The sequence below is a fragment of the Heterodontus francisci genome, chromosome 10 (assembly GCF_036365525.1).
Source record: "Heterodontus francisci isolate sHetFra1 chromosome 10, sHetFra1.hap1, whole genome shotgun sequence".
Taxonomy (NCBI): Eukaryota; Metazoa; Chordata; class Chondrichthyes; order Heterodontiformes; family Heterodontidae; genus Heterodontus; species Heterodontus francisci.
The window spans coordinates 85,215,010-85,503,367 of NC_090380.1; the positions used below are offsets into that span (position 1 = coordinate 85,215,010).

The 288,358-nt window shown below is 45.1% G+C and overlaps 2 protein-coding genes across 5 annotated transcripts; both read right to left on the reverse strand.

Moving 5' to 3' along the window:
• Nucleotides 1-42,873: 42,873 nt before the first annotated feature.
• On the reverse strand, nt 42,874-174,774 carry LOC137374586 (NXPE family member 3-like). 4 transcript variants are annotated; one of them, XM_068040923.1, is made up of 6 exons: nt 174,703-174,774; nt 92,563-92,740; nt 73,617-74,392; nt 58,045-58,118; nt 52,827-53,036; nt 42,874-43,917 (listed from the first exon to the last, which is right to left on the reverse strand). In XM_068040923.1, the coding sequence occupies exons 2-6, from the start codon at nt 92,677-92,679 to the stop codon at nt 43,364-43,366; spliced, it is 1,731 nt and encodes a 576-aa protein (XP_067897024.1). In that variant the 5' UTR covers nt 92,680-92,740; nt 174,703-174,774; the 3' UTR covers nt 42,874-43,363. The 4 variants fall into 4 exon arrangements, with proteins under 4 accessions (XP_067897024.1, XP_067897025.1, XP_067897023.1 ...); XM_068040924.1 differs by lacking the exon at nt 174,703-174,774 and adding an exon at nt 140,368-140,468; XM_068040922.1 differs by lacking the exon at nt 174,703-174,774 and adding an exon at nt 104,604-104,668.
• Nucleotides 174,775-214,040: 39,266 nt separating this feature from the next.
• LOC137374187 (NXPE family member 3-like) lies at nt 214,041-252,399 on the reverse strand. The gene is made up of 5 exons (XM_068039974.1): nt 252,283-252,399; nt 245,940-246,727; nt 235,630-235,703; nt 233,394-233,603; nt 214,041-214,594 (listed from the first exon to the last, which is right to left on the reverse strand). Exons 1-5 carry the CDS (start codon nt 252,397-252,399, stop codon nt 214,041-214,043), a joined length of 1,743 nt encoding a protein of 580 aa, XP_067896075.1.
• Between the last annotated feature and the right edge of the window lie 35,959 nt (nt 252,400-288,358).

Here is a 288,358-nt window from a genome sequence, read left to right on the forward strand (position 1 = left end):
GCCCCACACCAGCATGTATACGTGATACGCAGATGCAAACATAGACAAGAAAGAGCATAAGAAAAATTAAATGGAGAGGTTTGAGGCAATCTCTGAAGAGGGGTTTTTACTGTGCTTTGAACTCGCTGTAGTTCTTGATTGTAGGTAGTCTTGCTTTTCGTTTTGGCCCAGTAGTCTTCTTAAACCTTATTCACTGTAGGAGACTTTTCTCTCTTGGGGTTCATGTGTCTTCAATGGGTCTTCAGTTCTGTGAGAAAGAGATGAGAGCAGACAGGAGAGAGGTCTTTTCAGTCCAGGAGCAAACAGCTTTCTCAGTTTTAAAAATCTCTGGCAAGTTTAAATTCAAAAATCTCCAACAGCCAGTTAGTCATGTAACTAAACTGGTCTGACCACGTCTTCTGTGTACTGGGGAGCAGTGACTAGGTCCTTTATTCCAACACTGTCTGCTAAAAAGGTTTTTATGGAGAGGGGCCTGGAAATTCCTTGTGTTAGGCCCTCTTTTCTTCTCAGCAGCAATTTTAAGTTTTAATGTTGATGTGGCGAAATAATGTGTGCCTCACTCTTGGTAGGTGGGGGCCTGCATGACATGTTGCATTGTCCAAAAAGGAATAACAGGTATTTTGAGATGATACATGACATGAAAGGTTCGGAAGGTGAGGATGACACTACTGATCAATCAGAAGAAATTGTACTGGTCATGAGAAGCTTCAATCCGGTAATGAGTGTCCTAGTCGCAGATTCATTCGATTGCACAGTACTGGACAGTGCGTGTATGTCCATTATATGTGGAGTGGACTGGTTAAGGTGTTACATGGATTCTTTATGTAAGGAAGACCGAAATAAGGTAAAAAAATATGACAGTTCTACCTGTTTCAGGTTTGGGATGACAAAACTTTGAAATTGCTAAAAAGAGTGGTAATTCCATGTAAAATAGCAGGGGTAATCTATTTTATTAGTACGGATGTAGTATCCAGTGAAATATCTTTGCTGTTAAGTTAACTGTCAATGAAAGAGGCTCAGATGAAATTGGATATGGAACATGATAAGGCGGTAACATGGAAGGCGCCCACCGTAAATATCAACAGAACCACTGTCTGCATCCACGACAGTACGTGCAACTACCTAAAGGAGGGAGCACCTCATGGTTGTCCAACACGGTGGAGTGAACATCACGGCAGAATGGACTAATCTGCCTCCATTTGTTTGAGAGCTCAAAGGCAAGGGCCTGTGACATGCCAGTGGAACTTATTCATGGGGACATAAATTCATATCCCTGGGGGTGGTGAGGGATGAGTTGGTGTATCAGGTGGGATCCCGGCAGTATATAACTCCAGGTTTAAATGGTACCCTTTTGATGATGGCACAAGAATGTGTACTGAGTTGCAACATTATGTCATCTGCCCCTGTAATACACTGAGACTCATCAGTAATGCCGTAGTGGTAATGGTCAAACCTCTTGAGAAAGCCCTTAAGGTAGACCAAACCTCTCTTACCTCCAGTAGTGCTTTTTGACAGACAGGATGAGGTTCTTATGTGGAGGATTAGAGTGTGATAATAACCACAATTTCTGCCTACAGATCACTAACTCCTTTATGGTGGGGGATTTCCATCTTGTGGGCAGGGCCCTCGCAGGGTTTGTATTTTGCTCATGGTGGGATTGTTTGTTAAACATTGTTGATGTCCCAGGAAGAATAGCCCGGGAAGTGCTGCAAAGGGCCCTAGTCAGCACTAGGAGGTATGGAGCAAAGCCGTCAAGCAATCACGAGGGGCAAGGTGCAGGTGATCCTAGCCAAAGGAGCGGCTCGAGTACTGGAGGACTCAGCCAACAATAGAGCCAAGATGGCAAGAATGCAGTATAACTGGTGGGAAGTGGGAAGGATCACTGCAGCCATTGTGTCCATTGTGGTCCTGTTAGTCAGTCTCTGTATATGTTGTTACCAGAGGCTGATGGTATCCCAGGCAATGCAATTGGTAATGTTGGCCAATAAAGGGTCACCTTGGTATCTGCTACAAATGAAGCTGCTCTCCCAGGAAATATGAAATTTGGGAACATTTACAAGGATTTTGCTATCTAATGGGATAATGGTTCCCTGTCCAACCTAGGTCAATAAGACTTTGGTGAAGCCATAAGAGAACAGTAAACTAGGAGATCTGAAGCCCACTGAACTGCAGCAGGATTCCTGGAGAAATTGGTGAGTAAAGAATCTTGGGAATGTCCCACCTGGGCCAGGTTGTGCCTGACCAGGGGTCCAAAAGGAGGGACTGAAGTGGGACAAAAGTGATTAGTCTTAAATTGGGCTAAATAGGGCTAGCAGCAGAGTGCATGAATACTCTTAAAACAAGCACTGTAGTGAAGAGCGGCATGATGGGATACTTGGCCAATGTCAGCCTTAGGACTGCAAACTCAGCAGCAGTGATATTAATAGCTTTAACAGTCAGTGTAAACATGTTATTCTGTGGAGGGAGATAAGAGGAAGTGAAGGCCAGACAGGCAATTAAGGTACCAAGGAACTAACAGGTTCAAGGCCAAGGTTGAAAACTTTATCAACTTTGCTTCCAATTTCCACCCTTCTCTCACCTTTACATCGTCCATCTCTGACACTTCCCTTCTCTTCCTCGACTTCTCTGTCTCCATCTCTGGGGATAGGTTGTCTACTAATATCCATTATAAGCCCACCGACTCCCACAGCTACCTCGACTATACTTCTTCACACCCTACCTCCTGTAAGGACTCCATTCCATTCTCCCAGTTTCACCGTCTCCGACGCATCTGCTCTGATGATGCTACCTTCCATGACGGTGCTTCTGATATGACCTCCTTTTTCCTCAACCGAGGATTTCCCCCCACTGTGGTTGACAGGGCCCTCAACCGTGTCCGACCCATTCCCCGCACCTCTACCCTCACCCCTTCCCCTCCCTCCCAGAACCGTGAAAGGGTTCCCCTTGTCCTCACTTTCCACCCCATCAGCTTCCATATCCAAAGGATCATCCTCCACCATTTCTGCCACATCCAGCGTGATGCCACTACCAGTCGCATCTTCCCCTCCCTTCCCCTGTCAGCATTCCAAAGGGATCGTTCCCTCCGCGACACCCTGGTCCACTCCTCCATTACCCCCACCACCTCGTCCCCGTCCAAGGGCACCTTCCCCTGCAATCGCAGGAGGTATAATACCTGCCCATTTACCTCCTCTCTCCTCACTATCCCAGGCCCCAAACACTCCTTTCAGGTGAAGCAGCGATTTACTTGTACTTCTTTCAATGTAGTATACTGTATTCGCTGCTCACAGTGTGGTCTCCTCTACATTGGGGAGACCAAGCGCAGACTGGGTGACCGCTTTGCGGAACATCTCCGCTCAGTCCGCAAGCAGGACCCTGAGCTTCCGGTTGCTTGCCATTCCAACACTCTCCCCTGCTCTCATGCTCACATCTCTGTCCTGGGATTGCTGCAGTGTTCCAGTGAACATCAACGCAAGCTTGAGGAACAGCATCTCATCTACCGATTAGGCACACTACAGCCTGCCGGACTGAACATTGAGTTCAATAATTTCAGAGCATGACAGCCCCCCATTTTACTTTCATTTTTAGTTATTTTTTCTTCTTTTTTTACATTCTTTTTTACATTTTTTACAATCTTTTTTCTGTATTTATTTCATCTCATCTTAGTTTGTTCAGTTTGCTTACCCACTGTTTTTTTTCAGGTTTGCACTTGCTGCTGTTCAATATTCAGTGCATTAACACCTAATCTGTACTAATGCTTTGTCTTTCAACACACCATTAACATATTGTTTGCCTTTGCTCCATGACCTTATGGTCACCTACGTGGCCTGGTCCAATCTACACCTTCTCCTCTGTTATCTCTTGCCCCACCCCCACCTCACTTGCTTATAATCTGTGACTTTTCTAATATTTGTCAGTTCCGAAGAAGGGTCACTGACCCGAAACGTTAACTCTGCTTCTCTTTTCACAGATGCTGCCAGACCTGCTGAGTGGTTCCAGCATTTCTTGTTTTTATTTCAGATTTCCAGCATCCACAGTATTTTGCTTTTAGATTCAAGGTCTGTATTGTTCAGGTTACTAATCACATGATGAATGTAATGGACTAAAGAAATTAATGATTGATGGTTGTCACAACATTGTTTAGTGAAACTGGGAAGTTCCGAACTATAAACACATGTTGCAAACTCTGCATTGCTGAGAGATTCCTTGGGATACCAGGAACTTCTCCTTTGCATGTACTTGAATAAAGGTCTTGGCTTGCTTAAATCCCATGGACTTGAGAGTGGTCAGTTTAATCCCATAATATGTGTCAATTACACCCATCCTGAACACATCAAGAGACATTTTTGAATTGAATGGGTTCTTCTGAAACAAAGAAGGTGTGAAGTAGCTACATCATGGGCCATTGTGGGTCACCACAGATAGAGGGATCTACGTCTCCCAACAGAGGAAAGATGTGAGAGATTTTTGACTTGTGAGCTAAAGTAGCTCTCTGGAGAGAGAGAGAGAGAACTAGGATAAACATCATGAAAGCCTGTCTGGCTGAGAAGTGGGAGAAATCCAGCTTCAAAAGCCAATGAAGATGTCCTGCTCTGAGTTCTATACTTTAACTTGTGCAACAGAGAACTGAAAGTGATCCCCGACCTCTAGATTGAAGTCCCATCTACCAGAGAAATCTACAAAACCAAGGCCTGCACCTCTAAAAGAGAAATTGACCACTGAGAAGATTCAACAGGTTTACCCTGAACCCCGAAAACCCACCTCACTTCGAACCAATTACCCCTTTTCCTCTCTAGCTATCTCTTCTTGCATGTGTGTGTGTGTGTGTGTGTGTGTGTATATGTGTGTGTGTGTGCAAGTGAATGGGTGTGTGGGTGTGGTTGCGACCATTTTGGAAATTAAGATTACTCAATAAATAGTTAATATTCTGTTTTAAACCGACAAGAAAACATTTTGCTGTCTGTTTATTTGACAAAGAAAACAAAAAGGGTTAAAACACTAATGACAAAAAACACTTGCTGTGGTCAGTTGGGAGTTGAACAGTAGGGACCACCCATACTCCTTACTACTTGGTTGTAACACCAGCAAATTATTGTACAGAATGAAGTCGATGTTTTTCTTTCACATGGGTTAAATGATTTTTTAGAACAAACTTGGTAATTACGAGATTCATTTACGGGCGGCACAGTGGCGCAGTGGTTAGCACCACAGCCTCACAGCTCCAGAGACCCGGGTTTGATTCTGGGTCCTACCTGTGCGGAGTTTGCAAGTTCTCCCTGTGTCTGCGCGGGTTTCCGCCGGGTGCTCTGATTTCCTCCCACCTCCAAAAGACTTGCAGTTTGATCGGTAAATTGGCCGTTGTAAATTGCCCCTAGTGTAGGTAGGTGGTAGGAGAATGGTGGGGATGTGGTAGAGAATATGGGTTAGTGTAGGGAGAGTATAAATGGGTGGTTGTTGGTTGGCACAGACTCGGTGAGCCGAAGGGCCTGTTTCAGTGCTGTATCTCTAAATAAATAAATATCACATGATTGACGGAAAAGTTTAGTGACCCAAATTCCAAGCTTTCTGCAAAGGGTTTTTAAATAAATCTACTGTTTTTTTTAATGTAGACATCTTACAGGCTGTGCTGATTTTGAAATTAGTCCTATGCCAAGTGTGGGGAATGCATTGTGACACCTACAGATTTATGCGTTTAATTGTATACTGAACCATGATGCTTGCAGGAAGGGCAATTAGGATTGGCAACAAATGCTGGCCTTGCAAATGATGCCCAGATCCCATGAAATGAATAATAAAAATATGGTTTTATTTTGTTTTCTTTTTCTGATCACCATTCCTGTTCTGAAGGATTGATCTATTCGTGATACACGGTGCCAAGGTAACTTGCTCACTAGAACCTCAGACAAGTGACCTTTAGAATGAGTGTGAAACCAGAAAATGCAAATTAGATGCAGAGTTAAAGTGCATGACAGTGGAGTTTGCAGTGGCAACAGATTCACAAACTTTAATGTGTTTGAGAAATGTTAGAATTGACCCGAGAGGGTGTTGGTGTTAATGCTCTTGGCATCCTACCATCATAAACAGAGATGGGATTCTTTTGGTTGATCAAACCCACTGGAATTCTCACCTACGCTGCTTCTGTCACCACCAAATGCTGAAATGAGGTCTACAAATTATTAAAAGTAATTTTCATCACAGAATTCGGCTGCAAATTGATTTGAAAATGGTCTTTCTGCAGTAAATCCAATTTATCTCCTTTTGGATATTCCATCTGCCCAGTCTGTTGGCAGTTGTACACAGACACTTGCCAACCTTGGATGACAAGAGATGTGGAACAGCTAGTCAAGAGGAAGAAGGAAGCTTACTTAAGGTTGAGGAAGCAAGGATCAGACAGGGCTCTAGAGGGTTACAAGGTAGCCAGGAAGGAACTGAAGAATGGACTTAGGAGAGCTAGAAGGGGACATGAAAAAGTCTTGACGGGTAGGATTAAGGAAAATCCCAAGGCGTTCTACACTTATGTGAGGAACAAGAGGATGGCCAGAGTGAGAGTAGGGCCGATCAGGGATAGTGGAGGGAACTTGTGCCTGGAGTCGGAGGAGCTAGGGGAGGTCCTAAATGAATACTTTGCTTCAGTATTCACTAATGAGAGGGACCTGGTCGTTTGTGAGGACAGCATGAAACAGGCTGATATGCTCGAATAGGTTGATGTTAAGAGAGAGGATGTGCTGGAAATTTTGAAAGACATGAGAACAGATAAGTCCCCGGGGCCAGACGGGATATACCCAAGGATATTACGGGAAGCGAGGGAAGAGATTGCCGCGCCTTTGGCAATGATCTTTGCGTCCTCACTGTCCACTGGAGTAGTACCAGATGATTGGAGGGTGGCAAATGTTATTCCCTTGTTCAAGAAAGGGAATAGGGATAACCCTGGGAATTATAGACCAGTCAGTCTTACGTCGGTAGTGGGCAAATTATTGGAGAGGATTCTGAGAGACAGGATTTATGATTATTTGGAAAAGCATAGTTTGATTAGAGACAGTCAGCATGGCTTTGTGAGGGGCAGGTCATGCCTCATAAGCCTTATTGAATTCTTTGAAGATGTGACAAAACACATTGATGAAGGAAGAGCAGTGGATGTGGTGTATATGGATTTTAGCAAGGCGTTTGATAAGGTTCCCCATGGTAACCTCATTCAGAAAGTAAGGAGGCATGGGATACAGGGAACGTTGGCTGTCTGGATACAGAATTGGCTGGCCCATAGAAGACAGAGGGTGGTAGTAGATGGAAAGTATTCAGCCTGGAGCTCGGTGACCAGTGGTGTTCTGCAGGGATCTGTTCTGGGACCTCTGCTCTTTGTGATTTTTATAAATGACTTGGATGAGGAAGTGGAAGGCTGGGTTAGCAAGTTTGCCGATGACACGAAGATTGCTGGAGTTGTGGATAGTGTGGAAGGCTGTTGTAGGTTGCAACGGGACATTGACAGGATGCAGAGCTGGGCTGAGAAGTGGCAGATGGAGTTCAACTTGGAAAAGTGTGAAGTGATTCATTTTGGAAGGTCGAATTTGAATGCAGAATACAGGCTTAAAGACAGGATTCTTGGTAGTGTGGAGGAACAGAGGGATCTTGGGGTCCACGTCCAGAGATCGCTCCAAGTTGCCACCCAGGTTGATAGGGTTGTTAAGAAGGCGTAGGGTGTGTTGGCTTTCATTAACAGGGGGATTGAGTTTAAGAGCCGCGAGGTTATGCTGCAGCTCTATAAAGCCCTGGTTCGACCACACTTGGAATATTGTGTTCAGTTCTGGTCGCCTCTTTATAGGAAGGATGTGGAAGCTTTAGAGAGGGTGCAGAGGAGATTTACCAGGATGCTGCCTGGACTGGAGGGCATGTCTTACGAAGAAAGGTTGAGGGAGCTAGAGCTTTTCTCATTGGAGCGAAGAAGGATGAGAGGTGACTTGATAGAGGGGTACAAGATGATGAGAGGCATAGATAGAGTGGATAGCCAGAGACTTTTTCCCAGGGCGGAAAGGGCTATCACCAGCGGGCATAATTTTAAGGTGATTGGAGGAAGGTTTTGGGGCGATGTCAGAGGTAGGTTCTTTACACAGAGAGTGGTGGGTGCGTGGAATGCACTGCCAGCGGTGGTAGTAGAAGCAGATACATTAGGACATTTAAGCGACTCTTGGATAGGTACATGGATGATAGTAGTATGAAGGGTATGTAAGTAGTTTGATCCTAGAGTAGGTTAAAGGTTCGGCACAACATCGTGGGCCGAAGGGCCTGTACTGTGCTGTACTGTTCTATGTTCTATGTTCTATGTTCGAACACTGCAATCTTTGATTTCATCTCCCATAGTGTGCTGATACTGGCCATAACTGTCTTTGTTTGTAAATTACCTGAACCTGGGAATTCCACTGGGGTTAGATACATAACTGAATGGCAGAAGGAAGTCATGTATGCTATTGTTTTGACAGCAGCATGGGATTGTGCTTTATTGGAACCAGGGCAACAGAAGGATATTCCACCGTGGAGAATATCACAATTCAGCTTGGTGTAGTTCACACATAAAAATCATTCCACAGTAAATGAAAAGAGGAAATCCTAGGCAGTTTCTCTCCCTTGTAGCCCTGGTATGTTGGGATGGATTTTCATTTTCGAGTTGGGACCCCAATGCCAGAGCTTTTTCCAGGTCCAAATTCTGCTCCACGTCAGCGCCTGGAGTCTGATACGTTTTTTAAGGGGTTGGCTAATTACTGGCTCGATGGCACATTCGCCATCCAATTAGTGGAGGCGGAAGCGGAGAGGAAAAGGGAATTAGATGTGGCTGGCCCAGTTTAAAGGGCACTCGGCAACCATTAATGTGTACACTGGCTTCTTTGGAATGGCAGAGAACAGTAATCAGCGAGGTAGCAGGATGTCAGGCACCAGTGGAAGAGTGACCTCATGATTTTCTGATGTCTCCCTGAGGTTATTTTAGAGCAGTGGCATCCCAGAGGAACGTCCTGTTTCTGAAGAGAGGCAGGAGAAGACCAGCCAGCTACACAAAGCAGGCATGGCTGGAGGTGGCTCAGGAGATGAGCAGTGCAGTGCAGGAGGTTCTTCAATGACCTTCTGAGGCCTGGCAAGGTGAGTGCAATGCAACACCTAGAAAACAGATCTCTAGTTCTGTAATGATCAGCAGACCCAAGAGCTGAGAACGCAGAGTGCTTGGGAATAGTAACCACATGTGTGCCCAGGTGCACTCCTGAGCTGTGGACAAAACACGAACTGTAAGGAGAGGATTAACAGACTGGCTATAAGCTCAAAGCAGTGTTTGTTATGTGGAAACTAGATGGATGCAATACAGCGATTCATGCCGATTACATCGATAATTGTTAATTGCAGTGATACCACTGAATTGAATGGAAAAAATTGAATTGAATAGAACTTTTAATCACAGCAAACTGGTTGAAAGCAGCGGACAGGTAATCACAATGGGGTGGGAAGTAGTCCTTATATGGCTAAGCCAATGGTAGACAAATTGGATATACGTTAACCACCCAACATCTGATCATGCACCGTGGGAACCCATCAAATGGCTAAGAAGGATCTTGCAGATGACAATTGCAGATTAACCAAAGTATAAAGTGAAAGCGAAGGTCCCCTGTGCACGACATGGTCAGAAGTGAAACCACCGAGAAGAGGAGTCCCACTGGAAGCAGATTGATCTTCGTCAGATCGGATCTAATTGGCCTGCAATCAACCCAGTCTGACTAACTAGGGGATAACTGTATGGTTTTATTGGAATAGGTGTAAATTGTTTGCATGGTTTGCTTAAAGTTTCTTTTAAACCCTTTCTCATTCATAAAAGTAGCTTGATTTATGGTGAATTGTTCCAGTTGTAATTCCCGATCTCATGAACCTTACAGTTGGCGAGCAAAGGCAGGAGATTGAGAAAATTGATACAATGACGAAATCTAACAACAAGAATATGGAGGAGTTAGTAATTAAGTATATTGTGGGTAAATCAAGGTATTAGAACCTTGGATAAAGTAAATAAACAGAATTAAGAATCATGTAGAGAAGGCTGAGATGCAACTGAGGAAAGCCACGTGGTTAATGGTATATAAAGCTTAGGTACAAAACCCGGATGATAGGATAAGACAGTTAGAAATAGAAAAAGTGGAGTTACAGAGGAAAGCCAATGATAGAGAGGCCATAGTAAACCAGTTGATGAGTGAACCCTAGGAGGAATGGGAGAAGGTCTGGTGTAACGCCGAAAAACTGAGCTGTTGTACCAGACACAGTTGACGGAGTGTAAACAAATATGTGAGGAGTTAAAGGAGCAAATGTAGGTGGAATGAGGAAAGAGAAGAGAGGGCTGAAAAGGAGGTGGAAGTTTTTAAAAGCTGCCTTTAGCATATTGCAAAATAAGTCACACAGCACTGAGAGTCATCAACAATGCCAGGCCCAAATACAGGAATCGAAACAACAGTTGACTGCAGCCAGGGGCACTCTGTGTTTGATGGGGCTGGGGAGGTGATGCCCGATGCCAGACCTCAAGTATCGTCCTCTGCCATATGTCCCGGATCCTCCAGGTACTGGCGACGCAGGAACGATGGTCCCCATGAGGCATGAGAAGTATACATGGGATAGAGACAATCTGCCGGTTTTACAGAGTACGTATGAGGTTCCTAATACTACTAATCAGCTGGCGGCTATGGTAAAGGCTGTCCCAAAATTAGGGAAAGGGGACGATCCCACGGTTATGTTTGTAGCCATGGAACAAGCGTCTGAATAATTGCAACAGTGCAGAACATGTTAAGTTCCTTCTGGCAGCCCTGACACCAGAGATTGACAATGGGTTGCCCAGAAAATGTGAAAATGTGAAAAGGGGAGGACAAATTCAAAAAAACAAAGGATAAAATCTTTCAAGCCCTAGGTTATGCCCCAGAGGATCCCTATGAACAAGAGAAGCACAAGACAAAGTCAGGGAGTCTTTGACCAGTCTATGCCCAAAGCCAAAGTGGGCAGTTGAATAGATGAGAGCGGTAGGTATCCGAGTAGGCACAGTGAAAGAATGGCGATACAGTTCCAAGACAGGATGGTGCGTGACTTGGAGGGGAACTTGCAGGTGGTGGTGTTCCCATGCATCTGCTGCCCTTGTCCTTCTAAGAGGCAGTGGGCGAGGGTTTGGAAGTTGCTGTCGAAGGAGCCTTGACAAATTGCTGCAATGCAACTTGTAGATGGTGTACACTGCTGCCACTGTTCTCCAGCAATGGAGTGAGTGAATGCTTAAGGAGGGGGATCAGCGGGTTGCGTTGTCTTGGATTATTTTGATCTTCTTGAGCATTGTTGGAGTTGCACTCAACCAGGCAAATGGAGAGTATTCCATCACACTCCTGACTTGTGCCTTGTAGATGGTAGACAGGATTTGGGGAGTGAGGAGGTGAGTTACTCACTGCTGACTTTCCAACCTGTGTCTTGTTCCTGTAACCTCAGTATTTATATGGCTAACCAAGTTAAGGTTCTAGTCAATGGTGACCCCCAGGATGTTGTTGGTGGGAGTGGGGATTCAACGATGATCATGTCATTAAATGTTAAGGGGAGATGGTTAGATTCTTTTTTGTTGGAGATGGTTGCAATATTACTTGTTCCTTTTATATGTGAACTATTGTAAGACAAGTAATATCCAAAGAAAATATGAGTTTTATTATAACTTAACAGGAACATAGATATACAAGCAGTTATTGCGCAAGCACATCTAAACACATCTCAGTCTGTTGGGCTACACCCACAGCAGCCAGGTCATATAGGTCATGACGTCACTTCCTTTAGTGACCTTCACCTGCAGTCTTAAGGTGGTTCTTTCTTAAGGTGTTCCCTTCTTAAGGTTGTTCATCAATATGCCCCTTTTATCAAAAGATAAAAACATACAGGAACATAGGAAGATAGGAGCAGGAGTAGGTCATTCAGCCCATTGAGCCTGCTCCACTATTCAATTAGATCACGGCTGATCATCTACCTCAATGTCACTTTTGCGTGATATCCCCATATCCCTTGATGTCATTAGTATCCAGACATCAATCAATTTTTGTCTTGAGCATGCTCAATGATTGAGATTCCACAACCCTCTGGGATAGAGAATTCCAAACATTCACCACCCTCTGAGTGAAGAAATTCCTTTCATCTCAGTCTTAAATGGCTACCCCTTATAATGAGACAATGTCCCCTGGTTCTGGACTCACCAGCCAGAAGAAACATCCTAACTACATCCACCCTGTTACGCCCTGTAAGAATTTTAGAATTTTCAATGAGATTAACTCTCATTCTTCAAAACTCCAGAGAATACAGGCCCAGTTTTATCAATCTCTCCTCATAAGACAATCCCGCCATCCCAGGGATTAGTCTGCTTAAATTCTGTTGCTCTCCCTTCATGACAAATCTATCCTTCCTTGGATGAGGAGTCCAAAACTGTACACAATACTCCAGGTGCAGTCTCGCCAAGGCTCTATACAATTGCAGAAAGACTTCTTTACTCCTGTACTCAAAACCCTTTGTGATGAAGGCCAAGATACAATTTGCCTTCCTCATTGCTAGCTGCACCTGCATGCCAGCTTTTAGTGACTTATGAACAAGGACACCCAGGTCCCTTTGGACATCAACACTTCCCGACCTCTCACCATTTAAGAAATACTCTGTCTTTCTGTTTTTTTCTACAAAAGTGGATAACTTTACACTTATTCACATTGTATTCCATCTGTCATGTTCTTGCCCATTCACTTAGTCTGTCAAAGTCCCCTTAAAGCCTCCTTGCATCCTCCTCACAACTTATATTCCCACCTAGTTTTGTGTCATCAGTAAATTTAGAAAGATTACATTTGATCCCCACATCCATATCATTGACATAGATTGTTAATAGTTGTGGCCCCAGCACTGATTCTTGGGTACCCCACTTGTAACAGCCTGCTATCCTGAGAAATACCCATTTATTCCTACTCTCTGTTTTCTGCCTGTTAACCAATTCTCAATCCATAGCAGTCTATTACCCCCAATCCCATGTGCTCTACTTTTGTTTGTGAACCTCCTGTGTGGCACCTTATCAAAAGCCTTCTGAAAATCCAAATACACCACATCCACTGGTTCCCCTTTGCCTATGCTACAAGAAACATCCTCAAAAAACTTCAAGTTTATCAAACATGATTTCCCTTTCATAAATCAATGTTGACTCTTCCTAATCCTGTCATCATTTTCTAATTGTCTAGTTATCATGTCCTTTATAATAAATTCTAACATTTTTCCTACTACTCACGTCAAACTAACAGGTCTGTAGTTTCCTGTTTTCTCTCTCCCTCCTTTCATAAATAGTGGAGTTACATTTGCTACTTTCCAGTCTGCAGGAACCTTTCCAGAATCTATAGAATATTGAAAGATAAACAGCAATGCATCCACCATTTCTATAGCCAACTCCTTCAACACTCTTGGATGTAGCTCATCTGGTACAGGGATGTCCTTTATAGAAGGAAATCTGCCATCCTTACCTGGTCTGGCCTACATGAGACTCCAGACCCACAGCAATGCGGTTGACTCTTAAATGCTCTCTGAAAAGGCCTAGCAAGTCATTCAGTTCAAGGGCATTTAGGGATGGGCAATAAATGCTGGCCTAGCTAGTGATGCCCACCTCCCACAAAAGAAATACATTTTTAAAAAATCAACCTTCAATCCAGTTAATTTTTCGAGTACTACCTCTTCATTGATACTGATTCCTTTCAGTTCCTCATTTTCGCAAATCCCTTGGGTCCCCAGTTCTTCTGGGAGATTTTCTGTATCTCCCTCCATGGAAACAGACACAAAGTAATTGTTTCGTTTCTCTGCCATTTCCCTATTCTCCATTATAAATTCTCCTGTCTCCGCCTGTAATGCGCCCACATTTGTCCTTGTTAATCTTTTCCTTTTCACATACCTAAAGAAGATTTGGCAATCCGCCTTTATGTTTCTTGCGAGCTTGCATTCGTTGTGGTAGCATTCAGAGCTCTCATAACTACACTGCAAGTTCTAATGCACTTGATTTGAGAACCATTGTAGGCACAGCCTAAATGTGGTGGATTGTACCATAGATTCCCATTTCTTTAAGCACTGTCATTTAATATATGGATGGGCAGAATATTTGCACTTGCTCCAGTGTCAATTTTTACTCTGAGCTTATCTTGCTACTCTTCTGCAGACATATAATCCCAATCATGGCAAAAGCCTCAAATTGAGTAATAGCATTAACATGTTGATCCAAATTGACTATGTAGAATGCTTGATCGCTATTTGCATGAGTGCACTCTTCATCCATGTCCTCATGGCAATCTGTCTCTCTGCTGACCTGATGTACTTGCTTGGGCTTTTGTTGAGTGTTTGCATACCCTTTGTCATGTTTGCCATCCTGTCTTTCAGACATTCTCTCTGCCACCATTTCTATGTGCAGTATCTGAGCTCAGCCTACTGTACTACATTGCTGAGTATCCTCATGTGCAACAAGCTTTACACGGTCCTGGTCTGCTGAGCAACTGTAAATTGGATGAGTCAGGTCACATTTTCCAAAAGGCCTTTGAGCCTTGGTTACCATACCATTTGTTGTCGACACCCCCAACACTAGTAAATGTTGGTGCCCAGCCATGGTGGCTTCCAATTTCCTTCGATCATTGAGTAGTTCAACTCTGGTGTACCCTTTCTTTTTTTCTAGCAGGTCTTTTTGAAAGGCCTCTAGTGGGGTAGACATGATTACTAGCTCAATAATCTGTTCTGACAGTTCAATATCTGTGAAGTCGCATTCTTGAGCTTTGTCTCAGCATCACCTTGCAACAAATTGGTCAATGGACTCATATACCTTTGCTGGTAGGTTATAAACTCAGGCCTATGAACTCGGAAATTTACTTTGACCTTAAGTTGCTGCTGAAGGAATGTCCTTGGCTTGCTAGGGTCCTTCTGATCCTCAGCTGATGATCCTGATGTGTTGATCTGTTGCAGGCCCGCATTGCCCAGTCCCCTATTGATTTTGGTAATATATTCTTTGGATCGCTCACTTCTTGATCCAGGAAACATAGCTCCATTCACTGTCGAAACAATTCAAACTCTGGTGCTATGTTCAATGCCTTCCAATTTATAACTGCATATCTAAAAGCCATTGTCTTAATGATCCTGCTTTTTAAAAATATAAATACAGGACTTTTTATAGGTTTTCATTCTCACAAGCACACTTTTTTTTCTTGTTTAGACTGATTTCATGCAGGCCTGTCCTTTTAAGAGTGAGACTACATTGTGTCATGACACGTGCTATGCCGAATAATGATTTTTTTAATCCATTGGTTGGAAACCTGATTTTAACTTCAAAAAGAAACAGGAGACAAAAAAACTGATAAAGGACCACTGCTAGCAGCTAAAATGACCACCACAATTTGCATCTAAATACCTACATACCAATGTATTGAGGTGGAGATGTAGTTCTGATAAATCTCCAACCAGAACAATGCTTGAGAGTTTTGAATGTGCTACCTCCTTGCTTTCATTAACAAGACATTAAAGTCAATCTTAGAACATTAACACAGGTAGACAAGGTAATTAGTGAGACAAAGGGACCTGAGAGAACAAAGAACAAAGAACAGTACAGCACAGGAACAGGCCATTCGGCCCTCCAAGCCTGCGCCGAGCTTGATGCCTGTCTAAACTAAAACCTTCTGCACTTCCGGGGACCGTATCCCTCTATTCCTATCCTATTCATGTATTTGTCAAGATGCCTCTTAAACGTCGCTATCATACCTGCTTCCACCACCTCCGCCGGCAGCAAGTTCCAGGCACTCACCACCCTCTGTGTAAAGAACTTGCCTCGCACATTCCCTCTAAACTTTGCCCCTCACACCTGAAACCTGTGTCCTCTCGTAACTGACTCTTCCACCCTGGGAAAAAGCTTCTGACCATCCACTCTGTCCATGCCACTCATAACTTTGTAAACCTCTATCATGTCGCCCCACCACCTCTGTCGTTCCAGTGAAAACAATCCGAGTTTATCCAACCTCTCCTCACAGCTAATGCCCTCCAGACCAGGCAACATCCTGGAGAGAGATTGGGAGTTCTTAGACCTGATCTAATTAAGTTGCAAAAGAGAGAATACACTGGGCCATCATGTGCCAGACTCTCCATCTGTGTGAAAACTTGCAGTTCCTTCTCTCTACAGCAGACAAGTACCAGAGATTGACCAGTGCAGGACCCAAGTGAAATCTGTCTGTCTGTCTGTCTCTGTCTCCCCAGACCACCCTGCAATTTCGAACCCTGCTACTGGTTGCAAACATCCAAGCCTATCATTGTTGCAGACAGAGACCCTGGGAAGAAAACCATCTGCATCACTGCCTTCAAGAAAACCTGAAGCAGTCGGCCACCTCTACTGGCCAGACATTTCAGGACCACTGGGTTCATCTAGAAGACAACTGCATCATCAGACCTCACAAACTGTAAATGTATTTTTTATTGCTCTGGACTCTAATCCAACGAATCTATTCTTCTCCACTCTGTAATCTATTTGTGTGTGTGTGATTCTCATATGTGAGTGTGTGTGAAAGTTGCAGCATAGTTTATTATTTCACTTAGTTTGGGTTTTGGTTTTAAGTACAGTAAACTAACCTCTTTTTTATTTAAATTCAAGAAAACCTGGGTTAAACACTCACTGAGTTGGTAAGCTTATTCACTGTTTGAAAAGAAACAAACCCTGTTGCAGTCAAGCAAGGAGAGGGACAAGAGGGGAGCCTTTAGACCCCTCCTCACCTGATTCTAACAGAAATTGGGGGGCTCATCCAGGATCAAAACCCAAGACAAATGAAAAATTGAAAGTGTGAAACCAAATTGATTCCTAGCAACAATTTAAAAACTTCAAAATGGATTTTCTTGTGGTTTTCAGTGTTAGAGTACTAAAATGTCCACATTTGAGATGAATACCTTCCTAAAACAGCGTGAAGTAACTTGGGACAGGTTACGATCCCTATCTGTTGAAGAGTTAAGGAATGTAGCTGGGCAGTTAGGGATTACTCTCCGTTCAAAAGTTAGGAAACCCTAAATCCTACAACTTGTGGCCAACCATTTTGCACTTGAAACTGAAGATTCAGAGATAGGCTTAGAATCAGAAACAGACAGAGTAACATTAGTTAAGATACAGCTAGAAAGAGGAGACTAGACATAGAATTTCAAGATAAAGAAAAAGAAAGGGAAAGAGGATTCCAGAAGGAGCAGGAGGAGAGTGAGTATCAAGATAGGGAAAAAGCTTTCCAGAAGGAGAAGGGAGAAAGGGAGTTAAGACAGTTCGAACTAACTCGGGGAATACCCAATGCACCCAGTGAAGGCACCACTCGTGAGGCAACTACCCCTACCTCAGGGCTGAGTGCCGAGCTCTTAAAGTTCTCCCAATTGATAGCAAAGTTCAATGAGGAGGATATGGAAACACTTTTTATCTCTGTGAAAAGTTTGCAAAACAGCTGAAGTGCCAGCAGAGGGCTCTACCCTGCTATTGCAGAGCAAACTGTTATGACCAAGGCAGGAGCAATGCACTGTTAATTAAGTCCCACTACACCACAGGTCATAGAATATCAAATAAAGTTTCCCATCTATCAAAGTATAGCCAAATGTATTTTTCCCCCAGAATAAAGCTTACCAAACCAGGTTTCTTTAAAGAACAACATTAACTATTTGTTAGAACATAAATAATAGATCTTAACTACTAATGAGATAAATTGATATGAGAAAACACCTTATTCCCTTAATCCTCATGCACACACATATATACATCAAAAAAAAGTTAACCAGGGAAAAGGAATTTTGGCTAACAGTTGTTTCTTAAGAATAGAAGGAATAATTTAAAAAAAAATGAATTTCATGTTCTGATAGGATGTTTTCAGTATGGGGAGTCGTCCCAGAGTCAAATAGTTTGATGCCACTCGAAGTCTTTCCGGGCGAGGTTGATGAACAGTCATAGAGCGATACAGCATCGAAAGAGGCCCTTCGGCCCACCAAGTCTGCGCCGACCATCAACCACCCACTTATACTAATCCTACATTAACCCCATTTCCCCCCTCTCACATCCCCACCTTCTCTCAATTCTCCTACCACCTATCTACACTAGGGGCATTTTTTTACCATGGCCAATTTACATATCAACCCGCAAGTCTTTGGCATGTGGGAGGAAACCGGAGCACCTGGAGGAAACACACACGGTCACAGGGAGAACTTGCAAACTCCGCACACACAGTACCCAGAACCGAACGTGGGTCACTGGAGCTGTGAGGCTGCGGTGCTAGCCACTGTGCCACTGTGATGGGTAGGCATTCGTGGCAATTTAACTGCAGCAGGCGTCACATCGGTCTTCCATCAGGGATGTAGCGACAGGTCTGCTTGGGTTTTGAAGCAGCATTCTAGCAGTAAAAAAAATCTTCAGATTTCAGGATTTCTTAGCACACAGGAGGCAGCAGGAATCACTCTGGATGCAAGAATTCTTCGGACACCAGAGACAACAGGAATCTGCCACCTTTCAAATGCAGGATTCCTTTTCAAAAGATGTAAGTCTCCTTTACAGAGAGAGAGCTAACACTCTTTTCTGGGTTTTTTCTCTCCTGCTCCAAGCAAGTCAAAGCAAAGATTCCAAATGCCTGCCCTTTGTCCAATTCACAGGCTTTTTAAAGGGTTCAAGGTGAAAAAACAAGGTGAACATGGTCACATGCCCAGACACAGTGTCTCCCCCTGTTCAAAAGCTGCTCTGACACTGCTGGCCTTCGTGTGCTTTTACAAGTTCAACTTCCTTTCAAAACACCCATAAAGTTCAACTCTTGTTCTGAACTTCCTTTCAAAACATTGCAGGCATTCCAATTATTTACAGGTGTCTTCCACTGAGCAAAAAAATCCTTATCTCAGTTATTTTGAAACACACAGTGTTCTAAGTTTTCTTTTTGAAAACAGAAGACTTGTAACAAAACTAACAGGAAAAGCCCATAAGGTTTATTCACTGTTTCCTGATGAGAGTTCATCTGACTATGAGATGATCCCAAAAATGTTAACCTGAGTGCAAATGAATTGGTATCATAGGTGCACTGCCAAAAATTTCAAATCCTCCGAAAGCAGTCCGAACAAACTGACCTCGAGTGGGAAAGAGTTAAGCAACTCGCTTTTGACCAATGGATCTGGGCACTTAAGATAGAGCCCACATATGAGAACCTCATAGCGGTGATCCTTCTCGAGGAGTTCAAAAAATTCAGTTCCCCATTCCATTAAAACTCACATTCAGGAATAAAAGGTTCCAAGAGAAAGGAAGGCAGCAACCCTGGCTGATGAATTTATGCTTGTCCACAATCCCCTACCCCAAGGCAAACCCTTTCCTAGTCACCTCCAAAAACCCAAAAAGGATAAAAGATGGGAGGGTAATAGGAGAATGAACAGCCATGGGCAAGAATGGAAGGGTGGACATACAGGGGGACTTCCTCAGGCTAGAACAGAAGGTGCCGAGAATAGGAATGATACCCGAAAGCCTGTATGTTTCCATTGTAACAAGGCAGGTCACACTTGAGCTGAATGCTGGAAGTTATGGGGAAAACCCATAGGATTAATCAGGGCACAGCAGATTACTGCAGAAAAAGGGGCCCTGATGGAAACCACAGCGGACCAGGCTGTGACCTTAACTGCAGCAGTAAGACCTAGTAGACATACTGCTGTGAGTCTGGGAAAAATTAATAAAATCCCTGAGATTTACCAGGATTTTCTGTCCCAAGAATAAGTAACCCCATACCCCTCGAGTGAGGCAAGCAAGCCCATAGTCATACTTAGAGATACAGGGCCACCCAATCTCTTCAGCTGGGGCAAGGTATGACCTTTCCCTCAGAGACTGCATTGAATGTTAGAGGTGGTAAACCATATCAGAGGAAGGTACATGTCCATACCTTTATATCGGGTGCACCTAGAGTGCGACCTTGTTTCAGGACTGGTAACCGTTGGGATCGTCCCTCGTTTACCTGTGGATGGGTTCAACCTGCTCCTGGGTAATGATCTGGTGGGGGTGAAGGTGGCAGCTTCCCCAATGGTTTTAGAGAGACCAAAAGAGGTCAGGGAGACAGAGCAGTTGCAGGAAAGGTTCCCTGGCATTTTTCCTGACTGTGCAGTGGCTTGGTCCATAGCCAAACGAGCTCCAGAGGAGATTGAACTGACACTGCAGACAGATGACCCTGCTGTCTGGTTATCTAAAGCCTTCTTTGGGAAGTTAGAGAACCCAAAGGATGTGTTAAACAGGTCTTCCTTGATCTAGGCACAGCAAGCCAACCCAGTGTTAAAAAAAGTTAGAACAGACTGTCCAAACGGAAGCTGAAGCAGAGGGAATTCCAGAGTCTACTAGTTAAAGAATGATATGCTGATGAGGAAGTGGAGACCTCCTTACAGGTCTGCAAATGAAGAGTGGACAGTGGTTCACCAAGTAGTGGTGCCGTCGCAGTACCATAAGGAAATACTGAAAATAGACCACGAGCTTCTAATAGCTGGACATGTTGGTATACGAAAAAGCCAAGCCTGCATAAGACAGCATTTTCACTGGCCACAACTCTTCAAGGATGCGGTGGAGTTCTGTAAAACTTGTCACATGTGCCACATGTTGGGGAAGCCCCAACTGCAATAAAACCTGCATCCCTAATTCCCAGACCGGCTTTCGGGGAAACCTTCAGCAGAGTGCTGGTGGATTGGGTGGGACCCCTGCTGAAAACAAAAGGGGGCTACCAGTATCTTCTCACTATTATGGATGTGGCTACCCAATTCCCAGAGGCCATTCTCCGAAGAACTATCTCTGCCATTGTAATGGTGAAGCAACTAATCCAATTCTTCACCCGATATGGGCTGCTTGCTGAGATCCAGGTGGATCTGGGCACAAATGTCATGTTTGTTATCTTTCAAAAGGTCATGGGTAATCTGGGCATAACCCAGCTAAAATCCTCAGTCTACCATCCACAATCACAAAGGGCTTTGGAACAGTACCAGCAGATTCTAAAGACAATGATCAGGGCATACTGGTACAAGTACCCCCATGACTGGAACAAAGGGCCGAATTTCTCCTGTTTGCTACCAGGGACTCACCCAATGAGTCCACTGGTTTTCTCCCTTTGAATTCGTTTTTGGACACGAAGCGAGAGGTCCTCTTAAACTAATCAAGGAATCATGGAGAGGATTTTGGGACACAGGGAAGAGTCTTCCATTTAAATTACATCTCCATGTTTCGGGAGCAGCTCACGAAAGCCTGTGCAGTGGCTTAGGAGCACCTAAAAACCTCCCAGACAGCTATGAAAAGGCAGGCAGATAAACATGCCAAGGCCAGAACATTTCGGCTGGAGACTATGTGTCAGTACTCCTCCCAATATAGGGAAAACCCCCAAAGTCCGGTTCAGTGGTCCCTATAGAGTAGTAGTATGGAGCTCAGACAGCAGGAAACAGCGAGACCGGAGCCAGAGTATAAAGAGACCGGGAGAGAGAGAGAGAGTTCATTCAGCGAGCAGGACACAGCGAGAGAGGAGCTGGAGCACAAAGAGACCGGGAGAGAGAGAGAGAGCAAGTTCACTCAGCAAGCGGGAAACAGCGAGAGTGCAGCCGGAGTATAAAGAGATCGGGAGAGAGAGCGAGAGCTCACTCAGTGAGCCGGCTTACCTTTCGGGAGCAGTCTAGGCACACCAGAGTTTTGAGGAAAAAAGTTAACAGTGACATCACAGGAAAGCTGCAAAGAGATTGGTTGGTGAGTAGCAGCTGTTATGGAATAACTCTAAACAGTTGGTTTTGTAACTGAAGTAAAGAGAAAGGTCTATAGTCCTTTTTAATATAGTAGGTAGTTTTCTTTTTGGCGAGGGGGAAATCAAGGTACCTAGTGTAAATCTAATTTTTGGGTAATTTAAGGGAGCAAAAAAAAGAGTGAAAAATAAAACAAAGAGTGTCATCACAGGAAAACCGTAAATTCATTGGTTGGTACCATGGAATCTCCCTGCTCAGCATAGTGGGGAAAGTCTTTGCTCGAGTCACTTTAAACAGGCTCCAGAAGCTGGCCGAGCGCGTCTACCCTGAGGCATAGTGTGGCTTTCGTGCAAAGAGATCGACCATTGACATGCTGTTCTTCCTTCGTCAGATACAGGAGAAATTCCACGAACAACAGATGCCCCTCTAAGTTGCTTTCATTGATCTCACCAAAGCCTTTGACCTCGTCAGCAGACGTGGTCTCTTCAGACTACTAGAAAAGATTGGATGTCCACCAAAGCTACTAAGTATCATCACCTCATTCCATGACAATATGAAAGGCACAATTCAGCTTAGCGGCACCTCATCAGACCCCTTTCCGATCCTGAGTGGCGTGAAACAGGGCTGTGTTCTCGCACCCACACTGTTTGGGATTTTCTTCTCCCTGCTGCTCTCACATGCGTTCAAGTCTTCAGAAGAAGGAATTTTCCTCCACACAAGATCAGGGGGCAGGTTGTTCAACCTTGTCCGTCTAAGAGCGAAGACCAAAGTACAGAAAGTCCTCATCAGGGAACTCCTCTTTGCTGACGATGCTGCTTTAACATCTCACACTGAAGAGTGTCTGCAGAGTCTCATCGACAGGTTTGCAGCTGCCTGCAACGAATTTGGCCTAACCATCAGCCTCAAGAAAACGAACATCATGGGACACGACGTCAGAAATGCTCCATCCATCAATATCGGCGACCACGCTCTGGAAGTGGTTCAAGAGTTCACCTACCTAGGCTCAACTATCACCAGTAACCTGTCTCTAGATGCAGAAATCAACAAGTGCATGGGAAAGGCTTCCACTGCTATGTCCAAACTGGCCAAGAGAGTGTGGGAAAATGGCTCACTGACACAGAACACAAAAGTCCGAGTGTATCAAGCCTGTGTCCTCAGTACCTTGCTCTATGGCAGTGAGGCCTGGACAACGTATGTCAGCCAAGAGCGACGTCTCAATTCATTCCATCTTCGCTGCCTCCGGAGAATACTTGGCATCAGGTGGCAGGACCGTATCTCCAGCACAGAAGTCCTCGAGGCAGCCAACATCCCCAGCTTATACACACTACTGAGTCAGCGGCGCTTGAGATGGCTTGGCCATGTGAGCCGCATGGAAGATGGCAGGATCCCAAAAGACACATTGTACAGCGAGCTCGCCACTGGTATCAGACCCACCGGCCTTCCATGTCTCCACTTTAAAGACATCTGCAAACGCGACATGAAGTCCTGTGACATTGATCACATGTCGTGGGAGTCAGTTGCCAGCGATCGCCAGAACTGGCGGGCAGCCATAAAGGCGGGGCGAAAGTATGGCGAGTCGAAGAGACTTAGCAGTTGGCAGGAAAAAAGACAGAAGCGCAAGGGGAGAGCCAACTGTGTAACAGCCCCGACAAACAAATTTTTCTGCAGCACCTGTGGAAGAGCCTGTCACTCTAGAATTGGCCTTTATAGCCACTCCAGGCGCTGCTCCACACACCACTGACCACCTCCAGGCGCTTACCCATTGTCTCTCGAGATAAGGAGGTCAAAGATGGTAAGTAACTGCTAATTTGAATTACCTATTCTCAGTTGATTTCAAATTAAAGGTGAATAGGAGAAATATTTTACAAATTAAAAACTAGAGACCAGTCGGAAATTTAAAAAAACAAATTAAAATCTAATTAAATAAAATAGGGATGCAGGGCCAGGCGATGTGTTGTACCTGCATGATGTGGGAGCTGGTGGACTCCATTGTGGTTCCTAGTGACCACATCTGTAGCAAGTGTTGGCTGCTCGAGGAACTCCGGCTCAGAGTTGATGAGCTGGAATCTGAGCTTCGGACACTGCGACACATCAGGGAGGGGGAGAGTTAGCTTGACGCTGTGTTTCAGGAGGCAGCCACACCCCTTAGATTAACTACCATGAATTCTGCCAGTGGTCAGGGACAGGATGGTGTGACAATAGTGAGGCAGATAGAGGGATTCAGGAGGTAGTGTTGCAGGAGCCTCAGCCATTGTCCTTGTCCAACAGGTTCGAGATTCTTGCTCCCTGTTTGGACAAGAGCAGAGACTGTAGGGAGGATGAGCAAACTGACCACAGCACCGTGGTACAGGGAGCCGTTCAAGTGGGGGGAGGAATGAGAAATGTAGTCATAATCGGGGATAGTATAGTTAGGGGCATAGACACTGTTCTCTGTGGCCAGGATCTAGAGTCCCGAAGGCTCTGTTGCCTACCTGGTGCCAGGGTTCAGGATATCTCATCTGGGCTGCAGAGGAACTTGGAGTGGGTGGGGAAAGATCCAGTTGTCGTGGTCCATGTTGGTGCCAACGGTATCGGTAGAGCAAGGTTAGAGGTTCTGTTGAGGCAGCTAGGGGCTAAATTAAAAAGCAGAACCAAAAAGGTAATAATCTCCGGATTACTACCTGAGCCACGAGCAAATTGGCAAAGGGTCAATAGGATTAAAGAGGTAAATGCATGGCTCAAAGATTGGTGTGGGATAAATGGGTTCGAATTCGAGGGACATTGGCACCAGTACTGGGGAAGGAGGGAGCTGTTCCGATGGGACGGGCTCCACCTGAATCATGCTGGGACCAGAGTCCTGGTGAATCATATAACTAGGGCTGTAGATAGGGCTTTAAACTAAATAGTGGGGGGGAGGGTTCAGTTACATGGAAAAACAGGAAGTTAAAGGAGAAGGTAGGAGTGCAGGTTAGTGGTGAGGCTGATTGTTACTAAACTGCAAGAAGTATACTGGTTAAACCAGAAGAGAGAAGTAATAAACAGGCAAATAAAGCATCAGTGCTGAGGGACAGGTTAGGGGATATAGCCCAAATAAGAGTTCTATATGCAAAAGCACTTGGTGTAACAAACAAACTAGATGAGCTGCAGGCGCAAATTCAAATGGAAGATTATGATGTGGTGGCCATTGCGGAGACGTGGCTGCAGGATGGTCGGGACTGGGAACTAAATATACCTGGTTATAAAGTTTACAGGAGGGACAGGGAAAATGGCAGAGAGGGTGGAATAGCCTCATTGATTAGAAACAATATCACCTCATTGGTGAGGGAGGATATAATGAGGGGAAAGCATCCAGTGGAGACCTTATGGGTGGAATTGAGGAACAGAAAAGGATCTAAAACTGTAATAGGTGTTGTGTATAGACCCTCTAGAGCAATTCTGAGGTGTTAGATTGTATAAATGCACAAATAAGGCAAGTGTGTAACAAAGGCAGAGTAGTATTAATGGGGGATTTTAACTTACACATAGATTGGGAGAGGTAGACGAGCACCTGTCAGAAAGGTAGTGAATTTCTGGAATGTGTCCGGGATAGTTTCCTGCAGCAATATGTCCTAGATGTAACAAGGCAATATTAGATTTAGTTATGAGTAATGAGCCAAATTTAATTAGTAGCCTAACTGCGTGAATATTTATCAAATAGTGATCACAACATGATCGAATTCAAGGTGGCGTTTGAAAGTGAAAAGAATGAATCAGCTGCTTGAATTTTAGACTTGGGTAAGGGTGAGTTAACCAGGGTGAGACAGAGACTGTCCACGGTAAACTGGGTAGATCTGTTAATGAGTCAAACGACTAAAGAACAGTGGAGAATATTTAAAGAAACATTTAATGAAATACAGAGCGAGTATATACCCCTGAGAGGAAAAAGCTCCACTTCACAGAAAAAACAACCATGGACAACTAAAGAGATTAGGGATAGCATAAAACAAAAAGAAATGGCTTACAAAAATGTAAAACACAGCACAGATCCAGCCGAATGGGATCGATACAAAGACCAGCAAAAGGTCACAAAACAGCTTATAAGCGCTACTAAAAGAGATTATGAACGGAAACTTGCAAGAGACATCAAATTCAGTAAGAAGAAATTTTTCAGTTACATAAAGGGAAAACGGGTAGTCAAGAGCAATGTAGGCCCACTAAAAGCTGAAACTGGAGATATTGTCATTGATAATGGGGAAATGGCAGACATGTTGAACAATTACTTTGCCTCAGTATTTACAGTTGAAAAGGAGGATAACTTGCCGGAAGTACCGAAAAAATTAATAGCCGATAGGGGACAGGGACTTAATACAATTAACGTAAGTAAATCATCAGTAACAAGGAAATTAATGGAACTAAAGAGTGAGAAATCCCCAGGACCTGACGGTTTCCATCCGAAAGTGTTAAAGGAAGTAGGCGAGCACATTGTAGATGCCCTAACTATAGTCTTTCAGAATTCCCTAGATTCAGGAGTGGTCCCTCTGGATTGGAAAGTTGCACATGTCACTCCACTTTTTTAACGGGTGAAAGGGGGAACCAAGGAAATTACAGACCAGTTAGCCTGACATCTGTAGTGGGCAAGTGGCGGGAGTCTATAATCAAGGATAGGGTGACTGAACACCTAGAAAAATTTTAGTTAATCAGGGGCAGCCAGCATGGATTCATGACGGGAAGGTCATGCCTGACAAATCTCATTGAATTTTTTCAAGAGGTGACTAAGATATTGGACCGGGGAGTGTGCATGGATGTTATTTATATGGACTTCCAGAAGGCATTTGATAAACTCCCACATAAGAGACTGTTAACTAAGGTAGAAGCCCATGGAGTTGAGGGCAAATTATTGACATGGTTAGAAAGTTGGTTGAGTGGTTGGCGACAAAGAGTGGGGATAATGAGTAAGTACTCCGATTGGCAGGATGTGACTAGTGGTGTCCCGCAGGGATCTGTGTTGGGGCCTCAATTATTCACATTATTCATTAATAACTTGGATGATGGCATCGTAAGTCATATATCCAAATTTGCTGATGATACAAACTTAGCCGGCATTGTAGACAGTCTAGATGATGGTATAAAATTGCAAAGAGATATTGACAGACTAGGTGAGTGGGCAAAACTGTGGCAGATGGATTTCAATGTGGGCAAGTGTGAGGTTATCCATTTTGGACCTAAAAAGGATCCAGCAGAGTACTTTCTAAATGGGAAGAGGTTAAGTACAGTGGATGTCCAAAGAGACTTGGGGGTTCAGGTGCATAGATCTTTAAAATGCCACGAGCAAGTGCAGGAAATAATCAAAAAGGTTAATGGAATGCTAGCCTTTATATCCAGAGGATTGGAGTATAAAGACACAGAGGTTATGCTGCAGCTGTACAAAACCCTGGTTAGATCCCACTTGGAGTACTGTGAGCAGTTCTGGGCACCACACCTTAGGAAGGATATTTTGGCCTTGGAGGGAGTGCAACATAGGTTTACAAGAATGATACCTGGACTACAGGGGTTAAGTTACAAGGAGAAATTACACAAATTAGGCCTGTTTTCGCTAGAATTTAGAAGGTTAAGGAGTGATCTGATTGAAGTCCTCAAGATATTGACAGGAAAAGACAGGCTAGAAAAAGATAAACTATTTACACTAGGGGGCATAGTCTAAAAATTAGGACCAGACTGTTCAGGAGAGATGTTAGGAAGCACTTCTTCACGCAAAGGGTGGTAGAGGTTTGGAGCTCATTCCCAAAACAGCAGTTGAAGCTAGAACAGTTGTTAATTTTAAATCTGAGATAGATTTTTGTTAACCAAAGATATTAAGGGATATGGGCCAAAGGCAGGTATATGGAATTAGGCTGCGAATCAGCCATGATCTCATTGAATGGCTGGACAGGCTCAAGGGGCTGAATGGCCTACTCCTGCTCCTATCTTCCTATCTTCCTATGTTCCAATGTAAGTAAAGAGAATTCGCAGGGTGAAATACTTAATTGAAACCCCAGACCATAGGGAAAAACAATATTAATATGGTAAAGTGGTATCACAGCCGGGAAGGGGACAAACAAGCCCAGGTCTGTCAAGCTGTGAGGAAAGAGAAGGATGAAAGGGACAGTGAGGACAAGATAGAGGGAGGCCTGGAGGATTCACAAATTATTCTCCCTGCCTTTTGGTTAGCCAACATTGAAATGTTCGGACAATTACACGCTGTACTCTCCTATTTAAATGCAAAACAAAGAGGAGCCTCAAGAAGGCTGCTCACAGCATTTAAAGAGATTGCAAGGACAAACCAGGGTGCACAACCCTAAACCTACACAATGTAGATGTAGGAGAGATACCTCCCATAAAACAAAACCTCTATCACCTAGGTCCCAGGAAACTGACCCAGGTTTGGGAGGAAATTCAGTATATGCTGGAACACAAGCTGATTGAGCCCTGCTGGAGCAGCTGCAGTTCCCCACTTGTGCTGACGCCCAAGCCCGATGGCTCAACAAGGTTCTGCATTGATTACAGCACAGTTAATGCAGCGACCAGAGCAGACTCATACCCAATTCCTCACCTAGAATACTGTATTGATAGAGTAGGAAATGCCACCTATATAACCAAGATAGACTTGCCAAAAAAGATACTGGCAGATTCTGTTAACAGGCCGAGACAAAGCGATGTCAGCTCTTGTCACCCCAGAAGGCCTATTCCAGTGCCTAGTGATGCCCTTTGGATTAAGGAATTCCCCAGCCACCTTCGAAAGGCTGATGAACCAAGTAGTGGCTGGTCTACCCAACTGTGTAGTGTACCTGGATGGTCGGTTAGTGTACAGTGAGACCTGGGTGGCCATCTAGACCAATTAGAAGCCCTTTTCCAAAGGATACAGTCAGCTGACCTAATGGTAAACCTTGCAAAAAGTAGGTATGCTAAAGCCCAAGTAGCCTACCTGGGGCACGTTGTAGGTCAGGAGCGAGTGCTGCACAGAGCAGCAAAATACTGACGCTGATGGATTTTCTCATCCCCACGACCAAGCAGGAAACAATGTGCTTTTTGGGAATTTGTCGGTTTTAGCGCAAGTTTGCACCAAACTTCAGCACTATAGCCACCCCACTGACAGAACTACTGCAGAAAAGAGCAAAGGTTGTGAGATTAGAGAGATGCCAAACAGCTTTTGAGAGGCTAAAAGCCATCTTGAGCAATGAACCAGCACTCATAGCTCCAAATTTTAATCATTTAAAATGGTAGTTGATGTTAATGACCTAGGGGTAGGTGTCATCCTCCTCCAAGATGATGGGCTGAATTTTATTAGCGTGCCGCACATCGTGGCGGCACACTTTGAAGTCGGCGGGCTGCCGAACTGAGCGGTCAAAGTCGAGCCCCCGCAATATTTCATGTGGGGGCTCATTAGCATCACTGCGACGCACATACCTCCTCATTAGTCCTGCATTGGTTTTCAAACATGTGCAAGAAATCTTGCAGCCAGAAGTTAGTACAGTTACACTGTGGAATCACCTTCACATTTAAAGGGACAGAGCAAAATCTGAAGATGGCAGAGGGGTGATCTAGGGTGGCCCTACAGCTCAGCGAAGCCTCCCTGCTCACTCTCCTCCAGGCTGTGCAGGCAAGGCGGGAGGTCCTTTTCCCCAGCGATGGTAAGAAGAGGTCCCTCCCACCTGAACAAGGCAGCCTGGCTGGAGATGGCAGAGGAGGTGAGTAGCCATGGGGCCATCCGGCGTCACAGGGTCCAATGCTAGAAGAGAATGAACGAGTATTCCCCCAGCCAACCAGGACCCTCTGGGCCTCATGAGCAAAGGTGCGATTGCCAAAATCATCCACAGCCAAAGGGCAATCATATCAGTAGCCTTCCTATAGTCAGGCTGCTAGTGCAGAGTGACACCGCGTAGGAGCATCCGCAAGCATTTCCAAAAAGCATCCTGACATAAATGGGTCTGCATGGGTGACACAACAATGTAGAAAGACCGAAATCAAAATCTTCTTCACTAACATGTGCGTCGTTTTTACTGTGTGAATGAAGTGTGCCAGCATTACTGATCGTGGCTCCTCCTATTACATCATTGGCCTTTCAGAACAGCCAATGTACAGAATTACATCATTGCCATGCCAGTATTACTCATGTGCCTCTCCACGGATGCAGTAACATGGACAATGGCTCAGTATGCTCCTACCAGTAATGGTGGACACAAAGATGTTGCAGATGCAGACTGCTGAACAACAGGTGAACGATGGTGTTGTGTGGCTTGCAGAGCCCACGGTGGTTCCTATGGCATGGAGAACCTTTGATCAATGAGACGCTGCCGTGCATCCTTAGTTCACTGCTCGCCCTGCATGTCGCGCCTGGATGCTCTCTGTCCTCCCATGTGCCTTTCCTGCTGTAGGTCCTCAGCATCCTCATCGTTCGAGAATGAGTCCTTCTCATGTCTCTCCTCATCCTGCAAGGCCTCCCCCGCTACTGAGTATGTAGTTGTGCAGAGCGCAGCAGACATAACAATGCGAGCTACCCTTTCCAGCTCATACTGCAGGGCACCACCTGATCTAGCCAAGCAGCGGAATCGCATTTCCAGCATGCCAATCACCTGCTAAATGGTGGCTCTTGTAGCTCCGTGGCTGGTGTTGTATCTCTCCTCTGCAGCAGTGCTGGGGTGTTTCACTGGTGTCAGGAGCCATGTTTGCAAGGGGTAGCCCTTGTCTCCAAGAAGCCACCCCTCCATCTGAGGCATTTCAGTGAACAGCAAGCGCAGCTGGGACTGGCACAGGATGAAGGCATCATGGTACCTGGCTGGAAAGAGGGCACAGACTTGCATGAATCATTTCCGGTGATCACAGAGGAGCTGCACGTTGATTGAGTGGAACCCCATATGGTTTACGTATTCAGTTGCTTGACCAACAGGAGCCTTGATGGCTACATGGGGGCAATATATGACCCTTGCATCTGTGGGAATCCCACGATGGAGCCGAAACCGATGGCCCTCTCTGTTGTGAAGCGGATATAGTCACCAGCCCTCTATCACTTTGAGGGCCACTGACATAGGATGTCCCCCAAAGCCCCTGGGCTTCAGGTCATTGTTCAGCAGGGCACAGAGAGGTGTCACACCTCTCTTAACATCCGCAGTCGCCTCTGACACTGACACTCTGGCATCTCCAGGTATGTCATGCGGGACCTGTAGATGCGTGGTGATCTGTAGTGGCAAGCTCTCCTTGGGTTCTGTTGTCCACGACCGGTGAGCCTCTATTTGGGCTGCAACTGCCTGTTGGTTTTGCCTGCGGCACATATGGATCCTCACAAGAAACGCATCGATGAATAAAGGGAGAACTATCCCCATCTCCAAGTTGCAATTCAAATCGGTTTCTTCACTTCTTTGAAGGTTCCTGACAGGGCAGAGATTAATGTTGAGTGGTACATCAGGTGCTTTCATACAGCAGCTATGTGACATGGCATGGCATTGCCCATCTTAGCTCCCACTAAGAGTGGCACCGCATGACCACATAAAAATTGTACAAGCTGCATCGATTGGCCCACCAGACATCTCAGCTTCACATGCCTACTGTTTCTGGCACTCTCCCCACATACAGGGTGGCTTGAGTGCCATTGCTCCTTCACTGACAGAGGCAATCAATGGCACAGAACTAACAACCCTTAAGGAGGGCAGAATTGCATGGCTCCCTACATGTCTGCAGACGTGGCCCCTGTAATCTCATTACCCCTTCCACCTCCCTTCCAGTATGCAGAGTTGAGACCCCTGTATTTCTGGACTCACCTGCACTGTGAGCCAATACTATTGCTTCTGATGTCCCGGCGGCTTTTCTGTTCTTGAACGGGACAGCATATGACGGCTACCCATTAACGTAAACTGTGGAAGTGTGGAGTCAGAGGCAGCAGGATGCATAATCAGGAGAGGTAAGTAGCAGTTTACATATGGCAATTGGGGTTCTACCGCCGAGCGGTGGGGGGGACGCACCGAGGTCCCGTCACTGCCGGTAATATGTGGCGGAGCCTTCTCAGCATTGTAGGTTGAGGTGTGCCTCTCCCGCAAACATTTTACGGGCACCCCGCCACGGTCCATGGTGTCGAGGGGCTGGTAAAATTCAGCCCGATGAGTTAGACATTGAGAGACCAGTTGGGTACTTTTCCAAAAAGATAAACCAACACCAAAAGAGGTATTCCACTGTGGAAAAGGAGGCACTGGGAATTTTGCTAGCTCACTTTGAGGTCTATGTCCAAAATGGATATAGGGAGAATATAGTCTTTACCGACCATAATCCTTTAACCATTGTGGAGAAATTCAAAAATCAGAATGCAAGGCTATTTCAATGGCGCCTGCTTTTGCAATCCTACCACTTAAAAATTATTCACATTGCAGGAAAAAGCAATGTGATAGCTGATGCATTATCCAGAGTCTAACTCAACATAGAATCATCCCAGATGAAAGTTAAACCCGTGCATAGTTATGACAATGTAAGATTGACTAGTGAGTGTTTGAGGATGAATGTGCATGTTCACTTTCAACCTTATAATGAAATGCTCCTGTTGTCACATTTCATTTGCGTGGTGTACAGGTGACATGACAAGTGCTATGCCGAATGATAATTTTTTTAATCCATCGGTTGGAAACCTGATTTAACTTCAAAAAGTAACAGGAGACAAAATAAAACTGATAAAAGGTCACCGCTGGCAGTTAAAATGGCCACCTCATATTGCATCTAAATACTCTACATACCAATGTATTGAGATAGAGATGTAGGTCTGATAAATCTCCAACCAGAACAATGGCTTGAGAGTTTTGAATGTGCTGCCTGCCTTGCCTTCATTAACAAGACATTAATGTCAATCTTGGAACATTAACACTGGTAGAGATGAACCACCCACAGGGTAGTTACTGAGACAATGGGACCTAAGAGAGATCGGGAATTCTTAGACCTGATCTAATTAAGCTGCAAAAAAGAGAATACACTGGGCCATCATGTGCCAGACTCTCCATCTCTCTTCAGCAGACAAGCAGCAGAGATTGAACCAGTGCAGGACCCAAGTGGGAGCTGTCCCTCTCCCTCCCTCTCTCTCTCTCCAGACCAGTTGCAAGGTGCAAACATCCAAGCCTATCATTGTTGCAGACAGAGATCCTGGGAAGAAAACCATCTGCATCACTGCCTTCAAGAAAACCTCTACCAGCCAGAAACTTCAGGACCACCAGGTTCATCTGGAAGACAACTGCATCATCAGACTTCACAAACTGTATATTCTTTATTATTGCTCTGGATTCTAATTCAACGAATCTATTCTTTTCCATTCTGTAACCTATTTGTGTGTATGTGATTCTCATGTCTGTGTGTGAAAGTTGGAGCACAGTTTATTATTTCACTTAGATTGGTTTTCAGTACAATAAACTGACCACTTTTTTGTTTAAACTCAGGGAAATCTTTCCGATTGATTATTTTTTGATCATAGCACATAAAGGGTTAAACAGTCACTGAATTAGTAAGTATATCCATTGTTTTAAAAGAAATAAACCCTGCTGTGGTCAAAGAAGGAGAGGGACAAGAAGGGCACCTTTTGACCCCTCTTCACCTGATCGTAACAATTTTTTTTTTAAACAGATGTCTTTTTCTCTACAGCCAGCTGCAGCTTGAAGTACCAGCCGTGCCACAACCAAGCTTTTTCACCGTGCTGTGGCACTGTTGAGCTATTCTCTCTTTGTGGCTTAGGCCCCACCAATGAAGCAAAAAGCAAACAGGAAAACTCTAACAGTTATGGCTGCACTACCTTTCAAATTTTTGACCCACTGCTCGGTCAGTTGTAAGCTCTCATTTCCTGGCAAATTGCCTCCTGCACCCATTGAGTTTCAACACCTCCTGGGGTCCTGTCTGTAGCCTAGCTTGCTGCAGTGTGTGCAGTCTCCTGCTACCTCTCTCCTGCCAGATCTTCAGCCACTCCAGGTAGGCAGCCTGCTGTTCTTTGTTCTCACTTGATGTGTTCTTCAGAAAAATAAAATCAAACATTGTCATGATGTAATATTTGGTGGTCTTCAGAAAAAATATATCCCAAATGTTGCCACCACAACATTACTTGTTCCTTTGCTATGTGAACTGTTGTAAGACTCACAGGACTACAATTAATATCCAAAGAAATGGTTTTATAAATTAACTGGAACACATATATAAAAGTAGCTACTGCACAAGCACATCTAAAAACACCTCACTCCTTTGGGCTACACTCACAACTCCCTGGTCATGTGTGTCGCAACATCACTTCCTACAGTAACCTCCACTTACAGCTCTTAATGTGCTCCCTTCTTAAGGTCATCCCACAACAATGGTTATTGACTGGCACTTGAGTGGCGCAAATGTTAGTTGCCACTTATCAGCCCAAAACTGAAAGTTGTCCAGCTCTTGCTGCATATGTGCATGGACTGCTTTAGTATCTGAGGAGTTGCGAATGGTATTGAGCACTGTGCAATCAGCAGTGAACATCTCCACTTGTGACCTTATGTCAGAGGAACATAAGTGAAAAAGCAGCTGAAGATGGTTGGGCCGAGGACACTGCCCTGAGGAACTTGTGCAGTGATGTTCTGGGGCTGAAATGATTGGCCTCCAATAACCAGAACACTCTTCCTTTGTGCGAGGTATAACTCCAAACAGTGGAGAGATTTCCTCCGATTCCAATTGATGCGACACTCAATTTGCTGATAAATGAGAGTAGGCTGATAGGGCGGGCATTGATGGATTGGATTTGTCCTATTTTTAATGGAAGGACATACCTGGCCAATTTTGCAAACTGTCAGGTAGATGCCAGTGTTGTAGCTGTACTGGAACAGCTTAGCTAGGGGCAGAGCAGGTTCTGCTCTGTTTTCAGTACTACAGCTGGGATGTTGTCAGGACACATAGCTTTTGATGTATCCAGTGCCTTCAGCCATTTATTGATCGAGGAAATATAGGAAATAAGAGCAGCAGTAGGCCATTCGGCCCCTCGAGCCTGCTATGCCATTCAACCAGATCATGGCTGATCTTCTACCTCAACAGCATTTTCCCAAAATAGGAACGTAGGAAATATCATGTGAGTGAATCCAATTGGCTGAAGACTGGCATATATGATGGTGGTGACCGCAGGAGGAGGCCAAGATGAATCATCCACTAAGGCATCTGGCTGAAGATGGTTGCAAATGCTTCAGACTTTTCTTTTGCACTGATGTGCTGGGCTTCCCCATCGTTAAGGATGGGGTTGTTTCTGGAGCCTTCTCCTCCCATTAGTTGTTTAATTCAGACTAGATGTGACAGGACTATAGAGCTTTGATCTGATCCATTGGTTGTGGGATTGCTCAGCTAAATCTATAGCATGCTGCTTCTGCTGTCTAGCACACATGTAGATAAAATCAAAATACTGCAAATGCTGGAAATCTGAAATAAAAACAGAAAGTGCTGGAAATACTCAGCAGGTCAGGCAGCATCTGTGGAGAGAGATGCAGAGTTAATATTTCAGGTCTCTCACCTTTCTGTTCTGATGAAAGGTCACAAACCTCAAATGTTAACTGTGCTTCTCTCTCCACAGATGCTGCCTGACCTGCTGAGTATTTCCAGCACTTTCTGACATTATTACAGCACACATGTAGTCCTGTCGTGTAGCTTCACCAGGTTAGCATCTAATTTTCAGGTATGCCTGGTGCTGCTCCAGGCATGGTCTCCTACATTCCTCATTGAACCAGGTTTGGATCCCTGGCCTGATGGTAATGGTAGAGTAAGCAACAGGCCAAGCAATGAGGTTACAGATTGCAGCTGAATACAATTCTGTTGCTGCTGATGGCCCACAGTGCCTCAGGGATGCCAAGTTTTGAGCTGCTAGATCTGATCTGAATCTGTCTCAGTTAGTATAACAGGACACAACACGACAGAGGGCGACCTCAGTGTGAAGACGGAACTTCGTCTCCACAAGGACTGTGTGGTGGTCACTCTGACCAACAGTTTCATGGACAAATGCATCCGCGGCAGGTAGGTGCTGACAATGAGGTCAAGTAGGTACCTACTGGTAATACCTCTGACAATCTGTTTTTATACATTTTACTAGTTCTATTTTCTCCCTCTGAATCAATTTATTGGTCATCCTTTGCTGATGTTAAAAAACCTTCCCATGTTCAGACTTACTACAGCTTTGACAAAATTGTAAGCTACTTCTTTTAACTTCTCTAGTTAACCGTGGCTGTACCATTTCTCCAATGGCAATTTTATTCCTCAAGGGAATTTTGTTGAGAATTATGAATTATTTCTTTCAACATTTGCCATTGCTTATCTACTATCAAATCTTTTAAACTAATTTCCCAGTCTATCTTTGTCAACTTGCTCCTTATACCTGTATAATTGGCTTGTTTAAATTTAGAACAAAGAACAAAGAACAAAGAAAATTACAGCACAGGAACAGGCCCTTCGGCCCTCCAAGCCTGCGCCGATCCAGATCCTCTATCTAAACATGTCGCCTATTTTCTAAGGGTCTGTATCTCTTTGCTTCCTGCCCATTCATGTATCTGTCTAGATACATCTTAAAAGACGCTATCGTGCCCGCGTCTACCACCTCCGCTGGCAACGCGTTCCAGGCACCCACCACCCTCTGCGTAAAGAACTTTCCACGCATATCCCCCCTAAACTTTTCCCCTTTCACTTTGAACTCGTGACCCCTAGTAATTGAATCCCCCACTCAGGGAAAAAGCTTCTTGCTATCCACCCTGTCTATACCTCTCATGATTTTGTACACCTCAATCAGGTCCCCCCTCAACCTTCGTCTTTCTAATGAAAATAATCCTAATCTACTCAACCTCTCTTCATAGCTAGCGCCCTCCATACCAGGCAACATCCTGGTGAACCTCCTCTGCACCCTCTCCAAAGCATCTACATCCTTTTGGTAATGTGGCGACCAGAACTGCATGCAGTATTCCAAATGTGGCCGAACCAAAGTCTTATACAACTGTAACATGACCTGCCAACTCTTGTACTCAATACCCCGTCCGATGAAGGAAAGCATGCCATATGCCTTCCCGAAGACTACTCTTATCCTTACCCACAAGTACCTTACAACTTATGGAATTATGGTCACTGCTCCCGAAATGCTCCCCCACTGAAACTTTGACCACCTGGCCGTGCTCATTCCCCAATACCAGGTCCAAAATGGCCCCATCCCTAGTTGGACTATCTACATACTGTTTCAAGAAGCCCTCCTGGATGCTCCTCACAAATCCTGCCCCATCCAAGCCCCTAGCACTAAGTGAGTCCAAGTCAATATAGGGGAAGTTAAAATCACCCACCACTACAACCCTGTTACCTTTACATCTTTCCAAAATCTGTCTACATATCTGCTCCTCTACCTCCCGCTGGCTGTTGGGAGGCCTGTAGTAAACCCCCAACATCGTGACTGCACCCTTCCTATTCCTGAGCTCCACCCATATTGCCTCGCTGCAAGAACCCTCTGAGGTGTCCTCCCGCAGTACAGCTGTGATATTCGTCTTAACCAGTAATGCAACTCCCCCACCCCTTTTACATCCCCCTCTATCCCGCCTGAAGCTTCTAAAGCCTGGAACATTTAGCTGCCAATCCTGCCCTTCCCTCAACCAAGTCTCTGTAATAGCAACAACATCATATTTCCAAGTACTAATCCAAGCTCAAAGTTCATCTGCCTTACCTGTTATACTTCTCGCATTGAAACAAATGCACTTCAGACCACCAGTCCCGCTGTGCTCAGCAACATCTCCCTGCTTGCTCTTCCTCTTAGTCCTACTTACATTTGGCATCTCTGTTTGCAGTGAATGACTTAACCTCCATGCAACAATTAAGTTGTTGTTACTATCGATAGGAAGGGCATCATTGAGAACGAGTAAAATATGCAATATCAAAATGCATTCGAGACAGTTTTTTTAAAAGAACCAACTAGGGAACAGCTATTTTAGATTGAATAATTTGCAATGAGACATGGTTAATCAGTAATCTTATAATAAAGTATTCTCTGGAAAAGATTGATCATAATATGATAGAATTTCATGTTAAATTTGAGGGTGAACTGGTTAAGTCCAAAGCTAAGGTCTTAAAGGAGAGGTATAGACAGGGTGGATAGCAAGAAGCTTTTTCCCAGAGTGGAGGATTCAATTACTAGGGGTCACGAGTTCAAAGTGAGAGGGGAAAAGTTTAGGGGGGATATGCGTGGAAAGTTCTTTACGCAGTGGGTGGTGGGTGCCTGGAACGTGTTGCCAGCGGAGGTGGTAGACGCGGGCACGATAGCGTCTTTTAAGATGTATCTGGACAGATACATGAATGGGCAGGAAGCAAAGAGATACAGACCCTTAGAAAATAGGCGACATGTTTAGATAGAGGATCTGGATCGGTGCAGGCTTGGAGGGCCGAAGGGCCTGTTCCTGTGCTGTAATTTTCTTTGTTCTTTGTTCTTTGAAGGTGCTAAATTGGGGGAAGGCTAATTAGAACAATATTAGATTTTAGATTGGGGGCGGCTGTTTGAGGGTAGGTCAACATCTGATGTGGGAGTCTTTCAAACGTCAGCTGATTAGAATCCAGGACCAGCATGTTCCTGTGAGGAAGAAAGACAAGTTTGGCAAGTTTCGGGAAGCTTGGATAACACGGGATATTGTGAGCCTAGTCAAAAAGAAAAAGGAAGCATTTGTAAGGGCTGGAAGGCTAGGAACAGATGAAGCACTTGAGGAATATAAAGGCAGTAGGAAGGAACTTAAGCAAGGAGTTAGGAGGGCTAAAAGGGGTCATGAAAAGTCATTGGCAAACAGGATTAAGGAAAATCCCAAGGCTTTTTATACATATATAAAGAGCAAGAGGGTAACCAGGGAAAGGGTCGGCCCACTCAAGGACAGAGATGGGAATCTATGCGTGGAGCCAGAGGAAATGGGCGAGGTGCTAAATGAGTACTTTGCATCAGTATTCACCAAGGAGAAGGACTTGGTGGATGATGAGCCGAGGGAAGGGAGTGCAGATAGTCTCAGTCATCTCATTATCAAAAAGGAGGAGGTGTTGGGTGTCTTGCAAAGCATTAAGGTAGATAAGTCCCCAGGGCCTGATGGGATCTACCCTAGAATACTGAGGGAGGCAAGGGAAGAAATTGCTGGGGCCTTGACAGAAATCTTTGCATCCTCATTGGCTACAGGTGAGGTCCCAGAGGACTGGAGAATAGCCAATGTTGTTCCTTTGTTTAAGAAGGGTAGCAAGGATAATCCAGGAAATTATAGGCCGGTGAGCCTTACGTCAGTGGTAGGGAAACTATTAGAGAGGATTCTTCGGGACAGGATTTACTCCCATTTGGAAGCAAACAAACTTATTAGTGAGAGACAGCATGGTTTTGTGAAGGGGAGGTCGTGTCTTACTAATTTGATTGAGTTTTTGAGGAAGTGACGAAGATGATTGATGAGGGAAGGGCGGTGGATGTTGTCTATCTGGACTTTAGTAAAGCCTTTGACAAGGTCCCGCATGGCAGACTGGTGCAAAAGGTGAAGTCACACGGGATCAGAGGTGAGCTGGCAAGATGGATACAGAACTGGCTCAGTCACAGAAGACAGAGGGTAACAGTGGATGGGTGTTTTTCTGAATGGAGGGATGTGACTAGTGGTGTTCTGCAGGGATCAGTGCTGGGACCTTTGCTGTTTGTAGTATATATAAATGATTTGGAGGAAAATGTAGCTGGTCTGATTAGTAAGTTTGCGGACGACACAAAGGTTGGTGGAGTTGCGGATAATGATGAGGATTGTCAAAGGATACAGCAGGATATAGATCAGTTGGAGACTTGGGCGGAGAAATGGCAGATGGAGTTTAATCCGGACAAATGTGAGGTAATGTATTTTGGAAGGTCTAATGCAGGTGGGAGGTATACAGTAAATGGCAGAACCCTTAGGAGTATTGACAGGCAGAGGGATCTGGGCGTACAGGTCCACAGGTCACTGAAAGTGGCAACGCAGGTGGATAAGGTAGTCAAGAAGGCATACGGCATGCTTGCCTTCATTGGTTGGGGCATAGAGTATAAAAATTGGCAAGTCATGTTGCAGCTGTACAGAACCTTAGTTAGGTCACACTGAGAATATTGCATGCAATTCTGGTTGCCACACTACCAGAAGGACATGGAGGCTTTGGAGAGGGTACAGAAGAGGTTTACCAGGATGTTGCCTGGTGTGGAGGGCATTAGCTATGAGGAGAGGTTGGATAAACTCGGATTGTTTTCACTGGAACGACGGAGGTGGAGGGGCGACATGATAGAGGTTTACAAAGTTATGAGCAGCATGGACAGAGTGGATAGTCAGAAGCTTTTTCCCAGGTTGATAGAGTCAGTTACTAGGGGACATAGGTTTAAGGTGCAAGGGGCAAAGTTTAGAGGGGATGTGCGAGGCAAGTTTTTAACTCAGAGGGTGGTGAGTGCCTGGAACTTGCTGCCAGGGGAGATGGTGGAAGCAGATACGATTGCGACGTTTAAGAGATATCTTGACAAATACATGAATAGGAAGGGAATAGAGGGATATGGGCCCCGGAAGTGCAGAAGGTGTTAGTTTCGGCAGGCATCAAGATCGGCGCAGGCTTGGAGGGCCGAATGGCCTGTTCCTGTGCTGTACTGTTCTTTGTTCTTTGTTCTTTGTAAGCTGGAACTACTGTGCAAAAACCAGAGTCCAGACGGCATGGTTGCATACAAAGATTATGTTTATTCAAGCTAGCATTAACATTACTCATCAAACCAACTGACCTGGCAGATACATCCATCCCTCTCTGTCAATACACAATGTCATGCCTCTCCCTCATAGTCACCCTCAATATATGCTCTCCATCCATCTGTTCAAAACATGCCATTCCTCTCACTCATAGGTCCCTTGTTTCCCTTGTTGCAGGCAAAGAGAGCACAGAACAACAGGGAAAGGCAGAAAGCAAGAGGTGGTTCTCCAGCAATCTCACTACTAACATCTGCAGAGGAGGAGATGCTGGAGATCAACAGAGTCTCAGTGTGCCTGGTCATCAGCGATGGGGAAATGGGGGCTTTCCAGCCACCTGGTGACAGAATTAAATATCACAGTCACATGACATACAACACTCACTCATGTTGACTTGATGTCAGCAGCAACTGTAATATGATCATGTCCAGAATGATCACATAAATCATTCTTATCTTGACAGTTCTAATTCACGTTTTTAATCTCCTACAGCGCCAATAAGCGTCCCACAGGAGGTGGACCAGGAGGACAATGACTCCTCAGAGGAGCTCACTCCATTCGATGGTGAAACATCACGGGTCTCATTCAGACCATACACCAGCTCAGACATTCTCACTTCAATGAGACCAGTAAGGTAGATAGTTGGGTTTTCAGCTATTGTCTGACACATTACGAGTGAGAAAGAGCGGATGATGGACACACTGGAGAGATCACATGGAAAGTTGCAGCATGCTCGAAGCTTGAAGCTGATGAGCCTCAGGGGCTGTCAACGACGAGGATGCTTCTGGAGCAGTAGCAAAGACTGTGCAATGTATTGGTAGATGTTCCAGTCACACTGTACATGTTTTCAGAGAGATTGGATAAGTCCATCTCAAGCATTAGTGGCATGATGTTGCAGGTGTTTGCCATGATGTCCTTGTCAGTGTAAAGTGTAGCCACCTGCATGGAGAATCAATTGTGCCGCACACCACAACTGTTCTGGAGCCCCTGGCTGGTGTGTATTGAGGGGTACCTCCAGATCTATTGAGACACCTGAAATGCAGCTCCAGCATGCTGCTTCCTTGCTAAATGATAAACTTTGTTGTCATATTCCTTTCATTGTAGTGCTCCTGGACCTCATTGCTTGGGTTCCTCACGGGTGTCATCCATCATGTTTTAAGTCTCCAAGCAACCAGCAGGAATGTCTGCTCCAAGACGTGAAGAGATGAGGGAGAGTGAACTGGCACAGGATAAAACCATCATGGCAACTGCCTGGGAATCATGCACGCATCTACATGAACACTTTTCTGTGCATGTACACCAGTGAGACGTTGATGGATTTGAAAGCCAACCGATTCACAAACACTCCTGGGTTAATGGTTGTTGGAGGGTGGGGTGGGGTGGGGGCCTTGATTGCCACAATGACACCCTGCACCTGTGGGAAGTGAGCCAGATCCACAACCCCTAGTGCCTGCTCATTCTGACGGGCATCATCGGTGGCAAAGGGTACACAATTGCCTTCCCTGGCGAACATGTCATCAGTCAATTGTGTTGCATTTTTTGGTGGCTGACTGCGAAATCTTGCAAATGTCACCAGCTGATCCTGGAAGGAGCCTGAAGCAAAGAAATTGAGGGCAGTGGTGACTTTGACAGCTACTGGTAAAGCATGGCCACCAGTTCCATTTGGCAGCAGGTCCTCTTCCAGCAAACTGCAAATGTTTGCCATGACCTGACTCTGTGACCCTGAACCTCCTGTGACACTGGAATTCAGACATGCCCCAGAAGCTGATCCTCTGCCTGTACACTCTATGTTGCGGATATCACCTCCTGCGAGCTGCATATCTCTGCTCATCCTCTCTCTCATATGAAGCAGCAGGTTTGTGAGGAGAGGGTTGCTGCTGCTCCTACTGGTGCAGGTGATGCTGTGGTCATCTTGCTCCTCATCTGAGGTGTGAGCTAAAATAGCGTTAGCAGCACCCATGCTGATCTGATCCATTACAGATACCAAATGGAGCTAAGATGCACAAATCACTCAAGCAGTAAACGTTTTTTTTTATTAATTTGCTCGTGGGATGTGGGTGTCACTGGCAAGGCCAGTATTTACTGCCCATCCCTAACTGCCTTTGAGAAGGTGAGCTGCCTTCTTGAACCACTGAAGTCTATGTGGTGTAGGTACACCTACAGTGCTCTAAGGGAGAGAGTTCAGGAATTTTGATCTAAAGGAACAACGATATAGTTCTAAGCCAGGATTTATTTGATTGGAGGAAAATTTCTAGGTGGTGGTGTTCCCATGGTCTGCTACTCATGTTGTTTTAGGTGGTACAGGTCATGAGCTTGGACTTCACCTCCCAAGTAGTGAAAGTGACCTCCCACCTAAGGAAAGTCAGTTCCAAAGTAGTGCCATGACCCCAAAGCAGTAGAAACCAATGGTAAAGGAGTGAAAGTAAACTTTCAGAACAAGTACTGCAGGAAAAAGCCTTTCACACAATTAGGCAAAGAAACAGCTGTGACATTTCAGTAGTTATGGGAATTTTTGCCTCTAATTTCTTCAGTCCCCTCAATTGCCGCTGTACCTCCCTTTACCAGCAAGTTCCAGGAAGCCTGGGAAAACCATGCACCCACAGTTAAATCCCAAACCCTCTATTAAGATAGCTCTTAATGAGCTATTAACCTCTTTAAATTGTCAACCTGCTTTTCCCGTGGGGGATTTCCCGCGCACAACCTAATGCACTGTAGTTAAAGGTGTAAGTCGGTGGTTCGAGCCAGCTTCGCAACACGCTGTCAATTCCAGAGGTTTTAACTCCCTACCCGCTCTCAAACCCACTCACTCTTGGAAGTTTTCACTTCATAATATCCATGTTTAAAAAATCACTTCAATTCTAATCAGTTACACAAGCCAAAGATAGCATTATTTAAATGTTGAATCACATTACGAACAAAACCTGGTTGGAACAGATGTAATACAACATTTATCTCTTTTCAGAAGGACACACATATGAAAGAAACACATCAACTTCATTCTTTATAATGATTTGCTTGGGGTGTATATCATGTGGTAGGTAATGTGCTATCGTCATTTCCCAGGCATCCACAAAAGCCACGTTGATGCCTGTGAACATCTTTCTCATCACTGAATCAAACTGGTAGGAGTACCAGTCACTGTGGTAGAGACTAGAATGCTGTGTAAGAGCCCGGACATTGGCAGTCTTTATTACAACTACTGTTTCTGGATTCCTGCCGAGCAACTGTACAATTGACCTCCGGATATTCTGTAGTCTTCGGATATACACTTCTACTGGAAAAGTGGTGAAATGTGCGAATAAGGTAATGACTATAACAGTGTTTTTTCCTCCTTTAATTTCATCCAGTTCATTTGCAATATAGTGCAGGTGCTGACTCGAAAGAGGAGTGTATTGGAGTGGTGGACCATGAGCACGATATTTCATCATGATATTGTTTTCGAGGTCCACAGCAAGGTTAGGGCCAGTTTTTAGAGAAATGCCAAGATCAAATATTTTTAGACCTAGAACAGAAATGTTAAAATTATTTAATATGCTAAGCCGTAACATTTCTGATGCTGACAGATATAAAATTGGGAGGATACATCATTTCAAACAGCAAAATACTAAAATGGAGACACAGATTTACCAGTGTGCTAATGTAGTAGATGAAATAAGAGACATAAATTGTACAGTGGAATCTTGTGTACTCATACAAGGAACACGAAAAGGTAGCATACAGGCACAGCAGCAAGGGGACTGGAGTACAAGAACAGAATGTCTTACTGCAATTGTATCAGGCTTTGGTGAGACCACACCTGGAGAGCTGTGTGCAGTTCTGGTCTCCATATCTAAGGAAGGATAAACTGGCCTTGGAGAGGTTACAGCAAAGGTTTACTAGATAGGTTCCTAGGATGAAATGATTGTCCTGTAATAAAAAGTTGAGTAAATTAGGTTGATGCTCTTTGGAGTTTAGAAGAATGGGAGGTGATCTCATTGAAACATACAAGATTCTGAAGGGGCTTGACAGGGTAGACACAGAGGTCATTTCCCTGGCTGGGGAATCTAGAACACGGGCTCAGTCTCAAGATATGGGGTCGATATTTAGAACTGAGATGAGGAGAAATTTCTTCACTCACAGTGTTGTGAATCTTTGGATTTCTCGACTATGGGGGGTTGTGGATGCTTCATTGTTGAGTACATTTAAGGATGAGGTAGACAGATTTTTGATCTTTCAAAGAATCAAGGGATATAAAAACAAGAAATGCTGGAAATACTCAGCAGGTCTGGCAGCATCTGTGGAGAGAGAAGCAGAGTAACGTTTCAGGTCAGTGACCCTTCTGATGAAGAGTCACTGACCTGAAACATTAACTCTGCTGCTCTCTCCACAGATGCTGCCAGACCTGCTGAGTGTTTCCAGCATTTCTTGTTTTTATTTCAGATTTCCAGCATCCGCAGTATTTTGCTTTAATTTTAAAGGAATCAAGGGAGCAGGAAGAAAAGTGAAGTTCAGGCAGAAGATCAGCCATGAGCAGGTTCGAGGCCATATGGTCTACTCCTGCTCCTATTTCTTATGTCTGTGTGTTCTTGTCATTCTATATTTTGAGGGACAGGCAGACTGATGACCTGTTCCCAGGGCTTTGCCAATACTGGTCTATCTGACCTCAAAGTAACAAGCAAGACCAGTGAGTTACTGTGTCAGATTTTTTCTTCCTCCCTCTGAGAAATATTTCTGTCCAACTGAGTGAGTGGAGATTAGAAGCTCAGTCTGTGGGAACACAGGGCGAAAGCACCCTGGGGAACATCACTGTTAATTGGGCTACATTCAATAAGAATTTATTCAGAGGCAACTCAGCAAGTTAATAAGTTACTGATAAGTTACTGATGTCAAGTCAGAATTTTCTACTGAAACTAGTCAATCTCTTTGGACAAAAAAATGTCTTTCTTTCCGTAGCTATCACTTTACTCCTTCTCACTCCATAATTCCTTTGTTCTCCATCTCTGGTTTCCTGCTTGTTTTGCTCTTACTTTTCTCTCTCTCTCTCTCTCTCTCTCTCTTTGCATATTCCCTTCCACACTTCCTTTATAACTTCTTTTGTTTGCTTTGGTTGTAAAATTTGACTCTCTGGTGTGATAGTTGCAGAGCAGCAGGTGCCAATTTAGGTGAAAAATAGCATTCGGGTGAATTCTGCCCATTTCTGGAATGGCCCACACTAACTGTCATGTCGTTGAAGCTGTAAGCATAGGCTCCATGTCAGTGTACCGGAAGGATGCACATTAAGCAGATCACCACATCAGTCAGCATTTAATGTTGCTTTGACAACCAACCTGCTATTCCTGACCTCACCCCTCCAGTTAACACCCTCTCTTAAACCTACACAGTTGAACATTGTTCAGCAGCACAAACCCTCCCACTCTACAGTACTATTTTAAAGGCATCATCATCACTGTTGCAGATTAGTTGTTTATTGCTACCGACTTGCTCTTGCTGAGTTACTGGCAGGTACTGGGTTGTTGAAGGACTTCCCAAAGTTGATAAAGTCTGCAGGGAATGGTTCAGGATATTTGTAAAGAGTTGTGTGCTTCTGAAAGGCCTCTGGGAGCAGGTGGTGTACTCAGTCATGGAGGCTACAGTTGCAGTTCCCCTTGGACTGCAGCATACGGAGTGTGCGAGGTTGCAGCCCCTATTTGAGTATCTGAAGGGGCTGCTCCTCAAATTCTGGCTGCACTTCAGTCCCACGCTCCTGATCTTTGGGCACCCGGTGCGGAGGGGCTTGGGCCGGGAGGAGGATCTCCTCGTCGGTCTGCTCCTGGGCCTGGCCAAGGTGGAAATTCACAGGTCCAGGTTGCGGGCCGTCGGGGGGTCCGTCCTCCCCGATTGCCTGCCCTCTTCCGCGGTTACGTTCGCGCCCGGGTGTCCCTGGAAAAGGAGCATGCGGTGTCCGCCGGTACGCTTGAGGCCTTCCGCGACCGGTGGGCACCCCAGGGACTGGAGTGCATTGTCGACGCCGAGAATGGCATTTTAATTTGAGTTTTTTTGTTTATTTATCTGTTTTAATAAAGTTATTTTAAAAATATAAGTGTGTATATAAAGGGGGCCTGAGGAATAAAGGCCCCCTCGACATTAAAAAAAAAAAGAGGCAGTTGGAGCAGAAGCAGCAAAGAAGACAAGCTGCTCACAGAGGGAGGAGAATGAGGGCCCCGCAGCAGGGTGCCTTATCCATCAAGGGTCTTTCAGGGAGCACTTCTCTTACCTGCAGTGAAGCCAGGACCAGCATGTTCAGCAGCTGCACTTCACCAAGGAGGGGCTCAGAGAATTGTGTCACCTCTTGGAACCTGATCTGCAGCCTCAGAGCAAAGGTAAGGACAGTGCTGTCAATGGCAGTCAAGGTGACCATGGCCCTGAATTTCTTTGCCAGCAGATCCTTCAACCTGGAACAGGCGACATAACAAATATCTAATGGTTTGCTGTCCATCATTGCATCTGAAAGATCACGGAGGCTCTGCCCCCAGGAGAAGGGACTTCTTTGTCTTCTTTCTAAACAGAAAGAAGCAGATTGATCACAGCTTTACCAAGATCCAGGGCTTCCTCATAGAGCAGGGAACCATCGACTGCAAACACGTGGTGCAACATCTCAATGGTGAGATATACTGGAACTGCAAAGGGTACCAATCACTGAACATGCAGTTGGTGTGTAACCATCCCCAGCATATCATGCTGGTGAATGGCTGCTATTCTGGCAGTAGTCATATTTCATTAATCCTACATCAGTCTGCTGTGCCTGCAATCTTCCAACAACCACATCAAACAGAAGCGTAGCTACTCAGCGACAGGGCTGTCCACTGTAAGCCTGGTTGATGATTCCCCTCCACAACCCCACCTCGGTGCCTGCACACATATAATGAAAGCCATGCTGCAACAAGGAGTGTCATTGAGCAGACCACTGGCATGCTGAAGCAAAGATTTTGCTGCCCGGTCTGCTCAGGAGGAGCTCTCCACTCCCTGCAGGAGCAGCTTTCCAGATTTGTGGTGATCTGTTGCATCAGCCACAAACTGGCCATCAAGAGGCCACAGCCTTGCCACTATGGGTTTGGCCAGCACCTCAGGAGGCAGAGGAAAAGGAGGTGGACAGAGAGGAGGAGGAAGGGAGGAGGCAGCCAAAACATCCAGATTCCGGATGGACTGTCCATGAGTGTATCATCAGACTCCTGTTCCCCTGAATGAAACCCTAGAACCCCATTGTTCAACAGTTCCCCACCTTACCATCACTATTTTTAAAATTCCTTTCCCAGCTCTCTCAAATCTGCTTGCAGGACCTCATCCCTCTTTCTACCTGGAATTGCTATCAATATGGACCATGATCTCTAGCTGCTCACCCTCCACCCTCAGAATATTCTGCAGCAGCTCAGTAACATTCTTGAACCTGGCACCACAGAGGCAACAAACTATCCTGGAGTCACATCTGCACCACAGAAATGCCTGTCAGCTCCTCTATCTATGGAGTTGCCTACCACTATTGTTTTCCTGATGTTCCTCCTCCCCTACCTGCATATCTGAGCCAGCCATGGTACCATGGACATGGCTCTGGTTATTTACTCCCAGATGAACCATCACCTTCAGCCATATTCAGAACTGAATACCAGTTAGAGAGCAAGATGCACATAGGGAACCCGTGCTGCAGGACCTGCCTGGTCCAGCTTGTCTGTCTGGCATTCACCCTTCCCTCTCTGCCTGGACACTGTTAAGCTGTGGTGTGACCACATTCAGAAATATGCTATCCCCATGGCTTTCAGCCCCACACATGCACTGCAATGACACCATCTGCTGCTCAAGCTCTGAAACCTGGAGCTAGAGCTCCTCCAGTTGATACTTACTGCATATGTGGTTGTCCAAAACATGAGAAGTGTTCTGGAATTCTCACATGGATTCTGGTGCTTCTTCCTCTGTGTTGATTGTGCTCTCACTTTGACCTCACTTTTTTGCTTTCGCCCATCTCCCGCTCTCCCTGCTTTATCCCAATTCCCATTCTCACTCAGGAGGAGGAAGAGTGTGAAATAATGGATGGGATAAACATTGTGTGAGAAATATTAAGTTGTTTAGCATCCTTGAAAGTCAATAAATCACCAGGCCTGGATGAAATGGATCCCACAATACAAAGGGAAGCAAGAGAAGAAATAACAGAGGCACTGACTCTCATTTTCCAATCCTCTCTGGCTACAGGCCTGGTGTTGGAGGACTGCAAATATTGTAGCTTTGATTAAAAAGGGTGGAAGGGATAGCCCGAGTAATTACAGGCTCGTCAGCCTAACCTCACTGATGAGCAAAGTATTGGAAAAAAATCTGAGACGATATAAATCATCATTTAGAGAGACATGGATTAATCAAAGACTGTCAGCATGGATTTAATAATGGAAGGTCATGTCTGAATAACTTACCTGAATTTTTAAAGAAATAACAAGGAGAGTCGATGATTGTAGGTGTTTCGATGGATTTTAGAAAGGTTTTTGACAAGGTCCCACATGGCAGACTGATCAGTACATTTAAAGCTCATGGATCCAAAGGAAAGTGACATGTTCGGTCCAAAATTACCTCAGTGGCAGGGAATAAATCGTAATGCCCATTGGATGTTTTTGTGACTGGAAGACTGCTTCCAGTGGGTTTCAACAGGCCTCAGTACTAGGTCCCTTGCTTTTTATGGTATATATCAATGACTTAGGTTTATGGGGGGCATGATTAATATGTTTGCAGATGATACGAAAATTGGCCGTGTGGTTGATGGTGAGCAAAAAAGTTGTGGACAGCAGAAAGATATAAATTGACTGGTCATGTGGACAGAAAAGTGTCAAATGGAATTGAATCCAGAGAAGTGTCGTGTAATGCATTTGGGAGGACAGACAAGGCAAGGTTGCACATAATAAATGGTAGGATTCTGAAAAGTGTCAAGTAACAGAGGTACCTTGGAGTATATATCCACAGATACCTGAAGATAACAGGACAGGTAGATGAGATGGTTAAGAAGGCATAAAGGGTACTTTCCTTTACTGGTTGAGGCCTAGAGTATAAGAGAAGGGAGGTTATGCTAGAACTGTATGAAATACTAGTTCGGCCATAGCTAGAGTACTGTGTACAGTTCTGACAACCACATTACAGGAAGGAAGTGATCACATTAGTGAGGGTACAGAAGAGATTTACAATGATGTTGCCAAGAATGGAAAATTTTAGCTATGAGGAAAGATTCGATAGGCTGGCTTTGTTTTCTTTGGAACAGAGGAGGCAGAGGGAGATTTAATTGAGATGTATAAAATTCTGAGAGGCCTAGACAGAGTGGATAGGAAGAACCTATTTCCCTTAGCAGAGAAATCAATAGCTAGTGGGGCATAGATTTAAATTAATTGGTGGAATGATTAATGAGGAGTTGAGGAGAATCTTTTCACCCAGAGGGTGGTGGAATCTGGAACTTTGCTTGAAAAGGTGACAGAGGCAGAAACCCTCACTGGGCTTAAAAACATTGAATATGTATTTGAGGTGCCATAACCTACAGGGCTATGGACCAAGAGCTGGAAGGGGGTTTAGACTGGATAGCTCTTTTCCTCCTTCTGTGCTGTAAATCTTTCTGCTTCTTGTTGGCTACGTTACTGAAATAAAAGCCACCATCACAAAACAACCATTCCATAATAACTATGTAACAACACATTCAATAGTCAACTAATCACCCTTCTACATTCCCTTAGTGCCTGTCTTAGGGTGCCTTTGTCCTAGTGTTCCTATGCAGTGCTACCTCAGTATCTACAGCATGGCTGGTGACATTCAGTAGAGGAGACTGCAGATGATCTTACAGGATGCCCTCGAGCAGCTCTGAGCCTTGAAGGCCTGGTTTCAGATTACGTGATCATTGGCAGCAGCAGTCTGGCCTGGCGGCTGACAGGCAACAGTAAAGCTACTGGTGGAATGGCAGTCCTGGGAGCGTGAATGCTGTCATCCTGAGAGAGAATAGCAGGTTTATGCCCCACGGAGCTACTCCCACACCCCCTCTGCTGGAGCACAGATTGCTGGATTGCCATGATGGCAGTAATCTGAGACTGCATTGGCAACAAGCAGAGATTTCAAGACTGCAGTCTGATCTTCCACTGCATCCTTCAGATGTTGCATAGCTTCTGCTTGTGCTGCAATGGAAGCTGAGACATCAGTCATCAGGCGCTGCATCATGGTTGAATCTGTATGTGTTCTCATGGAGTTGGACACCACTGCTATGCTGGAAAAAGTGGGCTCCAAGCTCTGCCCAAAGTCCTGAGGCAAGTTTGAGCCGAACTCCTCCATTCTCCTTGTCAGTGCCAAAAGGCTCTCTGGCAGGCCTGCCAAAGCAGCAAGCATCCCTGGATGCATGTCCATCAGCATTTTTATATACACTTCCCCATCAGGGTCCTCATCTGAGTCATCTGTAGCAGAACTCATGTGTGCCCTCATCCTCTGGGGAGCTGGAAGCCACATGATCCTTTAACCCTAGCCTGGCTGCAGCCCACTCATGTCCAGATCCCACCTCGAAGCCACACTCTAAAATACGCACAGTGCCGGTATCTGAGTTGATGACTGTGAATGTCTGATCAAGGCTTGCTGTTGCTACCTCCTCAGTTTGTTCTCGCTCAAAGTATACAGTAAATGGCAGAACCCTTCAGAGTATTGACTGGCAGAGAGATCTGGGCGTACAGGTCCACAGGTCACTGAAAGTGGCAACGCAGGTAGATAAGGAGGTCAAGAAGGCATACGGCATGCTTGCCTTCATCGGTCGGGGCATAGAGTATAAAAATTGGCAAGTCATGCTGCAGCTGTACAGAACCTTAGTTAGGTCACACTTAGAATATTGCGTACAATTCTGGTCGCCACACTACCAGAAGGATGTGGAGACTTTGGAGAGGGTACAGAAGAGGTTTACCAGGATGTTGCCTGGTCTGGAGGGTATTAGCTATCAGGAGTGGCTGGATTGTTTTCACTGGAACGACGGAGGTGGAGGAGCGACATGATAGAGGTTTACAAAGTTATGAGTGGCATGGACAGAGTGGATAGTCAGAAGCTTTTTCCCAGGGTGGAAGAGTCAGTTACTAGGGGACATAGGTTTAAGGTGCGAGGGGCAAAGTTTAGAGCGGATGTGCGAGGCAAGTTCTTTACACAGAGGGTGGTGAGTGCCTGGAACTTGCTGCCAGGGGAGGTGGTGGAAGCAGGTATGATGACGACGTTTAAGAGGCATCTTGACAAATACATGAATAGGATGGGAATAGAGGGATATTGACGCCGGAAGTGCTGAAGGTTTTAGTTTAGACAGGCATCAAGATCGGCGCAGGCATGGAGCGCCGAATGGCCTGTTCCTGTGCTGTACTGTTCTTTGTTCCAAGCCTCAGCCTTCGGCACCATTGACTAACCAGGTGGCAGTTCTTGGGTCTCTGAAAGTATAAATGCACAAGGCAGAGTTTGGGTGAGGGAAGGGAGAAAAAACAAGATGTGCATGGTGACACCATCTGTAGCTTGTACATCATCATAGATTGCGGGATGAGAGTGAAGTGGGATTTTAGAAAGTGAACTAGGCTGGGAATACCGTCTCCCACTTCATTAGCAGACACATTGCTGGTTTACATTGCTGCAGGCACAGACCCAGCTCCTCTCACCAGGTAAGTCCTGGAAATCCTGGACACCATTAAAAGGGCCATTGATTGATCAAAACAGATTTTTAGCTAATTTTCCTGCTCTCTGCACTCGGGGGAAATGGCCATTCCCAGCAAACATTGGTGGAAGTTGTTTACAGGCCACCAAACAGTAGTGGCACTGTTGGACATAGTATAAATCAGGAAATTAGAGGTTCATGTAACATGGGCAATGCAGTAATAATGGGCAACTTCAATTTACATATAGACTGGGTAAACCTAATTAGCACTGCTGTGGCGGATGAATTCCTGGAGCAGTACATTGAAGAACCAACTAGGGATCCAGCTATTTTAGATTTAGTATTATGTAATGAAAAAAGGCTAATTAATAACCTTGTTGTAAAGCAGCCTTTGGGAAATACTGACCATAATATGATAGAATTTTACATCAAGTTTAAGAGTGATATAGCTCATTCTGAAACTAGGGTTTTAAATGTGAACAAAGGAAACTATTAAGATATGAGGGGCAAGTTGGCTATGGTAGATTGGGGAAGTACAATAAAAGATTTGACAATATATAGGCAATTGATAGTATTTAAAGAAGTACTCCAGGGTCTACAACAAATATACATTCCTTTAGGACACAAAAACCCCCAAAAAAGATGAAGCAATCATGGCTAACAAAAGTTAAAAATTGCATTTGATCAAAGGAAGTGGCTTATAAAGATAGATACATACATACTTAAATACATACATAGACGGATAGATTTATACTAAGAAACAGAAAGACTAAACCAACCTGGCACAAACATGGTCAAATATTCAAACCACTGGCGTATAGTGGAATCACCGAACAGATAAACCTTTTTTCGCCGAAGACAATCTGTGATTCTTGCAGGTGTGTCAAAGTGGCGAATATTACAGGTCATTGACATCCACTGGTCCTTATAATAAAAGCCGGATGGTGATACCAAAGGCTTTCCCCGGGCACATTCTCTGAGAACTGCAGCTGAAAATAAAGAGAAACAAGATGCAGGAATCATGATGCACTATACCTTAGGTTACCAATACATTTTCCATAGCAATGACAAATCCAAGCAGGACCATTAGCTGTTGCCACAGAAAGTATATATACACAATGAGAAAAATGACCCAAGCAGTTTGCTGAGCAATGTTGTCAATGAGTAAATACAGCACCTGGTGTGTCACTGAACTATCTAGGTGAGGGGGTCCCCCATTCTTAATCCTTGGTCTATGCTGAGTTAGCTCATCTCTGCTGTTGGTAGTGGAGCTGCTACATAGGACGGGTTGCATCTGAACTGGAGGGGGACCAATATCCTTGCTGGGAGTATTGCTGGTACTACTCTGGAGGGTTTAAACTAGTCTGGCAAGGGGGTGGGACCCAAAGTAGTAGTCTCGCCAATGAGATAGTTGAGGCAAATAGAGGTTAAAGCAAGCGAGTCCAGTAGGCAGGCCAAGCAGGGGCAGGGGCAGGACAGGGAGTGTGAAAGGTCTGGTCGGCTAAACTGCATTTACTTTAATGCAAGAAGCCTTACAGGTAAGGCAGATGAACCCAGAGCAAGGATCGGTACATGGGATTGTGATATTATAGCTATTATGGAAACATGGTTGAGGGATGGGCAGGACTGGCAGCTCAATGTTCCGGGGTACCGATGCTTACGGCATGACAGAGGTGGAGGTAAGAGAGGAAGGGGAGTTGCACTATTGATTAGGGAGGATATCACGGCAGTACTTAGAGAGGATATCCTGGGGGGAATGTCCAGAGAGGCCATATGGATAGAACTTAGAAATAAGAAAGGGGTGATCACTTTGGGATTATACTATAGGCCCCCCAATAGTCACAGGGAATTGGAGGAGCATATATGTAGGGAAATCACAGATAAGTGTAGGAATCATAGGGTTGTAATAGTAGGTGATTTTAACTTCCCTGATATTGACTGAGACTGCTAAGGGATCAGATGGGGAAGAATTTGTTAAGTGTGTTCAGGATAGTTTTCTGAAGCAGTATGTGGATGGTCCTACTAGAGAAGGGGCTACATTCGACCTCCTCTAAGGAAATGAGGCTGGGCAGATGGTTGATGTGTCAGTGGGGGAGCACTTTGGGATCAGTGACCATAAACCTATTAGCTTCAAGATAGTTATGGAAAAGGATAGGACTGGTCCTCAAGTTGAAGTCCAAAATTGGGGGAAGGCTAATTTTGATGGCATCAGACAGGAACTCTCAAAAGTTGAATGGGAGAGGCTGTTTACAGGTAAAGGGACTTCTGGCAAGTGGGAGGCTTTTAAAAGTGAGATAGGAAGAGTTCAGGGCCGGCATGTTCCTGTTAGATTGAAGGGCAAGGCTGGCAAGTTTAGGGAACCTTGGTCGACGAGGGATATTGAGGGTCTGGTCAGGACAAAGAAGGAGGCATATGTCAGGTATAGGCAGCTGGGATCAAGCGAGTCCCTCGAGGAGTATAAGGGATGTAGGAGGACACTTAAGAAGGAAATTAGGAGGGCGAAAAGGGGCCATGAGATTTCCCTGGCAGATAAAATAAAGGAGAATCCTAAAAGATTCTGTAAGTATATTAAGAGTAAAAGGGTAGCTAGGGAGAGAGTAGGTCCCCTTAAGGATCAGTATGGTAATCAATGTGTGGAGCCACGGGAAATGGGCGAGGTCCTAAATGAATACTTTTCATCTGTATTTACCATGGAGAATGTCATGGAAGCTAGTGAGTTCAAGGGAGGGAAGAGTGATATCCTGGAGCATATCAACATTACAAAGGAGGTGGTGTTGGAGGTTTTGAAGCATATTAAGGTGGATAAATCCCCAAGGCCTGACCAGGTATATCCTTGGATGCTATGGGAAGCAAGGGAGGAGATTGCTGGAGCCCGGGAGAGATTTTTGTATCATTGTTAGCCACGGGTGAGGTACCAGAAGACTGGAGGATAGCTAATGTTGTGCCTTTATTTAAGAAGGGCAGCAGGGATAAGCCAGGGAACTACAGGCTGGTGAGCCTTACATCAGTGGTGGGAAAGTTATTGGAAGGGATTCTGAGAGACGGGATTTATATGCATTTTGAAAGGCAAGTTCTGATTTGGGATAGTCAGCATGGCTTTGTACGTGGGAAATCATGTCTCACAAATTTGGTTGAGTTTTTTGAGGAGGTGACCAAGAGGATTGATGAGGGCACGGCGGTGGACGTTGTCTACATGGACTTTAGCAAGGCCTTTGACAAGGTCCCGGATGGTAGGCTGGTCGGGAAAGTTTGAACACATGGGATCCAGGGTGAGCTAGCAAATTGGATACAAAATTGGCTTGGTGATAGGAGGCTGAGGGTGGTAGTGGAGGGTTGTTTTTCAGTTGGAGGCTGGTGGCCAGTGGTGTGCCACAGGGATCGTTGCTGGGCCCTCTGTTGTTCGTCATATATATTAATGACTTGGATGAGAATGTAGGAGGCATGATTAGTAAGTTTGCAGATGACACCAAAATTGGTGGTATAGTGGATTAGTGAAGAAGGTTGTGTAAGGTTACAACAGGATATAGATCAACTGGGAAAATGGGCAAGGGATTGGCAAATGGAATTTAACGCAGACAAGTGTGAAGTGATGTATTTTGGGAAGTTAAACCAGGGCAGGACATATACAGTGAATGGCAGGCCCCTGGGGAGTGTTGTTGAGCAGAGAGACCTTGGGGTGCAAGTACATAATTCCCTGAAAGTGGCAACACAGGTAGACAGGGTGTTGAAGGCGGCATATGGCATGCTTGCCTTCATCGGCCGAGGCATTGAGTACAAGAGTTGGGACGTCATGTTACAGTTGTACATAACATTGGTTAGGCCGCATTTGGAGTACTGTGTGCAGTTCTGGTCGCCGCATTACAGGAAAGATGTGATTAACCTAGAGAGGGTGAAGAAAAGATTCACAAGGATGTTGCCTGGTTTGGAGGGCTTGAGTAATAGAGAGATTGGATAGGCTGGGTCTGTTTTCCCTGAAGCGAAGGAGGCTGAGAGGGGACATGATAGAGGTCTACAAAATGATGAAAGGCATAGATAGGGTAGTTAGCCAGAGTCTGTTTCCCATGGTAGGGGTGACTAAAACTAGAGGGCATAGATTTAAGGTGAGAGGGAGGAGGTTTAAAGGGGATCAAAGGGGTAAATTTTTCACACAAAGAATAGTGAGTATCTGGAATAAGCTGCCAGAGGAGGTGGTGGAGGCAGGAACAGTAGCAACATTTAAGAGGTATCTGGACAGGTACTTTAATGAGCAAGGCATAGAGGGATATGGAATTTATGCAGGCAGGTGGAATTAGTATAGATAGGCATTATGGTCGGCATAGACGCGGTGGGCCGAAGGGCCTGTTTCTATGCTGTACAACTCTATGACATTATGTTGACCATATATTCATGTCCCATTTAGTACATCCTCTTGTAGACATGGCAACTAGACTGCTTAACTTTCTTCAGAAAAGATGAAGGAAAATAGTAAAGAAAAGTAGCACCTCACCCCTGGCTCCTAACTGCTGGCTTCTTTAGAATAGTTTTCAGTCCAAGTTCCTTGCACTGCCCCTGGGAATAGAGACCAGGCAAAATGCTGCACACCTGCTATCCTTACTATAGAAAATAGAGAATATAAACTATTTCTGCAATATCTCTCATATGATTATGTATTCACTCCAAAACCCAAGAATGGCCACTTTGCATTTAGTTGTGTTCTGCATTCTGAATGCACCTCGTCATATCTGAATAGCAACAGCAGTAACGGATTCCAAACGTTCAGCAAAATACCTAACTGAAATTGCAGTACATTTTTCTCTGCCGTGTAGCTCCCTTCCACAGCTACACAGGGACTGTTGGCAGGAATCTTGGTGTTGTCCTGCTGATGTCCCATATTCCCGGTCCCCAGGAACAGACTCCTTGAGGATAATTTTCACTTTCAGGTGGTAGTGGATTCAGCCGTCCATTACACACCATTTGTTTTTAAGTTGGACATATGTAGCAAGGGTGGGGCAGGGGAACTGAGCAAAGTATGAGATCAACACTGTTGCTTTTTCTTCATCAAACAGCAAGATTCCTGATTTTGTTTCAAAGGACACACACTGGAAGCAAATATATGGACAAGACATGAATTATAACAAATGCTGCATTGGTGTCCTTGAAATGCTTTTGATCCAGAGGTCGGCACCAAGTTTATCAATCAGCAACACCAATCCTCTATTTACTGCAGCAGGATTTTAGCATCAAATGCAGAAGACAATTGTCCACAATGTAGCCAACAGCATTATTTATTTGTGAAACTTGTCATTATGCATAATAAGAGGATGTAGATGTTCATCCTGTCAAATTACTGCATTCCTGTGAAGATCCCCACCTGAACTTTTAACTTCAGCGGGAGTGTAAAAAGGCCGGTAGTGGATTGGCCACCTGTTATACTCCCCATCCAATTTTCCTTTCTATTGCAGTCAGCACTTGGAAGGAAAGCTCAGGCTGCGTGTATAATGGACAGCTGATCTGCTACCACCCGTTTTACACCCCCACTGAAGTTGGAGCAAAAATTCAGTTATTCCAAATCTAAACACACAAAGTGAACTGTCGTAACTCAGACTGTGTTGAGGAAAAAGGGGATCCTGTTTTAAATCATATTTTCAAACCACAATTAAAATAGTTAAAATGTACCATAACAACCAAGACTCTAGTATGATGCATGATGTTGAATGGCTAGTATAATAATAAATGTTTTATGCAAACATTTTTGGAATAGTATTAATCATACATGAATTCGCGAAGACAATACATTCTTGTTGGATAAGTTCTATTTTCCCCAAATAAGTTCATACCCAAAATGTTAATCAAATTCAGAAAATACCGACATGGGCCATTAAATTATACCTTGTTTGAAAAATCCAAAAATTCCTGCGTATTTGCAACAAGGAATTATTCCGCAATTCTGCTTCTTCATACTCCCTCTAATATAACAAAACATTTAAGTTACTGGTCATGGATATACAACTATCTTACCTGCTCGAGGAGAAGGTTCTACCATTATATAACCTATGGCATTGGGTAATATGGGCTTCTTGATGTTGGCTTCACTGTAAATGTAAATATATCATAGATTAAGTTGTCCTATCAATGTAACAAGTGAATAATACATCCAGGACATAGGCCCAAAATATTTTCATCTATCTTATACCTCAAACCTCCACAACAACAACTTGGATTTATGTAGACCCTTTAACTTTGGCTTCAGAGGTCACCTCTCTGACAATAAGAGAGAGCTGATTTAACAGTTGAATTTAAACCACCCCATGTAAATGTAATAAATTACATTTCTACTGATTTTAATTCACTTCTCCAAAATTATCAGTCACTGTAAGCAACAATTACTACTTAACATAAGAACATAAAACTAGGAGCAAGAGTAGCCCATATGGCTCCTCAAGCTTGCTCTAACATTCAATACGATCATGGCTGATCTTTGACCTCAACTCCACGTTCCTGATCTCCATATTCCATGAACCCCCTAGAGTGCAAGAATTTTTCAATCTCAGACTTGAATACACTCAACAACTGGGCATCCACAGCCCTTTAGGGTAGAGAATTCCAAAGATTCACAATGTAGAATGTCCTCCAAGAGAAAGGGCGCTACCGGACCTAATCTGAGGGAATGAAGCTGGACAAGTGGTAGAAGTGTCAATGGGGGAGCACTTCGGGGATAGTGACCATAGCTCTGTGAAATTTAAGGTAGTTCTGGAAAAGGACAAAGATAAACTGGAAATAAAGGTACTGAATTGGGGGAAGGCCGATTTCAGTATGATAAAACAGGATCTGGCCAAAATGGACTGGGAGCAGCTACTTGTCGGAAAGTCTACATCAGACCTGTGTGAGTCATTCAAAAAGGAAATAATGAGAGTTCAGGGCCAACATGTTCCCACAAAGGTGAAGGGTAGGACCAACAGGTCCAGGGAACCCTGGATGTCAAGGGATATAAAGGATTGGATAAGGAAGAAAAAGGAGGCTTATATCAGATGCAGAGGGCTGAAAACAGTGGAGGCCCTAGAGGAGTATAGAAAGTGTAGGGGGGTACTTAAAAAAGTAATTAGGAGAGCGAAGAGGGGGCATGAAAAAACACTGGCGGGCAAGATAAAGGAAAATCCCAAGACTTTTTATAAGCATATTAAGGGCAAGAGGATAACCAGGGAAAGAGTAGGGCCCATTAAGGACCAAAGTGGCAATCTGTGTGTGGAGCTGGAGGTTGTAGGTGAGGTTTTAAATGAATACTTTTCATCTGTGTTCATTATGGAGAAGGACGATGTAGGTGTAGAGATCAGGGAGGGGGATTGTGATCTACTTGAACAAATTAGCATTGAAAGGGAGGAGGTATTAGCTATTTTAGCAGGCATAAAAGTGGATAAATCACCAGGCCCAAATTAGGTGTATCCCAGTCTGCTATGTGAGGCAAGGGAGGAGATTGTAGGGGCTCTGACACAAATTTTCATATCCTCTCTGACCACAGGAGAAGTGCCAGAGGACTGGAGAACAGCGAATGTGATACCATTATTCAAGAAGGGTAGTAGTGATAAACCAGGTAACTACAGGTCAGCGAATCTAACATTAGTGGTAGGTAAACTATTGGAAAAAATTTTGAGGGACAGGATTAATCTCCACTTGGAGCGGCAGGGATTAATCAAGGATAGTCAGCATGGCTTTGTCGGGGGAGATCGTGTCTAAAAATGTGATTGAATTTTTCGAGGAGGTGACTAGATGTGTAGATGAGGGTAAAGCAGTTGATGTAGTCTACATGGACTTCAGTAAGGCTTTTGATAAGGTCCTGCATGGGAGATTGGTCAAGAAGTTAAGAGCCCATGGGATCCAGGACAATTTGGCAAATTGGATCCAAAGGTGGCTTAGTGGCAGGAGGCAGAGGGTGATGGTCAAGGGTTGTTTTTGCGATTGGAAGCCTGTAAGTGGTGTACCGCAGGGATCGGTGCTGGGACCCTTGCTGTTTGTAGTTTACATTAATGATTTAGTCAATATAGGAGGTATGATCAGTAAGTTTGCAGATGACAGGAAAATTGGTGGTGTTGTAAGGAGGAATACCTTAGAGTACAGGACAATATAGATAGGTTGATAAGATGAGCAGAGTAGTGGCAAATAGAATTTAATCCTGAGAAATTTGAGGTGATGCATTTTGCAAGGACTAACAAAGCAAGGGAATATATAATGGATGGTAGGACCATAGGTACAGAAGGTCAGAGGGACCTTGGTGTACTTGTCCATAGGTCACTGAAGGCAGCAGCACAGGTAGATAAGGTGGTTCAGAAGGTATAAGGGATACCTGCCTTTACTAGCCGAGGCATAGAATATAAAAACAGGGAAGTTATGATGGAGCTGTATAAAACGCTAGTTAGGCCACAGCTGGAGTACTGTGTACAGTTCTGGTCGCCACACCATAGGAAGGATGTGATTGCACTGGAGAGGGTGCAGAGGAGATTTGCCAGGATGTTGCCTGGGCTGGAGCATTTCTGCCTAGAGAGACCGAACAGGCTAGGGTTGTTTTCCTTAGAGCAGAGAAGGCTGAGGGGGGACCTGATGGAGGTATACAAAATTATGAGGGGCATAGATAGGGTAGATAAGAATAAACATTTTCCCTTAGCAGAGGTGTAACTAACCAGGGGCATAGATTTAAGGTAAGGGCCAGGAGGTTTAGAGGGGATTTGAGGAAAATTTCTTTCACCCAATGGGTGGTTGGAATCTGGAACACACTGCCTGAGGGGGTGGTAGAGGCAGGAACTCTCAGAACATTTAAGAAGTATTTAGATAAGCACTTGAAATGCCATAGCGTACAAGGCTACAGGCCAAGTGTTGAAAGATGGGATTAGAATAGATAGGTGCTTGATGGCCAGCACAGACAGGATGGGCCAAAGGGCCTGTTTCTGTGCTCTATGACTCTGAGAGTAAGGAAATTCCTCATCATCTCATTCTTAAATGATTGACCCTTATCTGTGACTATTCTTCCTAGTACTGGATTCTCCAACCTGGGGAAACAACCTCTCAGCATCTACCCTGTCAATCCCCCTCAGAAACTTATGTTGCAATAAGATCACCTCTCATTCTTCTAAACTCCAGAGCGTGTAGACATATTCTACTGAATCTTTCCTCATAGGGCAATCTTCTCATCTCAGGAATCGATCAGTAAACCTTCGCTCACTGCCTTCACGGTAAGTATATCCTTTTCAGATAGAGACCAAAACTGTGCACAGTACTCCAGGTGTTGTCTCACCAAAGCCCTGTAGAATTATAGCAAGACATCCTTACTACTGTACTCCAGCTCCCTTGCAATAAAGGCCAACAAGCTATTTGCCTTCCTAATTGCTTGCTGCATCTGCATACTTACTTTGTGTTTCTTGTACGATGACATCTGCATCACTCTGAACTTTAACATTTATAGTTTCTTACCATTTAAAAATATTCTGATTTTCTATTCTTCCCACCAAAGTGAATAACTTCATATTTTCTCATTTTATACTCCATCTGCCATCTTCTTGCCTGCTTACTTAACCTGTCTACGTTCCTTTGCAGCCTCTTTGTGTCCTCCTCACTGCTTACTGTCCCATCTAGCTTTGTATTGTCAGCAAACTTGGATACATTACTTCCTGTCCCTTCATCAATGTCAGTAATATAGATTGTAAATAGCTGAGTCTCCAGCACTGATCCTTGTGCACCTCACTAGTTACAGCCTGCCAACTTGAAAATACCCCGTTTTATCTCTACTCTGCTTTCTGTCCATTAACCAATCCTCTATACACGTTATTACATTACCCCTAACTCCGTGAGACTTTATCTTGTGTAATAACATTTTATGTGACACCTTATGAAATGCCTTTTTGGAAACCAAAATATATTAGATCCACCCCTTTATGTAAAGCCTCTAATATGATAAAATATCCCAAGGCGCTTCACAGGAGCTTTATCAAATGAAACTTGACAAAAAGCTATGTAAGGAGATATTGGGACAGTTGACCAAAAGCTCAGTTAAAGCATGTTAAAGAAGCAGAGTGAGGCAGAGAAGTTGAGGGAGGGAATTCTAGAGCTTAGGGTCTGGACAGCTGAAGGCACAGACACCAATGGAAGGGAAAAGGAGGCCAGAATTAGAGGGACACATTTCTTGGAGGATTGAAGGGCTAGAGGAGGTTACAAATGTAGGGAGAGGAGAGACAACAGAGGGATTTGAAGGTAGGATGAAAATTTTAAAATTGAGGCATTTCTGGACCATGAATCAATGTCAGTCAGCAAGCACAGTGGTAAGAGTTGAACACAACATGGTACGAATAAGAATACTGGCCGAGGATTTCAATTTTCTGTCAATCTTCAGAGTTTTGTTTACAGAATGATGGGAACAGTTCTGTTAAGAGGGACTTGAACCATTTCTGCACAACTTATAGGCACATCACTCCAACATTAACCAGATAGAAACATCTCCTGAATTTTCCTGTCCCACTAGGGTCAGGCTGGGAGGCAGGAGGGCTGGCAATATGGAGGGCGAAGGCGTTGGAAGGGGATCCCGACAACTTCCCGTCACCGTGGCATATTACCAGCAGCGGGGCGCTTGGTGGCTCGGCCACGCACCAGGTAGCCAGCTGAACCATTTAGTGCCAATTAATTCCCACTTCTTGCCCCCCCTGGCATTTTGCCCCTGTCGGGTGAACCCACCAGACCAGTGAGTCTCACGTCAGTGGTAGGGAAACTATTGAAGAAAATTCTGAAGGAGAGAATCTATCACCACTTGGAGAGGCAAAATTTGATTGGGAATAGTCAGCATGGCTTTGTCAGAGGGAGGTCACGCCTAACAAATTTGATTGAATTTTTTGAGCATGTGACCAGGTGTCGATAAGGGTAGTGCATTTGATGTAGTTTACATGGATTTCAGCAAAGCCTTTGACAAGGTCCCACATGGGAGACTTATCAAGAAAGCAAATGCACATGAGATACAAGGTAACTTGATAAGGTGGATTCAAAATTGGCTTAGCTGTAGGAGACAGAGAGTGATGACAGACGGCTGTTTTAGTGACTGAAAGCCAGTGTCCAGTGGCGTACCATAGGGATCTGTGCTGGGTCCCCTATTGTTTGTCATTTATATAAATGACATAGATGACTATGTGGGGGGTAGGATCAGTAAGTTCGCAGATGACACAAAGATTGGCCGAGTGGTTAACAGTGAGGTGGAGTGCCTTAGGTTACAGGAAGATATAGACGGGATGGTCAAATGGGCAGAAAAGTGATAGATGGAATTTAACGCTGAAAAGTGTGAGGTGATACACTTTGGAAGGAGTAATGTGGCACGGAAGTATTCAATGAATAGCCTGACACTGGGATGTTCCAAGGAACAAAGGGACCTTGGTGTGTTTGTCCATAGATCTCTGAAGGCAGAAGGGCAGGTTAATAGGGTGGTGAAAAAGGCATATGGGACACTTGCCTTTATCAATCGAGGCATAGATTACAAAAGGAGGGAGGTCATGTTGGAGTTGTATAGAACTTTGGTAAGGCCACAGCTGGAGTACTGTGTGCAATTCTGATCACCACATTATAGGAAGGATGTGATTGCACTGGAGGGGGTGCTGAGGCGATTCACCAGGATGTTGCCTGGGATGGAACATCTAGCTATGAAGAGAGGTTGGATAGGCTTGTGTTGTTTTCACTGTAGCAGAGGGGTGACCTGATCAAGGTGTACAAGATTATGAGGGGCATGGACAGGGTGGATAGGGAGAAGCTGTTCCCCTTAGTTGAAGGGTCAGTTACGAGGGGTCACATGTTTAAGGTGAGGGGCAGGAAGTTTAAGGGGGATTTGAGGAAGAACTTTTTTACCCAGAGGGTGGTGACGGTCTAGAATGCCCTGCCTGGGAGGGTGGTAGAGGCAGGTTGCCTCACATCCTTTAAATAGTACCTGGATGAGCACTAGGCATGTCATAACATTCAAGGCTCTGGGCCAAGTGCTGGCAAATGCGATTAGGTAGACAGGTCAGGTGTTTTAATGCATCGGTGCAGACTCGATGGGCCGAACGGCCTCTTCTGCACTGTATTATTCTGTGATTGGCTTTCCATGGCCTATCGAGGGGCTCTTCGGAGGCAATGGCCGATACTGCGGCAACGGTGCCGCAAGAGCACCACAACTTCCCACCCTCACCCGCAATCACCAGGGACTGACTGTCTGACCCCAGCTTCCCCAATAAAACTCACCTTCTCTTCAAGGTCACCCCACCATTGAGGCTGCCTCATCCTGAAGCTGCAGCTTCAGCACTGGCAACTGCTAGTTGTGGTGCTGCTCAGGCTGTTGAGCTGCCGGCAGTGTGGTCTGGCAGCTCTTGGGAGTGGGCTGTCATCCTCAGTTGAACGGCGACCACAGTGATGGACTGTTAATTGGCCGCCGCCAAAAAATGTTGTTGCAGGGTCCTGCCGCCTGCCGGAGAGTGGTCACCTCCCACTTTCAACCCCGGCGACGGGACTTCATTGTCCCCCATGAAATCTGGCCGATAGAGTTTTATAGCACAGAAGGAGACTCTTCGACCCATCATGCCTAACCCAGCTCCATGAAAAAGCTAACCAGTTCATCCCCATCCCCTGCTCTTTCCCTATAGCCCAGCAATTTTCTCCCTTCAAATATTTATCCAATTCCCTATTGAGAGCTACTGTTGAATTTAGCTCCACCACCCTTTCAGGCAGTTCATTCTAAATCAAAATTTTCTGTGTAAAAGAAATTCTCCTCATCCCATCTCCAGCTTCTTAGCCAATTGCTTTAAATCTTCGCCCTCAGGTTACCGACTGCTCAGCCACTCTAAACAGTTTCTCCTTTTTTACTCTATCAAAACCCTTCATGATTTTGAACCCATGTATCAAATCTCCCCTTAATCTTCTATGCGCGAAGGAGAATAATCAGAACTTCTCCTCTCCAGCTTTTCCAGGTAACTCAGCTGGGTCATTCAAAGTTCCAATCTAGCAAATCTCTTCTGCACCCTCTCCAATGCCTTGATATCCTTCCAAAAGTGTTGCATCCAGAATTGGACACTCCTACTGAGGTTTAATCAGTGATCTATAAAGGGGGAGAAAAACTTCCTACTTTTGTAATCTTTTCTTTTATTTATAAAGTAAAGGATCCTCTATGCTTTTTTAACAACCCTTCTCAACTTGTCCTGCCACCTTCAAAGATTTCTGCACACAAGCCGCAGGTCTCTTTGTTCCTGCACCCCTTTTAAAATTATACCCTTTAGTTTACATTGCCTCTTCTCATTCTTCCTTCCAAAATACATCACTTCACACTTCTCTGCATAAAATTTTATCTAACATGTGTCTGCTTATTTCATCAGACTGGCCCCTGAAGGGTACTACTTTCAGCCTCATATTTATTACTTTTCTGAGTCTCATGCTGTCTGAAAACTTTGAAATTATGCCCTGTAAACGCAAGGACAGGTAATTAATATCCATCAAAAATAGCAGTGGTTCGAAAACTGACAGTCTGATAAACAACTGTTCACATCTATTCTCTGTTTCCTGTCCCTTGGCCAATTTTGGGTTGACTCTGTCAATGTCTCTTTAATCCTATAGGCTTCAATTTTGCTAACAAGTTTATTGTGTGGTACTTCATCAAATGCATTTTGGAAATCCATACACAAAACATCAACATTAGGATGCGTAGGATGGGGAAGGAAACTGCAGGGGATGGGAACAATCGAAATGTGGAGCTTATTCAAGGAGCAGCTACTGCGTGTCCTTGATAAGTATGTACCTGTGAGGCAGGGAGGAAGTTGTCGTGCGAGGGAGCTGTGGTTTACTAAAGAGGTTGAAGCGCTTGTCAAGAGGAAGAAGGCGGCTTATGTTAGGATGAGACGTGAAGGCTCAGTTAGGGCGCTTGAGAGCTACAAGCTAGCCAGGAAGGATCTAAAGGGAGAGCTAAGAAGAGCAAGGAGAGGACACGAGAAGTCATTGGCGGATAGGATCAGGGAAAACCCTAAGGCTTTCTATAGGTATATCAGGAATAAAAGAATGACTAGAGTTAGATTAGGGCCAATCAAGGATAGTAGTGGGAAGTTGTGTGTGGAATCAGAGGAGGTAGGGGAAGTGTTAAATGAATATTTTGCGTCAGTATTTACAGTAGAGAAAGAAAATGTTGTCGAGGAGAATACTGAGATTCAGACTACTAGGCTAGATGGGATTGAGGTTCACAAGGAGGAGGTGTTAGCAATTTTGGAAAGTGTGAAAATAGATAAGTCCCCTGGGCCAGATGGGATTTATCCTAGGATTCTCTGGGAAGCTAGGGAGGAGATTGCAGAGCCTTTGTCCTTGATCTTTATGTCGTCATTGTCGACAGGAATAGTGCCGGAAGACTGGAGGATAGCAAATGTTGTCCCCTTGTTCAAGAAGGGGAGTAGAGACAGCCCTGGTAATTATAGACCTGTGAGCCTTACTTCGGTTGTGGGTAAAATGTTGGAAAAGGCTATAAGAGACAGGATTTATAATCATCTTGAAAAGAATAAGTTCATTAGCGATAGTCAGCACGGTTTTGTGACGGGTAGCTCGTGCCTCACAAACCTTATTGAGTTTTTCGAGAAGGTGACCAAACAGGTGGATGAGGTTAAAGCAGTGGATGTGGTGTATATGGATTTCAGTAAGGCATTTGATAAGGTTCCCCATGGTAGGCTATTGCAGAAAATACGGAAGTATGGGGTTGAAGGTGATTTAGAGCTTTGGATCAGAAATTGGCTAGCTGAAAGAAGACAGAGGGTGGTGGTTGATGGCAAATGTTCATCCTGGAGTTTCGTTACTAGTGGTGTACTGCAAGGATCTGTTTTGGGGCCACTGCTGTTTGTCATTTTTATAAATGACCTGGAAGAGGGTGTAGAAGGGTGGGTTAGTAAATTTGCGGATGACACGAAGGTCGGTGGAGTTGTGGATAGTGCCGAAGGATGTTGTAGTGTACAGAGGGACATAGATAGGCTGCAGAGCTGGGCTGAGAGATGGCAAATGGAGTTTAATGCGGAAAAGTGTGAGGTGATTCACTTTGGAAGGAGTAACAGGAATGCAGAGTACTGGGCTAATGGGAAGATTCTTGGTAGTGTAGATGAACAGAGAGATCTTGGTGTCCAGGTGCATAAATCCCTGAAGGTTGCTACCCAGGTTAATAGGGCTGTTAAGAAGGCATATGGTGTGTTAGCTTTTATTAGTAGGGGGATCGAGTTTCGGAGCCACGAGGTCATGCTGCAGCTGTATAAAACTCTGGTGAGACCGCACCTGGAGTATTGCGTGCAGTTCTGGTCACCGCATTATAGGAAGGATGTGGAAGCTATGGAAAGGGTGCAGAGGAGATTTACTAGGATGTTGCCTGGTATGGAGGGAAGGTCTTACGAGGAAAGGCTGAGGGACTTGAGGTTGTTTTCATTGGAGAGAAGGAGGAGGAGAGGTGACTTAATAGAGACATATAAGATAATCAGAGGGTTGGATAGGGTGGATAGTGAGAGTCATTTTCCTCGGATGGTGATGGCAAACACGAGGGGACATAGCTTTAAGTTGAGGGGTGATAGATATAGGACAGATGTCAGAGGTAGTTTCTTTACTCAGAGAGTAGTAGGGGCATAGAATGCCCTGCCTGCAACAGTAGTAGACTCGCCAACTTTAAGGGCATTTAAGTGGTCATTGGATAGACATGTGGATGAAAATGGAATAGTGTAGGTCAGATGGTTTCACAGGTCGGCGCAACATCGAGGGCCGAAGGGCCTGTACTGCGCTGTAATGTTCTAATTCTAATTCTAACTACATTATCCACACGCACGCTCTCTGTTACTTCATCACAGAACTCAATAAAATTAGCCAAGCATGATTTTCCTTTAATAAATCCATGCTGGCTGTCATTGATTAACCCATGATTTCTCAAGTGACTTAATTTTATCCTGGATTATTGTCTCTCGATGTTTGGCCATCACCAATGTCTCCTTTTTTAGTACAGACTATATTTGCAACTCTTCAGTCATCTGATCCCCCTTCCATATCTAAGGTGATTGGAAGATTGTGGACAGATCATCCGCTGTTTCCACCCTTAGTACTCTGGGATGCATCCAGTCCGAACCAGATGATTTTTCTATTTTGAGTTTTACCAATCTTCCAAGTACTGTTACAAAAGGTTTTTTCTTGCACTCAGAACTTAGAATTCTATGTGTTTTAAAAGTTAAGAAAAGGATTTTTGCTCAATGGAAGACACCTGCAAATAACTCGAGTTCTGGCAATGTTTTGAAAGGAAGTTCATAGCAAAAGTTGAACTTTATGGGTGCTTTGAAAGAAAGTTCAACTTGTACAAGGACAGGAATGCCATCAATTTCAAGGAAACCACAAAGGTTTGACCTTTCTTCAGAGCAGCAGAGAGTGAGAATGGGAGATACTGTGTTTGGATAGGTGACCATGTTCAGCAAGGTTATTTTTATACCTTGGACCCTTTAAAAAAAAAACCTGTGAATTGGGCAAAGGGCAGACATTTGAAATCTTTGCTTTTACCTGCCGTGGGCAAGAGAGAAAGACCCAGAAAAGTGTTACTTCTCTCTGTAAAGGAGACTTGCATCTCTTGAAAAGGAATCCTGCATTTGAAAGGTGACAGATTCCTATTGCCTCCAGGGTCTCTGAAGAATTCCTGCATCTGGAGTGGTTCTTGCTGCCTCCTGTGGTTTGGGAGATCCTGAAATCTCAAGAAAGCTTCAACTGCTAGACTACTGCTTTTAAAAACCCAGGCAGACTGGTTGCTGCACCCCTAATGAAAGACCTGAGTGAGGCCTGCTGCAGACAAATTACCTTGAAAGCCTACCCATCACAGATTGTTCATCGACCTCGCCTGGAAAGACTTCACGTGGCATCCGACTATTCGACTCTGGGACACCTAACTATACTGAAAACATCCTACCAGAACATGATGAAGTCAATCATTTTTTTTTTCCTTTTTATTCCTAAGAAACAGCTGTAAACTAAAAAATCCTTTTCCCTGGTTAACCATTTTTTAAAATCTGTGTATGTGGTGGGGGTGGGTGGGGTGGGTTAAGGAATTAAGGAGTTTTTCATATATATAGATTTATCTCATTAGTAGTTAAGACCTATTATTTCTTTTCTAATAAATAGTTAATGTTGTTTAAAGAAACCTGGTTTGGTGTGCCTTATTCTGGGGGATAAATAAAGGGTTTAATTTGGGCTGTTCTTCGGGAGGTGAGAAACTTTATTTGATATGCTATGACCTGTGGCGTAGTGGGTCTCAATTAACAGTTCATTACTCCCGCCTTGATCGTAACAGTACTTTCACTTAACTTCAATTTATTTCAACTGAATGGTTTAAAAGTTTGTGATCCACATCGATCAGAGATAAGGTTTTTCTTTCACTCTGAGCCACAAGGGAAGGTAGGTCTGTCCTGAGTTAGCTCTCAGCTGAGATAACAATAGGAGCACTGCAACTGACCCATGGCCGCCTTTTAAAGAGTTAATCAACCAGCGTTCTGGCTCCTAAAACCTAGTGACCCCAACTGGAAGTGTCTGTGTGTGGACACTGTGTGAGGACAGGATTTAGCTCAGCTCTGCTGTTCTCCAAGTCGGAGATAGCTTACCACCACTCACTGTCGAAGCTCACACATGAATAATGGACACTTGGATCAGTGCAAATACCTGTGTGGGAATGTATCCCAATGAGGGAGGTAATGTCATCAGGAGAGCAGGGTAGGAAAAAACTGCAAGTTAGGGGGAATAGTCCTTAAGTGTAGTACTCAAGTTATCATCCACTCAGCTACAAGAACAAGGCAATCATTATATTAACCAACCATACACCTCCATTTAGGTTGTAGATTTGCTGCCAGGAGCTCTTGTCTTTGATCCGTGTGAGAGATGAGTAATTAGAGAATAATATGCATTTCATCACCTCCTTCATTCCATTCCTTGGGCTGGATTCTATGAGCAAGCACGACAAAGAGCCGTTGCAATCTTAAGCGTGATCGCTCATTTAAATAGTCGGGGCGACCCACCTCCCTCAATCACGGGCTGTCTGTCGCCGGCAATGGCATCAGCTGCCTGTGCGCCGGAGCTGGCACCATTTTAAAAGGGCAGCTAGCCCTGCTGGTTTGTTTAAATTTTTAAAGAATTATACACCAAAATTAAATAAATGCATTTCTTTTCACATCCCCTCCATAACAATTGTGATAACCATTTGCCCTTTCCCTCCCAAAACATTTACCTTTTTACATCTGACCTTTCCCCACCCAAACTGCACAAAGTTTAAGATTCAACCCTTCCCACCATCCCCTACACCCATTAAGTGTATGTGACCCCGTTCCCGCCCCTCTCACACTGAAAATCTTACCTCCTCCCGCCCCCCTCCCATCAGTGTTGCGCCTCATTTTCCTGGACAGGGATCTTCGGTGTACGAGTGCCAGCCGCTCTGCCAAAGATTGCGGCAGGCCCTGAAGTTCTAAGGTGAGTGTTTGTAAATGAATTAATATTATTGATTTGAATATTCAAGTTATGGTCCCATCGCTCAGTGGTGAGGGGGGCCACCACAAAGCCTCGCTGCCATCGGGCCCTGTTGGCGTCTAGGTCCATGGCAGGCCTCATCCGGAGCCGCCTTCAGGCCACCCCTCCACCCCCACCACAGATCACAAAGTCGAGGGCTTCGTAAAATCCAGCCGCTAGTGTGGAGCTCCATCTGATCAGTGATGGACACATCAGCACTATGCCTTATCTGCACCAGAGGTTCTCTTGTGCCCATGCATTAGGCCATTCACTCTTTCGTCTTCCAACTCCCACCTAATCATCTGTGATAGAATGGACCCCATGCTGCCCACCAAGCTCCAGTGCCGCCTCCTCACTGGGGGTTAGGATTAATAGGCACGCAATGCCACACTGGTCTTCTCCCTTTCCCAGGCATTGCAGGCTGTCATTTCTTGCAAGCACACAGATGACTATTGTGAGTCACTCGACTATGGTACATGCATTGTCTATGATGCTGGCCACCGGACTGTCCATGATGGTCCCACAGGTAGGCCTTCTGCGTGTGGCCAGAGGCAAGAGTGCAGGAGTCACCTAGCACCATAGAAAAATTATGACACAGAAGGAGGCCATTAAGCCCGTCATGCCCATGCCGGCCGTAAAAAAAAAAAATCTAGCCGCCCAATATAATCCCACCTTCCAGCATCTGGTCCATAGCTTTGCAGGTTACAGCACTTCAGGTGCATGTCCAGGTACCTTTTAAAAGAATTGAGGGTTTCTGCTTCCACCACCATTCCTGTCAGTGAATTCCAGACACCCACCATCCTCTGGGTGAATAAGTATTTCCTCATGTCCCCTCTAATCCTTCTGCCAATCACCTTAAATCTGTGCCCCCGGTAATTGACCTCTCCACTAGGGGAAACAGGTCCTTCCTGTCTGCTCTATCTAGGCCCTTCATAATTTTGTACACCTCGATTAAGTCACCCCTCAGCCTCCTCTGTTCTAAGGAAAACAACCCTAACCTATCCATCTTTCCTCATTGCTGCAGATTTCGAGCCATTCTTGTAAATCTCCTCGGTACTCTCTCCAGAGCAATTATATCCTTTCTGTAATGTGCTGACCAGTACTGTATGCAATACTCCAACTGTGGCCTAACCAGCGCTTTGTACATTTCCAGCATTATATCCCTGCTTTTGAATTCTATACCTCTGCCAATAAGGGAAAGCATTCCATATGCCTTCTTCACCACTCTATCTACCTGTCCTGCCACCTTCAGGGACCTGTGGACATGCACTCCAAGGTCTCTCACTTCTTCTACCTCTCTCAATATCCTCTCGTTTATTGTGAATTCCCTCACTTTATTTGCCCTCCCCAAATGCATTTCCTCAGACTTTTCTGGATTGATTTCCATTTGCCACTTTTCCGCCCATTCAACCAAACCATCGATATCTTTCTGGAGTCTACAGCTATCTTCTTCACTATCCACTACACTGCCAATTTTTATGTCATCAACAAATTTCCCAGTCATGCCTTCCATATTTATGTCCAAATCATCAATATATACCACAAACAGCAAGGAAGCTAACACTGAGCCCTGTGGAACGTCACTGGAAGCAGCCTTCCATTCACAAAAACATCCGTCAACGACTACCCTTTGTTTCCTCGCCCTAAGCCAATTATGGATCCAACCTGCCACATTCCCTTGTATCCCATGGGCTTTCATTTTGCTGACCAGTCTGCCATGTGGGACCTTGTCAAATGCCTTACTAATATCCATGTAGACCACATTCACTGCACTACCCTCATCAATCCTTCTTGTTACTTCCTCAAAAAACTTAAGTTTGTAAGACATGCCTTTCCCTTAACAAATCCATGCTGACTATTCCGGATTAATCCATGCCTTTATAAGTGGCAGTTTATCCTGTCGCTCAGAATAGATTCTGACAATTTACCTGCCACGGAGGTCAAACTGACTAGCCTATAATTATTTGGCCTATCCCTCACACCCTTTTAAACAATGGTACAACATTCACAAACCTCCAATCATCTGGTACCTCTCCAGTATCTACAGAGGATTCGAAGATGATCCTCAGCGCATCCGCTATTTCCTCCCTGGCTTCCTTTAACAACCTGGGATGTAATCCATCTGGCCCTGGTCATTTATCCACTTTCAAGGATGTCAGACCCTCTAGTAGTACTTCTCTCATTATGCTAATGTATCTAATATTTCACACTCCTCCTCTTTAGCCACAATATCTACATCAACCCGCCCCTACACAAACAACACTGCTGTCCACTTCCAGTCTCACCCCAGCATTATGGGCTTTGCCGAAAAATTCAGTCCAATGAGGCTCAGCTGTGATGCTCCCATGGTTGAATATTATTCTAATCTCAGACTTTAAATACTATCTTACATAACTAGAGAGTTCAAAAGGAATCATTTTACAACTCTAAGGAAAATTGTAAGATATTCAAGATTCCAGTCCATCCCATAATCATTTCACAACAGATTAATTAACTTTAATCTTTAAGATAAAACAAAAACCTAATTAGAGGGAGCTGAAATGTTATCAGGTTAAAAAGTTACAATCACCAGAAGAAGAAAAAAATTACTTGTATATCTTCAATTAATATGCACATTTATTTTAGCATTTTGCCTTGCATTACTATCCTTTATGGATTTAAAAAAAAATCCATTTATTACATTCCAGACTTTTAACTCCTTTCTTTGTACTAGATATCACTCCCAGTCTGAGATGTGGATCAGTCCATTGGCTTCTGCCAATGCAGCACTTGGGACAATCCTGAGAGCTGTCTGAGGGTGGTCTCTGATAACTGGTCATTCAATTTTCCAACCTTCACTGTGAAGAAGCCTCTCAACTTTTTTAATTCATATGGGCTCCAAATCAATGCACCAAAAAGGATTTAAATACTATTGTGCTCTGGGAGGTATTTTCATGGTCAAGTTTTTAAATGACATTATGGTGTTGGGAAGTCTGATTCCATAACTCATGTTTTTATTACAATTTGAATCAGAATGAAAGATGGAAAAAAACAAAAACAAAATGTGAATAAAAGAATGTTAAGTGAAATACCTTTGGAAAAATAGACTCTCTTCTCCAATTAAGGGGACTTTCCCATATCCTTGTCTGGCATGGTCGATACGAGCAGTGCAGGGAAGCTTCTTTGGTTTGTAACAGAACCAGGGCTCCCCAGTCCTGACATCGGTAAAGTTACACAGTGGTTTAGTTTGAGGCAAACAAAGATTACATACAGTGGTCTCTGAGGCATCTCCATATTTGAAGGTACTTTTAAAATTCACTCTGTCTGGCCGTTCCTCACGTAACCTTTCAAGTACTTGGATCCCTTCACTGGGATGAACCAAGGAAACAGACACTTCAACTTTCCCTGGCCAAGATAAATTGAAATTTATATAGTAAGATCCATTTTGGTTATCTATAACTGTTCCTGCTGAACCAGCTTTTAAAGCTGGGGTGTGGATCCGGGCTTGGAGATAGTCACCCCCATATTGCTTTGGGTGTCCTTCAAAATCATTCATTTGCAGCATCACTTGTAACTGATCTCCAACATAGAAAGTCTTTGCAGAATTTAAAATAACAAAGCGAACATGTGATGGGTCGCTGCTTTTCAGGAAGGGCACAGCAGGGCTGGGTGGTTTTGGCCATTCGATCATTTTCATGAGGAATGTTCCCTCTGACCTTTCTTCAGGGGTGAAGCTGTGATTCTGGTAGCCACATTGCAACAGTCTGTGTGTCCAAGAGAGCTTCCTTGTTTCCACTTTCTGCCTCATCTTTGGAGTTGGATATCTCCTCCATTTGGGCTCTGATCCAGAAATTGAATATTTATCATACTATGAAAAGGAACAACATAAAAATGAACATTTTTCCATTACCATCACATGCATATTATTTCCCTCCTTCAGTTAGGAAATTTAATTCAGATCACCGAATTTTTGGGATTGCCACATCATGATGCAAGTGTTGTATACTTCAATGAAGCAGTGTGTAGTTAGTGCTTTATATTCTCAGATTGCATCCCAGACCAGGAGAGAAAGCATGTTCATAGAAAATCTGACCATTGACCAGAGCTCAGTGAGTTTTTCGAGCCAGTGCCTAAAGTTTATCAGATTAGGGAAGTTCCAGCTTTGATCTCCACTGTGTGCAGAGTTAGCTTCAGCACTGCTGAGTTAGTGAGAGGAAAAATATATAATCAGTTAGTGCTCGCATTCCTGATCACTGACTAATGACTCCTGTTGGAAGTCCATGGGCTGGATTTTACAGGCCCCCCTGATGTTGGGGGTCATGGCTGAGGGGGCTGGAAAATGTCTCCAGCAGAGGCCCACCATGGGCCTCGATGCCAGGGCTCCACCACCGCTTAGCGATGAGAGCCAAATCTGCATATTTTTAAAAATGCAAATGAAGGAATTAATTACGTACCTGCTCCCGCCATCCATTCCAGTGCCATATTGGTGCTGGTAGCTGGCACTCCCACATCTTCCCATCCCCATTGGAGATCCGAGACAGAACACTGGTGGTGAGGTAGGTTTCTCTGTGTGGTGGTGGGGGGACCAGGGTCAGAGTAATTTTATTGGTGTTGGGGATGGTGGGTAGGGGTAAAATTTAAAGTTAATGAACTTTGAGGGGGGAAGGTTGGGAGCACAAGGTTTTTATTTCCATGGTTATAGGCGGGGGGAGATGGGAGAGGGTCACGATAAATTTATTTCATTTTTTACAAACACTGTATCTTTAAATATTTAAATTAAATGGAAGCGCTCGAAGCCCTTTCAAAATGGCATCAGCACCTGCACAGTGGCGCCTGATGCCATTGCCAGGGACGGACTGCCTTCCCCCTCCATATCATCAGAGGGGCGGTCCCAACCGGCCATTTAAATGAGCCGCTGCACTAAATATCGTGGCGGCTCCGTGACGTGTGGTGGCGGCGAGCTTATAAAATCCAGCCCCATATGTGGAAAAGACTGAGAATAGGGTTTGACTTCTCTACAATAAAACCAGAAAATGACAGCAGTGTTCAGTAGGTCTGGCAGAATCTGTGGAACTATGAAATCACTGCCTGAAAAGGTGATAGAGGTAGAAACCCTCGCCGCATTTACAAAATACTTGCATATGCACTTGAAGTGCTGTAAATTACAGAGCTACGGATCAAGAGCTAGAAACTGGGATTCGGCTGGATCACACTTGTTCCGCTCACACAGACATGATGAGCTGAATGACAAGGACAGCTATAGCATCGCTAGGATTCAAATTCCCATAGCTCTCTATTTCTTCCCTGAATGGAGACTCAACCCATATCCAGCCATTCTCCTCCACCTGGCTGAACTTGTTTTCACATTGAATAATATATTCTTTAAATCCACTAAATTCCTCTAAATAAAAGGTGTCTGTAGGGAAACCCATATGGGTCCTAGCTATGTCTATTTTTCACAGAATCCATATGGGTTCTAGCTATGCCTGTCTTTTCATGGAATATGTTGACTGTACTTTGTTCCAGTTTTACTGATCTCCCCTCCCTCACCTCTTTTTCTAGTATGTTAATGCCTGTATTGCTGCCATTTCTTGTTCTTGACCTGAACTGGAAAATGTCATTGAACTTCGCTTTCAGTTTCCATCTTTCCCTCATCTTCACATAGTCCATCTCCACCTCTTCCCTTCCTTGACTTCTTTTCCTCCACTTCCAGGGATGGACTATCAACCAATATCCACTAAAAGCCCACTGATTCCTGGCCACCTCACTAACACTTCCTCACATGCCACTTGCTGGAAGAACTCTATTCCATTCTCCCAGTTTCTCTGTCTGCAATGTTTTTGTTCTGATGAAGCAACCTTCTAAACCAATGCTTCTGATAGGTCTTCCGTTTTCCTCAATCAAGTATTTACCCCCACTATGGCTGACAGAGCCCACTACCATGTCCATTCCATTTCCTGCATTTCTGCAGTCATCCCTTCTCTCCCTCCCAGAACCATGATAGGGTTTCCGTTCTCTTCACCTTGTCCCCACCAGCCTCCATGTTCATTCTGCGCCATATTCACCACTTCCAGCATGATGTCACTACCAAACACATCCTTACTTCACTCCCATTTCAGCATTCCAAAGGGGCTATTCCCTCCGTGACATCCAGGTCCACTTCTCTATCACCCTCAATATCCCCTCCCCTTCCCATAACACCTTCCTGCACAAGCACAGGAGATATAACAACTGCTCTTCTATCTCCTGTCTTCTCCCCATCAAGTTTCCCAAACATTTCTTCCAGGTGAAGCAGCAAATGTACTTGTACTTCTTTCAATTTAGTACACTGCGTTTTCTGCTCACTGTGTGGTCTTTTCTACAAAGGGGACACCAAAAGCAGATTGGCCGACTGCTTTGTGGAACACGTCCTTTCAGTTTGCAAGCGTGACCTCAAGCTTCCCGTCGCCTGTCATTTAAATTCTCCGCTCCACTCCCTCTCTGACTTCTCTGTCCTCGGCCTCCTACACTGTCCCAATGAATCTCAACAAAAATTTGTGTAACAGCACCTCATCTTTCAATTAGGCACTTCACAACCTTTCGTTCAATTCTTTCATATCATAACCACTCTCATTCTTCTAAACTCCAGAGAATATAGCCCCAATTTACTCAGCCTCTTCTCATAGGACAACCCCTCATCCCAGGGACCAATCTAGTAAATCTTCACTGCACTACCTCCAGTGCAAGTATATCTTTTCTTAAATGTGGAGACCAAAACTGCACACAGTATACCAGGTGCTGTCTCACCAAAGCCCTGTACAATCTTAATATGACTTATTTATTCCTGTACCACAATCCCCTTGCAATAAAGGCCAACATGCCATTTGCCTTCCTAATAGCCTGCTGCACATGTATGTTAATTTTGTACGTTCCTTGTACAAGTACCCCCAAGTCTCTCTCAACATCAGCACCTACCAGTTTGACACCTTTTAAAAAATAATCTGCTTTTTTATTTTTACTACCAAAGTGAACAACCTCACATTTCCCTACATTATACTCCATTTGGCATCTTGTTACCCACTCACTTAACCTGTCTATATCTCTTTGCAGCCTCTCTACATCCTCCCCGCAGCTTACCTTTCCACTGAGCTTTGTATTATCAGCAAACTTAGATACATTACTCTGTGTCTCTTCATCCAAGTCATTAATATAGAGTGTAAATAGCTGAGGCCCCAGCACTGATCCTTGTGGCACACCATTGTTCACTGCCTGACAACTTGAAAATGCCTCATTTATGCCCAGTCTCTGCTTCCTGCCTGTTAACCAATCCTCTATCCATGCTAATATATTACCCCCAATTCCATGTGCCCCTTATTTTGCCTGTCAATCTTTTATGTGGCACCTTATCGAATGCCTTTTTAAAATCCAGATATACTGCACCTACTGGTTCCTCTTTATCTACCCTACTAGTTATATTCTCAAAGAACTCTAATAAATTTGTCAACCAGGATTTCCCTTTGATAAAACCATGCTAACTTGTTCTAATCATACTATGCTTTTCCAAGTGCACTGTTACGACTTCTTTAATAGTTTCCAGCATCTTCCCAATGACTGATGTTAGGCTATCTGGCTTGTAGTTCCCTGTTTTCTCTCTACCTCCTTTCTTGAAAATCGACGTAACATTTGCCAACTTCCAAACTGATGGGATCATTCCTGAATCTAAGGAATTCTGGAAAATCATATGCAGCGCATCCACTATCTCTTCAGCTATCTCTTTTAGAACCTTAGGATATAGGCAATTTGGTCCCGGGGACTAATCAGAATTTAGTCCCTCAAATTTCTCCAATACTTTTTCTCGGCTGATATCAATATCTTTACTTTCCTCACTCCTTTAGCCCCTAGGTTATTGCCTATTTCTGGTATGGAACTTGTGTCTTCTACAGTGAAGGCAGACTCAAAATATTTGTTCAATGCCTCTGCCATTTCCTCATTCCCCATGATGATTTCTCCTGTCTCTCCCTCTAAGGGACCCTTAGCTACTTTCTTCCTTTTTATGTACTTATAAAAGTTCTTAAAATTTGTTTTTATGTTGCTGGCTATTTTACTCTCTTTCTATTTTTTCCCTTTTTATCAACTTTTTGGTGGCCCTTTGCTGGTTTCTAAAACACTCCCATTCCTCAGACTTGCTACTATTTTTTGCAACATGGTAAGCCTCTTCGTTTAGTCTAATACTCTCCTTAAAACCCTGAGACATGGATGGGTATTTCTTGATGTGTTTTTGTTTTTGAACGGAATGTACTTTTGTTGAACCCTTGGAATTATTTCTTTAAATGTTTCCCACTGTTCATTTATTGCCATACCTTCCAGTCTATTTACCCAATTAACTTTAGCCAGTTCTCCCCTCATACCTTCATAATTGCCTTTGTTTAAGCTTAAGATTCTTGTTTGTGATTGAAATGTGTCACTTTCAAAGTTAATATCAAATTCAATGGTATTATGATCACTATTTCCCAGTGGATCTTTTACTATGACATTGCTTATTAACCCTGCTTCATGATACAATACAAGATCTAAGATAGTTTTGTCCCTAGTCAATTATACAATGTATTGCTCCAAGACACTGTCATGAAAGCATTCTACAAATTCATCTTCTAGACAACTGTTGCCAATTTGATTGTCCCAGTCTATATGCAGATTAAAGTCCCCCACAATTAATACATTACCTTTTTGATGTGGAATGTGTACGTGAACTTCCAAAAGACATTTGATAAAGTACCACATAACAGGCTTGTCAGCAAAGCTAGGGCCATGGAACAAAATGACAGTGGCTGCATGGATTCAAGATTGGCTGAGTGACAGGAAACAGAGAGCAGTTGTGAAAGCTGTTTTTGGACTGAAGGATGGAATATAGTGAGGTTCCCCAGCAGTCAGTGCTGGGACCCCTGCTTTTCTTGATAATTATGAATGACCTAAACTTGGGTGTACAGGACACAATTTCAAAATTTGCAGATAACACAAAACTTGCAAGTATTGTGAACTGAGGAGGATAGTGATAAACTTCATGAGGAGATATACAGGCTGGTGGAATGGGTGGACAAGTGCCAGAAGAAATGTAATGGAGAAAAGTGTGAAGTGATTCATTTTAGTAGGAAGAACGAGGAGAGGTAATACAAATTATTGGGTACAATTCTAAAGGGGGACAACAGCAGAGGGACCTGGGAGTATAAGTGCATAAATCATTGAAGGTTGTAGGGCAGATTGAGAAATCATTTAATAAAGCATATATGATCTTGGGCTTTATATATAGGGTCATAGAGTACAAAGCAAGGAAGTTATGATAAAGCTGTATAAAACACTAGTTCAGCCTCAACTTGCATATTTTATCCAGTTATGAGCACCACACTTTTGAAAGGATGTTAAGCATTAGAGAGAGTATAGAAAATATTCACGGGAAAATATGCACTGAGTGTGAAGAAGGGAATTTGACAAATGAGTGAATTTTAAGGGTTAATCTCTCAAGCCTAGTTTTTATTTTGTTTACATCTAGCAAAAAATTGAAATCTCTGTTTCAGTTAAGAGGTAATTCAGGGTTTTTGCAGTTTTAAACAGGGATATACAAACACTCAGAAAATAACTGTAGCTAGTTAATTAGGTAGCTAGCTTAAACTGGTTTCTGAGCTGTAGCAGAGCTCTCGCAGAACTGAAACAGCATTGTTTTCAGAGTATAAATTCAGGGGACTCTCAATGCTGCTTGGCTGCATTGAGTGCTGCTGGAGGGAAGAGTGTTAAGGGAGTTTGCTAATTGAGGGCGTTTGGTAAGGAAGGGAACATAAATTAAGAAGAAAATAAATTTGAGTGTAAAGTGGGAGTTTGGTGCGTGAGGGAGGGGGTCCTTACTTACTTTCTTCTACCTTTATCAGCCTCCAGTAGCTGCCTCTCTCTTCGGTACAGGGGAAGGAGTTGATTGGTGAGCAACTAGTAAGTTATTTTACTTCTCATTGTAATAAAAGTTTTTAAAGGTACGGTATGGCATGTTAGCCTGGCCAAGTGGAATGTATGTCCTGCGGTATATGGGAAGTCGTGGATACCCCATGTGACCTCGGCGAACACATCTGTAGGAAGTGTCACTGGCTGCAGAAGCTTGAGCTCCGGGTTTCGGAACTCGAGTGGTGGCTGGAGTCACTGTTGTGCTTCCATGAGGCACAGGACTACGTGGATAGCACATTTAGGGATGTGGTCACACCACAGCTTATGAGCGTGCAGGCAGAGAGGGAATGGGTGACCACCAGGAAGTCTAAGAGAACCAAATAGGAACTGCACGAGTCCCCTGAGTCTATCTTGCTTGCTAATTGGTTTTCCAGTTTGGATACTGGTGAGAGTGATGGTTCCTCAGGGGAGTGCAGCCAGAGTACTGGGTAGGCGGTGGCGTAGTGGTATCATCACTTAACTAGTAACCCAGAGACCCAGGGTATTTCTCTGGGGACATGGTTTCGAATCCCACCTCAGCAGAAGGTGGAATTTGAATTTAATGAAAAAATCTGGAATTAAAAGCTCGTCTAATGATGGCCATGAAACCATTGTCGATTGTTGTAAAAACCCATCTGGTTCACTAATGTCCTTTAGGGAAGGAAATCTGCTGTCCTTACCTGGTCTGGCCTACAGATGACTCCAGACCCACAGCAATGTGGTTAACTCTTGCATGCCCTCTGAAATGGCCTAGCAAGCCACTCAGTTGTACCTAATCGCTACAAAGCCAATAAAAAGGAATGAAACCGGATGGACCACCAGCATCGACCGAGGCACTGGAAACGACAACGGCAAACCCAGCCCTGTCGACCCTGCAAAGTCCTCCTTACTAACATCCGGGGCGGCACAGTGGCCCAGTGGTTAGCACCGCAGCCTCACAGCTCCAGCGACCCGGGTTCAATTCTGGGTACTGCCTGTGTGGAGTTTGCAAGTTCTCTCTGTGTCTGCGTGGGTTTCTACCAGGTGCTCCGGTTTCCTCCCACATGCCAAAGACTTGCAGGTTGAGAGGAAAATTGGCCATTATAAATTGCCCCCAGTATAGGTAGGTGGTAGGGAAATATAGGGACAGGCGGGGATGTGGCAGGAATATGGAATTAGTGTAGGATTAGTATAAATGGGTGGTTGATGGTCGGCACAGACTCGGTGGGCTTAAGGGCCTGTTTCAGTGCTGTATCAATATCAATATCATATCAATATCTGGGGGCTTGTGCCAAAGTTGGGAGAGCTGTCCCACAGACTAGTCAAGCAACAGCCTGACATAGTCCTACTCACGGAATCATACCTTACAGACAATGTCCCAGACACTACCATCACCATCCCAGGGTATGTCCTGTCCCACCGGCAGGACAGACCCACCAGAGGTGGCGGGACAGTGGTATACAGTAGGGAGGGAGTTGCCCTGGGAGTACTCAACATTGACTCCGGGCACCATCAAGTCTCATGGCATCAGGTCAAACATGGGCAAGGTTACCTCCTACTGATTACCACCGACCGCCCTCCCTCAGCTGATGACTCAGTACTCCATCATGTTGAACACCAGTTGGAGGAAGCACTGAGTGTGGCAAGGGCACAAAATGTACTCTGGGTGGGGGACTTCAATGTTCATCACCAAGAGTGGCTCGGTAGCACCACTACTGACCGAGCTGGCCGAGTCCTAAAGGACATAGCTGCTAGACTGAGTATGCGGCGGGTGGTGGGGGAACCAACACGAGGGAAAAACATACTTGACCTCGTCCTCACCAATCTGCCTGCTGCAGATGCATCTGTCCATGACTGTATTGGTAGGAGTGACCACCGCACAGTCCTTGTGGAGACAAAATCCCGCCTTCACATTGAGGATGCCGTCCGTCGTGTTGTGTGGCACTATCACCGTACTAAATGGGATAGATTTCAAACAGATCTAGCAATGCAAAACTGGGCAACCATGAGGCGCTGTGGGCCATCGGCAGCAGCAGAATTGTACTCAACCACAATCTGTAACCTCATGGACCGGCATATCCCCCACTCTACCATTACCATCAAGCCAGGAGACCAACCCTGGTTCAATGAAGGGTGCAGGAGGGCATGCCAGGAGCAGCACCAGGCATACCTCAAAATGAGGTGTCAACCTGGTGAAGCAACAACACAGGACTAACTGCATTCCAAACTGCGTAAGCAGCATGCGATAGACAGAGCTAAGTGATCCCATAACCAATGGATCAGATCAAAGCTCTGCAGTTCTGCCACATCCAGCGTGAATGGTGGAGGACAATTAAACAACTAATTGGAGGAGGTTCCTCCACAAATATCCCCATCCTCAATGATGGGGGAGCCCAGCACATCAGTGCGAAAGACAAGGCTGAAGCATTTGCAACAATGTTCAGCCAGAAGTGCCGAGTTGATGACCCATCTCGGTCTCCTGCTGAAGTCCCCAGCATCATGGATGCCAGACATCAGCCAATTCGATTCACTCCGTGTGATATCAAGAAACGACAGAAGGCACTGGATACTGCAAAAGCTCTGGGCCCTGACAATATTCGGGCAGTAGTACTGAAGACCTGTGCTCCAGAACTTGCCACACCCCTAACCAAGCTGTTCCAGCACAGCTACAACACTGGCATCTCCCCTGCAATGTGGAAAATTGCCCAGGTATGTCCTGTATACAAAAAGCAGGACAAATCCAACCCGACCAATTACCGCCCCATCAGCCTACTCTCAATCATCAGTAAAGTGATGGAAGGTGTCATCAACAGTGCCATCATGCGGCACTTGCTGAGCAATAACCTGCTTAGTGACGCTCAGTTTGGGTACCGCCAGGGCCACTCAGCTCCTGACCTCATTACAGCCTTGGTTCAAACATGGACAAAAGAGCTGAACGCAAGAGGTGAGGTGAGAGTGACTGCCCTTGACATCAAGGCAGCATTTGACCGAGTATGGCATCAACTAGCAAAACTGAGGTCAATGGGAATCAGGGGGAAAACCCTCCACTGGCTGGAGTCATACCTAGCGCAAAGGAAGATGGTTGTGGTTGTTGGAGCTCAATCATCTGAGCTCCAGGACATCACTGCAGGAGTTCCTCAGGGTAGTGTCCTAGGCCCAACGATCTTCAGCAGCTTGATCAATGAACTTCCTTCAATCATAAGGTCAGAAGTGGGGATGTTCGCGGATGATTGCACAATGATCAGCACCATTCGTGACTCCTCGGATACTGACGCAGTCCATGTAGAAATGCAGCAAGACTTGGACAATATCCAGGCTTGGGCTGATAAGTGGCAAGTAATATTCGCGCCACACATGTGCCAGGCAATGACCATCTCCAACAAGAGAGAATCTAACGATCTCCCTTTGACATTCAATGGCATTACCATCGCTGATTCTCCCACATCCTAGGGGCTACCATTGACCAGAAACTGAACTGGAGTAGCCATATAAATACCATGGCTACAAGAGCAGGTCAGAAGCTCGGAATCCTGAGACGAGTAACTCACCACCTGACTCCCCAAATCCTGTCCACCATCTACAAGGCACAAGTCAGGAGTGTGATGGAATACTCTCCACTTGCCTGGATGGGTGCAGCTCCAACAGCACTCAAGAAGCTTGACACCATCCAGGGCAAAGCAGCCCGCTTGATTGGCACCCCATCTACAAGCATTCACTCCCTCCACCACCGACGCACAGTGGGAGCAGTGTGTACCATCTACAAGATGCAGTGCAGCAATGCACCAATGCTCCTTAGACAGCACTTTCCAAACCCACGACCTCTACCTACTAAAAGGACAAGGGCAGCAAATACATGGGAACACCACCACCTGCAGGTTCCCCTCCAAGTCACACACCATCCTGACTTGGAACTATATTGCAGTTCCTTCACTGTCGCTGGGTCAAAATCCTGGAACTCCCTTCCTAACAGCACTGTGGGTATACCTACCCCAAATGGACTGCAGCGGTTCAAGAAGGCAGCTCACCACCACCTTCTCAAGGGCAATTAGGGATGGGCAATAAATGCTGGCCTGGCCAGCGTCGCCCACATCCCATGAATGAATAATAAAAAAAGAAAAGAGCAAAGTCCGTGGCACCACAGGTGGCTCAGCTGCACAGGAGGGGAGAAAGAAGAGTGGAAGAGCAATAGTGATAGGGGATTCGATAGTCAGGGGATCAGACTGGCGTTTCTGCGGCAGTAAATGTGACTCCAGGAAGGTGTGTTGCCACCCTAGCGCCAGGGTCAAGGATGTCACGGAGCAGCTGCAGGATATCCTTTTGGGGGAGGGTGAACAGGCAGAGGTTGTGGGCCACATTGGTACCAATGACATCGGTAGGAAGAGGGATGAGGCCCTGAAAGCAGATTTTAGGGAGTTAGGAAGGAAATTAAACAGGAGGACCTGCAAAGCAGTAATCTCAGAATTATTCCCAGTGCCACATGCTAGTGAGCATAGGGATAGGAGAATTGATCGATTGAACATGTGGCTGGAGAATTGGTGTAGGAGAGAAGGGCATCAGATTTCTGAGGCATTGGGACAAGTTCTGCGGCAGGTGAGACCTGTACAAGATGGACGGGCTACACCTTAACATGACCGGACCTAATATCCTAGCAGGGAGATTTGCTAGTGCTGTTGGGGAGGCTTTAAACTAGCTTGTCAGGGGGATGGGAACCTGAGGAGTACCTCAAACTGGAAGGAAGTAAAGCTGGTAACAAGAGGTGTAAAAGTAGCAAGTTACAGTAAAAGCTAGGCGAAACAAAGGCCAACATCAACTAGGCTTAGAATGCAGAATGTCAAGAAGACAAAGTTAAGGGCACTCTATCTGAGGGCATGCAGCATTCACAACAAGGTAGATGATTTAACAGCCCAAATAGAAGTAAATGGGTATTATCTAATTGCCATAACCGTGGCTCAAGGTGACCAAGACTGGGAACTGAATATTCAAGGATATTCGACATCTAGGAAGGACAGAAAAAAAGGAAAAGGAGGTGGTGTTGTGCTGATAATAAGGAATGGGATCAGTACATTATTAAGGGAGGATCTCAGATCAGAAGAACAAAATGTGGAATCTGGGTGGAGCTAAGAAACAGCAAGGGGCAGAACGCATTGGTAGGAGTTGTTAATAAGCCACCAAATAGTTGTGGTAGTGTATTAATGTGGTATTGTATTAATGGTATTAATCAGGAGATTAGAGAAGCATGTGGAATGGATAATGCAGTAATCATGGGTGACATCAATCCGCATATAGATTGGGTAAACCTAATGAGCAGTACTGCTATGGAGGACAAATTTCTGGAGTGTGTTAGGGATGATTTTCTAGCACAGTATGTTGAGGAGCCGAAGAGAGAACAGGCTATTTTAGATCTAGTATTATGTAATGAGAAAGGGCTAATTAATAAACTTGATGTAAAGGAATCTTTAGGGATGAGTCACTATAATATGATAGAATTTTACATTATGTTTGAAAGTGAGGTAGTTTAATCTGAAGCCAGGGTTTTACATTTGAACAAAGGAAATTATAAAGATATGAGGGGCAAATTGGTTGAGGTGGATTGGGAAAATACATTAAAAGGCATGGCAGTACATAGGCAATGGATAGTCTTTAAAGAAATATTACATAGTTTGCAGCAACTATACATTCCTTCAAGGCACAAAAACCCCAAAAGTAAAGGCAGTCAACCATGGATGGCAAAGGAAGTTAAGGATTGTATAAGATTAAAAGAAAAGGCCTATAAAGTTGCCAGAAATAGTAGTAAACCTGAGGATTGGGAGGATTTTAGAATACAGGAAAGGAAAACCAAGAAACTGATAAGGAAAGGGAGAATAGAATATGAATGTAAGCTAGCAAAAAATATAAAGATGGACTGTAAAAGCTTCTATAGGTACATAAAAAGGGAACGTTTGGCTAAGACAGATGTGGGTCCATTACAAGCAGAATCAGGAGAATTTCTAATGGGGAATAGAGAAATGGCAGAGAAGCTAAATGATTACTTTGTATCTATCTTCACTGAGGAAGATACAAGAAATCTCCCAGATCCAAAGGATTGGTTGTATTGGAGAAATTAATGGGGCTGAAGGATGATCAGTCCCCAGGACCTGATATTCTACATCCCAGAGTGTTGAAAGATAGCTATGGAGACAGCGAATGCATTGATGATCATCTTCCAAAATTCTATAGATTCTGGAGCAGTTCCTGAAGATTGGAAGGTCGCAAATATCACCCCACTACTTAAAAAGGGAGGGAGAGAGAAAATAGGGAATTACAGACCTGTTAGCCTTACATCAGTCATTGGAAAAATGTGAGAATCTATTCTAAAGGATGAACACTTATAAATGGACACTTGGATAATAATGATCTGATTGGGTATAGTCAACATGGATTTATGAATGGTAATCAAGTTTGTCAAACCTGTTGGAGTTTTTTTAGGATGTTACTAACAGAATTGATAAAGGGGAGTAGGTGGGCATTGTATACTTGGATTTTCAGAAGGCTTTTGATAAAGTCCCCCAGAGGAGATTGGTTAGCTAAATAAAAGCACATGGGATAGGAGGTAATATACTGGCATGGATTAAGGATTGGTTAACAGGCAGAAAACATGAGTAGGAATAAATGTCTCTTCTCTCGTAACGCCAGGCTGTGATTAGTGGGGTACTGCAGGGACCAGCACTTGGACCCCGGCTGTTCACAATGTATTTCAATGATTTGGATGTGGGGACCAAATGTAGTATTTCCAAGTTCGCGGATGACACAAAACTAGGTGGGAATGTGTGTCATGAGAAAGATGCAAAGCGGCACCAAGGGGATTTGGATGACCCATTTATTGCTACTCTCTGTTTTCTGCCTGTTAACCAATCCTTAAGCCATGGCAAAAACGTGTCAGATGGAATATAATGTGGAAAAATGTGAGGATATCCACTTTGGTAGCAGGAATAGATGTGCAGAGTATTTCTTAAATGGTAAGAGATTAGAAAGTGTAGATGTACAAAGGGACCTGGGTGTCCTCGTCAATAGTTATTGAAAGCTAACACACTGACTTGTTCCCGGGATGGCAGGTCTGTCCGATGAAGAGAGATTGGAAAAATTGGGCCTGTATGCTCCATGGTTTCGAAGAATGAGAGGTGATCTCATTGAACCCTACAAAATAATTAATGAATAATAAAAAATAGTGAAAGGTCACTGACCTGAAACGTTAACTCTGCTTCTCTCTCCACAGATGCTGCCAGACCTGCTGAGTATTTCCAGCAATTTTTGCTTTTATTTCAGATTTCCAGCATCTTCAGCATTTTGCTTTTATTAAAATACTTAAAGGGATAGACAGGGTAGATGGAGCTAAGATGTTTCCCTTGGTTGATGAGGCTGGAACCAAGGGACACAATTTCAAAATAAGGAGGAAGCCACTTAGGACAGAGATGAGGAGAAATTTCTTTACTCAGAGGATTGTGAATCTTTGGAATTCTGTACCCCAGAGGGCTGTGGAAGCTCAGTCATTGAGTATATTTAAAGCAGATATAGACAGATTTCTAAATACAAATGAACAAAGAACAAAGAAAATTACAGCACAGGAACAGGCCCTTCGGCCCTCCAAGCCTGCGCCGATCCAGATCCTCTATCTAAACATGTCGCCTATTTTCTAAGGGTCTGTATCTCTTTTCTTACTGCCCATTCATGTATCTGTCCAGATACATCTTAAAAGACGCCATCGTGCCCGCATCTACCACCTCCGCTGGCAACGCGTTCCAGGCACCCACCACCCTCTGCGTAAAGAACTTTCCACGCATATTCCCCCTAAACTTTTCCCCTTTCACTTTGAACTCGTGTCCTCTAGTAATTGAATCCCCCACTCTGGGGAAAAAACCTCTTGCTATCCACCCTGTCTATACCTCTCATGATTTTGTACACCTCAATCAGGTCCCCCCTCAACCTCCGTCTTTCTAATGAAAATAATCCTAATCTACTCAACCTCTCTTCATAGCTAGCGCCCTCCATACCAGGCAACATCCTGGCGAACCTCCTCTGCACCCTCTGCAAAGCATCCACATCCTTTTGGTAATGTGGCGAAATAAGGGGATAGGGGGATAGTGTGGGAAAAAGGCATTGAAACGGTTGATCAGCCATGGTCATATTGAATGGCAGGGCAGGCTCGATGGGCTGAATGGCCTACTCCTGTTCCTATGTTCCTATATTCCTAGAATGGTTCCAGGGACCAAGAACATCAATTATATAGATAGGCTGGGAGCAGCTGGGTCTGTTCTTTTGTCTTATTCGTTTGTAGGATGTGGGCATTGCTGGTTAGGCTAACATATATTTCCCATCCCTGATTGCCTTTGAGAAGGTACAGGTGAGCTGCCTTCTTGAACCACTGCAGTCCTTGGGATGTAGGTACACCCACAGTGCTGTTAGGAAGGGAGTTCCAGGATTTTGACCCAGCAACAATGAAGGAACAGTGATATAGTTCCAGGTCAGGATGGTGTATAGCTTGAGGGCAACTTGCAGGTGGTGGTGTTCCCATGCATCTGCTGCCCTTGTCCTTCTAGGTGGTAGGGGTCGTTGGTTTGGAAGGATGGGCTGTTGAAGGAGCCTTGGTGAGTTGCTGCAGTGCATCTTGTAGACAGTATACACTGCTGCCACTGTGTGTCGGTGGCAGAGGGAGTAAATGTTTAAGGTGGTGGATATGGTCCAATCAAGTGGACTGCTTTGTGCTGGATGGTGTTGAGCTTCCTAAGTGTCGTTGGAGCTGCTCCCATCCAGGCAAGTGGAGAGTATTCCATCACACCCCTGACTTGTGCCTTCAGATGGTGGACAGGCACTGGGGAGACAGGAGGTGAGTTAGTCGCCACAGAATTCCCAACCTCTGACCTGCTGTTGTATCCACAGTATTTATTTGGCTGGTCCAGTTCAATTTCCGATCAATGGTGACCCCCAGTATGTTGATAGTGGGGGATTCAGTGATGGTAATGCCATTGAACATCAAGGGGATAGGGTTAGATTCTCTCTTGTTGGAGATGGTCATTGCCTGGCACTTGTGTGGCACAAATGTTACTTTCCATTTATCAGCCCAAGTCTGGATGTTGTCCAGATCTTGCTGCATCTGGACACAGGATGCTTCAGTATCTGAGGAGTTGCAAACAGTGCTGAACATTGTGCAATCATCAGCGACCATCCCCACTTCTGACCTTATGATAGAGGGAAGGTCATTGATGAAGTAGCTGAAGATGGTTGGGCCAAGGACAGTACCCTGAGGAACTCCTGCAGTGAAGTCCTGGAGCTGAGATGATTGACCTTCTGCTCAGTATGATTCCAACCAGTGGAAGCCGTTCCCCTTGATTCCCATTGGCATCAGTTTTGCTGGGGCTCCTTGGTGCCACACTCAATCAAGTGCTGCTTTGATGTCAAGGGCAATCACTCGCACCTCACCTCTCGAGATCAGCTTTTTAGTCCATGTTTGGATCAAGGCTGCAATGAGGTCAGGAGCTGAGTGGCACTGGTGGAACCCAAACTGAGTGTCAATGAGCAGGTTATTGCTAAGCAAGTGCTGCTTGATAGCATTTCATCTTGGAGAAGTTTAAGAGGAGATTTGATAGTGGTTTTCAAAATCGTGAGGAGTCTTGGCAGTGTAGATAGGGAGAAACTGTTCACCCACACCGAAGGATTGGAACTAAAAGATAGCAATTTAAGGTGACTGGCAAAAGAAGCAAAAGTGACATGAGGAAAATCCTTTTTCCACATCAAATGGTTAGGATCTGGAATGTACTGCCTGAGAATGTGGTGGAGGCAGATTAACTCAAAGCCTTTACAAGATAACTGGATAATTATCTGCAGACAAAACATTTGGCTACAGGGAAAAGGCAGGGGAATGGCACTAGGTGAGTTGCTCTTGCCGAGAGCCAGCATGGAGATGATGGGCTGAATGGTCTCCTTCTGTGCTGTAATCATTCTATGATTCTATTATTCTATGCACAACAATTTAATTATGCAGTAAATGGAACACATATAGGGAGACTGAAGATTGGTGAATGCCAACAGATTCTTGAACTATTGAGGAGTCAAGGGTTATGGGAAACAGGCAGGAAAGTGGAGTTAAGACCAAGATCAGATCAGCCATGAGCTTATTGAATGACAGAGTAGGCTAGAGGGGCTGTATGACCTAGTCCTGCTCTTATTTCCTATATTCTTACGTTCAACCAGTTGGCACAATTTCACCTCTTTAGTACAATTCACATTTGCCTTGCTGTTTACATGTGACTAAAGAGGAAGTCAGAAACAACACTGACAATTTAAAAGGTTTAAAATTGAATAAATTTACTCCATTAAAATTAGGTCACTTGTTGTTTAAGGGCAGCACTAAAACATCAGTGATAATGAACTGAAACTTCTTATTATAATAAAAGCAAAATACTGCGGATGCTGGAAATCTGAAATAAAAACAAGAAATACTGGAAATACTCAGAAGGTTTGGCAGCATCTGTGGAGAGAGAAGCAGAGTTAACGTTTCAGGTCAGTGAAGTTCTGAAGAAGGGTCACTGACCTGAAACGTTAACTCTGCTTCTCTCTCCACAGATGCTGCCAGACCTGCTGAGTATTTCCAGCATTTCTTGTTTTTATTTGAAACTTCTTATTTATGCTTCAGCACTCAGTGGAAAGATATCAATTCAGTGCCCCTACTCTTCTCAGATCCGTTGTGACTCTGCAGTGGGTGCAGCTGAAGCTACAATGTCTCCATGCAGAGAGGTGATGGGGAAGGGGAGGAGAGAGAAAAGACAAATTGTCCTCACCAGACCACTGTTGTACACCTTCTAGCATGTGGGCAAAGAGAGCACAGGCAGAGGTCTGGAACACAATATTCACCGTTTAGTGGGAATATATAACCCAGCAGGACCCAAACTGGGAGAAAACTCAGTCCTTGTTTAAAGAGACAACAATAGAAATATAATCATATTAATTCTTTCCATTTGTAACACGTGGGCCTCCAGAAATAAACCATCATATTTTAAAACACTGGCGCTCTGAATTTACATTTTTCAAAGACATTTAAAAAAAGAACAGATAAAAAGGTGGATTTGTTGGCAGCTTAGGATGGTCATCTAATTTGCAACACTGTATCCTATATTGCAATGCTTGTGAAGTGGAGAGGAAATGGCTACTCATTCCCCAGCAAGAACCAAGATCCAGGAGGGTAAAGGGAACTACCTGTTCTTTTTAGCAAGAGAGAAATACTGCTATGTTTGAATCACTGAGTGACTGTCATGTGACAAGCCCCTCCCCATCTGTGGTTTTAAGCTTGTGTTTCTCTGCAGCAGAGAAGAAGCTTCTGGACTCTGACACGTGAAGTCCCAAGTGAGGTCTCTCTCTCTCTCTCTTCTTTCCAGCTTGAAAGCTTTCAACTCCTGTCTATTAACTGACCACCTTTGCATACTCCGGCTACAATCAGAAACCCCATTGAAGGAAATCATTCACATCGTTGTCTACAAGCTACCCACAGAACCAGTCATCTACCTCTTCAAACTAAAAGCCTCAGGACCACCAAATTCAGCTAGAAGCCAGTGGAATCACCAAACGTCATAAACTGTATACCCCTTTGTTCTATGGACTCTAACTCAACCAATCTACCTTTCCCCACTCTGTAACCTATTTGTGTGTGTGTAAACTTCAGGTGTGGTGGTTGAGTGAAAATTGGCGCATAGTTTATTATTTGCATTAGTTCGGTTTGGGTACAATAAATTTAACCTGGATGAAAATGGAATAGTGTAGGTCAGATGGTTTCACAGCTCGGCGCAACATCGAGGGCCGAAGGGCCTGTACTGCGCTGTAATATTCTAATTCTAATTCTAATTCTTTGATAACTCAAGAAAAACTATCCAATTAGTTCTTGTTAAGATCATAGCAAGTAAGTAATCAAACACCTACTGAATTGATCAGTACATCCATTTTAAGAAAGAATTAAACCTGCGAACAAGGAGAGGGAAAAGAGGGAGGTCCTTCGACTGCCTCCTCATATGACTGTAACAACTGCTACTTTGAACTTTAGTCAACATCATTGGTTTACTCTAAACATGTTGGTTATTCCACTCTACATACCTTTATATCACACAAGTTCAGAATCAGCATGAGCAGTGTTATCAATACCAGCAACATGAAAAGGAACCGACAGATGTGGAAGGGAAGAGCAGTTTTTTTTGTGGCTTTTTCATCCATACTGGAAGGTCACTGTGCACTAGTATATCATCAGTCTGTTCTGCACTTCTGCTTCACAAATCTGCAACAAAAAAACACTAAATAAATTTAATATCAAGAAATCACTGGGAACTGATGGTTTCCATTCGAGGATCCTGAGGGAAGCCTTGGACTATAAATTCACAAAATGCTCTGAAAAGTAAATTGTGCCAGAGAACTGGAGGGTGCCTGTTATGATCAGGTGAGGAGGGGTCGAAGGGCTCCCCTCTTTTCCCTCTCCTTGTTTGACCACAGCAGGTGTATTTCTTTTTGAAGTGGATATACTTGCTAATTCAGTGAGTGTTTAACTGTTTACATCCCATGATCATAAAAAGAACCAATTGGACATGTTTTCTTGAGTTTAACAAAGAGAGAGGTTAACTTAATGTACTTAAACCGATCTAAGTACAAGTAATAAAATACATTCCAAATTTCACACACACACACACACCCCCAATAGGTTACAGAATGGGGAAGGATAGATTGGTCGAATTAGAGTCCAGAGAAATAAAAGGAGGATGCAGTCTGTGAAGGTTTGTGACTCAACAGGCTTCAGGTTGAATTCAGTGGTCACAAGATTTTCCTTTGGTGGTCCTGAGGCTTCTGGTTTGAAGATGTAGACATTGATTTTGTGGTTCTCTGGGAGACAGCAATATGGCTGAATTCCTTTGAGAGAGATCTCCGGCTGTTCATTCTGGAAAGTTTTCTACTCTCTGTAGCTCTCCCATCAGGCTTAAGTCATTAAACACAGTGAGCATCGATCAGTGAACAGACTAACACAAACAAATATAGATCAATTTAACCACTGAACACTACAGTCTGCAGCAGGGAATATGCCTCGGTGCTCACGGTCAGCAGGCAGAGTTTGAAGCTTGCAAAGTTTGAGTGGTTCATCTCCACCAGTTTATTATTTAGGTTTCCAGTTGGTGGATTAAAACAATCAACATTTAACCTAGCACATTTCCGTGATGGTGGTAAATGTGGCGTCCCTCAAAAAAAAAGGAGACGAGGATAAGCCAGGTAATTATAGGCTGTCTGTCTTAATTCTGCTATTGGTTCATTTTTAACCTATATCACTAGGTACTTACAGAAACATAAATAAACAGGGCCAGTGAATGCTGATTAGAGGAGTCAAATAACAGCTTTACATAGTCATAATCACAGAATCACACCATTCAGCCAATGTCCCAGACTCCATCATCACCATCTCTGGGTATGTCCAGTCCCATGACAGGACAGACCCAGCAGAGGTGACAGTACATGGGTATATATTTGGGAGAAAGTGGCCCTGGGAGTCCTCAACATTGACTCTGAACCCCATGAGCTCTCATGGCATCAGGTCAAACATGGGCAAGGAAATCTCCTGCTGATTACCACCTAGCACCCTCCCTCAGCTGATGACTCAGTACTCCTCTGTGTTGAACATCACCTGGAATAAGCACTGAAGGTAACCATGGCATAGAATGTACTCTAGGTGAGGGGACTTCCATTTCCATCACCAAGATTGGCTCAGTAGCACCACTACTAACCAAGCTGGCCAAGTCCAGAAAGATATCTACCAAACTGGGTCTTCAGTGGGTGGTGAGTGAAACAAAATCTACTTGAACTTGTCTTCACCAATTTACCAGTTGTAACACAAGAACACAAGAAATAAGAGAAGTAGCCCATATGGCCATCGAGCCTGCTCCACCATTCAATGCGATCATGACTGATCTTGGGCTTCAATTCCACTTTCCTGCCCATTCCCCATATCCCTTGATTCCCTGCGAGACGAAATATCTATCCAAGCCTTAAATGTATTCAATGATGCAGCATTCACAACCCTCTTGGGTAGAGAATTTCAAAGATTCACAATTCTTTGAGTGAAGTAATTTCTCCTCATCTCAGTCCTAAATGATTGGCCCCTTATCCTGAGACTGTGTTCCCGTGTTCTAGATTCCCTGACCAGCGGGAAAAATGTCTCAGCTTCTACCCAGCAAGCCCTTTCCGAATCTTGTATGTCTCAATTAGGTCGCCTCTCATTCTTCTAAACTCCAGAGAATATAGGCCTAATTTACTCAGCCACTCATCATAGGACAAGCCCCTCATCCCAGGGCCCAATTTTGTAAATCTTTGTTGCAGTGCCTCCAGTACAAGTATATCCTTTCTTAAATGTGGAGATCAAAACTGCACACAATATTCCAGGTGCGGTCTCACCAAAGCCCTGTACAATTTTAGTAAGACTTCTTTATTCCTGTACTCCAATCCCCTTACAATAAAGGCCAACATGCCATTTGACTTCCTAATAGCCTGCTGCATCGGCATGTTAACTTTGTGTGTTCATTGTACAAGTAACCCCAAGTCTCTCTGAACATCAACACTTACCAGTTTCACACCTTTTAAAAAAATATTCTGCTTTTCTAATTTTATTACCAAAGTGAAAAACCTCACACTTCCCTACATTATACTCCTCCATATGCCATATTGTTGCTCCCTCACGTAACTTGTCTATATCTCTTTGCAGCCTCTCTATATCCTCCCCGCAGCTTACCTTTCCACTGAGCTTTGTATCATCAGCAAACTTAGATACATTACTCCGTGTCTCTTTATCCAAGTCATTAATATAGAGTGTAAATAGCTGAGGCCCCAGCACTGATCCTTGTTGCATTCCACTATTCACTGCCTGCCAACTTGAAAATGCCTCATTTATGCCCAGTCTCTGCGTCCTGTATGTTAACCAATTCTCTATCCACGCTACTATATTACCCTCAACACCATGTGCCCTTTATCTTTCCCATTAAACTTTTATGTGGCACCTGATTGAATGCCTTTTGAAAATCTAGGTATACAACATCTACTGGTTCTCCTTTACCTACCCTACTAGTTACATCCTCAAAGAACTCGAATAACTTTGTCAAAAAGGATTTCCCTTTAGTAAAACTATGCTGACTTGTTCTAATCATACTATGCTTTTCCAAGTGCCATGTTAAGACTTCTTTAATAATAGTTTCCAGCATCATATGCAGCACATCCACTATCTCTTCAGCTATCTCTTTCAGAACCCTAGGATATAGATCCCAGGGACTTGGCAGATTTTAGTCCCTCAAGTTTCTCCAATATTTTTACTCGGCTGATATCAATATCCTTAATTTCCTCAGTCTTTTTAGCCCCTAGGTTGCTACCTGTTTCTGGTATGAAATTTGTGTCTTCTACTGTGAAGACAGACACAAAATATTTGTTCAATGTCTCTGCCATTTCCTCATTTCCCCATGATGATTTCTCCTCTCTCTGCCTCTAAGGGCTAGTTTACTCTCATTCTATTTTTTTCCTTCTTATCAACTTTTTGGTGGCCCTTTGTTGCTTTCTAAAACATTCCCAATCCTCAGACTTGCTACTATTTTTTGCAACATTGTAAGCCTTTTCTTTTAGTCTAATAACCCCCTTAACTTCCTGAGTGAGCCACAGATGGGGCTTTCTTGATGAGTTTTTGAACGGAATGTGCTTTTGTTGAACCTATTGAATTGTTTCTTTAAAGGTTTCCCACTGTTCATTTACCGCCATGCCTTCCAGTCTATTTATCCAATTAACCTTAACCGGTTCTCCCCTCATTCCTTCGTAATTGCTTTAAGTTTAAGATTCTTGTTTGTGATTGAAGTGTGTCACTTTCAAAGTTAACATCAAATTCAATGGTATTATGATTATTATTTCCATTATTTCCCAGTGTATCTTTTACTATGACATTGCTTATTAACCCTGCTTCTTGACACAACACAAGATCTAAGATAGCTTTATCCCTAGTCGGTTTGACAATGTATTGCTCCAAGAAACTGTCATGAAAGCATTCTACAAATTCATTTTCTAGACTACTGTTGCCAATTTGATTGTTCCAGTCTATATGCAGATTAAACTCCCCCACTATTAATACATTACCTTTTTGACATGCTCCAATAATTTCCCATTTAATTTTCTGTCCAATAATATAACTATTGCTAGGAGGACTGTAAATTACTCCCACCAATGTTTTCTGACTCCTGCTATTCCTAATTTCTACCCAAACTGATTTTACTTCATGGTCTTCTGAGGCCTGATCCCTTCTTATTAATGTCCTAATGTCATCCTTTACTATCAGGGCTACCCCTCCTCCTTCGCCATTCTGTCTGTCTCTCCAAAAATATTATCTATCCTGGAATATTAATTTCCCAATCTTGATCTCCTTGTAACCAGGTCTCGGTAATGGCAATTAGATCTAGATCATTTACCTTTATTTGTGCCATTGGTTCATTATCTTATTACAGATGCTTCATGCATTCAGATAAAGGAACTTTAATTTCATGTTTTTTACCTCTATTCCTTGCAATGACCTTATTTGCCAATGTACAATTTTTGTTAAACTCTCTGCCCCTTCCTGTCCCATTCTGTTGGGAGTTACCCACTATTCCACTGCAATGCCCTGACCTCTGTCTTTGGATTTCTAAATTTCCCTTTACCCAAACCTTCCCCCCCTCAGTTTGTAGATGCATCTATCCATGAACACATTAGTAGGAGTGACCACTGCACAGTCCTTGTGGAGACAAAGTCCCATCTTCATGCTGAGGACACCTTCCATTGTGTTATGTGGCGCTAACACCATGCTAAATGCCATAGATTCAGAACAAATCTCGTAGTTCAAAACTGGGCATCCATGAGGTGCTGTGGACCATCTGCAGCAGCAGAATTGTACTCTACCACAATCTTTAACCTCATGGCCTGGCATATCCTTCACTCTACCATTACTATAAAGCCAGTGACCCAACCCTGGTTCAGTGAGGATTGCAGGAGAGCTTGTCCACAGCAGCACCACACGAGGAACTCACGTCCTGACTCCCCAATGTCTGCTTACCATCTACAAGGCACAAGTCAGGAGTGTAATAGAATGGATGCAGCTCCCACAACACTCAAGAAGCTCAGCACCATCCATGACAAAGCAGTCCGCTAGATTGGCATCCCATCCACAAACATTCACTCCTTTCACCACCGACACACAGAGGCAGCAGTGTGTACCATCTACAAAATGCACTGCAGCAACGCACCAAGGCTACTTAGACAGCACCTTTCAAACTTGTGACCTTTACCACCTGTTGCATGGGAACACTACCACCTGCAAGTTCCCTTCCAAGCCACACACCATCCTGATTTGGAACTATATCGCTATTCCTTCACTATTGCTGGGTTAAAATCCTGGAACTTCCTTCCGAACAGCACTGTGGGTGTACCTACCCCACATGGACTGCAGCGGTTCAAGAAGGCAGCTCACCAACACTTCTTCATGAGCAATTAGGGATGAGCAATAAATGCTGGTCTAGCCAGCGACGCCTTCATCCCCATAAATGAATATGAAATAGATTGCCCAATTATGTTCTGTCCATAAAAAGCAGGACAAATCCAATCCAGCCAATTACTGCCCCATCAGTCTACTGTCAATCATCAGCAAAGTGATGGAAGGTGCAGTTGACAGTGCCATTAAGCAGCACCGACTGAACAAAACCTGCTCACCAATGCTCAGTTTGGGTTCTGTCAGTGCCACACAAATGCCAGGAAATGACCATCACCAACACAAGAGAATCTAATCGCTTCCCCTGACATTCAACAGCATTACTATCACTGAATCCCTCATCATCAGCTTCCTGAGGCTTTGTTCCCTGTCAGGTGCACTTGAGGTCCCCTGCATCACTGATGCCAATCTTCACCCAATTTGGTTCAGTCCACATGTATCAAGAAATGGCTATGCGCCCTGACAACATCTTGGTTACAGTGCTGAAGATGTGCTCCAGAACCAGCCACACCCTTAACAAAGCTATAGCAGTACAGATACAACGCTGGCAACCATGCAACAAAATGCAAAATTGCCCAATTATGTCCTGTCCATAAAAAGCAGGACAAATTCAATCCATCCAATTACCATCCCATCAGTCTACTCTCAATCATCAGGTGCACATGTGCATGGCTGCAGAACAATCTGGAAAGTACCACACATTGTAATAATTAGGCTGCTCACAACAGTGAGCTTGAAGGAGGGCTGAGCATCAAACCCCAATGGCAAAAGCATTAGCAGTTGGAGAGATGGCAGGAAAAGTGCAGCTGTTATTGGAGGAGCAGTGAGTGCACGAGAGGGGTTGTGATTGGAGGATCAGCAAGTCTACAAGAGAGTCTGTGATTGGAAGAGCAGCATGTGCGGGTAAGAGAGAATCTGTGATTGGAGGAGCCGTGAGCTTAAACAAGGGGTCAGGAGGGAGGGTCAGGTGAGTCAAGAAGTGAGCAGTGCTTGACGAGAAGGGCAGGAGGTGAGAAGCCACAAAAGACCTGAAAGAGATTGAACTTCAGAAGCTGAGAGTGCTCAGGATTCATTGGTCAATGGTTGTGGGTGAGGGAGAGGCTTGGAAAAATTCCCTGGTGGCTAGTTGGCCTATGAGAGGGGGAGAGTGACTGAGCTGGATGAAAGTGATGGGAACAGCAGAGCAACTGGTTGCCGGTCCAAGATTAAAGCAAGATTTTGGGATGCTCCCCATTCAGCAGCTCTTAATGCCTCAGGATTCAACCAGGAGCAGCATAGCCAGAATGGCCCATAGCAATTAAAGCCACACATCCAGTGGGCACGGCCCATCATGGCCAGATAAGCACACACAATCTGGGATGAAATGTATCAATGAATTTAGTCTCAATGAACATCTAATTCTTTCTGAAAGGCAAGTTTCTGATGCAGTGATAAAAACAGAAAGTGCTGGAAATATTCAGCAGGTCAGGCAGCATCTATGGAGAGATAAACAGAGTCAACATTGGAGGTCTGTGACCTTTCATCAGAACTGGCAAAGGTTAGAAATGTAAAAGGTTTTAAGCAAGTGAAAAGGGCGAGGGGGGGAAGAAGAACAAAAGGGAAGGGGTGTGATGGGGAGAGGACAGGAGAGATTAAATGATAAAGAAATCATGGAACAAAGGCAAAGGGAGTGCTAACAGTTGCATTAAAATACAAAACATTAGTCCAAAGAGAGTGTTAATGGCAGAATAGTGAACAGATCTGTTCAAAAGCAAAAATCTAAAAACAAGTCGAAGACAGGTCCATGGTTTAAAAAATAAAATAAAATGAAATAAAATACTATGAAATAAAATAAAATAAAATAAAAAAAGACAGTCATGCTCTGAAATTGTTGAACTCTGTGTTGAATCCAAAAGTCTGAAGGGTGCCTAATTGGAAGATAAGGTGTTGTTCCTCAAGCTTGCATTGAGGTGCACTGGAACACTGCAGCAGGTCAAGGACAGAAATGTTGGTATGAGAGCAGGGTGGTGAATTAAAATGGCAAGCAACCGGAGGCTCGGGGTCATGCTTGTGGAATGAATGGAGATGTTCCAAAAAGCGGTCACTCAGTCTGCATTTGGTCTCCCCATTGTAGAAGCGACCACATTGTGAGCGGTGAATACAGTATACTAAATTGAAAGAAGTCCAAGTAAGTCACGGCTTCACCTGGAAGGAGTATTTAGGGGCTTGGATGGTGAGGAGAAAGGAGGTAAAAGGGCAGGTATTACATCTCCAGCGATTTCATGGGAAGGTGCTGTGGGAAGGGGACGAGGTGTCGGGGTGACGGAGGAGTGGACCAGAGTGTCATGGAGGGAATGATCCCTTCGGAATGCTGACAGGGGAGGGGAGGTAGTGGCATCATGCTGGAGATGTCGGAAATGGTAGAGGATGATCCTTTGGATGTGGAGGCTGGTGGGGTGGAAAGTGAGGACAAGGCGAACCCTGTCGCGGTTCTGGGAGGGACGGGAAGGGATGAGGGAAAAAGTGTAGGAAATGGGTCGGACATGGTCGAGGGCCCTGTCAACCACAGTGCGGGGGAATCCTCGGTTGAGGAAAAAGGTAGAGATATCAGAAGAACTGTTTTTTAAGGTAGTATCATCAGAGCAGGTGTGTCGGAGACACAGAAACTGAGAGAATGGATTGGACCCCTTACAGGAGGCAGGTGTGCGGAAGTGACGTTGAGGTAGCTGTGGGAGTCAGTGGGCTTATAAGGACTATTAGTGGACAGCCTATCCCCAGAGATGGAGACAGAGAAGTCGAGGAAGGGAAGTGTCGGAGATGGACCAGGTGAAGGTGAGAGAAGGGTGGAAATTGGAAGCCAAGTTGATGAAGTTTTCCAGTTCAGGGTGGGCACAGGAAACAGCACCGATACAGTCATCAACGTACCAGAAAAAGGGTTGGGGAGGAGGCCTGAGTAGGACTGGAATAACGACAAACCCCACAAAAAGACATGCATAACTAGGATCCATGCGGGTAACCATAGCAACACCTTTTATTTGGAGGACATGAGTAGAGTTGAAGGAGAAGTTGTTCAATGTAAGAACAGGTTCAGACAGGCAGAGGAGGGTGGTGGTGGATGGAGAGTGGTTGGGCTTCTGTTCAAGGAAATAGCAGAGAGCCCTCAGGTCGTCCTGGTTGGGGATGGAGGTGTAGAGAGATTGGATGTCAATAGTGGACAGGAGGCGGTGAGGGCCAGGAAACTGGAAATTGTCGAAATGACGCAGAGAGTCAGAAGAATCAGAAGTCACGGATATATGTGGAAAGAGACTGGGCCAGGAGAGAAAAGATAGAGTCAAGATAAGTTCTGTGGGGCAGGAACAGGCTGAAACAATGTTCTACCGGGACAGTCCTGTTTGTGGATTTTGGGAAGGAGGTAAAAGCGGGCTGTCCGGGGTTGTGGTATGAGGTTGGAAGCTGTAGATGGAAGATCTCCAGAGGAGATGAGGTCAGTGACAGTCCTGGAGACAGTGGCTTAATGTTTGTTGGTGGGGTTGTGGAAGTGAGCAGAAAGGCATGGCCCTATGCTTAATGGGAAATATAGCCAAGTTAGGAATAGTAGCTTTGCTAAGCTTTGATTTTACGTGGCAGAAGCCACAATGAAATAGTTAAAAGTAAAGGCAGAGAGTGTGAGATTGTAAAGACTAGCCGACACTGGTAATTGCAAGGACATCGGTTCTTTTATGGCCTGATTGTGTGACTCCCTGTGGTTTGAAACAAATGGACTCCTGTGAAACATGCTGTCCATGCCTGTGTGAGTGATGATAAGGAATATAGGGCCCCTCGTATATGATACGACTACTGCTTGGTGTTACTGCAGGCTGCAACTTGATAAAGATAACAGGATCACAGGACTCATGACAATTGTGGGAAGCGAAACCAGAGTGTTGTTTCTCATACCTCTGCTTTTGCTAATTATCTTGCTTGTCTGTTTTCTTTTATCTTGCTGATGCAAAACAATATTATGTTAGTAACAAGTATGTATTGAGAATAGAGGGTATTGTTAACCTCAGTAACAAATGTACTCCACGTTATCACCTGGTTGAAATTTAAATTGTACCGCACTGATTGGTTAAACAAGGGGGTGTAGCATGAATCTTAATGTATAAACAGTAGTATCTGGAACACGAACAACACTTACTCTGGTGGACCAGACAGACTCTGGGTGGAGTCAGTGTCGTTGTATTAGAGTAAGTCAGCCGGCTAAATGCGCAAATAAAGTAATTGATTTTACCTACACATCCGACTCGGTATATTTACTGAACCAGACTGAAGGCAAAAAGAACTTAGATTTACAGGGTCATGGTCCAGGGGGAAGTAGGAAGAAGTGTCTGAGAGTTGGCACTCAGCATCTGCAAGATGGAGATTGGCACGCCAGACAACAACAGCACCACCTTTATCAGTAAGTTTGATCACAATGTCGGGGGTTAGACCTGAGAGAACAGAGGGCAGAAACTTCAAAGGGAGACAGGTTAGAGTGAGAGAGGGGAGTGCAAAAATGAAGATGGCCAACGCCACGCCGACAGTTCTGAATGAAACGATCAAGAGCAAGTAAGAGGCCAGAGGGAGGGGTCCTTCAGATGCAGATTAGCTTGTTGATCATATATATGGACCAATGGGACCCTACCTTTAACATTGACTGCACCACATGTACCAGCCTAGAATCCACAGGTTAATTGAAACTGTCTAAGTTACTGGATAATGGATGAGAGAACAGATTATGTAAGTTTCATTTCACTGTTTGGCGGGATGAATGGATTTTTAAGGCTGCCCAGACTTTCGAGCTATGCGCATCGTCCCTGATCCTTTCACATTTACTCTACTTTCCTGAAAGTGTGAGCTCTTGTGTCGGGAAAGAGGAGCTAACAGTCCAGGTGGAAGATGTATGAGGGGAGGTAGAATGGGATGGATGTGAGGAGGGGTAGATTGGGATGTGTGAGGAGAGGGAGAATGGGACATGAGAGAGGAGAGGGAGAATGGGACGTGTATGAGGAGAGGGAGAATCGGTCATGTGTGAGGAGAGGAAGAATAGGATCAGTGAGAGTAGACCAATGCTTTATCTAAGGTACATGCATGCACAACTGCACAGCCATCTGAAATGTAACGCTCAACAAAATAAATAGGCTGTTCACAACTTTGAGAAAGGTCAGTGATTTTTGAATGTAACTTGTCCATAGTTAAGAAAGTAGTGCTCAGAGGAGTTTGTAAGCCACGCAGTGCAAAGAGAATTTAGATGGGATATTGCCGGAGGTCACCATTAACCAGAACCTTACTGGACCAGCCGCATAAATATTGCGGCTACAAGAGCGGGTCAGAAGTTGGGAATTCTGTTGCCGTTCCTTCACTTTCGCTGGGTCACAATCCTGGAACTCCCTCCCTAAGAGCTCTGTGGGTGTACCTACACCAGCTGGACTGCAATGGTTCAAGAAGGCAGCTCACCACCACCTTCTCAAGAGCAATTAGGGATGGTCAATAAATGCTGGCATTGCCAGAAATGCCCACATCCCATGAGCCAATTAAAAAAGGCAGAAGAGGACGGCCAATGGGGTGGAGACGAGAGGAGATATTGGAGAGGGTAGGTAAATGCGAGGGCTCCAAAGTTGGCAAGAGGGGCTGAGGAGGGAATAGGGTGAAGGAGAAGAGTCATTGGAGCACTGGGAAAGTGGGTTTTGTCAGTGACAGGGTAGCAGAGGGTTGTTTTATTGACTCAGTGCGGCAGGGTGGTAAGTACTTCCGGCTCCAGGTCCTACTCTGTGTGATGGGGAGGTTTTCCTCCAGAGTTCTTCCTAGCTGAGGAAGTGAAGCTGTAAAGGATGCAAATTGTTTTTCAGCAGGTGGAGAGGAGTAGGAGAGAATGTGAAGTCATAGGTAGAGAAGGGGAGCTGAATGGAGACAGGGAAAAGAGAGGGAGGTATAAGAGGACGAAGGATGTAGACAGGAAATGTGAATGGCACTGTGCCAGAGTCAATCTTCTCAGTGGGACTGAGGATCTGTACTGGTCTGGCACCTGTTTCCATTTGGATGTCCACCCAGTGTGGGGGAGGGCAGATTTTTCTCACAGAGATGATGGAGCTGTGGTTGTGGGGGGAGGGAGTGTGGGGGGGGAAGTGGTGGGGGGGACGCGGGGGGTGTGGTGGCAATGCATGGATTTGCAGAGAGTAAATTTTCTGTTTGTTGGAGGCTGCAGGGAGGAAAGAGAATGCCCTAGTTCTTTTTCTGCGCAGCAAGAGATGAGTTGGGGGGGGGGGTGCGTTTGCCCAGAAATCTTTTCCTCTCAGAGACCCAGTTAAGAAAATAATCTGTGATAATTTTGTATCTTTCATGACCTGAGGACATCCCAACTTGCTTCAAAATCAATTACATACTTTTGTTTTAATGTAAGAAAACACTGCAGCAAATTTGTACTCAGCAGGATCCCACAAACAATAATGCAATAAAAGGCCAGTAATATGTATTTTTTTGTGATGTTAGTTGGGGTTAAATATTGGCCAGGACCAGAAGGATTCCCCTGTTCTTCTTTGAAAAGTACCATGGGATATTTTATATTCATCTGAGTTGGAAGATGAGGCCTCGGTTTAATATCTCATCTGAAAATAAGTACCTCTGGCAGTGGAGCACTCTTAGTATTGTCCTTAAGTTTCAGCCTGGGTGATATATTCAAGTCTCTGAACACATGGGGCTGAATGTTGTTCTCTTTCTGGAGATGGTTTTGGTGATGTTGGGGGGCAGAGAATCTCTGTAGAGCCATCCACCACGAAACCCGATGCCACAGTGTGCCGATTCTGTTAGAGGCAGGGAAGTACTATGGAATGCCAAGACCTGCACAACAAAGGCATTGTAAATTAAATGTTTGAAATTCTGCTTTAAATAAATTTAAATCTAATTCACTGCGATCCAACGGAGGTTCCTTAATTTTCTGGCTGAATTGCTGTACTTATGTGCCTTCAGTTTCACAACTTTGAAAAGCTGGTGCCACCGAGGCAAGAGTCCTCAGTGCCATGAAAGTGAAGGTAACCTAATCATTGTGGCATGGAAGAGGGGTTTACAGTGGCCAGTAGTGCAATACTGAGTATCCAAGGGGCTTGTCTGTGAATGAGGGGAACTCAGCAAACGGCTTGTGTATGAATGGGGGGACATCTGCAAGGGGTTTGTGTGAGTGGAGGGCAACTCTGAAAGGGGCTTGTGTGTGAATGGGGAGAGATCTTCAAGGGGCTTGTGTGAATTGGGGGAGCTCAGCAAGGGCTTGTGTGTGAATGGGGTGAGCTCAGCAAGGGGGTTGTGTGAGAATTGGAGGATATCTGCAATGGGCTTGTGTGTGGATGTAGGGTGCTCTGAAAGCAGCTTGTGTGTAAACCAGGGGAGCTCTGAAAGGGGAATGTGTGAATGGCTTCTGACGCCAGTGGGGAACCCTCGCAATGATACGGAGGAGAGGTACAACGCTTGCCATGGCTCCATCCAAGTGACCATTGAGCAGGCCATTGACTGCTGAAGATGAGGTTCTGATGGTTTGATAGATCTGGTGGACCCCTAAAATATGCCCCAGAGAGGGTTGCATTTATCGTGGTGGTCTGCTGCGCTCAACATAATATTGCATTTCAGAGGGGGAGGCCTTAGACGAAGAAGACATGCATGAGCAATAAACATCCTCCGACAAAGAGGGCATGGAGAGAGACATGGCCAAGCAGCTATTGAAGTGTACAGCACGGTGATGGACGTCAGACATGGTGAGCAACGCACAAAGGAGGCAAGGGACAACCTTGTAATGACGCGACTTCAACAACCCTGATATCTACTCAATAACAATGTTGAATATACTGACCATCTTGCAAGTAGTCTTTACCTCTGTACCATCTGTCTCACCTACAATGTGCGTTAATGCCAATGGGACAGCATTCGTAGAATACTTCTTTAGTTACATTGCCATGATAATGATGGCCGTAGTCACATTGGCACTGCTCTAAGCATTATGTTGAGATTCTAAGAGTCATAAGCATTTGAAAGCTGATTTACAAACAATGAAGGCTAATGAATGGCACAAAAGAACACTTAATTAAAGTAAACAAAACATAGTTGTACCCCCTGTGAATACTCGTATGTGCGTAGGTGTTTTTTTTAATACATTTGCAAGTGTTCCTGCATGGTGTAACCCCTACACCAGCAGCTGGACTGGAGGCAGGCTGCTGAACAGGACACCCCTTGGCTTGGGAGGACTTTGGTGGTTATCCTCTGGTGCCTGAGGCCTGGAGGGCCCTGGCTATCTGAAGGCCTCCTGCATTGGTGAAGGACTGTGCTCAGGCATCATGGCTGCTGGAGCTGTACTCACTGGTGGAGAGGTTGAGGAGTCAGTGGCCACACTCGAAAAGCCCTGAGGGAGACCCCAGATGTGGAGTGCAGCCTCTCTTCCTCCCACTTAAGGCTCATTTGAACCTCCCTATGCACCAGAGAAGCACTAGAAACAGGAAAGCTCTCAAGGCTCCTGGTTCTTCTCTCACCCTGCCAATGCTGACCTGCACTCATGACCAAGGCAACAGTTTGCAGGTCATAGCACATCTGTGGAATGTGACTCTGCAAGAGGCTCAGCAACCTCTTGATGGATGAAGCCATGCACTCATATACATGTGACATAGCAGCAGTCATGGCAGGGATGGTCTCCCCCATCATCCAGTCAAGGCTTCGCATGGCTTCTGGCATCTCCGCCAGATGTTGCCTTAATTCTCCCTGCAACTCCAGCATGTCCTGTGCTGTTGACCCCAGAGGCTCATCATCAGCCTGGGGCTCAGCATGGGCCTGGCCACCCAGAGACCTCCAACTCTCAGAGGCCTCGGCTGTCTCAGCTTCAGCCAGTTTCTTGGACGCACATGCAGTGCTCTCACCAGTTTGTGACACTGATTCTAAAGCCGAGTGGATTCTCACTGAGGTGAAAGTATCTGCGCTGATGTGCAGGAGCGTCGAGGGATGGTGCATCCTCTGAGTGCCCTTCGTCCTCAGAGGTTGTCAGCAGTCTCTCGGGGTCTGTGGTCTCCTGTGAATGATGACCTGTTCGTATGAAACAGCATGCATGGGTTAGGTTACACATATTCCATTAAGGACAGCATGCCATAGCTAATTTGTCATGATTATTGCATTTTTATCTGATCAACAATAATCACTGCCTTGTGCTGGGACCACTTACTCCATGTCTGAGATGGTGCGTTCTCTTTGGCTCCCAGCTAATTTCAGCACCTCCTCATTGGCCTGAATTAAAGGACGCAGCTTGGGCACTCCGCCACCGGTTCTGGCCACCTCCCTCCTGTTCCAGCAAAGATGCGAATATTGAACATTGCCAAACATCAACATCACAAGTTCAACTAATATGGGCCCTCATCAACACCTGGGGGATGTATTGTCTTTCATACTGACTCAACCTGTCATGGATTTTACTTGGGCTGAGGTATAAATGAGGGAGAATTGTTTCACATTTTTTTGAGTCGTTCATGGGATGTGGGTTTCGCTGGCTAGGCCAGCATTTATTGTCCATCCCTAATTATCTTAGAGAAGATGGTGGTGAGCGGCCTTCTTGAACCACTGCAGTCCTTGGGGCGCAGGTACACCAACAGTGCAGTTAGGAGGCGAGTTCCAGGATTTTGACCCAGCAACAGTGAAGGACGGCGATAGAGTTCCAAGCCAGGATGGTGTGTGACTTGGAGGGGAACTTGCAGGTGATGGTGTTCCTTTGCATTTGCTGCTCTTGTCCTTCTAGGTGATAGCGGTCGCGGGTTTGGAAGGTGCTGTTGAAGGAGCCTTGGTGAGTTGCTGCAGTGCATCCGGTAGGTGGTACGCACTGCTGCTACTGTGCATCAGGGGTGGAGGGAGTGAATGTTTAAGGTTGTGGATGGGGTGCCAATCAAGCAGCTTTGTCCTGGATGATGTAGAACTTCTTGAGTGTTGTTGGAGCTGCACCCATCCAGGCAAGTGGAGAATATTCCATCATACTCCTGACTTGTGCCTTGTAGATGGTGGACAGGCTTTGGGGAGTCAGGAAGTGAGTTAGTCCCTGCAGAATTCCTAGCCTCTCACCTGCTCTTGTAGCCACTGCATTTATATGGATACTCCAGTTCAGTTTCTGGTCAATGGTTACCCCCAGGATGTTGACAGTGTGGGATTCAGTGATGGTAATGCCATTGAACGTCAAGGGGTGATGGTTAGGTTCTGTCTTCTTTGAGATAGTCATTGCCTGGCAATTGTGTGGCATGAATGTTACTTACCACTGAATGTTATCCAGGTCTTGGTGTATGTGGACACGGACTGCTTCAGTGTCTGAGGAGTTGCAAATGTTGCTGATCATTGTGCAATCATCAGCAAACATCCCCACTTCAGACCTTATGAAGGAGGGAAGGTCATTGATGAAACAGCTGAACATGGTTTGACCTAGGACACTACTCTGAGGAACTCTTGCAGTAATGTCCTGGGACTGAGATGAATGACTTCCAACAACCACAACCATCTTCCCTTATGCTAGGTAAGACTCCAAACAGTGAAGAGTTTTTCCCCTGATTTCCATTGACTCCAGTTTTGCTAGGGCTCTTTGATGTTATACTCAATCAAATGCTGCTTTGATGTCAAGGGCAGACACTCTCACCTCACAGCTGGAGTTCAGCTCTTTTGCCCATGTTTGGACCAAGGCTGTCATGAGTCGAGTGGCCCTGGTGGAACCCAAGCTGAGCAACATTGAGCAGGTTATTGCTGAGCAAGTGCCACTTGATAGTACTGTCGAGGATCCCTTCCATCACTTTGCTGTTGATGGAGAGTAGGCTGGAAGGATGGTAATTGGTCGGATTGGATTTGTCCTGCTTGTTGTGGACAGGACATACTTGGGCAATTTTCCACATTGCCGGGTAGATGCCAGTGTTGTAGCTGTACTGGAACAGCTTGGCTAGGGGCGCGGCAAGTTCTGGAGCACAAGTCTTCAGTGCTATTGCTGGAATGTTGTCAGGGCCCATAGCCTTTCCAGTATCCAGTGCCTTCAGCCGTTTCTTGATATCATGTGGAATGAATCAGATTGGTTGAAGGCTGGCATCTGTGATGCTGAGGATCTCAAGAGGAGGCCGAGATGGATCATTTACTCGGCACTTCTGGCTGAAGATGGGTGCAAATGCTTCAGCCTTGTCTTTTGCACTGATGTGCTGGGCTCCCCCATCATTCAGGATGGGGATGTTTATGGAGCCACCTCCTCCTGTCAGTTGTTTAATTGTCCACTACCATTCATGACTGAATGTAGAAGGATTGCAGAGCTTTGACCTGATCCATTGGTTGTGGGATCGCTTACCCCCCTGTCTATCCCATGCTGCTTCCGCTGTTTGGCATGCAAGTAGTTCTGTGTTGTAGCTTCTTGTAGCTGTGTTGAGGTGGACACCTCATTTTTAGGTATGTCTGATGCTGCTCCTGGCATGCCCCCCTACACTCTTCATTGAACCCGGATTGGTCCCCCAGCTTGATGGTAATGGTTGATTGTGGGATATGGCATGCATGAGGTTACAGATTGCGGTTGAATACAATTTTTCTGCTGCGGCTGTCCCACAGCGCCTCACAGATGCCCAGTTTTGAGTTTCTAGATCTGTTTGAAATCTATCCCACTTAGCACGGTGGCAGTGCCACACAACACGATGGTGGGTACACTCAATGTGAAGACGGGAATTCATCTCCACAAGGACTGGGCGGTGGTCACTCCTATCAATACTAGTATGGACAGATGAATTTGCGATAGGTGAATTGGTGAGGATGAGGCCAAGTAGATTTTTCCCTCTTGTTGGTTCCCTCACCACCTGCCGCAGACCCAGTCTAGCAGCTATGTCCTTTAGGACTTGGCCAATTCGGTCAGTAGTAGTGTTACTGAGCCACTCTTGGTGATGGGCATTGAAGTCCCCATCCAGAGTACATTCTGTGCCCTTGCTACCCTCAATGCTTCTTCCAATTGTAGTTCAACATGGAGAAGCACTGACGTCATGAACGGTGTCTCCATTGCCACCCCTACCACATGATTGCAGGGAACGGCTACTGCCATTATGCAAAATGGCCACCCACCGTGTAATCGCTGCGGCGTGGTCGCTCAAGTCACAAGCGGGATTGCCGGCGGCAAGATCATAAAATTCAGCCCCTTCGGATTAAACACCACTCTTGCTTCTAAGCTGGGGCCTCCAAGAATTCTGGAGATGTGGAAAGGGAAGATTTTCTTTTTAGGGTGGAGAGGGGAGGCTGCTGTTTTCGCTCAGTCAGAAATTGGTGGGAGGAAGCAACATCTCCTTCTCGGTCAAAGTGGGTGGGAGGCAAAGAATATCGTCATTGATCCAAGCTTCCGTGGAAATCACCGCCTGCTTAATGCTCACAATTTCAATTGGTGCCACTAGGGGACTTAAATGATCCTGTGTGTCTGATTTCTTTCTGCACTTCCAGACTTCGCTTACCACCCTTCCTTCTCCATGAGCCGTTGGATCAGGGATTATTTTTGAGGGACAACAGGATTTTAAGAGGTGCCAAATCAGTTTGGGATGATTGTGACTATCCATTTAAAATTAGACGTAGCTTGCGTCAGGGCCATTTAAGCTCAGGATCACTGCTGTCAGCTCTTCACATTGCTGTGTACAGCTTCAACTGAAAACATATCTTGGCTAATCTTTGGTATTTAACTTTTTATGGAAGGACAAAGTTTAAGATGAAAGCAGGATGTCATGGGTGTCATTTAGGAAGATTTAGTCAAAATAAACTGTGGCAATACCAGAAGGGGAAGCGGAGTACAGTAGTCTGTCATTTAACCTTATGAGAAAGACATAGCTAGACTAGAACAATGGGCAGCTCAGTCACAAATGTAGAAAATGTAAATCAATACATTTTCAAGGTGATAATAGGGAATACAGGTTAAATGGCAGAATTTTACATGGAGTAGAGGAGCAGAAAGACCTTGGTGTGCAGATGCAAAGGGGCAGTGCAGACAGATAAAATGGCAAGCACAATCCTCTTGTACCTAAACACACAGAATACAAGAGCAAGGAGAGAATGCTGAACTTGGTCAAGAACATGGATACGTTGCATTGAAATATTATGTACTTTATTATAGGAACGGTAAAAGCAATGAAAAGGTGGAGCTCAGACTCAGTAGAATGTTACCAGGAATAGTAGATTAAAGTTATGAAGAGAGACTTCAGATTATGTTTTTCCCCTTGAGCTGACAAGTTTAAGTGTGTGACCGAATAGAGATTTCATGATTAAGGAGTGTTCTGACAAGGTAAATTACACAAAACTTACAGCATGAAAACAGAGCATTCAGCCTAACCATTCCCTGTGAATGTTCATCCTCCACACAAGCATTAGTCTGAATCCAACATGCCCATTTTTTCCCGTACCTTTTTACACCACTTTCCTTCAACAACCTACCTAACCTATTCATGTGACATGTGAATGATTGCAATGACCCCAGCCTCAGAGAGTGTCCTTTTTATATTTTCTTTGCTTCTCATACTATTGTTTTTCTATAATGTGTTTCTTTTTTACTTTGTTTGTTACTCTTTAATACTTTTCTTGTGGATTTCATTCTCTTCTGTGACAGACAGATTGGCAAAGTGGAAGGGTAGCACTGATAGCAAAGGATGACATAAGGACATTAGTGTGAAAGGCTCTGGCTTCAGGAGTTCATGAAGTAGAATCAGTATGGCTGGAAATTAGGAATAGTAAGAATCAGAAAATGCTGGTGGGAGTAGTTTATAGGCCCCCTGACAGTGGTTATACTGCTGAACAGAGCATTAAAAAAATGATTGGAGCTTGTAACAAAGGCAATGTAATAATTGTGGGGCCATGAATATTTATATAGACTGAGACATTGAAATTGTCAAGTGTGATCTGGAAGACGAGATTGTAGAATGTATTCGTGACAGTTTCTTGCAGCAATACATTGTGGAACTGACTTAGGATAAAGTTATCTTAGGTCCAGTATTATGTAATGAAGCAGGGTTTATTAGTAATGTCATAGTAAAAGATCCACTGAGAAATAGTGATCATAATACCATTGAATTCTATGTTAAGTTTGAAAGTGACATACTCCAATCACAAACAAGAATCTTGAACTTCAACAAAGCCAATCACAGAGGTATGAGGGGAGAACTGGCTAAGCTTAATTGGGTAAACAGGCTAAAAGGCATGGTGGTAAATGAACTGTGGGAAACATCTAAAGAAACAGTTCAAAATGTTCAACAAAAATACATTCCATTGAAAATCAAAAACTCAGCAAGAAAGACCCATCCGTGGTTTGCTCAGGAAGTTAAGGATTGTATTAGATTAAAAGACGAGGCTTACAATATTGCAAAAAAACAACAGCAAGTTGGAGGATTGAGAATGTTTTGGAAACCAACAAAGGGCCACCAAAAAGTTGATAAAAAGGGAAAAAATAGAATATGAAAGTAAACAAGCTAGGATTATAAAAAACAGATTGTAAGAGCTTTTGTAAGTATATAAAAAGAGAGTAGCTTAAGTAAATGTTGGTCCCTCAGAAGCGGAGACAAGAGATTTTATAATGGGGAATGAGAAAATGGCAGAGGCATTGAACAAATATTTTGTATCTATCATCACAGTAGAAGACATAAGTTTCATATCAGAAATAGATGGTAACATAGGGGCTAAAAAGAGTGAGGAAATTAATATCAGCAGAGAAAAAGTATTGAAGAAATTAAGGGCCTAAAATATGACAAATCCCTGGGACTTGATGGCCTACACCCCAGGGTTCTGAAAGAGATAGCTACGGAGTTAGTGGATGCGCTAGCTATGATTTTCCAAAATTAATAGTAAAATGTAAGTATTAATAATAAGGAACAAATGAGTAGCTGGTGAGAATTTATTTTGGAGTAATGTTTATTTTAACTATTGAACTGTATTGATTTTTAGTAGGATTTATCGGTACGAGTAAGGTTTTATTAATAATTCTAAGGTGTTGTAGTATTGATAAGGTTTTTTTTAGCAGTAACAATGGGTCAATTAATAAATAAAGGAATGGCAGGGGTGCTTCAACCTTGAGACTGCAGCTCCTGTGCTATGTGGGAGCTCCATGATGCTTCCCATATCCTGGAGAACCATTTGTGCAGGAAGTGTTGTCAATTATGGCAGCTTGAGCTCCGGGCTTTGGAACTTGAGTGCCAGCTGGTGACGCTGCGGTGCATTCATGACGATGAGACCTACGTGGATAGCATGTTTATAGATGTGGTCACTCCACAGCTTAAGAGTATGCAAGAAGACAGGGAATGGGTGACCACCAGGCAGTCAAAAAGAATCAGGCAGGTAGTGCAGTACATCCCTGAGTGCATCTCATTCTGCAACAGGTATTCAGTTCTGAATACTGAGGCAAGTGATGGTTCACCTGGGGAGTGCAGCCGCAGCCAAGTCCATGGCACCACGGGTGGCTCAGCTGCACATGGGGGTACAGGGAAGACTGATAGAGCCATAGTGATAAGTGATTCAATAGTCAGGGGAACAGACAGGTGTTTCTGTGGCCACAGATGTGAATCCAGGATGGTGTGTTGCCTCTGTGGTGCCAGGGTCAAGGATGTCACTGAGCAGCTGCAGAGCATCCTGAAGGGGGAGGGTGAACAGCCAGCAGTCGTGGTCCACATCAGAACCAACGACATAGGTAGAAAGAAGGATATAGTCCAACAGTCAGAATTTAGGAAGCTGAGTAAGAAATAAGCAAGTGGGACCTCAAAAGTAGTAATCTCTGGATTACTCCCAGTGCCATGCACAAGTGAGTGCAGAAATGGAAGGATAAGACAGATGAATGTGTGGCTGGGAAGATGGTGCAGGAGGGAGGGCTTTAGATTGCTGGGACATTGGAACTGGCTCTGGGGGACATTGGAACCTGTATTGGTTGGATGGATTGCACCTGAACAGAGCCTGGACTGAGTTCCTTGCAGGACGTTTTGATAGTGCTGTTGCGGAGGGGTTAAACTAGTTTAGCAGGGGGTTGGGGACCTGAGGGTGGACTCAGTTGGGATAAAATCAGAAATGAAAATAGAAGGCAGAAAGTTAATGGATGAGTCTGGAAGCCAGAGGAAACAAAGGTTAGAAAATAAAAAAAGAGTTTGGCAGTGCTCCAGGGTATCTATTTCAATGCAAGGACTATAGCAAATAAAGCATGTGTGCTGATGGCACAGATAACACACATGGCAGTATGGCTGTGAAGAGGGATGATATGTTGGAAGCTTCGTCAAATGAGGCCATATGGATTGAGCTAAGTAACAAAATAGGGGCAATCACAATGCTGGGAGAGTACACCAGACCCCCAAACAGTTAAAGGGAGATAGAAGAGCAGATATGTAGGCAAATCTCTGGGAAGTGCAAGAACAATAGGGCAGTAATAGTAGTGAACTTTAACTACCCCAATACTAACTGCAATAGTTTTAGTGTGAAAGGAATTAGAGGAGCAGAATTCTTGAGGTGCATTCAGGAGAACTTTTTTGCCCAGTATGTAGCAAGTCCAATGAGAGAGGGCATAGTTTTAGACTTAGTTTTAGGAAATGAAGATGGGCAGGTGGAAGGAGTGGCATTTTGGTGGTAGTGATCATAATTCAGTCAGTTTTAACATAATTATGGAAAAGGACAGAGATAGAACAGGAGTTAGAGTTTTCAATTGGGGCAAGACCAATTTTGCTAAACTGAGGAGTGATTTAGCAAAGGTGAACTGGAAACAGCTACTTGAAGGTAAATCAGTGTCAGAACAGTGGGAGGCATTCAAAGGGGAGATTCATGGGGTTCAGAGTAAACATGTTCCCGCAAAGTAAAAGGGTGAGATGGCCATATCTAGAGCCCCATGGATGTCAAGGAGCCTACAGGGTAAGATAAGGCAGAAAAGGAAAGCTTATATAATAAAAGCAAAATATTGCAAATGCTGGAAATCTGAAATAAAAACAAGAAATGCTGGAAATACTCAGCAGGTCTGGCAGCATCTGTGGAGAGAGAAGCAGAGTTAACGTTTCAGGTCAGTGACCCTTCATCAAGAAAGCTTATGTCCAACACCGAGAACTCAATTTTACAGAAAGTCAAGAGGAGTATAGAAAGTGGAGGGGTGATATCAAAAAGGAAATTAGGAAAGCAAAGAGAGGGCATGAAAGAATATTGGCAAGCAAAATCAAGGTGAACCCAAAGATGTTTTGTCAATACATTAAGAGTAAGAGGATAACTAAGGGGAGAGTAGGACCCATAAAAGACCAAAAAGGTAACTTATCTGGAGGGGTGGAAGATGTTGGTATGGTTCTGAATGAATACTTTGCCTCTGTCTTCACAAAACAGAAAGGCACAGGTTAATCAAGTATAGTCAACATGGATTTCTCAAGGGAAGATCTTGTTTGACCAAATTGATCAACTTTTTTGAAGAAGTAACAAGGACGTTCTTTGGGCCTCCTTATCTCGAGAGACAATGGATACGCGCCTGGAGGTGGTCAGTGGTTTGTGAAGCAGCGCCTGGAGTGGCTATAAAGTCCAATTCTGGAGTGACAGGCTCTTCCACAGGTGCTGCAGAGAAATTTGTTTGTTGGGGCTGTTGCACAGTTGGCTCTCCCCTTGCGCCTCTGTCTTTTTTCCTGCCAACTACTAAGTCTCTTTGACTCGCCACAATTTAGCCCTGTCTTTATGGCTGCCCGCCAGCTCTGGCGAATGCTGGCAACTGACTCCCACGACTTGTGATCAATGTCACACGATTTCATGTCACGTTTGCAGACGTCTTTATAACGGAGACATGGACGGCCGGTGGGTCTGATACCAGTGGCGAGCTCGCTGTACAATGTGTCTTTGGGGATCCTGCCATCTTCCATGCGGCTCACATGGCCAAGCCATCTCAAGCGCCGCTGACTCAGTAGTGTGTATAAGCTGGGGGTGTTGGCCGCTTCAAGGACTTCTGTGTTGGAGATATAGTCCTGCCACCTGATGCCAAGTATTCTCCGAAGGCAGCGAAGATGGAATGAATTGAGACGTCGCTCTTGGCTGGCATACGTTGTCCAGGCCTCGCTGCCGTAGAGCAAGGTACTGAGGACACAGGCCTGATACACTCGGACTTTTGTGTTCCGTGTCAGTGCGCCATTTTCCCACACTCTCTTGGCCAGTCTGGACATAGCAGTGGAAGCCTTACCCATGCGCTTGTTGATTTCTGCATCTAGAGACAGGTTACTGGTGATAGTTGAGCCTAGGTAGGTGAACTCTTGAACCACTTCCAGAGCGTGGTCGCCAATATTGATGGATGGAGCATTTCTGACATCCTGCCCCATGATGTTCGTTTTCTTGAGGCTGATGGTTAGGCCAAATTCATTGCAGGCAGACGCAAACCTGTCGATGAGACTCTGCAGGCATTCTTCAGTGTGAGATGTTAAAGCAGCATCGTCAGCAAAGAGGAGTTCTCTGATGAGGACTTTCCGTACTTTGGACTTCGCTCTTAGACGGGCAAGGTTGAACAACCTGCCCCCTGATCTTGTGTGGAGGAAAATTCCTTCTTCAGAGGATTTGAACGCATGTGAAAGCAGCAGGGAGAAGAAAATCCCAAAAAGTGTGGGTGCGAGAACACAGCCCTGTTTCACACCACTCAGGATAGGAAAGGGCTCTGATGAGGAGCCACCATGTTGAATTGTGCCTTTCATATTGTCATGGAATGAGGTGATGATACTTAGTAGCTTTGGTGGACATCCGATCTTTTCTAGTAGTCTGAAGAGACCACGTCTGCTGACGAGGTCAAAGGCTTTGGTGAGATCAATGAAAGCAATGTAGAGGGGCATCTGTTGTTCACGGCATTTCTCCTGTATCTGACGAAGGGAGAACAGCATGTCAATAGTCGATCTCTCTGCACGAAAGCCACACTGTGCCTCAGGGTAGACGCGCTCGGCCAGCTTCTGGAGCCTGTTCAGAGCGACTCGAGCAAAGACTTTCCCCACTATGCTGAGCAGGGAGATTCCACGGTAGTTGTTGCAGTCACCGCGGTCACCTTTGTTTTTATAGAGGGTGATGATGTTGGCATCGCGCATGTCCTGGGGTACTGCTCCCTCGTCCCAGCACAGGCATAGCAGTTCATGTAGTGCTGAGAGTATAGCAGGCTTGGCACTCTTGATTATTTCAGGGGTAATGCTGTCCTTCCCAGGGGCTTTTCCGCTGGCTAGGGAATCAATGGCATCACTGAGTTCCGATTTGGTTGGCTGTATGTCCAGCTCATCCATGACTGGTAGAGGCTGGGCTGCATTGAGGGCAGTCTCAGTGACAGCATTCTCCCTGGAGTACAGTTCTAGGTAGTGCTCAACCCAGCGGTCCATCTGTTTGCGTTGGTCAGTGATTATGTCCCCCGATTTAGATTTGAGGGGGGCAATCTTCTTGATGGTTGGCCCAAGAGCTCTCTTCATGCCATCATACATTCCTCTGATGTTTCCGGTGTCTGAGGCCAGCTGAATATGACTGCATAGGTGTTGCCAGTAGTCGTTTGCGCAACGCCTAGCTGTTCTTTGTGCAGTACTTCTGGCTGCTTTAAGTGCTGCGGATGTTAAATCGCTGGGGGCTTTCTTGTAGTTCAAAAGTGCAATGCGCTTAGCGGCTATGACAGGTTCCAGCTCTTCATTATGAGATTGAAACCAGTCTGCATTTCTCTTCGCACTTTTGCCGTAGGTGGTCAAAGCTGACTCATAGATGGCGTCTCTGATGTGGGCCCACTTGGTCTCAGCATCCCCTGTGGGAGTGTTTTGAAGGGCTGTTACAAGTGAATTTAGAAATTTTTGTAACAGCTGTGGGTGAGAAATTCTGCTCGTGTTGATGCGCGGGTGGCCCTTCTGCTTGGAATGATGCAACTTCTTTGGTCTGAGTCTAACCTTGCTGCACACCAGGGAGTGGTCGGTGTCGCAGTCCGCACTGTGGAAGCTGCGTGTGATTTGAACACTGTTTAAGGCGGCTCGCCTTGTGACAATGAGGTCTAGCTGGTGCCAACGACGTGATCTTGGGTGCCTCCATGAAACCTGGTGACAGGGTTTAGTGTGAAAGAACGAGTTGGTGATGCAGAGGTTATGATAGGTACACAACTCAAGCAGTCTCTGCCCGTTCTCATTCATCCTTCCAACGCCATAGCGCCCAAGGCAGGAGGGCCATGAGTCATGGTCGGCCCCAACCCTGGCATTAAAGTCCCCCAGCAGGAATAGGTGTTCGGTGTTGGGGATGCTGCTAATGATGTTATGGAGTTGTTCATAGAACTGGTCTTTAGCTTCAGGTGCGGAGCAGAGTGTTGGAGCATAGATGCTGAGTAGGTGTACTGGACCAGAGGTGGTGAGCAGTCGGATGGACAGTATGCGTTCCGAGCCATTTGAGGGAGGCTCTATCATGCTGAGCAAGGAGTTTCTGATGGCGAAGCCCACTCCATGCTGTCTTGGTTCTTCAGGATCCCTGCCCTGCCAGAAGAAGGTGTAGTCTTGCTCTGCTAGAGAGCCACTCGCGGGGAGGCGAGTCTCCTGAAGTGCTGCAATGTCCACATTGAATCTACTGAGCTCGTTGTTAATGATGGCGGTCTTCCGAGAATCGTTGATTTGTGTAAGGTCTTCCGACAGGCCAGGACACATAGTTCTGACGTTCCAGCTTGCAAAGCGAAGGGCTGGTACCTTCTTTCCTTTTTTCATGTTGTTTGGTGCGGTGTATCAGTCCACCTTTCGGGCAATGACCCTGAGCTCCAAGCACCCATTGAAGCAGGCAGACTGTGGCGGGACAGAACCTTATTGACCGGGGGATGCCCGGTTTGAGGCGGGCGGTAGCTGTCCAGTGAGGTGCAATGACCTCTCCCACCGACAAAGGCAACCCGTGGCGCCCAGTTTCTACGCCAATTTATCTGGACTTATAACCCGTAACTGCTGCCTTCCGTGTTGTTTTAGTCGCTGTGAGGCAACTATGGAGCGACCTCTCCATGGCGCATGCCTGGGCAAATTTATGGAGGTTGAGAGTTGCCCAGTCGTCAAAACCCCCCTCTCGGCCTTTCTGGTGGGGTCCAAAGGAGTGCAGGACACGACATTTGGCACCAGTATGGCTGCAGGAACTGCCGGAAACATGCCAAAGGTGACACATGACCGCCTACGGGGTTCCGCTCCGGATTTTCTGTTAGGGTTTACTCCCTTAGCCTTGGTCTCTCCCGAGACGCCCACAAGGCAGTGGGGTTGTTGGGGCCCCTACACAGGTGTAGGATGGTGCCGGTGGGAGGAGGGGATGCAAGGGGGAGGGGTAGAGGGAGGGGGTGGGGGGGGGGTGCAGGGGAAGAGGGTGCGGGGTGAAGATGGTGCGAGGGGGGGGCGGGCTGGGACGGGGTTGTGAGGGGGTGAGCTGAGAGGGTGGAGCAGGGAAGGGGACGGGGGTGGGGGGGGTGGAAGGGGGGTAAAGGGGGGGGGAGGGGGGGTGGAATCTGGTGCAGGTAATAAGCCATTTCCTCAGTGCCCACCATCGACGTCCGGAAAGCTCATCCACGTCCTTCGGGAGGTGAAGCATCATTTGGCAGACTTAGAGGTGATTACATTTGCTAAGGGTTTTTTTTTTTGCAGTGGTTTAAATAAAGGCATGCAGCATTGCCGACAGTGCGCTGCAGATGCTCTCCGAGCCATCTCCCGCGGGCGCTTTGAAGTTGCAGCCGGGGGGGGGGGCCGTTCGTGGATGTTTTGGGTGTTCGGGGCACCTTTTCACAGGACTTCTCTCGGGTCCCGCAGCTCCTTCTTCACCTCAATGGACTTACCGCATGCCGTGGCTGCAGACACTCTGGACTGTGAAGACAGCAGGATCGGAGATTGAAGTATCGGCAGCTGTGCTCGTCAGTTTCATCCGGATCAATTTCATTGAGAAAACAAAGAGCAGGTGTGGCTGGGGGAGGGCAGTGGGCCCAGGTAACATACACTAAACTAACTGTTAACTTTTAGATAGGGCTAAAATGAACTGATTTAAAGAGCCAGGGGAATTTAAACAGTTTAAGAGGGCAGATTGGGGGAGAAAACGTTAGGGATGGGAGCAGATGGCCATGGATAGAGTTGAACAGCAAGGGAGCTTCCTAGGGAGCTTCCAGCCCAGGAGCCATCTTGAACCATAACAAGGACGATAGATGAGGATAGTGCTGTTGATGTGGTCGACATGGATTTTAGCAAGGCTTTTGCTAAGGTGGCAGACTGGTTAAAAAAATAAAATCCCATGGGATCCAGGGAAATGCAGCAAGGTGGACACAAAATTGGCTCAGTGACAGGAAACAAAAGGTCATTGTTGATGACTGTTTTAACGATTGGAGGGCTGTTTCCAGTGGCTCTCCGCAGGGCTCAGTTCTGTGTCCCCTTCTTTTTGTGGTATATAGTAACGATCTGGATGTAAATGTGGAGAGCATTATCAAGAAGTTTGCTGATGACACAAAGATTGGCCATGAGGTAGTTATTGAGGAGGATAGCTGTAGACTGCAGGAAGATATTGATTGTTTGGTCAGATGGGCAGAAAAGTGGCAAATGGAATTCAACTTGGAGAAGAGTGAGGTTGGGGAGGTCGAACAAGGCAAAGGAATACACGATTAATGGGAAAATACTGAGAAGTGTAGAGTAAGTGAGGGACCTTGGAGTGAATGTCCACAGAACCCTGAAGGTAGCAGGACAAATCAATAAGGTGGTTAAGAAGGCATATGGAATCCTTTGCTTTATTAGCCAAAGTACAGAATATAAGAGCAGGGAAGTTTTTTAGAACATTAGAGCGCAGTACAGGCCCTTCGGCCCTCGATGTTGCGCCGACCTGTGAAACCATCTGACCTACACTATTCCATTTTCATCCATATGTCTATCCAATGACCACTTAAATGCCCTTAAAGTTGGCGAGTCTACTACTGTTGCAGGCAGGGCGTTCCATGCCCCGACTACTCTCTGAGTAAAGAAACTACCTCTGACATCTGTCCGATATCTATCACCCCTCAACTTAAAGCTATGTCCCCTCGTGTTTGCCATCACCATCCGAGGAAAAAGACTCTCACTATCCACCCTATCTAACCCTCTGATTATCTTATATGTCTCTATTAAGTCACCTCTCCTCCTCCTTCTCTCCAACGAAAACAACCTCAAGTCCCTCAGCCTTTTCTCGGAAGACCTTCCCTCCATACCAGGCAACATCCTAGTAAATCTCCTCTGCACCCTTTCCAAAGCTTCCACATCCTTCCTATAATGCGGTGACCAGAACTGCACGCAATACTCCAGGTGCGGCCTCACCAGATTTTGTACAGCTGCAGCATTACCGCGTGGCTCCGAAACTCGATCCCCCTACGAATAAAAGCTAACACACCATATGCCTTCTTAACAGCCCTATTAACCTGGGTAGCAACTTTCAGGGATTTATGTACCTGGACACCAAGATCTCTCTGTTCATCTACACTACCAAGAATCTTCCCATTAGCCCAGTACTCTGCATTCCTGTTACTCCTTCCAAAGTGAATCACCTCGCACTTTTCCGCATTAAACTCCATTTGCCATCTCTCAGCCCAGCTCTGCAGCCTATCTATGTCCCTCTGTACCCTACAACATCCTTCGGCACTATCCACAACTCCACCGACCTTTGTGTCATCCGCAGATTTACTAACCCACCCTTCTACACCCTCTTCCAGGTCATTTATAAAAATGACAAACAGCAGTGGCCCCAAAACAGATCCTTGCAGTACACCACTAGTAACTAAACTCCAGGATGAACATTTGCCATCAACCACCACCCTCTGTCTTCTTTCAGCTAGCCAATTTCTGATCCAAGGCTCTAAATCACCTTCAACCCCATACTTCCGTATTTTCTGCAATAGCCTACCGTGGGGAACCTTATCAAACGCCTTACTGAAATCCATATACACCACATCCACTGCTTTAACCTCATCCACTGGTTTGGTCACCTTCTCGAAAAACTCAATAAGGTTTGTGAGGCACGACCTACCCGTCACAAAACCGTGCTGACTATCGCTAATGAACTTATTCTTTTCAAGATGATTATAAATCCTGTCTCTTATAACCTTTTCCAACATTTTACCCACAACCGAAGTAAGGCTCACAGGTCTATAATTACCAGGGCTGTCTCTACTCCCCTTCTTGAACAAGGGGACAACATTTGCTGTCCTCCAGTCTTCCGGCACTATTCCTGTCGACAATGACGACATAAAGATCAAGGACAAAGGCTCTGCAATCTCCTCCTGGTCTTCCCAGAGAATCCTAGGATAAATCCCATCTGGCCCAGGGGACTTATCTATTTTCACACTTTCCAAAATTGCTAACACCTCCTCCTTGTGAACCTCAATCCCATCTAGCCTAGTAGTCTGAATCTCAGTATTCTCCTTGACAACATTTTCTTTCTCTACTGTAAATACTGACGAAAAATATTCATTTAACGCTTCCCCTATCTCCTCTGATTCCACACACAACTTCCTACTACTATCCTTGATTGGCCCTAATCTAACTCTAGTCATTCTTTTATTCCTGATATACCTATAGAAAGCCTTAGGGTTTTCCTTGATCCTATCCGCCAATGACTTCTCGTGTCCTCTCCTTGCTCTTCTTAGCTCTCCCTTTAGATCCTTCCTGGCTAGCTTGTAACTCTCAAGCGCCCTAACTGAGCCTTCACGTCTCATCCTAACATAAGCCTTCTTCTTCCTCTTGACAAGCGCTTCAACTTCTTTAGTAAACCACGGCTCCCTCGCTCGACAACTTCCTCCCTGCCTGACAGGTACCTACTTATCAAGGACACGCAGTAGCTGCTCCTTGAATAAGCTCCACATTTCGATTGTGCCCATCCCCTGCAGTTTCCTTCCCCATCCTACGCATCCCAAATCTTGCCTAATCACATCATAATTTCCTTTCCCCCAGCTATCATTCTTGCCCTGCTGTATATGCCTGTCCCTGCCCATCGCTAAGGTAAACCTAACCGAATTGTGATCACTATCACCAAAGTGCTCACCAACATCTAAATCTAACACCTGGCCGGGTTCATTACCCAGTACCAAATCCAATGTGGCATCGCCCCTGGTTGGCCTGTCTACATACTGTGTCAGAAAACCCTCCTGCACACACTGGACAAAAACTGACCCATCTAAAGTACTCGAACTATAGTATTTCCAGTCAATATTTGGAAAGTTAAAGTCCCCCATAACAACTACTCTGTTACTCTCGCCCCTGTCGAGAATCATCTTCGCTATCCTTTCCTCTACATGTCTGGAACTATTCGGAGGTCTATAGAAGACTCCCAATAGGGTGACCTCTCCTCTCCTGTTTCTAACCTCGGCCCATACTACCTCAGTAGACGAGTCCTCAAACGTCCTTTCTGTCGCTGTAATACTCTCCTTGATTAACAATGCCACACCCCCCCCCTCTTTTACCATCTTCTCTGTTCTTACTGAAACATCTAAATCCCGGAACCTGCAACATTCATTCCTGCCCCTGCTCTACCCATGTCTCCGAAATGGCCACTACATCGAGATCCCAGGTACCAACCCATGCTGCAAGCTCACCCACCTTATTCCGGATGCTCCTGGCGTTGAAGCAGACACACTTTAAACCAAGTTCTTGCTTGCCAGTGCCCTCTTGCGTCCTTGTAACCTTATCCCTGACCTCACTACTCTCAACATCCTGTACACTGGAACTACAATTTAGGTTCCCATTCCCCTGCTGAATTAGTTTAAACCCCACCGAAGAGCACCAGCAAATCTTCCCCCCAGGATATTGGTACCCCTCTGGTTCAGGTGAAGACCATCCTGTTTGTAGAGGTCCCACCTACCCCAGAAAGAGCCCCAATTATCCAGGAAACCAAAACCCTCCCTCCTACACCATCCCTGCAGCCATGTGTTCAACTCCTCTCTCTCCCTATTCCTCGCTTCGCTATCACGTGGCACGGGCAACAACCCAGAGATAACAACTCTGTTTGTTCTTGCTCTAAGCTTCCACCCTCGCTCCCTGAATTTCTGCCTTAAATCCCCATCTCTCTTCCTACCTATGTCGTTGGTGCCTATGTGGACCACGACTTGGGGCTGCTCCCCCTCCCCCTTAAGGATCCCAAAAGCACGATCCGAGACATCACAAACCCTGTCACCTGGGAGGCAACACACCAACCATGAGTCTCTCTCGTTCCCACAGAACCTCCTATCTGTTCCCATAACTATGGAGTCCCCAATGACTAATGCTCTGCTCCTCTTCCCCCTTCCCTTCTGAGCAACAGGGACAGACTCTGGGCCAGAGACCTGTACCCCATTGCTTACCCCTGGTAAGTCGTCCCCCGCAACAGTATCCAAAACGGTATACCTGTTGTTGAGGGAAACGGCCACGGGGGATCCCTGCACTGCCTGCTGGTTCGCTCTCCTTCCCCTGATGGTAACCCATCTACCTACTTCTTTTACCTGAGGTCTGACTACCTCCCCATAACTCCTCTCAATAACCCGCTCCGCCTCCCGAATGATCCGAAGTTCATCCAGCTCCAGCTCCAGTTCCCTAACGCGGTTCTCGAGGAGCTGGAGTTGGGTGCACTTCCCGCAGATGCAGTCAGCAGGGACACTCTTGGCGACCCTTACCTCCCACATTCTGCAGGAGGAACGTACAACTGCCTTAACCTCCATTCCCACTATTCTAAATTCCAAATAATAAGTTATGCTGGAACTGTATAACTCATTGATTAGGAAACAACTTGAGTACTGTGTGCAGTTCTGGTCACTTCATTACAGAAAGGATGTAATTGCACTGGAGAGGGTACAGAGGGGATTTACGAGGATGTTGCCAGGACTGGAAAAATGCAGCTATCTCATTGAGTCATAGAGAGATACAGCGCCGAAACAGGCCTTTCGACCCAATGAGTCCACGCCGACCATCAACCACCCAGTTATACTAATCCTACATTAATCCCATTTCCCTCTCACATTCCGTCAGTTCTCTATGAGGGAAGATTGGATAGGCTGGGGTTGTGCTCCTTGGAACAGAGAAGGCTGAGTGGAGATCTGATTGAAATGTACAAAATTTTGAGGGGCCTGGATAGGGTGGAGGTGAAGGGTCTATTCACCATAGCAGAGAGCTCAGTGATAAGGAGGCATAGATTTAACGTGATTGGTAGAAAGATTAGAGGGGAGATGATTTCACTCAGAGGGTGGTGGGGGACTGGAATTCACTGCCTGAAAGGGTAGTTGAGGCAGAAACTCTCAACTCATTCAAAAGGAGTCTGGATATGCATCTCAAGTGCTGTAATCTGCAGGGCTATGGACCAAATGCTGGAAGGTGGGATTAGAATAGGTGGATTGTTTTTCAGCCGGCACAGACACAATGGGCCAAGTGGCCTCTTTCTGTGCCTTAAACTTTCTATGATTGTTATGATTCTTTGGATTCGGGAATGGTCCCATCAGAACTTGACAAATGTTACACCACTTTTCAAGAAATGAGGGAGAGAAAAACAGTGAATTACAGGCCAGTTAGCCTATCATCAGTCAGTGAGAAAATGCTAGAAACCATTATTAAGGAAGTTTTAACAATGCACTTAGAAAAACATAGTTTGATTAGAACAAGTCAACATTGTTTTTACAAAAGGAAAATCCTGTTTGACAAATTTATTAGAGTTTTTTTTGAGGATCTAACTAGTAGGGTAGATAAAGGAGAACCAGGAGATCTGAGATACCTGGATTTCCAAAAGACATTCAATAAAGTGCCAAACGAAAGGTTAATAGGCAAGATAAGGGCTCATGGAGTTGGGGTAACATATTAGCATGGATAGAGGATTGATTAATTGACAAGAAGCAAAGAGTGGGCATAAACAGCATTTTCAAGTTGGCAGGCAGTGGATAGTGGAGTGCCACAAGGATCAGTGCTGGGGCACAGATCGGCTATTTGCAATTTATATTAATAACTTTGATGAAAATACAAAGAACATTGTATCTAAGTTTGCTGATGATACAAAGCTAGATGGAAAGGTAAGCTGGGGGGAGGACAAGAGAGGCTGCAAAATGATATAGACAGGTTACGTGAGTGGGCAACACGATGGCAGATGGAGTATAATGTAGGGAAGTGTGAAGTTATTTGCTTTGGTCATAAGAATAAAAAAGCAGAATATATTTTAAAAGGTGTGAAACTTGCAAATATTGTTTTTCAAAGTGACTTGAATGTGCTCGTGCAAGGAAGGCAAAAAGTTAGTATGTAGGTACAGCAAAGCAATTAGGAAGGAAAATGGCATGTTGGCCTTTGTTGCAAGGGGATTGGAGTACAGGAATAAAGAAGTCTTGCTACAATTGTACAAGGATTTGTTTGGACCACATCTGGAGCACTGTGTGCAATTTTGTTCTCCACGTTTAAGAAAGTATATACTTGCATTGGAGGCAGTACAGCAAAGGTTCACTCAATTGGTTCCTGTGACAAGGGTGTTGTCCTATGATGAGAGGCTGAGTAAACTGGGACTATATTTTCTGGAGTTTGGAAGAATGAGAGCAATCTCATTGAAACATACAAGATTCTGAAGTGGCTCTGTAGGGTAGACACTGAGAGACTGCTTCCACTGGTCGGGAATCTAAAACAAGGGGCCACAATCTCAGGATAAGGGGCTGATCATTTAGGATGGAGGTGGGGAAAAATTACTTCACTCAAAGGGGTGTGAATCCTTGGACTTTTCTCTCCCAGAGGTTTGTGGATGCTCCATCATTGAATACATTTAAGGCTGGGATTGACAGAGTTTTGGTCTCTCAGGGAATCAAGGGACATGGCGAGCAGGCAGGAAGTGGAATTGAAGCCTAAGATCAGCCACGATTGTACTGAATGGCGAAGCAGGCTCAATGAACCATATATTTGACTTCTGCTCCTATTTCTTGGGTTCTTGTGCTCTTGTGAGTTTTCTATCTACAGAATGACAGTTATTTTTGTATTAATGGATGTGGATTTTATTTATATTCTTCAGATAAAGTGAAACCGCTCTGAAATGTATAAATTCACAGATCATTAAAAGGCATAACAATCCCTTGCTACTGATTCCAATCTTCTTCCACTCCACTGTCTCAGTCGAAATTGTTCACAACCTCAATGTACTTTTTGACCCTGAGCTTCTGGCCTCACAAGTTCTTTAACACAAATACACCTTCTTCCACCTCTGCAGCATCACTAGTCTCTAGCCCTGCCTCAGCCCATCTTCTGATGAATGTTTTATTCATGCTTTTGTTACCTCCAGACTCGATGGGTGATGGATAGAACTTTAATGGAATTGACCCGCTCGCAGTGGGGAGTGTGGCAACAGTGGGTCTGGAACCTGATCATTGCTGTATCAGAGCTGTTTAGTTCATCCATAGCATTAGTATCCTGCATCAGGTGTGGAGGAGACATGTAATGCCTGCCATGGGACAAAGTGAACAATCAAAGAGCAGGCCATTGGTCTGCTGTGCGCTGCACAACCTGGCATTACAGAGGGGGAAGCCAATGATCAATGAGGATAGTAAGGAGTGTACTGCCTTCTCGGACAATAAGAATGCAGAGGGGAACCCCACAGGCAACATGAGAATGACCATGAGATACGTGCAAGGGAGACTCACGATACCCTTATACACATTTATGTTTCCTTTTATCCTCATTGCCTGTTGTACCTTGTCAAATAAGGACTTACCTTTATGCAGCCATGTTGTCGCCTTCCTTCCTTCCCTCAGGAGGCACTCACCCATTGATCATTCATGCAGTGTTGAGCTGGCCAGGCCAGTTAACCCCTCGCAGCATGATGTTTCACCTCCAGCCTCTTCACAGAAGCTAGGTTGCAGCAAAGGGCCAAAGGCCTGACAGAAGACGAGGGAGATTGTTTATACTTTAGAGAAATTATTTATTCACATTTGCAACAGACCCTATCCTTTCCAGGTAAAGCACACAATCACCCATGCTAACCCTGTGAATCTAGGTGATCTTTATTCTATGAGATGCTCTCACTGCGCTGTCAGCTGAAGTGGAGGCAGGCTGCTGACCTTGCTGCCCCTTGACTAGGGATTGACCTTGGTGGTTATCCTTTGGCTGCCTTAGGCCAAGTCCCTGGTATGCTGAGGGCCGCTTGCACAGAAGCTGTACCACCCTCTGTCAGCAGGGATGAAGGAGGATCTGATAACACTGGCAGAGGGACAGAGAAGCATATTCCTGCTGCAGGAGCACCCTGAGAGGAGCCGCCAGCTGAAGAAGGCAGCCACTCCTCCTCCCAAGTGCAGAGGACCTGGTAGGATAGTTATAATGGGGAACTTTAATTATCCAAATATAGACTGGGATAATAGTAGTGTAAAGGGCAGTGAGGGGCAAGAGTTCCTAGAGTGTGTTCAGGAAAATTTTCTACAACAGTATGTTGTTAGTCCAACAAGAAAGGGGCACTGCTAGACCTGGTTCTTGGGAATGAGGTGGGCCAAGTGGTTCAAGTATCAGTAGAGGAGCATTTAGGGTATAGTGATTATTGTATCATATGTTTTAGGCTGACTATGGAAAAGGACAAAGAGCAATCCAGGGTAAGAATAATTAACTGGGGGAAGGCCAACTTCAATGGGGTATAATGGAGCTGGGCAAATAAATTGGAGTCAAAAGCTGGCAGGAAAACCAATAGATTAACAATGGGCTACCTTCAAAGAAGATATAGTTCGGGCACAGTCAAGGTATGTTCCCTCGAAGGGGAAACGTAAGGCAAACAAATCCAGAGCTCCCTGGATGACAAAAGAGGTAGAGATTAAGATAAAGAAGAAAAAGTATGCTTATGACAGATGCCAGGTAGAAAATACTATTGAGAACCAGGCTGAATATAGAAGATCCAGAGGGGAAGTGAAAAAGCAAATAAGAGAAGCAAAAAGAGAGCATGAAAAGAGACTAGCAGCTAGCATTAAAGGAAATCCCAAAGTTTTCTATAGGTATATCAATAGTAAAAGGGTGGTAAAAGGAGGAGTGGGGTCGATTATGGACCATAAAGCAGATTTACACATGCAGGCAGAGGGCATAGCTGAGGTATTCAATGAATACTTTGCATCTGTCTTTACCAAGGAAGAAGATGCAACCCAGACAATGTTCAAAGAGGAGGTAAGTCAGACACGAGAGGGGTTTGCAATTGATAAAGAAGTATTGGATAGTCTGTCAGTACTTAAAGTGGATAAAACACCAGGGCTGGATGAGATATATCCAAGGATACTGAGGGAAGTGAGAGTAGAAATCGCAGAGGCACTAGCCATAATTTTTCAGTCTTCCTTAGACTCAGGAGTGGTGCCAGACGTCTTGAGAATTGCAAACGTTGAACCGTTGTTCAAAAAAAGAGTGTAAAGATAAGCCCAGCAACTACAGGTCAGTCAGTTTAACTGGAATGTGGAGTTGAGGTTACAATCAAATCGGCCATGATCTTGTTGAATGGTGGAGCAGGCTCGAGGGGTCAAGTGGCCTACTCCTGCTTCTAATTTGTATGTTTGTATGTTCGTATGATAAAAAATCATGGGGCAGTTTCAGTTAGTGCTAGTAACAAAGCAATGGTGGGTAACTGGGCTTATCCAAGGGGTTTCAAGACCGGGATGAGTAGCTATTCAAAGGGGCGCCATCATTAAATCTACAATTCAGAATGGATTTGTAAAGGGTAGTCATACCTGACGAAAGTGTTGGAAGTTTTAGAACAGGTGACTAAAATAGTGGATAGGGGAATGTCTTTGGATGTTATTTATATGGACTTTCAGAAGGCATTAGATACAATTCCTCATAACGTGACTGTTCACTAAAGTTGAAGATTATGGAACTGAAGGCAAATTATTGACCTGGTTAAGGAAATTGGCTGAACAGCAGGAGGCGAAGAATAGTGATAATGGGTCAGAATTCTAATTGGCAGGATGTGACTAGTGGTGACACACAAGGGTCTGTGTTGGGGAATCACCTATAAATGGTATTTATTCATGACTTAGCTGATGGGATAGAAAGCTCCATATCCACATTTGCTGATGACACAAAGATTGGCAGCATTGTAAGCAGTGTCATTGGAAGCACAACAACAACTTGTCCCAAGGTGCTTCACAGGAGGGTTATAAAGCAAGATTTGACACCGAGCCACAAAGGCGATATTAGGGCAGATGATCAAAAGCTTGATTAAAGAAGTAGGTTTTAAGGAGTGTCTTAAAGGAGGAAAGAGAGGTAGAGAGTCGTACAGGTTTAGGAAGAAAATTCTAGAGCTTAGAGCCTCGGCAGCTGAAAGCATAGCCATGGCCACCAATAGTGGAGCAATAAAAATAAAATTACAGAGATACTAATGAAATAAGTGAATGGAAAAAACTGTGACAAATAGATTTCAATGTAGGAAAATGCGATGTCATCCACTTTCGACCTAAAAAGGATAGAACAGAGTACTTTCTAAATGGTGAAAATCTAAAAACAGTCAAGGTCCAAAAAGAATTCAGGGTCCAGATACACAGATCATTAAAATGTCATGAACAGGCACCAAAAACAATCAAAAAGGCTAATGGAATTCTGGCCTGAAAGGACTGCAAAACAAGGGTCTACACAAAGGCCTGGTTACCTGGAGTACTGTGAGTAGTTCTGGTCACCATACCTCAAAATGGATATTTTGCCTTGAAAGGAGTGCAGTGTAGATTTACCCGAATAGTACCTGGACTTCAAGGATTATGTTATGAGGACAGATTGCACAAATTAAGGTTGTATTCCCTGGAAATTAGAAGGTTAAGGGATGACTTGATCAAAGCTTTTAACAACACATTAAGGGGAATAGATAAGGTAGGTAAAGAGAAACTATTTCTGCTGGCTCGGGAGCCTTGGATAAGGGGTCATAGTCTATAAATTTAGAACCAGACATTTCAGGAATGAAATAAAGAAATACAGCTCCACACAAAGAACTCTCTTTTGCAAATGGCAATTCATGCTAGGTACATTTTTCATTTTAAATCTGAAATTGATAGGTTGTTGTTAATGAAAGGCACTAAGGGATATGGGGCAAAGGTGGGTTTATGGAATTAGGTCACAGATCAATCATAAACTCATTGAATTGCATAACAGGATGGAAAGGTGAAATGGCCTACTCTTATTGCTAATTTCTAATCTTTGTTAATCAATGTGTAAAAGCTATGGTCACGCAAAATGTTGCAGTTTTATTTACTATAAACATCCATTTCTCCTAATGTCTGAAACTGAGATTAAGGCCTGTATTTTAGCCTGGAGGGGCATTCCATGCAGGCATGGGGCACGGGCCAGGGATGCAGCTATTTTGAGGCCGGGAAACCTAGAAGAATGTGTTTCCAGAATGTGCTGAAGTTTTAATTCAGGACTCCTTTAAATATTTTTCTGACAATTTTGTGCCTACAGGCAGCCTAGTTGGCAGGTTAGAGGCCTTTTAGACAGGAAGCTGAAGCATAATGCCACAACAGAGGAGAGCAGGTAGGCCTAGTGTGGGGATGTAGTTACCATTGGGGGTGTGTCCCGATTGCATGGGGTGTGGGCTGTCCTGATCATGAGTCTCAATTATCAGGATGGGGATGAGCAGTTGGTGGTTTGGGGGGAGGAGATGGTGGTTGTGGGTGTCCGATAGTGGTTAAGGGGGCCTGATTGTGATCAGAGATCCGATGTTGGTGGGGGGAGCAGATAGATTATAGGTGGTGGGGGCTGTTTACTGGGTAGATTATTGGGCATTGAGGAAACACTCCTGCCTCCTGAGACTTGGGAAACCCAGATAACAAGTTGAAAATGGAATGACTATTAAAATAAACACAGGAAGCCTCGCTATAATATTTAAATTACCAACCTGCCTCCCTCAAGCGGGTTAGGAACATAGGAGCAGGAGTAGGCCATTCAGCCCTTTGGGCCTGCTCCGCCATTCTAGATCATGGCTGATCATCTACCTCAACGCCATATTCCCGCACTATCCCCATATCCCTTGATCCCTTGATGTCATTAGCAACTAGAAATCTATTGACTTCTGTCTTGAACTTATTCAGTGACTGAGCTTTCACCGTCCTCTGGGGCAGAGAATTCCAAAGATTCATCACCCTCTGAGTGAAGTATTTCCTACTTATCTCAGTCCTAAATGGCTTGCCCTTTATTCTGAGATGGTGTTCCCTGGTTCTCGACCCCACAGCCAGGGGAAACATCCTTTCTGCATCTACCCTGTCTATCCTTTTAAGAATTTTGTAAGTTTCTATGAAATCTTCTCTCATTCTTCTAAACTCCAGAGAATACAGGCCTAGTCTCCTCAATCTCTCCTCATAGGACAATTCCACCACTCCAGGAATCAGTCTGGTGAACCTCCGCTGCACTCCCTCTATGGCAAGTATATCCTTCCTCAGGCAATGGGAGCAGAACTACACATAATATTCTAGGTGTGGCCTCACTAATCCTCTATACAACTGAAGCAAGACTTCTTTGCTCCTGTGCTCAAATCCTCTTGCGATAAAGGCCAACATACCATTTGCTTTCCTAATTGCTAAGTTCTTCACAATCTGCATAGTCTGTGTTATAAAGTGTATCCAAGTACACAAAGCTGTACATGACCGATAGGTACTCTCCACTTTTGTCCCTCACCAACTGATGCCAATCAGGTGTAGAAACCATGGAAGGTTAGATGCCTCCTTAACCCAGGAGACATGTATCAAAGTACTTCTGCTGCCACTCTTCAAGTAACTCAGCACAGCGCAGGAACCTAGTATTTCCTAATGTGTGCATTCTCAGCCAAGGTTGTAGAAGAGGCACTACAAATAACCTCAAAATCTAGGTTCCACTTCTAAACTCTATGCAGTGTTTCTAATGAGCTGTTAAACCGAGCCCCTGTCTGCCCTCTCGGGTGGATGTCAAAGATCCCACAGCATTATCTCATCACCTAACACTTATCCCTCCTTCGTTCACACCAGAGGTGGGTGAGTTCAAGGCGAGATGTGTTGTTGTTTCAGATCCTCTGACCTGAGCCCAACCCATCTGTTTAGGGAGTTAATATTCAGCCCTAAATGTTGCTTCTCCAAAAGATGGTATCTCCGACATTGAAGTACTCCCACAGTATTGAACTGTAGTGTCAGAGTAGATGATGTGCCAAGTCCCTGCAGTGGGACTTGAATCACAATCTTATGTATATAGAGCCCACAAGCTCAGGACATTTGAAAGTACTTTATAACCAGTTAAGCACTTTTTAAAAAATGTAATCACTGTTGCAATGTAGGAAACATGACAGCCAATTCAGGACAGCAAGTTCCCACAAACAGATAATCTGTTTGAAGTGTTGGGAAGGGATAAATGCCAACCAGGACACCCCTGCTCCTGCTCGTCCAGCTAAGAGAGCACACAGCACCTCAGCTTAACTTCTGATCTGAAACACATCAACTCTGACAGTGCAGCACTCCCGCATTGCTACAGTGCAGTTCCAGGCCTGGATTATATGTTCAAATCTCTGGAGTGGAACCTGAACCCACAATGTCCTACCAGAAAAAACTTGTAGAAACTTTGGCCTGAATTTTGGGCTCCACTTTGAAGCCCTGACCTATCAGATCAGCATGGGTTTCACTTTTGCCGTGTTACTTTGAACCTCAGATGAGGACCAAAATGACCAGCAGCAGGAGAAGCACCAGCAGGAGCAGGAACAGCAGCAGCAGCAGCAGTACCAGCTTGATCCTCAGAGGCCTGCAGCTCCACAGCAGAGAGGGTATCAGCAGGGAGGTAGAGCTCAAAGGATGTTATACCTGACTCACGGGGTACACAACAGAAGATAAGCTTCCTCAGTATTTCAGAACACTAGTGTCGCAGGAGGCTCACATCAGGTAGTGGTAGACATTCACAGTCTGCTGGAACCTGCTGCAAGCTGGGCCTGAAGGCTGCGCCTTACCAGTGGCTGTCAGTCACCATCACCCTCAACTTCTTTGCCTCTGGATCCTGCCAGGGTTTTGATGGAGAATTTGCATGATTTCCCAGTCACAAATGCAGAAGACAGGTGACTTTTGGGTTGTTTGCCAAGGTGTAGGCCTGAGGCCAAACAGAAAGTGCTGTAAAAACTCAGCAGGTTTGGCATCATCTGTGGAGAGAAGCAGGGTTAACGTTTCAGGTCAGTCTCCTTTCATCAGAACACAGATTTCAGATTTCCAGCATCTGCAGTAATTTGTGTTTATTGTAGGCCTGAGGCCTGCAGACATGACTTTTTGCACTTTTATATTTCTGCATTTTACTTCTGCTTTGCTCTTGATTTTTTTTAATGTATTAAACATGTATTGAATTTTAAAAGTTCACTTTGTAGACACTGGTTTGAAACTAAGTGTGATTGTGCTCCGATTAAGTTAAATAATTCATTAATTATGTAATCAATGGTGATCAGTAGTAATACTTTTATTAACTGTGAACTTGTTTTTCCCAAGAACTCCTTCATTTTGTTTTCATGCTGGTCAAAGCAGACCATGTTCGCAGCTGTTGTTTTGTCTAAATTACTGTTTTTCTCTTAAAAATCAAGATTGTTTCCAATTGTTTAAATAGGGGTCAGTTCTTTCAGTATTCAATGACCCTTGATCTACAAGCCAGGACAATGGATAACCTTGCACATGGGGTGGTCAATTGTGGAATGGTGTCAGCAGATGGAGTTTAATTGATGGACAGTATAACATAATTGATGGCAGGTGAGAGACACCATCAAAGGATGTGTCAAAAGCCTGAACGGCCTCATAGTGCCTGTAAGAAAAATTTGAGAAGAACTCTTGTCAGACTCTTGTTTTGAAAAAGTCTGGATGGAAGCTTTGGAAGGCTGGAATGGAGCCAGAAATTGAACTTAAATGTGGCACAACATCAACATTCGGTTCTGCAGCCGGAGAAGACTTGTCAACCACTGAAGGTAGGTGGTAGGTGGGACCTCTACAAACAGGATGGTCTTCACCTGAACCAGAGGGGTACCAATATCCTGGGGGGGAGATTTGCTCGTGCTCTTCGGGGGGGTTTAAACTAATTCAGCAGGAGGATGGGAACCTAAATTGTAGTTCCAGTGTGCAGGATGTTGAGAGTAGTGAGGTCAGGTATAAGGTTATAAGGACACAAGAGGGCACTGGCAAGCAAGAGCTTGGTTTAAAATGTGTCTACTTCAACGCCAGGAGCATCCGGAATAAGGTGGGTGAGCTTGCAGCATGGGTTGGTACCTGGGATCTTGATGTTGTGGCCATTTCAGAGACATGGGTAGAGCAGGGACAGGAATGGATGTTGCGGGTTCCGGGATTTAGATGTTTCACTAAGAACAGAGAAGATGGCAAAAGAGGGGGGGGTGTGGCATTGTTAATCAAGGAAAGTATTACAGCGGCAGAAAGGACATTTGAGGACTCGTCTACCGAGGTAGTCTGGGCCGAGGTTAGAAACAGGAGAGGAGAGGTCACCCTGTTGGGAATTTTCTATAGACCTCAAAATAGTTCCAGAGATGTAGAGGAAAGGATAGCAAAGATGATTCTTGACAGGAGCGAGAGTAACAGGGTAGTGGTTATGGGGGACTTTAACTTTCCAAATATTGACTGGAAATACTGTAGTTCGAGTACTTTAGATGGGTCTGTTTTTGTCCAGTGTGTGCAGGAGGGTTTTCTGACACAGTATGTAGACTGGCCAACCAGGGGCGATGCCACATTGGATTTGGTACTGGGTAATGAACCCGGCCAGGTGTTAGATTTAGATGTTGGTGAGCACTTTGGTGATAGTGATCACAATTCGGTTAGGTTTACCTTAGCGATGGGCAGGGACAGGCATATACAGCAGGGCAAGAATGATAGCTGGGGGAAAGGAAATTATGATGCGATTAGGCAAGATTTAGGATGCGTAGGATGGGGAAGGAAACTGCAGGGGATGGGCACGATCGAAATGTGGAGCTTATTCAAGGAGCAGCTACTGCGTGTCCTTGATAAGTATGTACCTGTCAGGCAGGGAGGAAGTTGTCGAGCGAGGGAGCCGTGGTTTACTAAAGAAGTTGAAGAGCTTGTCAAGAGGAAGAAGAAGGCTTATGTTAGGATGAGACGTGAAGGCTCAGTTAGGGCGCTTGAGAGTTACAAGCTAGCCAGGAAGGATCTAAAGGGAGAGATAAGAAGAGCAAGGAGAGGACATGAGAAGTCATTGGCGGATAGGATCAAAGAAAACCCTAAGGCTTTCTATAGGTATATCAGGAATAAAGGAATGACTAGAGATAGGTTAGGGCCAATCAAGGATAGTAGTGGGAAGTTGTGTGTGGAATCGGAGGAGATAGGGGAAGTGTTAAATGAATATTTTTCGTCAGTATTTACAGTGGAGAAAGAAAATGTTGTCGAGGAGAATACTGAGATAGATACTACTAGGCTAGATGGGATTGAGGTTCACAAGGAGGAGGTGTTAGCAATTTTGGAAAGTGTGAAAATAGATAAGTCCCCTGGGCCAGATGGGATTTATCCTAGGATTCTCTGGGAAGCCAGGGAGGAGATTGCAGAGCCTTTGTCCTTGATTTTTATGTCGTCATTGTCGACAGGAATAGTGCCGGAAGACTGGAGGATAGCAAATGTTGTCCCCTTGTTCAAGAAGGGGAGTAGAGACAGCCCTGGTAATTATAGACCTGTGAGCCTTACTTCGGTTGTGGGTAAAATGTTGGAAAAGGTTATAAGAGACAGGATTTATAATCATCTTGAAAAGAATAAGTTCATTAGAGATAGTCAGCACGGTTTTGTGAAGGGTAGGTCGTGCCTCACAAACCTTATTGAGATTTTTGACAAGGTGATCAAACAGGTGGATGAGGGTAAAGCCGTGGATGTGGTGTATATGGATTTCAGTAAGGCGTTTGATAAAGTTCCCCACGGTAGGCTATTACAGAAAATACAGAAGTATGGGATTGAAGGTGAATTAGAGCTTTGGATCAGAAATTGGCTAGCTGAAAGAAGAGAGAGGGTGGTGGTTGATGGTAAATGTTCATCCTGGAGTATAGTTTCTAGTGGAGTACCGCAAGGATCTGTCTTGGGGCCACTGCTGTTTGTCATTTTTATAAATGACCTGGATGAGGGTGTGGAAGGGTGGGTTAGTAAATTTGCGGATGACACGAAGGTCGGTGGAGTTGTGGATAGTGCCGAAGGATGTTGGAGGGTACAGAGGGACATAGATAGGCTGCAGAGCTGGGCTGAGAGATGGCAAATGGAGTTTAATGCGGAAAAGTGTGAGGTGATTCACTTCGGAAGGAGTAACAGGATTGCAGAATACTGGGCTAATGGGAAGATTCTTGGTAGTGTAGATGAACAGAGAGATCTTGGTGTCCAGGTACATAAATCCCTGAAAGTTGCCACCCAGGTTAATAGAGCTGTTAAGAAGGCATATGGTGTGTTAGCTTTTATTCGTAGGGGGATCGAGTTTAGGAGCCACGAGGTCATGCTGCAGCTGTACAGAACTCTGGTGCGGCCGCACCTGGAGTATTGCGTGTAGTTTTGGTCACCGCATTATAGGAAGAATGTGGAAGCTTTGGAAAAGGTGCAGAGGAGATTTACTAGGATGTTGCCTGGTATGGAGGGAAGGTCTTACGAGGAAAGGCTGAGGGACTTGAGGTTGTTTTCGTTAGAGAGAAGGAGGAGAAGAGGTGACTTAATAGAGGCATATAAGATAATCAGAGGGTTGGACAGGGTGGATAGTGAGAGCCTTTTTCCTCGGATAGTGATGGCAAACACGAGGGGACATAGCTTTAAGTTGAGGGGTGATAGATATAGGACAGATGTCAGAGGTAGTTTCTTTACACAGAGAGTAGTAGGGGCGTGGAACGCCCTGCCTGCAACAGTAGTAGACTCGCCAACTTTAAGGGCATTTAAGTGGTCATTGGATAGACATATGGATGAAAATGGAATAGTGTAGGTCAGATGGTTTCACAGGTCGGCGCAACATCGAGGGCTGAAGGGCCTGTACTGCGCTGTTATGTTCTATGTTCTATGAAGATTACGGAGGAAGGGAAGTCAATGGAGTGACTGACTGGAAAGTCCACCCCTGTGCAAGGTTCTCCGGAGACTTGTGATGTATGTACCAAGGGGGAACGGTACCTTTTTAGGGAGCTGGCTTGAGCAGACAATTTGGGGTTATAGAATTAGAATTAGAATATTACAGCGCAGTGCAGGCCCTTCGGGCCTCGATGTTGCGCCGACCTGTGAAACCATCTGACCTACACTATTCCATTTTCATCCATATGTCTATCCAATGACAACTTCAATGCCCTTAAAGTTGGCGAGCCTACTACTGTTGCAGGCAGGGCGTTCCACGCCCCTACTACTCTCTGTGTAAAGAAACTACCTCTGACATCTGTCCTATATCTATCACCCCTCAACTTAAAGCTATGTCCCCTCGTGTTTGCCATCACCATCCGAGGAAAAAGACTCTCACTATCCACCCTATCTAACCCTCTGATTATCTTATTTGTCTCTATTAAGTCACCTCTCCTCCTCCTTCTCTCCAACGAAAACAACCTCAAGTCCCTCAGCCTTTCCTCGTAAGACCTTCCCTCCATACCAGGCAACATCCTAGTAAATCTCCTCTGCACCCTTTCCATAGCTTCCACATCCTTCCTATAATGCGGTGACCAGAACTGCACGCAATACTCCAGGTGCGGTCTCACCAGAGTTCTGTACAGCTGCAGCATGATCTCGTGGCTCCGAAACTCGATCCCCCTACTAATAAAAGCTAACACACCATATGCCTTCTTAACAGCCCTATTATTCTGGGTAGCAACCTTCAGGGATTTATGCACCTGGACACCAAGATCTCTCTGTTCATCTACACTACCAAGAATCTTCCCATTAGCCCAGTACTCTGCATTCCTGTTACTCCTTCCAAAGTGAATCACCTCGCACTTTTCCGCATTAAACTCCATTTGCCATCTCTCAGCCCAGCTCTGCAGCCTATCTATGTCCCTCTGTACCCTACAACATCCTTCGGCACTATCCACAACTCCACCGACCTTCGTGTCATCCGCAAATTTACTAACCCACCCTTCTACACCCTCATCCAGGTCATTTATAAAAATGACAAACAGCAGTGGCCCCAAAACAGATCCTTGCGGTACACCACTAGTAACTAAACTCCAGGATGAACATTTGCCATCAACCACCATCTTTCAGCTAGCCAATTTCTGATCCAAAGCACTAAATCACCTTCAATCCCATACTTCCGTATTTTCTGCAATAGCCTACCGTGGGGAACTTTATCAAACGCCTTACTGAAATCCATATACACCACATCCACGGCTTTACCCTCATCCACCTGTTTGGTCACCTTCTCAAAAAACTCTATAAGGTTTGTGAGGCACGACCTACCCTTCACAAAACCGTGCTGACTATCGCTAATGAACTTATTCTTTTCAAGATGATTATAAATCCTATCTCTTATAACCTTTTCCAACATTTTCCCCACAACCAAAGTAAGGCTCACAGGTCTATAATTACCAGGGCTGTCTCTACTCCCCTTCTTGAACAAGGGGACAACATTTGCTATCCTCCAGTCTTCCGGCACTATTCCTGTCGACAATAGTATTTGTGTATACGATTGTTGTCTTTCTATACACTTTTCCTTCCTTTCTTTTTAATAGTTATCTTTCTTTCCTATTTTTTTGTCAGAAATAATTGTTTAATAATTATTTAATAAAAATTATTTTTACACATTATTTGGTATTGAGTCACTCATTCCTTTTGCGTCCAAAGTCCAGGGGTGGCACAGTGGTTCGCACTGCAGCCTCACAGCTCCAGCGACCCAGGTTCAGTTCTGGGTACTGCCTGTGCAGAATTTGCAAGTTCTCCCTGTGATCATGTGGGTTTCCTCTGGGTGCTCTGGTTTTCTCCCACATGCCAAAGACTTGCAGGTTGATAGGTAAATTGTCCCTGGTGTAGGTCGGTGGTATGAGATTGAGGGGGATGGGATTAATGTGGGATTAGTATAAATGGGTCAGTGTGGACTCATTGGGCCGAAGGGCCTGTTTTGGTGCTGTATCTCTCTGTGGCTCCAAACCTAAGTGAGACTCAGTAAGGGACTCTCATGCCCTACAAAGGCATCAAATATGCCAACTTTGACAACAATGATAACAGTCAGAATGAGTGGACATTCAAGTTTGAGACTCTTGCTAGCTTCCCACAGGTGCAGGGCATCATTGACTGCACACATGTGACAATTAATGCCCCCAAATAACCCAGGCATATTCATCAATCACAATGGCTTCCACTCTATCAATGTGCAACCAGGCAAAGATTATTATTTAGTGGTGTGGAAGATCTCTGGGCATCTGCCATGATGCTTTCATCCTGTAGTAGTCCACCCTCCCTCATCTCTTTGCAACGTGAAGCAGAGTCACCGGCTGATTGTTCAGAGATGAGGGCGACCCATTTAAAAAGTGGCTGTGACACCCACGAGGAACCCAACCAGTGACGACCAAGAGTGAAACAATGAAAGGTATATAACTACCAGATGTGTCATTTAGCAAGGAATCAACATGCTGAAGATGCGCTTCAGGTTTCTGGACAGATCTGGAGGTGCCCTTCATGACACATCAACCAGCGTCTTCAGAATCATCATGGCGCTCTGCACAACATTACACAGCAGTGGGGTTTAAACCTGTAGGAAGAACAAGGAACAGAACTCAGAGCCTCTTCAGATAATTTCAAAGAGGAAGAGGCAGAATGTGATGTGGCCAATGCACCAGCAGCGACACACACTGCTACCCAGGATGCCCTCATTATTGTGAGGTTGACTTACATTCTACCATTTCACCCAGCTGACAGCCATTCCCCCAATACATAGCAGTCCTACAAACAACCAAGCCTTCCTTTCACAGCCCCCCATTGCTCAGCATCAATTCAAATCTTACCATTTGACACATATTTGCCAGGCAACAACCAAAAATAGGCAACATGTAAAAGTGGTGGAAAAAAATAATATTTACATGGCTTGAAAATACAACAGAAACTCCCCAATCTAACACTGTGCCAGCTGCTCAGATTCCTGCTCTGACTGCTGTGATGCTCCTGGCCAATGTCCTCTGGGTTTTGGCACCTGTGAGAGCCCCATCAAAGACTGCTCCACCTGCAACTGTGTCGAGACAGACTCAGCCATTCGGATACAAGGCAGCATGTGGGGTACTGACTGACGGGGCGGTGGGTGGGGGGATGTGGGTGAAAAGTGGAATTGCTTTGAGCTGTGGTGGTGTCCTAAATAGTGAGGAGGAAAGCCTTAGATTACAGGATGATCTTGATGAGCTGGTAAGATGGGCGGAGCAGTGGCAAATGGAATTTAATCCTGAGAACTGTGAGGTGATGCATTTTGGGAGGACTAACAAGGCAAGGGAATATACAATGGATGGTAGGACCCTAGGAAGTACAGAGGGTTAGAGGGACCTTGGTGTACATGTCCATAGATTACTGAAGGCAGCAGCACAGGTAGATAAGGTGGTTAGGAAGACATATGGGATACTTGCCTTTATTAGCTGAGGCATAGAAGTTATGATGGAGCTGTATAAAACGCTAGTTAGGCCACAGCTTGAGTACTGTGTACAGTTCTGGTCGCCACACTATAGAAAGGATATGATTGCAGTGGAGAGGGTGGAGAGGAGATTCACCAGGATGTTGCCTGGGCTGGAGCATTTCAGCTAAGAAGAGAGACTGGATCGGCTAGGGTTGTTTTCCTCAGAGCAGAGAAGGCTGAGGGGGAACATGATTGAGGTATACAAAATTATGAGGGGCATAGATAGGGTAGATAGGAAGAAATTTCTTCCCTTAGTGGAGGTGTCAATAACCAGGGGGCATAGATTTAAGGTAAGGGGCAGAAGGTTTAGAAGGGATTTGAGGAAAGAATTTTTCACCCAGAGGGTGGTTGGAATCTGGAATACACTGCCTGAAGAGGTGGTAGAGGCAGGAACCCTCACAACATTTAAGAAGTATTTAGATGAGCACTTGAAATGCCATAGCATACAAGGCTACAGGCCAAGCATTGAAAAATGGGATTAGAATAGACAGGTGCTTGATGGCCGGCACAGACACAGTGGGCAGCAGGGCCTGTTTCTGTGCTGTATAACTCCATGATTCTATGACTCTATGAGTCCCCACTTCTATATTCCCTTTCATCCTCATCCCTCTCATGGTCCACTCACACTTCCCTGCTGGCAGTAAACTGGAAACCACTAGCAATGAATGTCCAAGGTTAGGGTATTATGCATCCTATATAAGGTGCCATTCATAATGTGCAAGACATTTGTGAAGGTCTGCACCTGTTCACTTGCCGCGTTTGATACTCCACGCAGGCAATCGTTATGCACATGATCATATTTCACTGATTGCTGACACCAATTCAACATGAGTGAATGTTCTCTGTCAGGTGCCTGCTTGATACTTAATTCTGAAACCAGCTGGCTGAGAGGTCTCCATCTCCCCATCTCCGATTTACAGGCATGTTGAGACTCTGCTATGTCCAGCACTTCCTCCTCTGCAACAGCAGTTGCGAGATTATTGGAGGGTCATGTCTAGTTCTGTCTCTCCCTCATGCTGTGTGCTCATTTCTTCTGCAAGGAAGGAAAGAAGTGTCAGTGGTGCATGGACAGATGGGAATGTGAGCTGGTGCACAGACAGAGAGGGATGGGTGTACCTCCAAGATAAGTTAGAGTGAGGAGTGATGTAAGAAGGCAGAGTGAGGGGGTTGGGATAAAACACACATCAGATGTAGTTGAATGTCCCACTGTACTCACCTTTCCTGCCCTGCTTAGGTCATTAAACCACATTCGTCATTGAATCTATGAGCCTGGCACCACATTCTTGCTACTGACCTCACGCACAACCTCCAGCCATGACTTCTTTGTTTCACTGACAGGCTTCTTCCTCCCATCAGTAGGGAAGAGTATTTCTCTGCGGCCCCTTACAGGCCCTAGCATCACATTAGGGGGGGGCATCACAAAAATAAGGTGCAGCCTTTGAATCTCTGGTCTCTATTCTGTCAATCCCTTGTGCCCCCAACTCGAAATACCATCAAATTACAAGTTTGCAGTGACCCTTTAAATATAGGAGTTGTGATACACTCATGGGGGGTCATCAGCCACCCGCTCACACTAACTGGCTGGGAAACCTGAAAATTATATGGTTACGCAGGGACTGGGTTAAAAAGTCACTGACAGATGTGCTGCACCTACATTGGGATTTTCCACACATAACCGGACTCCATGCCCCCACCACCACCCTGCTCCCAGCACATCAGGAACTTAAAATCCAGCCTTTTGTTCTAAACAAGCTCATGGGAAGAAGAATCTGTAACATTCATGTAAGCTGAAGCATTTCATAAAATGGATAGCTGGCAGTGTTACAAGCCAGAAATTCACATTAAGTCAAGGTATCATACATTACAAGAGTAAAACCTCTATTTATCATTGGAAGTCCTCAACATTGTCTCTGGACCCCAAGAAGTCTCATGGCATCAGGCCAAACATGGGCAAGGAAACCTCCTGCTGATTATCACCTACTGCCCCCACCACCACCACCCCCTCAGCTGGTGAATCAGTATTACTCCATGTTGAACACCACTTGGAAGAAGCACTGAGGGTGGTAAGGGCACAGAATGTATTCTGGGTCCATCACCTAGCTCAGTAGCACCACAACTGACCAAGCTGGCTGAGTCCTGAAGGACATACCTGCCAGATTGGGCCTGCGGCAGGTGGTAAGGGAACCAACAAGAGGGAAGAATCTACTAGACCTTGTCCTTTCCAAACTCCCTATTGCAGATGCATCTGTCCATGACAGTACTGGTAAAAATGACCACTACGCACTCCTTGTGAAAATGAGTTCCATCTTCACACTGAGGATACCCTCCATTGTGTTGTGTGGCACTATCACCATGCTAAATGGGATAGATTCAGAACAGATCTGGCAGCTCAAAACTGGGCATCCATGAGGCACTGTGGACCATCAGCAGCAGCAGAATTGATTTCAACCACAATCTGTAACCTCATGCAGGGCCTTTCCCACATTCGACCATTACCATCAAGCCGGGGGATCAACCCTGGTTCAATGAAGAGGGTAGGATGGCAAGCCAGGAGCAGCACAATGCATACCTAAAAATGAGGTGTCAACCTGATGAAGCTACAACCCAGGACTACTTGCGTGCTAAACAGAGGAAGCAGTAGGCAATAGATAGAGCTAAGTCATCCCACAACCAACAGATCAGTTCAAAGCTCTGCAGTCTTGCCACATCCAGTCATGATTGGTGGTGGGCAGTTGAACAACTAACCAGAGGAGGTGGCTCCACAAATATCCCCATCCTCAATGATGCAGGAGCCCAGCACGAGTGCAAAAGACAAGGCTGAAGCATTTGCAACCACCTTTATCCAGATAATCCATCTCGGCCTCCTGCTGAGGTCACCATCATCACAGATGTCACTCCTCAGCTAGTTCGATTCACTCCACATGATATCAAGAAATGGCTGTAGGCATTGGATACTCCAAAAGCTATGGGCCATGTCAACATTCCGACTATAGTACTGGAGACTTGTGCTGCAGAACTAGCCACGCCCCTAGCCAAACTATTCCAGTACAGATACAACACTGGTCTCTACCCAATGATGTGGAAAATTGCCCAGGTATGTCCTGTCCACAAAAAGCAGGACAAATCCAATCCAGGTAATTACTGCCCCATCAGTCTACTCTTGATCATCAACAAAGTGATAGATGATGTCATCAACAGTGCTATCAAACACCACCTAATCAGCAACAACCAGCTCACTGATGCTCCATTTGGGTTCCGCGAAGGCCATTTTGCTCCTGACCTCATTACAGCCTTGGTCCAAACATGGACAAAAGAGCTGAACTCAAGAGGGGAGGTGAGAGTGTTTGCCCTTGTTATCAAGGCAGCATTTGAGTGAGTATGACATCAAGGAGCCCATGTCAAATTGTAGTCAATGGGAATCAGGGTGAAAACTCTCCAACACTCCACTGGTTGGAGTCATACTTCGCACAAAGGAAAATGGTTGTGGTTGTTGGAGGCCAATCATCTCAGCCCCAGGAATCACTGCAGGTGTTCCTCAGGCTAGTATCCAAGGCCCAGCCATCTTCAGTTGCTTCATCAATGACCTTCCCACCATCATAAGGTCAAGAATGGGGATGTTTGCTAATGATTGTATGATGTTCAGCACCATTCGTAACTCGTCAGATACTGAAGCAGTCCATGTCCAGATGCAGCAAGACCTGGACAACACTGGGTTGGTAAGTGGAAAGTAACATTAGCATGACACAAGTGCCAGGCAGTGATGATCTCCAACAGGAAAGAATCTAAACATCTCCATCTTTGGGGATAGGCTGTCTACTAATATTCATTATAAGCCCACCGACTCTCACAGCTACCTTGACTACACTTCCTCACACCCTGTTTCCTGTAAGGACGTCATCCCATTCTCCCATTTTCTCCGCCTCCGATGCATCTGTTCTGATGATGCAATCTTCTACAACAGTGCTTCTGACGTGTCTTCCTTTTTCCTCAACCGAGGATTCCCCCCACTGTGGTTGACAGGGCCCTCAACCGTGTCTGACCCATTTCTCGAACTTCTGCCCTCACCCTTCCTCTCCATCCCAGAACCGTGACTGGGTTCCCCTTGTCCTTGCTTTCCACCCCACCAGCCTCCACATCCAAAGGATCATCCTCCGCCATTTCTGCCACCTCCAGCGTGATGCCACCACCAAACACATCTTCCCTTCCCCTCCCCTGTCAGCATTCCGAAGGGATCGTTCCCTCCCTGACACCCTGGTCCATTCGTCCATGACCCCGATATCTCGTCCCTTTCCCACAGCACCTTCCCATGCAATCACAGGAGGTGTAGTACCTGTCCTTTTATCTCCTCTCTCCTCATCATCCAAGGCCCCAAACACTCCTTCCAAGTGAAGCAGCGATTTATTTGTACTTCCTTCAATTTAGTATACTGTATTCAATGCTCACAATGTGGTCACCTCTATATGGGAGAGACCAAGTGGAGATTGGGTGACCGCTTTCCGAAATACCTCTGCTCAGTCCGAAAGCACGACCCTGAGCTTCCGGTCGCGTGCAATTTCAACACCCCCTCCCTCCTGCTCTCATGCCAACATTTCTGTCTTTGGCCTGCTCCAGTATTCCAGTGAACATCAACGCAAGCTGGAGGAGCAGCACCTGATCTTTCAACTAGGAACTCTACAGCCTTATGGACTGAACATTGAGTTCAATAACTTCAGAGCATGACTGGCCTTTTAAAAATATTTTTATATATTTTGTTAATTAATTTTCTTTTTTAACCATGTGCCTGATTTTCCTGTAGTCAGAGCTGCTCATTATTCCGCTATTAACAATCTCTCTGGACTAATCCTTGTCTTTCACCACAAAGCATTAACACACGCTTTGCCTTTGTCCCAGGACAGCTTTGTTATTTAATCTTTCCGGCCCTCTGCCCTATCAAACACCTCCCCTTTGGTTCTCTTCCTCACCATGCCCCACCTCCAACTCCCTTCACTTGCTTAAAATGTAATTCTTTTCTAACCTTTGCCAGTTCTGATGAAAGGTCACAGACCTGAAATGTTAACTCTGCTTCTGTCTCCACAGATGCTGCCAGACCTGCTGTTTATTTCCAGCACTTTTTGTTTTTATTTCAGATTTCCAGCATCTGCAGTATTTGCTTTTATAAAAGAACCTAACCATTTCCCATGACATTCAACGGCACTGCCATTGCTGAATCCCCCACTATCAGCATCCAGTGGGTTACCATTGACCAGAAACTGAATTGGACCAGCCACATAAATATTGTGGCGACAAGAGCAGGTCAGAGGCTGGGAATTCTGCTGGGAGTGACCCAACTCCTGACTCCCCAATGTCTGTCCGCCATTTACAAGCCACAAGTCAGCAGTGTGATGCAATACTCTCCACTTGCCTGGATGAGTGTAACTCCAATAACACTCAGGAATCTCAACACCATCCAGGACAAAACTGCCCACTTGATTGGCACCCCAAACACCACCTTAACCATTCAGTCGCTGCACCACTGGCACTAAGTACCATATACAAGACGCACTGCAGCAAATCACCACACCTCCTTTAACAGCACCTTGCAAACTCATGACCTCTTCCACCTAGAAGGACAAGAACAACAGATGTGTGGGAATCTCCAAGTTCCCCTCCAAACTACTCACCATCCTGACTTGGAAATATATTGCAGTTCTTTCACCATTGCTGGATCAAAACACTGGAACTCACATCCTAACAGCTCTGTGAGTGAACCCTCACCAAATGAACTGCAGCGGTGTAAGAATGCATCTCATAATCACTTTCTCAAAAGCAATTAGGGATGGGAACTAAACACATGGGAAAACAGGTTATCAACCAACCTCCGAATATTGCCTGGCTCAAGCTATTGTGAAAATCCTGCATTGTCCCACTGGGCCACCTGTTAAAAATGTGAGATACAAAGTACACAAGTGGGCTGGATTTTAAGGAGCCCTCGACATCGTTATCCGTGGCGGAGGAGGGGAGGGCACCTGAACATGGCTCCAGACGAGGCCCACCATGAATCTCGATGTTGACAGGGCTGGGCCCAATCCTCCCGGCAATGGCAAGGCTCCATGGCGGGTCCCCCACCACTGGGCGACGGAACCACAATTTATATATGCAAATCAATGGAATTAATAAATTTAAATACCCTTCTCTCCAATCTTGAGGGCTCACCATTATCTTCAGTGCAGCAGTTGGTACTCCCCTGCTTTCAGATCCTCGTCCGTAGAAACGCGGCGCCACACTGGTGGTGAAGGTGGAGGAGGTAAGTTTCTCTGTGGGGGGGGCGGTGAGGAGACGGGGTCAGATGCATAGAATGGATGTAGGGGATGTTGGGAAGGGTTGAACCTTAAATTTCGTGCAGTTTTGGAGAGGGAAGGTCAGATGCAAAATTTAAGTGTTTTGGGGGGTAAGTGCAAATAGTCATTGAAATTGTTTTTGAGGGTTGGGAAAGGTGCATAAGAAATTTATTTATTTAATTTTAGGGGATCTTTCTTTAAAAATGTAAATATGCCAGCAGGGCTGGCTGCCCTTTAAAAATGGTGCCAACGCCTGCACGCAGGCAGCTAAGGCTATTGCTCTGGTTGGACAGCCCGCCCCCCTCCACCTGATTGGGAGGGATGGGCCGCCCTGGTTATCTAAATGAGCCGCCGCGCTTAAGCTATTTGGCGTGTGGCCCGCAGGGGTTGGCATCATTTTTTAAGCTGGCGGCCAAGATCGGCGGCAGGCTCTTAAAAACCAGCCCAGTTTGTTACATGTTACATCTATATAATGATGAGAATACTGCAACATTGACACAGAGATCACTTACAGTAAAATCACATCTGAGCTTGTTAATTTTTGGAGATAACTATAGTTTTCTAAGAAACCACAAATAACAATCAGGTTACATAGAATCTGCCTGGGTTCTTGCTCCTCTCCTTTCTTGCAGTTCACATATATTGTATGTTACAGAACTCACACATGACAAATGGAAAAATATTAATTTCATCGTATGAAACTCTGCTTGAAAACTTTTTACGAGACACCACCAATAACTTTTTAAAAAAGCAGACCAGAACAGCTAAGAATGACCACATATTTATGCATTTAAGCAGACAAAGGCTGGCTGAGAGACAGAAGTAAATTACCTAGTCTAGCTGGAACAATGGGGGTGCCCACTGATTCAATTAGTAAGATTGGTTTTCTCAATAGTGGTGATCAAAAGACCTTGACACCCTTTGACTTTGAAAGAGCCAAACCGCAACTGCCCCCCCTCCCCCACACTACCCCTCACCAAGTATGTCTGAATCAAAATGAATTTGCAAGATCCTTCCAGAGGTTGCTGTTTCAAACAAAGAGATGGTCACATGACATACCTACTGGTATAAGATTGAGGTTTATGATTTGTCCCTCAGAAAGGAAAGAGACTAGACTGACCTCCAAGAAAAATCATGTTCAGATCCGCTGTCCGTGCGCAGACTGATGAGCATCTGCGACCAGTTCGAACTGGCCTCGGGAGCCAAAGTTAACCACGGCAAGAGCGAGGCCATGTTCTTTGGGAACTGGGCTGACCGATCCTTTGTCCCCTTCACTGTCAGGTCAGACTACCTGAAGGTGCTGGGGATATGGTTCGGAAGGGCCGGGGCGTGCACCAAAACATGGGAGGAGTGAGTAGCCAAGGTACAACACAAGCTGAGCATGTGGGGGCAGTGATCTCTCTCCCTTGTGGGTAAGAACCTGGTCATCAGGTGCGAGGTGCTCACATTGCTGCTGTACGTGGCGCAGGTCAGGCCCATACCCCACTCCTGCGCTGTGGCGGTCACCCGAGCCATTTCCCACTTCATCTGGGGATCCAAAATGGACCGGGTCTGGAGGGACACGATGTTCAAACCTCTGGATAAGGGGGGAAAAATGTACCCAACGTCGCGCTCATCCTGATGACGACGTTCGTGTGCCGCTGCATCAAGCTGTGTGTAGACCTCCAGTACGCAAACTCCAAGTGTCACTTGGTGCTGAGGTTCTATCTGTCCCCGGTGTTGCGAAGGATGGGCCTGGTCACATTGCCGCGGAACGCTCCATCCAGTTGGACTGTGCCATACCACCTATCCTTCGTGGAGCAGTTTCTGCGGAAAAACACCTTTGACCACCTATCCATTAGGCAGTGGGCTGCACAGAATGTCCTCAAGGCCCTACGGGAAAAGGAGATGGCGGATCCTGTCGGATGGTTCCCCGAGCAGACCGCCAAAGTCATTTGGCGGAATGCCTCATCACCAGAACTTTCAAACAAGCACCAAGATGTAGCTTGGCTGGTGGTGAGACGAGCCCTCCCCGTCAGATCCTTCCTGCACGCCTGAAGTCTCACCCCCTCCGCACAATGCCCTCGCGGTGGCTGTGGTGGGGAAGAGACGGTTGCCCACCTCTTTCTGGAATGTGTCTTTGCAAAGCAGGTGTGGAAAGTGATGCAATGGTTTTTGTCGAGGTTCATCCCAAGCAGCTCTGTAACACAAGAGTCTGTGCTCTACAGGCTGTTCCCAGGGACGCACACCGGGACAAACATTAACTGCTGCTGGAGGACTATCAATTCGGTGAAAGACGCCCTTTGGTCTGCCCGAAACTTGCTGGTCTTTCAGCGCAAAGAGTTCTCCATGACCGAATGTTGCAGACTGGCACATTCCAAGGTCCAGGACTACGTGCTGAGGGACGCACTAAAGCTTGGGGAAGCCGCAGCAAAGGCTCAATGGGGAAAGACCACTGTGTAAGATCCCCCACCAAGCTGAATGGAGGGACTGGATCCATGGAAAATCCCTCGAACTGTATTGGGAAAATTTTTGTTTGCTGTAAAATGTAAAGATGTATATGGCATGACAAATGAAATGGAAGGGTTGTGAGGCAACTTATCATTGTATTGAAGGAAACTGATCTCCTTTGCACTGTTTGTATTTTTTGACTTGGTGCTGTTTGAAACTGGTAATGTATTTTTTACAGATTTTTAGGAAGAAAGTATATTTTGGCAATAAAAAAAAATCTCTCTCTCCATCTCCCTCTCCAGCAAAGTGCCAGGGAAACCACAGTGGCGGCTACTATGCCTCAACACTATAGAACTTTATCGGCGACCAACAATAAGACAGGTAAAACCTCTGTTCAGCCTTTGGGAACCAGAGAAGCAAGCTTGAAATTGTGGCCCCAGCAAAGACTCCAAGATTTTAACATCAATTAAAGATATTACAACCCAATATCTGAATTCTATTTATTGCAAACTTTACTTCAATCTCCCAACTCTTTTTTCCCCTCTGTATGCATTTGTGTGTGTGTACGCCTCTCGTTTGCATATGAGCGTGGATACGTTGTGTATTTTAGTAATTTTAACCAGTTCAGAGTGATAAAGTTAATAAACTTACATCTTTCTGGTTTAAAATCAATTTGGTTCATTTGTAATTATATTCGAGGAACAGTTAGCAAGGGCTCACCGAGGTGGTAAGTTAAAATTACTGTGTTTAAAAAGATAAACTCTGTTACCGCCAAACCAGAGAAGGGGCGAGAGGGGAGCCTGAGACCCCTTCCTCACCTAGTTGCAATATGTAATATATTTTGAAATCTGTTGAATTACTTTCAAATTATTCACATAGCTGTACACTGATAAAATCTGTTTTCCACCATAATTGTACCATTCGCCTTTGAGTAGCTGACCATTGCTCACAGAAGCCAGGACAAGGGACATTTCAATACTTACAGAGGTTTCCAGCAACCGTGTTCAGATTGGCAGGAGACGCCCAGACAAAAACATTTGAAAACCGCTGTTGCATTAGAGAATCTTTGTGACCTCCCAGACTCTGATCTTTGAACTGCACCACCTACCAGGAAGTTGCAGTTCATTTTTAAATGATCAGAAATGAAACAAAACGCTCAGACCTTGTCTTAAAACATTAATTGTTAATGTCTTGATTCAACAGGAGAATTTTAAATAGGTGGATTCAGGACAGGAGCAATGTCAAAACATAAAAAATCTGAATCCTGACAACAACCTAGCCACTTCCAGGTTTTCCAATTTTAACGGAGGTTGACGGGAGTGGTGTGGGGGTGGTGATCTCTGACCTCTCACCCCACAAAGGCTTCTGATCTCCCGCCAAGATCGCCACTCTCCCAATTAGGTCTCCGAACATCCCCTTCCAAAGCATCTGACATCTGCCCCATGGTCCCTGACCACCAACCCATTCGAGGCCTCCGGTCTCCCCCATTCCACAAGGTCTCCAATTGCCCCCCGAGACTGAGGCAGCTGACCTCCCCATGCCCCAGGCTGCCCTTCCCACCAGCCCAAGCCTCCAATCTCCATCCGAAGCTTACCACCACCACCCCAGCCACTGGCCATCGATCCCTCAGGCCTCCAACCCAACCCAGCCCCACCCTCAGGATTGGCCTCACTCCACCCCCTACCACCCCACTGCCCCAATTGGGGATCCGACCTATCTGATCTTTTCAGCCTCTTCTTCAGTGCCCATGCAACAGGAAACCAACTCTGTCAATCCACAGAGTGTGTGACAATGTCAACTCCTGGGTTTTCCACGCTCTACCAGATACCCCCCCATTACTGATGGGTCAGAAAGTTAAAAATGCACTCCCCTCCCCCACTCCCGCCACCAACTCCAGCCCTTAGAAGTCAATATTTAATCTTCCCAGTCATTTAAAAAAGAAGACTTATATTTATACAGCAGGTTCAACAACCAAAGGATGTCCCAAAGTGCTTTACAACCATGATCAGCAACCCTCAATACTCAAGCACTCCCTCAATACTACATAGCATCAGCCTAAGTTACGTGCTCAAATCCCTGAAGTGGAACTTAAACTCACAATTATCTGATTCAGAGATAAATATACAACTGACTGAGCAACAGCTGACATCTATCTGAAATATATTAAATAATAAATGTTGTCTGAAATGGATTAAATGATAAACATTGACTGAAATATATTAAATAATATTCAGATCAATCTGTTCTTCATCCATTGGTTGACCCTCTGGCTATCCACTCTATTTATGCCTCTCATCATCTTGTACCCCTCTATCAAGTCACCTCTCATCGTTCTTCGCTCCAATGAGAAAAGCCCTAGCTCCCTCAACCTTTCTTCGTAAGACATGCCCTCCAGTCCAGGCAGCATCCTGGTAAATCTCCTCTGCACCCTCTCTAAAGCTTCCACATCCTTCCTATAATGAGGCAACCAGAACTGAACACAATATTGCAAGCGTGGTCTTACCAGGGCTTTATAGAGCTAGAACAAAGAACAAAGAACAAAGATAATTACAGCACAGGAACAGGCCCTTCGGCCCTCCAAGCCTGCGCCGATCCAGATCCTCTCTCTAAACATGTCGCCTATTTTCTAAGCTTCTGTATCTCTTTTCTTCCTGCCCATTCATGTATCTGTCCAGATACATCTTAAAAGACTCCATCGTGCCCGCATCTACCACCTCCGCTGGCAATGCGTTCCAGGTGCCCACCACCCTCTGCGTAAAGAACTTTCCACGCATATCCCCTCTAAACTTTTCCCCTTTCACTTTGAACTCGTGTCCTCTAGTAATTGAAACCCCCACTCTGGGAAAAAGCTTCTTGCTATCCACCCTGTCTATACCTCTCATGATTTTGTACACCTCAATCAGGTCCCCCCTCAACCTCCGTCTTTCTAATGAAAATAATCCTAATCTACTCAACCTCTCTTCATAGCTAGCGCCCTCCATACCAGGCAACATCCTGGTGAACCTCCTCTGCACCCTCTCCAAAGCATCCACATCCTTTTGATAATGTGGCGACCAGAACTGTACGCAGTATTCCAAATGTGGCCGAACCAAAGTCCTATACAACTGTAACATGACCTGCCAACTCTTGTACTCAATGCCCCGTCCGATGAAGGAAAGCATGCCGTATGCCTTCTTGACCACTCTATTTACCTGCGTTGCCACCTTCAGGGAACAGTGGACCTGAACACCCAAATCTCTCTGGACATCAATTTTCCCCAGGACTTTTCCATTTACTGTATAGTTCACTCTTGAATTGGATCTTCCAAAATGCATCACCTCGCATTTGCCCTGATTGAACTCCATCTGCCATTTCTCTGCCCAACTCTCCAATCTATCTATATTCTGCTGTATTCTCTGACAGACCACTTCACTATCTGCTACTCCACCAATCTTAGTGTCGTCTGCAAATTTGCTAATCAGTCCACCTATACTTTCCTCCAAATCATTAATGTATATCACAAACAACAGTGGTCCCAGCACGGATCCCTGTGGAACACCACTGGTCACACGTCTCCATTTTGAGAAACTCCCTTCTACTGCTACTCTCTGTCTCCTGTTGCCCAGCCAGTTCTTTATCCATCGAGCTAGTACACCTTGGACCCCAAGCGCCTTCACTTTCTCCATCAGCCTGCCATGGGGAACCTTATCAAACGCCTTACTGAAGTCCATGTATATGACATCGACAGCCCTTCCGTCATCAATCAACTTTGTCACTTCCTCAAAGAATTCTATTAAGTTGGTAAGACATGACCTTCCCTGCACAAAACCATGTTGCCTTTCACTGATGAGCCCATTTTCTTCCAAATGGGAATAGATCCTATCCCTCAGTATCTTCTCCAGCAGCTTCCCTACCACTGACGTCAGGCTCACCGGTCTATAATTACCTGGATTATCCCTGCTACCCTTCTTAAACAAGGGGACAACATTAGCAATTCTCCAGTCCTCCGGGACCTCACCCGTGTTTAAGGATGCTGCAAAGATATCTGTTAAGGCCCCAGCTATTTCCTCTCTCGCTTCCCTCAGTAACCTGGGATAGATCCCATCCGGACCTGGGGACTTGTCCACCTTAATGCCCTTTAGAATACCCAACACTTCCTCCCTCCTTATGCCGACTTGACCGAGAGTAATCAAACATCTGTTCCTAACCTCAACATCCGTCATGTCCCTCTCCTCGGTGAATACCGATGCAAAGTACTCGTTTAGAATCTCACCCATTTTCTCTGAGTCCAAGCATAACATTCCTCCTTTGTCCTTTAGTGGGCCAATCCTTTCTCTAGATACCCTCTTTCTCCTTATATATGAATAAAAGGCTTTGGGATTTTCCTTAACCCTGTTTGCTAAAGATATTTCATGACCCCTTTTAGCCCTCTTAATTCCTCGTTTCAGATTGGTCCTACATTCCCGATATTCTTTCAAAGCTTCGTCTTTCATCAGCCGCCTAGACCTTATGTATGCTTCCTTTTTCCTCTTAGCTAGTCTCACAATTTCACCTGTCATCCATGGTTCCCTAATCTTGCCATTTCTATCCCTCATTTTCACAGGAACATGTCTCTCCTGCACGCTAATCAACCTCTCTTTAAAAGCCTCCCACATATCACATGTGGATTTACCTTCAAACAGCTGCTCCCAATCTACATTTCCCAGCTCCTGCCGAATTTTGGTATAGTTGGCCTTCCCCCAATTTAGCACTCTTCCTTTTGGACCACTCTCGTCTTTGTCCATGAGTATTTTAAAGCTTACGGAATTGTGATCACTATTCCCAAAGTAGTCCCCTACTGAAACTTCAACAACCTGGCCGGGCTCATTCCCCAACACCAGGTCCAGTATGGCCCCTTCCCGAGTTGGACTATTTACATACTGCTCTAGAAAACCTTCCTGGATGCTCCTTACAAATTCTGCTCCATCTGGACCTCTAACATTAAGCGAATCCCAGTTAATGTTGGGAAAATTAAAATCTCCTATCACCACCACCCTGTTGCTCCTACATCTTTCCATAATCTGTTTACATATTTGTACCTCTATCTCACGCTCACTGTTGGGAGGCCTGTAGTACAGCCCCAACATTGTTACCGCACCCTTCCTATTTCTGAGTTCTGTCCATATTGCCTCACTGCTCGAGTCCTCCATAGTGCCCTCCTTCAGCACAGCTGTGATATCCTCTTTGACCAGTAATGCAACTCCTCCACCCCTTTTACCTCCCTCTCTATTCCGCCTGAAGCATCGATATCCTGGGATATTTAGTTGCCAATCATGCCCTTCCCTCAACCAGGTCTCAGTAATAGCAATAACATCATACTCCCAGGTACTAATCCAAGCCCTAAGTTCATCTGCCTTTCCAACTCCACTTCTTGCATTAAAACAAATGCACCTCAGACCACCAGTCCCTTTATATTCATCATCTGCTCCCTGCCTGCTCTTCCCCTTAGTCACACTGACTTCATTATCTAGTTTCTTACAGGCTTTTGTTACTACCTCCTCACTGTCAACTGACCTCAATTGGTTCCCATCCCCCTGCCACATTAGTTTAAACCCTCCCCAACAGCGTTAGCAAAAGCACCTCCAAGGACATTGGTTCCAGTCCGGCCCAGGTGTAGACCGTCCAATTTGTAATAGTCCCACCTCCCCCAGAACCGGTCCCAATGTCCCAAAAATCTGAACCCCTCCTTCCTGCACCATCTCTCAAGCCACGCATTCATCCTGACTATTCTTTCATTTTTACTCTGACTATCACGTGGCACTGGTAGTAATCCTGAGATTACTCCCTCTGAGGTCCTACTTTTTAACTTGGCTCCTAACTCCCTAAACTCTGCTTGTAGGACCTCATCCCGTTTTTTACCTATATCATTAGTGCCTATGTGCACAATGACAACTGGCTGTTCACCCTCCCCCTTTAGAATGTTCTGTAGCCGATCTGAGACGTCCCTGACCCGTGCACCTGGGAGGCAACATACCATTCGGGAGCCTCGTTTTCGACCACAGAACCGCCTATCTACTCCCCTTACAATCGAATCCCCGATGACTATAGCCCTTCCACTCTTTTTCCCACCCTTCTGAGCAGCAGAGCCAGCCACGGTGCCATGGACCTGGCTACTGCTGCCTTCCCCTGGTGAGCCATCTCCCTCAACAGTATCCAAAACGGTATACTTGTTTTGGAGGGAGATGACCGCAGGGGACTCCTGCGCTGCCTTCCTGCTCTTTCTCTGCCTTTTGGTCACCCATTCCCTTTCTCCCTCAGCAATCCTAATCTGCGGTGTGACCAATTCACTAAACGTGCTATCCACGACCTCCTCAGCATCGCGCATGCTCCAAAGTGAGTCCATCCGCAGCTCGAGAGCCGTCATGCGGTCTAACAAGAGCTGCAGCTGGACACACTTCCTGCACGTGAAGGAGTCAGGGTCATCAGCCATGTCCCTGAGCTCCCACATTGAGCAAGAGGAGCATGATACGGGTCTGAGATCTCCTGCCATTTTTAATCTTAAGTTTAAACTTAGTTAAATGAAAAAGGAACGAAAAGTTTTTACCAATCACAATAAAACCGGAGAAATCGAAAAAGCCTTACCTTATAAACACCCCACCGAGTCCTTTTTTTTTTTGGTTAGAGGAGGAGGGCGGGTGGGAGACACTACAAGTGTGGTGTCTCGGGTTCAGAAACCGCCCAAATATATAGTGTTTTACTTACCCAGCAGCCCCCTGGCCTCCGCCGAAAAACACAAGGAAATTAAATTTACTTTCAAACTGACTTTCCCAGCTGCTCACTCGCTCACGCGCTGCTCCCGAAAAAGCTGCAGGATAACCTCATGGCTCTTAAACTCAATACCCCTGTTAATGAAAGCCAACACACCATATGCTTTCTTAACAACCCTATCAACCTGGGTGGCAACTTGGAGCGATCTATGGACATGGACCCCAAGATCCCTCTGTTCCTCCACACTCCCAAGAATCCTGTCTTTAAGCCTGTATTCTGCATTCAAATTCGACCTTCCAAAATGAATCACTTCACACTTTTCCAGGTTGAACTCCATCTGCAACTTCTCAGCCCAGTTCTGCATCCTGTCAATGTCCCGTTGGAACCTACAACAGCCTTCCACACTATCCACAACTCCAGCAACCTTCGTGTCATCGGCAAACTTGCTAACCCAGCCTTCCACTTCCTCATCCAAGTCATTTATAAAAATCACAAAGAGCAGAGGTCCCAGAACAGATCCCTGCGGAACACCACTGGTCACCGAGCTCCAGGCTGAATACTTTCCATCTACTACCACCCTCTGTCTTCTATGGGCCAGCCAATTCTGTATCCAGACAGCCAAATTTCCCTGTATCCCATGCCTCCTTACTTTCTGAATGAGCCTACCATGGGGAACCTTATCAAACGCCTTGCTAAAATCCATATACACCACATCCACTCCTCTTCCTTCATCAACGTGTTTTGTCACGTCTTCAAAGAATTCAATAAGGCTTGTGAGGCATGACCTGCCCCTCACAAAGCCATGCTGACTGTCTCTAATCAAACTATGCTTTTCCAAATAATCATAAATTGTGTCTTTCAGAATCCTCTCCAATAATTTGCCCATTACCGACGTAAGACTGACTGGTCTATAATTCCCAGGGTTATCCCTATTCCCTTTCTTGAACAAGGGAATAACATTTGCCACCCTCCAATCATCTGGTACTACTCCAGTGGACAGTGAGGACGCAAAGATCATTGCCAAAGGCGCGGCAATCTCTTCCCTCGTTTCCCGTAATATCCTTGTGTATATCCCGTCTGGCCCCGGGGACTTATCTATCCTCATGTCTTTCAAAATTTCCAGCACATCCTCTCTCTTAACATCAACCTGTTCGAGCCGATCAGCCTGTTTCACGCTGTCCTCACAAACGACCAGGTCCCTCTCACTAGTGAATACTGAAGCAAAGTATTCATTAAGGACCTCCCCTACCTCCTCCGACTCCAGGCACAATTTCCTCCACTATCCCTGATCGGCCCTACCCTCACTCTGGCCATCCTCTTGTTCCTCACATATGTGTAGAACGCCTTGGGAATTTCCTTAATCCTACCCGTCAAGACTTTTTCATGTCCCCTTCTAGCTCTACTAAGTCCATTCTTCAGTTCCTTCCTGGCTACCTTGTAACCCTCTAGAGCCCTGTCTGATCCTTGCTTCCTTAACCTTAAGTAAGCTTCCTTCTTCCTCTTGACTAGCTGTTCCACATCTCTTGTCATCCAAGGTTCCTTCACCCTACCATCCCTTCCTTGCCTCATCGGGACAAACCTATCCAGCAGTCGCAGCAAGTGCTCCCTAAACAACCTCCACATTTCTGTTGTGCATTTCCCTGAGAACATCTGTTCCCAATTTATGCTCCCCAGTTCCTGCCTAATAGCATTGTAATTTCCCCTCCCCCAATTAAATATTTTCCCATCCCGTCTGCTCCTGTCCCTCTCCATGACTATAGTAAAGGTCAGGGAGTTGTAATCAGTATCACCGAAATGCTCTCCCACCCAGAGATCTGCCAGCTGGCTTGGTTCGTTGCCAAGCATCAAATCCAACATAGCCTCCCCTCTAGTCGGCCTATCTACATATTGAGTCAGGAAACCTTCCTGGACACATCTGACAAAAACTGCTCCATCCAAACTATTTACACTGAGGAGGTTCCAATCAATATTAGGGAAGTTGAAGTCACCCATGACAACAACCATGTTACTTCTGCACCTTTCCAAAATCTGCCTCCCAATCTGTTCCTCCGTGTCTCTGTTGCTATTGGGGGGTCTATAGAAAACTCCCAATAAAGTGACTGCTCTTTTCCTGTTTCTGACTTCCACCCATAATGACTCAGCAGACAAACCCTCCTCGACGACCTCCCTTTCTGCAGCTGTGATACTATCCCTGATTAGCAATGCCACTCCCCCACCTCTTTTACCTCCCTCCCTATTCCTTTTGAAACATCTAAACCCCGGAACATCCAACATCCATTCCTGCCCCTGTGATATCCAAGTCTTTGTAATGGCCACAACATCGTAGCGCCAAGTACTGATCCATGCTCTAAGTTCATCACCCTTATTCCTGACACTTCTTGCATGAAAATAGACACACTTCAACCCATCATACTGGTTGCAACTTTGCCCTGTCAACTGTCTAACCTTCCTCACAGACTCTCGGCACTCTGTATCTGCCTGTTCAACAGCTACCCCATCCACTGTTCCGTAGCTCCGGTTCCCATCCCCCTTTTTTAACCATGTGCCTGATTTTCCTGTAGTCAGAGCTGCTCATTATTCCGCTATTAACATTCTCTCTGGACTAATCCTTGTCTTTCACCACAAGCATTAACACACGCTTTGCCTTTGTCCCAGGACAGCTTTGTTATTTAATCTTTCCTGCCCTCTGCCCTATCAAACACCTCCCCTTTTGTTCTCTTCCTCACCATGCCCCACCTCCAACTCCCTTCACTTGCTTAAAATGTAATTCTTTTCTAACCTTTGCCAGTTCTGATGAAAGGTCACAGACCTGAAATGTTAACTCTGCTTCTGTCTCCACAGATGCTGCCAGACCTGCTGTTTATTTCCAGCACTTTTTGTTTTTATTTCAGATTTCCAGCATCTGCAGTATTTGCTTTTATAAAAGAACCTAACCATTTCCCATGACATTCAACGGCACTGCCATTGCTGAATCCCCCACTATCAGCATCCAGTGGGTTACCATTGACCAGAAACTGAATTGGACCAGCCACATAAATATTGTGGCTACAAGAGCAGGTCAGAGGCTGGGAATTCTGCTGGGAGTGACCCAACTCCTGACTCCCCAATGTCAGTCCGCCATTTACAAGCCACAAGTCAGCAGTGTGATGCAATACTCTCCACTTGCCTGGATGAGTGTAACTCCAATAACGCTCAGGAATCTCAACACCATCCAGGACAAAACTGCCCACTTGATTGGCACCCCAAACACCACCTTAACCATTCAGTCGCTGCACCACTGGCACTAAGTACCATATACAAGACGCACTGCAGCAAATCACCACACCTCCTTTAACAGCACCTTGCAAACTCATGACCTCTTCCACCTAGAAGGACAAGAACAACAGATGTGTGGGAATCTCCAAGTTCCCCTCCAAACTACTCACCATCCTGACTTGGAAATATATTGCAGTTCTTTCACCATTGCTGGATCAAAACACTGGAACTCACATCCTAACAGCTCTGTGAGTGAACCCTCACCAAATGAACTGCAGCGGTGTAAGAATGCATCTCATAATCACTTTCTCAAAAGCAATTAGGGATGGGAACTAAACACATGGGAAAACAGGTTATCAACCAACCTCCGAATATTGCCTGGCTCAAGCTATTGTGAAAATCCTGCATTGTCCCACTGGGCCACCTGTTAAAAATGTGAGATACAAAGTACACAAGTGGGCTGGATTTTAAGGAGCCCTCGACATCGTTATCTGTGGCGGAGGAGGGGAGGGCACCTGAACATGGCTCCAGACGAGGCCCACCATGAATCTCGATGTTGACAGGGCTGGGCCCAATCCTCCCGGCAATGGCAAGGCTCCATGGCGGGTCCCCCACCACTGGGCGACGGAACCACAATTTATATATGCAAATCAATGGAATTAATAAATTTAAATACCCTTCTCTCCAATCTTGAGGGCTCACCATAATCTTCAGTGCAGCAGCTGGTACTCCCCTGCTTTCAGATCCTCGTCCGTAGAAATGCGGCGCCACACTGGTGGTGAAGGTGGAGGAGGTAAGTTTCTCTGTGGGGGGGGCGGTGAGGAGACGGGGTCAGATGCATAGAATGGATGTAGGGGATGTTGGGAAGGGTTGAACCTTAAATTTCGTGCAGTTTTGGAGAGGGAAGGTCAGATGCAAAATTTAAGTGTTTTGGGGGGTAAGTGCAAATAGTCATTGAAATTGTTTTTGAGGGTTGGGAAAGGTGCATAAGAAATTTATTTATTTAATTTTAGGGGATCTTTCTTTAAAAATGTAAATATGCCAGCAGGGCTGGCTGCCCTTTAAAAATGGTGCCAACGCCTGCACGCAGGCAGCTAAGGCTATTGCTCTGGTTGGACAGCCCGCCCCACTCCACCTGATTGGGAGGGATGGGCCGCCCTGGTTATCTAAATGAGCCGCCGCGCTTAAGCTATTTGGCGTGTGGCCCGCAGGGGTTGGCATCATTTTTTAAGCTGGCGGCCAAGATCGGCGGCAGGCTCTTAAAAACCAGCCCAGTTTGTTACATGTTACATCTATATAATGATGAGAATACTGCAACATTGACACAGAGATCACTTACAGTAAAATCACATCTGAGCTTGTTAATTTTTGGAGATAACTATAGTTTTCTAAGAAACCACAAATAACAATCAGGTTACATAGAATCTGCCTGGGTTCTTGCTCCTCTCCTTTCTTGCAGTTCACATATATTGTATGTTACAGAACTCACACATGACAAATGGAAAAATATTAATTTCATCGTATGAAACTCTGCTTGAAAACTTTTTACTAGACACCACCAATAACTTTTTAAAAAAGCAGACCAGAACAGCTAAGAATGACCACATATTTATGCATTTAAGCAGACAAAGGCTGGCTGAGAGACAGAAGTAAATTACCTAGTCTAGCTGGAACAATGGGGGTGCCCACTGATTCAATTAGTAAGATTGGTTTTCTCAATAGTGGTGATCAAAAGACCTTGACACCCTTTGACTTTGAAAGAGCCAAACCGCAACTGCCCCCCCCCTCCCCCACACTACCCCTCACCAAGTATGTCTGAATCAAAATGAATTTGCAAGATCTTTCCAGAGGTTGCTGTTTCAAACAAAGAGATGGTCACATGACATACCTACTGGTATAAGATTGAGGTTTATGATTTGTCCCTCAGAAAGGAAAGAGACTAGACTGACCTCCAAGAAAAATCATGTTCAGATCCGCTGTCCGTGCGCAGACTGATGAGCATCTGCGACCAGTTCGAACTGGCCTCGGGAGCCAAAGTTAACCACGGCAAGAGCGAGGCCATGTTCTTTGGGAACTGGGCTGACCGATCCTTTGTCCCCTTCACTGTCAGGTCAGACTACCTGAAGGTGCTGGGGATATGGTTCGGAAGGGCCGGGGCGTGCACAAAAACATGGGAGGAGTGAGTAGCCAAGGTACAACACAAGCTGAGCATGTGGGGGCAGTGATCTCTCTCCCTTGTGGGTAAGAACCTGGTCATCAGGTGCGAGGTGCTCACATTGCTGCTGTACGTGGCGCAGGTCAGGCCCATACCCCACTCCTGCGCTGTGGCGGTCACCCGAGCCATTTCCCACTTCATCTGGGGATCCAAAATGGACCGGGTCTGGAGGGACACGATGTTCAAACCTCTGGATAAGGGGGGAAAAATGTACCCAACGTCGCGCTCATCCTGATGACTACCTTCGTGTGCCGCTGCATCAAGCTGTGTGTAGACCTCCAGTGCGCAAACTCCAAGTGTCACTTGGTGCTGAGGTTCTATCTGTCCCCGGTGTTGCGAAGGATGGGCCTGGTCACATTGCCGCGGAACGCTCCATCCAGTTGGACTGTGCCATACCACCTATCCTTCGTGGAGCAGTTTCTGCGGAAAAACACCTTTGACCACCTATCCATTAGGCAGTGGGCTGCACAGAATGTCCTCAAGGCCCTACGGGAAAAGGAGATGGCGGATCCTGTCGGATGGTTCCCCGAGCAGACCGCCAAAGTCATTTGGCGGAATGCCTCATCACCAGAACTTTCAAACAAGCACCAAGATGTAGCTTGGCTGGTGGTGAGAAGAGCCCTCCCCGTCAGATCCTTCCTGCACGCCTGAAGTCTCACCCCCTCCGCACAATGCCCTCGCGGTGGCTGTGGTGGGGAAGAGACGGTTGCCCACCTCTTTCTGGAATGTGTCTTTGCAAAGCAGGTGTGGAAAGTGATGCAATGGTTTTTGTCGAGGTTCATCCCAAGCAGCTCTGTAACACAAGAGTCTGTGCTCTACAGGCTGTTCCCAGGGACGCACACCGGGACAAACATCAACTGCTGCTGGAGGACTATCAATTTGGTGAAAGACGCCCTTTGGTCTGCCCGAAACTTGCTGGTCTTTCAGCGCAAAGAGTTGTCCATGACCGAATGTTGCAGACTGGCACATTCCAAGGTCCAGGACTACGTGCTGAGGGACGCACTAAAGCTTGGGGAAGACGCAGCAAAGGCTCAATGGGGAAAGACCACTGTGTAAGTTCCCCCACCAAGCTGAATGGAGGGACTGGATCCATGGAAAATCCCTCGAACTGTATTGGGAAAATTTTTGTTTGCTGTAAAATGTAAAGATGTAGATGGCATGACAAATGAAATGGAAGGTTTGTGAGGCAACTTATGATTGTATTGAAGGAAACTGATCTCCTTTGCACTGTTTGTATTTTTTGACTTGGTGCTGTTTGAAACTGGTAATGTATTTTTTACAGATTTTTAGGAAGAAAGTATATTTTGGCAATAAAAAAAAATCTCTCTCTCCATCTCCCTCTCCAGCAAAGTGCCAGGGAAACCAAAGTGGCGGCTACTATGCCTCAACACTATCGACCTTTATCGGCGACCAATAATAAGACAGGTAAAACCTCTGTTCAGCCTTTGGGAACCAGAGAAGCAAGCTTGAAATTGTGGCCCCAGCAAAGACTCCAAGATTTTAACATCAATTAAAGATATTACAACCCAATATCTGAATTCTATCTATTGCAAACTTTACTTCAATCTCCCAACTCTTTTTTCCCCTCTGTATGCAGTTGTGTGTGTGTACGCCTCTCGTATGCATATGAGCGTGGATACGTTGTGTATTTTAGTAATTTTAACCAGTTCAGAGTGATAAAGTTAATAAACTTACATCTTTCTTGTTTAAAATCAAGTTGGTTCATTTGTAATTATATTCGAGGAACAGTTAGCAAGGGCTCACCGAGGTGGTAAGTTAAAATTACTGTGTTTAAAAAGATAAACTCTGTTACCGCCAAACCAGAGAAGGGGCGAGAGGGGAGCCTGAGACCCCTTCCTCACCTAGTTGTAATATGTAATATATTTTGAAATCTGTTGAATTACTTTCAAATTATTCACATAGCTGTACACTGATAAAATCTATTTTCCACCACAATTGTACCATTCGCCTTTAAGTAGCTGACCATTGCTCACAGAAGCCAGGACAAGGGACATTTCAATACTTACAGAGGTTTCCAGCAACCGTGTTCAGATTGGCAGGAGACGCCCAGACAAAAACATTTGAAAACCGCTGTTGTATTAGAGAATCTTTGTTACCTCCCAGACTCTGATCTTTGAACTGCACCACCTACCAGGAAGTTGCAGTTCATTTTTAAATGATCAGAAATGAAACAAAACGCTCAGACCTTGTCTTAAAACATTAATTGTTAATGTCTTGATTCAACAGGAGAATTTTAAATAGGTGGATTCAGGACAGGAGCAATGTCAAAACATAAAAAATCTGAATCCTGACAACAACCTAGCCACTTCCAGGTTTTCCAATTTTAACGGAGGTTGACGGGAGTGGTGTGGGGGTGGTGATCTCTGACCTCTCACCCCACAAAGGCTTCTGATCTCCCGCCAAGATCGCCACTCTCCCAATTAGGTCTCCGAACATCCCCTTCCAAAGCATCTGACATCTGCCCCATGGTCCCTGACCACCAACCCATTCGAGGCCTCCGGTCTCCCCCATTCCACAAGGTCTCCAATTGCCCCCCGAGACTGAGGCAGCTGACCTCCCCATGCCCCAGGCTGCCCTTCCCACCAGCCCAAGCCTCCAATCTCCATCCGAAGCTTACCACCACCACCCCAGCCACTGGCCATCGATCCCTCAGGCCTCCAACCCAACCCAGCCCCACCCTCAGGATTGGCCTCACTCCACCCCCTACCACCCCACTGCCCCAATTGGGGATCCGACCTATCTGATCTTTGCAGCCTCTTCTTCAGTGCCCATGCAACAGGAAACCAACTCTGTCAATCCACAGAGTGTGTGACAATGTCAACTCCTGGGTTTTCCACGCTCTACCAGATACCCCCCCCATTACTGATGGGTCAGAAAGTTAAAAATGCACTCCCCTCCCCCACTCCCGCCACCAACTCCAGCCCTTAGAAGTCAATATTTAATCTTCCCAGTCATTTAAAAAAGAAGACTTATACTTATACAGCAGGTTCAACAACCAAAGGATGTCCCAAAGTGCTTTACAACCATGATCAGCAACCCTCAATACTCAAGCACTCCCTCAATACTACATAGCATCAGCCTAAATTATGTGCTCAAATCCCTGAAGTGGAACTTAAACTCACAATTATCTGATTCAGAGATAAATATACAACTGACTGAGCAACAGCTGACATCTATCTGAAATATATTAAATAATAAATGTTGTCTGAAATGGATTAAATGATAAACATTGACTGAAATATATTAAATAATATTCAGATCAATCTGTTCTTCATCCATTGGTTGACCCTCTGGCTATCCACTCTATCTATGCCTCTCATCATCTTGTACCCCTCTATCAAGTCACCTCTCATCCTTCTTCGCTCCAATGAGAAAAGCCCTAGCTCCCTCAACCTTTCTTCGTAAGACATGCCCTCCAGTCCAGGCAGCATCCTGGTAAATCTCCTCTGCACCCTCTCTAAAGCTTCCACATCCTTCCTATAATGAGGCAACCAGAACTGAACACAATATTGCAAGTGTGGTCTAACCAGGGCTTTATAGAGCTGCAGGATAACCTCGCGGCTCTTAAACTCAATCCCCCTGTTAATGAAAGCCAACACACCATATGCTTTCTTAACAACCCTATCAACCTGGGTGGCAACTTGGAGCGATCTATGGACATGGACCCCAAAATCCCTCTGTTCCTCCACACTCCCAAGAATCCTGTCTTTAAGCCTGTATTCTGCATTCAAATTCGACCTTCCAAAATGAATCACTTCACACTTTTCCAGGTTGAACTCCATCTGCAACTTCTCAGCCCAGCTCTGCATCCTGTCAATGTCCCGTTGGAACCTACAACAGCCTTCCACACTATCCACAACTCCAGCAACCTTCGTGTCATCGGCAAACTTGCTAACCCAGCCTTCCACTTCCTCATCCAAGTCATTTATAAAAATCACAAAGAGCAGAGGTCCCAGAACTGATCCCTGCGGAACACCACTGGTCACCGAGCTCCAGGCTGAATACTTTCCATCTACTACCACCCTCTGTCTTCTATGGGCCAGCCAATTCTGTATCCAGACAGCCAAATTTCCCTGTATCCCATGCCTCCTTACTTTCTGAATGAGCCTACCATGGGGAACCTTATCAAACGCCTTGCTAAAATCCATATACACCACATCCACTCCTCTTCCTTCATCAACGTGTTTTGTCACGTCTTCAAAGAATTCAATAAGGCTTGTGAGGCATGACCTGCCCCTCACAAAGCCATGCTGACTGTCTCTAATCAAACTATGCTTTTCCAAATAATCATAAATTGTGTCTTTCAGAATCCTCTCCAATAATTTGCCCATTACCGACGTAAGACTGACTGGTCTATAATTCCCAGGGTTATCCCTATTCCCTTTCTTGAACAAGGGAATAACATTTGCCACCCTCCAATCATCTGGTACTACTCCAGTGGACAGTGAGGACGCAAAGATCATTGCCAAAGGCGCGGCAATCTCTTCCCTCGTTTCCCGTAATATCCTTGTGTATATCCCGTCTGGCCCCGGGGACTTATCTATCCTCATGTCTTTCAAAATTTCCAGCACATCCTCTCTCTTAACATCAACCTGTTCGAGCCGATCAGCCTGTTTCACGCTGTCCTCACAAACGACCAGGTCCCTCTCACTAGTGAATACTGAAGCAAAGTATTCATTAAGGACCTCCCCTACCTCCTCCGACTCCAGGCACAATTTCCTCCACTATCCCTGATCGGCCCTACCCTCACTCTGGCCATCCTCTTGTTCCTCACATATGTGTAGAACGCCTTGGGAATTTCCTTAATCCTACCCGTCAAGACTTTTTCATGTCCCCTTCTAGCTCTACTAAGTCCATTCTTCAGTTCCTTCCTGGCTACCTTGTAACCCTCTAGAGCCCTGTCTGATCCTTGCTTCCTTAACCTTAAGTAAGCTTCCTTCTTCCTCTTGACTAGCTGTTCCACATCTCTTGTCATCCAAGGTTCCTTCACCCTACCATCCCTTCCTTGCCTCATCGGGACAAACCTATCCAGCAGTCGCAGCAAGTGCTCCCTAAACAACCTCCACATTTCTGTTGTGCATTTCCCTGAGAACATCTGTTCCCAATTTATGCTCCCCAGTTCCTGCCTAATCGCATTGTAATTTCCCCTCCCCCAATTAAATATTTTCCCATCCCGTCTGCTCCTGTCCCTCTCCATGACTATAGTAAAGGTCAGGGAGTTGTAATCACTATCACCGAAATGCTCTCCCACCCAGAGATCTGCCACCTGGCTTGGTTCGTTGCCAAGCATCAAATCCAACATCGCCTCCCCTCTAGTCGGCCTATCTACATATTGAGTCAGGAAACCTTCCTGGACACATCTGACAAAAACTGCTCCATCCAAACTATTTACACTGAGGAGGTTCCAATCAATATTAGGGAAGTTGAAGTCACCCATGACAACAACCATGTTACTTCTGCACCTTTCCAAAATCTGCCTCCCAATCTGTTCCTCCGTGTCTCTGTTGCTATTGGGGGGTCTATAGAAAACTCCCAATAAAGTGACTGCTCTTTTCCTGTTTCTGACTTCCACCCATAATGACTCAGCAGACAAACCCTCCTCGACGACCTCCCTTTCTGCAGCTGTGATACTATCCCTGATTAGCAATGCCACTCCCCCACCTCTTTTACCTCCCTCCCTATTCCTTTTGAAACATCTAAACCCCGGAACATCCAACATCCATTCCTGCCCCTGTGATATCCAAGTCTCCGTAATGGCCACAACATCGTAGCGCCAAGTACTGATCCATGCTCTAAGTTCATCACCCTTATTCCTGACACTTCTTGCATGAAAATAGACACACTTCAACCCATCATACTGGTTGCAACTTTGCCCTGTCAACTGTCTAACCTTCCTCACAGACTCTCGGCACTCTGTATCTGCCTGTTCAACAGCTACCCCATCCACTGTTCCGTAGCTCCGGTTCCCATCCCCCTTTTTTAACCATGTGCCTGATTTTCCTGTAGTCAGAGCTGCTCATTATTCCGCTATTAACATTCTCTCTGGACTAATCCTTGTCTTTCACCACAAGCATTAACACACGCTTTGCCTTTGTCCCAGGACAGCTTTGTTATTTAATCTTTCCTGCCCTCTGCCCTATCAAACACCTCCCCTTTTGTTCTCTTCCTCACCATGCCCCACCTCCAACTCCCTTCACTTGCTTAAAATGTAATTCTTTTCTAACCTTTGCCAGTTCTGATGAAAGGTCACAGACCTGAAATGTTAACTCTGCTTCTGTCTCCACAGATGCTGCCAGACCTGCTGTTTATTTCCAGCACTTTTTGTTTTTATTTCAGATTTCCAGCATCTGCAGTATTTGCTTTTATAAAAGAACCTAACCATTTCCCATGACATTCAACGGGACTGCCATTGCTGAATCCACCACTATCAGCATCCAGTGGGTTACCATTGACCAGAAACTGAATTGGACCAGCCACATAAATATTGTGGCTACAAGAGCAGGTCAGAGGCTGGGAATTCTGCTGGGAGTGACCCAACTCCTGACTCCCCAATGTCTGTCCGCCATTTACAAGCCACAAGTCAGCAGTGTGATGCAATACTCTCCACTTGCCTGGATGAGTGTAACTCCAATAACACTCAGGAATCTCAACACCATCCAGGACAAAACTGCCCACTTGATTGGCACCCCACATACCACCTTAACCATTCAGTCGCTGCACCACTGGCACTAAGTACCATATACAAGATGCACTGCAGCAAATCACCACACCTCCTTTAACAGCACCTTGCAAACTCATGACCTCTTCCACCTAGAAGGACAAGAACAACAGATGTGTGGGAATCTCCAAGTTCCCCTCCAAACTACTCACCATCCTGACTTGGAAATATATTGCAGTTCTTTCACCATTGCTGGATCAAAACACTGGAACTCACATCCTAACAGCTCTGTGAGTGAACCCTCACCAAATGAACTGCAGCGGTGTAAGAATGCATCTCATAATCACTTTCTCAAAAGCAGTTAGGGATGGGAACTAAACACATGGGAAAACAGGTTATCAACCAACCTCCGAATATTGCCTGGCTCAAGCTATTGTGAAAATCCTGCATTGTCCCACTGGGCCACCTGTTAAAAATGTGAGATACAAAGTACACAAGTGGGCTGGATTTTAAGGAGCCCTCGACATCGTTATCCGTGGCGGAGGAGGGGAGGGCACCTGAACATGGCTCCAGACGAGGCCCACCATGAATCTCGATGTTGACAGGGCCGGGCCCAATCCTCCCGGCAATGGCAAGGCTCCATGGCGGGTCCCCCACCACTGGGCGACGGAACCACAATTTATATATGCAAATCAATGGAATTAATAAATTTAAATACCCTTCTCTCCAATCTTGAGCGCTCACCATGATCTTCAGTGCAGCAGCTGGTACTCTCGTGCTTTCAGATCCTCGTCCGTAGAAACGCGGTGCCACACTGGTGGTGAAGGTGGAGGAGGTAAGTTTCTCTGTGGGGGGGCGGTGAGGAGACGGGGTCAGATGCACAGAATGGATGTAGGGGATGTTGGGAAGGGTTGAACCTTAAATTTCGTGCAGTTTTGGAGAGGGAAGGTCAGATGCAAAATTTAAGTGTTTTGGGGGGTAAGTGCAAATAGTCATTGAAATTGTTTTTGAGGGTTGGGAAAGGTGCATAAGAAATTTATTTATTTAATTTTAGGGGATCTTTCTTTAAAAATGTAAATATGCCAGCAGGGCTGGCTGCCCTTTAAAAATGGTGCCAACGCCTGCACGCAGGCAGCTAAGGCTATTGCTCTGGTTGGACAGCCCGCCCCCTCCACCTGATTGGGAGGGATGGGCCGCCCTGGTTATCTAAATGAGCCGCCGCGCTTAAGCTATTTGGCGTGTGGCCCGCAGGGGTTGGCATCATTTTTTAAGCTGGCGGCCAAGATCGGCGGCAGGCTCTTAAAAACCAGCCCAGTTTGTTACATGTTACATCTATATAATGATGAGAATACTGCAACATTGACACAGAGATCACTTACAGTAAAATCACATCTGAGCTTGTTAATTTTTGGAGATAACTATTGTTTTCTAAGAAACCACAAATAACAATCAGGTTACATAGAATCTGCCTGGGCTCTTGCTCCTCTCCTTTCTTGCAGTTCACATATATTGTATGTTACAGAACTCACACATGACAAATGGAAAAATATTAATTTCATCGTATGAAACTCTGCTTGAAAACTTTTTACTAGACACCACCAATAACTTTTTAAAAAAGCAGACCGGAACAGCTAAGAATGACCACATATTTATGCATTTAAGCAGACAAAGGCTGGCTGAGAGACGGAAGTAAATTACCTAGTCTAGCTGGAACAATGGGGGTGCCCACTGATTCAACTAGTAAGATTGGGTTTGTCAATAGTGGTGATCAAAAGACCTTGACACCCTTTGACTTTGAAAGAGCCAAACTGCAACCGCCCCCCCTCCCCCACACTACCCCTCACCAAGTATGTCTGAATCAAAATGAATTCGTAAGATCCTTCCAGAGGTTGCTGTTTCAAACAAAGAGATGGTCACATGACATACCTACTGGTATAAGATTGAGGTTTATGATTTGTCCCTCAGAAAGGAAAGAGACTAGACTGACCTCCAAGAAAAATCATGTTCGGATCCACTGTCCGTGCGCAGACTGATGAGCATCTGCGACCAGTTCGAACTGGCCTCGGGAGCCAAAGTTAACCACGGCAAGAGCGAGGCCATGTTCTTTGGGAACTGGGCTGACCGATCCTTTGTCCCCTTCACTGTCAGGTCAGACTACCTGAAGGTGCTGGGGATATGGTTCGGAAGGGCCGGGGCGTACACCAAAACATGGGAGGAGTGAGTAGCCAAGGTACAACACAAGCTGAGCATGTGGGGGCAGTGATCTCTCTCCCTTGTGGGTAAGAACCTGGTCATCAGGTGCGAGGTGCTCACATTGCTGCTGTACGTGGCGCAGGTCAGGCCCATACCCCACTGCTGCCCTGTGGCGGTCACCCGAGCCATTTCCCACTTCATCTGGGGATCCAAAATGGACCGGGTCTGGAGGGACACGATGTTCAAATCTCTGGATAAGGGGGGAAAAATGTACCCAATGTCGCGCTCATCCTGATGACGACGTTCGTGTGCCGCTGCATCAAGCTGTGTGTAGACCTCCAGTACGCAAACTCCAAGTGTCACTTGGTGCTGAGGTTCTACCTGTCCCCGATGTTGCGAAGGATGGGCCTGGTCACATTGCCGCGGAACGCTCCATCCAGTTGGACTGTGCCATACCACCTATCCTTCGTGGAGCAGTTTCTGCGGAAAAACACCTTTGACCACCTATCCATTAGGCAGTGGGCTGCACAGAATGTCCTCATGGCCCTACGGGAAAAGGAGATGGCGGATCCTGTCGGATGGTTCCCCGAGCAGACCGCCAAAGTCATTTGGCGGAATGCCTCATCACCAGAACTTTCAAACAAGCACCAAGATGTAGCTTGGCTGGTGGTGAGACGAGCCCTCCCCGTCAGATCCTTCCTGCACGCCTGAAGTCTCACCCCCTCCGCACAATGCCCTCGCGGTGGCTGTGGTGGGGAAGAGACGGTTGCCCACCTCTTTCTGGAATGTGTCTTTGCAAAGCAGGTGTGGAAAGTGATGCAATGGTTTTTGTCGAGGTTCATCCCAAGCAGCTCTGTAACACAAGAGTCTGTGCTCTACGGGCTGTTCCCAGGGACGCACACCGAGATAAACATCAACTGCTGCTGGAGGACTATTAATTCGGTGAAAGACGCCCTTTGGTCTGCCCGAAACTTGCTGGTCTTTCAGCGCAAAGAGTTGTCCATGACCGAATGTTGCAGACTGGCACATTCCAAGGTCCAGGACTACGTGCTGAGGGACGCACTAAAGCTTGGGGAAGCCGCAGCAAAGGCTCAATGGGGAAAGACCACTGTGTAAGTTCCCCCACCAAGCTGAATGGAGGGACTGGATCCATGGAAAATCCCTCGAACTGTATTGGGAAAATTTTTGTTTGCTGTAAAATGTAAAGATGTAGATGGCATGACAAATGAAATGGAAGGGTTGTGAGGCAACTCATGATTGTATTGAAGGAAACTGATCTCCTTTGCACTGTTTGTATTTTTTGACTTGGTGCTGTTTGAAACTGGTAATGTATTTTTTACAGATTTTTAGGAAGAAAGTATATTTTGGCAATAAAAAAAAATCTCTCTCTCCATCTCCCTCTCCAGCAAAGTGCCAGGGAAACCAAAGTGGCGGCTACTATGCCTCAACACTATAGACCTCTATCGGCGACCAACAATAAGACAGGTAAAACCTCTGTTCAGCCTTTGGGAACCAGAGAAGCAAGCTTGAAATTGTGGCCCCAGCAAAGACTCCAAGATTTTAACATCAATTAAAGATATTACAACCCAATATCTGAATTGTATCTATTGCAAACTTTACTTCAATCTCCCAACTCTTTTTTCCCCTCTGTATGCATTTGTGTGTGTGTACGCCTCTCGTTTGCATATGAGCGTGGATACGTTGTGTATTTTAGTAATTTTAACCAGTTCAGAGTGATAAAGTTAATAAACTTACATCTTTCTTGTTTAAAATCAAGTTGGTTCATTTGTAATTATATTCGAGGAACAGTTAGCAAGGGCTCACCGAGGTGGTAAGTTAAAATTACTGTGTTTAAAAAGATAAACTCTGTTACCGCCAAACCAGAGAAGGGGCGAGAGGGGAGCCTGAGACCCCTTCCTCACCTAGTTGTAATATGTAATATATTTTGAAATCTGTTGAATTACTTTCAAATTATTCACATAGCTGTACACTGATAAAATCTATTTTCCACCATAATTGTACCATTCGCCTTTGAGTAGCTGACCATTGCTCACAGAAGCCAGGACAAGGGACATTTCAATACTTACAGAGGTTTCCAGCAACCGTGTTCAGATTGGCAGGAGACGCCCAGACAAAAACATTTGAAAACCGCTGTTGTATTAGAGAATCTTTGTTACCTCCCAGACTCTGATCTTTGAACTGCACCACCTACCAGGAAGTTGCAGTTCATTTTTAAATGATCAGAAATGAAACAAAACGCTCAGACCTTGTCTTCAAACATTAATTGTTAATGTCTTGATTCAACAGGAGAATTTTAAATAGGTGGATTCAGGACAGGAGCAATGTCAAAACATAAAAAATCTGAATCCTGACAACAACCTAGCCACTTCCAGGTTTTCCAATTTTAACGGAGGTTGACGGGAGTGGTGTGGGGGTGGTGATCTCTGACCTCTCACCCCACAAAGGCTTCTGATCTCCCGCCAAGATCGCCACTCTCCCAATTAGGTCTCCGAACATCCCCTTCCAAAGCATCTGACATCTGCCCCATGGTCCCTGACCACCAACCCATTCGAGGCCTCCGGTCTCCCCCATTCCACAAGGTCTCCAATTGACCTCCCCATGCCCCAGGCTGCCCTTCCCACCAGCCCAAGCCTCCAATCTCCATCCGAAGCTTACCACCACCACCCCAGCCACTGGCCATCGATCCCTCAGGCCTCCAACCCAACCCTGCCCCACCCTCAGGATTGGCCTCACTCCACCCCCTACCACCCCACTGCCCCAATTGGGGATCCGACCTATCTGATCTTTTCAGCCTCCTCTTCAGTGCCCATACAACAGGAAACCAACTCTGTCAATCCACAGAGTGTGTGACAATGTCAACTCCTGGGTTTTCCACGCTCTACCAGATACCCCCCCATTACTGATGGGTCAGAAAGTTAAAAATGCACTCCCCTCCCCCACTTCCGCCACCAACTCCAGTCCTTAGAAGTCAATATTTAATCTTCCCAGTCATTTAAAAAAGAAGACTTATATTTATACAGCAGGTTCAACAACCAAAGGATGTCCCAAAGTGCTTTACAACCATGATCAGCAACCCTCAATACTCAAGCACTCCCTCAATACTACATAGCATCAGCCTAAATTATGTGCTCAAATCCCTGAAGTGGAACTTAAACTCACAATTATCTGATTCAGAGATAAATATACAACTGACTGAGCAACAGCTGACATCTATCTGAAATATATTAAATAATAAATGTTGTCTGAAATGCATTAAATGATAAACATTGACTGAAATATATTAAATAATATTCAGATCAATCTGTTCTTCATCCATTGGTTGACCCTTGAGAGCTCAAGCTGACTTTTATCCTCAATCGGGTTTGTTTTCGGAGGCACCCGAATTTAAGTGACCGTCATTGAACGTGTTATATATACACATTAAAAAGTAATTAAAACTTTACCTTTTTAACATAGAAGCCTGAACAGCGAGTCCCCGGCAGTGTTCAATCATCTGTAATTTACAATCATTTCACTTTCATCATTGTCTCAGATCAGTTCAGTTTGAACAATGTCTTTAGGTTCTGACGTGTCTCGCCACTCCCTTCCAGAACAACCCTCAAGCAATAACACATACTTCTTTAACACGTCAGAAAATAAACACCTCAGTATTTATGAGCCATAAGGAGCAATGTTTTCAATAATCTGATTGATTGCCAGTAAGAACATAGAACATAGAACATAGAACAGTACAGCACAGTACAGACCCTTCAGCCCACGATGTTGTGCCGAATCTTTAACCTACTCTAGGATCAAATTACCTACATACCCTTCATACTACTATCATCCATGTACCTATCAAAGAGTCGCTTAACTATCCCTAATGTATCTGCGTCTACTACCTCCGCTGGCAGTGCATTCCACGCACCCACCACTCTCTGTGTAAAGAACCTACCTCTGACATCTCCCCGAAACCTTCCTCCAATCACCTTAAAATTATGCCCCCTGGTGATAGCCCTTTCCGCCCTGGGAAAAAGTCTCTGGCTATCCACTATATCTATGCCTCTCATCATCTTGTACCCCTCTATCAAGTCACCTCTCATCGTTCTGCGCTCCAATGAGAAAAGCCCTAGCTCCCTCAACCTTTCTTCATAAGACATGCCCTCCAGTCCAGGCAGCATCCTGGTAAATCTCCTCTGCACCCTCTCTAAAGCATCCACATCCTTCCTATAATGAGGCAACCAGAACTGAACACAATATTCCAAGTGTGGTCTAACCAGGGCTTTATAGAGCTGCAGGATAACCTCGCGGCTCTTAAACTCAATCCCCCTGTTAATGAAAGCCAACACACCATATGCTTTCTTAACAACCCTATCAACCTGGGTGGCAACTTGGAGCGATCTATGGACATGGACCCCAAGATCCCTCTGTTCCTCCACACTCCCAAGAATCCTGTCTTTAAGCCTGTATTCTGCATTCAAATTCGACCTTCCAAAATGAATCACTTCACACTTTTCCAGGTTGAACTCCATCTGCAACTTCTCAGCCCAGCTCTGCATCCTGTCAATGTCCCGTTGGAACCTACAACAGCCTTCCACACTATCCACAACTCCAGCAACCTTCGTGTCATCGGCAAACTTGCTAACCCAGCCTTCCACTTCCTCATCCAAGTCATTTATAAAAATCACAAAGAGCAGAGGTCCCAGAACAGATCCCTGCGGAACACCACTGGTCACCGAGCTCCAGGCTGAATACTTTCCATCTACTACCACCCTCTGTCTTCTATGGGCCAGCCAATTCTGTATCCAGACAGCCAAATTTCCCTGTATCCCATGCCTCCTTACTTTCTGAATGAGCCTACCATGGGGAACCTTATCAAACGCCTTGCTAAAATCTATATACACCACATCCACTCCTCTTCCTTCATCAACGTGTTTTGTCACGTCTTCAAAGAATTCAATAAGGCTTGTGAGGCATGACCTGCCCCTCACAAAGCCATGCTGACTGTCTCTAATCAAACTATGCTTTTCCAAATAATCATAAATTGTGTCTTTCAGAATCCTCTCCAATAATTTGCCCATTACCGACGTAAGACTGACTGGTCTATAATTCCCAGGGTTATCCCTATTCCCTTTCTTGAACAAGGGAATAACATTTGCCACCCTCCAATCATCTGGTACTACTCCAGTGGACAGTGAGGACGCAAAGATCATTGCCAAAGGCGCGGCAATCTCTTCCCTCGTTTCCCGTAATATCCTTGTGTATATCCCGTCTGGCCCCGGGGACTTATCTATCCTCATGTCTTTCAAAATTTCCAGCACATCCTCTCTCTTAACATCAACCTGTTCGAGCCGATCAGCCTGTTTCACGCTGTCCTCACAAACGACCAGGTCCCTCTCACTAGTGAATACTGAAGCAAAGTATTCATTAAGGACCTCCCCTACCTCCTCCGAATCCAGGCACAATTTCCTCCACTATCCCTGATTGGCCCTACTCTCACTCTGGCCATCCTCTTGTTCCTCACATAAGTGTAGAACGCCTTGGGATTTTCCTTAATCCTACCCGTCAAGACTTTTTCATGTCCCATTCTAGCTCTCCTAAGTCCATTCTTCAGTTCCTTCCTGGCTACCTTGTAACCCTCTAGAGCCCTGTCTGATCCTTGCTTCCTTAACCTTAAGTAAGCTTCCTTCTTCCTCTTGACTAGCTGTTCCACATCTCTTGTCATCCAAGGTTCCTTCACCCGACCATCCCTTCCTTGCCTCATCGGGACAAACCTATCCAGCAGTCGCAGCAAGTGCTCCCTAAACAACCTCCACATTTCTGTCGTGCATTTCCCTGAGAACATCTGTTCCCAATTTATGCTCCCCAGTTCCTGTCTAACAGCATTGTAATTTCCCCTCCCCCAATTAAATATTTTCCCATCCCGTCTGCTCCTGTCCCTCTCCATGACTATCGTAAAGGTCAGGGAGTTGTGATCACTATCACCGAAATGCTCTCCCACCCAGAGATCTGCCACCTGGCTTGGTTCGTTGCCAAGCATCAAATCCAACATAGCTCCCCTCTCGTCGGCCTATCTACATATTGAGTCAGGAAACCTTCCTGGACACATCTGACAAAAACTGCTCCATCCAAACTATTTACACTAAGGAGGTTCCAATCAATATTAGGGAAGTTGAAGTCACCCATGACAACAACCCTGTTACTTCTGCACCTTTCCAAAATCTGCCTCCCAATCTGTTCCTCCGTGTCTCTGTTGCTATTAGGGGGTCTATAGAAAACTCCCAATAAAGTGACTGCTCTTTTCCTGTTTCTGACTTCCACCCATAATGACTCAGCAGACAAACCCTCCTCGACGACCTCCCTTTCTGCAGCTGTGATACTATCCCTGATTAGCAATGCCACTCCCCCACCTCTTTTACCTCTAGAGCAGCAGGAGGCCACTACAGAAATCTGTCGCTTCGTGGAATTGTAGGGTGTTTCCGATTGTGTGAGGGTTGTTCAGCCTTGCTGGTCACGACCGAACCCACTTATTTATGGTCAAAGATTTGGGCTTAGTCTTGTGAATCACACTTAAGGATGATGAATAATGCAATCCACACAGTTTTCAGATTTCGAATAATAAAAGTATGCTTAATATGTACAGCGAATCTCAGTATGTAAAAACCAATGCTAACATTCCTATATGACTAACAACAAACAGATTACTTCCCCTTGGACTTCTCAAAGTAATCCCCTTCGTGTTCCCTTACTCACAGTCAGTTAACTCCCAACACGACACTAACCCCCTTTTCTAAGGTTTGGTCAGGACATGCGGAGGTAACTCACCACACGCCTGTGAGTTGAGTATTGTGCAGGCTGTAGATGAAATGCTCACCCCGCTGACTTTGTCTGCCAGGTCGTGTCTTCTACGATCAAAGTCCTTGGGGGCCGTACCCGTTCCTTAGGGCATGCGACTTCCTTTGGTCCTGGTTGTAGAGACAGCAGCATGCTCTGATCTTCCTTCCTGTAAAGCTGTGTGGTTGGTGTCTGTTTGACATCAACTGTTCAAACCTCCTCTCCTTCACAGGCTGCTTCAGTTCTACTGTTTTTCTGACTGATCTTGTCAGATAGTGGAAAATGCTTCGATTGGTCCCTGGAGAGATAGCTTTGTTTGAATGTATATCATTTTCCCGCTTCTCATCTAGCTGTTTTGGGGGGGGGGGGCGGGGCTGGGACGGACAATGGGAACTCTGGTCTTGCGTCATCTAGTTGAGTACTATATGAGGTGTGAACTGTTTGCAATGGGTTCTGTTGTCCAGACCAATTGACTTGATTATATCTTCTATTTTTCTTCTTTGGCCTCCTTGTCTCAAGAGACAATGGGTAAGCACCTGGAGGTGGTCAGTGGTTTTTGAAGCAGCGCCTGGAGTGGCTATCAAGGCCAATTCTAGAGTGACAGGCTCTTCCACAGGTGCTGCAGATAAAATTGTTTGTCGGGGCTGTTACACAGTTGGTTCTCCCCTTGCGCTTCTGTCTTTTTTGCTGCCAACTGCTAAGTCTCTTTGACTCGCCACACTTTAGCCCCGCCTTTATTGCTGTCCGCCAGCTCTGGCGATCGCTGGCAACTGACTCCCACGACTTGTGATCAATGTCACAGGACTTCATGACGCGTTTGCAGACGTTTTTAAAGCTGAGGCATGGACGGCCGGTAGGTCTGATAGCAGTGACGAGCTTGCTGTCCAATGTGTCCTTGGGGATCCTGCCATCTTCCATGCGGCTCACATGGCCAAGCCATCTGAAGCGCCGCTGGCTCAGTAGGGTCTATATGCTGGGGATGTTGGCCGCCATGAGGACTTCTGTGTTGGAGATACGGTCCTGCCACCTGATGCCAAGGATTCTCTGGAGGCAGCGAAGATGGAATGAATTGAGACGTCGCTCTTGGCTGACATGCGTTGTCCAGGCATCGCTGCTGGAGAGCAAGGTACTGAGGACACAGGCTTAATACACTCGGACTTTTGTGTTCCGTGTCAGTGCACCATTTTCCCACACTCTCTTGGCCAGTCTGGACATAGCAGTGGAAGCCTTTCCCACGCGCTTGTTGATATCTGCATCGAGAGACAGGTTATTGGTGATAGTTGAGCCTAGGTGGGTGAACTCTTGAACCACTTCCAGAGTGTGGTCTCCAATATTGATGGATGGAGCATTTCTGACGTCCTGTCCCATGATGTTCGTTTTCTTGAGGCTGATGGTTAGGCCAAATTCATTGCAGGCAACCGCAATCTTGTCGATGAGTCTCTGCAGACACTCTTCAGTGTGAGATGTTAATGCAGCATCGTCAGCAAAGAGGAGTTCCCTGATGAGGTTCCCGTACTTTGGTCTTCGCTGTTAGATGGGCAAGGTTGAACAACCTGCCACCTGATCTTGTGTGGAGGAAAATTCCTTCTTCTGAAGACTTGAATGCATGTGAGAGCAGCAGGGAGAAGAAGATCTTGTGTGGAGGGTTTGGTAAGGTCAGGTTTTCCTTTATTTATTTATTTTTTTAATCTCTTTTGTCAATTTAGAGCGGAGGGGATGGATGCTAGGGCAGTTGCATGCTCCTCTTGCAGGATGTGGGAGGTAAGGGTCACCACTTGTGTCCCTGCTGACTTCACCTGTGAGAAGTGCACCCAACTCCATCTCCTCACAGACCGCGTTAGGGAACTGGAGCTGGAGCTGGATGGACTTTGGATCATTTAGGAGTCTGAGGGGGTGAAAGAGAACAGTTATAGGGAAGTAGTGACACTTAAGTTACAGGAAAAAGGTAGCTGGGTGACCGTCAGGGGACAGAAAGGGAATAGGCGCACAGTGCAGGGATCGCCTGTGGCCATTCCCCTCAATAATAAGTATACCGTTTTGGATACGGTTGCGGGGGACGACCTACCAGGGGAAAGCCACAGCGGCCAGGTCTCTGGCACTGAGCCTGGCTCTGTGGCTCAGAAGGGAAGGGGGGAGAATAGGAGAGCGATAGTGATAGGAGTTCCAATGGTTAGAGGAACAGACAGGAGATTCCGTGGTCGCGAACGAGACTCCCGGACGGTATGTTGCCTCCCGGGTGCCAGGGTCAGGGATGTCTTGGATCGAGTCTACAGGATTCTTAAGGGGGAGGGGGAGCAGCTAGAAGTCGTGGTACAAATCGGTACCAATGACATAGTTAGGAAAAGGGATGAGGACCTGAAAAGCAAATATAGGGAGTTAAGTTGGAAGCTAAAAGGCAGGACGAGCAGAGTAGTAATCTCAGGATTGAGTGCCATGTGCTAGTGAGGCTGCAAACAGAGAACGAGTGCAGCTGAACACGTGGCTACAGAACTGGTGTAGGAGGGAGGGCTTCAGATACGTAGATCATTGGGATATCTTCTGGGGAAGGTGGGACCTGTACAAGAAGGACGGGTTGCATCTGAACTGGAGGGGCACCAATATCCTGGGCGGAAGGTTTGCTCGAGCTCTTCGGGAGGGTTTAAACTAGTTTGGCAGGGGGATGGGAACCGGAGCTACGGATCAGTGGATGGGGTAGCGGTTGAACAGGCAGATACAGAGTGCAGAGAGTCTGTGATGAAGGTTAGACAGTTGACAGGGCAAAGTTGCAGCCAGTATGATGGGTTGAAGTGTGTCTATTTTAACGCAAGAAGTGTCAGGAATAAGGGTGATGAACTTAGAGCATGGATCAGTACTTGGAGCTACGATGTTGTGGCCATTACAGAGACTTGGATATCACAGGGGCAGGAATGGATGTTGGATGTTCCGGGCTTTCGATGTTACAAAAAGAATAGGGAGGGAGGTAAAAGAGGTGGGGGAGTGGCATTGCTAATCAGGGATAGTATCACAGCTGCAGAAAGGGAGGTCGTCGAGGAGGGTTTGTCTGCTGAGTCATTATGGGTGGAAGTCAGAAACAGGAAAGGAGCAGTCACTTTATTGGGAGTTTTCTATAGACCCCCCAATAGCAACAGAGACACGGAGGAACAGATTGGGAGGCAGATTTTGGAAAGGTGCAGAAATAACAGGGTTGTTGTCATGGGTGACTTCAACTTCCCTAATATTGATTGGTACCTCCTTAGTGTAAATAGTTTGGATGGAGCAGATTTTGTCAGGTGTGTCCAGGAAGGTTTCCTGACTCAGTATGTAGATAGGCCGACTAGAGGGGAGGTGATGTTGGACTTGATGCTTGCCAACAAACCAGGCCAGGTGGCAGATCTCTCGGTGGGAGAGCATTTCGGTGATAGTGATCACAACTCCCTGACCTTTACTATAGTCATGGAGAGGGATAGGAGCAGAGGGGATGGGAAAATATTTAATTGGGGGAGGGGAAATTACAATGCTATTCGGCAGGAACTGGGGAGCTTAAATTGGGAACAGATGTTCTCAGGGAAATGCATGACAGAAATGTGGAGGTTGTTTCGGGAGCACTTGCTGCGACTGCTGGATAGGTTTGTCCCGATGAGGCAAGGAAGGGATGGTCGGGTGAAGGAACCTTGGATGACAAGAGATGTGGAACAGCTAGTCAAGAGGAAGAAGGAAGCTTACTTAAGGTTGAGGAAGCAAGGATCAGACAGGGCTCTAGAGGGTTACAAGGTAGCCAGGAAGGAACTGAAGAATGGACTTAGGAGAGCTAGAAAGGGACATGAAAAAGTCTTGGCGGGGTGGATTATGGAAAATCCCAAGGCGTTCTACACTTATGTGAAGAACAAGGGGATGGCCGGAATGAGGGTAGGGCCGATCAGGGATAGTGGAGGGAACTTGTGCCTGGAGTCGGAGGAGGTAGGGGAGGTCCTTAATGAATACTTTGCTTCAGTATTCACTAGTGAGAGGGACCTGGTCGTTTGTGAGGACAGCGTGAAACAGGCTGATATGCTCGAACAGGTTGATGTTAAGAAGGAGGATGTGCTGGAAATTTTGAAAGACATGAGGATAGATAAGTCCCCGGGGCCAGACGGGATAGACACAAGGATATTACGGGAAGCGAGGGAAGACATTGCCGCGTCTTTGGCGATGCTCTTTGCGTCCTCACTGTCCACTGGAGTAGTACCAGATGATTGGAGGGTGGCAAATGTTATTCCCTTGTTCAAGAAAGGGAATAGGGATAACCCTGGGAATTACAGACCAGTCAGTCTTACGTCGGTGGTGGGCAAATTATTGGAGAGGATTCTGAGAGACAGGATTTATGATTATTTGGAAAGGCATAGTTTGATTAGAGATAGTCAGCATGGCTTTGTGAGGGGCAGGTCATGCCTCACAAGCCTTATTGAATTCTTTGAGGATGTGACAAAACACATTGATGAAGGAAGAGCAGTGGATGTGGTGTATATGGATTTTAGCAAGGCATTTGATATGGTTCCCCATGGTAGGCTCTTTCAGAAAGTAAGGAGGCATGGGATACAGGGAAATTTGGCTGTCTGGATACAGAATTGGCTTGCCCATAGAAGACAGAGGGAGGTAGTAGATGAAAAGTATTCAGCCTGGAGCTCGATGACCAGTGGTGTTCCGCAGGGATCTGTTCTGGGACCTCTGCTCCCCTCTCTCAATCAGTGTGGCACCTCGTTTCCCCGAACTGGGATCTGAAGGCGTGGGAGCACCAGCCAGCGGCACCAAGATCGCACAGGAACAGAAGGTGGCAGCGTGATTATCATTAATGCAGGTATGTAAATTTATTGCCATATTTAAATTCAGGGCTCGTCACCAAGCGGCAGGGTTGCCACCATGAGGCCTCGCCGCCTTCGGGAGGATTGGGCCCTCACGGCATCGGGTTCAGCTGCAGGCCTTATCCAGATGGATCTTCAGGCCCACCCCGCCACCAAGGACCCCGACACTGGGGGAGGAAATAAATTCAGCCCATGGTATCCCTGAGGAAGTATTGTCAGGTGATGGAACACAGTTTGCAAATGAATATTTCACATAGTTTGCGACAAGAATGGGATTTCAACGCCTCACAAGTTCACCATGGTATCCACAGTCGAATGGTGATGTGGAAAGAGGTGTTAGAACCATAAAGTCCTACTGAAGTAGAATGAAGACCTTCCATTTTCACTTCTAATTTATTGATCGACACTGTGATGTGTGGACTAACACCTGCAGAGTTACTGATGGAGATGCGAATGCAACATCCTGTGTTGTCCAAGAAATTGCTTCCAGGATTGAATGTTAGGGACTATGAGATGTTAAGAGACCAGGAAAACTCTTAGAGGAGGCAACAAACTCAAAATTACAACAAATGATTTTGTGCCAAAGACTAACTGAAACTGAATGATGAGAGTATAGATACATGATTTAGAAAGGGAAGGTACTGCAATACACAGAGATGAAAACTACTAGGGATAGTATGTGGTACACACAGCTGAAGGAAACATACATCGAAATAGGAGAAACATTTTCCCTATTCCCAGAAGTAACATTAGAACATTGGAAGACCCAGATCAAGTTTAACAAAACCAATGCAAATAGAATACTACAATCCTTTGTAGAAATCAACTACGTCAACATTCCAGACTTACAAGGAAGACTACTGATCATCTCACTCAGACTAGAACAAGATCAGGGAGAGTCATGAAACCTCTCAACAGACTAAATCTGTGAAGTCGGAGACTTGCGGGGAGAAAGGGTAATAGGTTAAATCAAGAATGTATATTGGGGGGAGAAGTCATATAAGGACATGTAAGGGTTAATGTTGGAGACAGTGAGAGCAACTCCTCCCACTGTAGAGGTGGTGATGTAATAGTCACATGGTTATAGGCTGGGGATGGGGAGAGTAGCAGCACAAAGGATGCTAGCTAAGGAGGATTGAGGAGAGTGTAAATAGTAATGTATATATAATAGTCATTAGTTGACCTAATATAGACTCCTAGACTTCATCTGCAACACCCTCGCCATGCTACAACAACAACCACTACTACAACAACACACAACACTCACACGATTCCTGGAAAGGGGCCAGATGCAGGAGGCATCTGTCTGCCCCCATCAGTAACCAATAGACAAGCACCAGCATATGTCTTGGGTTTGTTCCCACTGGGTGATCAACAGCATTCATCCTTGCGTCTGCAGGAGAAGATTGCACATAATCACAGAGAATGGGCCAAGACCGTCAGGCCTGAGCCTAAGGGAGGAGGCTTGCCCACAGTAATGAAGAAACATTGTGAATGGAGAGATGGTGGCACCAAGACAGTGAGTAAGGTCATCATGGGGCACAAAGGTACCTCTGCAGTGATGAAGTCATGCTGCTCATCAGGCATCCAGTGCCTACAAGGATCTCCAATGTAGGGGTTTGTGCTGTATCGAACAGGAGGCTTTTGACCCTTTGATGTCTCAATTTTCTCATGGAGGTCACACGGAACCTACTTGAAGAGCCTCCAAGACTGGGAGAGACTGCCACCTCTGAGGGGGAGGACAAAGTATCAGAGGGTCCATCATCACCTCATACCCCTGCACCCTCCACCAGTGCAGATACTCTTATGTCGATGGGTATGCACTTACAATTAGATTTGGACACATAAGCTGGTGAACACATCACAGACGCACCCGAGCAGCTGACAGAGGCCGTGACAGCCCAGGCCTCCAACAAACAGAGAACTGTGGGAGACAGGTCCATGCTGAGCCCCAGGCTTATGATGTGACTCTGGTGTTCCTTCACAGGAAATGCTACAGCTGCAATGAGCGGTCAGGCAACATATGGCAGAGATCCCAGAGGCTATGCATGCTCAAATGTGGATGCTGAAGGTGTCCATCCAGGCCTTGAGTGCTGCATTGTACTTGACTGGTGCAAAAGTGGCATCCTCCATTGAGAGATTTGTGCTCTGATGGAGACCCACGTCTAGCAGAGCACTGTGTCTGCAGCATATTTATGCATACCCTTGTCTTGACCATGAGCTCAAGGCAGCAGTGGAAAAGTGAGAGGGGGGGGCAAGGGACCTGAAATCACCACCAGGTCTTCTACCCTCTCAGGTCAGCAGGGAGGCATAAATTTGCTGTGCAAGGGAGGAGGAGTGGCTGCCCACTGCTGCTGGGGACTCCTCTCAGGGTGCTCCTGATGCAGGCAGCAGTTTCCTTGCCCCTTTGCCAGTGACACCAGGACCTCTACCGACCCTGACAACAGAGGGAGCTACTGCTTCTGTGCAAGAGGCCCCCAACTGCTCGAGCCCACCAGGGCTAAGGCAACTAGAGGATGACCGCCAAGGTCATCCCTATTCAAGGGGCAGAAAGATCAACAGCCTGCCTCCACTTCAGTTGACAGCGCAAGGGGAACACCTCATAGGAGTGGATGCAAAGGAATGAAGAACAACACCTAGAAGCATGGGATATTCATGGGTAAACGTGCATGTTAGATGGAATGGGTAGTGTTTGCTATCATGGTCAGAGAAGAATTTTTCCAACAAACACAGTCTCATTCCTACCCTGTCTGGCCTTTGGCATTTCATTTCAACACAGATTCTGTGAGGACGCTCACAGCGAGGGATCAGACTGTGACAGGTCCAGTCTGGAGACTTGCCAGCTGAGCACGGAGCAACTGATCAATGAGCGATTGTTTCCTGAAGGAAAGAAGGCGAAAACAGGCCTGCATGAAGGTAAGTCTTTATTGGTCAACTCACAACTGGCAATAAGGATGGAAGGAAATGTGAATGTATAAGGGCATCGCGAGCCTCCCTTACACATATCTCATGGCATCTCTCTTGTTGTCCTTGGGGTCTTTCATCTCGCAATGCTTGGCCAGCTTCATTCTTCGCATTGTCATCGTCCAAGGAGGCAGCATGCTCCTCACATTCCTCATTGTTCATCACCTCCCCTTTCTGTCGTGCCAGGTTGTGCAGTGCACAGCAAGCCATTACAATATGTGAGATCCTCGCAGTGGCATACTGAAGGGCTCCACCAGACCGATCTAGGCAACTGAATCGCATCTTGAGCAGATCAATGGCCTGCTCTACGGTTGCTTGCATTGTCCTGTGGCATGTGTTGTACCTATCCTCTGTATCTATGGCCGGGATTTTACAGGCCCCCTCCCACCACCCCCCCCTCCCCGAGGCAGAATCAGAGGCGGAGAGGCACAGAAAATCACGAGGGTTGGCAGGGGTGGGGGGAAGGCAGAGGGCCCGTCATCTCCCCATCACCCAAAATTCTTCCCAGGAGCAGGATAGGCCAAAGACGGCCTTCCCAGCCAGAGGCAAATTGAGGCTGTAAGTGGCCTGTTAAGGGCCAATTAAGGGCCTTTTCCTGCCACCACTGGGATCTGACCAACAGCGGGACCTGGGGAGGCCTCAGACACGTGGGTGGGATGCCTTGTAAAATGAGGCACCCTCCCTGCAGGCTTGGGGTGAATCCCTCCTTCATGGGTAATTTGTGGCCCACAGAGGACCCCCACTGAGAACCAATTCAGCCCGCTGGACCACCGTTCCCCTGGACCACAACACCACACCCCAACCGACCCCCTCGCCGGGACCTCCCGGACTGGCCCAAGTGACCCCGCCTCATTGAATCACAGAAATTTTACAGCGCAGAAGATGCCATTAGGCCCATCTTGCCTGCACCGGCTCTCTGAAAGAGCAATTCACCTAGTGCTATTCCTCTGCCTTCTCCCTATAACCCTGCACATTCTTCTTTCTCATATAACTGTCTAATTCCCTTTTGAATGCTTCAATTGAACATGCCTCCACCACACTCTCAGGCAGTGCATTTCAGACCTTAACTATTTGCTGCATGAAAAAGATTTTCCTCATGTCACTTTTGCTTCTCTTACCCATTACTTTAAATCTGTGCCCTCTCGTTCTCGATCCTTTCATGAATGGGAAGAGTTTCTCCCTATCTACAGTGTCGAGACCCTTCATAATTTTGAATGCCACTATCAAATCTCCTCTCAGCCTTCTCTTCTCCAAGGAAAACATTCCCAACTTCTCCAATCTATCTTCATAACTGAAGTTCTTCGTCTCTGGAACCATTCTCGTAAACCTTTTCTGCACTCTCTCCAATGCCCTCACATCTTTCCAAAAGTGCGGCGCCCAGAACTGGCCTCAGTTACCTCTTTTCCAGGGTTCCACTGCTGGGCCTGGGTCTGAGACCTCTGCAGTACCAGCAGTGGCCACCACTTCTGCTGGCGCTGCCAATACTGCTTAGCTGCCGGCCCTGTGCTTGGCTGGCAGCTCATGGAGGCGGGATCTGCGTCCCTTTAAAGTCTTTGAAGGGATGGGGATCCCGCCGTCAAAAACGTTGACAGAGAAAGAGTGGAAGAGTCATAGAGCCATACAGCACAGAAACAGGCCCTTCGGCCCATCATGTCAGTGCTGGCCATCAAGCACCTAACTATTCTAGTCCCATTTTCCAGCACTTAGCCCGTAGCCTTGTATGTTATGGTGTTTCAAGTGCTCATCTAAATACTTCTTAAATGTTGTGAGGGTTCCTGCCTCTACCACCCCTTCAGGCAGTGTATTCCTGTTTCCAGCCACCCTCTGGGTGAAATTTATTTTCCTCAAATCCTCTCTAAACCTCCTGTCCCTTACTTTAAATCTATGCTCCCTGGTTATTGACACCCCCACTAAGGGAAAAAGTCTCTTCCTATCTAACCTATCAATGCCCCTCATAATTTTGTATACCTCAATCATGTCCCCCTCAGCCTTCTCTGTTCTAAGGAAAACAACCTTTTCAGTCTCTCTTCATTGCTGAAATGCTCCAGCCCAGGCAACATCCTGGCAAATCTCATCTGCACGCTCTCCAGTGCAATCACATCCTTCCTATAGTGTGGTGCCCAGAACTGTACACAGTACACCAGCTGTGGCCTAACTAGCATTTTATACAGCTCCTTCATAACCTCCCTGCTCTTCTATTCTATTCCTCGGCTAATAAAGGCAAGTATCCCATATGCCTTCCTGACCACCTGATCTACCTGTGCTGCTGCCTTCAGTGATCTATGGACAAGTACACCAAGGTCCCTCTGACACTTCCTAGGGTCCTACCATCCATTGTATATTCCCTTGCCTTGTTAGTCCTCCCAAAATGCATCACCTCACAGGACTACTTCAAGGTCGGTGATTTCGGAGGGGGGGAAGGCAGAAGCGGGGCTCCCTCTGCTTTTTTGGCACAGCGTCGGAAACCCCACCTCCAGTACAAAATTTAGGTGTGTGTTCCTCACAGACATCAGTAGCCATGTCCACAGTGGGTAGCCCTTGTCTCCAAGGAAGTCATGCAGGTGACCGGGAAGGCTCTGGCACTTGGGACTGCCTCAAAATGTAGGCAACGTGGCAACTTCCCAGGAAGCGTGCACAGACCTGCAGGATCTATTTATGCTGGTTGCAGACAGCCCTTCCTGTTGATAAAGACCACTAGCTGGTGTTCAGGAGCTTTGATGGCCAAATGTGTGCAGTCAATGACACCCTGCACCTGGGGGAATCTAGCAACAAGCCCAGACCTGATGAAATTCTCTGCTTGAGAGTTGGATCCATGCAGAAGCGCACAGTCGCCTGGCCTCCTGAAAAGAGCATTGATGCACCAATGGGCCACTGACTGTGAGATATGACACATGTCCCCAGTGAATCCCTGGAATGATCCAGAGGAATAGAAGTTCAGTGCTACAGTGACCTTCAGCACCACTGACATTGGATTTCTGCCAAGTCCCCTGGGGCACAGATTATCCTGCATCAGAGCGCAGAGCTCAGTGACGGCTTCCCTGGAGAGGCGGAGTCTTCGTTGGCACTGTCTCTCAGACATCTGTCGGTAGTTGAGCCTCGCCTGCTAGACTGTCTCTGGAGGGTACATTCTTCTGCCTGCGTGAACCACCTTTCTTTCCCTCTGTCACCTTCAACACAGTCTGGAGACTACTGCTGACCCTTTTGTGGCCTCCAAGCTCATGGCGATGCTGTTGCAGGTGCCCAGAGCTCCCTTCCACTCTGCTGCACCTCCTCTTCATTGGAGTTCCCAAAGTCTGGATGAATAAGGCCCATGATAGGTGGCCTTTCCCTAACTACAATGCCTTCACTGCCAATGCCAACCCTTCCCCCCACTTGTCACATCTGATGAGGTGGCACTTGCCCGTTGACTCCCTGGCCCCCACAGATCTGGGACTTTTGCCCCCACTCCTAAAACAACACCTGATGTCCTCCCTTCTCAATCCTGCCTGGCAGTCGATGCTGCCTTTTCCAATGGTCTTCCTTTGCAGGCAGCAATGAGCTCCCGCCTCCAAGTCGCTCCGTCAATCAGGCGAGGCTTTGAAGCCCCGTGATTCCCAAATGCCATTATTAAAATGTAAAACTAAAGATAAAATTGCTGTCAATAGGCCTCTTCAGTACCTTAATTGCCTGTCCGCCGCATCGATGTCTGATCCCTGCCCTTGGGATGGGACATTACAACGACAGTCTTCCTGTCCTGATTTTATGCCCCACTGTCCTCCCCCCCCACCTGAAATTTCAACTTCGGCATGAGTATAAAATGCTGGGTTTTTGGATTGGCTGCCAGTTATACACCCCATTCAATTTTTCTTTCTATTGTAATCATGAGCCAGGTTTAGAGTGGGTAATCCTTGTCACAAAGCAGCCAGCCTCTGGTTTGTCTTGGTGGTCCAAAGATGGCGGGTATGGCTGACTGGTGCAGGATGAATATGTCGTGGCTGCTGCCAGGATAGTGGGCATTCACTGACATGATTCTCTGTGCATGATCACATTTCAACTGTCGCGAATGGATTGGCAGCCCTTGCGGTTATGGTAAAGCTCCCCGTTAATATGTGGGGCCCACAGAGCTACGTGGGTGCAGTTGATGGCTTCCTGCCCCATTGGGAATTCCATTAGTATTGCAAAGTCACATGGCTGCTTCTCCTACTTCTCTCTGATAAGAGAAAAGGCTATGGACTCCCCTCTTCTGGTGTACTGGGCCTCTGTTACCTCCCTGATGCACTTATGAATGGCCAACAGTAAAATGTTGGAAAACTTGCCCGCTCCTGCCTAGAAAGATCCATTGGTGTACAAATTGAGTGAATGGTTATCTTACATGCTGCTGGCAGCGCCATCCTTGTCCTGCTGTATGGTTATAGGCCGATTTTAATAATCACATCCATGGTGAAATGTAGCTGCCTCAGGCACAGTACCTGGTTGAGGTGGATGTAGGAGAAGGGATTTCTGAATACCCTAGGCAGTATTTCAACTCATTTTGCAGCAACAAAAGAAAGCCAAAGCACCTCACCTGAAAGTCCACTGGTGATCCCTTTAAATAGTGCTTGGTGGGAGGAGGAGTCCCTTGTGCAGTTGAATTCATGTCCAGCTGGGAGTGACGAAGTGAGGGCTTGTGAGGTCCATTATGGCAGGTCGGGTGCCAAGTCAGAGTAAGATGCTATTTGACATTATGATCTGCACGCCACCCTGCACGTTTCTGACACACACAAGGCACACCCGTATTAGCATCCTTACAATCATGGCACAAGCCATATTTTGTGGCCTGCTACATTTAAATCACTGCTGCTGTGCATGTTTGTGCATGCTAAATTGTCTTTGTATTATTATTGGTGCTCTGAAATTTACCCCACAGTATAAAACAGATTTGAGAGCAAAGGGTCTTCAGCACATTGCAACTCTTCTGTGTGACAGCTATAAACTTCTGAAAATCGACTTCTGGAAATTCATTGGAAATGCCACACAATAGTTCTCAGGTCTCCTTATTCTCAACAAACTCTCTCAATTACATGAAACCTTCCACCTGATCTCCATCAAATTAATCTGTCAGTAATGTAGGTGTTTTAGATAAGAACAGAATAATGTTCAGTTATGATGCCCTCATCGTGAATATCCTTCTCAGCTCAAACATTAATAATAAGAACTTGGACAAGGTCCTGGAAAGCTGTGAAACCTTTTGTAATAGTTCCCCTCAGTGTGAGTTGCTGACTGCGAGAGGAGGAATTTTTCAAAAATATACAACCTGAGGGTACAAAAGGAATAATTTTGCAACTCTAAGGAGAATTGTAAAACATTTAAGATACTAAGACATCCCATATTCATATCACAGATGTTTGCCATTCAACTTTCAATTCTTAACTTTGAAGAGGCACCTGAAATTTCTTAAATTAATAAGGGCATGAAATCAATGCACCAGGAAGAATTTAAATTTGTCATGCTCAAGGAGGTGTGTGACACTTATGTTCAAATATTGAAAAAGCTGGTTCTATACCACATACATATATTGCAATCTGGGTCACAATGAGAGGCGGAAAATCAAAATTTAAAGCAAGGCATACCTTTGGAAATAATTAATACAAACAGTACAGAGAAGCTATTTTGGTTTGTTACAGAACCAGGGATCCCCAGTCTGATGTTACTAAAGTTAGAGACTGGTTTAGTTTGAGGCAAAAAAAGGGCACTTACTATGGTCTCATATTTGAAGGCACTTTTAAAATATACTTCTCTGGCGATTCTTCACATAACCTTTCACTAGGCGGAAGCAAGGAAACGGGCACTTCAACTTTCCCTGGCCAAGATAAATTAAAATTTATATAGTAAAATCCATTTTGGTTATCTATAACTGTTCCTGCTGAACCAGCTTTTAAAGCTGGAGTGTGGATCCGGCCTTGGAGATAGTCACCCCCATATTGCTTTGGGTATCCTTCAAAATCAAGCATTTGCAGCATCACTTGTAACTGATCTCCAACATGGAAAGTCTTTGCAGAATTTAAAATAACAAAGCGAGCATGTGTTGGGTCGTTGCTTTTCAGGAAGGGCACAGCAGGGCTGGGTGGTTTTGGCCATTCGATCATTTTCATAAGTAATGTTCCCTCTGACCTTTCTTCAGGGGTGAAGCTGTGATTCTGGTAGCCACATTACAACAGTCTGTGTGTCCAAGGGAGCTTCCTTGTTTCCACTTTCTGCTTTATTGCAGGATAAATCTTTGGAGTTGGATATATCCTCCATTTAGATTGGATAGGGTGGATACAAAATTGGCTTGGTGATAGGAGGCAGAGGGTGGTAGTGGAGGGTTGTTTTTCAGATTGGAGGCCGGTGACCAGTGGTGTGCCACAGGGATCCGTGCTGGGCCCTCTGTTGTTTGTCATATATATTAATGACTTGGATGTGAATGTAGGGGGCATGATTAGTAAGTTTGCAGATGACACCAAAATTGGTGGTATAGTGGACAGTGAAGAAGGTTGTGTAAGGTTACTACAGGATATAGATAAACAGGGAAAGTGGGCAAGGGATTGGCAAATGGAATTTAACACAGACAAGTGCGAAGTGATGGATTTTGGGAAGTTAAAACAGGGCAGGACATATACAGTGAATGACAGGGCCCTGGGGAGTGTTGTTGAGCAGAGAGACCTTGGGGTACAAGTACATAGTTCCCTGAAAGTGGCACTGAAGGTAGACAGGGTGGTGAAGAAGGCATATGGCATGCTTGCCTTCATCGGCCGAGGCATTGAGTACAAGAGTTGGGATGTCATGTTACAGTTGTACATAACGTTGGTTAGGCTGCATTTGGAGTACTGTGTGCAGTTCTGGTCGCCGCACTACAGGAAAGATGTGATTAACCTCGAGAGGGTGCAGAAAAGATTCACAAGGATGTTGCCTGGTTTGGAGGGCTTGAGTTATAAAGAGAGATTGGATAGGCTGGGTCTGTTTCCCCTGAAGCGAAGGAGGCTGAGAGGGGACATGATAGAGGTATATAAAATTATGAGAGGCATAGATAGGGTAGATAGCCAGAGTTTGTTTCCCATGGTAGTGGTGACTAAAATTAGAGGGCATAGATTTAAGGTGAGAGGGAGGAGGTTTAAAAGGGATCAAAAGGGTAAATTTTTCACACAAAGAATAGTGGGTATCTGGAATGAGCTGCCTGAGGAGGTGGTGGAGGCAGGAACAGTAGCAACATTTAAGAGGCATCTAGACAGGTACTTGAATAAGCAAGGCATAGAGGGATATGGAATTAATGCAGGCAGGTGGGATTAGTATAGATAGGCATTATGGTCGCATGGATGGGGTGGGCCGAAGGGCCTGTTTCTATGCTGTACGACTCTATGACTCTAGATTCTGGTCCAGAAATTGAAAGTTTATCATGCTATGAAAAGGAAGAACATTTTAATGAATAATGTATTGTATTATGAATTGCATTGAGCATTTGTCTCTTGAGGCTACCATTCACACATATACCAGCCAAATAAACGGAATACATGGCTGGAATTTTTCGTTGGGTGAGTGGGCCCCATTCACTGGCCGAAAAGTTAGTGGTGAGCCCACCTCTGCAAGGCTTGGGGAGCCAGACTGGATTTTAAGATCCCCAGGCCTTTAATTGGTCTTGGGCGGGACTTCCACCTGCTTGAGGCAGGAAGCCCCACCTAATGGAACTGCCAACCAATCAGCGGGCCGGCAGCTCTTAGTCTCAGCAGCGTCATTGGGAGCGGTGGCCACTGCTGGGACTACATCCAGCCATCGGAAAAAGATGAAAGACGCCCCAGAAAAAAGGTAACTTTTTAGGATCTCGCTGGGGACAATAGGTCGGACTCCAGTGAGGCAAGGGGAGGTCGGTTAAGGGAAGCGGGGGGAGTGTTGCGCATTGGGCATGGTTAGGGCACCCTACATGAGGCATAGGCTGCCCGAACAGGAGGACACCCCCTACCCCGCCAGCCTGCAAGAAGGCTGCCTAGTTTCATCAGACATGCTTTCTGAGGTCTCAGCCGCCCATCAGCCAAAGATAAAATACTAGTGGTGGTGGAAGGCGACCTTTATGTGCCACTTAATTGGCCACTTAAGGGCTTTAATTGGCCAGGGGTACGTCGTCCATTTCTTGCCACCACCGCCCCGTGTAAATTGGCAACGGGACGGGAAGGGGATGGGAACGGCCCATCTGCCTGCCACTCAATTATACATCCCGTTCCCCACCGTCCCCACCCCACCACCAGCCCGCTTGTTTGGGGGGTGTAAAATTCTGGCCCATGTTTTAAAATCAAGTGCAGGAGTTCTATGTCTCTGGCTGCACCTTCCTGTTCTTCCCAAGAACATCACAATGACAATGAGAATGGTGAAAAATAAGAAATGCTGCATTCAGGTATGAAGCTTTTGGAAGGTGTTTGTCTACTTTCTGCAGGCAGCATTTTAAGCTGGAGATTTAGGAAATACATTAAGGCTGTGTTCAACACACACAGGAGGCAGTCCAGCTTGGCATTAGCTTGCACAGTACACACACACATACACACATACACAGATCTCACCAAAATAACCATCAAATCAAAAAAAAAACTCAGATCATTACAGAGAAGTTTTTCTTTGAAAGGAACACAATCCCAGATCCTTGATCATGCAATATCACTCTGTTGCTGATCAATATCATGTTGTCTATTTCCAATCTATCATCTTTTATATGCATTTGGAGCCATCATCTGTATTTCCACATTGGCAAAAGTGGCTGCGACATTTCAAAGGTGTAATGGCAAGTTTTGCAATCACAGATGACAAAAGAAAAATGCTTTACTTCTCCACTATGGAGGTAAAAAATTGAAAAATATCTTTCAGACCTGAGCAAAATGACTATGAGTCAGCAAAAAAAATGCACAATCAACCTATTTCACACCCAAGAGAAATATGTGATGGGGCCTACCATTGTCTTGCTGAAGAGAGCAGGCTGTAGTGTTTTGAGATTTGTATTGTGCATTTTGTCCACTTGAAGCTGCTATACACATACATGAGCCAGCAAAGGGAAAGTGTAAGTAAAAAAGGGAATAAAGAGGAATCCATGGCTGCTCAACAGCATGCTGTCTCTGTCTCATATCTTTTACTCAACTTGGCCGAACCTTACTTCAGTCCCGAGATCATCACAATGGCGACGATGTGAGGAGAAAGTGGATGGTGAAAAACAAAACAATGCTTTCAGGTATAAAATTTTTGGAAGGTTTTTGTCTACTCTTGCAGACAACATTTTAAGTTGGAGACTGTGTTAGACACACACAGAAAGATTTCAGAGTGCGCACACAGACATGCACACATACACACACACACACACACACTGATCTCTCCAAAATAACCATTCAATCAAAAAAAATCTTGGATCATTACAGAGAAGTTTTCCTCTGAAAGGAACGCGAACACGGATCCTTGATCACGCAGTATCACGGAGTTGCTGATCACCATGGCGTTGTCTATGCCCAATCTACAACCTTTTGATGTGCATTCAGAGCCATCATCTGTATCCCCCATATAATAAAAGCGAAATACTGCAGATGCTGGAAATCTGAAATAAAAACAGAAAGTGCTGGAAATACTTGGCAAGTCAGGCAGCATCTGTGGAAAAAGAAACAGAGTTAACATTTCAGGTCTGTGACCTTTCATCAGAACTTTTTCCCCAAGTTGGCAAAAGTGGCTGTGATGGTTCAAAGGCGTGATGGCAGGTTTTGCAATCACAGATGACAAAAGGAAAAAGGCCCTACTTCTCCATTATGGAGGTGAAGAACTTGAAGATATTTTTGAGATACTTGCATCTGAGCAAAATGACTATGACTCAGCAAAAAATGTGCTGACAACCTACTTCATACTGAAGAAAACTACCATATACGAAACCATTATCTTCTGACACATTAAGCAAGAAGCAAATAAGACAATTGACCAATATTGCACATGAATGAGGCAACTAGCAACCAAATGTGGCTTTGGTGATGTTGAACATGTTGAATGGGAAATCAAAACGCGAATAATCAAAAGCTGCCTCTCTAATCAACTATACTGAAAAGCACTCATAAATGACAGGTGTCAGAGCTGTTGGAATAGCAAGATCACTATTGCTTTCATAGTCCAGAGCTATTGAAGTTGAGCCTGCCAACAGTATCAAACACACTCCACGTTCAACTGCTGTAAACACTATTCATCGCCTATGTGCCAGGAAACCACCTGCAAACAGAGTTGTAACCTGTCCAGAGTATGTTTTCACTGTGGCATTGCTTACCCACACAGGACAGAGTGTTCTGCTACTGGTAAACAGTGTAAAGCTTGTGGAAAATCCAACCTCTTTGCATGTGTTTGTTACTCATCAGCAAAATCAAGTACCAAGACCAATACCAACAGAAGGGTGCGATGCATGCGTATCACAGCATAAAGGCAAGAGAATGTAGCCAAAATAGAGGCAGATGATCCTGAACATACTTTTGTGCTCTCTCTCAGACAAAGCAAACAACCACGTGTGACAGTGATCATTAGCTGCTCTGACATGCTCTCATAGATAAAGGATCATCTGTCAGTGTCATGGGACACAAAACATTAAACAAACTTTAGGATTGCACCATTCTCTGCAAACCAGGGAATATGAAAATTTTCCCTTACAACAGTGACAAACTGCTGACAATTCTCAAAACTTTTGAAATGCCAGTCTCATTCAAAGACACTAGAACAAATGCTGTATTCTATGTCATATCTGGAGAATGTGACAAGCTTATCAGTTTCCACACAGCAACAAATCTGTATATGATTGCAGTCACATATGCAATTCCTACACATAAAAACATTCTCAAACTGTATGCTGATCACTTCACAGGTATCGGCAAACTGAAAGGTGGTACATGAAAGCTGAATGTAGACCCTAATGTACCTCCAGTTATGCAACAACAGCAACAAATACCATTTCATGTCAGGAAACAGACAAAGAAGGAACTTCAATGCTTACTTGATCTTGGCATTATCGAGAAAGTTGGGGATGAGCTTAACCTTTGGGTCTCACCCATGCAAGTCATCAAGAAACCCAAAAGGGAGAACCAGATTAGACTCTGCCTTGATGTGTGATCACCAAACCAAGCCATACAATGAGAAAGACACCGACAATCGATGATACTCTTTGCTAAACTTGACCTCAATGCAGGTTACCATCAAATAAAGCTTGCAGAAGAATTGGGGTATCTTACTGTATTCGCTACTCATATCAGATTTTCTTGATACAAGAGGCTCAACTTTGGAGTCAGCTCAGCAGCTGAGGTATTTTAGCACTTGATTCAGTCTGCACTTCAAGGTCTTGAAGGCACGCTGAACATCAGTGATGACATTCATTTCGATGGCCGCAGCAAAAAAGGAACTCGAGACATGCCTATATGCATTCCTACAACATCTCAGAGAATGTAACCTCACCTTGAACAAAGACAAGTGCTTGTTCAGTGAAAGCAAAATTGAAGTCTTTGGTCATGTGTTCAGTGATGAACGAGTATCACCAAATCCACAGAATGCTGAAGCCATTGCAAATGCTGCAGATCCTACAAACGTGCAAGATATCCAATGTCTGCTAGGGTTCATCACGTACTGCAGTTGCTTGATTCCTGACCTCGCTATGCTATCTGTCCCCCTATCCGATCTGACAAAAGAGATCACCAAGTGGGAATGGACTAAATCACTAAATCATGCCAGATTAAATGACACTAGTCAGCAAGTTGCACAAATGCCTATTTCGACCATGAGAAAACCACCCAGCTAGTCATGAATGCAAGCCCGATTGGCTTAGGTGCAGTTCTCATGCAGAAAGACAGGTTAGGTTATGCATCAATCATCATAGAATTACAGTATTGTTACAGTGCAGAAGGAGATCATCCGGCCCATCGTGTCTGCACTGGCTCTCTGAAAGAGCAATTCCCTCAGTTCCATTCCTCTGCCAGAGTGTCATTATGATGGCAAGCAGGTTGTTAACATCTGTAGAGCAATGTTCTTTGTAAAGAGAGAGAAACACTCTCAATCACCTGGGGTATCTTACACTTTCATCTCCACTTGTATGGAAGCGAGTTTGAAGTAATAATCGATCATAGACCACTGGTAAGCTTTTTCAACAATCCACATAGAAAACCACCTACTTGAATAGAGCATTGGATACTCAAACTACAAGAGTATGAGTCCCATGTTGAGTATCAGCCAGGCAAACTCAACCCGGAGGATTATCTTGTGTGATATCCATTGCCGATATTCAGTCCTACTAGTCATGAGGAATAGATTGTCGAACAACAACTACGTAAGCCAAAATGTCAAAGTGCCAAAGTCGTTAAAACTAGCTGACATCAAAGCAGCTACCAAACAAGATGAGGCATTGCAACTATGTATGACAGCTATGGAATTAAAGAACTGGAAAGACGTAATGGTGAAAGTATCTACAAACGAAATCGCTCACACACTGCCAAGTCTTCACAATGTTTGAAAATAGCTAACCGTTACAGCCACATCTGATCATGTGTTATGCAGCAACTGTACTGTCATTCCACACTCATTGAGGGAATGTTTTGTCGAAATAGCACATTAAGGTCACCAGGGAATTGTCAAAACCAAACAACTACTTAGGGAAAAGGCATAGTTCTCAGGAATTGACCGCATGGTAGAACACAAAATCAATCGGTGTTTGCTATGTCAAGCAACCACAATGTCAAACCCACGTGATACGCACAAGATATCTGAACTACCTCCAAGACCATGGATTGAAGTTAGCGTTGATTTTTCAGATTTGTCCACAGGTGAACACCTACTTGTTATCAATGATGACTATAGCAGATTCCCAATCGTGGAATTAGTTATGTCAACTTCAATGAAAGCCTTGTTTGGAATCCCTCAATGGTGACAAGTGACAATGGACCCCCAATCAACAGTGATGAGTTCAGTAAATTTGCAAACTAGCTAGGCTTCACTCATCGACAAATTACACCCCGTTGACCAAGAGCTAATGGAACAGTTGAAAGATTTATGTAAACATTGAAAAACGCAAATCATCACATGAAATGCGTCATTCTTCAAAGCACTGAAATCATCATTTATCGGCATTGAATCTGATACCAACATCGACATCTCAGATGAAGAACATGCGTTATATCAGTCTACACCTAATATCAGATCATATCCTGCTAGTGTGAGAAAATGCCCACTATACTTAAGTGATTATTTTATGAAGTGAACTATTGTCAGTTGTTAAACAAATCTTTCACCTCATTGTACATGATCGAGTGCATTGTTAAATTAATACAAAAGTTAGAATATGTTATAGTTGTTACTTGGTGAAGTTGAATGTTCATGTTATGCTTAAGTTTATTGTTTACACTTTTAGAAACAAACCATTGTAACATGCTATGCCTCTCAATTATTAAGAAGGGGAGGGATGTAGTTTATTGAAAGTTGCATTGTGCATTTTATCCACTTAAGGTTACCATACACAAATATAACTGCTGAGGGAGTCTAGAATAACAATAAAAGGAATCCATGTTTTAAAACCAGATGCAGCAGTTCTATGTCTTTTACTAATTCTGGCTGAATCTTACTGTTCTTCCCGAGAATATCACAAATATATTTTCCATTGCCGTCACAGACATGTTATTTCCTAGCACACATCCTCCTACAGTCAAAATAAGAAGCAAGAGAGGTAATTCAGATCACAGATTTCCTCAGAATTATTGCACAATGATTAAAGGGTTGTATACTTCAATGAAGGAGGCTGTATTTAATATTTAATATTTTTAGACAACATTCTTTATTCCTCAGAGAAGGGAAGATCGAGAGAAGATTTGATAGAGCTGTTCAAAACCATGAGGGGTCTACACAGAGTAGATAGAGATAAACTGTTTCCATTGGCAAAAGAGTCGAGAACCAGAGGACGTCATTTTAAGGTGAATGGAAAAAGAACCAACAGTGACGTGAAAAGTAGTTAGAAACTGGAATGCACTGCCTGAGAGTGTGGTGGAAACAGATTAAATCTTGGTTTTAAAAAGGGAATTGGATAAACATCTGAAGAGAACAACAACTTGCAGGGCTATGGGGAAAGAATGGGGGAGTGGGGAGAGCTGAGATGCTCCTGCAGAGAGCTGGCACAGACACAATGGGCTGAATGGCCTCCTGCTGTATTGTAATCATTCCATGATTCTATTCTACACATCTCAGGCCAGGAGAGGAAACAAGCTGGGATAAATTCTGACCATGGACTTCCAGGCAGCTCATTAAGCATATCGAGCCACTGGGTGCAGAGTTTGCCTCAGTACTGCTGAGTTAGCAAGGGGAAAATATATAATCAAGTCTGTATTCCCACTCCTGATCACTGTCCAATGACTCCTGTTGGAAGAGCTTGTGGCACAGACTTGGACTTCACTATGAAGTGCTTCTAAAGGTCGGGTAACCCACTGACTCTCATCTTTTTTGCTGTTTACATGTTAAGGAAATGTCAGAAACAACACTTATAACACAAGGCCTAAAAATTGAATTGTGCTGTTATTCCAGCGTGAAGATCTCTATTTGAAACCTGTCTGCGTTGTTCCCGGAGCAGGGAGGCAACCTATAAACTTCATGATGCTTCCTCATTTAAATGATTTCAGCGTGCAGCTCTGTGTGTCCCATGCTGCTGGGTGGCTGTGTGCACAAGAGGCATAAGGGTGTGCAAGGCTAGCATGTGGGCTAGGTAATTTCTAGCTCTTAAAGGCAGTTTGTCGCTCTTAAAGGGACACTGCAGTGCATCACAGGAGGCTGCCAATAACTGAAGGAAAATTGAACACCTGGCCAGGGAGAGGCCTCCAAGATTCTCAAATGCTGCCGCAGAGGCACTAGTATCGGAAGTGGACTTGAGAACTGAGGCAATGTTTCCACAATGGGGTGGTGGGGGGAGGCGTGGGTGGTGCCAGGAGGTCCTCATGCCAGACCCTCTAAAGGAGTGAGAGCATATGGCAAAAGCGCTAAATGCCCAGAGTCTGGTCACAAGGACGTGGCAGAAGTGCCAGAATGCTGGAATAACTTTAATGACCTCACATGTGGTCAAGGTCACTGAATGCATCTTCATTGTCGTTCTTACCCCCCCACCAAGCCACCAGCCTCTCACACTGCGCAATGCACCACATCCCCATCACTCACACAGCAGCACTCAGGACTCATACCTAACATTCAAACACTTCACCTCACTCACACACACACTTTCTACTGATGACAGCCTCAAACCTACCTCTCGTTGCCTCAAAATACCTCCAGCTGTTCAGCTATGACGGGCATATCACCCAAACGCAGTGCCAAATAATCACTGAGTTTCTGCCCTCTCTCTTGATGGACAAGTTCATCCATAACAGGAGGGAGAATCAGAGAAGCGAGGGCCATCACTACTTTATCTACTCAGCCCATTGGAGGAGGTGTTGCTCTGAATCATGGCGCCACTGCAACAGAACTCATGGCATTCACATTCCCAAGACCATCGAAGATGGCAGTAAGTTGCTTCCTTACATTCCTTTTAAAATCCCTTCTCACCCTTACCCTGAGATCTGGAATGAAGTGAAAGCTGCAGACTGTGTGACTATTGACCTCCTGCTTTCCTCCATCAATCCAACCCTTCCCTTCTGCTTTTATGCGTCCAGATAACGAAGAGCTTTCGCCTGGCCAGCCATTACGGTACACCCACAAGGAACAGAGAGCAACCCCACACTAGTGATAACGAAGCACTGTCACTTCATCTGACACTCACAGTCTCCAGCTCAGATATTGACACTGTGCACATAATGTCCTCAGGACTTAAGTAAGGTTTAGCTGAGTTTGGGATAGGATATGAGGCAGAGACAGAGACTGCAGCAGCTGAACACAAAGGCTTCTTATTTTATTCTTCTGTTTTAGTTTCACTTTGCGAGCATGTGTGTTCGACAGCAGCCTTTGGAGTACACAATTCACAATGCAATTGCAATTTCAAAACACTACAACACAACAGCACATACCTCAGAGGCCAGTATAAAGTAGCGATATGCATGTGATGAGTCACCGAGCACAAGTGGGCTGCAGCCAGGACAGGAGGAAAAGATAGTTCATCTGCCAGCTCACTGGAGGATGAGGCCGTAGCTGAGTTCTGCTGCAGAGGGCTCAGGTGAGGACTTTGATGGGGCGACATATCCTGAAAGCAGAGAATTTTAAGGGGTGACTGAATAGAGGTGTACAAAACCATGAGGGACTTTGATAGAGTACATCAGGACAAGCTGCTTCCAATGCGAGAAGAGTTGGTTATATGATTACTTAATTGGTCTATATGCTTAGCATGATAGAGCCTCCCTCAAATGGCTCGGAACGCATACTGTCCATCCGACTGCTCACCACCTCTGGTCCAGGACACCTACTCAGCTTCGATGCTCCAACACTCTGCTTCCCACCTGAATCAAAAGACCAGTTCTACGAGGAACTCCATAATATCATTAGCAGCATCCCCAACACCCAACACCTGTTCCTGCTGGGGGACTTTAATGCCAGGGTTGGGGCCGACCATGACTCATGGCCCTCCTGCCTTGGGCGCTATGGCGTTGGAAGGATGAATGAGAACGGGCAGAGACTGCTTGAGTTGTGTACCTATCATAACCCCTGCATCACCAACTCGTTCTTTCACACTAAACCCTGTCACCAGGTTTCATGGAGGCACCCAAGATCACGTCGTTGGCACCAGCTAGACCTCATTGTCACAAGGCGAGCCGCCTTAAACAGTGTTCAAATCACACGCAGCTTCCACAGTGCGGACTGCGACACCGACCATTCCCTGGTCTGCAGCAAGGTTAGACTCAGACCAAAGGAGTTGCATCATTCCAAGCAGAAGGGCCACCCGCGCATCAACACAAGCAGAATCTCTCATCCACAGCTGTTACAAAAATTTCTAAATTCACTTGTAACAGCCCTTCAAAACACTCCCACAGGGGATGCTGAGACCAAGTGGGCCCACATCAGAGACGCCATCTATGAGTCAACTTTGACCATCCACAGGAAACGTGCGAAGAGAAATGCAGACTGGTTTCAATCTTATATTGAAGAGCTGGAACCTGTCATAGCCGCAAAGCGCATTGCACTGTTGAACTACAAGAAAGCCCCCAGCGAGTTAACATCCGTAGCACTTAAAGCAGCCAGAAGCACTGCACAAAGAACAGCCAGGCGCTGCGCAAATGAATACTGGCAACACCTGTGCAGTCATATTCAGCTGGCCTCAGACACTGGAAACATCAGAGGAATGTATGATGGCATGAAGAGAGCTTTTGGGCCAACCATCAAGAAGATCGCCCCCCTCAAATCTAAATCAGGGGACATAATCACTGACCAACGCAAACAAATGGACCGCTGGGTTGAGCACTACCTAGAACTGTACTCCAGGGAGAATGTTGTCACTGAGACTGCCCTCAAAGCAGCCCAGCCTCTACCAGTCATGGATGAACTGGACATACAGCCAACAAAATCGGAACTCAGTGATGCCATTGATTCTCTAGCCAGCGGAAAAGCCCCTGGGAAGGACAGCATTACCCCTGAAATAATCAAGAGTGCCAAGCCTGCTATACTCTCAGCACTACATGAACTGCTATGACTGTGCTGGGACGAGGGAGCAGTACCTCAAGACATGCGCGATGCCAATATCATCATCCTCTATAAAAACAAAGGTGACCGCGGTGACTGCAACAACTACCGTGGAATCTCCCTGCTCAGCATAGTGGGGAAAGTCTTTGCTCGAGTCGCTTTAAACAGGCTCCAGAAGCTGGCCGAGCGCGTCTACCCTGAGGCACAGTGTGGCTTTCATGCAGTGAGATCGACCGTTGACATGCTGTTCTCCCTTCGTCAGATACAGGAGAAATGCCGCGAACAACAGATGCCCCTCTACATTGCTTTCATTGATCTCACCAAAGCCTTTGACCTCGTCAGCAGACGTGGTCTCTTCAGACTACTAGAAAAGATTGGATGTCCACCAAAGCTACTAAGTATCATCACCTCATTCCATGACAATATGAAAGGCACAATTCAACATGGCGGCACCTCATCAGACCCCTTTCCTATCCTGAGTGGCGTGAAACAGGGCTGTGTTCTCGCACCCACACTTTTTGGGATTTTCTTCTCCCTGCTGCTCTCACACGCGTTCAAGTCTTCAGAAGAAGGAATTTTCCTCCACACAAGATCAGGGGGCAGCTTGTTCAACCTTGCCTGTCTAAGAGCGAAGTCCAAAGTACAGAAAGTCCTCATCAGGGAACTCCTCTTTGCTGACGATGCTGCTTTAACATCTCACACTGAAGAGTGCCTGCAGAGTCTCATCGACAGGTTTGCGGCTGCCTGCAACGAATTTGGCCTAACCATCAACCTCAAGAAAACGAACATCATGGGACAGGACGTCAGAAATGCTCCATCCATCAATATCGGTGACCACGCTCTGGAAGTGGTTCAAGAGTTCACCTACCTAGGCTCAACTATCACCAGTAGCCTGTCTCTAGATGCAGAAATCAACAAGCGCATGGGAAAGGCTTCCACTGCTATGTCCAGACTGGCCAAGAGAGTGTGGGAAAATGGCACACTGACACGGAATACAAAAGTCCGAGTGTATCAAGCCTGTGTCCTCAGTACCTTGCTCTATGGCAGCGAGGCCTGGACAACGTATGTCAGCCAAGAGCGACGTCTCAATTCATTCCATCATCGCTGCCTCCGGAGAATACTTGGCATCAGGTGGCAGGACCGTATCTCCAGCACAGAAGACCTCGAGGTGGCCAACATCCCCAGCTTATACACACTACTGAGTCAGCGGCGCTTGAGATGGCTTGGCCATGTGAGCTGCAGGGAAGATGGCAGGATCCCCAAAGACACATTGTACAGCGAGCTCGCCACTGGTATCAGACCCACCGGCTGTCCATGTCTCCGCTTTAAAGACGTCTGCAAACGCGACATGAAGTCCTGTGACATTGATCACAAGTCGTGGGAGTCAGTTGCCAGCGATCGCCAGAGCTGGCGGGCAGCCGTAAAGGTGGGGCTAAAGTGTGGCGAGTCGAAGAGACTTAGCAGTTGGCAGGAAAAAAGACAGAAGCGCAAGGGGAGAGCCAACTGTGTAACAGCCCCGACAACCAATTTTTTCTGCAGCACCTGTGGAAGAGTCTGTCACTCTGGTATTGGCCTTTATAGCCACTCCACGCGCTGCTCCACAAACCACTGACCACCTCCAGGCGCTTACCCATTGCCTCTCGAGATAAGGAGGCCAAAGAAGAGTTGGTCTATATTCCTTTGCAGCCTCTTTGCTTCTTCCTCACAGTTTAGTTCCCCACTTAGCTTTGTATCATTAACAAGCCTGGATTTATTACACTCAGTCCCTCAGCTAAGTTATTGATATAGATTGTAAATAACTAAGGCTCAAGCACGGATCCTTACATCAAAAATGATCCGTTTGTTTCTACTCTTTGTTTACTTGCCATTAACCAATCCTCAATCCATGCAAATACATTGTCCACAAGCTCATGAGTTCTAATCTTATGTCACAATCTCTTGTGTGGCACCTCATTGAATGCTAGTTCCCTTTTATCTACCCTGCAATTACAACTACAATTACAACTGAGGGAGCAGTACCACAGGACGTGCGCGTTGCCAATATCATCACCCTCTAGAAAAACAAATGTGACCGCGGTGACTGCAACAACTACCGCGGAATCTCCCTGCTCAGCGTAGTGGGGAAAGTCTTTGCTCGAGTCGCTTTAAACAGGCTCCAGAAGCTGGCCGAGCGCGTCTACCCTGAGGCACAGTGTGGCTTTCGTGCAGAGAGATTCTGTTCTCCCTTCGTCAGATACAGGAGAGATGCCGCGAACAACAGATGCCCCTCTACGTTGCTTTCATTGATCTCACCAAAGCCTTTGACCTCGTTAGCAGACGTGGTCTCTTCAGACTAGGAGAAAAGATCGGATGTCCACCAAAGCTACTAAGTATCATCACCTCATTCCATGACAATATGAAAGGCACAATTCAGCATAGCGGCACCTCATCAGACCCCTTTCCTATCCTGAGTGGCGTGAAACAGGGCTGTGTTCTCGCACCCACACTGTCTGGGATTTTCTTCTCCCTGCTGCTCTCACACGCGTTCAAGTCTTCAGAGGAAGGAATTTTCCTCCACGCAAGATCAGGTGGCAGGTTGTTCAACCTTGCCCATCTAAGAGCGAAGTCCAAAGTACAGAAAGTCCTCATCAGGGAACTCCTCTTTGCTGACGATGCTGCATTAACATCTCACACTGAAGAGTGTCTGCAGAGTCCCATCAACAGGTTTGCAGCTCCCTGCAACAAATTTGGCCTAACCATCAGCCTCAAGAAAACGAACATCATGGGACAGGACGTCAGAAATGCTCCATCCATCAATATCAGCAACCACGCTCTGGAAGTGGTTCAAGAGTTCACCTACCCAGGCTCAACTATCACCAGTAACCTGTGTCTAGATGCAGAAATCAACAAGCACATGGGAAAGGCTTCCACTGTTATGTCCAGACTGGCCAAGAGAGTGTGGGAAAATGGCACACTGACACGGAATACAAAAGTCCAAGTGTATCAAGCCTGTGTCTTCAGTACCTTGCTCTACGGCTGTGAGGCCTGGACAACGTATGTCAGCTAAGAGCGACGTCTCAATTCATTCCATCTTCGCTGCCTCCGGAGAATCCTTGGCATCAGGTGGCAGGACCGCATCTCCAACACAGTAGTCCTCGAGGCGGCCAACATCCCCAGCTTATACACACTACTGAATCAGCGGTGCTTGAGATGGCTTGGCCATGTGAGCCGCATGGAAGATGGCAGGATCCCCAAGGACACATTGTACAGCGAGCTCGCCACTGGTATCAGACCCACCGGCCGTCCATGTCTCCGCTTTAAAGACGTCTGCAAACGCGACATGTAGTCCTGTAACATTGAGCACAAGTTGTGGGAGTCAGTTGCCAGCGATCGCCAGAGCTGGCGGGCAGCCATAAATGTGGGGCTAAAGTGTGGCGAGTCGAAGAGACTTAGCAGTTGGCAGGAAAAAAGACAGAAGAACAAGGGGAGAGCCAACTATGTAACAGCCCCGACAACCAATTTTTTCTGCAGCACCTGTGGAAGGGTCTGTCACTCTAGTATTGGCCTTTATAGCCACTCCACGCGCTGCTCCACAAACCACTGACCACCTCCAGGTGCTTACCTATTGTCTCTCGAGATAAGGAGGCCAAAGAAGAAGAATTACAACCTCAAAAAACTCCACGAGATCTGTCAACCACATTTTTCCTTTCATAAAACTGTGTTGATTCTGCCTAACCATATTGTCATTTTCCAAGTATCCTATTACAGCTCCCTTAATAATTGATTCTCGCATTTTAATTACCACTGATGTCAGGCTAACTGGCCTGTAGTTCGCTCTTTTCTCTCCCTCCTTTCTTGAGTAGCAGGGTTACATTTTCTACCTTTCAATCCACAGGGGCTATTTTAAAATTTAGTAAATTCTCGAAGATCAAGTGGGGTGGTAGGTGGGGTGGTGGACCCGCCACCATTCCATCCACTCAGCCCATCGGTGAAGATGTTGCTCTGAATCATGGCGTCAGTTACAACAGAACCTATGGTATTCACATTGCCAAGATCATTGAGGATGACAGTAAGTTACTGTCTTACATCCCATCTCAACCCCCTCCTCACCCTCCCCCCAAGATCTGGTATGAAGTGAAAGCTGCAGACAGTTTGACCATTGGCCTCCTGCTTTCCTCCCAACCTCCTGACAATACATCCACTGGGCTGGATTTTAAGCACCCGCCACCGCACCCGGTGTAGGTCATTAGGATGAAGGGATTTGTTGGCTTTTAGTCTCATTAATTTCTCCAGTATTTACTAATGTTAATTACTTTACGTTCCTCAGTCTCATTTGACCCTTGGTTCCCCACAAATTCCAATATGTACTTTGTATCTTCAACTGTGAAAACAGACACAAAATATTTGTTGAATGTCTCTGCCATTTCCTTATTCCCTATTCTAATTTCTCCTGCCTTTGCCTCAAAGGGACCTGTTCGCTGTTGTTAGTCTCTTCCTTTTTACATACTTGTAAGCTCTTACAATCTTCTTTTATATTTCTTGCTAGTTTACTCTCATTCTATTTTCTTCCTCTTAATCAATCTGTTGGTCATCCTTTGCTGATGTTTAAAAACCTCCCAATGTTCAGGCTTACTACTCTGAATTGACTGCATTGCAAGCTTCTTCTTTTAGCTTCTCGAGTTCGCCTTGGCTCTACTACTTCCTCAATGACATTTTTATTCCTCATGTGTATTTTGTTGAGAATTAAGAATTATTTCTTTAAATGTTTGCCATTGCTTAGATACCATCATATCTTATCAACTAATTCCCCAATTGACCTTAGCCAACTCGCTTCTTATATGTCCATTATTGGCTTTGTTTAAATTTAAGACTCTAGTTTTGGACTTAACCACATCACACTCAAACTTAACATGAAATTCTATCACATTATGACCATTCATTTCCAGAGGATAGTTTATAATAAGATTACTAATTAACCATGTCTCATTGCACAATACTAGATTTAAACTGACTGTTCCTTTGTTGGTTTTTTCAAGAAAACTATTTTGAATGCATTCTGATATCCCATATTTTATATCTGTTCTATTGATACAATCAATTTAATTTTTGTACGGGAGGTTAAGTCATTCACTGCAAACACAGGGATGCCAAATACAAGCTGTAACTACTGTGCAAAAGCTGAGTCTGGACAGCATGGTTGCATGCAAAGATAAAGTTTATTAAAGCTAACATTAATTAAGGGTAACAGTAACAGTATTAATATGATAACCAGTATTGGACAAGTTGTACACAACAAAACAGCACTCAATTACAATCACAATGAATATTCCCACACTTGAATAATTTGAAAATTATCTTTTGTTTCAAAAAGTCAGTTGCAGTGGAATTTTAACTGAATGACATGCAGGGGGAGCAGGAGGTGGGGCGATAGCACGCAGGAAACCCAGAATTAAATACAAGAAATATAACAGTGCTTTTTCACCCAGCCACTCAATTTGCATCTGACTTCTGGCTTTCCCAATCAATTAGAGTGAGTGGACATGATGAAGACCCACCTGAGTCAATTTTAACTGTGCTACTTAAAGGGATTGTGAGGTGGGTGAACCTAAGAAGTATGTGTTGTAATGGAGTTCCCAATGTGCCAAGTCTGCACCTTGCTTCACTGACGGCTCCCTGAATTTGATGCTGCGGTTTGAAAGGGTCCACAGAGAGATACCCTTCCCCACTGATGGGAGGCAGAAGCTGACCACTGAAAGCAAAAGGCGTGGATGGAGGTTGCCCATGAGGTCAGCAGGAGGATTGTGATCCCACGCTCCTGGATTCAGTATGGAAAGCAATGACCTAATCAGGATAAGTACAGTGGCACATTCAACAACAATTTGATGTGCCAATCACCCCAACCACCTCATTCTGCCTTCTCAAGCCTACTGATGCCAACTTATCTTGCAGGGACATCTATCCCTCTCAGTCGATGCAAAATAGCATGCCTCTCCTTCATAGTCTCTCTCAATAAGTGACCCAGAGGTCTCTTTGTGCGCTTTTTACAGGGTAAGAGAGCACAGAATACCAGGGAAAGGCAGAAAACAAGAGATGGTCCTCCAGCAATCTCACTGCTAACATCCTCAGAGGAGAGGTTGCTGGAAATCAATGGAGTCTCAGTGTGCCTGACCTTCAGAGAGCAGGAGTGAGGGCCTCCCAGCCAGTTGGTGACAAAATTATATAATCACACAGTCACATGACATACAACACTTAATCATGTTGACTTGAAGTCAGCAGCGACTGAAATATGATCACATATATAATGATCAGGTAAAACATTCTTAACTTGACAGTTTTAATTCATGTCTTTAATCTGCTACAGTGTCGTCAAGCTTTCCACAGGAGGTGGTCCAGGAGGATGACAATGACTCCTCAGAGGAGGTCACTCCATCAGAGGGTGAACTATCACAGGATTCATGCAAACCATGCACCAGCTCAGATACTCACACTTCCGTGAGACCAATCAGGAAAATAGTTGGGCTTTTATATGGCCATTTACAAATCACATGTGAGCAAGAACAGATGGTGAAGACAGGGAAGCAATGGAGAGTCAGCATCCGAGGCTGCAGAATGCTCCAAGCGCTGCTCAGGTGACAAAGATGTTAAACTTCGGGGGCAGTTGACAAAGAAGGTACTTCTGGAGTAGCAGAAAATAATCTATGATGTACTGGAAGGCATTCCAGCCCCAGCCATACTGTGCACGCTTGCAGAGAGATTGGAGGACTCCATCTCAAGCATCTCTAGCATGATGTCCTTGTTCATGGAAAGAGCGACCCGCTGCATAGAGTATCAAATGCAGCAATCAAATGAGTGAATGTTGGTTCACACCAAAGTCAATAGAAATGCAGTGGCAGACATTTAAGGGGATATTTCAGAATACACAGAATGCACAGAATAGATACATCCCAACGAGAAAAAAAAGTTCCAAGGGGAGGACCTACCATCCATGGTTAGCTAAAACAGTTAAAGATAGTATCAAACTTAAAGAAAAAGCATATAATTTTGCAAAGGTGGGTTGCAGGTTAGAAGATTGGACAGAATATAATGAACAGCAAAGAATGACTAAAAGATTAATAAGGAGGGAAAATTAGAGTACGAGAGTAGCTAACTAGAAATATAAAAACAGATAGTAAGAGTTTTTATAGATATTTTAAAAAAGAGTTAACAAAGTGAGTGTTGGTCCTGTAGAAAGTGAGTCTGGGGAATTAATAATGGAAAATAAGGAGATGGCAGATGAATTGAACAGATATTTTGCATCAGTCTTCGCTATAGAGGATACAAGTAACATCCCAGAAATAGATGTACATCAGGAAATGGAAGGGAGGGAGGAACCCAAGGAAATTACAATCACCAAGGAAGTGGTACTGAGCAAGTTGTTGGAGCTGCAGGCTTACAAGTCCCCGGGTCCTGATGGAATTCATCCTAGAGTCTCAAAAGAAGTGGCGTCTGAGATAGTTGATGTGTTGGCTTTAAATTTCCAAAATTCCCTGTATACAGGGAATGTTCCATTTGATTGGTAAATAGCCAATGTAACTCCTTTATTCAAAAAGGGAGGGAGCCAGAAAGCAGGAAATTACAGGCCAGTTAGCTTAACATCTGTCATAGGGAAAATTTTAGAAGCTATTATCAAAGACGTTATATCAGAACACAGAAAAATTCAAGGTAATCGAGCAGAGTCAACATGGTTTTGTGAAAGAGAAATCATGTTTAACCAATTTATTGGAGTTCTTTGAAGAAGTAACATATGCTGTGGATAAAGGGGAACTGGTGGATGTACTGTACTTAGATTTCCAGAAGGCATTTGATAAGGTGCCACATCAAAGGTTATTGCAGAAAATAAAAGCTCGTGGTGTAACGGGTAGCATATTGGCATGGAAAGAAGATTGGCCAGCTAACAGGAAATAGAGAGTAGGCATAAATGGGTCATTTTCTGGTTGGCAAGGATCAGTGCTGGGACCTCAACTTCTTACAATTTATATAAATAGCTTGGATGAAGGGACTGAAGGTATGGTTGCTAAATTTGCTAATCACATAAAGATAGGTGGGAAAGTAAGTTGTGAAGAGGACATAAGGAGACTACAAAGGGATATAGACAGGTTAAGTGAGTGGGCAAAGATCTGGCAAATGGAATATAATGTGGGAAACGGTGAAATTGTCCATTTTAACAGGAAGAATAAAAAAGAAGCATTGTTCAAAATCGTGAGAGACGGCAGAGCTCTGAGATGCAGAGGGATCTGGGTGTCCTAGTGCATGAATCCCGAAAGGTTAGTATACAGGTACAGCAAGTAATTAGGAAAGCTAATAGAATGTTATGATTTATTGCAAGGGGAATTGAATACAAAAGTAGGGAGGTTATGCTTTAGTTATACAGGGCACTGGTGAGACCACATCTTGAGAACTGTGTACAGTATTGGTCTCCTTATTTAAGGAAGGATGAAGGAAGAATGTGCTGGGTTACAGGGAGAATGCAGGAGAATGGAACTGAGGGAGTTGTTCTTTCAGAGAGCTGGTGCAGACATGATGGACCGAATGGCCTCCTTCTGCACTGTAACAATTCTGTGATTCTGTGATTCTGTAAATGCATTGGAAGCAGTTCAGAGAAAGTTTACTAGCCAAATACCTGGAATGGGTGGGTTGTCTCATGAGGGAAGGTTGGACAGGCTAGGCTTGTATTCGCTGGAGTTTAGAAGAGTACGAGACGACTTAATTGAAACATATAAGATCCTGGGGGTCTTGCAGGGTAGATGTGGAAAGGATGTTTCCTCTTGTGGGAGAATCTAAAACTACGAGTCACTGTTTAAAAATAAGAGATGAGGAGAAATTATTTTCTCTCAGAGGATCTTGAGTCTTTGGAATTCTTTTCCTCAAAAGGCGGTGGAAGTAGAGTCTTTGAATATTTTTAAGGCAGAGGTAGATAGATTCTTGATAAGCAAGGGGTGAAAGGTTATCGGGGGTAGGCGGGAATGTGGAGTTGAGCTTACAATCAGGTCAATCATGATCTTGTTGAATGCGGAGCAGGCTCGAGGGGCTGAGTGGCCTGCTCCTGCTCCAAATTCATATGTTTGTGGTATATCTGTATGTTCGTAAAGTTGATGGGGCCGATGTAGGTTAAGCATGTGGCTACCACATGGGTGCACCAGTGCAACCTAATTGAATCTTGCTATTATCAGGGCATCCTTGCATCATAGTCAGCAATGTGCACTGCTGCGAGTGCTCTGGCTGCATGGCATTACTCATTCTCCTTTTCCTCCTCCTCTGAAGAAGAAGATCTGTTGTGCTTGGCACTTGCTCCTGCTGAAGCTCCAAACCTTGCTGCTGTGGAATGTTGTGCAAAGTGCAGCACACCACAGCCATTCTGGAGACCCTGGCTGGTGTGTATCGATGGGCACCTCTAGACCTTTTGAAATACCTGAAATACATCTTCAGCATTCTGATTCCTTGCTAAATGATACATCTCATTATCATATCCATTTCACTGTAGTTCTCATGGGCCTCAATGGTTGTGTTCCTCAAGGGGTGTCATCAGTCATGTTTTAAGTTTCCAAGCAATCAGCAGGAATGTCTGCTTCAAGATGTAAAGAGATGAAGGAGGGTGGACTGGCACAAGATAAGGGCATCATGCCAGCTGCCTGGGAATCTTGCACACACCGACATGAACACTTTTCTGTGCTTGTACACCAGCTGTGCATCGATAGATTTGAAGGCCTAATGATTCACAAACACTCCTGGGTGATCAGGGAAAGGCCACATGCGGACAGTTAATGACATCCTGCATCTGTGGGAAGGCGACCAGAGCCACACACCCTAGTGCCCGCTCATTCTGAATAACATCATCAGTGGCAAAGGGTACACAATTGCGTTCCAAGGCAACCACATCATCAATCAATTGTGTGATGTATTTGTGAGTGGCTAACTGAGAAATCTTGCAAATGGCGGCAACTATTCACTGGAAGGAGCCTGAAACAAAGAGGTTCAGAGTGGTGGTGACTTTGACAGATCCTGGTAAAGCATGGCCACCAGTTCCAGTTGGCAGCAGGTCCTCTTCCAGAAAACTGCAAAAGTCTGCCATGATCTGACACATGACCCTGAGCCTCATGTGACACTGGAATTCAGACATGTCCAGGAAGCTGATCCTCTGTCTGTACACTCTGTGTTGCGGATATTACCTTCTGTGAACTGCACCTCTCTGCTCATCCCCTCTCTCATATGAAGCAGCAGGTTTGTGAGGAGAGGGCTGCTGCTGCTGCTGCTGTAGGGGAGGAGGGGTGGGGGGGGAGAAGGTGGGGGAAACCTGCACACAACCTAACGCGCTGCAGTTAAAGGCACAAGTAGGCAGAATCGAGCCAGCTTTCCGGCACGCTGTCAGTTTCGGAGGTTTTCACCCCCTACCCGCTCCCAAACCCAATCGCTCTTGAAAATTAAAACTCCCTTCATGATATCTATGTTTAAAAATTCACATCAATTCTAATCAGTTAACACAAGCCAAAGAGTTCTGATAACATTATTTAAATTTTGAATCACGTTATAATCAAAACCTGGTTGGAACAAATGTAATACGGCATTTATCTCTTTTCAGAAGGACACACATATGAAAGAAACACATCAACTTCATTCTTTACAATGACTTGCTTGGGGTGTATATCATGTGGCAGGTAATGTGCTAATGTCATTTCCCAGGCATCAACAAATGCCACATTGATGCCAGTGAACATCTTTCTCATCACTAAATCAAACTGATAGGAGTACCAGTCACTGTGGTAGAGACTATAATGTTGTGTAAGAGCCCGGACATTGGCAGTCTTTATTACAACCACTGTATCTGGATTCCTGCCGAGCAACTGTACAATTGACCTCCGGATGTTCTGTAGTCTCCGGATATACACTTCTACTGAATAGGTGGTTACATGGGCCCAGAAGGTGATACCTATAACTGTGTCTTTTCCTCCTTTAATTTCATCCAGTGCATTTGAAATGTACTTCAGGTGCTGACTCGAAAGAACGTTCAACTGGACTGGAGGGCCATGAGCATGATATTCCACCAAGATGTTATTTTCCAAATCCACAGCAAGGTGAGGGCCCGTATTTGAAGGATTTCCAAGATTAAACATTTTGGGACCTAGAACAGAAATGTTAACATTATTTAACATACTAAGCCACAATATTACTGATGTTAAACAGATATGAAACTGGGAGGGTACATTATTTCAAACTGCAGAACACTAAATGAAGCCACAAATTTACCAGCATGCTAGTGTAATAGCTGAACTAAGAGACATAAATCATACAGTGGAGTCTTGTAGTAAGCACAGACTGACAAACTGGCAAATAAGAGTACACCTTTTATATCATATTAGTTTTCTTCCATATATTTTGTAAGCTGCGTGGATGACACAAGGAGGTGCAAAGAGTTCTCGACAGGTTAAGTGAGTGTGCAACAAGGGGGAAGATGGAGTATAATGTACGGAAGTGTGAGATTATTCACTTAGGCAATAAGAATAGAAAAGCAGAATATTTTTAAAAGGTGTGAAACTTTTAAATCTTCATGTTCACAAAGAGTTGGGTGTTCTCATAAAAAGCACAGAAAATTAGCACACAGGTACAGCAAGCAATAAGGAAGGCAAATTGCATGTTGACCTTAATTGCAAGGAGACTGGAGAACAAGACGGTCTGGTGAGACCACACCTGGAGTCAGCAGTCGGCAAATTGTCCATACACAGACACCTGTGTCCGTGGTAAAATTTCTGAGGTTCATGACTGGTATTTTCAGGGATGAGAAATTTCCCATTGACTTTTTCTTTCCAAACAAGTCTGACTTTGAAAAAAATTCACAGCCATCAGTTTCACAGGCTGCTGACAGGAGCAGGAACAGCAGTTTCCGAACTCCGGACACGTTCGGGGTTTTCTGACGGGTTCCACCCTTTACAAAAAAAAGCTCGCTGAAAAATCCTGGATGTGTTTGCTTCAAGATACCTTAAAACAATTGCATGAAGCTCACATGGGCATTGAAAAGTCTAGATGGACTTGCATGTGAGACAGTTTATTGACCAGAATCAATGGTGACGTAGGACAAGCAGTGAGGCTGTGCGATGCGTACCAAGAGCACCAACCGAGCCACTACAGAGAACCACTTCATCCTCTTGATGTTCCATCACATCCATGGTCAAGAATAGCCACTGACCGACTTACTGTCAAAGGTGATGATTTTCTACTCATCAGTGACTTCTTCTCCAAGTTTCCTATCATTCACCAATTGAAGGATACATCAAGCGCATTGGTAGCACATACAAGGAGCATAATCTTTAGTCTCTTTGGTTCCCTGGACCATATTGGATAACAGTCCACAGTGCATTAGTAAGTCATTTCAAGACGTGTGCAAAATGGATTTAAATCATGTTACATTACCCTAGGTCCAATGGCCTGGCAGAAAGTATGGAGTGTACAGTAAAGTAATTAATTCTGAAATGCAGAGAAACTAATCACAATCTCCAGGTAGCAATGTTGCATTTACGAACTCTAGATATAGGATTACCCACCCCAGTAGGGATCATGATCAGCAGGTAAGTCATGACAACTCTTCCAAGTCATCGCTTGACAAGATCATCATCAATCCAAGCTCTTGGAGAAATAGGAAAAAAATGAAAATCACACATGAAAAGTGTGCAGGTGTGGAATTACCTCCTCTCTCTCTTGGCATTTCTTCACGGACAAAGATTTTTGGAAGGTTGTAGTCATCGGTTGCAGGCTCGCTTGTGGCTAGTCAGGCCTATCTATGAGTGGCAGATTCTCCCACAGCAGGTACAAGAGAAGGTGTAGTTGCTGCTCGGGGCAATTGGATCTATCCTTCTCCTCCTTTTCTCTTTCATGCTGGTTCTTCGCTCAGTCACAAAGGTGTCTGTAGCCCTCCTGATGTAGCATCACAATCTATGGCCTGTGCTTCCCACTGGCGATGGTCGATGGGAGGGACTTCTTCAGGGAGTCCTTGAAACATTTGCATGCGGCCCCTCTGTTACTTTTACCTGCGGTCAGCTCTCCATACAACACGATCTTGGGCAGGTGACTGTCGTCCATCCGGCAACGAGACCCGCCCAATGCAGATGGCTTTGAAGGATGGTGGCCTCAATGCTAGTGATCGTGGCTGTTTCCAGGACTTCAATGTTTGAGATGCTGTCCTGCCAGTGGATCTTGAGGATGCTGCGGAGGCAGCGCTGGTGGAAGTGCTCGAGAAGGCGTACATGACAGCGGTATAAGGACCCAGGATTCGGCGCCATACAGAAGGGTGGTGAGGACTATGGCTTTGTACACTTTGAGTTTAGTCTGTGCTCTGAGGTTGTGGTTGCTCCACACACGTTTGTAGAGTCTGCCGAATGTACTGTTTGCTTTTGAGAGCCTATTGTCCACTTCCTTGTCTATGGTTGCATCAAACGTGATGATGCTCCCCAAATAAGTAAATTGTTTGATGGCATTCAGCTTGGTTCCCTCGATGACAATGCTTGGTGGTCTATATTCTTCTTGGGGTGCAGGCTGTTGCAGGACTTCAGTTTTCTTTAAACTAATTTTTAGTCCGAAGAGTTGTGCCGCCTTGGAAAAAGGTGTTGTTATACGTTGCAGGTCTGACTGACTGTGAGCCAGGACTGATCGGCGAAAATAAGTTCACAGATGAGTATGATTTGTGTCTTTGTGTGAGCCTGAAGATGCCTGAGGTTGAAAAGGCCTCCCTCAGTCTGGAAGCATATGTAAACTCCCTCCTTAAGGTCGTCCATTACCTGTTGCAGCATCATGCTAAAAAAGATGGTGAATAGGGTCGGGCCAGCACACATCCCTGCTTCACGCCATTGGAGATACAGAAGGGACGAGAGAGGTCACTGTTTTGGTTGACTTGCCCGTACTGATTTTCCTGAAACTGCTTCACCATGGCCTGGAACCTGGGTGGGCATCCAGGATTTTCAAGGATTTTCCAAAGTTCATCTCTGCTCACAGTGTTGAATGCCTTGGTGAGGTTACAAAAGTGATGTACAAGCCTTTGTTTTGCTCACAACACATTTTTTGTAATTTTCTGAGTGCAAATACCATGTTTGTGGTGTTTCTGTTTGCTCTGAAACCACACAGGCTCTCTGGGAGGTTTTTTTCTGCAATGGTAAGCACAATCCTGTTCAGAAGTATTCTAGCCAGGATCTTCCCAGCAAGAGAAAGGAGAGTGATCCCACAGTAGTTGGAGCAATCTGATTTTTCTCCTTTGTTTTTGTACAAGGTGTTGATAACGGCATCACGAAGATCCATGGAATCCTGCCCTGTTCCCAGGAGGCCGTGAAAAACTCATGGAGTTTGGTGTATAGGGCAGAGCCACCTTGCTTCAAGGCTTCGGGTGGAATTCCATCGGCTCCGGGAGCTTTGTTGTTCTTCATCGGGTTGATGGCGGTCACAGTTTCCTCCAGAGTTGGGCTCTCATCCAGTTCTTCTTTGGCAGGCTGTCATTGAATGTGATTGATGGCAGTATCATGCACTTCACTTGGCACTGAAGAGAGTTTCAAAGTGCTTAAACCAGCGATCCAGGACTGACTCCTAGTCGGTGTGTAGGGTTTTGCCATTGGTGCTCCTCAGGGGGTTTGGACAAAAGGTCAGAGTGATCCATCTTCAAGAAAAGACATGGTTCCCTGCAGAAGTGTCAAAAATTTGCAACAAGCCACAGTCATGTGATGTTGAGAAGGAACAGATGTCAGCTGAGAGAGTTATCTAACAACATCATGCCTGACACTCCTGTAGCATTGAGAACATGTTCACATTCAAGTACTAAGAATGGAATCAAGAAAAATCACACGTACAATGCTCAAATACAAGATGATAGTCAGTCCAAACCTACGAGTCAAGAGAAATGAGTTGACAATTCCAGATCTCAGCAAAGTTTCACAGTTACAAGATCAGGTTGAGTCAGCAGACCATTGTATGTTTCAGAGATACTTGATTAATGAACTTGAGAGTTAAAAAATATTTCCATTTGAGGAAGGGGGGTTGCTGTGATATTGATTTAATTGAGTATTAGTTAACATACTGTTGAATATGTAAATAGTTCAGTATACATCATCACAGGAAGTGATGTAAGCCAACATGTGTAAAAGCAGTCGGAGCAGTGTTAGTCAACAGTAAGTACTGTAAGTCTGCTATTTTGTAATAAAGAACCCTTCATTCAACCTACTATTCAGCTTCAAATTTTTTGGTACATTTGTGTTGAGAAATCAATAACTCACGTCATGCTGGAGAATGCCCGCTATCCTGGCAGCAGTCATAATTCATTAATCCTACATCAGTTTGTTGTTCCTGCAAGATTGAAAAACCACATCAAACAGGAATGTGGCTGATCAGCGACAGGGCTGTCCACTGTACACCTGGCTGATGACTCCTCTCTGCAACCCCACCTCACGTGGCCAGCACTCATAAATTAAAAGCAATGTTGCAATGAGGAATGTCATTGAGCAGACCACTGACATGCTGAAGCAAATGTTCTGCTGCCCTCCACTCCCTGCCAGAGCAGGTTTCAGATTTGTGGTTATCTGTTGCATCAGCCACAAACTGGCCATCATGAGGCCGCAGCATTTGCCATCATGGGATCAACAAGCACCTCTTGAGGCGGAGAAAGAGGAGGAGGAGGAAAAAGGGAGGAGGCAGCCAGCACATCCATATTCTGGATGGACTGTCCATGATCACATCATCAGACTCCAGTTTCCCCGAATAACACTCCGGAACCCCATTGTTCAACAGTTCCCCACCTTACCATCATTCTACTTTTTAATTCCTTTTGTAGCTCCCTAACCTCTGCTGCAGGACCTCATCCCTCTTTCTACCTATCATTGGTAAAAAAATATGGACCATATCTTCTGGCTATTCACCTCTCCTCTCAGAATACTTTACAGATGCTCAGTGACATCCTTGATCCTGACACCAGGGAGGCAGTAAACTATCCTGGAGTCATATTGCACTGCAGAAATGCCTGTCTGCTCCCCTAGGAGCTGCTGGCCACTATTGCTTTCCTGATATTCCTCCTTCCCCAACTGCATATCTGAGCCAGCCATGGTACTATGGATATGGCTCTGGTTATTTTCCCCTGAGGAACCGCCGCCTTCACCCATATTCAGAAATGAATACCAGTTAGAGAGCAAGATGCACTCAAGTCATGCCTTCCCTCTCTGCCTGCACACAATTAAGCTGTGGTGTGACCACTTCCAGAAACATTCTATCCACGTGGTTTTCAGCCTCATGGATGTAGTGCAGTTACACCATCTCCTGCTCAAACTCTGAAACCCGGAGCTAGAGCTCCTCCAGTTAATGACAATTCCTGCACATGTGGTTGTCCAAGACATGAGAAGTGCCCTGGAGTTCTCACAAGGAATAGGGTATGCATTCCATGGGACTGAAGTATCCTGCCATCCCTCTATTCATTTGTCTATGAACTAACTAAACAGAAATAAACTTAAGGTTAAAAAACAAAGTAATTCATGACAACGCTACGTCATCGCTCACGTCATCAGGATGCGCCGCGGTACGCACATGCGCAGACGGTCTCATGCCCCCTGCGCATGCGCTGCGGTCCGGCTTGCCAGGACCGCTTTGCGCATGCGCAGATGACGCGGTACGCACATGCGCACACGGTCTCCTCATCTCTGTGCATGCGCTGCGGTCCGACTTGCCTTAGCCTCTGCGCATGCGTCAAAGCTTTGGCGCGACTTTTTGAAAGTGGAAGGAGGAGAGGTTTCGTCGGGCATTTTCTCGCATTTTATTTATTTGTTTTGGAGACTTGCTTCATTTTTATTTGACGCAGGAGATTGTTCCAAGGTAAGTTGCTCTGCCTTTGTAAGTTGCTCTGAAAACATTTCCATTGTCTGGGCCACCGCATGTTCTCCAGCCCCTGTTGTGAGTTGCTCTGAAAACATTTCCATTGTCTGGGCCACCGCATGTTCTCCAGCCCCTGTTGTGAGTTGCTCTGAAAACATTTCCATTGTCTGGGCCACCGCATGTTCTCCAGCCCCTGTTGTGAGTTGCTCTGAAAACATTTCCATTGTCTGGGCCACCGCATGTTCTCCAGCCCCTGTTGTGAGTTGCTGTGTGCAGGCAGTACATGTGCTGCAACTTACCGTCTTAACGGTCACTTTCGTTTTTGTAACGTTTTAATGGAGTGCATTCTGTATTTCTTATCTCATCTCATGTTTCCCGTGTGGTCCCTTAATAGCCTTCCTGAACTTCAAACTTCGGTCATGGCAACGTCAGTAGATTCCACAGACCAGTTCCTTGCCACCTTCACAACCCAGGAGTTCGAGAGTTATGACGACTTCAGCAGTAAACTTGAGATGTTTCAACAGGTAGCATGGTCTGCAGGCACATCCTGTGATGTGCCTTGTTATGTTTCACTATGTTAACAATGCTATTTAAATGCGCTTTGCTGTTGTGCTTACAGGCAACGGGGAGTCTATTTAAAAAAGTGAGCACCCATACGCTTGAGAGGGAAAACAAGAGACGGCGAGTCGAAATTCCCATCCGCTTTAAGTATGCCTCAGTGAGGCTGTGCTGTGTACACTATGGGCAGCCACGCATCCGTTCCACTGGAGTGAGACCGAATCAGAGGTAGGTGCTGCGGTCACTACATTTCCACTTGTGTAGCTTGTCAGTCCTGTAAAGCTGTTCCTTGATGTGCATTGAACCAAGATTAGATTTGCAGTATCAATACATCTCGTCAGTGAGATCCTGTGCCCACAAAGCCACGCGCATACCGCCCCCGTGTCTACGGACTGCCTTTGTTGTGATTTCCTGGATAGACCAATGGCTGGGCGACCACCTCAGCGCAACCTCCTCTGGACTGCGAAACAGGTGCGCACCAGATGTTGGGACCTTGTCATGGTGCATATGTAAACTGCTGCCAGCAACACACCTGGGGATGGCTGCCGTTTTCGTGAGGGCATGAGGCACGTGGGGCGTGCTCATTGAATGTCTGTGTTATTTTTCAGGTATCTCGCCCTGGGCTGTGAGGTCTTCATCAGTGTGAAATTCAATACGACCAAGAACAAACTGTGTGTCAGCTCCTACCATCTTGTGCATACCGGTCATGTTTTGCATCCAGAATGTTTACGCTTCTATACAAGGAGACGACAACTGAACCACGATGAAAGGCAGAAGGTAGAAGAGTTGGTCAAGCTGCAGGCTGGGAACAAACAGCTGAAGGATTTATTTCAGCTCCCACTCTCCCTGCTTTGCCATAGTAAGTGATATAACTCCTTGGGAGGAGGGATGTAACCAGAAGGTGTGAATGAGTGGTCATTTCAGCCACATTCTCTCCAGCATTCATTGGATGTTCAGTGTACGTGTTTGACTTGACCCTCACATATTCGACTGAATCACAGAATTACAGAATTGTTACAGTGCAGAAGGAGGCCATTCGGCCTATCGTGTCTGCACTGGCTCTCCGAAAGAGCAATCTTCTCAGTTCCATTCCCCTGCTTTCTCCCCATAACTCTGCACATTCTTCCTTTTCATATAACAGTCTAATTCCCTTTTGAATGCTTCAATTGAACCTGTCTCCACCACACTCTCAGGCAGTGCATTCCAGATCTTAACCACTCGCTGCGTAAAAAATCTTTTCCTCATGTCACTTTTGCTTCTTTTTACCCATTACTTTAAATCTGTGCCCTCTCGTTCTTTATCCTTTCACAAGTGGGAACAGTTTCTCTCTATCTACTCTGTCCAGACACCTCATGATTTTGAATACCTCTATCAAATCACCTCTCAGCCTTCTCTTTTCCAAGGAAAACAGTCCTAACTTCTCCAATCTTTCTTCATAACTAAAGTTCCTCATCCCTTAAACCATTCTCATGAATCTTTTCTGTACTCTCTCCAATGCCCTCATGTCTTTCCTAAAGCACAGTGCCTAGAACTGAACACAATACTCCAGCTGAGGGTGAACTAGTGTCTTATACAAGTTCAACATAACTTCCTTGCTCTTGTACTCAACTCTGTACCCCTATTAATAAAGCCCAGGATACTGTATGCTTTATTAACCACTCTCTCAGCCTGCCACCTTCAATGACTTATGCACACACACATCCAGATCCCTCTGCTCTTGCACCCACTTTAGAATTGTAACCTTTATTTTATATTGTCTCTCCATGTTCTTCCTACCGAAATGAATCACTTCACATTTCCCTGCATTGAACTTCATCTGCCACCTGTCTGCCCATTCCACCAACTTGTCTATGCCCTTTTGGAGTTCTACACTATCCTCCTCACAGTTCACAATGTTTCCAAGTTTTGTATCATCTGCAAACTTTGAAATTTTGCCCTGTTCGCCAAGGTCTAGGTCATGAATACATATCAGGAAAAGAAGGGTCCCAACATTGACCCTGAGGAACTCCACTGCAAACCTTCCCCCAGCCTGAAAAACATCCATTAACCACTACTATTTGTTTCCTGCCACTCAGCCAATTCCATATTCGTGTTGCTACTGTCCCTTTTATTACATGAACTATAAGTTTGCTCACAAGTCTGTTGTGCGGCACTGTATCAAATGCCTTTTGAAAGTCCATGTACACTACATCAACAGCATTGCCCTCATCAGCCCTCTCTGTTACCTCCTCAAAAAACTCCAGCAAGCTAGTTAAATATGATTTTCCCTCAAGAAATCCATGCTGGCTTTCCTTAATTAACCCGCATTTTGTCCAAGTGACTATTAATTTTGTTCCGAATTATTGTTTCTGGAAGTTTTCCCACCACCCACCGAAGTTAAACTGACTGGCCTGTAGCTGCTGGGTTTATCTTAACTGCAACTGATGTTTGCTAGGATTTGTTCCCAGATTCCCTTCCATTATTCATCTGTTATGTAGTGACCCTGATCTGATTTCCATTTCTCCTTTTAGACTTTCTGTGGTTCCTGTCATTGTGGAGGTGATTGCATTGTTCAGGGTAGGTGAGTATCTTGGTGGTTGAGAATGAGTAAAATGCCTAAAGACTGAAATCAGCTGATTATGGACCAGCTATTTCTATCTTAAGATGTTTGACTGGCAGTCAAGGCAAGTGAGCAGAATTCTATGTATATGTTTACAAATATGTGCAATTCTTTCATTCACCAGCAATGTAAACAGTTAGTATAACTATGGTTGCCCACTTCTACACTGTTCGTAATCCTCCTTATTTTACATCACTTGGTGCAGTAGAACTATTTAAAAGTCTGATACTTTTTCCACCTCCAAAATATTCATTTACAACATCTGAATTTGTTTTTAAAATATTAAACACAATTAACTCATTTTTCCTATTAATGACACACAAACTATAATCTTCCTCCATTTTATTCAGTTATCAGATATTTGGTCATTTATAGGGCATTTCACCACCATCCATTTCACCCTACCACGACTATCCTGTGCTCAGTAGCATAATCTAGATATTAGCTCACAGGAAAGAAAAGTTAAACTATCACAGCTTGGTAAACTATTCAAAAAATCCCTGATTTTAATTCTGTGTGAAAGGATTTTGGGTGGCTAGGTAGCAAGATGAGTTTGGAAATTCACCCGCTGCTGCAGAAATGAGGCCCAGGCTATTTTAAACCTTGAGCCTCATTTAAACCTCGCCAGCTGACTTACCACATGTGGGAAGCAGCAGAAAATTACACAGATTGAGGATGCCTGCCGACACAAGGTCACTGGCAGGATGATCTGCTGGGTTCTCAATTTCATGAAAGGAAGTCAAGGGAGGAGGGAGCAGGAATCTGGGGAAGGGAAGGCCTAGGTAATCTTGTGGAGCTTGGAGGAGAAATTATGCTTCTCTTGGTTCCATAAAAAGAAAGATATGTTTTTTGCTTCTTTTCCTTCCCATTGCTCAGTGGTAGCATTCTCCTTTCTGAGCCAGAAAGTCATAGGTTCAGAGGCTTGAGCACATAATCCAGGCGGACAATCCAGTGCAATACCTAAGGAGTGCTGCACTGTCAGAGGAGCCATCTTTCAGGTGAACTGGAAGCAGAAAATTCCTTGCCACAATTTTAACAGGGAATCTGCTTCTGTCACCTATACAGTGGCCTGTAGTTTCAAAGCAGCCTATCAAAGAGGGAAAACTAATGCAAGTGTCAATAAAAAACTTGATTTTTACTAGAATCTCAAATTTTGTTTCGATTATTATTTCCGTCTATAACAAATTGCATCAAAATGGTCTCAATTCACAACTGAATACTGTTGTGATTCATACTTTATAACATAATACAAGAACTATGGGGCTGATTTTAAACTTCCTGCCCTGCAAGAACAGTGCATGTAAAGGGCTAAAATCATCCGAGTCCACTTTCCAATTCAAGGTTACATCATTCCTGCCCAGTGACATTATATATTAACAACTTTGAAGTTGGCTGAGGCTCCCGCTGCAGGCAGACAGGGGCCGGATTTAAATCTTAAGGTCACAGCCTGATGATGTCATTGGGTCGTAATGGCATTTTAACGTCTGCATTTGGGAAGCCTGCAAAGGCTCAACCCCGACTCCTCAATCATGGCGGGAGTCCATGGAGTGGTCAGAAGGGGCCAAGGTAGATTTGAAAAAACAATCTTTATGTGTAATCCTGCTAGGCGCAGGAGTTAAATATTACGTGATTACATGATGCACCAAAATAGTTTGATCAGACTGCTATGTGAAAATCATTCCCAGTGTCAAAAATATACATGCTTGTCTCAGCTACACTTTAAATCATTCTCCAGAGGGAATTCACATTGTCAGAATAGCCCTGAGCAGATAGACTAGATAAACAACTTATTCATAGTCAATGGGCAGAAAACCCAGCCCTTGATTAGATTAGAGATACAGCACTGAAACAGGCCCTTCGGCCCACCGAGTCTGTGCCGAACATCAACCACCCATTTATACTAATCCTACACTAATCCCATATTCCCAACAAACATCCCCACCTGTCCCTATATTTCCCTACCACCTACCTATACTGGTGACAATTTATAATGGCCAATTTACCTGTCAACCTGCAAGTCTTTTGGCTTGTGGGAGGAAACCGGAGCACCCGGAGAAAACCCACGCAGACACAGGGAGAACCTGCAAACTCCACACAGGCAGTACCCAGAATCGAACCCGGGTCCCTGGAGCTGTGAGGCTGCGGTGCTAACCACTGTGCCACTGTGCCGCCCTGATTGTGCCCTATGGATAAAAAGGGATTTTCTCTACTGGCGTACAGTCATTTACTACAACTACAAAAGCAAAAACAGCAGTTGCTGGAAATCTGAAATTCTGAATGACAAACAGAAAATGTTGGAAATACTCGGCAGGTCAGGCAGCATCTGTGGAGAGACAGCTAATGTTTCAGGTCAATGATCTTTCAAAAGAACTGGAAAAAGTTAGAGATGTAATAAGCTTTAAGAATGTACAGAGGCAGAGGAAGGGGAAAGGGAGGAAAGAACAATAGGCAAGGTCTGTAATAGGGTAGAACACAGGAGAAATGAAATGATTAAAGGGATGATGGTGGAAGACAAAAGGGAATGGTAATTTTTTTTAAGTTCATTCATGGGATGTGGGCGTCACTGGCCAGGCCAGCATTTATTGCCCATCCCTAGTTGCTCCTGAGAAGGTGGTGGTGAGTTGACTTCTTGAACCACTGCAGTCCATGAGAGGTAGGTATACCAACTCTCACTGCTTTATCCCAGCTCTCACTCTCTCTGCTTTATCCCAGCTCCCATTTTTCCTGCTTTATCCCAACTCCCACTCCCACTGTTTTATCCCAGCTCCTGCTCTCACTCAGATGGAGGAAGAGTGTGGAATATTGAATGGGATAAACATAGTGAGCAAGGAAATATTAAGGTTTTTATCATCCTTGAAAGTGGATCAATCACCAGGCCCAGATGAAATGTATACCAGAATACTAAGGGAAGGAATGAAAGTAATGGTGGAAGTACTGACCATCATTTTCCAATCCTCCCTGGCTACAGACCTGGTGCTGAATGATTGCTCATGTTGTTCGGTTGCTTAAAAAGGAAGGAAGGGATAGCCCAAGAAATTACAGGCCAGTCAGCCTGACCTTAATGGTGGACAAATTATTGGAAAGAAGTCTGACAAATGGTATAAATTGTCATTTTTAGAGGCACGGATTAATCAAGGACAGTCAGTCCTTGTTAAGGGAAGCCATGTCTGATGAATTTGACAGAATTTTTTGTGGAAGTAACAAGCATCAAGGGAGCACATTTGATGTAGTATACATGGATTTTTGCAAGATTTGTGGCAAAGTCCCACATGACAGACTGGTCAGAAAATGAAAAGCTCACAGGGTTCAAAGGAAAGTGGCATGTTGAATTCAAAATTGGCTCAGTGGCAGGAAGCAAAGGGTTATGAGTGATGGGCGTTTCTGTGACTAGAAGGCTGTTTCCAGTGGGGTTCGACAGGGTTCAGTACAAGGTCCCTTGCTGTTTGTGGTATTTATGTCAATGATTTAGACTTAAACATGGGAGCATAATTAATGAAATTTGCAAATTATATGAAAATTGGCCATGTGGTTGATGGAGGGTGAAAAATGAGGATGGTGTTTTATTGGTCATGTCACTGGACTAGTAATCCAGAGGCCCAGGCTAATGCCCTGGGGACACAGGTTCAGCTTCCATTGTGGCAGCTGGGGAATTTAAATTCAATTAATTAATAAAGATCTAGAATTGAAAGCTAGTCTCAGTAATGGTGCCTTGAAACTATCATGGATTGTCAAAAAACTCATCTGGTTCACTGATGTCCTTTAGGGAAGGAAATCTGCAATCCATACCTGGTTTAGCCTACAGGTGATTACAGATCAACAGCAATGTGATTGATGCTTAACTGCCCTCTGAAATGGCCTAGCAAACCACTCAGTTGTCGAGGGCAATTAGGGATGGACAACAAATGCTGACCTCGCCATCAGCACTCACATCCCATGAAAGAATCCCATGAGAACGAAAGGGCACAGATTTAAAGTAATGGGTAAGAGAAACAATAGCGACTTGAGGAAAAACATTTTCAGACAGTGAGTGGTTAAGGTCTGGAATGCGCTGCCTGAGAGTGTGGTGGGGGTAGGTTCAATTGAAGTATTTAAAAAGGAATTCGACTGTTACATGAAAAGGAAGAATGTGCATGGTTACAGGGGGAAGGTGGGGGAATGGCACTAGGTGAATTAATCTTTCAGAGAGTTGGTGCAGACATGATGGGCCAAATGGCCTCCTTCTGTATTGTAACAAATCTGTGATTCTGTGAAAAGTTGCAGACTGCAAGAAGGTATCAATGGGCTGATGAAGTGGGCCGAAAAGTGGCAAACGGAATTAAATCCAGGGAAGTGTGAACTAATGCATTTAGGGAGGGCAAACAAAGCAAAGGACTACACAATAAATGACTGGATTCTGAAAACTGTTGAGAAACAGATTTTATGTCCACAGATCCCTGAAGGTAGCAGGACAGGTAGATCAGGTGATTGAGAAGCCAAATGGGATACTTTCCTTCATTGCCTCAGGCCTAGCGTATAATAGCAGGAAGGTTATGCTAGAACTGTATAAAATACTAGTTAGGCTACAGCTAGAGTACTGCAAACAGTTCTGGTCATCACTTATAGGGAGGAAGTGATCACACTAGGGAGAGTACAGAAGAGATTCTTCACAGGGATGTTGCCAAGAAAGGAAAATTTTAGCTATGAGGAAAGATTGGATAGGCTGGCTTTGTTTTCTTTGGACCAGAGGTGGCTAAGGGTAGAGATGTATAATTGAGATGTATAAAATTCTGAGGGGCCTAGATAGACTGGATAGGAAGAATCTATTTCCATTAGCAGAGAGGTCAACAACCATAGATTTAAAGTAATTGGTGGAAGGATTAGAGGGGATTTGAGGAGAATCTTTTCACCCAGTGAGTAGTGGGATATGGAACTCACTGCTTGAAAAGGTGATAGAGGCAGAAAATCTGATTGGACTGAAAAGCAATTGGCTATGCATTTGAGGTGCCATAACCTACAGGGCTGTGGGCCAAGAGCTGGAAGGTAGGTTTAGACTGGATTACTCTTGTTTGGCCAGCACAAAATGATAGGCTGAATGGCCTCCTTCCATGCTATAAATCTTTCTATGTTTCTGGCCTGTTGGTCACATTCCTGAAATAAAACCTACCACAAAACAACCATTCCATACCAACTTTATCCAAAAACACATGCAATTCTCCATACAATACTCAACTAATCACCCTTGTGCATTCCCTTAGTGCCTGTGCCTGCCCTGCTTCCACACAGTGCATGCCCAGTGTTTACAGCATGGCTGGTGAAAGCCTGCTGGCTTTCAGTGGGGGAGACTGCAAATGACCTTACAGGACGCCCTCAAGGGCATTAAGTAGCTCTGAGCCTTGAGGGCTCAGCTTCAGACTGCATCACCTTGGCATGGTCAGCAGTCATCTGGGCTGGCTGGCTGACAAGCAACAGCAAGGGCACTGGCGAAATGGCAGTGCTGGTAACATAAATGCTGTCATCCTGAGAGAGGACAGCAGGTTTGCTCTCCACAGAGCTACTGTCACTCCTTCAGGGTGGTGCCTCAGCAATCCTAGTAATCTGCTGGAGCATAGATTGCTGGGTTCCTGTGAGACCCTGCAAGCCCCTTTGAGCATTGTTATCCACAGCCATGATGGCAGCAATCTGAGACTGCATGGCAACAAGAGATTTCATGACGTCTGTTTGAGCTTCCACTACAACGCTCAGGTGTTGCATTGCTTCTGCTTTTGCTGCAATGGAAGCTGAGACATCAGCCATCAGACACTGCAATATGGTTGGCCCTGCAAATATTCTCATGGAATTGTCCACCACTTCCATGTTGGAAAAGGTGGGCTCCTAGCTCTGTATGAAAGCCTGTGCCAAGTTGAAATTGAACTCTTCCATGCTCCTTGTCGGTAACAATAGGCTCTATGACAGGCCTGCCAATATGCCAAGCATTCCTGGGTGCTTGTCCATCAGCCTTTTTCTAAACGTTATCCTATCGTGACCCTCATCTCATCTGCAGCAGAACTCATATGTGACCTCGACCTCTGGGGAGCTGGCAGTCACATGATTCTTTAACCCTAGCCTGACTGCAGCCTATTTATAGCCGGTGACTCACCATGTGCAGGTCCCACCTCTAAGCTACCCTCTAAAATACATACAGTGCCAGGATCTGAGCTAGTGCCTGTCAATTTCTGATTGAGAGATGGTGGGCTGAGTTTTAAAGGACCATTGAAGGCAGGACCGGAGGCGAGAGTGACATAAAATAGGGACGGAAGATATTGCTTCCACATTTTACTGTTGGTGGCCAACATGGAGGATGGACTTCGCACATCCACATGGCAGGAAGGCGATTGAGGTGCTTAAGACCCCAATGAAACAGCAATTTTATTCACTGGGTGTGATTTCACTAATGGTGCATGGGAACCATGGGCTTCAGAGACTCACTTGGTAAAAGAAGGTGATAAGGAGGTGGGAGCTCAGTGCTGGCTTCATTGGGAAGCCATCGGGTAAGGAAGAATCGCATAGCAGGGAGGATGGAGGAAGGAGGGCATTGGGAATCACTGCAGGGGAGACATACCAGGGTGCTATTGGGGCTGTGCTACCTTATCAGAGGTGACATGTGAAGGAAAGGGGAGGAGGTTGTTTGCTCTGAAGCTTTGCACCCGGGGAGAGGCAACCTGTTCCACTTGCATTTGCACTTAGGGATTCCACTTGCTCAATTCTGTGACCACCGCAAACAGATCCTGCAGGTCTGTGCATGCTTCCTGGGAAGCACCCACGACACCTACATATTTCAGCAGTTCCAGGTGCCAGAACGTTTCCGTCCCCACTATACACCTATAGGGATGTATCTTTGGAGACAAGGCCTGAGGACATGGCTACTGATGCCTCTGAGGTACCCATGCACAGATGCAGAGGAGATTCAGCAGGTCATTGGTATACTCACAATAAGATTCAGGTGTCTAGATCGATCCAGTGGGGCCCTTCAGGATGCCCCAGTGAGGGTCTCGTGTATTGTGGTGGTTTGCTGTGTACTGCACAACCGGGCATAATAGAAGGGGGATATCCAGTGAGGATATTGTAGAGCGTGATGCCTCCTCCAATAATGAGGATGGGGAGGACAATGCTGCCCAGGCAATCTCAGATGAGAGCACCTAGGGAAAGCAGGAAAGGCACCATGAGATATGTGCCAGTGAGCCACGGGATGCCCTTATGCATTTATGTTTCCTATGACCCTTAGCACTTTCTGGAACCACACCAATAAAGTGTTACCTTTAAGCAGCCCTGTTGTCACCTCCTTCCTTCTGCACTGCTGTGCCCAGGTGCACTTCACACAGTGACAAGACTAAAGCATTGAGTATTCAGGGCCTGATTCTGCACTTCCAGCCCCTTGGGATGAAGGGTTTAAATGAAATCCCAAAGAGCATCAATAACGAGAAGGAGATGTAGTGAGATTCCGTGTGATACTAAACACAACCCTATCCATTTGGAATGTAAATTCACCTGTGAACCCCAAAGTGCATTTAAGCGCTCTTCTGAAATCTTTTCCGGGTGCTCCTACGTAGTGCTCCCCCTGCGCTGTCAGCTGATTCGGAAGCAGGCTGCTGACCTTGTTGTCCTGTGGCTTGGGATGACCTTCGCGACTGTCCTCTGGTTGCCTGAGGCTTGGTGGGCTCTGGCACACTGAGGGCCTCCTGTTATCGTGGATGATGGAGACACTGTCATCACTGGCAGAGAGGTTTTGGAGCTACTGCCCCTGAGAGAAGCCTCCAGATGCAGTTCCTCCCTATTTATAAGGCACACTTGTACCTCTCTGCTGAGCTGAGAGGGCGTGGACCTGGTGAGACTCCAGGTGCCTTGCCCCATCTCGCCTTGCCACTGCTGCATCAAGCTCATGGACAATGCGAAGGTTCGCAGATCTGTGCTCATCTCCAGTAGCCACTGATTGGTCTGCTAGATCTGGTTGTCCAGGAGAGTTGCCAATTTCTCAATGAAGCTAGACATGCACCCATCAGAGACCAGCACCAAAGGCCTGGATGGACTCTTTCATCATCTACACTTGTGTACGCAAAGCCTCTGGCATCTCTGCCAGATGTTGCCTTACCTCCCACTGCAGCTGCAGCATTTCCCATGCAGCCATTGACACCAGAGGCACGTCATCAGCCTGGGGATCATCATGGGCCTGGCCTCCCACAGTCCTCCCACTGTCAGTGTCCTCGGTTGTCACAGCCTCTGTCAGCTGCATGGACGTGTCTGAGTTGTGATCACCAGGTTGTGTGCCTGAATCTAACCGCAAGCAGATACTCACTGATGTGAGAGTATCTGCGCTGGTGGAGGATGTGGGGGAATGATGTGACAGTGCACCTTCTGACACTTCCCCCCACCCCCCACTCCTCCTCAGAGGTGATTGACTGTCCCCCAGTCTCTCCAGTTCTTTGTTCTTGTTCATCTTGAACTGCATTAGAGAACAGAGACATTGAAGGGTTAAGGTCTGCCCATCGCGACATTCCAACCACCCCTACTGTGCAGCTCCATTGATGTAGTGGTGAACAGATGAGCAACATGGTTCGTTTGCAGCAGATAGACACTTCTGCCCCTGGAGATGCTCACTCATTGTCTTGGGTAGGAACCCTGTCTGACCATCAAATATGGAGCGGCCGCCTTGCTGCCCTGCCAGTTCCATCGCCACCTTCTTTGTTGGGCGTTAGACATGGAGATATACAGTGAGACATCCTGCGTGACAATTGCTACTCTGATCAGATAATTTCTCACTGTATATTGCGCAAAGCTATGAACGGGCCTCAGGCCACCATTTTTGGCCCTGAAAAGTGAGCAGTTGACCTCAAATTACCCTGGAAGGGTAATGTATCCCAAAAATTTGAGCAACAGGTGAAGCTAGCTGTTTTCCGCTGCTACTATGCAGAAACAGCACGTGTGGTGTTTGCCACGAACAGGATGCTGCCGTCGAGCCAAAAAGACATCCTGCCTATCGCACAAATGAGTAATGTGATATATGAATTTCAATGCCAGTGTGATGCTAGGTATATAGGCTGTACGTTTCAAAGACTGGTAGATCGTATCAAACAACATGTCCCTTCTGCTGTTCGCAACAGGCAAGGTACCAACCGTACTCAACCAGCCCGTTCTTGCAAAACTGAAAGCACAGTGTCCAACATTAGATGTGATTCTGAGATTAGATAACATTTGCTAAATAATCCTCAGTGTGCTAAGAATTACGCTGACAACCAATTTAAGATTGCCAGTATGATTTGCAGTGTGGTTCATTTGCACGCATTAGAAGCTGCACATATTTAATACAGAGGGCCCTGTTCTTTGCAGACAGAAAGAACATGTTCACACATTGCACCTGTTTCAGCTGAACAAAATAAGTGACAGCCATTCGCTGGTTCATTCTTTAGGGCAATGCCTTGACCAATTAGAGTCAAGCTGATTGGTTTAAAATTCAAACAGAGCTTGGCAGTTAACTGCCAGTCACCGTAAACTGGTGCATTCTCCATGGCAATGCCTCTACTAATCAGATTTCACTTGCCAACCATTCAGCACTATCTTCTCATACAGTATAAAGTCATTGTTTTCCCTTACATTGGTATTCTTGCAGATTGTCCTGACGAGTTCAAGACGAAAAGCTTCAACAACATGTCTCTATTTTCTGCAACACTCAATTAGTTATTTTTACAAATCATGAGATGTTTCTCATCAGTAATCTTTTAATTACTGTCCTTTGTTTAAATTCTTACTTGAGCCAATTATAAAAGCATAATTGACCAATTGCAAGTGTTAAATATGCATTTAATGGATGATCCATGCTACTTGCAAGGTAATAAAGATAGGTAGATATATACATACATAGATACATACATAGACAGACAGATTTATACAAAGGTAGAGAAATGCACAGAATAACTAAACCAACCTGGCACAACGTTAGTCAAATATGCAAACCATTGACGTATAGTGGAATCTCCAAACAGATAAACTTTTTTTTGCCGAAGACAATCTGTAATTTTTGCAGGAGTGTCAAAGCGGCGAATATTGCAAGTCTTTGGCATCCACTGGTCCTTATAATAAAAGCCAGATGGTGATACCAAAGGCTTTCCCCGGAAACATTCTCCGAGAGCTACAGCTGAAAATAAAAAGAAACAAGATGCAGGAATCATGATGGACTATACCTTAGGTTATCAATACATTTTCAATTAGTTAATCCTAGTTTCCATGGCAATGACAAATCCAAGCAGGACCATTTGCTGTTGCCGTAGAAAGTATACATATACAATGAGAAAAATTATCCAAGCAGTTTTCTGAACAATGTTGTGTCAATGGTTAAATGCAGCTCCTGGTGTGTCACTGTGCTATCTAGGTAAGGAGATCCCACTTTTAATCCTTGTACTGTATTAGCTGGTATCAGCTAGGTTGTAGTGGTGCTGCTACATAGGACTTTATGTGGAACATGTAGTCATGTCCCATTAAGTACAGCCTCTTCTATACATGGCTATCAACTAGACTGTTTAACTCCAGAAAAGATGAAGGAAATGAGAAATAAAAGTAGCACCTTACCCCTGATTCCTAACTGCTGGCTTCTTTGGAATAGTTTCCAGTCTAAGTTCCTTGCACTGCCCCTGGTAATAGAGACCAGGCAAGATGCTGCATACCTGTTATCCTTACTACAGTATATAGAGAATAGAAACTACTTCTGTGATATCTCACAGAAATATGATTATGTATGCACTCCAAAACCCAGGAATGACCATTTTGCATCTATTTTGAGTAACCACACCTGTCTTTTAGAGCCAATGTTGTGTTCTGCATTCTGAATGCACCTAGTCATATCTGAATAGCCAAAACAGCAACGGATTCCAAGTGTTCAGCAAAATACCCAACTGAAGTTGCAGTACATTTTTCTCTGCCATGTAGCTCCTTTCCACAGCTACAGTGGGACTGTTGGCAGTAACCTGGGTGTTGTCCTGCTGATGTCCCGCATTCCCGTTCCCTAGGAACAGATTCCTTGGGGATGATTTTCATTTTCAGCAGTGGTTGAAAACAGGTGGTAGTGGATCAGCCGCCCATTACACACCATTGGTTTATAAACTGAATGTATTTAGCAAGGGCGGGGCGGAGGAATTGAGCAAAGTAGGAGATCAACACTGTTGCTTTTTCTTCATCAAACAGAAAGATTCCTGATTTTGTTTCAAAGGACACACACTGGAAGCAGATATACAGACAAGACATGAATTATAGCAAATGCTGCATTGGTGTCCTTGAAATGCTTTTTTATCCAGAGGTTGGCACCAAGTTTATCAATCAGCAACACCAATCCTCTATTTACTGCAGCAGGATTTCAGCAGATGCACAAGGCGATTGTCCTCAATGTAGCCAACAGCATTATATATTTGTGAAACTTGTCATTATGAATAATAAGAGGATGTAGATGTTCATCTTGTCAAATTACTTCATTCCTGCGAAGATCCCCACTTGAACTTACAACTTTGGCGGGAGTGTAAAAAGGCCGGTAGTGGATTGGCCACCAGTTATATTCCCCATCCAATTTTCCTTTCTATTGCAGTCAGCAGTTGGAATTCATTGCTGCTGTTTCTATAGAGATCTGCGAAGGTGAAGTCAATGGAAGGGAAGCTCAGGCTAGTCGTATATTGGACAGCTGATCTGTTACCACTCATTTTACATACCCACTGATGTTGGAGCAAAAGTTCAGTTGTTCCAAATCTAAACACACAGAGTGAAATGTCATATCTCAGAATGTATAAAGGAAAAAGGGGATTCTGTTTTAAATCATATTTTCAAACCACAATTAAAATAATTAGAATGCACCATTCGAACCAAGGCTCCACTATGATGCAAGATATTAAAAGGCTTGTACAGTAATAAATGCTTTTTGTATAATGTTTCGGATCTGAATTTACCAAGACAATACATTCTTTCTGGATAAGTCTTACTTGCACTAAATAAGCTCATACCAAAAATGTTAATCTAATTTAGGAAATGCCTACACGGGGCATTAAATTATACTTTATTTGAAAAAGCCACACATTCCTGCATATTTGTAACAAGGAATTACTCCACCATTCTGCTTACTCATATTCCCTCTGATCTCACAAACGTTCAATTTGCTACTCATGGATATTCAATTATCTTACCTGCTCGAGGTGAAGGTTCTACCATTACATAACCTGTCCCATTGGGTAATATGGGCTTCTTGATGTTGACTCCACTGTAAATGTAGATATATCATAGATTAAGTCATCGTATCAAGGTAACAAGTGAATGATACGTACAGGACATAGCCCAGAAATATTTTTAGCTAACGTATTCCTCAAACCGACACAACAACAACTTGCATTTGTGTAGCCCCTCTAACTTTGACTTCAGAGGTCACCTCACTGACAATACGAGAGAAGTGACTGAACAAACACAGTTTAATCTGAATCACCCCACACTAATGAATTACATTTTTACTGATTTTAATTCACTTCTCTCAAATAATTGGACTCTATAACTAACAACTACAACTTAACATAAGAACAAAAGAACTAGGAGCAAGAGTAGGCCATATGGGCCCTCAAGCCTGCTGCATCCTTCTATAAGATCATGAGGATTTTTGACCTTAACCACTTTATGCCCAGTCTCCATTTTGCTTGATTCCCCTAGAGTCCAAAAAAACGATCACAGTTTTGAATATACTCAATCGTTGGGCATTCCCAGCCCTCTGGGGTAGAGTTGTTCCAAAGATGCACAATCCTCTGAGTGAAGAAATTCCTCCTCAACTCATTCTTAAATGATCGACTCCTTATTCTGTGACTATTCCCCCTACTTCCAGATTCTCCAGCCAGGGGAAACAACCTCAGCATCTACCCTGTCAAGCCTCCTCAGATTCTTATCTGTTTCAATAAGATCACCTCTCATTCTTCTAAACTCCAGAGTATATAGGCCCATTCTACTCAGTCTCTCATTTTAGGACCTAATCTCTCATCTGAGGAATCAATCTAGTGAATCATCTCCAAGGCAAGTATATCCGTCCTTAGATTTGGAGACCAAACTTGTGCACAGTTCTCCAGGTGTGATCTCACCAAAGCACTGCACAATTGTAGAAAGACTTCCTGACTCATGTTCTCCAACTCCCTTGCAATAAAGGCCAACATGCTATTTGCCTTCCTAATTGCTTATTGTACCTGCATTGTAGAATAACACTCAAACCTCTTTGAACACTAACATTTAAAAGTTTCTCAGAATTTAAAAATATTCTGATTTTTCTATTCTTCCTATCAAAGTGAACAATCTCATATTTTCCCACTTTCTTTTCCATCTGCCATCATGTTCCCTACTTAACCTGTCTATATTCCTTTTTATTTATTTGTTTGTGGGATGTGGGCATCACTGGCTAGGCCAGCATTTATTGCCCATCCTTAATTGCCCTTGAACTGAGTGGCCTGGTAGGCCATTTAAGAGGGCATTTGTTTTAAGAGTCAACCACATTGCTTTGGGTCTGGAGTCACATGTAGGCCAGACCAGGTAAGGATAGTAGAGGTGTGCAAAGGAAACCCGACCCAAGTCTGAATGCTGGACCCGGAAACCCGACCCGACCCGACCCGAACCCGACACATGCCGTCAGAGTCAAGTTGGGTAGCAGGCCTTTACCCATATACTGGTGTAAAGGCCTGCCGCCCAACCCGACCCCGACGGGTCCCGACGACGTGTCGGGTTCGTCGTCGGGTGGGGTCAGACATCCGGGTCCGGAATTCAGGCTTGCGTCGGGTTTCCTTTGCACACCTCTAAAGGACAGCAGATTTTCTTCCCTTAAGGACATTAGTGAACCAGTTGGGTTTTTTACAACACTCGACAGTGGTTTCATAGTCACCATTAGCCTAGATTTTAATTCCAGACTTGCTAATTGAATTCAAATTCCACCTTCTGCTGTGCTGGGATTTGAACCCATGTCCCCAAAGCATTAACCTGAGTTCTGGATTACTACTCTAGTAACATTACCACTAAGCCTACGCCACCGCCTCTCCTCAGACTCTAAAAGTTTCCTATCACCAATGTTAGGCTGACTGGTCTGGATTGTCCCCTTCCCATTTTTTGTACAGGATATAGCACTTGCAACCCACCAGTCTTCTGGTACCCCTTTCATATCTGAGGAAATTGGAGGATTGTGGACACCCTTAATTCCCTAAGATGCATCTAGTCAGAACCAGGTGATTTTTCTATTTGAGAGCTGCCAACCTTTATAAGTGACTTGAACCATGGAATACAGAGTAGAATTTCAAAATTTGCTAATGACACCAAATTTGGAGGTCTGGCAAACAGCGAGGATGATATGAACTGCCTGCAACAGGAAATAGATAGGCTAGTGGAGTGGCAGACTAGTGGAAGATGGAATTTAATACTGACAAGTGTGAGGTGATGCATTTTGACAGAAGTGGGGGAGAGGCAATATATATTTAATGACACAGTTCTAAAGTGTGTGCAGCAACAGAGGGATCTGGGGGCTGCATGTGCATTGATCTTTAAAGGTGCAAGAACATATTGAGAGAATGGTTAATGAAACACATGGGATCTTGGGCTTCATAAATAGAGGCATTGCGTACAAAAGCAGGAAAGTTATGCTGAACCTCTATCTGGTTAGGCCCCAACTGGAATATTGCGTCCAATTCTGCTCACCACACTTCATGAAGGATGTGAAGGTCCTTGAGAGGGTGCAGAGGAGATTTACCAGAATGATCCCAGGGAGGATTTTAGTTACAAGGTTAGGTTGGAAAAACTGGGTTTGTTCTCCTTAGAACAAGGGAGATTGAGGGAATATTGAATAGAAGTGCACATGATTAAGACTGGCTTAGAAAAGTTAGACAAGGGAAACTGTTCCCATTAACATATGGTACAAGGACTAGGGGACAGGGATTGATAGTTTTGTGCAAAAGATGCAGGAGGAATATGAGGAAGCACTTTTTTTACATAGCAGGTGGCAATGACCAGGAACTCGCTGCCACATGAATGGTGGAAGCGGAGATGATCAATGACTTCAAGAGGAAGTTAGATAGCCAGCTTAGAGTAATAGACCTGCAGGGCTATATGGATCAAGCTGGGGAGTGGGACTGACTGCATTGCTGGGTGGAGAGTAGGCATGGAATCAATGGGTCAAATGGCCTCCTTCTGTGCTGTAAATGACTCTATGGCTGGAATGTTATGACCCCCCATGGGAGCAGGCTGGAGGCAGTGGAGGGGGGGGGTGGTGTAAAATACTTTGGGAGGTGTGAGGTACAATTCCCATTCCTGCCCAGGCCGGGGAGGTGTCAAAGGGCCCACTTGCTCCAGACCAATTGAGGCCCTAAGTGGCCAATTAACTGCCTTTGCCCACCTCCACAGGGATTTTACCTGTGCCACACGGGCATCCGGGAGACATGAAAGGCTGCCCAGTGAAAGCTGGCAGCCTCTCAGTGCCCCGGGGTGGTGGGGGGGCCCAGACAAACGGGCACAGGGTGCCCGATTGAGGGCCACCCCTGCTTCCCCAACGACCCCAAGGCCCGACACCCCCCTTCCCTGCAAACGACCATCATTGCCTCACCCGGGTGCCACCGATTAGCCCAGCGAGGCAAACCCCAACTTACCTGGACTCCTGGCTCCATGTCCTCAGCTGGGCTGCAGTCCCAGCAGTGGCCACCACTCCCAGTGGTGCTGCTGGGACTAAGCTGCCGGCCCGATGATTGGCCAGCAGCTCAATAAAGCGGGACTTCCTCCCTCAAGTGGGTGGAAGTCCCGCCTCGGAACATTTAAAGCCCAGGGACCCATAAAATGCAGGTTGGATCCCGGGCCGAGCGGATGTGGGGTCAATGGCCAGCTCCCATCCGATCAACATAAAATCCAGCAGTGGCCATCGCTCCTGGTAACTCTGCTGGGACTGAGGAGCTGCCGGCTCACTGATTGGGCAGCAGCTCCTGGAGGCGGGATTTCCTGGCTCAGAGGGGCAGAAGTTCCGCCCAAGGCCAATTAAGGACCTGGACCATGTAAAATCTCTGCATGGCTCCCAGGCTTGGCTCCAACTTTTAAGCCAGTGGGCGGGGCTTCTGCCCTTACATAAAATTCCAGTCTATGACTCTAAGTATTTTCACTTAACTTTAATTTATCTCAATGGTTTAAAAGTGAGTGATCCTTTTCGATGATAGGTAAGTTTTCTGTCTCTGAGTCCCATGGGAAGGTAGGTTCATCCCGAGTTAGCTCTCAGCTGAGATAATAGGCGGAGCACCACAACTGACAGCAACAACCTTTTAAAACATTACAAAAAGGAAACGTCAGCCAGAGCTCCTGTGACTAGTGACCCCTATTCGATGTTTCTGTGTGTGGACACTGGGTGGAGACAGGATGAGGCTCGGTTCTGTTGTTTCCCAAATCAGAGCTAGGTTACCAATATTCATTGGCGAAGCTTACACATGAACAATGGGCGCTTGGATAGTGCAAATGTACCAAAATGAGGGAATCAATGTCATCAGAGGAGCAGGGAAGAAAACTGCATGGAAAGTGGAACAAAAGGCTTGAAGTATAGTACTCAAGTTTTCATCCACTCAGCTACAAGGGCAAGCCTATCATTAAACAACTATGTACCTCCATTTAAAGAATATCAGTTCAGAGGTGATTTGTCTTTCTCTCTCCGCCTACATTTTCAAACGTATGGTGTCATTGCCGGCTAGAATGGTCAGAGGGGAGGCGGTGGTGTAGTGGTATTGTCACTGAAATAATAACCAGAGACCCAGGGTCTTTACCTGAAGATGTGGGTTTGAATCCCACCATGGCAGAAGGTCAAATTTTAATTCAATTAATAAAAAATCTGAAATTAAAAAAGCTCGTCTAATAATGGCCATGAAACAATTGCCGCAAAAAAAAATCTGGTTCACTAATGCCCTTTAGGGAAGGAAATCTGCTGTCCTTACCTGGTCTGGCCGACATGTGACTCCAAACCTACAGCAATGTGATTTACTCTTAAAATGCCCTCTGAAATGGCCTAACAAGTCACTCAGTTGTACCTAACCGCTAAAAAGTCAATAAGGAATGAAACCAGACGACCACCTGGCACCGACCTAGGCACTGGAAACAACAATAGCAAACCCAGCCCTGTCGACCCTCCAAAGTTTTCCTCACTAACATCTGGGGGCTTGTGTTAAAGTTGGGAGAGCTGTTCTACAGACTAGTCAAGCAACAGCCTGACATAGTCATACTCACTGAAAAATACCTTACAGATAATGTCCCAGACACAACCATCACCATCCCTGGGTATGTCCTGTGCCACTGGCAGGACAGATCCATCAGAGGTTGCGGCACAGTGGTATATAGATGGGAGGGTGTCACCCTGAGAGTCCTCAACATCGACTCCGGACCCCATGATCTCTCATGGCATCAAGTCAAACATGGGCAAGGAAACCTCTTGCTGATGACCACCTAGCGTTTCCCCCCTGCATCCCAACCCCCACTCAGCTGATGAATCAGTATTCCTCCATGTTGAACACCACTTGGAGGAAGCACTGAAGGTGAAAAGGGCACAGAATGTACTCTGGGTGGGGAACTTCAATGTTCGTCACCAAGAGCGGCTTGGTAGCATCACTACTGGCCAAGTCCTAAAGGACATAGCTGCTAGACTGGGTCTGCGGCAGGTGGTGAGGGAAAAACATACCTGACCTCATCTTCACCGATCTGCCTGCCGCAGATGCATCTGTCCATGACAGTATTGGTAAGAGTGACCACCGCACAGTCCTTGTGGAGACGAAGTCCCATCTTCACATGAGGATACCCTCCATCGTGTTGTGTGGCACTACCACTGTGCTAAATGGAATAGATTTCAAACAGATCTAGCAGTGCAAAACTGGGCATCCATGAGGTGCTGTGGACCATCAGCAGCAGCAGAATTGTACTCAACCACAATCTGTAACCTCATGGCCCGGCATATCCCCCACTCTACCATTACCATCAAGTTGGGGGATCAACCCTGGTTCAATGAAGAGTGCAGGAGAGCATGCCAGAGCAGCACCAGGCATAACTCAAAATGAGATGTCAACCTGGTGAAGTTACAACCCAGGACTACTTGCATGCCAAACAGCATAAGCAGCATGTGATAGACAGAGCTAAGCGATCCCACAACCAACGGATCAGATCTAAGCTCTGCAGTCCTGCGCATCCAGTTGTGACTGGTGGTGGACAATTAAACAACTAACTGGAGGAGGTGGCTCCACAAATATCCCCATCCTCAATGATGGGGAGCCCAGCACATCAGTGCAAAAGATAAGGCTGAAGCATTTGCAACAATCTTTAGCCAGAAGTGCCCAGTGGATGATCCATCTCGGCCCCCTCCTGAAGTCCCCAGCATCACAGATGCCAGTCTTCAGCCAATTTGATGCACTCCACGTGATATCAAGACATGACCGAAGGCACTTCAGAGGCTATGGGCCCTGACAACATTCCAGCAATAGTACTGAAGACCCCTAGCCAAGCTGTTTCTGTACAGCTACAACACTGGCATCTACCCGGCAATGTGCAAAATTCCCCAGGTATGTCCTGTACACAAAAAGCAAGACAAATCCAACCTGACCAATTACTGCCCCATCAGTCTACTCGCGATCATCATTAAAGTGATGGAAGGTGTCATTGACAATGCTATCAAGCGATACTTTCTTAGCAATAACCTGTTCCCCTCCAAGTCACACACCATCCTGATTTGGAACTATATCACCGTTGCTTCACTGTCGCTGGGCCAAAATCATGGAACTCCCTTCCTAATAGCATTGTGGGTGTACCTACTCCACATGGACTACAGCAGTTCAAGAAGGCAACTCACCACCACCTTCTCATGGGTAATTAGGGATGGGCAATAAGTGCTGGCCTGGCCAGCCATGCCCACATCCCATGAAATGAATAATAAAATAAATATAAACTGTGGCAGCAATATGGGATACACTTTCTCCTGACTCTCAAGGACCCTCACATCCTTCCTAAAGTGTGGTGACCAGAACTGGATGCAATACTCTAGTTGAGACCTAACCAGAGCTTTATAAAGGTTCAGCATAATTTCCCTGCTTTTGTACTCTATGCCTCTATTTATGTCGCCCAAAATTCCATATGCTCTGTTAGCCACTCTCTCAATATATCTTGCCACCTTCCAAGATTGATGCACATGCATCCCCAACTCCCTTTGTTTCTGCACATTCTTCGAACTGCGCCATTAAGTCGATATTGACTCACCCTATCCCTTCTGCTAAAATGCATCACCCCACACTTCTTTGTATCAAATTTCAACTGGCACTTGTCTGCCCATACTGCTAGTTTAGCTATGTCCTGTTGCAGTTCATTTGTATTGTCCTCACTGCAACTCTTTCAAGTTTGGCATCATCGGCAAATTTTGAAATTCAACTCTGTAATCCATGATCCAAGTCATTTATGTATAGCAAAAAGCAGTGGTCCTATCACTGACCCTTGGGGAACATCACTGTTAACCATCCTCAAGACTGAAAAACAACCATATTCTTGAGACAATTTTTATCCAATTGGACACTGACACTCCTATTCCATGAGCCTCAATTTTGTTAACCAACCTTTTATGTGGTACTTTATCAAAGAATTTCTTAAAATCCATATAAACAATATCCCATCGCATTCCCTTCATCAACCTTCTCTATTACTTCATTAAAAAATTCAATTAGATTAGTCAAGCATGATCTGCCTTTTACAAATCCATGCTGGATATCCTTAATTAACTCAAACCTCTTCAAGTGCCTATTGATTTTTCCCCCTGATTATTGTTTCTAAAACCTGTTGTGATAGTTTATTTGTTAGTATATTAAAAATAATCATTTAAATATATGTTTATGCTAATATGGATGTCATCACAGGAAGTGATGCAATATCATGTGATTCAGTTTTCCTGCACAGTTAGAACATGTAATCTGAAGCAACAGCAAGTCTTCATTAAAGCTCTGCATTCTAAACCTTTATGCCTGCCCTTCAGCTATGTATGTATTACTCTAGAATGAGAGAATACGATATGGTGGCAGCGGTAGTCAGTCAACAGCATTGATCAGTAGCTGAAAATGACAGTTCAAGCCAGATGCCCCACCTCAAGCACTAACAGAATCATGGCTCTCACATCAGGAGAGCAACAGTGTGAGTGGAGATTGAAGGTGATAAGGGCGCACTGCCCGTTTTGCCCCGAGCCAGCAAGACAAAATTATCAGTAGTTTCAGCCACAGTGATCAGTGCAGCATAGTGTTTTGATGTGGATTCCTTCTTGCTATCACTGCATGTGCACACCATTAACTGACCCCAACGACAGAGCCCCTCCTGTCTGCAAGCTCACAAGCCCGCGCTACAGCAACACAGCTCAGGAAATGACTCCTGCTCAGCTCTGCAGACATTGCAGATTGCTGCAACTTTTAAAGCAAGGTTTGTGCCTCAGGGGGAGAAAAGTGTATAAGGTTTAGGAAATGGCAGCCACATTGCCAGAGATGGACTGGAAAGCCACTGATGTCCTGGGAAAATTCAAATTGTTTAAGCAAAGGATTGAACTATGTTTCCGAGATCATGGGGTGGCACAGTGGCACAGTGGTTAGCACTGCAGCCTCTCAGCTCCAGAGACCCAGGTTCAGTTCTGCGTACTGCCTGTGCGGAGTTTGCAAGTTCTCCCTGTGACCGCGTGGGTTTCCGCCGGGTGCTCCGGTTTCCTCTCACAGCCAAAGACTTGCATGTTGATAGGTAAATTGGCCCTTGTAAATTATTCCTAGTGTAGGTAGGTGTAGTGTAGGTAGAATTGAGGGAAGGTAGGGATGTGGTAGGGAATATGGGATTAATGTGGGATTAGTATAAATGAGTGGTTGATGGTCAGCACAGACTCGGTGGGCCGAAGGGCCTGTTTCAGTGCTGTATCTCTCTATGAGGTTGTGGATGCAGAGAAGCAAGCAATAAAAATTAGGATCGCCATAGGAAACAAAGGTCCGAGCAGGATCAATTATATACATATTGTTGCCACCAAGGTGGGAGAAATACACTGTCTGTCCCTGTCATGCCATGCAAAGTGCAGCAATTAAAAATACAAGAATTCAAACTGAAGAGTTATAAAATATTGACCTTTCATTTAAAAAGTGAACAATGTGCTGAGAAAAGTCTTGTTTATTCAATCTATCTTACTGTCTGTTACGAACATAAGGATCTATTCTAAGCTAATTCCAGCAATCTTGACCCCATCGAGTGACATTTTTTGAATTGAATAGGTTCCTCTGAAACAAAGAAGGTGTGAACTAGCCACATCCTGGGCCATTGTCAGTCACCACATTGCGGTTTGTATTTGTCTTCCAACAGAGGTGAGATATGAAACCATTTTAACCTTAAATGTAACTTTCTGGAAAGAGCGAGAGAGAGAGCAAGACCCCGGTCAAACATCACCAAAGCCTGTCCAGTTGAGAGTTAGGAAAAAATCTAGCAAGCAAAAAGAAGGTTCTCTGCTGTGAGTTCTACAGTTCAACTTGTGCAGCAGAGAACTGAAAGTGATCCCCTGTCTTCAGACTGAAATTTCAACCTACATAGAAATCTGAAAAAACCCAGGCCTGCAACTTTAAAGAAGCAATTGATCTTCAAGTAGATTCAACAGCTTACCATGAATCTCGAACACCTACTTCACTTCAAAGCACTTACCCCTTTTCCTTTTTAACTGTCTCTTGTGTGTGCACGCGAGTGAATACGTGTGTGGGTGCAGTTGCGACAATTTTGGGATAATGAATATTGCTCAATAAATTAATCTTCTGCTTCAAAACTACAAGAAACCTGTCACTATCTGTTTATTTGACAAATAAAAACAAAGGGGTAAAAACAAATTCACTTCATGTGGGCAATTGGAAGTTGAACAATGGGGAGCACGCACACCTCTCAGACAATAAGACAGATTGAATAAATAATGCCATTTTTTCCAGCACATTGTCCACTTTTTAAAAGAAAAGCCCACATGGGTGTAACAGTCCCCCTGATGATGGAATCTTCTATAACAACTACATTTCTACATTTTGCTGCTCCCTCCACTATAGTCCCTTGCCCATTGGTGCCATGTTCTGGACTACAATCCTTTTGGGTATCGTCAGGGTATAGGCCAGTAATGTTATTTTTGCACTGTAGATCTGTATGGACCTTCCCCAAAGACTGCAACTTTAAGTCACTGGTCCTGTGCATGTTGGTGCATGCTCAATTGTTTTGTATTATTTTTGGTACTCAGAGGTTCACTCCACAATATAAACCAAGAAAAATTCTAGAGCATCAGCTGCGCTAGCACATTACATTACTACCTCTACTAAATGATAGCTATAAAATTATCATAATCTACAGAAAGCCAATAATAGCACTGGAAATTCAATGGAAACGCGATACAAAATATCTCAGATCTCCCTGCCGGAAAAACAAAATATAAGGAAAGCAATGTTAATTGACATACCTTTGGAAGTAACGACTCTCTTCTCCATTTAAGAGGACTTTCTCATATCTTTCATGAGCATGGCTGATACGAGCAGTGCAGGGAAGCTTCTCTGGTTTGTAACAGAACCAGGGATCCCCTGTCTTGGAATCAGTAAAGTTACAGAGTGAACCAGATTGAGGTAAACAAAGAGAACAAACTGTGGTCTCTGAAGTACCCCCATACTTGAAGGCACTTTTAAAATACACTCTCTGTACATGTTCCTCACGTAGTCTTTCAAGTACTTGGATCCCTTCACTGGGATGAACCAAGGAAACAGACACTTCAACTTTCCCTGGCCAAGATAAATTGAAATTTATATAGTAAAATCCATTTTGGTTATCTATAACTGTTCCTGCTGAACCAGCTTTTAAAGCTGGGGTGTGGATTCGGGCTTGGAGATAGTCACCCCCATATTGCTTAGGGTGGCCTTCAAAATCATTCATTTGCAGCATCACTTGTAACTGATCTCCAACATAGAAAGTCTTTGCAGAATTTAAAATAACAAAGTGAGCATGTGATGGGTCGCTGCTTTTCAGGAAGGGCACAGCAGATTTGGATGCTTTTGGCCATTCGATCATTTTCAGAAGGAATGTTCCCTCTGACCTTTCTTCAGGAGTAAAGCTGTGATTCTGGTAACCACATTTCACCAATTTGTGTGTCCAAGGGAGCTTCCTTGTTTCCACTTTCTGCCTCATTGCAGGATAAATCTTTGGAGTTGGATATCTCCTCCATTTGGATTCTGATCCAGAATTTGAAGATTCATCATACTATGTAAAGGAACAACATTTTTCATGAATATATTTTGCATTGCCATCACATACATGTCATTTCTCAACACACATCAACCTCCAATCAAAACAGTTAAGAAATTTAGTTTAGATCAAAGAATTTTTGGAATAGCCACATCATGATTAAAAGGTTGTATATTTCAATGAAGCAGTGTGTATTTAGTACTTTATATTCTCAGACTGCCTCTCAGATCAGGAGAGAAAATATGTTTGTAGAAAATCTGACTATTGACTTCCAAATAGTTCAGTGAGTTTATCCGGTCAGTTTCAAAAACTTATCAGAGCAGGAAACTTCCAGTTTTAATTTCCACTGTGTGCACAGTTAGCTTTAGCATTGCTGAGTTAGTGAGGGGAATATATATTATCAGTCTGTGCCTCCACTCCCGATCGCTGTCCAATGACTCCTGTTGGAAGATCATATGTGATAAAGAGTGAGAACAGGGTTTGGCTTCACTGCAATAAAAAAAGAAAATGGTGGAAATATTCAGTAGGTATGGCAGCATCTTTGGAACTGTCGAACTCACAGCCTGAAAGGCTGGTAGAGACAGAAACCCTCAGCACAGTTGAAAAATACTCAAAGTGCTGTAAACTACACAGAGAGGGACCAAGAGCTGGAAAGTGGGTTTAGGCTGGATTGCTCTTTACTGGCTGGCACAGACACGATGGGCTGAATGGCAAGGTTAGCTATTCCATAGCTAGGATTCAGATTCCCATAGCTATCTATTTCTTCCTTGAATGGAGGACCAGCTAGCCCCATCCACCACCAACCTCCTCCGCCTGGCTGAACTTATTCTCTCATTGATCAACTTCTCCTTCAAATCCATTAAATTCCCACAAATAAAAGGTGTCACTATGGGAACTTGTATGGGTGCTAGTTATGCCTGTCTTTTCATAGAATATGTTGACCATACTTTATTCCAGTTCTACTCATATCTCCTCCTCATCTCATTTTCTAGTACATTGATGACTGTATCAGTGCTGTTTCCTGTTTCACCCTGGACAGGAAAATGTCATCAACTTTGCTTCCAATTTACATCCTTCCCTCACCTTCACATGGTCCACCTCCAACCCTTCCCTTCCCTTCATCAACTTCTCTGCCTCCATTTCTGGTGAAACATCATTGACCAATATCCATTATGAGCTCACTGACTCCTGGTCACCTCGACTATACTGCCTCACACCCGCTTCCTGCAAGAATTCTATTCCAGTCTCCCAGTTTCCATCTCCATCTTTTTTGTTCTGATGATGCAAGCTGCCACACTAATGCTTCCAATATGTCTTTCGTTTTCCTCAGCCAAGTATTTCCCCCCACTGTGGCCGACAGGGCCCATGACCATGTCTGTTTTATTTCCCATGCTTCTGCTCTCACCCCTACCCCACCCTTTCAGGACCATTATAGGATTCCTCTTGTCCTCACATTCCACCCCACCAGCCTCCAAATTCAACATATTACACTCCATCATTTCTGCCACCTCCAGTGTGATGCCATAGACCTTCCCTCCTCTCCTCTTTCAGCATTCCAGAGAGACCATTCCCTCTTTGACACCCTGATCCATTCCTCTAATACCCCAACACTCCCTCCCCTTCCCATGACACCTTCCCGTGCAAGTGCAGGAGATACAACAACTACTCTTTTACCTCCTCCCTTCTCACCATCAAATGCCCCAAACTCTTCTTCCAGGTGAAACAGCAATGTAATGAAAGCAGATGGGATGACTTCTTTCTGGAACACCTCCATTCAGTCCACAAGCATGACCCCGAGCTTACAGACGTCTGTCATTTTAATTCTCTGTTTCACTCCTAATCTGACCTCTCTGTCCTCAGCCTCCTGCACTGTTCCAATGAAACCAAACATAATCTCGTGGAACAGTACTCATCTTTCTATTAGGCACTTGACAACATTCTGGAATCGACATTGAGTTCAATAATTTCAAATCGTAAGCACTTCTCCCATTTGTTGTTTTTTTTGTGTGTTTCCATTTTGGGCAGCAGTTGTTGATCATGATTCTGTTTTTCCCATTTACACCTCCTCTGGACACATCATTTGTTTCTTTACTTGTCCCTTTACCATCTCTTTTTGCTTTGTACCATCATCTCTTTTGTCATTTAATCTCTCCTGCCTTCAAGCCTATTACAGAATTCCTTTTTTGCCCTTTGCTACCCATCACACTTTTTCTCCCTCATTATTTGCTTAAAACCTGTTACATCTCTAAATATTTCCAGTTCTGATGAAAGGTCATTGACCTCAAACTTTGGGCTGGATTTTAAAGCTGTTTGTGTGCTGAGGTGGTTGCAAGTGCGATTTAACGTTCACATTCTCGGAGATCGGCACTGTGTCCCGCCACCTCTGGAACGCAATGCCATTTTTAAAGGGACACCGGAGGGGAGGGAACGGCAACCCTGCACTCCTCCAATTAAGTGCCAGTTGAGCTCATTGAGGAATTCATTAACAGGCTTGTCAGCAGTAGTTTTGGATTTTTAAAGGAAGGGAATGGGGAGAACGTCATGTCAGGACCACGGCAGGGTATACAAGTCATGAACACTGCCTGGGGCCATGAGGGCTATAGGAAGGGCTGATTAAAATAATGCAAGAGACACAAAATAAAGCTCAGCTGTTTCAAAAGTGCCACAGGGTAGACATTGCTGGAGCTGGAAGACTTGCTTTTCTCAGTGGTGAGTGGCAGAAATCTGGAGAGGGACATAAGGCTGCTGGCAACACTTAGGCAGATGGAATTGGTAGGGGAAGGCCTGATGAATGAACAAAGCCCAGCTGAGGGAGTTCCGATGGGAACAGGCTACTTTGACATTGGACAGAGCAGCCAGGATGAGCTGCAGCAGATATAGCTTCCTGAACAGCAGGAGGCCAGCGGAGCATAGAAGGGGGCTGCAAGGAGAAGAAGGCGCTATCCAAGATGCCCGGTCTATATCCCCAAGAGTCAGCGACCTGCAAATGACAGATTGCCAGTGCCTTTGGAGGCTACTCCTATCCAGGCAGATGGTCTAGGACCTTTGTGCTCTGATCCTCAATGATCTGAGGTCTCACATCCTCCAAGGCAGTTCCTTACCTGCAGTTGTCAAGGTCACCATTGCCCTGAATTTTTATGTAACCCAGTCATTTGAGCGATCAGCTGTGGACCTAGGTGGCATCTCACAGTTGGCAATTCATCAAGCCAGGCAGGTCACAGTTACCATATTCAGCAGGGTGAGGGGGGTGGTGGGGGGGTGGTGACATCCACTTTGACACAGAGGGGCCTGCACAGGCACAAAGGGCATTGGGTTTCACCTCCATCGCTGGATATCGCCAGGTCCATGGGGTCATCAATTATACCCACATAGGCATCAAAGCACCCAGTGACTAGCCAGTGAGATCCATCAACAGAAAAGGCTTCCACTGCCTCAATGTCCAACTGGTCTGCCACCATAAGAGCTTCCTCTGTGTGCGCTCACTTTCCTGGCAGCTGCCATGACACCTTCATCCTTTGCCAGTCCAAGCTGTCTCGGATCTCACTCCATCCCAAAAAGTGCGTGAATGGATCCAAGGCCACAAGGGAAATCCCTTGAAGAGATAGCTACTGACCCCTGTACAGGAGCCCCAGACAGAGGCACAGAGGCAATACAACCAATGCCACCTGTTCAGCAGGTCAACAACTGAGCTGGCCATTAGGATGCTGAAGATGGAATTCCGGTGCTGGATCGGTCAGGTGGTGCCCTCCAAAACCCTCTTATGGGGTCTTGGTCATTGTGGTGGTCTGCTGTATTCTCCATACATGGCTCTCCAGAGAGGAGTGGATCTCGAGGACATTGAGTCCCTGGAAGGAGGCAGCTCATTGGGGGAAGAGCAGGAGATAAGAGACCAGGAGAAAGAGGGGGCAGAGGGGGATAACAGTGACGAGAGAGGTGCCCCTGCTGCATGACAAGGTGGCCTCACCCTGCCACCTTCTAGGAAAAGGATCTCCCTCTTCTCCCTCATGGCCTCCAGTATTAGATCTGGGTCAGCGTTGACGAAATGAGGGGCAGCCCTGCCACTAGTGCCAGGCCTCCAGCTCGCCTATGACATCTCACTTCCCTCTGGTGTTGTGGAAGGCAGATCTTTCCCTCAGAACAACCAGCAGCCTCAGTGATGGCTGCTGTGGGAGACTACTTGAGTCTCATATTTGATCTGACTCACTTCCATTCCTGGACCCTGGCTCTAAGTGGACAGGAAACCCATCTCCATACCAATTAAGGGCTCACCTATTTGAAAATCTGAATCTGAATCAGTTTCCTTCAGGAGGTGGGTTTCTGACCCAAAACCAGACCCAGTCCCTGTTTCCCACCACTGGAATAAAAAGCCAGCCCGCAAATATTTCCAACATTTTCTTTTTTATTTCAGATTTCCAGCATTCACAGTAATTTGCTGTTGCATTGAGTTTCAATATGATGCCCTCTTGCAGATCATGTGACCCACAAACACTCACAGTCAATGCTAAATAGTGATAACTTCTTGATCAAAGCTGGAAAACACTGGCTGCCTATAGAACTGTATCACAGCATGATTGTTTTCATAACTCCACTCATAATCTTGAGAGCTTTAATTATTTCAGTTCTCATTACATCAGCATCCTTAACAATTTGAATCATTCTCAGTAAATAATGTTCAACAAGCACCAAGACCTTTGCTATCAGTGAATAACAACAGTTTAGTTGTGCAGTAAACTGAATACAGTCAGGCAAACTGAAAATTTGTGAACTCCAACAGATTCTTAAATGATTAAGAGGTCAAGGGTTGTGGGGAAAAGGCAGGAAAGTGGAGTTGAGACCATGATCACATCAGCCATGTTTATTGAATGGCAGAACAGGCTCGAGGGGCCCTATGGCCTACTCCTGCTGCTATTTCTTATGTTCTGATGTCCAATCAGTTGGATCACCTCACCTTTTTAATACAATACATGTCTGCCATGCTTACATATTACTAACGAGGAAGTCAGAAACAACACTGATAATTTAAAAGGTTTAAAATTAAATAATGTTACACCATTAAAATTAGGTCATGTTATTTAAGGGCAGCACTAAATAACATCAGTGACAATGAACTGAAACTTCTTATTGATGCTTCAGCACTCAGTAGGAAGATATAAATTCAATATCCCTACTCTGCTCAGATCCGATATGATTCTGCAGTGGGTGCAGCTGAAGCTACAATGTCTACATGCAGAGGGGTGATGTGGAAGGGGAGGAGAGAAAAAGGACAAATTGTCCTCAGCAGACTACTGTTGTACACCTTCTAGCAGGTGGTCAAAGAGAGCATGGGCAGAGGTCTAGAACACAATGCTCACCATATAATGGGAATATATAACCCAGCAGGACCCAACCTGGGAGAAAACTCAGTCCTTGTTTAAAGAGACAACAACAGAAATATAATCATATCAATTCTTTCCATTTGTAACATGTGGTCCATCAGAAACAGCCCATCATATTTTTAAACACTGCTACTTTGAACTTTGGTGAGCATCATTGGTTTACTCTAAGCATGTTGGTTATTCCACTCTACATACCTTTAGATTAAACACGTTCAGAATCAGCAACAGCAGTGTTATCAATACCAGCAACGTGAAAAGGAACCAATAGATGTAGAAGGGAAGAGCAATTTTTTTTGTGACTTTTTCATCCATACTGGAAGGTCACTGTGCATTAGTGCACAATCAATCTGTTTAGCACTTCGACTTTGTAAATCTGAAACAAAAAAAAATATTTAATACCAAGAAATCACTGGGACCTGATAGTTTCCATTCAAGGATACTGAGGAAAGCCTCTGACTATAAATTTCACAAAATGCCCTAGAAAGTAAATTTTGCCAGTGAACTGGAGGGTGGGAAATCTGGCATTCCTCAGAAAACAGACAGGTATAAACTATATAGTTATAGACCAGTTGATCTTACTTCAGGTGTTGGGAAACTAAAAACCTATATCAACTAGGCACTTAGAGAAACATAAATAAACAGGGCCAGTAAATACTGATTAGAGGAGTCAAACAATAGTTTGACATTACAAAAACAAGAAATGCCGGATTCACTCAGCAGGTCTGGCAGCATCTGTGGAAAGAGAAGCAGAGTTAACGTTTCGGGTCAGTGACCCTTCTTTGGAACTGCCATTGAGGTGGGGGCGTAAGGGGATAAAACTGAGACCTTTGCTGAGTACAGAACGCTCAGCATCAGAGAGGGGGAGGTCAGAGGGTATAGTGAATACACGGCAAGGGGTCAGATCAGAAGGGGTGGGGTCAGAGGGAAGTGAAGCGGAAGGAGGATCTGGAGGGGCATTAGTCCCCATCAGCTGCTGGAGCTTGCATTCCTTAACACCTGAAAGGAAGAAAAAAAGTTTTTTGTTAATGCGTCGGATGAGACGTAAGATGAGATGAAACTGCGGAGTAGAACAGATTTGAGATAAGGTGAGACGGTGCTGCTGGAGAGAGAGGTCCAGTGTGTGCATATGGCGGCGCATAGCACTGAGTGTGGATCTCAGGATGTGGCGAGAGTAGCAGTCCGAGGAACGTTGTATTTCTCGGAGATACCTGTGATCCTGGGTGGTTTCAAAGCATGATAGGTGAAACTGCAGTTGGAATCCACGTGGAATCAGTCGGAGCCGGAGACAGTCACTGAGGAAGGAGATGTGGCTGTGAAAACGAGTTTTGGTAGATACCTTATCAAACACCAGGAGGGAAATAGAAAGCAATGAAGGTGAACAAGGTAAAAGAGACAAACGAAAATCCTGTCGGAGAGAAGAGCAGAACTTCTTCAAGGTAGGCATTCCTGGAAGAGAAGTGGCAGTGAATTAAACACTAAAATAAAAGCAAAATACTGCGGATGCTGGCAATCTGAAACAAAAACAAGAAATGCCGGATTCACTCAGCAGGTCTGGCAGCATCTGTGGAAAGAGAAGCAGAGTTAACGTTTCGGGTCAGTGACCCTTCTTCGGAATAGTTTGACATTGTCATATTCACTGAATCATACCTTACAGCCAATGTCCCAGACTCCACCATTACCATCCTTGGGTATGTCCTGTCCCACCGGCAGGACAGACCCACCAGAGATGCCGGCATAGTGGTATAATCAGGAGGGAGTCACCCTGGGAATTCTCAATGTTGTCTCCAGACCATATGAAGTCTCATGGCATCATGTCAAATATGGACAAGGAAAACTCCTGCTGATTGCTACCTACTGCCCTCTCACAATTGATGAATCAGGACACCTCCATGTTGAATACAACTTGGAAGAAGTATTGAGGGTAGGTAGCAAAGGCACAGAATGTACTCTGGGTGGAGGACTTCAATCTCCATTACCAAGAGTGGCAAGGTGCATTATTACTGACTGAGCTGGCCTAGTCCTGAAAGACTGGGCCTGTGGCAGGTGGTAAGGGATCCAACAAGAGGGAAGAATCTACTAGACTTTGCCATTACCAATCTTCCTGTTGCAGTTTCATCTGTCCATGACAGAATTACTAGGAGTGACCACCGCACAGTCCTTGTGACGACAAAGTGCTGTCTTCACACTGAGGACATCCTTTGTCAAGTTATCACCATGCTAAATGGAATAGCTTCAGAACAGATCTAGCCTTTCAAAGTTAGGCATCCATGAGATGCTGTGGATCATCAGCAGTAGCAGAATTGTATTCAAACACATCTGTAACTTCATGGCCCGGCATATCCCTCAGTCTACCATTACCATGGGGCCAACCCTGGTTTAATGAGGATTGTGGGAGAGCATGTCAGTAGCATCACTGAGTATACCTAAAAATGAGGTGCCAGCCTGATGAAGCTACATCACAAGACTACATGCATGCTAAGCAGTGGAAGCAGCATACTATAGTCAGAGGTAAGTGACCCCCACAAGCAATGGATCAGATCAAAGCTCTGCAGTCCTGCTGCATCCTCTTGAGAATGGTGTTGGACAATTAAACAATGAACGGGAGGAGGCGGTTCCATAAACATCTCCATCTCAATGATGGAGAAGCCCAGCATGTGAATGCAAAAAAATAAGGCTAAAACATTTGCACACATCTTCTGCCAGAAGTGCTAAGTGGATGATCCATCTCAGTCTACTCCTGAGGTTGTTCTCATCACAGAAGCTGGCCTTCAGCTAATACAATGCACTCCACTTGATATTAAGAAATGCTGAAGGCACTGGAAACATAAAAATCTAAGGGCCCCAATATTGTCATGATTAAGTGCTGAAGACCTGTGCTGCAGACTGGCTGCAACACTGGCATCTACCCAACAATGTGAAAAATTGCTCAGGTGTGTGCTGTCCATAAAAAACAAAACAAATCTCAACCAGCCAATTACAGCTCAATCAGACCCCTCTCGATCATCGGCAGAGTGATGGAAGCTGTCATCGATATTGCCATCAAGCAACAGTTACTCAACAATAACCTGCTCACTAATGCTCATGTTGAGGTCCACCAGGACCACTTGGTTCTCGACCTCCTTGGTACAAACATGGAAAAAGTAACTGAATCCCAGAGGTGAGGTGAGAGTGACTGCACTTGGCATTAAGGCAACATTTGACCAAGCGTGACATCAAGGAGCCCTAGTCAAATTGAAGTCAATGGGAATAAGGGAAAACTCTCTTCTGGCTGGAGTCATACCTAGCACAAAGGAAGACGGTTGTGGTTGTTGATAGTCAAGTATCTTAGCCACAGGGCATCGCTGCAGGAGTTGCTCAGGGCAGTGTCCTGGGCCCAACTGGCCTCAGCTGCTTCATCAATGACCTACCCTCCATCATAAGGTCAGAAGTGGGGATGTTCACTGACAATTGCACAAAGACCTAGACAACATTAGGCTTGGGCTTGAACCACACAAGTGCCAGGAAACTACCATCTCCAACCAGACAGAATCTAATCATATCCCCCTTGATGTTCAATGACATTACCATCACTGAATCCCTCACCATCAACATCCTGCAGGCAATGTTCCCTCTGAGGAGTGTGTGTGTGTGTCTGTCTGTCTGTCTGCGGAATCTGGAAAGCACTACACATTGTAATAAACAGGATGCTCACAACAATGAGCGCAAACGGGAAGCAGGTCTGAACATCAAACCCAATGGTAAAAACACAAGCAGCTGGAGAGATAGCAGGAAACGTACAGCTGTGATTGGAGGTGCAGCAACTGTCGGGGAGAGGGTAACTGTGATTGGAGAAGAGGCTAATGCAGGAGGGAAGGAGTCTATGATTGGAGGAGCAGAGATTGCAGGAGAAAAGTAAGCTGTGATTGGAGGTGCAGCAAGTTTAAGCAGGCAGGGGTGGGGGGTGGGCAGGCGGTGGGAGAGGTACAGGTGTGCCCGGAGGTGAGCAGTGCTTGATGAGAAGGGCGGAAGGTGACAAGCCAGATGAGGCCTCAGAGCCCAGAAGAAATTGAACTTCAGAAGCTGAGAGTGCTCTAATTCATTGGTCAATAGTTGTGGGTGAGGGAGAGACTTGGAAAAATTCCCTGGTGGCTCATTGCCTATAAGGGGAGGAGAGGGGCTGAGCGGGATGAAAGTAATGGGACCTGCAAAGCAACTGGTTGCCAGCTTTGGATTAAAGTGAGACTTGGGAGTGCTTCCCATTCAGCAGCTCTCAATGGTCCAGTGCTCAACCAGAAGCCAATTGCCAGAATGGCCCACAACTACTAAAGGCCACACATCTAATGGCATGGCCACTGTCTGGGATGAAGTTTATCAATGGATGTAGCCTCAATGAGCACCTAATCCTTTCTGACAGGCAAACTTCTAATGCAGATTGGCTTATTGATCATACATATTGATGGTGACCAATTACTGAGCCACATATGCCAGCCTTGAAACCGCAGGTTAATTAAAACTGCATAGGTAAGTGATAATGGATAAGAGATCATATTATGTGAGTTTCATTTCGCTGTTTGGTGGGATGAATGGATTTTTAAGTTTGTTTATGATCTAAGTCCAGACTTTCAGGCTACGTGCATCCTCCCTGCTCCTTCCACATTTAATCTGCTCTCCTTAAAGTGCAGGCTGTTGTGTCAGGAAAAGGTGTAGGATGTGTGAGAAGAAGTAGAATGGTATCTGTGAGGAGAGGGAGAACACAACCAATGAGTTGGGAGTTAGAATGGGACATGAGAGAGTAGAGGTAGAAAGGGATGTGTGAGTTGAGGTAGACTATTCTGTGTCAGGGTAGATAGAATAGGACATGTGAGAAGAGGTAGCTTGGGATGTATGAGAAGGGGACTGGGATGTGTGAGGAAAGAGAGGATGGGATGTGTGAGAAAAGAGGTTTGCGATGTAAGAGGAAAGGGAGAATGGAACATGTATGAACAGAGGGATAATGTGACGTGCAAGGAGAGGTAGAATGGGACGTGTGCAAGGAGATGGAAAATGGGACATGAGAGGCTGAATAAGACATGCAAGAGAAATTTTCTATTCCAGAAAGCCAGTTGATGAAGGATAGAAGTGAAGCCAATCTTTAAACACTTTTATATTTATTTACAGAGTTGCACATTACAGTGCAAGCATACACCTGCTAACTCAACAACTAAAGTATTAGTCTGTGTCTATTTATATAGTTAATGCCCACAGTGGCGCAGTGGTTAGCACCACAGCCTCACAGCTCCAGCGACCCGGGTTCAATTCTGGGTACTGCCTGTGTGGAGTTTGCAAGTTCTCCCTGTGTCTGCATGGGTTTCCTCTGCGTGCTCTGGTTTCCTCCCACAGCCAAAAGACTTGCAGGTTGATAGGTAAATTGGCCATTATAAATTGCCCCTAGTATAGGTAGGTGGTAGGGGAATATAGGAATAGGTGATGATGGGGTAGGAATATGGGATTAGTGTCTCTTCTCTCTTTGGCCTCCTTATCTCGAGAGACAATGGGTAAGCACATGGAGGTGGTCAGTGGTGTGTGGAGCAGCGCCTGGAGTGGCTATAAAGGCCAATTCTAGAGTGACAGGCTCTTCCACAGGTGCTGCAGAAAAATTTGTTTGTCGGGGCTGTTACACAGTTGGCTCTCCCCTTGCGCCTCTGTCTTTTTTCCTGCCAACTACTAAGTATCTTTGGCTCGCCACACTTTAGCCCCGCCTTTATGGCTGCCCGCCAGCTCTGGCGAACGCTGGCAACTGACTCCCACGACTTGTGATCAATGTCACAGGATTTCATGTCGCGTTTGCAGACGTCTTTAAAGCGGAGACATGGACGGCCGGTGGGTCTGATACCAGTGGCGAGCTCACTGTACAATGTGTCTTTGGGGATCCTGCCATCTTCCATGCAGCTCACATGGCCAAGTGTATGATTAGTGTAGGATTAGTATAATTGTGTGATTAATGGTTGGCACAGACTCGGTGGGCCCAAGGGCCTGTTTCAGTGCTGTATCTCTAAATCTAAAAAAAATCTAAATCTACTTGCATACAATTGATATATAATTAATGGATTCACTTCACTGTCTTTAAATAAAAATTAGAGTTAACATGTACAACCAAAATGTTAAAACAAACTAATCAAAATCGACATAACTGTACAAAGCATTGCATTGAGAGATACCCCTCCTCTCAGACCCCAAAATATCCTTTGTAAAGCATTTTGTTTTGTAAAACAGTCAGTCGGTTGATGATTTGCATCCACACATTTTATTTTGGAGATTTCCTTTCTTTTCAGCATTTGTTTCAAGCCAGCAAGACCAATCCATAACCTTTCCTCACTCACACTTTTGTGTGTCCCGCAGTGAAAGATTATCTACATAACATTCAATGTACATAGGATCCTCAGTACACCCATTATACAGAATATCACTTAAAACATTGGACAATGGAATCCCATATCCACTACCTCCATAAGAGCTAGTGTTTCAGCAGCCGAAGCACTTTTAACAAACTTTTTTTAAATTTTCTTAGCTTCTCAAGCTAAAAGACAATATCTCATTTTCACCTATAAGAACTATTAGCAAACCAGATGCACTAGAACACCAATCAGGAAGATTAGCATGTGAAGCACCACTAAAAATGAGTAGTCTTATGTTGTTTGAGTCACCTCAGGATGGTAACATAAGTATGCATTTCTCAATGTTTTTTGAAAATATTTTATTTGCCCTTAAACTATTCTCATGTTTAGGATGTTTCATCATAGTACTTAACTCCAACACATCATAACTAGCATCTGGTCTAGTCTGATTGCCCAAACAGTTCAACTGACCAATCAAACTTCACAATTGCTCTGTCTGTTTTTTAGGTCGAACATTGATCAGAACTTTACCCTTGGCGGATGGGAGCCGTCCACCGACTGAAAAATTGGTGGCAATCCTGCCTCCACCTGGCCAAGGGATCCAGACCACATTTTGCGGTCCCCAGGCCCTTAATTAGTCTGAGGTGGGACTTCTACCTTATTGAGGCAGGAAGTCCCACCTAATGGAGCTGCTGGCCAATCAGCGGGCACATCCTAGCAGCATCACTGGGAGCGTGGTCACTGCTGGGACTGCAACCCAGCTGAAGACAGAAGATGTCAGGGAGCCCCGAAGAATGGGTAAGTTTTTGGGGCCTCACCAGGGACAATCGGTTGGGCCCCGGTGAGATAAGGGTGGTCAATTGGGGGGACAGGGGGTGTGTTGGGCATAAGGGGTGGTTAGGGCATCGTGGAAGCCCTTTATTGGGCACAGGGTGCCTGATAAGGAGGGACCCGCCAGGCCATCAGATAGCCACCTAATTTTAACAACGCAGATGTTCTCAGGCCTGGGCCACCCACCAGCCAAGGGTAAAATCCCCACGGCGGTAGGTGGAGGCCCTTAAGTGGCCATTAACTGGGCTTTGGTTGGCTTGGAGCGGGCGGGCCACTTCTTGCTGCCACTGCCACATTGCGTAAAATGGTGGCGGAGGTGGGAACAGGTCGGGAAGCGCCCGCCGAGTCTCCCACTGCATATTACACTCCTCCACCCCACCACTGACCCGCTCTTTGAGGGTGTAAAATTCCAGCCATTATCTCGGTGATGACTTAGTATGATTAACTTAAATAGAATTCTTGATTTAAAGTTATTCCAGCCCTACTCTGCTTAATATCTAAATCAATATATTTAAAAGTCCCACAGCCTGACTCAAGATTTTAAATTAAGAAATCATTAACATGCATCATGAAGATGAAAGAATGTTTTCCTTTATGATACCAATAAACATTGCAGGATCTGCTTTTCGTTGAACACACCTATTTTCAGCAAAATGGATCTCCCTGAAAAATATCACACCCTGGAAGTATCATTCAGGCCATACATGCATTTGTTTAGTTTCCATAGCTTTTCTTCTTCATCTGCTACCTCTTTGGGTTGTTTTGGAGCACTTCTCTCTGAAAAGTGTCACCCTGTCGAAACACAGTCTTTATGTTGATTGATCTGTATTACCATGACTATGTGGCCAAAAGGGCAAAGAAGATTTTCAAGATTAATTTTCCAGCTGTGAGGGAGTCCACTCTAACATCTGTATCACCCAGTTGGTCTTCAAAACCCCTTAGCAACTAGCTTCATTTTAGCCTTATAGGTACCATCTGCAAGGAGTTTTTTTTTAATATTACAAATCCACCTTTGTGACAAAGTTGGTTGCCCCTTATCTGGTGCCTCTGAATAAAATCCAAACTCACTCCAACGATCTAATTCCCTTTGCTTTGCCTCTTTTAGTTTATCCTCAAGTCAGGCAGCCATAAAACTTCATGATCATGAAGACTTCTGCTTCTAGTTATGTTCCGAGACTGCTTTTAACCTTTATTTCATTGTGTAATCTATTCAAACTACAGCCTCTACTTGCACATTTATGTCTATTGGGACTACTACTGCAAGATCATCTTCTTGCACTATGGGAGGGTCTTTCCCCGGTATGTGATCGTTTTTGCTGATGCAAGAGTAACTTCCAGACCCACTATCAGTACTTGCACTGTGCTTTTTTACTCTCCACTCCTTCACTCTATTCTGCCAGTCCATGGGCTTCATCCTGAAAATTCAACCAATATTTAAACTTGCCAGTAGCTTTTCCTGCACTTCCCAGAATTGCCACCTCCCTCTATTTATTAGACCCCTCTAGAATATATTTTGCCCAAGAACCCACTCTGGGCAGTTAGCCACTGGATGTGATAGCTCCGTCCTCAGTGTCACGATCACTCACATTACAACTATCCTGCCCTTGATCTACCGTCTTCTGTTCCTCAAGACCCTCATCACAGAAAATGCGAGCACTTGAAGTGCAATGTTCCTTGTTTACTTCTATCAGTTGCTCAGAATCCAAGATTTTGTAATTAGTTCCATTAAATCATGAGGAATGACCATTAACAGTTTGATTGCCATGTTTGATAAGTACTGTTCTACCATCCTGATCTATCCCCTTACCAAGGCCTTTTCATTTTCGATGACCCTCTTTATAATACATCAATTCTCCAGCATTAAATTCTGTCTCGGCTGGTCTTATACAAGGCCTCAGTGCTTTCTGAATTTTCTCAGACTCAGCCTTGATCGAAGACTACCTTCTTGCATGTAAAGCATTGAAGTGTGCAGAAAAAATGGAACCTTTTTTCATGCACGGAAGGAGTGTGATGAAGTAGTGGTCACGTGACCCCTCCTGTACTGGAAATCCAACAAACCTGTCTACAAAGATAGAACTCGTTAACCTCATCTGAAATCGCTCTACAGAGAAACCCGTTGAAACTGAAAGGAGCACTATTGCATATAAATGACACTTATTGATATGAATGAACTAACGAAGTGTTCTGGAGACAGATAGACTCACAGCCCATACCAAAATGTGTCGGTGAGAAGTGGCATAGTGTTAACAGAATGGTCCCCATTCAGACATCAATTTCTAGTCGTGGTTATCATATCCAGCCATTGTGTGGTCACACCAGGGGAGAGGGCTATGTGTCTCCTAACAGAAACTCCAAATGTGATAGATTTTTATCTTTAAACGGTAGCCCTCCGGAGTTAGAAGGAGATCAAGCCAACATCTTCAGAAAGAAGTCCAGTCAGAGGCTGTGCAAGAGATCCAGCCAAGCAAGAAGAATCCTGCTGAACAACCACAGAACAGCTATTATGCACGGAAGGATGGATACGTGACACACCCACGCTAGCATGCATATGCGATACACATATGGAGGATTTGCTTTTCAAGCAAAAACGATGGGCTAGCTGGATCTTCTGTTCTTCTGGCAGGTCAATAATCAAACTCCAACTGCCTGTGTTTTTAGCCAAACCAGCTGGCTTTCTTTAACAGTTCAAAATGAAACTAACTGTTCAGCAGCAATTCTGTGACAGCCATAAATTGTGGTCTGTCATTTCCTTGTAAACATCCATTCCTTCAGGTCATAACACAACCCCCTGCTGTGTCTACTTGAAATCAGATGCTTTCCAATAAGATTTGTTTACTGGTCCACCTTCTGTTGACCTTCCTTTTAAGAAAAACACCCAAACTTTAGCTTCTTCAAGATTCCAGCATCCATAAAATCCTTTTCAGTTTTTAGGTTTTGACAAAAAATGGAAACCCTCGTAACAATTAGCAATTAAACTATCAATATGGCCATTATGTCAGTGTCTGGTGGTTTCAAGATACATTATGGGCATCATGTGATATGACTCACATTAAAGAGAAGTCATAAGCACAAGAAACAGACATTTTTGGGCTAAGCTGACAGGGCAATTGGAAATTCAACCTACAGAAGCGAAGCCTGATCACCTTGAGTCTGCAGGAAACCAGGTTGTATGAATTTATTGCATAACTGCAATAGTTTTTATACTATCTCTGAGTAGTATCTCATGTTTGGACAATTTGATCAAACCTGAACCACGAGGAATCATTTAATTGAGTTTAAGAGGTTTTCTTACAAAAGTGCAAGCACTATCTCAAATTGCACAGTTAAACAGGTCTGCAACTAACAAATTTATCACAGGACTAAAACAGTTTGGATTCATCCTCTTTCTCAGAATTCTTTGTGTTCTATGTCATTTTGAGGAGCCTGTCTCTCCACTTTGGGCAGCTCATCGCATAATGATGCTTCAAGTCACAACTGAAGCACCTACTAACTATTCCATGAGCATTCCTGGGATTCATTCACCTATTATCGCTGCTCCATTTCTTGTCTTATGCTGTAATAGATCTGCTAAAGGTACCTTGATCCTCATTCTGCCTATTTTTAACACTTCCATTGCATTGATGCCTGTGTCCAGCATCTGGACTTTTTGAAACCTGGCAATTATTGAGTCTTCTGTTCTTTGTGTCACCGTGGAACGTTCCATTAGTTCCGGGAAGGCTGAAGGAAATTTTTCATGGCAGCATACATCTGATTCAACTGGGTCTCCGTCTCTGAGAAGAGAACACCATTAGAACCAGGAGCCTGTCCATATGAGACATCTTAGCACAATCCAGCAAGTTAAATGCTGGTACTGATCCAGGGATTCCCCAAATAGAATTTTGTTAATCCTTTATACAATTTGTTAAAATCCATTATACATTCCTCCATGGAATAATCATCTGTTTATGAAATCTATCAAAGTCTGACCATGTAGTGGCCACTGCCAGTACTGCAAAATGTAAGTGAGGCGGTGTCACCGGGACCAGACTGGCAAGCCCCATCGAGGGGGAATGGGAGGGTGGGCGTTTAGTGCAGGGGGGGTGATGCAGGGAGGTGCAGGTTTTCCCAGCGGTGTTCTCCATGGGCCACAGAATGCCCACAGAGGAGGCCCCCCCCTCATTTTACCGTACGACCTCCCTACACAGTGAAGGCCCTCCTGTCGTAGGTTTAATCTCAGTGGCGGCAGAAAGAGGCCCTTAAGTGGCCATTCATAGGCCAATTAAGAACTTTAATTGTCCACTGGACGGGAAGGACATCTTTGGCCTATCCCATCACCGACAAAATTGTGTTGCGACGGGGAGGTGACGAACCCTCTGCCCCACCTCCCATCGCAATTCTATGGGCTTACCTGCCTCCAAACCCATCTCAGGGAGGCAAAGATAATTCAGCCCTTGAACTGAAACACAAATGGAAACTAAAACAGAAACAGAAGCTGGAAAAACAACTTCAGGTTTCTAGCGAAGCTGACCCTGGTTCGAAGCAAATAAAAGGAGACACAGTCCACCCCAGATGAGGCAGACTAGGCAGACGAGGCAGATCAGACAGGAGTGGAGTGCCGGCAAGCAGAAGAAAGTGAAGACTGAATCCAGCAGCTGTTTCTATTACCTAAAGTAGAAGACTAACCAGACCCAGCCATACAGTGCACAGGTTGTCACTGAGAACTTGGTTAGCAGAAAGACTGGTAAATCCACACCATTAAGACTGCTGTGAGCAGAGCTGAGGAGGTTCTGAAGAAATGTGCCTTGTGGTGAACACCACACCTGTGGAGTTCGGATTGAGATGGAACTGCTGTCGGAAGAAGAACAGTAGCCAAATCCTTGAAGAAATGAGCTGAAAATCTACCTGAGGAACTTCAGAGTCGTGAAGAGCTGTGTGACTATAATTTGATACCATATATGCTGGGTCGAATGCCCACTGAAACTGTGAGACCCATTTCTGTTGTATCTGATAATTAAGGTGTAATTTGTAATTTGTAATACTGACAATGATCTGTCTGTTGCTTCATGCTTAATTTATGTTGATTTTGGTCTGAGTGTTAAAATGAAATTTATAAAAGGTTTGGTTGCCTAAATTAGGAACAGTTGGTGTATTTGATTCTTTTGGTTTGTTAGTGGTCTCCACGGGAGTCATAACAATAGGTATTCAGCAAATCATCATTTTTTCCCCTAAATTTCATCCAAGAACTCTAATAGAATGTCCAAACCTTCATCACTGTCTAACTGACAGGTTTCCAGTTCACAAAATACTTTGCTTCTGATTTTACTTCTGGTAAGAAGCAACAATGCTAAGGCCATGACTTGTTTCCTCTTTGGTAGGGCCATAACACCTATGCATGTATCCACTTCATTCTTACACTGGTCATATGGTTCAGTCTCTGAGAACATCAGAGGTAATCAGATCCTAACAATTTACACTTGCTTTCTGCCATTTTTTACAATACATGCTAGGATTGTAGTTTTCTCTGTGATTGTTTATCTTAGCTTACAAACAATTTTAGTCGGTGTCTATTTATAGAGACCTCAAGTGATGCACAGTTATTGAGGTGAGGCAGTAGAAAAATCAGCAATAAGAAGATGGAACATTTCTCACATTGCTATTTTCACAACACAATTTAACCCATGATGGTCAATGTTTGTACAACTTCTCCACCTGCTTATAATATGTTTGAAGACAGGGCAGTCAACAAAAGGGCAGTGATCACCAAATCAGAAGAATTTTGTAGGATGAAGCAGATAGTATTTCTGAAGAGTCATGCAAAACAGTAAAGTAGATTGGGACAGGAAGGGACAGAGCGATTATTGGTAAGTAGCCAAGACTAGTTTATTCATCTTGACAGGTTGTTAAACCAGCTCTAAAATACAGAAATAATGGCATCTCGCATGGACAAAATGTCATTTAGTCACCAAAGCTAGTGACAAAATTAGATAAATACAATTACAAATAAAGAGTGCCCTTCAGTTCCTCCAATAAAGTGATTCTCTGAAATTCACTTATGTCTATATCTCAGTCTATCACTGTCGATTCTGGCAAGATAATTATTAACACAAAAGCTTTTCTGCAAAAAGTTGAGTGGTTGTTACTGCATGTATTATTCAGTTATAAAATGCTTAATCACTATAGAAACCATAGAACCAGAGAAAAGTTACGGCACAGAAGGAGGCCATTCAGCCCATCATGTCTGCGTCGGCTAAAAAACAAAACTAACCACCCAATTTAATCCCACCTTCCAGCACCTGGTCCATAGTCTTGGAGGTTGCAGCACTTCAGATGCATGTAAAGGTACCTTTTAAATGAATTGAAGGTTTCTGCCTCCACCATCGATCCAGGCAGTAAATTCCAGATACCCACCATCTTCTGGACGAAAAAGTTTTCCCTCATGTCCCCTCCAATACTTCGACCAATCACCTTAAATCTGTGTCCCCTAGTAATTGACCTCAGCCTCCTCTATCTAGGCCCCTCATAATTTTGTACACCTCAGTTAAGTCACCCCTCAATCTCCTCTGTTCTAAGTAAAACAATCCGAGCCGATCCAATCTTTCCTCATGGCTGCAACTTTCAAGCCCTGGCAACATTCTTGTAAATCTCCACCGTACTCTCTCCAGACCAATTATGTCCTTTCTGTAATGTAGTGACCAGAACTGTACGCAATACTCCAGCTGTGGCCTAACCAGTGTTTTATACAGTTCCAATATTACATCCCTGCTTTTGTATTCTATACCTCGGCCAATAAAGGAAAGCATTCCATATGCCTTCTTCACCACTCTATCTACCTGTCCTGCCACCTTCAGGGATCTGTGGACATGCACTCCAAGGTCTCTCACTTATTCTACCCCTCTCAGTATCCTCCCATTCATTGTATATTCCCTTGCTTTGTTTGCCCTCCCCAAATGCATTACATCATACTTCTCCAGATTGAATTCCATTTGCCACTTTTCAGCCCACTCAACCAAACCATTGATATCATTCTGGAGTCTATGGCTATCCTTTTCACTAATAACAACAGGGCCAATTTTTATGTCATCAGAAAATTTCTCAATCATGCCTCCCACATTTAAGTCCAAATCATTAATATATACCAGAAATAGCAAGGGACCCAACACTGAGCCCTGTGGAATGCCACTGGAAACTGCTTTCCATTCAGAAAATCATCTGTCAACCACTACCCTTTGTTTCCTGTCACTGAGCCAATTTTGGATCCAACTTGCCACATTCCCCTGTATCCCATGGGCTTTTATTTTTCTGACCAGTCTGCTATGTGGGACCTTGTCAAATGCCTTACTAAAATCCATGTCGACACATCCACTAAACTACCCTCCTTGTTACTTGCTCAAAAAAATTCAATTAATTTAGTAAGACATGACCTTTCCTTAACAAATCCATGCTGACTGTCCATGATTAATCCGTGTCTTTCTGAGTGGCAGTTTATCCGATCTATCAGAATCGATTCTAATAATTTGCCCACCACCGAGGTCAGACTGACCACCCTATAATTATTTGGCCTATCCCTCACACCCTTTTTAAACAATGGCACAATTTACGCAGACCTCCAATTGTCTGGTACCTCGCCTGTATGTAGTGAGGATTTGAAGATGATCCTCAGAGGATCTGTTATTTCCTCACTGGCTTCCTTTAACAACCTGGGATGCAATCCATCCAGTCCTGGCGATATATCCACCTTCAAGGATATCAGCCCCTCTAATACTCTCTCTCGCATTATGCTTATTATATCTAATATTTCACACACCTCTTTTACTACAATTTCTGCATCATCCCTCTCCTTTGTGAAGACAGAGACAAAAAAACTCATTAAGAACCCAGCCCACATCTTCTGCATCCACGCATAAGTTCCTTTGTACATCTGTGATAGGCCCAAACCTTTCTCTAGTTATTTTTTATTTTATTTATTTAGAGATACAGCACTGAAACAGGCCCTTTGGCCCACCGAGTCTGTGCCGACCAACAACCACCCATTTATACTAATCCGATATTAATCCCATATTCTCTACCACATCCCCCTACCACTTACCTACACTAGGGGCAATTTACAATGGCCAATTTACCTATCAACCTGCAAGTCTTTTGGAGGTGGGAGGAAACCGGAGCACCTGGAGGAAACCCACGCAGACACAGGGAGAACTTGCAAACTCAGCACAGGCAGTACCCAGAACTGAACCCGGGTCGCTGGAGCTGTGAGGCTGCGGTGCTAACCACTGCGCCACTGTGCTGCCCTCTTGCTCTTAATGTACTGATAAAGCACCTTTGGGTTTTCCTTGATTTTACCTGCCAATAATTTTTATGACCTCTCTTACTTTGCTATTTTCCTTTTTTTTACTTCACCCCTGCACTTTCTATACTCCTCCAGGCTTTCTAAAGAATTAAGTTTTTTGTGACTGTCATAAGCTTACTTTTTCTGCTTTATCTTACCCTGTAAGCTTCTGGATAACCAGGAGGCTCTAGATTTGGCCATACCATTCTTTATCTTTGTCGGGACATCTCTACACTGTGCTTGTAGAATCTCGCTTTTGAATGCCTCCCACTGGTTTGCCACTGATTTTCCTTCAAGTAGCTATAGCCAATCCACTTTTGACAGATCACCTCTCAGCTTTGCAAAATGAGCCTTCTCCCAATTTAGAACTTTTAATCCTGTTTTATCTTTGTCCTTTTCCATGATTATGCTGAAACTGACTGTATTATGGTCACACTCTCCAAAATGATCACCCACTGCTACTTCATAGAAACATAGAAAAAATAGGAGCAGGAGTAGGCCATTCGGCCCTTCGAGCATTTTCCCCACTACTGACGTCAGGCTAATTGGCCTATAATTCCCTGTTTTCTCTCTACTTCCTTTTTTAAATAGTGGGGTTACATTAGCTACCCTCCAATCCATTGGAACTGTTCCAGAATCTATAGAATTTTGAAAAATGACCAGCAATGCATCTACTATTTCTGGGGCCACTTCCTTAAGTACTCTGGGATGTAGATTATCAGGCCCTGGGGATTTATCGGCCTTCAATCCCGTCAATTTCCCGAACACCATTTCCCTACTAATACTGATTTCACACAGTTCCTCCTTCTCACTAGACCCTATGTTCTCCAACATTTCTGGGAGGTAATTTGTGTCCTCCTTTGTGAAGAAAGAACCACAAATTTTATTGTGGTTCTTTTATTTAATTGGTATTTAATGTATTTAATTGGTCTGCCATTTCTTTGTTCCCCATTATAAATTCCCCCATTTAATCCACTTGCCCAGCTTCATTTCCAAAGATTAAATCTAGAATTGCATCTCCTCTCACTGAGCTGTAAGATTGTGCTCCAGACAAACCAATTTATGTCCAAGCCCAATCTCTACCTGTTAGCAAAGGTGCACTTTTAATGTAATGTGATTATACAATACAAACAACCTTGAAATGATGTTAGCCATTCAGGTTATCTTCCCTCAAACTGGATATTGAACGAAGCACGTTGCAGTTACTGCTCTTTGGCCTACTTGTAAAACTTGTCCTTTAATCCAATTCACAGCAAAAAAAAAACAGTTAATGACTGTTTTTAACACGGCCATTGAAACATAATAAACTTCTATTATGTCTTGCCCAACATTTTTTAAAACTGCAAATTCAGCATAGATTTTGTTAAGGAATTGTTGACAGTTCATCATAGATTAAGCTTTATTAAAGCTATCTGTAATATTGTATTTACTAACTATTATATCTGTGTCAGCAGCATTCTGTTTTTTCCGATATCACTCAACCCCATTACACTGTACTCTTGTGGAAGAACTTACAGTCCTTGGATTTTCTTGTCTGTTTTCTCCTCAATACAAGTTCTGGAACAATGGAACAGAAAAGCAGAGTGGGACAGGAAGGGACAGAGAGATTAACAGAGACAGAGGCAGAGAGAGGGGGATTCCAAATGGATAGCAATGGACTTGTGACATTTATATAATGTAAAAGTCCAGGAACTTTCAACATGCCACTGAGCTTGTGTCCCAAGTGAAAGTAATGCATGCCAGAGCATAGAAATTGAAACATTTCCTATGTGACTTTTTCCATTTTAAAATGAGGTAAGATAACACAAGCCTTTAAACCTGTGTTTTAAAATAACCTTGCTGTTAGGGAGTAGGGGAGAGAGACACAGAAAGAGAGGGAAACACTCTCACTACCCCTCTCTCTCTTTCCCCCTCTCTGTCCCCTTGCTCTCCCCTTTTCTTTGTATCTCTCTCTCCTCTATCTCCCCCCTCCCCCCCCCCACTCCTCTCTCTCCTCCTCTCTATCTGTCCCCAACTCTCTCTCTCTCTCTCTCACTCCCTCTGTCCCTCTCTCTCCCCCTCTCTCTCTGCCCGCCAACCCCTCCTCTCTGACCATTGCTGAGAACGGGAACAGCAGTTTCTGAATTTTGAACGATACGAGGTTTTCTGGCGGGCTTTTGAAAAAAAACTGGAACCACCAGAAATCCCCAAATCTGTCTGAAGCTCATAAACTGCTTTTCCAACTCCCAGCACTGTCAGCTGTGAAACTGACTGTAATTTTTTCATACAAGGTATGGTCGTTACGAAGAAGCCAATGGGAAATTTCTCATCCCTGAAATTACCAGTCACAGACCTCAAAATCTTTTACCATGGAGACTTGTGTCCCTGTATGGACATGTTGCCGACGACTGCTGGCACACCAATGACACGTAGTTTTACTTCTCCGTCAACTCCCTCAACTTGTTCACTGCATCTGTGCTGTCAGACTGTTTTTTTCCAAAATTAAGTCCTGGATGAGTTTTAACTTCCTCCAGCTAAACATAAGGAAGGCTGAAACTGTCAACTTTGACCTCCACCACAAACTCCATTGTTTTGTTGCAGGCCCTATTTCTTTCTCCAGCTACTCTAAAGCTGACCTAGAACAATTGCAAACTCAGTTTCCTGCTGAACCCAAGCTTAGGGCTGGATTTTACCTTAGGGGGACAGCAATTCACATAAAAGTTGGTGGTGAACCCGCTTCTGCCTAGCCCGGGGATCTGTCCCGCATTTAACAGGTCCCCGGACATTAATTGTCCTGTGGCGGGACTTCCACCAGCTTGAGGGAGGAAGTCCCGCCTCAGTGAGCTGCCAACCAAGCAGCACTTAGTCCTAGGAGCACCACCGGGAGTGGTGGCCACTGCTGGGACTGCAGCCCAGCCGATGCCATGGAGCTAGGAGGGAAGGGAAGTTGGGCATGTCTCACCAGTGAGATCGGGCATGACCTGGTGAGGCTAGAGTGGTCGTTTGGGGGGAGGGGTGGGCGCCTTGGGTCCTGGGGTGGGTTGGAAGGTGGGGGCGGCTATCAATCAGGCACTCTGTGCTATCGTTGGGTGGCCTTTCACATCCCCAGCATGCCCACTTGCCACAGGCAAAATACCCGAGGAGGCAGGCAAGGGCCCTTAAGTGGCCGTTAAGTGACTTAAGGGCCTTGATTGGCTTTGGGCGGACGGGCCATTTCCTCCCCCCACCCAACCACCATAAAGTTGACCGGAGGCAGGAGTGGGGCTGGTAGGCCTCCCGGAGCCTCCCACTCAATTTTACGCCACCCCCATCCTCCCCTACACCACCATCTGAATGCTGGGGCGGGGTAAAATTCAGCCCTTAGTTTCTGACTGTATGGGCTGAATTTTACCGGCCCCTCGACACTGTGGGTCACAGCATGGGGACCAGTAAAATTCTGCGGGGAGAGGCCCGCCTCGACTCACAATGCTGAGAAGGGCTAACCACACACTTGAGTGGAAGAAGAGGATCGCAAGCTTCACAGGACACTGGGACACAGCAGGGTAATTATGTGACAGCAAAGCAGAAAGTGCTGGGAAAACTCAGCAGGTCAGGCAGCATCTGTGGAGAGAGAACCAGAGTGAACTTTCAGGCCTGTGAACTTTGTCAAGCTAACTCTGCTTCTCTCTCCGCAGATGCTGCCTGATCTGCTGAGTTTGCCCAGCACTTGCTGCCAGATTGACAGCAGCCCCACTCTTCAACAGTGAGGTAAGTATTTCTTTGACAGCTGTCTGGAAGCAGGTGCTGGGGTGCTTTAAATCGTGCCCCAGCACCTGCTGCACAGCTGTCAAAGGGTCCCTCACTGCACCAGATGTCCTACCTCTCCCCATGTAATATGGAAGGGGGTGGTGGCATGTCGCAGTGATGTTCATAAGCCCCTGCTTGTAATATCGCGGAGGCTCAGCGGCCGCTGCTGAATGCAGGCACACAGCCAAGTTCAAAGTGTGCTGCCACACAAATAAAATTCAGGCATTTATCTTCTTCATTACAAAGACTGCCTACTTTCACAAACAGAACATGAGGTGACCCACCCCTATCACAGCCCATCTGCCACTGAAACCCTCATACATGATTTTGTCACTTCCAGACTCGATTACTTGAATGGCTCCCATTCTTCACCTTTTATGAACTCCAGCTTACTCAAAACGCTGCTGCCTCTATGCTATACCCCAGCAAGTCATGCTCATCAATCACCCCACTGACCTAAACTGGCTCCCAGTCTCCCATGCCTCAAATTTAAAATACTTGTTTATGGCTTATAAACTCCTCTAGCACAACATCACATCCTATCTCTGTAAACCTCCTCCAGCCCTTCCGAAACTCCTCATTTCTCTGACTCTGAGCTTTTGTGATTTCCTCCCATCCATTCATTGCCGATTGGTGGCTCAGCCTTCAACTGCACAGGTTCCTCTTTTTAATTCAGAGATTCTTTCATGAAGCTACTGTCCCTCTGAGAGGAACATAAACACACGAGGAGGCTGCCAATCTGCCTATCAATATTACCTTCCTTGCTTCCCTAAGTTTTGATGCCTTTGACTAAAACTATATCAATCTCAGTATTTAAATTTACAATTGACCATGCCACTGCAGCTTTTTGGGAAGAGTCCAAGATTTCCACGACCCTTTGTGGGAAGATTTGCTTCCTGACATCACCCCTGAATGGCAGAGCTCTAATTTTAAAGTTATACCCCCTTGTTCTGGACTCCCCACCAGAGGAAATAGTTCCCCTCTATCAATCCTATCAACTTCTTTAATCATCCTAAATACCTCTATTTCTTCACCCCTTAATCTTCCATACTCAATGGAATAGAAGTCCAGTCTAGGCAACCTGTTCCCAAAATTTAACCGTTTTAGCCAGGTATCATTCTGGTGAATCTGCGCCAGATCCTCTCCAAGGCCAATATATCCTTCCTGATGTATGGTACCCAGACTTGAATACAGTGCTCTAGGTGGAATTTAACCAGAGCTTTATATAACTATCACAAAATATCTACTCTTTTGCATTCCAGCGCATTTGAGATTAAGGTCAACATTACATTTGTGTTTTTAATTAATTTTTGTACATGCTGAGATTATAAACAATCTGGTTCAAACCATGACCAGGGAGGGTAATGGAATCAGTGGCGAGGGTATAGATGTTCTGACAGAGGCCAAAGACAATGGCTTTGGTCTTCACAATATTTTATGAGAAAATTGTTCTCATTCAAGACTAGATGTTGGACATGGAATCGAACAACATGGAACCAGAAGACACATCAAGATAGATGGTGGTGAAGAGATAGATATGGGTGTCATCAGCACATATGGAGAAGCTGATTCCACGTCTTTGGATGATATTGCCAAGAGGCAGCAAGTAGATCAGGAAGAGGACAAGGGAAACAATCTATCCTTGGGGGACTCCACATGTAATGGTGCAGGGTTGGGAAGAGAAGGTATTGCCGCAGGTTTTCTGGCTGTGATTGGATTGGTAAGGCCTGATAGTGCTTGATGTGGACCAATCACATTTGGTGATGAATGGCTAAACCAATTGTGCACCAGATATGCTCAAGTCTGCAGCTCTTAACGTTAGAGAGCAAAGGTCAGCATCATGCTGGGGGAATGTTCAGCATGGAGAAGAGTCAAGATTTTATGGGAAAAGTGGCATCAAAGGTGGAGATAAGGAAGGCCAAAGGCTGGATTGCTGAGAGCTTGAAAATACAGTTGTAAGTGACTTGAGGAAGAGTTGCAGAAGGCTGCTGTGAGAATGAGAGTCCACACTACCTGAACAGCACAATGTCCTGGGCAGTTTGTGGGACTAGCACAGGATGAGTTAAAACAGCTTTCTGCTGAGCATTGGATGCATATGGAATGGAACCTAAGGCAAGGCGATCTTCACAGATAAGGAGGGTGATGGAATGTGTGAGAGTCACTCAGCCATGTCTGTTTTAGTCTCAAACACATTAGCTTGACCACTTGTGTTTATGGTAATAAAATTATCATAAGAGTTAATGACAGCAATATAACCATGGTAACAGGATGCTGGAAGAGGTTGAAAAGTATTAAGTACATTCTTTGGGTTAAATTTCGTTAAGATGGAGTTGGCTCGAGGAAGTGTTTCTCTCACATCAGTTTGAAGGGTGAGTATTCTCTTAATAGCCACAACCTGAAGGAATTTCCAGTTAATGATGGAAGGATCAGGAAATATTCTGAACAAGGTCTGGCCATTTCTTAACAAATGGATTGACAGGGCCTACGGGTTAGGACAAGAAATAGTGACAGGAGGATGGAGAGAGAGACACAGCAGTGGAGAGTGTCCAGTTAAAAAGTGAGGTTGCAGAACTTACAGAGCAGCTAATGTAGCCAGGAAAGAGGTAGCGAACTGATGATTCCATGTGCACGGAGCAGCCAGGATTGTTTGAAACCTGATCAGCATCTTGTAGACAAAGAGTGAATAAAGAGTACAGGTGGTCATGCCAGGAGCAGTCCCAAGCATACCTAAAAATGAGGTGCCAACCTGGTGAAGTTACAACACAGGACTACTTGCATGCCAAATTGCAGAAGCAGCAGGCGATAGACAGAGCTAAGCGATCCCACAACCAAGGGATCAGATCAAAGCTCTGCAGTCCTGCACATCCAGTCATGAATGGTGCTGGACAATTAAACAAATAACAGCAGAAGGAGGATCCACAAATATCCCCATCCTCAATGATGGGGGAGTCCAGTGCAAAATATAAGGTTGAAACATTTGCAACCATCTTCAGCCAGAAGTGCCAAGTGGATGATCCATCTCAGTCTCTTCCTGAGATCCCTAGCATTACAGATGCCAGTCTTTAACCAATTCAATTCACTCCATGTGATGTCAAGAAATGGCTGAAGGCATTGGATACAGCAAAAGCAATGGGCCCGTTATCAAAGTGCTTCTGTTTTTATTAATTATTTGAGTAATTCATAGACAAACTGAAAAAACATTGGATCAGTTTTCTCCAAGAGGGTCAGCAAGAGGACTGGTTTGACAACAACAGTTACTGGTTGTCACATGACTCAAATTAAAAATAGAACAGCAACCCTGGAAACTGGGAAAAGATGTGTGCAGAGAAGTGACAGGTCAGAAGGTGGACTTCCTGTTTCTGGTTGCTCTTTTGAATTATTTGGAGTTGGAGAAGAGAACTTCCAAGGAGAAGAAGAAAAGAAATAAAAGGGAGAGAACTTCCAAAGGAGAGAAGAGAAGAAATAAAACAGAGAGAACTTCCAAGGAGAGAAGAGAAGAGAACTCCCAAGGAAGGGGAGAAGACCACAACCCAGCTCAGCTTTCCAGAACCTCTCTAAAAGACCCTGAGAAATCCACTGTGTCAACTCATCTCATCTGCTCCCTTCGAAGAAAGGCCTGCTAAAGTAATTCTCAATGCTGCCTGAAAAGAACTGTTCTAAAAGATCCCAGTGACCTGTCTATGTGTACTCAGAGGCCAAACTGTATGCCAGTTTTGGAACACAACATATCTCATCGGCTGTTTCTTCAAGAATGAGCAAATATTCAGCCCAAGTGTTTGTTGTCTGCAACAGAACTCTGGACAAAAATCCCTTTTTTTCTGGTTAACCGATGTGTGTGTGTGTGTGTGTGAGAGAGAGAGAGAGAGAGTTTGAGGGGGCTAAGGTAAAAAGGGAACTTTAAAGTTTCAATCTGTGTGATTATGCTTTACTTCATTATTGGTTAAGACTTGTTTTCTAATGGACGGCACAGTGGTGCAGTGGTTAGCACCGCAGCCTCACAATTCCAGGGACCCGGGTTCAATTCTGGGTACTGCCTGTGCGGAGTTTGTAAGTTCTCCCTGTGACCGCGTGGGTTTTCGCTGGGTGCTCCAGTTTCCACCCACAACCAAAGACTTGCAGGTGATAGGTAAATTGGCTGTTGTAAATTGCCCCGAGTGTAGGTAGGTGGTGGGAATATGGGATTACAGTAGGGTTAGTATAAATGGGTGGTTGTTGGTCGGCACAGACTCGGTGGGCCGAAGGGCCTGTTTCAGTGCTGTATCTCTAAATAAAAGATAAATAAACTGATAACTTGTTGTTCATTAAAGACACCTGGTGAGTGTATTTTATTCTGGAAAAAATAAAGTATCTGATTGACTGTATCAGTAAGTAAGAAAATTTAAATATATTTTGTGATCTGTGGAGAAATGGAACTAGAATGAACAGTACACTCGTCCTGCCTCAGGCTAACATATAATTGGGATCTCTTTCTAGGATAAACCCAGTGCAGATGACTTACAATTGCAAGTGGGGTAATAATAACTGAAAAAGGAAAAATAAAATAAACCAGGTTTCTTGGAGTAAAGTCTACACCACTGGAATGTCTTTAACAGTTGCTGCAACTTTTCTGGGGAAGGAGGATGTACCCTGAGTGATTTGAGGAACTTATCCAAAGTTAAGATAATCGCATTGGCAGAAAAATTGGGGTGAGAGTTAAAACCAGGAGCTAATAATGCAGGCTAATGAAATAATAGTACAGCATTTACAATTGGAGGAAGAAAGTAAACCAAAGGGTAATACAGTTGAATGGGCTAAAATTCAGTTATGGATGAAACAGCTTGATCTTGAGAAGGAAAAATAACTGAAAAAATTTGACCTTTAAAAGAATTGACAATTAAGACACTTGCATTTGCAACAACGGAAAGGGAAATAGAGAGAGGATTTCAAAAACAAAGAGAAAGAGAAAGAAGGGAATTTGAAATTAAAAAGATGGAACTAAGACAAAGGGGTGGTCTTGAGTCCAATGAAAGTTCTGGTGTGGAAAGATCTGACTCCAACCCAGGAGCCAGTGGAGAGCTGTTTAAATTTGTACAAGCCCTCCCGAAGTTTGAGGAAAGGAACATAGAGGCATTTTTCATTTCTTTTGAAAAGATAGCCAAACAGATGAAGTGGCCAAAGGAAAGCTGGTCACAGCTTATGCAAAGCAGGTTAATGGGCAGAGCTCATGAAATTTATGCCATGCTTTCTGAGGAGACTTCTGCAGATTATGAGAGGGCAAAAAAGGCTATTTTCACTGCATATGAATCAGTCCCTGAAGCATACAGGCAGACATTTCAGAACCTCTGGAGATTGTCTGGGCAGACTGATATAGAATTTGAGAGGGTAGAGCAAATTAATTTTGATCGTGCGATACGGGCACTAAATCTGGAAGCCACGTATGAGAAACTTAGGGAACTAATTCTCCTGGACTAATTTAAAAATTCACTCTATCCTTTCATAAGAACCCATGTAGAGAACTAAAAGTTTGAAGGGCCAGACAGGCAGAATAAATTTTTGGTGATTTTGAGCTTGTGTATAAGTCCAAACTTTTGTCCATCACCCCCACAAACCCGAGAAGGGTAGAAGGTGGGAAGGTGAACTGAAGGCAAGTTGCTGGGGACAAGAAGGGGCAGCTGGGATCTCCTCCTCAGGCCAGAAATGAAGAGGCTGTGGGTGGAAGTGAGGTACACAAGCCGAAGTATTAGCATTGTCACAAGTTGGGACATCTTCTCGCAGAATGCAATACCTTCCGGGAGTGGAGCGCAGAGGAACAAAGTGGACCTGTGGGGAGAACGCCGGGAGTGGAGCCTATAAATCGACCCAGAGGATCGAGGCCCAGTCTCTTACCTTCCGGGAGCGGAGCAGAGCTCTTCCAGCGTGCGGGATAGAGGGGGATGTAAAAGGGGTGGGGGAGTTTCATTACTGGTTAAAAACATAGAACATAGAACATAGAACAGTACAGCACAGTACAGGCCCGTCAGCCCACGATGTTGTGCCGAAACCTTAGCCTTCTCTAAGATCAAACTACCGACCTACTCTTCATTCTACTATCATCCATGTACCTATCCAAGGGTCGCTTAAATGTCCCTAATGTATCTGCTTCTACTACCACCGCTGGCAGCACATTCCACGCACCCACCACTCTCTGTGTAAAGAAACTACCTCTGACATCTCCCCAAAACCTTCCTCCAATCACCTTAAAATAATGCCCCCTGGTGATAGCCCTTTCCGCCCTGGGAAAAAGTCTCTGGCTATCCACTCTATCTATGCCTCTCATCATCTTGTACCCCTTTATCAAGTCACCTCTCATCCTTCTTCGCTCCAATGAGAAAAGCCCTAGCTCCCTCAATCTTTCTTCATAAGACATGCCTTCCAGTCCAGGCAGCATCCTGGTAAATCTCCTCTGCACCCTCTCTAAAGCTTCCACATCCTTCCTATAATGAGGCGACCAGAACTGAAAACAATATTCCAAGTGTGGTCAAACCAGGGCTTTATAGAGCTGCAGGATAACCTCGCGGCTCTTAAACTCAATCCCCCTGTTAATGAAAGCCAACACACCATACGCCTTCTTAACAACCCTATCAACTTGAGTGGCAACTTTGAGCGATCTATGGACATGGACCCCAAGATCCCTCTGTTCCTCCACACTACCAAGAATCCTGTCTTTAAGCCTGTATTCTGCATTCAAATTTGATCTTCCAAAATGAATCACTTCACACTTTTCCAGGTTGAGCTCCATCTGCCACTTCTCAGCCCAGCTCTGCATCCTGTCAATGTCCCGTTGCAACCTACGACAGCCCTCCACACTATCCACAACTCCAGCAATTTTCGTGTCATCAGCAAACTTGCGAACCCAGCCTTCCACTTCCTCATCCAAGTCATTGATAAAAATCACAAAGAGCAGAGGTCCCAGAACAGATCCCTGCGGAACACCACTGGTCACCGAGCTCCATGCTGAATACTTTCCATCTACTACCACCCTCTGTCTTCTATGGGCCAGCCAATTCTGTATCCAGACAGCCAACTTTCCCTGTATTCCATGCCTCCTTACTTTCTGAATGAGCCTACCATGGGGAACCTTATCAAACGCCTTGCTAAAATCCATATACACCACATCTACTGCTCTTCCTTCATCAATGTGTTTTGTCACATCTTCAAAGAATTCAATAAGGCTTGTGAGGCATGACCTGCCCCTCACAAAGCCATGCTGACTATCTCTAATCAAACCATGCTTTTCCAAATAATCATAAATCCTGTCTCTCAGAATCCTCTCCAATAATTTGCCCATTACCGACGTAAGACTGACTGGTCTATAATTCCCAGGGTTATCCCTATTCCCTTTCTTGAACAAGGGAACAACATTTGCCACCCTCCAATCATCCGGTACTACTCCAGTGGACGGTGAGGACGCAAAGATCATTGCCAAAGGCGCGGCAATGTCTTCCCTCGCTTCCCGTAATATCTTTGGGGATATCCCGTCTGGCCCCAGGGACTTATCTGTCCTCATATCATTCAAAATTTCCAGCACATCCTCCCTCTTAACCCAACCTGTTCGAGCATATCAGCCTGTTTCACGCTGTCCTCACAAACGACCAGGTCCCTCTCGCTAGTGAATACTGAAGCAAAGTATTCATTTAGGACCTCCCCTACCTCCTCCGACTCCAGGCACAAGTTCCCTCCACTGTCCCTGATCGCCCTACCCTCACTCTGGCCGTCCTCTTGTTCTTCACATAAGTGTAGAACGCCTTGGGATTTTCCTTAATCCTACCCGCCAAGACTTTTTCATGTCCCCTTCTAGCTCTCCTAAGTCCATTCTTCAGTTCCTTCCTGGCTACCTTGTAGCCCTCTAGAGCCCTGTCTGATCCTTGCTTCCTCAACCTTAAGTAAGCTTCCTTCTTCCTCTTGACTAGCTGTTCCACATCTCTTGTCATCCAAGGTTCCTTCACCCTACCATCCCTTCCTTGCCTCATCGGGACAAACCTATCCAGCAGTCGCAGCAAGTGCTCGCTAAACAACCTCCACATTTCTGTCGTGCATTTCCCTGAGAACATCTGTTCCCAATTTAAGCTCCCCAGTTCCTGCCTAATAGCATTGTAATTCCCCCTCCCCCAATTAAATATTTTCCCATCCCGTCTGCTCCTGTCCCTCTCCATGACTATAGTAAAGGTCAGGGAGTTGTGATCACTATCACCGAAATGCTCTCCCACCCAGAGATCTGCCACCTGGCCTGGTTCGTTGCCAAGCACCAAATCCAACATAGCCTCCCCTCTAGTCAGCCTATCTACATATTGAGTCAGGAAACCTTCCTGGACACACCTGACAAAAACTGCTCCATCCAAACTATTTGCACTAAGGAGGTTCCAATCAATATTAGGGAAGTTGAAGTCACCCATGACAACAACCCTGTTACTTCTGCACCTTTCCAAAATCTGCCTCCCAATCTGTTCCTCCGTGTCTCTGTTGCTATTGGGGGGTCGATAGAAAACTCCCAATAAAGTGACTGCTCCTTTCCTGTTTCTGACTACCACCCATAATGACTCAGTCGACAAACCCTCCTCGATGACCTCCCTTTCTGCAGCTGTGATACTATCCCTGATTAGCAATGCCACTCCCCCACCTCTTTTACCTCCCTCCCTATTCCTTTTGAACCATCTAAACCCCGGAACATCCAATATCCATTCCTGCCCCTGTGATATCCAAGTCTCCGTAATGGCCACAACATCGTAGCTCCAAGTATTGATTCATGCTCTAAGTTCATCACCCTTATTCCTGACACTTCTTGCGTTAAAATAGACACACTTCAACCCATCATACTGGCTGCAACTTTGCCCTGTCAATTCTCTAATCTTCCTCACAGACTCTCTGCACTCAGTATCTGCCTGTTCAACAGATACCCCATCCACTGATCCGTAGCTCCGGTTCCCATCCCCCTGCCAAACTAGTTTAAACCCTCCCGCAGAGCTCTAGCAAACCTTCCGCCCAGGATATTGGTGCCCCTCCAGTTCAGATGCAACCCGTCCTTCTTGTACAGGTCCCACCTTCCCCAGAAGGTTTCCCAATGATCCATATATCTGAAGCCCTCCCTCCTACACCAGTTCTGTAGCCACATGTTCAGCTGCACTCGCTCCCTGTTTCTAGCCTCACTAGCACGTGGCACCGGTATCAATCCTGAGATTACTACTCTGCTCGTCCTGCCTTTTAGCTTCCAACCTAACTCCCTATATTCGGTTTTCAGGTCCTCATCCCTTTTCCCAGCTATGTCATTGGTACCGATGTGTACCACGACCTCTGGCTGCTCCCCCTCCCCCTTAAGAATCCTGTAGACTCGATCCGAGACATCCATGACCCTGGCACCCGGGAGGCAACATACCATCCGGGAGTCTCGTTCGCGACCACAGAATCTCCTGTCTGTTCCTCTAACCATTGAATCTCCTATCACTATCGCTCTCCTATTCTCCCCCCTTCCCTTCTGAGCCACAGAGACCTGGCCGCTGTGGCTTTCCCCTGGTAGGTCGTCCCCCCCAACCGTATCCAAAATGGTATACTTATGATTGAGGGGAACGGCCACAGGGGATCTCTGCACTGTGCGACTATTCCCTTTCCCTCCCCTGACGGTCACCCAGCTACCTTTATCCTGTAACTTACGTGCCACTACTTCCCTATACCTGCTCTCTATCACCCCCTCAACCTCCTGAACGATCCAAAGTTCATCCAGCTCCAGCTCCAGTTCCCCAACGCGGTCTGCGAGGAGCTGGAGTTGGGTGCACTTCTCACAGGTGAAGTCAGCAGGGACACAAGTGGTGACCCTTACCTCCCACATCCTGCAAGAGGAGCATGCAACTGCCCTAGCTTCCATCCCCTCTGCTCTAAATTGACACAGAGATTAAGTAAAAATAAAGGAAAACCTTACCTTACCAAACCCTCCACACAAGAGTCCTTTTTTTTGGTTAGAGGAGGAGGATGGGTGGGAGACACTACACGTGTAGCGTTTCGGGTTTCGCCACTGCCCGAATATATAAGTTTACTTACCCAGCAGTCCACGTGTCCGCCGAAACAAGAGGTAAGTACTTAATACTGAAACCTACCTTCCCAGCTGCCCCCTGGCTCGTACTATCGCTGATCAAAAAGAAACTGCCGAAACAAGAGGTAAGTACTTTATACTGAAGCTTACCTTCCGAGCTACCCCCTGGCTTGCACTATCGCTGATCAAAAGGTTAAGGAGAATATCACAGCTGTACTGTGGGAGGACACCTCAGACGGATAATGCCGCGATGCGATATGGGTAGAGCTCAGGAATAGGAAGGGTGCAGTCACAATGTTGGGGGTTGACTACAGGCCTCCCAACAGCCAGTGGGAGATAGAGGAGCAGATATGTAGTCAGATTTTGGAAAGATGTAAAAGCAAAAGGGTTGTAGTGGTGGGTGATTTTAACTTCCCCTATATTGACTGGGACTCACTTAGTGCTAGGGGCTTGGATGGGGCAGAATTTGTAAGGAGCATCCAGGAGGGCTTCTTGAAACAATGTGTGGATAGTCCAACTAGGGAAGGGGCCGTACTGGACCTGGTATTGGGGAATGAGCCCGGCCAGGTGGTTGAAGTTTCAGTAGGGGAGTATTTCGGGAACAGTGACCATAATGCGATAAGTTTTAAGGTACTTGTGGATAAGGATAAGAGTAGTCCTCGGGTGAAGGTGCTAAATTGGGGGAAGGCTAATTATAACAATATTAGGCAGGAACTGAAGAATTTAGATTGGGGGCAGCTGTTTGAGGGTAAATCAACATCTGACATGTGGGAGTCTTTCAAAAGTCAGTTGATTAGAATCCAGGACCGGCATGTTCCTGTGAGGATGAAGGATAAGTTTGGCAAGTTTTGAGGGTTATTGTGAGCATAGTCACAAAGAAAAAGGAAGCATTCGTAAGAGTTGGAAGGCTGGGAACAGACAAAGCCCTTGAGGAATATAAAGAAAGTAGGAAGGAACTTAAGTAAGGAGTCAGGAGGGCTAAAAGGGGTCATGAAAAGTCATTGGAAAACAGGATTAAGGAGAATCCCAAGGCTTTTTATACTTATATTAAGAGCAAGAGGGTAGCCAGGGAAAGGGTTGGCCCACTCAAGGACCGAGGAGGGCATCTATGTGTGGAGCCAGAGGAAATGGGCGAGGTACGAAATGAATACTTTGCATCAGTATTCAACCAAGAGAAGGACTTACTGGATGATGAGTCTAGGGAAGGGAGTGCAGATAGTCTGGGTCATGTCGATATCAAAAAGGAGGACGTGTTGGGCACCTTGAAAAACATTAAGGTAGATAAGTCCCCAGGGCCTGATGGGATCTACCCCAGAATACTGAGGGAGGAAATTGCTGGGGCCTTGACAGAAATCTTTGTATCCTCATTGGCTACAGGTGAGGTCCCAGAGGACTGGAGAATAGCCAATGTTGTTCTTTTGTTTAAGAAGGGTAGCAAGGATAATCCAGGAAATTATAGGCTGGTGAGCCTTACGTCAGTGGGAGGGAAATTATTGGAGAGGATTCTTTGGGACAGGATTTACTCCCATTTGGGAACAAATGGACCTATTAGCGAGAGGCAGCATGGTTTTGTGAAGGGGAGGTCATGTCTCACTAACTTGATCGAGTTTTTTGAGGAAGTGACGAAGATGAGTAATGAAGGAAGGGCAGTGGATGTTGTCTATATGGACTTCAGTAAAGCCTTTGACAAGGTCCCTCATGGCAGACTGGTACAAAAGGTGAAGTCACACAGGGTCAGAGGTGAGCTGGCAAGATGGATACAGAACTGACTCAGTCATAGAAGACAGAGGGTAGCAGTGGAAGGGTGCATATCTGAATGGAGGGATGTGACTAGTGGTGTTCTGCAGGGATCAGTACCGGGACCTAGCTGTTCGAAGTATATATAAATGATTTGGAGGAAAATGTAACTGGTCTGATTAGTAAGTTTGCAGATGACACAAAGGTTGGTGGAGTTGCAGATAGTCATAGAGAGATACAGCACTGAAACAGGCCCTTTGGCCCACCATCTGTGCTGACCATCAACCACCCATTTATACTAATCTGACATTAATCCCATATTCCCTACCACCTAACTACAATGGCCAATTTACCTATTAACCTGCAAGTCTTTGGCTGTAGGAGGAAACCAGAGCACCCAGTCACACAGAGAACTTGCAAACTCCACACAGGCAGTACTCAGAACTGAACCCAGGTCACTAGAGCTGTGAGGCTTCAGTGCTAACCACTGCACCACTGTGCCACACTGTGATGAGGATTGTCAGAGGATACAGCAGGATATAGATCAGTTGGCGACTTGGGTGGAGAAATGGCAGATGGAGTTTAATCCGGACAAATGTGAGGTCATGTATTTTGGAAGGTCTAATGCAGGTGGGAAGTATACAGTAAATGGCAGAACCCTTAGGAGTATTGACAAGCAGAGAGATCTGGGCATACAGGTCCACAGGTCACTGAAAGTGGCAACGCAGGTGGATAAGGTAGTCAAGAAGGCATACGTCATGCTTGCCTTTATCGGTAGGGGCATAGAGTATAAATATTGGCAAGTCATGCTGCAGCTGTACAGAACATTAGTTAGACCACACTTAGAATATTGCGTGCAATTCTGGTCACCACACTACCAGAAGGACATGGAGGCTTTGGAGAGGGTACAGAAGAGGTTTATCAGGATGTTGCCTGGTCTGGAGGGTATTAGCCATGAGGAGAGGTTGGATAAACTCGGATTGTTTTCACTGGAACGACGGAGGTAGAGGGGCGACATGATAGAGGTTTACAAAGTTATGAGTGGCATGGACAGAGTGGATAGTCAGAAGCTTTTTCCCAGGGTGGAAGAGTCAGTTACTAGGGGACATAGGTTTAAGGTGCGAGGGGCAAAATATAAAGGGGATGTGCAAGGCAAGTTCTTTACACAGAGGGTGGTGAGTGCCTGGAACTTGCTGCCAGGGGAGGTGGTGGAAGCAGGTATGATAGCGACGTTTAAGAGGCACCTTGACAAATACATGAATAGGATGGGAATAGAGGGATACGGACCCTGGAAGTGCAGAAGGTTTTAGTTTAGACAGGCATCAAGATCAGCGCAGGCTTGGGGGGCCGAATGGCCTGTTGCTGTACTTTTCTTTGTTCTTTGTTAACCCATGGGACTTATTGGGGTATACAAAGCCAATGCAGAGAAAAGGACCCTGACTGAGAGTACAGCAGATCAGGTTGTGGCTCTGACTGCAGTTAGAAGGCTAAATACAAAAACTACCATTGTTGCAGGGGTCGTGAATAAGATACCTGAGTGTTATAGGGAATTCTTGCTGAAAGGAAAAGTAACTCCTTATCCCTCAAGTGAGGCAGTAAACCTATAGTTATACTTAGGAATACAATTGCCACCCGAACTCTTTTGCTGGGGTAAAGCATAACATTTCCACCAGGGAGCGCACTGAATGCTAAAGTTTTAGTGAATGGTATTTGCAGGGAGTATATACCCGTACCTTTGTATCGGGTGCACCTAGAGTGTGACCCAGTGTCTGGAACGGTAACTGTAAGAGTTGTCCATAGTTTGCCAGTAGACGGAATTTATGTACTCCTGGGAAATGATTTGGCTAGAGCGAAAGTAGTAGCTTCTCCAGTAGTCACAGAAAAACCAAGTGAAGTTAAAGAGACAGAGCAGTAACAGGAAAAGTTTCCAGGAATTTTTCCTTCATGTGTAGTAACCCAAGCAATGACTAAAAAAGTTCCATTGTCGAAGGTAAAATTGGCACCTCCATCAGATAGTCTAATATCTGAAACTTTCTTTGGGGGTTTGGATGATCCAAAGGAAATGTTTAATAACTTTTCTCTGATCATGTCTCATCAAACTGATCCAGAGTTCAATAAAGTGGCACAATCAGCCTGCACAAACTCTCTACTTCCCTTTTTAAATCGTGGGGTTACATTAGCTACCCTCCAATCTGTAGGAACTGTTCCAGAGTCTATAGAATCTTGGAGGATGACCAGCAATGCATCCACAATTTCTAGGGCCACTTCCTTAAGTCCTCTGGGATGTAGATTATGAGGCCCTGGGGATTTATCAGCCTTCAATCCCATCAATTTCCCCAACACCATTTCTCTACTAATACTGATTTCTTTCAGCTCCTCTCTCTCACTAAACTCTGTGTTCCCCAAAATTTCTGGCATGGTATTTGTGTCCTCCTTTGTGAAGATAGAACCAAAGTACGCATTTAGTTGGTCAGCCATTTCTTTGTTCCCCATAATAAATTCCCCTGTTTCTGACTGTAAGGGACCTACATTTGTCTTCACCAAACTTTTTCTCTTCACATACCTATAGAAACTTTTACAGTCAGTTTTTATGTTCCCCGCAAGCTTGCTCTTGTACTCTATTTTCTTATATTTCTTATATTTTCTGCAATAACCTTTGATGTGGCACCTTATCAAATGCCTTCTGGAAATCTAAGTACAGTACATCCACCGGTTCCCCTTTATCCACAGCATATGTTACTTCTTCAAAGAACTCCAGCTAATTGGTCAGATATGTTCTCCCATTCATGAAACCATGTTGACTCTGCCTATTGACCTTGATTTTTCCGAACTGCCCTGATATAACGTGTGCCAAAGGGAATGGAATGTAAAAGTAGAGATGTCTGGTTCAGTTGTACAGGGCATTGATGAGACCACATTTAGAGTTTTGTGTACAGTTTTGGTCTCCTTACTCAAGAAAAGATATAATTTAATTGGAAGCGGTTCAGAGAAGGTTCACTCGACTGATTCCTGGGATGAGAGGGTTATCTTATGGGGAAAGTTTGGACGGGTTGGGTCTGTATTCATTGGAGTTTTGAAGGATGAGAGGTGATCTTATTGCATCATATAAGTTCCTGAGGGGACTTGACAGGCTGGATGTTGAAGGGGATGGCACAGCGTTGGGAAAGGCAGGATTCAATTCACAAATCCATTCAGACTGAATTCTATTTCTGTCAGACGACGATAGATGCTGACTGGAGGTCATCTCCACAAAGCGAAAGAGAGAGAAGATGACTGGGCAAGGTTTGGAAATGTACCAGGAGAAACAATGTCTTTTCAACAGCAATAAATTGTGTGTGATGTGAGAACATTTCTGCGGGATGAAAAGGAACAAAAACAATGGAATCACCCTCAACTGTGACATTCCGCATCCCTGGAAGACGCTGTTAATATTCTGAGGACAATATTTGTCAAATACAAAACAGCCTCCACAGTGTCCAATATGGGCTGTTAAGCTGCAATGCAAGTTTAGCCTGCATGTTGCGCAAGACACCATTTTGGTCAAGGAATTGAAGTTTGCACGACTACATGGAATTCAATAAGGCTTTTGATAAAATCCAGCATGGGAGATTGATCAAGAAGGTAAGAGCCCATGGGATCCAGGGCAATTTGACAAATTGGATCCAAAATTGCTTTAGTGGCCAGAAGCAGAGGGTGATGGTTGAGGGTTGTTTTTATGATTGGAAGCCTGTGAACAATGGTGTACCGCAGGCATTGGTGCTGGGACCCTTGCTGTTTGTGGTGTACGTGAGTATAGGAGGTATGATCAGTAAGTTTGCAGATGGCACGAAAAGTGGTGGTGTTGTAAATAGTGAGGAGGAAAGCCTTAGATTACAGGACTATATATCTGGGCTGGTGAGATGGGCAGAGCAGTGGCAAATGGAATTTAATCCTGAGAAGTGTGAGGTGATGCATTTTGGAGGACTAACAGGGCAAGGCAATATAAATGGATGGTAGGACCCTAGGAAGTACAAAGGGTCAGAGGGACCTTGGTGTACCTGTCCAAAGATCACTGAAGGCAGCAGCACAGGTAGATAAGGTGGATGTGAAGACCTATGGGATACTTGTCTATATTAGCTGACGCATAGAATAGAGGGTGGCACAGTGGTGCAGTGGCTAGCACCGCAGCCTCACAGCTCCAGCGACCCAGGTTCGCTTCTGGGTACTGCCTGTGTGGTATTTGCACGTTCTCCGCATGGGTTTCTGCCGGGTGCTCTGGTTTCCTCCCACAGACATAGACTTACAGGTTGTTAGGTAAATTGGCCATTGTAAATTGCTCCGAGGTAGGTGGTAGGAGAATTGTGGGGATGTGGTAGGGAATATGGGATTAATGTAGGATTAGTATAAAATGGGTGGTTGATGGTCAGCACAGACTTGGTGGACCAAAGGGCCTGTTTCAGTGCTGTATCTCTAAATAAATAAGAGAAGGGAGGTTATGATGGAGCTGTATAAAATGCTAGTTAGGCCACAGCTGGAGTACTGTGTGTAGTTCTGGGCACCACGCTGCAGGAAGGATGTGATTGCCCTGGAATGGGTGCAGAGGAGATTCACCAGGATGTTGCCTGTGCTGCAGCATTTCAGATATGAGGAGAGATTGGATAGGCTAGGTTTGTTTTCCTTAGAGCAGAGAAGACTGAGGGGGGACCTGTTTGAGGTATACAAAATTATGAGGGGCGTAGATAGGAAGAAACTGTTTCCCTTAGCGGAGGTGTCAATAACCAGGGGCATAGATTTAAGGTAAGGGGCAGGAGGTTTGGAGAGGATTTGAGGGAAAAAAAATCACCCAGAGGGTGGTTGGAATCTGGAACACACTGCTTGAAGGGGTGGTAGAGGCAGGAACCCTCACAATATTTAAGAAGTATTTAGATGAGCACTTGAAACATCATAGCATATGGGGCTACGGGCCAAGTGCTGGAAAATGGGATTAGAATAGATAGGTGCTTGATGGCTGGCACGGACACGATGGGTCAAATGGTCTATTTCTGTGCTGTATGAGTCTATGACTCTATGACAAGGAATAACTGCCCAGAGCCTCGCTGTTAAGCTGTTTAAGCTAATTGCTACTTCACAGCGACCAGCTGTTTGGGAGTAAACACAGAGTTGATGTCAACTTCAAATTGACACTTAAAGGGATACTCACCATTTCGTGCTCATTGCTGCTGGACCTATAAAGATAAAGTCTGCAACATATCGGGAGACTTT

Coding starts and splice junctions, on each gene's coding strand:
- LOC137374586 (XM_068040923.1), bottom strand. CDS start 92,679: ATGGATGAAAAAGCCACAAAAAAAACTGCTCTTCCCTTCCACATCTGT. Junction 74,393..92,562: donor TGAACTTGTGTGATATAAAG/GTATGTAGAGTG, acceptor TCCTTTTCATAG/TATGATAAATATTCAATTTC. Junction 58,119..73,616: donor GAGAGTCTATTTTTCCAAAG/GTATTTCACTTA, acceptor TTACATTTACAG/TGAAGCCAACATCAAGAAGC.
- LOC137374187 (XM_068039974.1), bottom strand. CDS start 252,399: ATGGATGAAAAAGTCACAAAAAAAATTGCTCTTCCCTTCTACATCTAT. Junction 235,704..245,939: donor GAGAGTCGTTACTTCCAAAG/GTATGTCAATTA, acceptor CTACATTTACAG/TGGAGTCAACATCAAGAAGC. Junction 233,604..235,629: donor AGAACCTTCACCTCGAGCAG/GTAAGATAATTG, acceptor TTTTATTTTCAG/CTGTAGCTCTCGGAGAATGT.